This window comes from Capricornis sumatraensis, chromosome 7 (assembly GCF_032405125.1).
Source record: "Capricornis sumatraensis isolate serow.1 chromosome 7, serow.2, whole genome shotgun sequence".
Lineage (NCBI taxonomy): Eukaryota > Metazoa > Chordata > Mammalia > Artiodactyla > Bovidae > Capricornis > Capricornis sumatraensis.
In genome coordinates, this window is record NC_091075.1 from 96,966,746 (window position 1) to 97,248,003 (window position 281,258).

At 38.5% G+C, this 281,258-nt stretch overlaps 1 protein-coding gene and 1 pseudogene across 1 annotated transcript; both read right to left on the reverse strand.

Annotated features, from left to right (window-relative positions):
- Positions 1–60,706: 60,706 nt before the first annotated feature.
- On the reverse strand, positions 60,707–61,689 carry LOC138081868 (histone-lysine N-methyltransferase SETMAR-like; annotated as a pseudogene).
- Positions 61,690–74,118: 12,429 nt separating this feature from the next.
- ANTXR2 (ANTXR cell adhesion molecule 2) lies at positions 74,119–240,497 on the reverse strand. Its single transcript, XM_068975726.1, has 17 exons — positions 239,979–240,497; positions 239,251–239,322; positions 237,071–237,142; positions 218,034–218,115; positions 217,203–217,310; positions 217,006–217,074; positions 215,580–215,660; positions 197,249–197,309; positions 195,064–195,162; positions 192,821–192,890; positions 179,853–179,931; positions 167,352–167,447; positions 150,785–150,829; positions 149,783–149,875; positions 143,889–144,056; positions 143,516–143,596; positions 74,119–77,728 (listed from the first exon to the last, which is right to left on the reverse strand). The coding sequence occupies exons 1-17, from the start codon at positions 240,128–240,130 to the stop codon at positions 77,690–77,692; spliced, it is 1,467 nt and encodes a 488-aa protein (XP_068831827.1). The 5' UTR covers positions 240,131–240,497; the 3' UTR covers positions 74,119–77,689.
- Positions 240,498–281,258: the final 40,761 nt, after the last annotated feature.

A 281,258-nucleotide genomic window follows, 5' to 3' on the forward strand; every position in this document is an offset into this window, starting at 1 on the left:
TCCCATCACTTCATGGCAAACAGATGGGGAAACAATGGAAACAGTGACAGATTTTATATTTTGGGCTCCAAAATCACTGCAGATGGTGACTGCAGCCATGAAATTAAAAGATGCTTGCTCCTTAGAAGAAAAGTTATGACCAACCTAGACAGCATATATTAAAAAGCAGAGACATTACTTTGCTGACAAAGGTCTATCTAGTCAAAGCTATGGTTTTTCCAGTAGTCACGTATGAATGCGAGAGTTGGACAATAAAGAAAGCTGAGTGCTGAAAAACTGATACTTTTGAACTGTGGTGTTGGAGAAGACTCTTTAGAATCCCTTGGACTGCAAGGAGATCCAACCAGTCAATCCTAAAGAGAATCAGTGTCAAATATTCATTGGAAGGACTGATTCATTTGGAAGGCCAAACCCCAATACTTTGGCCATGCAAAGAACTGACTTGTTGGAAAAGACCCTGATGCTGGGAAAGATTGAAGGCAGGAGGAGAAGGGGACAACAGAGGATGAGATGGTTGGATGGCATCACTGACTTGATGGACATGAGTTTGAGCAAGCTCCAGGAGTTGGTGATGGACAGGGAAGCCTGGCATGCTGCAGTCCATGGGGTCTCAGAGAGTCGGATACAACTTAGTGACTGAATGGAACTGTACTGAAAACATCCGAGACTCTATGTTGGCATATTAGATTTAAAGATTACATCAAATGTTTAGTGCAAATGTAACTGTCAAGAAATTTCAATCATTGAAGTTTTTTGATTGGCCACAAGTCAAACATTATCATGCCTTGGATTAAACTTGGATTTTTTTAATTTAAAAATAATTTAACAAACCTCTCTCTCTGTATATATAGCTCCCTTACCAAGCTGATTTGGAGGGGTTTTTGTACATTTTCAAATTAGGCAATAGCGTTATTACATTAAGTTAATAATCAGAAGTTATAAGCTATCTTCAAATATAAAATTTATCATTTCAAAATTGGTCTATTCTCTGACTAACCTGAATTTAAATGAGTAATGATGTGATGATAAAATTATTATTGCCAGCACTTACTGAGCACTTTCTATGTCCCAGCTTTTTGCTAAGCACTACATATATTATTCCACTTAATTCTCAAACAACTGTGTCAGGTAGATTCTTATGATTTCTCTTTTTTTCGTAGCTGTAATTACACGGGCTCAGCAACAATTCGAAGTTTCACAATCATACCCAGCTTATAAGTCATGAAACAGCAATGAAATATATTCAAATAACCAAAATACGGGGGGAAATGGCATCATATCTCTTCAAGATATACTTTATTAATAATGGTTTTCTATTGAGAGCAATAGAATAAATGATAAAAACAGATATCCTCTTAAAATAATTTCATTTCATGTTATAGATCCACTGGCAATCTACTAAAGAGTCATTTTAGAAAGTGACATTTTTTTAAAAAATGAGTCATTGTGGGTGCAGTGGCATTGAGCAATTGAAAGAGTCTTTAAAATATGTATTTCAATTATGAAATATAGTAGGAGTTTATGTATTTGTTGTGGGACTTTATGTCCTATGGTTGAATCAAGATTATCTGTTCCTGGGCTTTTGTGAACATGTCTGTTTTCAAATGTTAAGAAATATACAAAAAGCTTTTAGCCTCTTGACAAATGTCTTTTGCCCTGCAATGCGGTCACGCCAATCAGCTTGCATTTTGTGTCTCTCTTCTCACACTGTCATTGTGTTTTATGAAAATGCCCTCGGGCTCCTTACATTTCTTTAGTGTAGGGGATTTCTGGACCCTCTGTAGAATCCTTGGGGCTTTTTACAATCATCTCTTCCCAGCTGTTCCCTCTCGACCTGGCCCGGTTCCGAGAAAATGATGCAAGGCTGTGAAATGGGACTGTGCTTGGGATCCAGCTGAGGGGAAAGCCTGCCAGAAAGGTCACAGAAACTTTCACATAAACAGAGTGTGACCTGACCAGATCTGGGCTGATGGGGTTAAAGGCTGTTCTTCCGGTCAGGGTACACAAACTGCACTCAACGCGTTCTGTTCCAGGGCTGCTTCCCTGCCATTTATGCAACACGGGGAGATGCCCTTGACCGTTTCTTCCCCCTCTCTTGTGACTATGATTCAATGTCTCACTATAAATTATTTCACCAAGTGAGGAACCTCGTTGTGCTGTATTCAGAGCACAAGTATGGAGTAAGCCAGATGAATCTACGGAAGCCTCCTCCCTTTCACATCTTCAATCACTTTTCTTTCTCTGTTGGATTTTGAGTACCCTGGACTCATCTAATGTCAGAGTGCCACGGCTAAGTCTACTCTCCCTGAATCTTACCACAACCAACATGGACTCAGGGGCATCATTTCCTTATTTTTCTGTCACCTCACAACCTGTAATCTTTAACTGGCTGGTAAATCTCAGTAGGAGTTCCTGTGTTAATTGGGCTGAAATTCTGGAAAGAACTCTGGAAATAATCTATTATGTCAAAAAAAAAAAACAAAACCAAAGTTAACAGGAATCAACTCACATTTGATGCTGGAGAGGACTCTGTGTTGACTATCAAGAGCTTCTCCTGTCCTTTGGCCACCATTGTCCTCTCTGTTTTGTGGCTGTCATTACATAATTTTGCTACCCCTGAAGAAGGTAAAAAAACATTTTTTAGAAACTTCTTAATGTGTAATTCTCTTTATGTTGTTCAATCATTTTGTCCGTTGCTTGGAATTTGTGTTTGGAGGAATTCCCAGGGCTTTGTAATCCATGTCTTAGCCCTTCCAAGCCTTTACCAGTCGGTCCAACTTGTTCAGTTCAATGCCAGCTACAAGCCTTCCTCCAACTTCCTCTGAACCAAAATAAAAACCAAAGTCAGGGTATGTAAGAGTGAAAGGTCACTGAAAAGTAAAAATAAGTTCTATTTCCTCAAAAATTAATGCCCCCCCCATTACTGTGTTAAATACTGAATTAAAAATTATGGGTGTAATTAATAACCTAACTGAAAACTCCAGTACTTTGGCCACCTTATGCGAAGAGTTGACTCATTGGAAAAGACTTTGATGCTGGGAGGGATTGGGGACAGGAGGAGAAGGGGACGTCAGAGGATAACATGGCTGGATGGCATCACTGACTCGATGGACGTGAATCTGAGTGAACTCCGGGAGTTGGTGATGGACAGGGAGGCCTGGCATGCTGCGATTCATGGGGTCACAAAGAGTCGGACACGAATGAGTGATTGAACTGAACTGAACTGAACTTAATTTGAGGGAGTATTTTGCATTAGCCTAGAAATGATCAATTATCCCACAACACAAAATTTACCTGTCTCAGTGTCGTAAGCCTAGAGGGAAAAGTATAGCACCTGAAGTCAGAAAAAAAAAAAAAAAAAATGGGGAGGGGGGCGTCCTGTTTCCAGTTCTGCCATGTTTAGCTGTGTGGGCTTGATCACATTAGTTACCTCTCTGATCTCAGTTTTCTTGTGGTTAAAATAGATAAACTTGTCTAGCAAGACTGCTGCAAAGTTTAAATTATACGATATAGTATGTATCAAGTTCCTTCCTTTGAAAAAAAAAAAGACCCTTCCTTTGTAGCATATACTTCATTTTTTTAAGAAAGAAAGCAGTAAAAAATCAAGAAGAGAAAAAATCAGCAATAAACAACCAGCTAGAAGCAAACAAATATGTTCTCTATGTGTTCTGTGATAAACAGCATGTCCCCTAGTTCTGTTCCCCTGAGTAACATACGATCCTTCAGGAAAAGTGACAGGTCTACCCATACAATATACAAAACCTGATGTGATCCAGTCTCTAGGCTTTTTTCAGCTCTTCTAAGGCTTAATCTCCCACCTTAGGAATGTGTCAGACCAAACTGTCTTGACTTCCTGAATTCCAATGCTGTATCATGTCTCATTACTTTGGCATAAGCCATTCCTCCCACCTAGAAAATATTTTTCCATCTTAATGTCCTAAAGAAACTAAGACATTTGCACATGCAAACAAGCATGCACGCACACACATACACACACACCAGCTCACTCTTTCAGTTGTACCACATATACCTCAAGGATTCTAAAAATGGGATAAACTCCCATATGGACTTTCATAAATGACCTTCAGAAAATAAAATATCTCTTGAAATGACATGTAAAATTCTGCTTATATGTGCATTGGTACATTCTTCCCCCTAAAATTAGGATTTGCAGTTTTGATCACAAGCTCAAAGGGTTTGTGATCTAAAAACTCTAAAACAATGCCAAGACAATTGTTGCAGTTCTGGGTGCAAATCACCAGTGTACTGCAACATTATGCTGGTGGCAATCAGGTCTTATTCATCTCTGTTTGCCAGCCCTCTACTACGTGCTAAGTGCTCAAAAGGCATTTGATGGATGATTAATTGTCTTTTCAGGAGAGCACTCTCAGGGTGCTGGAAATTATGGTCACAATACTATACAAGGAGGAATGACATTCATGAAACAGAAAAGTCCATCCTTGCCCAACTGCTGTGAAGTAAAGCTCTGTTGGTGCAGTTTACAATTTGCTAATTATTAGTGCTTTTCTACATACAAAATTAATTATAGCATAATAAAATCCAATAGCATTTGTTCTTAATTCTCCTCTGGTCTGCATTCTGTTGTTTATTCTCATTTGTTCTGATAAGGTCCATTGTCTCTAATGTTGCCTCATAAAGGGTAAGAAATAAATCAATGGTATTTAGCTTTTCTAACCATCTGGTCTGGCAAACATCCCAAAATTAATGTTTAAATCTGGGTGCAGTTCATGTATTTTGTCTTGTCTTAGGAGCATCTCTGGAGATGGGAAATGAAGGTAGGGATAACCCCCTAATCTCACTGAGGAATTTGATCTTTGAGTAGATATGACTCTATAAATACTATAGGTTCTTATCACGTGTTATGAGGTTCAGTTATAGAACAAAGGCCAAGACTGGTCAGTTTGAAAGCTCCCACTTAGAGCACTCCTTTGTGTTTCAGATTAGAGGTTAGCAAACTTTTCCTTGTCAAGGGCCAGATAGTAACGAGCTCAGGCTTCACGGTCCATACAGTTTCTGCTGCAATCATTCAGCCCTGCTGATGAAATGTAAAAACCAATAGACAGCATGTAAAGAAAATGGATGCGACTGTGTTCAAACAAAAGTTATTTACAAAAGCAGCTTACTTTTTAACTCAGATATCTGAGGTTAGGTCAGAAAGGACAGTGCAGCTAGAAGAGGAAGGAGGCAGGTAGGGCACAACCTTTAAAAGAATGATATGTCCATAGGACATGACGAAGACTGCTTAGAATAAGCTAGGTTCAAGATGGCAGAATATTTGACTCCCAGTGGACCTTGAGCCTCAATGTATTTTCATTGTAATATATTAGCATGTTAAATGACACACTCACCACCAGCACCATGACAATTCTGAGGCCAACTCCAAAAGTGAGTGGTGACCCAATTCCTAGAAATCCCTTCCCCTTCTCTAAAATAACAGGAATAATCCTCCCACTCATTTGCCTATGAAATTACCCAGCCCATAAAAGCCAATGATGCCGTATTTCTATCTCTCACCTTCTGAGATGGCCCACATTCTGTCTGTGGGGTGTATTTCTCTCTAAATATATTCACTTCTTACCGATCATTTGCTTAAAACTCAGCATTTATGGCATCCAGTCCATCACTTCATGGCAAAAAATTGGAGGAAAAGTGGAAAACAGTGACCAATTTTATTTTCTTGGTACTGGAGAAGACTCTTGAGAGTCCCTTGGATAGCAAGGGGATGAAACCAGTCAATCCTAGAGGAAACCAAACCTGAATATACATTGGAAGTACTGATGCTGAAGCTGAAGCTCCGATACGTTGGCCACCCAATGCAAAGAGGCAACACATTGGAAAAGACCCTGATACTGGGAAAGATTGAGGGCAAGCGGAGAAGGGGGTGACAGAGGGTGAGATGTTTGGGTGGCATCATTGAGTCACTGGACATGAGTCTGAGCAAACTTGGAGATAGTGAAGGACAGGGAGGCCTGGTGTGCTGCAGTCCATGGGGTTGCAAAGAGTTGGACACAACTTAGTGACTGAACAGCAGCAACAACCTATTACTTTTTCTTTCACTAAATACTTTCTGTGATTACACATCAAGAGCTTCAGATTCATCAGCAACACAGTTTTTTCCTGGTTGTCCTGGGATGGAGAATTTAGTTAAGAAGAGTATTCTTTAATTCAGATTTCTAGACTCGCCATCTTCTGACACTAGATTGCTTTCCCCACCTTATGTTATGTCACTTCTGCGCATCAGTTCAGTTCAGTTCAGTCGCTCAGTCGTGTCCGACTCTTTGCGACCCCATGAATTACAGCACGCCAGGCTTCCCTGTCCATCAGCAACTCCCGGAGTGCACCCAAACTCATGTCCATCGAGTCAGTGATGCCATTCAGCTATCTCATCCTCTGTCATCCCCTTCTCCTCCTGCCCCCAATCCCTCCCAGCATCACAGTCTTTTCCATTGAGTCAACTCTTCGCATGAGGTGGCCAAAGTACTGGAGTTTCAGCTTTAGCATCATTCCTTCCAAAGAAATCCCAGGGCTGATGTCCTTCAGAATGGACCGGTTGGATCTCCTTGCAGTCCAAGGGACTCTCAAGAGTCTTCTCCAACACCACAGTTCAAAAGCACCAATTCTTCAGCGCTCAGCCTTCTTCACAGTCCAACTCTCACATCCATACATGACTACTGGAAAAACCATAACCTTAACTAGATGGACCTTTATTGGCAAAGTAATGTTTCTGCTTTTCGATATGCTATCTAGGTTGGTCATAACTTTCCTTCCAAGGAGTAAACGTCTCTTAATTTCATGGCTGCAGTCACCATCTGCAGTGATTTTGGAGCCCCCCACAAAATGAAGTCTGACACTGTTTCCACTGTTTCCCCATCTATTTCCCATGAAGTGATGGAACCAGATGCCATGATCTTCGTTTTCTGAAAGTTAAGCTTTAAGCCAACTTTTTCACTCTCCTCTTTCAGTTTCAAGAGGCTTTTTAGCTCCTCTTCACTTTCTGCCACTTTCTTCACTTTCTTCACACCTGTCATCTGCATATCTGAGATTATTGATATTTCTCCCAGCAATCTTGATTCCAGCTTGTGCTTCTTCCAGCCCAGTGTTTCTCATGATATACTCTGCATATAAACTAAATAAGCAGGGTGAAAATATACAGCCTTGACGTACTCCTTTTCCTATTTGGAACCAGTCTGTTTTTCCATGTCCAATTCTAATTGTTGCTTCCTGACCTGCATATAGGTTTCTCAAGAGGCAGGTTAGGTGGTCTGGTATTCCCATCTCTTCCAGAATTTTCCACAGTTTATTGTGATCCACACAGTCAAAGGCTTTGGCATATTCAATAAAGCAGAAATAGATGTTTTTCCGGAACTCTCTTGCTTTTTCTATGATCCAGTGGATGTTGGCAATTTGATCTCTGGTTCCTCTGCCTTTTCTAAAACCAGCTTGAACATCTGGAAGTTCACAGTTCACGTATTGCTGACGCCTGGCTTGGAGAATTTTGAGCATTACTTTACTAGCGGTAGTTTGAGCATGCTTTGGCATTGCCTTCTATGCATCAGCAGCTCCTAAACACATCTTCTGTGACAGTGACACTGGTGGGGATGGGAATGATGTGCTGGCTGCTGCTTGGTGATTGCCTGTATTTGGAGAGTGAGAGGAAAGAAGACACAAAATGACTCCAAAAACCCCAAAGTTGAATAAGTAAGGGATGATACCCTTAGTATAAAAGTTAAAGATGATGAGAAAGAAAACAAAAAGCTTCAGCATAAAACCATTGCTAGGCCTTTCTTGGTGGTCCAGTGGTTAGGAATCTACCTTGCAATGCAGGGGACACCAGTCTGACTCCTGGGTCAGGAAGACCCCACATGCTGCACAGCAACTAACTCAGGCACTGCAACCAGTGATGCCCAGGCGCCTAGAGCCTGTGCTCTGCAACAAGAGAAGCCACTGCAATGAGAAGCCTGCACACCGCAACCAGACAAAGTCCGCGTGCAGCAACAAATACCTAGTGCAGCCAAAAATAAATATACAAATTGAAATTGTTTTTAATTTAAAATGCCATTGCTAGCGTGAAATTCCTCCCTTATGTATACCCCCAGTCCCCTCCTCTCTCTTATTTTATCATATTAGACTGGCAAAACCCCATCCTGGTTAAATTCAGAGCTCTGTGGCTCTGTTCCTCTGTCCAGCTGAACATGACCGGAAAAGGCACACAACTGTGAATGAACATGCCCCACTGTCAAACGGGTTCCTGATGTAGCTCAGAAACAAAGTACGTTTCCCTAATCCATTCCCTCTCCCACACTTTCAGAGGACCTTTTCAAACCTCCTGGGTTCTCATACTATACCCAGTACCTCCTCCTGATCACCAACTGTTGACCCTGCTTTCTATTGAACAGGACAATAGCAATGATGAAAAAACAACTCTCACAAGCTTGAAAGCTTGAATCATTGCACCTAACTACCTCTTGGCATCTGTGCCCATGTATCCTTTCTTGCCTGCTTCCTGTTATGCTGTCATTTTGCACAACCTGTGTTCCTGTTTAAGGTGCTCTGTACACAAAACCACATGACCTCTTGCTTGGTTGAGGCCATAGCTCCAGCAATTCTTTCCTTTCGCTTGAATCACCAATTTTTCTCTTCTACCAAATAGTTTCTAACCCATTTATACGCATGCTAGCATCTCTCCAGTAGTAACAAAAGAATCCTTCCATTTACTCCACTCTGGTCTTCTCTTTAGAAGTTGTTACCCTCTACCTCAATGTCCACACCTCCTCTGGTCCTTTGCAAGCTTCTCCTTAGCTCACCATACTTCTACACATTGGAGTGATCCATAGCTCAATCCGTAGGTCTCTTTTCCTTTCTCCCTGCACACCCTACCTCCTGGATTCATCCAGTTTTGTGGCTTTAAATGCCATCTAGATCAGGGGATCCCCAGCCTCTGAGATCTAATGTCTAATGATCTGAGGTGAAGCTGTTGCAATAATAATAGAAATAAAAGTGTACAACAAATGTAACGTGCTTGAATCATCCCCAAGCCATCCCCCTCCCCAGGTCCATGAAAAAAAGTGTCTTCCATGAAACCAGTCTCTGCTGCTGAAAATGTTGGGGATCACTGATCTAGATGATGATAACTCCCCAATTCACAGCTCATCCCAGGTACTCTCCTGAATTCCAGACACATTCATGTGTCCAGACATTATATTTCCATTTTGATGTCTAATCGCTATCTCAAGCTTATTGTGCCCCCAAATTGATCCCAAACACACTCACCAAGTCAAAGTCTTCCCAGTTTCAGTTAATAACCACTTCTTCCTCCTGAATCTCAATTAAACCTTGAAATTATTTCACTTTTCTCCTCATGCCTCACATCTTCCCTGTTAGCAAATTCTACTGGTTTCACCTTCCAAATATATCCAGAATCTCACCTCATCTTCCCGCATCTATTGCTCCCAACTTTTGGAAAGCTGCTCTGGTATCTCAACTAAATGATTTCAATAGTTTCCTAAAAAAAGTCTATGCTTGCACATTCACCCCCAGTCTCCAGTCTAGTCTCAACACCAGCCACGACATGTAGGTTCCTCTCTCAAACCTTTCCATTGAGTTCCTATCCCATCAGAGTACAAGCCATCATCTTTGGAGAGACCTAGAAGGTTCTTGATGTCCCGACATCATCACCTCCCACCTCAGCTCCTGCTTCCCTGCCTCTCTGGCTCACTGTCTTCCAGGCATGCTGGCTTCCTGAGTTCTTCGGGAAACTTCCAGCCATGCTGTGGCTTCAGAACTCTGTTTCCCTTTCCCACAAAGCCCTTTTCCCAGAGAGACTCACTCTCTCACTCCCTTCAGGTCTTTGTTGTTATATCACCTTCCCAGTGACGTCTTCACAGGCTCTTTGCAAACCATCCTGCTCCACACACTGGCACCCTTTTGTGCTCTCTTGCTCTGTTTTGCCCCATAGAATGTGGCATCAGCTGGCATCATTCCCACCTCACCCTCCTCCACGGAGACATGGATATAGAGGTACAGCTGAGACCAAGTCCTGTCCCGTGTGAGGGCTGTACACCACTGGTCACTGCAGCAAAGGATGCCGTTAAAAGTGGCCCAGGAAGGTGTGAGGCAGCAAGTGTGATGCAGGCAATACAGATGCCAACTGGCACAATCACACCATAAGTCAGCCTGGATTTTCCAACCCACCTCTTGAAAACAGTGCCTCTCATCTTCTTGAAGTGGTTGTACGGAAACAGATTTCCATTTCTTTATCTGCTTAACACTTTTGAGCTTGCATTCCCCATTTTTTCCTTTTTAAATTTTTTGTTTAATTTATGCTCACTTTTTACTGTACCTTCAGTACACAAGTGAAAAATGTACTTGACCTTTTTGATGTTTCTCTATTTCCCCGTGTGCCAGTTTGTTATGCCTCTGGAAAGGTAAAAGTGACCTTTTCCGTGAGGGAGCCAGGACATACATAATTTTGGTGGAATGTTTAGTGATGCCTTCACTGGCATGTCTTAACAAACGGATTTTTTAACTCCTATTTTAACACCTTGGTATAACTAAGTAAATGTGAAAAATGAATCCTTCAGTATGTGCATTTGCATATTTACATGTTTTCAAAAAGAAAGAGAAAATACATAGTATTTGGGAATGAGACAGGAGAATCATTTTCACAGATGTCCTGATAACTCATAAGTGGTGATACTATATAAGGTCATCTCTAATGAGTGAAAACATTGTTGATTTCACACTTCCCACATCTTGTACTCTGTTTATAAGAGTTACTTCAGATGTTTGAAGATTTTAAGAATTTTTAAATGGTAATTTAACTATCAAAACTAAATAAATACCTCTTTATAGAGTTTGGTATTGCTAAGCTTTCTTTGGACAGAAAAGGACTTTGAAATCTATTTAACACCTTTGAGACATTTCTCCTAACCCAGAGCCCTCATCATAAATTCTGTTTTGTTTTCTAATCACTGTAAATAAATCTACCTTACATCTTTTCCACATGACAGAGATCTTTAGTGTGGGTTTAATGACATAACAGATCCTAGAACAACAACAACAACAAATTTCAGAAGTGTATTCACTTAAATTACTTATGTAATTTAATTTGGTTGTGTCGGGTCTTCTTTACTGCACTCAAGCTTTCTCTGTTTACAGTGAGTGGGGATACTCTAGTTGCCGTGCTTGGGCTTCTCCTGTTGTGGAGCACGGGCTCTAGGGCTCATCAGCTTCAGTAGTTGTGGCACATGAGCTTAGTTGCCCTGCAGCATGTGGGATTCCTGGACCAGGGATTAAGCCCATATTTCCTGCATTGTCAGGTGGATTCTTAACCACTGGACCACCAGGGAAGTCCTGCCTTCACTTTTTAAGGCTATTTCATGGATGGAGTTCAGTAGAGTAAAATCATCATAATTTCAGAAAGAGTATTTTTCCACCTTTCACGATACCAAATATCACACAGAGGGATCTTGAACTCAACTCCTGCCATAGGCATACCAAATCTACAGCCACATATGAGAGAAACCCCCAGACTACCTGAGCAACTCCAACATATTGGATGAACATGAAAAAAAGAACCCACATCAAAGTATATAGAGGAGTCTGAGACATAGGCTCATCATAACCCCCCCAGCACAGCAACCCACAGTCGGGAGGTAACTTACAACCCTGAGCTTCTCCTGAGGAGCTAAGCGTTTGCATACTAAGTCTGGTAGCTCAGCTTTTAAGATCGGCACCTGAGAGGGGACACCCAAGCCATCTAACTTTGAAAGCCAATGAGGCTGTGTCTACAAGACCCATAAGTTTATCCTGAACTGAGAACCTGCTCTTAAACAGCTCATGAGGACTCACAGCAGCTATACCCCAGCGTCAAGTGCAGAAGCAGCCAGCTGAAATGCCCAGTATTCCTGAGAAAGAGGTCTATCAAGATTATCTTCAGAGCTGCAGCCCAAGGAGTGAGGCTTCCAGTTAAATACACATCTAAAAGTCCACTGTAATCCTCCACAGAGACTTTGGAAAGTGGTTGCTGTCTTCACGCTCTCCCGCTGTGTGACGATATATGTTTTGGTCTCTGCCTCTTGTTCTGGCTATTTTAGCCTTTGACTTTTCATGAGGAGGAAATGGCAACCTGCTCCAGTATTCTTGCCTGCAAAATTCCCTAGTACAGCCACTATGGAGAACAGTGTGGAGATTCCTTTAAAAATTGCAAATAGAACTACCTTATGACCCAGCAATCCCACTGCTGGGTATACACACAGAGGAAACCAGAATTGAAAGAGACACATGTACCCCAATGTTCATCGCAGCACTGTTTATAATAGCCAGGACATGGAAACAACCTAGATGTCCATCAGCAGATGAATGGATAAGAAAGCTGTGGTACATATACACAATGGAGTATTACTCAGCCGTTAAAAAGAATTCATTTGAATCAGTTCTGATGAGATGGATGAAACTGGAGCCGATTATACAGAGTGAAGTAAGCCAGAAAGAAAAACACCAATACAGTATACTAACACATATATATGGAATTTAGAAAGATGGCAATGATGACCCTGTATGCAAGACAGGAAAAAAGACACAGCTGTGTATAACGGACTTTTGGACTCAGAGGGAGAGGGAGAGGGTGGGATGATTTGGGAGAATGGCATTCTATCATGTATACTATCATGTAAGAATTGAATCGCCAGTCTATGTCTGACGCAGGATACAGCATGCTTGGGGTTGGTGCGTGGGGATGACCCACTGACATGTTATGGGGAGGGAGGTGGGTGGGAGGTTCATGTTTGGGAACACATGTAAGAATTAAAGATTTTAAAATTTAAAAAAAAAAATAAAAAGGTTATGGAAAAAATCCCATGGACAGAGGAACCTGGCAGGCTACAATCCAAAGGATCACAAAGAGTGGGATGCAACTGAGTGACTGAGCCTGCACACACAAAACTCCTAAAACCCTTGTAATTTCCCAAGTCATAAGAGCATCTCTTATTTTAATGGGGGGACTATTGGTGGGCTCCTGGATGGAGGATGGTCACCAGAAAGACCAAGAAGTTTGGAACTTTCAGCTCCATTCCCTCATTCTTCAGAGAGGGAGAGGGACTCAAAAATGAGTTAATAATCAATTATGTCTACATAATAAAGTCACTGTAAAATTTTCTAAAGTACGATTGGTGAACACATCCACATTCCAGGAAGCCAGTGCGTCCCAGCTCCACAGGGATAGAAGAGTCTTTGTTTGTGTCCTTTCAGGCCCTCACGCTGTGAACCTCTTCATCTGGCTGTTCATCTTTATCCTTTTGATCATATCCTTTGTTGTACGAAAACCTAGCATCTTGAAGTAAATGATCCCTTGAGCTTTGTGAGTTGTTGTAGCAAATGATCAGACCCAAGGAGATGGTTGTGGAAATCATCATTTTATTTTCCTATTGGATTTATAAAACATTATTTCTGATATATAACATTCAAGGATAATAAAGCTATCTTAAAATCCCAAATATGAGAAATCTGTGGCAAGAGTTTAAAAAAGTACACTAGTTAAGGTGAAATTTATATATTAATATACACATATTCTATAAATCAAATCTTTTAAACATGAACATTAACCATTTTTGTTGTTGTTAATTTTCCCCTTACAACACGACCTGACTCTGCAGCTGCCGCGTCCTTCAGGAAATATTTGACATCTGGTGTCACTGGGGCTGCCATGGGGGAACGGGTGCTGACGGAACCGCTGACAAGTGTGGTCTAACACTAACTCCAGGTAGATAATGTCAGAACTGAACTGATTCGTATGACACCCAACTGATATTGAAGAATTGGTCACTGTGGAAATAAACCCACACATCTGGGGTCAGAAGTGTTGTAAGTGTGGTGGTGATGTGAGAGTAAGGAAAAACCCAATGCATTTTCCCCCAGATGGCAAGATGTCAAGAGAAAGGAAGTCTTGGTTACATGGCTGGCAACCTGAATCTTGCTTGTGCAGTAATAACAATAATGGTAATGATTCCTTTGTTTTTAATGGGAATTGGAGTTAGGTTTGTGTCATTGTCAACTAAAAGAAACTTGATTGAGACAATGGAAGAAGTTGCTGAAGTAATTATTTATTTCATTTATGTGTAATTAAGAAAGAACTCCTCACCTCAAGGAATATGAAAGGGATCGGAGTCACTTTGTATAATGTGAGGCAAGATCTTTAGCTGTACTGTAATGTTAGACAAAAAAGAAAGTAAGGAGAGCAGGATCCCTTTCTGATTTCCAAGAAAAGACACTTAGTCAATATGTGGGTGATTCATGCTGAACACATTTCTTGATATCGGCTGGTCGTAATACTGGATAATGCTATTGGAATATCACTCCCCTGTATTTAGGAAGGGGGGGTCATTAGTGAAAGGCAAATGTTTCTATAAAGTTTGCCATCATGACAGTCACATTCCTGAGGATAGAGTGTGTCTGTCAGACAAGTATTTGAAGGGTGGTCATGGAGAAAGACAAAATTAATATTCTGCTGAGCTCTCAAAGGCAGAACTATTAACAACAGCTATTGTGTGTAAGATTCAAATTAAATAAAAAGAAGGCTCTCAGTCATTTCAGTCATGTGTGACTCTTTGCATCCCTGTGGACAGTAGCCTTACAGGCTCCTCTGCCCATCAGATTCTCCAGGCAAAAATACTGGAGTGGGTTACCTTGCCCTCTATTAGGGGATCTTCCCAACCCAGGGATTGAACCCAGGTCTCCTGTATTACAGGCAGATTCTTTACCATCTGAGCCACCAGGGAAGCCTTCCTCATCATAAGGAGTGTTCAAATAAGATTTTTCGGGGATATTTAGAGAAGATTCTTAAATTGAACAGAGGAAAATGCAGAAAATTCCTCCATTGCTTTGAATGAGTTCTACACCATCTCCAGTTCTAAACTTCCAGTATCCTACCCTCCAAAGTCCACACATAACTAAATGTTCAGTATGTATGTTATTTAATAATAACATAGAAATCTGAATAACTAGCATTTTCCTCCTGTTTTATATTTGTATAAAGCATTCTTAGGTATATGAGTAATTAGTATACTTCAAATCAATGTACTTTATTGCTTTATCTTTAAAGACACCATATTTAAAACAAGTGGCTTCTATCAAGAAAATGGATCTCATGATACAAGATACAAGTCACCTCGACCTCCTTATTTGGGGAAAATTTCACTTGCAATAGAAAGGGAAAATGGGGACATATCTTCCAGAAAATTATGTTTTCCCAAAGATCATTTTAAACTTTAATGATTTAATCAACCATCTGATTCTGATTTCAAGTCAAGAGTCATAGAATTTCATTTTATTATAAACAGAAAAATTGTAGTCATTCAAACACTGATGACAGAGAATTATACCATTAACTGTGCTGGACAGGACACAGGAGCCAAGTGAAGGAGAAAGACACAAGTCCTGTCTCTCATCAATTTAGGAATGTTTTTCCCCCCAGGGCCATCCTAAAGCCAAAACGGGGGAAGTATTTCCTACCTTGGTACACAATGACCTCTATTCCCTCTCCTACGTGATCTATATGTCTCTGAAACCTGGTTTCTAAGTGTCTAAAGAAAGACCTTATTCCGTGAAATACATTTTTTGGACATTCATGTGATCTCTGGGTTTTGAGTTACAAGTGTTCTAAGTGCAGCGACTACAGGTCATGGACAGAGAAGCGAATGAAGGAGAGTATGGAGCTGCCCCACTGCCGTTGCTCTGCTCACAGTAAGGACGGAGGCATTTAATCCCCTTGGATTTTTTATCTACCAAAACAGCTTGGGCCCATCAGCAAATTGCAGTGGCATATGGTCCAGGTTTACGAGTAATCTGGCTCATGATTAAGGCAAGGGGGATGTTATCCTTCAGCAAATACTGAAATTATTGTCAGAGAATTTGGTGGGGTTTTAAAAGTCAAACTGATAATTATTAAAGACTTCTAGGAATCACCAATTTGGATTTGGTAAAATTAAAGTTTTTCTTTGGAATACGAAGTTCCTTCAGAAAAGAAAAATCAGAGCCCTAAGTATTAAGAGGTAGTAGTTCTGTTTCTCTCTCAAATAAAGAGCTTGGAGGCTGATTGTCAGAATCTCCAGGGGGCTATACACATGGCCTAGGTTACCATGACTAGGTTTCCACTTCCCTACAATCAGTTGCCATTGTGTTTACAGCTGTCCTAAGGTTCCAGTGATGAAGGAAACAATTTCAAAGAGAAGTGTGACCTGAAGACAGGTAGATGGTAGCTAATGTAACCTCCTCCCTGTTTCTCAAATGGGCTAAGTCTCCAGGTACAGCAGGGATTCTCATCCCTGGGCGCACACTAGGTTCATCTGGTGAGATTAGAAAAATCTTTCGTAGAGATTCAGATTTAATTGGGCTTCAGCGAGGCCCAGCAATGGCTTTTTCAAAAGGTAACCTAGTGTTTCTATAACCACTGAATTAGGCAGCACTCTGGTGTGCCCAGTGGTACCCCAAAGTGTAGGCTAAAAACTGAACACACCTTTCTGGAAAATCCATCTTACTCAAAGATTTGAGGAAGAAAATTAGCTATATTTTATTCTCTTTAACAGTTATCATAAGGCATAGCACTTATAATTCTAAGACAGACATGAATATATCATAAAATGTAAAATTCACAGGAGGTTTTCAGGTAAAACAGTGCCCCCAGATCCTAAGACCAATATGTTTATTTTTTTCCCTTCATTCATCAGACATTTTTGAAGAGGTAATATACACAAGATATGATGTGTGTATTGATACACATATATTGATACACCTAAATATTGATCTAATCATCAGTTTAGGAATATATGTGTGTCTGTATGTGTTTGCATAAATTTATATTTCAATCAATAAGAAAAAAATTTTAAGACTCTATCATGATAGGTTGCATCTATGCCCAAACAAGTATAGCAGTTTCAAGTACAGTTGTGTAAGCCTGATTTAGGTCCTGATTCCCTCACAGATTATTTAGCATTTATGATGGTGAGGATACTAAGTAACAAATTGAGCAGCAGAAATGAAAACAGATAAAATGTTCATCCCATTCTGTTCAACGTTGTAGTACTCTTTAGATCTATAAAATAGCAGGAAAAAAATTGTCAGATTCTCGGTTGTCTTGGGGATTAAATTCTTACTTTATCAAGTGATTTCTTATTGGATTAAAGCTAATTCAGTTCAGTTCAGTTCAGTCGCTCAGTAGTGTCTGACTCTTTGCGACCCCATGAATCGCAGCACGCCAGGCCTCCCTGTCCATCACCATCTCCCGGAGTTCACTCAGACTCACGTCCATCGAGTCCATGATGCCATCCAGCCATCTCATCCTCTGTCGATCCCTTCTCCTCCTGCCCCCAATCCCTCCCAGGATCAGAGTCTTTTCCAGTAAGTCAACTCTTCGCATGAGGTGGCCAAAGTTCTGGAGCTTCAGCTTTAGCATCATTCCTTCCAAAGAAATCCCAGGGCTGATCTCCTTTAGAATGGACTGGTTGGATCTCCTTGCAGTCCAAGGGACTCTCAAGAGTCTTCTCCAGCACCACAGTTCAAAAGCATCAATTCCTCGGCGCTCAGCCTTCTTCACAGTCCAACTCTCACATCCATACATGACCACTGGAAAAACCATAGCCTTGACTAGACAGACCTTAGTCAGCAAAGTAATGTCTCTGCTTTTGAATATACTATCTAGATTGGTCATAACTTTTCTTCCAAGGAGTAAGCATCTTTTAATTTCATGGCTGCAGTCACCATCTGCAGTGATTTTGGAGCCCAAAAAATAAAGTCTGACATTGTTTCTACTGTTTCTCCATCTATTTCCCACGAAGTGATGGGACCAGATGCCATGATCTTCGTTTCCTGAATGTTGAGGTTTAAGCTAACTTTTTCACTCTCCTCTTTCATTTTCATCAAGAGGCTTTTTAGCTCCTTTTCATTCTGCCATAAGGGTGGTGTCATCTTCATATCTGAGGTGATTTATATTTCTCCCAGCAATCTTGATTCCAGCTTATGTTTCTTCCAGCCCAGCGTTTCTCATGATGTACTCTGCATATAAGTTAAATAAGCGGGGTGACAATATACAGCCTTGACGTACTCCTTTTCCTATTTGGAACCAGTCTGTTGTTCCATGTCCAGTTCTAACTGTTGCTCCCTGACCTGCATACAGATTTCTCAAGAGGCAGGTTAGGTGGTCTGGTATTCTCATCTTTCAGAATTTTCCACAGTTTATCGTGATCCACAGAGTCAAAGGCTTTGGCATAGTCAATAAAGCAGAAATAGATGTTTTTCTGGAACTCTCTTGCTTTTTCCATGATCCAGAGGATGTTGGCAATTTGCTCTCTGGTTCCTCTGCCTTTTCTAAAACCAGCTTGAACATCAGGGAGTTCGCGGTTCACGTATTGCTGAAGCCTGGCTTGGAGAATTTTGAGCATTACTTTACTAGCATGTGAGATGAGTGCAATTGTGCGGTAGTTTGAGCATTCTTTGGCATTGCCTTTCTTTGGGATTGGAATGAAAACTGACCTTTTCCAGTCCTGTGGCCACTGCTGAGTTTTCCAAATTTGTTGGCATATTGAGTGCAGCACTTTCACAGCATCATCTTTCAGGATTTGAAATAGCTCAACTGGAATTCCATCCCCGCCACTAGCTTTGTTTGTAGTGATGCTTTCTAAGGCCCACTTGACTTCACATTCCAGGATGTCTGGCTCTAGATTAGTGATCACATCATCATGATTATCTTGGTCGTGAAGATCTTTTTTGTACAGTTCTTCTGTGTATTCTTGCCACCTCTTCTTAATATCTTCTGCTTCTGTTAGGTCCATACCATTCTGTCCTTTATCGAACCCATATTTGCATGAAATGTTCCCTTGGTATCTCTAATTTTCTTGAAGAGACCTCTAGTCTTTCCCATTCTGTTGTTTTCCTCTATTTCTTTGCATTGATCTAATTAGTCCTACAGAAATTCATGATCATATAGTTCGATCTGTGTATAAAGGGATTCAACTTTCCCAAACCTCTCTTCTTAGCATATAACATGGGAGAAACAGGCCAAGTTTAACGTCAGTCTTTCTAGTCTTTAACCTTAAAACAATATCAGCATTTATTTCAGTTGAGTTCCAATAATTACCCTCACTGAAGACCCTCCTTAAAATTTTCTCCCTTGTGCTCTTCACCATTGATTAAGGAAAATGTATTTATTGATTCACCTTTACTACAGCTTCCTGGGGTGACAAAAATAAGAGTTTTGTTTGACACTCATCAAAGTAATTTTTGCAAAAACTCCTGCTGGGTAAACCAACCAGTGATCACTTGGTCAGCTACAGAATCACCATAGCAACAGAGTCACCTCATCATGTCAAGAGCCCTGCACTCTCTGGGCTTTTAGGAGAGCTTCGTATCCAGTGGTACACACCGACACAGAAGAGCCAACATCAGAGATTCTTGGTTTTGGCTGTTGAAAAAAAATAAAATCTCATGGTTTTGGCTCTGTTGAAAAAAAAAAAGTCTCATGTTTTAATTTAAAATATTCATGCCAAATACTTGAAAAATGCCACAACCAAAGGAAGCGTCACAGGAACATTGGACTCCATTCTTTGCATTGGAGCAAAATCTTGAGAAGCGTCCAAAGTTCACTGTGAACTGGAGGAGAAATGAGAGAACTAATGACACCAAAGTGGTTTCCTACATTGAAAGGAAACATTCCCCTCTGCTATTTGGAAAAATCAGGGTGGCGTATTGACGACTTGCATGGAAAGTTGTTGAGATGGATAATAGCTATTTTGCAGCCTGTGGATTTTTAAAGCAAGAAAGCAAAAGGATTATTACAGCATGAGAAAATTGTAGGCTGTGCCAGAATCAGTGTAAAAGAGTTGGAATTCATTTTCCTGGCTTCCCCATGAGTCATGTACATTCTAAGGGTATTAGAGTGAGTTTTGGAGAAGGAAGGAGCTACTTATCCCCAGCAAAGATGTTTCCAGAACTGATAGAGAGGAATAAGAGTCAAAGTATAGAGTCAAGAAAGCCAAGATGCAACTAAGACACAAGGTCTCAGTCAAATCCAGGAAAGAAATAAAATGTCAGTTTGGGGTAAGATAATTGTGTTTGCTGATAGAGATCACACCCCAGTTTTCCACATGCCCATGTATAATATGAATTAAATAACTTAAAATAATTTCATGCAAAGATTTCTTTTTCATAGCTCAGGATTTCAGGGAGAAGTGAATACTACAGACAGCAGTTATCACTGGAGCTCAAGAGTTTACAAAATCAAAGGAAATCTAGGAAAGGCACAGACTAATTAGAAACCACAGTCACACTCTCATTCCAATTTTCACCATCTTGCATGGTAAAAGTAGATTTGAAACAAGAGACATTCCTACACTGTTCCCTGAATTAAAAAGCATCCTTGTCATTCAGCCCAGAGAATCCATGCCTCGCCCAGGAAGTTGGTATCCCAAAAAGCGCTTGTTCAGAGTAACTGGATAGGAATTTCGTAGTCGTTACTAAAATACAAGGAAGGCATTCTCTCTTTCCATGGACTGTAGCCCATCAGGCTCCTCTGTCCATGGAAGCCTCTGTCCAGGCAAGAATACTGGAGTGGGTTGCCATTCCTTTCTCCAGGGGATCTTCCCAACCCAGGAATCAAACACAGGTCTCCTTCATTGCAGACAGATTCTTTATCATCTAAGCCACCAGGGAAGCCCTTCTAATGGTTTAATTCATCTTCAACCGGGCACACCTCTTCCAGGATTTCTTACCAATATTCTGCTTAGAAACCTAATTAAAATTTTTTTTATTTTTAATTTTTTGCTGTGCTGGGTGTTCATTGCAGTGCTGACTTCTCTAGTTGTGGCACATGGGCTTAGTTGTCCTACAGCGTGTGGGATCTTAACTCCCTGACCCATGTCCCTGAATTAGAAGGCAGATTCTTAACCACAAGACCACCAGGGAACTCCCCCTTCGAAGCCTAATTTTTAATCAGAGCTCTAGCTTCAAACTATTGTCATGCTATCTTTTCCCCAACAAATGAAGCTGTTAAAAGTAATAGTGGTTGCCATTTATTGAATACTAAGGTGCTTCTGAAAACTCTGAAGCAAAGTTACTAGTTGGGTTATTATTGGGTTATTCCAGTGCAGCAGTGCAGTGCTGAGTAGTGTCTGACTCTGCAACCCCATTGACTGTAGCTTGCCAGGCTCCTCTGTCCATGGAGTTTTCCAGGCAAGAGTACTGGAGTGGGTAGCCATTTCCTACTCCAGGGATCTTCCAGACCCAGGGATCGAACCCATGCCTCTTGTGTCTCCTGCATTAGCAGGCAGATTTTTTAACCATTGTGCCACCTGGGAAGCCCTAAAATAAGTTGTAATTTATAGACGAGGAAACTGAAATCTAAAGAAGTTAAACAACTCACCCAAGATTGCCCAGCAGGATCCCAACTTAGTTGCTTTATATTGTCCAGCTCCCAGGACTCACTCATTCCTTCCTTGCACAAACATCTGTGGCACCCTGACCATGTGCTAAGGAGCTTCTGCTCTCTTGAAGCTCACACTCCACATTCTGCACATATATGTCAAATGCTGTTAAGTTCACCATGAATGAAAAAGAGAAAAATGTAGAAGGTGAGAGAGATGAACTCCTCATCCTCTCTGCCCACCTCCCCAAATGCAGACAGACCTCTCAGTTACGCTTTTTCCTTCCATATGGTTATGTCCAAGGGGGTGTTCTTCTTTTCTCTTTTCACTTTTTTTTAAATATTGGGGTATAGGGCAAGAGGAGAAGGGGCTGACAGAGGATGAGATGGTTGGATGGCATCACCGACTCAATGGACATGAGTTTGAGCAAACTCTGAGGGTACTGAAGGACGGGAAAGACTGGGATGCTGCAGTTCATGGAGTTGCAGAGTCGAACACGACTTAGCAACTGAACAGCAACATAGAAGATTAACAATGTAGTGATAGCTTCAGATGGACAGCAAAGTGACTCAGACATGCATATATGTGCATCCATGCTCCCCCAAACTCCCTTCCCATCCAGGCTGCCACATAACTTTAAGCAGAGTTATACAGTTATACCTGTATAACAGAGTTATACCTATGCAACAGAGTTATACCTGTGCTATACAGTAGGCCCTTGTTGGCAACTCCAAACCTTTGCTTCTCTTAAGTTCTTGTAAAAATATATCTGGCTATATCATGCCCATCATCTCCATATTTTTGTCCACTGCAGTCATCTAATTTCGTGTTTGGTTTAAAGTTCCCCTCTCTGTTCTAAGTTCTATCATAGTAATTAGAGCTTTGCACATCCATGTGAAAACATCAGTTGGACAGTATTGCCTCTCTGCTGCAGACACTCACCCCGCCAACCATGCACCACCCAGAGCTAACACACCTCTGAAATCTGAAAGTTCTATGTCCACTCTTTAAGCACAGTAACCCATTTATCCTTTTAGCTTTCTTATTTGTACTATCAACATCTTTGTTTCTAGTCCATAATTAGATTTGAAATTTATTGACTGTTCCATCTTGCCTATTAATCAGCCTCTTCCTGTTCCCTTTTCCCACATGAGCGATAATCCAGCATTCGAGTCACTCCTTTGTGTCTTGATTCTTTGCTTCCTTCTGCTGCATCTGCCTCCCGTAACCTCAATCTAGCCAATGCCACAGTCCTCTCTACCTAAAATGGATGGGGATGGGGGAATGAAATATAAAACTGTGTAGATCTGCGTCACTGTAAGTTGACACTGTAAGTGTCCAGTTGGCCCTTAATACTGTCTAAAAATCCTGTAGGGTATTTTTTTAATATGATAGAGTGCATTATTTTTTTCTAATTAATTTATTGACAGTGAGCTTTTTCTCTAGTGTGGCCAGCAGGGCTACTCTTAATTGTGGCGTGCCAGCTTCTCATTGTGGTAACTGGCTTCTCTTGTAGAGCACGGACTTCAGTAGTTGCAGCTCATGGGCTTAGTTGCCCAGCAGCATGTGGAATCTTCTTGGACCAGGAATCTAACCCATGTCCCCTGCACTGGCAGATGGATTTTTAACCTCTGGACCACCAGGGAAGCCCCTGTAGTGTGTTTCTTATCAGCTTGTATCTTACAATGCAGCATAACTGTTATAAGTTTACCTGCTTTCCACAAGTCCCCTATCCCATAATTTCACTTTTCACTCTCAGATAAGGCCTCCTCTCGAATTCTACAGAGAAAACACAATCAGGTGAAAACTTGGCCAACTTCACGTGCACCCACCTACTTACTCACTTTGCTATATTTGCTTTCTGTTTATTTTTCTTTCTCCTAGTTCTCTAGAAAAGAGATTGTCCTCTTTTCTGAAGGTAATTCTGCCATCCCCTCCAGCTTCCATACAGAAGTAGTGCAGTCATTTCTTCTCAAGAGAGAATGGTAAGTCCTCTGACTTCTCTCTTTCTCCACTGACATTTCCTCTCTTGCATACAAGATTGCTCAAGCCTCTACCATGCAAAACACTCTCCTTTAACCTTCTACTCACTAACTCCCATCTAGTCTCAGTCTCTCCCATTTAAATACAAGCTAGTGCAAAAATAAAAAAATAGTCTGTACACAAGTAATTTAATTTCCTGTCATTCACCTCACTTCTTAACTCTCACCTTCTGCAGCCTCTACTCCCATCATTTCATTAAATTAAATCTTTCAAATGGAGGGTGATCATGCATCCTGGTTTGCCTGGAAAACTTAGTTTATATTTTTCTTATTGTAATTCTTAAACAATCCCCATTCTAGTTTTTTATAAAGAGACAAGACCAAAAGATTGTGTAGATAGATAGAAGATGTGCAATCATGCTCAATAGTGTCTGACTTTTTGTGACCCCATGGACTGTAGCCCACCAGGCTCCTCTGTATATGGAATTTTTGAGACAAGAATACTGGAGTGGGTAGCCATTCCTTTTTCCAGGGGATCTTCCTGACCCAAGGATTGAAACTGTATCTCTTGGACCTCCTGCATTGGTAGGCGAATTCTTTACCAACTGTGCCCTCTGGAAAGCCCCAGATATATGATAGTTAGACAGATAGATAGACAGTTGACAGAGATAAAGAAATGCATTATTACAAGGACTTAGTTCATATGATTATAGAGGCTGAGAAGGTCTGTGATCTGTAATTTGGAGACTGAAGGAAGTTGGTGGTATAGTTTCAGTCCAAATCCAGAGTCCTGAGAACCAGGAGAACTCATGATGCAAATTACAATCCAAGTCTGAAGACTTGGGAACCAAGAATGCCAACGTTGTAAGTCCCAGTCTGAGAACTGGGAGAGGCTGATGTTGCAGCTCAAGTAGTCAGGGAGTGTGTAGGCTAAGCTGCTTCAATCCTGTCGACTCTTTTTGACCCTATGAACTATAGCCCTCCAGGCTCCTCTGTTCATGGGATTCTCCACGCAAGAATGGTGGAGTGGGTTGCCATGTTCTCCTCCAGGGAATCTTCCCAATTTAGAGACTGAACCTGCATCTCTTACCTGGCATTGGCAGGGGGGTTCTTTACCACTAGCACCACCTGGGAAAGAACAAATTCTTCTTTCCTCTGCTTTTTTGTTGCATTCAGGCCTTCAGTTGATTGTATGATGCCCCCTGGTGAGAACAATCTCTTTTACTCACTCTAGTGATTCAAAGGCTAATTTCATCTAGAAATACCTTCACAAACACATCCAGAATGTTTATGCAAAACACTAGGCATCAGTCAAGTTGATACATACACTCAACCATCAGTTCAGTTCAGTTCAGTCCCTCAGTCGTGTCCGACACTTAGAGACCCCATGGATAGCAGCACGCCAGGCCTCCCTATCCATCACCAACTCCCAGGGTTCACTCAAACTCATGTCCATTGAGTCAGTGATGCCATCCAACATCTCATCCTCTGTTGTCCCCTTCTCCTTCTGCTCTCAATCTTTCCCAGCATCAGGGTCTTTTCCAATGAGTCAGTTCTTTGCATCAGGTGGCCAAATTATTGGAGTTTCAGTTTCAGCATCAGTCCTTCCAATATATATTCAGGACTGATTTCCTTTAGGATGGACTAGTTGGATCGCCTTGCAGTCCAAGGGACTCTCAAGAGTCTTCTCCAACACCACAGTTCAAAAGCATCAGTTCTTTGGTGCTCAGCTTTCTTTATAGTTCAACTCTCACATCTATACATGACTACTGGAAAAACCATAGGCTTGACTAGACAGACTTTTGTTGCCAAAGTAATGCCTTTGATTTTTAATATGCTGTCTAGATTGGTCATAACTTTTCTTCTAAGGATCACAGTCTCTTTAATTCTCAAATTTATTCTATGTTGAATAATAATTTATATCATCACTCTTTCCACTTTGTAATCCTTAAGTTGCTTGACGGTCCTGCAATAATTGCCTCTATAACCCAGGCTCTTTCTTTGAAGTCCTTTGACTCTGGGAGAAAAGTCTCATATGATTACATTTGGTCTTCACCAGTTATTGCTTTTCGATCTCTTTTATAACCTCCTTTTTCTGTATCTGCTCCTTAAATGAATCCTCTTGGATTATATATTCATAATAATAGCACCAGCTATTATTATTTTTTTATTATGATACAATAACTCCCAAATATACTTCTTTGAGCCCAGATTTCCCTCCTGACCTCTAGGCTTCATAAACAAGAACTATGGGACTTTCCACTTGGATGCCTAAAAGGAAAACTGTAAACAGAACCCTTCTTAAACTGAGCCCATCAGTTTCCCCATTGGTTTCTCTTCCCAGACCACCATCTGGGTGAGTTGTGCTCAGTTGCTAAGGAGTGTCTGACTCTTTGTGGCCCCATGGATGGTAGCCCACCAGGCTCCTTTGCACATGGAATTTTGTAGGCAAGAATACTGGAGTAGGGAATGACAGGACCAAGCCCATGGTTCATATCAGAGACCTGCACATCATCTTTGACCCACATCTTCTCCTACTCCTTTATCCTGACATATTCCTTATGTCATGATTCTCAGCCGATTCTACTTTTTAAAATATTTCTGAAATCTTTATATCTGCATATATCAACTGTGATTACCTTGGTTTAGAACCTTAATTGTTCTTACTCTACTTACTATAGTAGTCTTTTGGCTCTCTATCTCCACTTGCAATCCTTTTAACCTACATGCCACACTGTCATCAATTTGATCTTTCTAAATCTCACAATGGCACTTATCTAAGTTTACCTACCCAGTCTTTGTACCTTGTATACCAGTGTACTCAACTCAAAATGACTTATTTGACCCAAGTCTCTCATGCTGTTTTACATGCTTCTTCCTTTCCCTAGAAGGCCCTCCCAATCATTCTTCAAAATAGTCTCACTCAGCCTCAGTATCAGCTCCCTCTTAGAGCCTTCTAGGCTGTTAGGTGGGCCTCCTTAAACAGCATCCTTTCCTCCTTCATCACAGACCATCACCCTCTAGCATAATTGTACAGTTGCTATTTATCTCTACTTCTGGACTATGAACTTTGAGATGTCTTTGCATCTGTTGTGCCTCACTTGAGGCATGACTCAATTAATGTTGTTGTTGTTTAGTCACTAATTCGTATCCAACTCTGTGATCACATAGACTGCAGCACGGCCCTCCACAATCTCCTCCTCTGCCCTCCACAATCTCTAGGAGTTTGCTTAAATTGTAAATATGTAAACATCTCATCCTCTGTCGCCTCCTTCTCCTCACGCCCTCAGTCTTTCTCAGCATCAAGGTCTTTTCCAATGAGTCAGCTCTTCACATCAGGTGGCCAAAGTATTGGACCTTCAGTTTTAGCATCAGTTCTTCCAGTGACTAGTCAGGGTTAATATCCATTAGGATTGACTGGTTTGATCTCCTTGTAGCCCAAGGGACTCTCAAGAGTCTTCTCTAGCACCACAAATCAAAAGTATCAGTTCTTTAGCACTCAGCCTTCAGCTTGACTGAATTAATGAATATCCATTTTTTAACGTGTGCGTAATCACAGTCATGTCTGACTCTTTGGGAGCCTTTAGACTGTGGCCCACCAGGGGCCTCTATCCATGAGATTTTTCAGGCACGAATACTGCAATAGGTTGTCATTTTCCTCCTCCAGGGGGTTTTTCTCGACCCAGGGATCAAACTTGTGTCTCCTGTGGATTCTTTACCTGCTGAGCCATCAGAGAAGCCTCCACCAATTAGAAATAATTTATACCATAATAGGCCGAATACATATTTTAAAAAAAAACATGTTTTAAAGATATAATGTTTATCTTCTTAAAAGGATTTTATTTCAATACAGAGATCTTTATATCTTGTAGAAGCACTAAAATTACTGAGTTCTGCTCCATAGTTCAGAGTTCCATTTCATGCTTTACCATACAACACCTGTAGCTTAATTTTTTTCTTTGCAATTTATTATTTGATCATTAAGTCACACTCTGCTGTCTGTTGTGGTTATTTTAAGGTTGTGCTTGTGTGGTATTTCAAGCTTCCAGAAATGCAGACAAGTCATTATAGAGATCCTTTTCTTGTACTGCCTCCTGCTTGCTGAGACATATGTTTCTCTCTCTTCTAACACTTGTGTTTCTGAAATACTTTCAAGCTAGACACTATTGTAAAGACTCTTAGTATCAGATTATTACTCTGCTTTTGCACCCAAAGGATGAGGAATAATTTCTTTTTTTCTTGGCCCATTTGTGAAATACTATTTTAAATTTTGTTTCAAAGCAAAACAGTAAAAGAGAAATTCAACAGGGATCTATGATACAAATGGGGAAAAGAAAAGCTTCCAGATTTAGCCATGTCATCCCAATCAGAAAGCATGAAATAGTCAATTACTAAGAATGGTCTGAACAAGCATCAGAGAGACTTGGTAGAACACTGGATAAAGGACTGTCTCATGATTATTACTGTACAACAAAAAATTCATGAAAAGCATGACATATTCAAGTTAGAAAATGAGAGAAGCTATCACTTACGGGAAAGCTGACTCAGTTTACCCATAAGAAGAATTTTGGGTAGAAGGAAAGTGAAAGAAATGTTTATTAGTCTACTCAGTTTCCATTGGTAAGTGGTAGGAAATTTTTCCTAGCTCTCAATAGACTTAGAGTTTCTGAAACTCTTCTCGACAAAAATCCTACTGATGTTTGCTCCTCTTCTTCCGTAGCCTCCACTCCATCCATACACAATGCTATACTTTGGGAGTGGGGGTATCCTCTATATAAAATTAAGTCATATTTAAGACAATGAGAAATAATATTGTCTTATTTGTGTATAATTGCTTTCCAATGTCATGTTAGTTTCTGCTGTACAATGAAATGAATCAGCTATATAATATCTATACATATATCCCCTCCCTCTTGGATCTCCCTCCCATCCCACCCCAATCACATCCCTCTAGGTCATCACAGAGAACTGAGCTGAACTTCCTGTGCTTTACAGCAGGTTCCCACTGCCTATCTGTTTTATACATGGTAGTGTACATTTGTCAATCCTAATCTCCCAGTTCATTCTACTTCCCCCTTCATATCTACCCGCTGCATCCATACATCTGTTCTCTGTGTCTGCGTCTCTTTCCTGCCTTGCAAATAGGTTCATCTGTACCATTTTTCTAGATTCTACATATATGCACTAATATATGACATATATATATTTAATGTGTATCCAAAGAGCAGTAAGGCTGGAATGACCTCTGTAGTCTTCTGTCCAATCCAGTGGTCTCATTAAGTCTCTTTCCCTCTCTTTAGAATCCCTCAGAAAAAGGCATACTTGGGTGAGTCTTACTCTCAAGGGTTCCTTCTTCGTTTTGTCTTCGGTCTCTTGTATACTCATTCGTGAAGGTCCAAATGAATTTAATTAAAATTTTATCCAGAATTTAATTAAGATGAACATTTAGAATATCTAATCTTTCATATTTCCAGAAAGAGGTTTGTGTGTATTATCTCTTTAATATAAAGAGAAACCTGAAATTTGAGAAAAGACTCTAACATAAAAGGTAGAGGCTCAAAAAATAGATGAAAAGAAAACTTTATAATTAACATATAAAAGTAAGTATGGAGTTTGCAGCTATGCAATAAGAATAGCAAAATAAATATAAAACATTCAGATAATGGGAAAGTGCTTTTGGAATTTAAAAATATGAAAAATGAAATATACACAGCCAATAGGAAAGTTGTAAAATAAAGCTAAAGAATTGACCCAGAAAATAGAACCAAAAGACAAACAAATGGGGGAAATAAAAAACAGAAAAAAGAATCAGTCCATGAGATTAACATTTTATTCATAGGAGTGCTAAAAAAGGAATCAAAGAGGAAATTATTGAAGGAAGACTACAAGTATATTTCCTATTTTCTAAAACTTGGGAACATGTGTTTGTGAATTCAAAGTGAAAGTTCTCAGTGAGAATACCAGAAAAAAAATGGAATAAAGAAAAGATTTTAAAAGGTTTCAGAGAGACAAAAGCAAGTCATACAAAAAGGATCAGTAATCAGAACAATATCACATTTCTCAATAGCACCACTGAGACATAAAATAGAATATTGTAAAAAAAAATAGAATTTACAAATTAGCTTTCAAACATACCAATGATTGAAAAAATGAAATAGAAATATTTTCAGACATGCAATGCTTCAAAACATCAATATCTCAGGCAACCTTTCTTGAAAGCTACTGGAGGAGGTAGTCCCACAGAATGAGTGAGTGAGTCATGAGACAGGACATGAGAGGAGCAGTGATGTGGGATCCAAGACAGAAAAGGACAAAATGGCAGTAAATCTGGTGGTTAGTAGTCAAGATGGGAACAAGAAAAGTGAAAACGCCAGGAGAAATATAGAAGACTAGAAGAAAAAAATAATTTAACTGATAGCTTATTTGCTGTGTTTAGTCAGTTATCTCATAGTTTTTATGAATTAATAATGTATAAGTAAAGAAATTCTAAAAGGTAATTATTAATCTGGAAATAACAAAAATTATACAAGAATGGAAGATACTTTATTATATCAAGTGGCTTAGCAGTAGACATGTCTATGTATTAACAGCAATGTAAATACTGAATTTTGACTTAAATGGTAGGACAACTATATTAGAATGAGAGAAGAAAGAAACATGTATGTCTATAGTTTGAGATGCCTGAGAGGGGGAGTGGGTATAAATGTGGTTTGCAGCAAGAAATAAAACAATAATTTCTAAAATTTTTAAATTAAGAAATGAAAATGTTATTTAGCTATTTGGACAAATGTGGAGAAATTTCATCAGATACAACTGAAAGGGTTCATGTTGGGAAGTGAACACAGGAATGGGGAATGAGTGTGAAAGGTGAATAATTTTGTTTTAATTAAAATCTCTGTACATGGTTGAAATCAAATAAAATTAAGATGAATAGCTTAATGTATCAAAAGGAATATAAAACTGAAAATTCTATTAACCCTCAAAAACTTCCAGCTTCTTCATGCAATAGTGGCTTTTCCAACAATGGCATAATTTTTGCCAACTCTACTGGAGAAAAAAAGAGTTTCATTTGGCCCTTTACCCAAAACCCTACCCACCATTCTCTTACTCGTTCGTAATCACAGGTTTGAGTCCTTAAAAAACAGGTAATTGTTTACACAGTGACATGTCCCATTGCTTTGGTCACTAATTTGACCAGTACAGGTAATCCTCTTGGTGCACGTTTTCTGTTTGCAGTTCCAAATATTAACTGAGCTCATCTGAGGCTTCATCAGCTCTGAGTCACTGAATCAAACACAGGTCTTGAACACTGAGGGAAGCACAGGTTTTTAGGACTTTACTCTCAGCAGGAGAATCTTTGAAGTTTACCCCCTCCACTAATAAGGAGGGCTTCCAACTAGCAAGTTGTAAAGTTCATCAATATACTTTTTAATCCCTTCCAATATTCATCCAGTTAACATTATGCCTATAGCTTTCCAATGTGGCCATGAAGAATAAAACCTACAAGTCAAAAAACCACTACCATACAAAAATCCTATGATTATAAGATCAATTTGATAATTCTTTGAAATGATTATGCCATAGTACTCACAAGAATGTGTGACAAAAATACATGTCACAATATTGTAGCCAACAAAAGTCTATCTAGTCAAAGCTATGATTTTTCCAGTAGTCATGAATGGTTGTGAGAGTTGGACCATAAAGAAAGCTGAGTGCCAAAGAATTGATGCTTTTGAACTGCGTTGTTGGATAAGACTCCTGAGAGTCCCTTGGACTGCAGGGAGATCAAACAAGTCCATCCTAAAGGAAATCAGTCCTGAATATTCATTGGAAGGACTGATGCTGAAGCTGAAGCTCTAATACTTTGGCCATCTGATGCAAAGAACTGACTCATTTGAAAAGACCCTGATGCTGGGAAAGACTGAAGGCAGGAGGAGAGGGGGACAGCAGAAGATGAGATGGTTGGATGGCATCACCAACTCGATGGACATGAGTTTGAGCAAGTTCTGGGAGCTGGTGGTGGACAGGGAAGCCTGGCATGCTGCAGTCCATAGGGTCACAAAGAGTTGGACATGTCTGAGTGACTGAACTCACTGACTGACTTTTAATTTTATCTGAACTCAGTGAACCCTTGAGAGGATTTTGCTCCTGCAGTAATTTGCCTCTTTGTGAGCATATCTGAAAGGCAGCATGTCTTGGCTTCTACTTAGATAATTTTCTCTTAGAATATGAGACCCAACCAGAACTAAAAATGTCTTAAAAATCCCCTCGATGAAGTTTGTTTTTAAGAAGTTTCAAAGTGTATTACAACTGTATAAGCAGCCCTTAACCTTAGTGAGAACAAGATGAAAACCTTTCCTGAATGTGATCCCAAAATGTGTAGGGCCCCAAATCCATTAAGTAACCCTATTAGTCCTTGCAGAACCAAGACATAAACCATATAGCATATTCCTCTCTAATTACAAACATCAGCTATCCATTTGTGGGGGTGTAGTTTATGCTGGCCAACACAGAAGCCACAAGGAGATCAAAGTCACCTTGTTTTCTGAAATCTGTTACCATCTGGTGAATTTCCAGCAAATTTTAGGAACATTCTGTCCCTCCTCAAGGAGGCTGAACCACAGTAACCATTCATAGGGTCTCAAAAAAGAATGCAAATCTATGTCCAAGCCAGAAAAATGCCAGAACTCAAATAGCCTGCTCCTCCCAAGGCAAGCTCTTATGCCTGAGAAGAGGTTCCAAGTTCATTATCTACTTAAAAGATTCAAACAATTTAGCTTCATAAAAAAGTGAATTGTTACCTAATTAACTGTCATGTCAGAGTTGCTTTCCTTGTCAAACAAGCACTCAGTGCTTCTGATATGAATGACATTACAACCGTATTATGGCTAAGAAAACACACAGATCTGGTGAGATATGGTTCATCTCACCAATCAGAAAGTAGGTACAAAGGAGACAGCAAGAAGAAAACCAAAGAGCCAGAGTCCAATCAAATTAACCACATTTTGTGAAGGGATTTTCTTATGAATCAGTGACCAGAAGAAAACTCAAACTGAATATAACTTTCAATGACTCATGGCCAAAGAAATTGGAAGCACAACTAGCTGAGAAGTGGAAGTTTTCCCCGCAAGACCCAGAGCCCAGAGTTAGTGACATTCCATCTCTATATCAGGAAAGGTCACCTTAAGATTTCCATCATTCTGGCCACACAGGTCAGTGGCAGAGTGTTTACTGGGCCCCTCCACCAGCACCAGCTAGGTACAATCCACAAAGGTCTTGCTGGATTTCCTTGCTTCTTCTCAGAAGATAGTTTTACATTCCTCCAAATGCCTTAAATTTACCTCTTGTGGGATGTCATGACTGATTCCTTGACTTTTTTCTTTTTGCTTATAAACTATTCTGTATGTCTCCCCCATGCAATGGAAGGCAAAGCAGGGGGTTGTATCCATGCCCTCATGCAGGGAATGGAGGTCAATATATCCTGGTCTTATTGCCAGCTGCTCTGTGGCCTTAAGGTGGGAAATGGTAGGGGGTGGTCTACAGCCCTCTTTCTTCTGGCATTGGTCCCTCTTCACCACATCACCATAGTGGAGCTGAGGGGCTGGAGGTCCTAGGAGCTGAAGTAAGGATGCTTCTCTAAGGAAAAAAAAATGCTCCCCCCTACCTGCCCACTGGTTGCCCCAGGAAAGGGCTGGAAGGTATACAGATGTCTCTACCCAGTGGGCAGTAGAGGCTAGACAATGTCTCCAGCTTGGGCTGCCCACAGAAATCCTCATTGGAGGGGACAGTGTGCCCCAAACATCTTGTCCAGGTGGTACCTCCAGCAGCGATGACAGTCATGAAAACATGACAGATTACTTGACTGTTAACCACACTTGTGTATTGATTTATACTTTTTTAGTTTAAGACAAGGCAAATTTGCTCAAATAAATTATTCTCAGAAAGCACTCCAAAGATGATATCATGTCAAATCATATTTTGTTGTTTGAAGCCCCCATGTAACAACAACAGTAAGAAAGGAATATTGGGTGTCTACTGAATCCTGTTGTAATCATAAAGCTGTACTCATGAGTTAGTTATTTTTGGATCACCAGCCTAGTATCTTTCAATGTTTTTTAAGTGAATGAGTGAACAGTTAAGATTATGATGATGTTTATACTTTAGCAATGAGTAACAACATCAAGGCTCTCTGGTCTTAATCTCAACATTTTAGCCCTAGTTGGTTAGATTTATGATAAAAGTTGTTCAGTTGCTCAGTCGTGTCTGACCCTTTGAGACCCCACGGACTTCAGCTTGCCAGGCTTCCCTGTCCTTCACTATCTCCCAGAGTTTGCTCAAACACATGTCCATTGAGTCAATGATGCCATCCAAACATCTCATTCTCTGTTGCCCCCTTCTCCTGCCCTCAATCTTTCCAGCATCAGGGCCTTTCCCAATGAGTCGGCTCTTTGCATCAGGAAGCCAAAGTATTGGAGCTTCAACATCAGTCCTTCCAATGAATATTCAGGGTTGATTTCCTTTAGAATTGACTGGTTTGATCTCCTTGCTGTCCAAGAGACTTTCATGATAAAGGTGGTGGGTAACAATCTTAACACTGTTAGGCTCACGTAATTTTAAGCACATTCTCATTTTGCTCACCTCTAAAGAAGAGTGGATCTAAGGTCAAAGGAAACTTGGAGAAATGACTAATTTTCTGAAATATACGAGAGATTTCTCATCCTGATTTATAAATTCACTGGCACCTGTGACTAACAGTTTGCTATGGAGCAAAATTCAGCATAAGGCAGGTCCATCTTGAACTCTTTCCAAAGGGGTTTAATTACTGAATCGCACACACAAAAATCTTGTTATAAAATGGATTTACCCAAAAGGCAGCCAGATGGCCTAGTTCCAATGCATTAGTGAGGATAAAAAGAACGACAAACATGTTGTTCCCCCACCCCCAAGATGTTTATTGTGTCGCTGAGTGGAGTCAAAACCCAGGTAATAAGATGTTGATGCCTGGAAAAGGAGATGACATGAGCTTTACAACATCCCTACAGCAACTGAATAAACTCCCTTGACTGGGGTCTCAGCAGGATTGGGAGGAAGATAGTTCCTCTAGACCAAGATCACTGTTTCCAAAAACTGTGGGTGCTACTTGCCTCCACAAGCAACTGTATCTTAGGAACAGAAATTTTAATTGACTGAAACCCACTGTGTGAAACTTAGAATGGAAAGTGGGTTCTCCACCTCCGCAGCACCTTTATTTTGGGCTATGAAGCTTTGGAAGGACAGCAGGGAGTATAAACTGGCTAGTGGTTGTCTCCTGTATTATTCATTTATGTACCACAAGAAAAAAAAGAAAAAGAAAAACCTTCTGGTCCTGAGGAAATTGCATAAAAGGTAGAAACGTTGCTAGAATGACATGTGCCTTCTGGCTTATGAAATAAATGGACCTTTTGTATGTTTTTGTGATGAAAGGAAAAGCAGTTGTCATCTGTCATCTCTGGGAAGTTTGTCACCCATGAGAATTTCATTAGCCTTCTGTATAGTTTTATCCAATACTAAGCACAGATCTCTCTGAAGGCAGGCGCTGTGTCTTATTATCTTTCTTGTACCTGAGTCAACATAGTTCCTGGCACTTAATAGGTTCTCAATAAATGTGGGGAGAAGAAAGAAAAGATGAATACATGAAATAACTATGAATGGATGAAATGATAACTTACATGTATGTATGTGTAATCTAGAAAAAAATGGTACCGATGAATTTATTTGCAGAGCAGGAATAGAGACACAGACGTAGAGAGCGGGCATACGGACTTGGCGGGGAAGGGGAAGGTGAGACGAATCGGGAGACTGGGATTGACGTAGACACGCTACCATGTGTAAAACAGATAGCTAGTAGGAAGCTGTTATATAGCTATACCGAGGGAGCTCAACTCGGTGCTCTGCGGTGACCGAGAGGGGTGGGATTGCGGGTGGGTGGGAGGAAGTTCCAAGAGGGAGGGGATCTCTGTATAAATATAGCTGATTCACTTTGTTGTAGAGCAGAAACTAACATTGTAAAGTGATTATACTCTAACAAAAAGAGTGGAATGTATACTTAAAAACTAAAATGTTCTCATAAATCAAAAATAAATAAAAGTATATAGACACACTTTCTATTATTATAATAGAAGATAAACGCACTACAGGAAAACTTCTTAAAATTCAATAGATTCAATGTCTTGACTTTAAAAATAAGGAAAATAAGGTTTAGGGAAAATTAATGTATTAATTGACTAGAAGAGTATTGTGGTTTCGATTTTGAAAAGTACCTATTTAATATGTATGGATGCTACACAGTTTAGATTATATCCATACTGCCTGGTTCTATCTGGACCTCCAAATCACTTCTGGGTTCCTTTCATGTATATTTGCCAAAGAATGTATACAACTTTATTACTAGTTTAAGTAAAACCTAATTAATTAAATCCTACATGAAAGTGGATTCCAAAGACACAGTTAAAATCCCTTCTCTGCAATACTTGCTGAAGCTTGATCACAATGAGGCACCTTGTTTGAACTGTCAAGAACAAATGGAAGGAAGAGTTAAATTTAGAAAATCTCAGTGGTTGGAGTGGTAATGTGATGAAGTGACCAGGCAATTAAATGTCAAATGCCCAATGTAGAGAGTAACTCCTGTATATCAAGCAGACACTGACTACCTGCCAGTGTGCACAGAAGACAGAGGTGGTCCCCAAGTGTCCATTGCTTTTGCTCCACATCTCAGCTCAGCACCAGCCTTACAAGAAGGGGAAAGAGAGACTTCCCTGATGGTTCAGTGGTTAGGAATCCTCGTTCCAATACAGGGGACGTGGGTTTGATCCCTGGTCTTAGAACTAAGATTCCACATGACACAGGGCAACTAAGCCCATGCACCTCAACTAGAGAGCCCATGAGCCACAACTAAGATGTGATGCAGCCAAATAAATAAATATTTTAAAAAAGAGGAACAGGTGGCCTTTGTCCCACATGTATGGGTCTTCATCCCATACCGTCTTCCTAAATAATTTCCTCAGAAGCCCTGACAGTCACAGTTTGTGAATTAGAAACTTAGCTAAATACAAACAGGCCTGGGGAGAAATTTTCTTGTTAAAATTCTGTCTCAGGTCCAAAGACTCGTAGCCCTGGAGGCACAGCTGCTGCTGCTGCTGCTGCTAAGGCGCTACAGTCGTGTGCGACTCTGTGCGGCCCCATAGACGGCAGCCCACCAGGCTCCGCTGTCCCTGAGATTCTCCAGGCAAGAACACGGGAGTGGGTTGCCATTTCCTTCTCCAGTGCATGAAGGTGAAAAGTGAAAGTGAAGTTGTTTAGTCGTGTCCGACTCTTCAGGACCCCATGGACTGCAGCCCACCAGGCACCCCTGTCCATGGGATTTTCCAGACAAGACTACTGGAGTGGGGCACCATTGCCTTCTCCCTGGACGCAGAGACCGTTTCAAATACAGGTGTCAGCAACACTTTCTAGCCACACAAACTTGAGCAAATTAATCAACCTTTCGAACTTAATGTTTCTTGGTTTTCTTTTCTAAAACTGTGAAGATGTTAAGTCCTACATTTGAAAGTCATTGTGAAGATTAAATTAGGCATTGTATGTAAAACACAATGTTATACTGGAGGAAGGGGGAGCAAGGAGGAGATGTCAGTAGCCTGTATGTTGTTTCGCTGCCCTGTCCTATTCGACTCTTTGTGACCCCATGGACTATAGCTTGCCAGGCTCCTCTGCCTATAGGATTTTCCAGGCAAGAATACTGGAGCAGGTTGCTGGTTCCTTCTCCAGGGGATCTATCCCAACCCAGGGATTGAATTCATTTACTCCTTCTTTGCAGAGATTCTTTACCACTGATCCAGCAGTAGCCTTACACAAATGGTTAAGCATCCCATCTCTATCAGGTTGTCTGAGTTAAAATGCCATCTGAGAGGCTGTGTAATATGAAGCAAGGTACTTACCCTCTCTGTGCCTTTCCTTTCATCTGTAAATAAGGGAAAATAATAAGTACATACATCATAGGTTATTATATAGATTTAACGATATCATAGAGGTATAATGCTAGTGTTGTGGCTCAATAAATTGAGCGCTGCGCAGGAGATACAGCAGGTGTGAATATTTGAGTTGATAGTAGGTGAAGGGGAAGCCTGTCAGGGAAACAAGTAAAGGTAAAAGGGCCTTTAAAAGGAATGTAAAATGGTATTAAGAAGAAAGTGCTTATTCAAATTTTTATCTGAGTCTGTGCAAAGTTAATCTTTATCTTCCCACATCGCTATAGAAAAGCTGTAAATCTTTTAGTTCCATGTCTTGGACTTATTAATTTTAATTTGTCTCTTTTGGATTTTGATTTTAAAGCCGGTATTCAACCATTCGCCTTCTGCATGCACTTAAAATTAACAAGTAAGAGAATAAAATATTTGCATCCCCACCCATCCCAAAGGGACTAAAGCTGAAACGCCCTTCCCTTAGTAACGAGGCTGAACAGATGGGACTTGCCCCAGGCCCCAAAGGTTAGTACTCTTCAAGCTGCAACAGAATAACAACAGAAACAAGCTCCAAAGTGGCAGATTCTCCACTCTTCCAGCAGTGTTCAGACTCAGGACCTGATAAAAACAATAGATTCTAAGGAAAGTTATGACCAACCTAGATAGCATAGTGAAAAGCAGAGACATTACTTTGCCAACAAAGGTCCATCTAGTCAAGGCTATGGTTTTTCCAGTGGTCATGTATGGATGTGAGATTTGGACTGTGAAGAAAGGTGAGTGCCAAAGAATTGATGCTTTTGAACTGTGGTGTTGGAGAAGACTCTTGAGAGTCCCTTGGACTGCAAGGAAAGCCAACCAGTCCATTCTGAAGGAGATCAGTCCTGGGTGTTCTTTGGAAGGAATGATGCTAAAGCTGAAACTCCAGTACTTTGGCCACCTCATGTGAAAAGTTGACTCACTGGAAAAGACTCTGATGCTGGGAGGGATTGGGGGCAGGAGGAGAAGGGGACGACAGAGGATGAGATGGCTGGATGGCATCACCGACTCGATGGACATGAGTTTGAGTGAACTCCGGGAGGTGGTGATGGACATGACTGAGCAACTGAACTGAACTGAATGGGAGGATTCATCAGTTCAGTTCAGTTACTCAGTGTGTCCAACTCTTTGCAACCCCATGGACTATAGTACACCAGGCCTTCCTGTCCATCACCAACTCCCGGAGTTTACTCAAACTCACGTCTATTGAGTTGGTGATGCCATCAAGGCATCTCATCCTGTCATCGACTTCTCCTCCTGCCTTCAATCTTTCCCAGCATCAAGGGCTTTTCAAATGAGTCAGTTCTTCACATCAGGTGGCCAAAGTATTGGAGTTTCAGCTTCAGCATCAGTCCTTCCAATTTATGTTTGGGGCTGATTCTCTTTAGGATGGACTGGTTGGATCTCCTTCCAGTCCAAGCGACTCTCAAGAGTCTTCTCCAATACCACAATTCAAAAAGCATCAATTCTTTGGCGCTCATATTGTCCAACTCTCACACCCATACATGACTACTCTTATTACTCATCACATTTTACTAGTAAATTTATTTTAGTTTTATTTATTTTACACATAATAGAATGTGCAGAGCTTACATGAGTAGAGTTGGATGAATTTTGACAAAGGACACCTGTGTAACCATCACTCAATTAAGATATATAAGAATTATTTTCTTTACCCCTTGAAAGATCCCTTTCCAGTCAAACTGGCCTCCTATCCACACTTCTCCCTGAAACATATTTTTATGTTTTGATCAGTATAGACTAGTTTTCCTTTGCACTAGTTTTGCTGAACTTCCTATAAATAGAACCACACTATGTGCATTCTTTTGCATTGTTCAATATAAAATTTTTATGATTCATTCATGATGGTGAATGTATCATTATTTTTATTGCTGTTTTCCATCAAAAAGAATAGAGCACAAGTTGATATCCATTTATTTGTTGTTGTTGATGGACATTTGTTTCTAGTTATTGGTTGTTATAAATAAAGCTACCATAGGCATCATGAACAACTGTTTATTGGATGTGTGTTATCATATACCTTGGGTAAATACAAGGAGTGGCATTGCAGGGTTATACAGTAAGCACAAGTTTCACTCTATTTTTGTTGTTCAAGTTGTCACCAAGTTGTGTACAACTCTTTGCAATCCCATGGATTGCAGCATGCCAGGCATCCCTGTCCCTCCCCATCTCCCAGAATTTGCCCAAGTTCATGTCCATTGAATTGGTGATGCCATTCAACCATCTCAGGATATACTAAACTGTTTTTCCTAAATGGTTATCAGTTCATTTCAGTTCACTTCAGTCGCTCATTTGTGTCCGACTCTGTGACTCCATGCACTGCACCACACCAGGCTTCCTTGTCCATCACTTTAACTCCTGAAGCTTGCTCAAACTCATGTCCATTGAGTTGGTGATGCCATCCAACCATCTCATCCTCTGTTTCCCCCATCTCCTCCTGCCTTCAATCTTTCCCAGCATCAGGGGCTTTTCAAATGAGTCAGTTCTTTGCATCAGGTGGCCAAAATATTGGAGCTTCAGCTACAGTATCAGTCCTTCCAATACTTCCAAAGAATATTCAGGACTGATTTCCTTTAGGATTGACTGGTTGGATCTCCTTGAAGTCCAAGGGACTCTCAAGAGTTTTTTCTAACACCTCAGTTCAAAAGCATCAACTCTTCAGCACTCAGCTTCCTTTATAGTCCAACTCTCATATCCATACATGATTACTGGAAAAAACATAGCTTTGACTAGATGGACCTTTGTCAGCAAAGCAATATCTCTGTTTTCTAATATGCGGTCTAGGTTGGTCATAGCTTTTCTTCCAAGGACCAAGCATCTTTTAATCTCATGGCTGCAGTCACCATCTGCAATGATTTTGGAGCTGAAAAAATTAAGTCTTTCTCTGTTTCCATTGTTTCCCCATCTATTTGCCGTGAAGTGATGGGACCGGATGCCATGATCTTTGTTTTTTGAATGTTGAGTTTTAAGCCAGCTTTTTCACTCTCTTCTTTCACTTTCGTCAAGAGGCTCTTTAGTTCTTCTTCACTTTCTGCCATAAGGGTGGTGTCATTTGCATACCTGAGGTTATTGATATTTCTCCTGGAAATCTTGATCCCAGCTTGTGCTTCATCAGCCCGGCATTTCGCATGATGTACTCTGCATATAAGTTAAATAAGCAGGGTAACAATATACAACCTTGACGTACTCCTTTCCCTATATGGAACCAGTCTGTTGTTCCATGTCTGGTTCTAACTGTTGCTTCTTGACCTGAGTACAGATTTCTCAGAAGGCAGGTAAGGTGGTCTGGTATTCCCATCTCTTTAAGAATTTTCCACAGTTTGTTGTGATCCACATTGTCAAAGCCTTTTGTGTAGTCAATAAAGCAAAAGTAGATGTTTTTCTGGAACTCTCTTGCTTTTTTGAGGATCTTACAGATGTTGGCAATTTGATCTCTGATTCCTCTGCCTTTTCTAAATCCAGCTTGAACATCTGGAAGTTCATGGCTCAAGTACTCTTAAAGCCTGACTTGGAGAATTTTGAGCATTACTTTACTAACGAGTGAGATGAGTGCAATTGCGCAGTAGTTTGGACATTCCTTGGCATTGCCTTTCTTTAGGATTAGAATGAAAACTGACTTTTTCCAGTCCTGTGGCCACTGCTGAGTTTTCTGAATTTACTGACATATTGAGTGCAGCACTTTCACAGCATCATCTCTTAGGATTTGAAACAGCTCAACAGTAATTCCCTCACCTCTGCTAGCTTTGTTCATGGTGATGTTTCCTAAGGCTCACTTGACTTCAGACTCCAGGATGTCTGGCTCTAGGTGAGTGATCACACCATCGTGGTTATCTGGGTCATGAAGATCTTTTTATTTAGTTCTGCTGTGTATTCTTGCCACCTCTTCTTAATATCTTCTACTTCTGTTAGGTCCATATCGTTTCTGTCCTTTATTGAGTCCATCTTTGCATGAAATGTTCCCTATACCACTTTATAATTTCACTAGTAATGTGGAAGTTGACTTTCTCCATATTAACACCAACATTTGGTATCACCTGGATTTGGTTTTGTTTTGTTTTAGCAATGCTAGTGTGTACTGTGGTATCTCTTTCTGGTTTTAAATTACATTTCCTTGAATACTAATGATATTGAACATACTCTCATGTGCTTATTGATCATTCATATATCACATATCTTTTTTTAAATGAAGTATCTTTTTGCTCATTTGTTATGAGTTGTCTTTTTAATATTCAAGTATAAGGCATTTTGTAGATGCTGGATAGATAAGTCTTTTTCCAGACTAATGTCTGTATTGTGAATGTTTTCTCTGAATTTGCACTTACCTTTTCATTTTCTAACAGTGTGTTTTCATAAGCAAAGATTTTTATTAATTTTAATAAAGTACAATTTTCAATTATTGTATTATATTTTAATTATACTACATTGTCTTGAACTGTAATACACATTGTAGTATATTGTATTATAATTGATTAACTATGCATTATATTATACATGTTTTTCCTGACTAAAAACTCTTTGCCTACACCAAGATTATGAAGATATTGCCCAATGTTTACTTCTATAAGCCTTTTACAGCTTTAGCCTTTACACTGAGGTCTATGATCTATCTCCAATTAATTTTTGTATATGATGAGAAAGTGAAAGTGTTAATCACTCAGTCATGTCTGACTCTTTGTAGCCCACCAGGCTCCAGCCCCAAGGATTGTAGTCCACCAGGCTCTTCTGCCCATGGAATTCTCCAGGCAAGAATACTTGAGTGGATGGCCATTTCCTACTCCAAGGAATCTTTCCAACTCAGGGATTGAACCCAGGCCTCCTTCATTGCAGGTAGTTTCTTTACCTTCTGAGCCACCAGGGTATATGCTGAAAGATAGGGGTCAAAGTTGTTCCCGAGCCCTTTCTTGGAAAGATTCTCCTTACTTATGAGTTTATCTTTTACCTGTGTGCTTCCTTAATTGTGAGCTTCTCAGAGGTCAGCTATGATTGATTTATCCTTGTAATCTTAGAATTTGGCCTAGTGTTTCTCTTATATAAAAACTTAATAAATGTCCCCTGGATGAATACATTTTCTAGAAGCTGAAAGAAAGCTGAGTTAGTACCTAAGGTTTCCCCATTTTTATATGCTTTCCCTTTGATCTTAAAGAAATGTAAATTCCTTAACAGGTAATGCATGATATAGTCCACTTTTCTTTCTACTTTTATTTTATAATATTTCCCTGCTATGGACTGTACTGTGAATCTCCACGATTGACATATTGAAGCCTAATATATCAATAGCCCAAGCCCTCAACCCCTATCCCTCGTCCTAAATAGGACTTGGAGGGGGTAAATTTAAATGAAGTTATAGGGTGAGGTCCTAATCCGATAGGACTGGTGCCCTTATAAAGAAGAGGAAGAGAGGAAGATTATCTTGCCCTCATTATGCACACATGTCAAGGGAAAATGATGTGAAGATATAATGAGGAGATGGCCATGGGCAAGATGGGGAAAGCACTCTCACCAGAACTTGACTATGCTGGCTCCCTGACCTCAAACTTCCATTACAACAGAGAGTTGAAAAGTTGTTGCTGAACCACGAAAAGACGCTGGAATTCTTGGCCTCCAGAGGAGAGGAATTCAATCCAGGGCCAGAGACGAGGCTTGATCACTCAGAGCTTTTGTGTAGTAAAGTCTTATTAAAGTATAAAGGAGATAGAGAAAGCTTCTGACATAGGCATCAGTAGGGTGCAGAAAGAGTACCCTCTTGCTAGTGTTAGCAGTGGAGTTATATACTCTCCAAGGAATCAAAGAATGTCTGGAGGTTGTAAAGACCTCACCAGACCTACTCCCATAATTTACATTTTAAAATAACAGGATTAGCCAGAAGTTTAATCCAGAGACTGTCCTTAGGCAGGATACATTATTGTTATATAATCCTAAGGAATGTAGAAGGAAAAAAAAGTTTGTCCTTTCCTCCTCCCTGAAAATTCCAGACCCCTCTCTCCTTGGGGACCCCTAGACTTCTTATCAACCTGCCTAGGATATGACTCTCTCAGAGTCCTATTGGAAAGCACCTCTCAAGAACTCACAAGTTTCTGTAGGAGGCAAAATATCCTTGAAATAACCTGAAAACAGCCAACAGACACAGGAGACATGTGTTCAACCCTGGGTTGGGAAGATCCCCTGGAGAAGGAAATGGCAACCCACTCCAGTATTCTTGAGAAACCTGGTGGACAGAGGAACCTGGCCAGCTATGGTCTATGAGGTGGCAAAGAGTCAGACACGCCTTAGCAACTCAACAACAACAGCAACGATACCTTCCAAAGAGCCAAGAATCTCAATGGAGTATGGTAGGTCCTCTGGAGAGGAAAGCAAAGTGCTTTGAAAGCACATTGGGAGGGGGTATCTAGCCAAGTCTTCAGGGCAGTGAGGGCTACATTTAGAAAGTGATCTAGGGATGAATATGAAAAGATGAGTAGAGATGAGCCAGGCAAAGGGTAAGAATATCTTTTTCAAGAAAAGGCAGAAACATGCAGAGATTCAAGAACAGAAGGGCATGTTGTATTGAATAATATTTCAGTTAGTTTGTAACTCTGAGTTTAAAGCAAGAGGTTTGTAGAGATGGTGCTGAACAGGAAAGCAAAAACCAGGTCAGCGAGCCACTGGAGTCTACTTTCCACTGTTTGGACTCAGAAAATATGTAAAGATGTTTATCAAGGATGAGTCTAAATCAGAGTTTCTCTTTTCACCCCCTAGCTGTCTCTCCCTCTTGCTGAAATGTGTATTGGCAAGGAACAAGGTAAGCAGGAGGTCAGCTAGGAGGCTACTCTAGCATGTTTAGATGAGAGACAATGTTGGTCAAAGCGAGGGGTCATCGTGTGATAGAAGTGGAAGAGCGCAAAGAGACGCTTACATAATACAATGACAGGGCTGATGCTTGAATTCAGAGTTTGAAGGGAAGAGGGTTTCCCCCTTGTTGCTGGCTTAGGCAAGATGTGTCAGTTCAGTTTTGAGCATGATGGGGATAAGCTGACTCCAAACCTTCCCAAAGGTGGGTAGGAGACAGTTGGGTGCCCGAGTCTGCAGTGAGAAGAGAGCCCACACGGTAGGAAAAGATGTAGAACTCTGTAGCACATGGATGATACTGGAAAAGCTTCCAGGAAGTATGTGGCTCAAGTCTTTTAGTATGTTTTTCTTTCTGTGCTTTCTAAATGGCTTACCTTTTTGAAAATGGAACAACTCAATTTTCTCGGTATTGTGGTAATTGCCATGGCATTGCTTGAGGCAACTTTCATTTCTTTTTGTGTAACTTCTCTGTAGAAAAAGATATCTAAAATCATCTTATACATGGAAAACAAAATGGCTATCACAATCTCAATCCTTCCATTTATTGCTTAATATCTCTGGGGATAGTCCTAAAAACTGCTGTTATTTCAGTATTAAAGGACCTTGATTTTATTTTTGTGAAATAACCAGGCTTACAGTTGAAGAGTGGGCTTCCCATGTGACACTAGTGGTAAAGAACCTACCTGCTAATGCAGCAGACGTAAGAGACGTGGGTTCAATCCCTGGTGGACCACGGTCCATAGAGTTGCAAAGAGCCGGACATGACTGAAGTGACTTAGCACACATGCACAGTTGAGGAGAGACTGTCAAAGATCTGCTCTTCAAAATAACCTTTTAAAACATTATTTCATGTGATATAAATTATTTTCATGTGTGCAAGAAGATTTTCTTAATCGTGAAAAATGTTTTTGCTTCAATATACATAGGATTCTGCAGACATCCTAATTTATAAATTTGCATTCAATTAAAAATACTCTGTGAATAGAAAAAAAAAGTGAGAGTAAATGTTCTAAAATGATATTAATCCTCTAAGGTTGTGAAGGATTTTATTCTTTACCTTTTTTTGTGCTTTCATAATGTGTAAGCTTATTTTACAGCATAAAAAATACTATTGCTACAATGGTTTTACTACGACATTGCATTGTACTTGTACAAAATAATAGTAGTATTGGTATTGTTTTTAGTATTTTGAATTTGATTATCCAACATTTTTGAAATGTCTTTATTCCCAGATTCATTCTAATTTTATTATAAGCAAAATGTAGTCCAGGTACAGATGGTTTAAAAATGACTTAATAAGCAGTGAACAAATCTTTCAGCAATCTGGTTCTATATCCTTCATGAGATTGTAGTATTAAAAATGATTTTTATCATACAGATAAAGCTGAGAGAATCCATGGCTTTACAAGCTGCCAGTCAGTGGCAGAAATGAGATTAAAACTTTAGTCCTTTGCACAAAAAGCTGGGGAAAATCATTACCACTTTATGTATTTTAAAAAGTCAACTCAATTGACCTTCCTATCTCCAGGCTCAGTATAATTGGCAAATCAATATTATCAACAGTAATTAAAACTGCCAGCAGTATGAAAGAAATCAGATAAATTGTATACAATTAAACTCTTATTTAAATGTTTTTCTCAAATTATCACAAATGATGGAACAAAAGACAGGAATAACATTTTTCTGAAAGTGGGACACATGTTCACCATTGGTAAGACAAAAATGCAGAGAATGCTTCTCTGTGTTTCTTCTCAATAAAATCTGCCTTAAGAACTAAAACTAAGTGTCCCCTACATACTCTGTACTTTACGGAAGTATTTTTTTCCTTTTTACGAGAATAAAGGAAAGAGAGAAAGAAATGTGCTAAGAACTAGCCAGGAGTGTCAGGGAGAATAGTGTTTGACAAAATGTGCCTTACTTTTTAAAATTATTGAGTGCTTGAATATAAACTACATTACATATAAAGGAAATGCAATCTCCCATAAGAGTTACCTGATAACTACTACAAGATTGTAAAAGAGCGTGTAATTCATTTACTTCTACTGATTCTTTTTTTAATTTAATTTTTTATTGAAATATACTTTATCTACAACATCATGCCAATCTCTGCTGTACAGCAAAGTGACTCAGTTATACACACATATACATTATTTTTTTATATTCTTTTCCATTATGGTTTATCACAGGATATTAAATATAGCTCCCTGTACATTAGGACTTTGCTGTTCATCCATTCGATATGTAATAGTTTTCATCTACCAACTTCAAACTCCCAGGATATCCCTCTCCTTTCCCTACCCCCTCCTTGGCAACCGCAAGTCTGTTCTCTGTGTCTGTGAGTCTGTTTCTATTTTGCAGATAGGTTCATTTGTACCAGATTTTAGATTCCACATATCAGTGATATTGTATGGTATTTGTCTTTCTCATTTTGACCTACTTCATTTAGTATGAAAACGTCTAGTTGCATCCTTGCTGCTGCAAGTGGCATTATTTTTGTCCTTTTTATGGCTCAGTAGCTTTCCATTGTATATATGTACCATCTCCTGTACACGTATGTCTTCTTTATTCATTCATCTCTTGATGGACATTTAAGTTGTTTCCATATTTTGGCTATTGTGAATGGTCTTGCTATGAACATACAGATGCATGTATCTTTTTGAATCATAGTCTTGCCTGAGTATATTCCCAGGAGTGGGACTGCTGGATCATATGGTAATTCTAGTTTTGGTTTTTCTGAGGAATCTCCATACTGTTTTCCATAGTGGCTGCACCCACTTACATTCCCACTAACAGAACAAGAGACTTTCCTTTTCTCCACACTCTACTTTCAGTGATTCTTGAGTTAAAAAAAAATAGAGTGATGACTCTATGCACTAAACTAATGGAAAGAAATGGCATGATTATAACATGTGATACCTAAAACAATCTTGTTTATTTCATCTCTTTCATACTAGCTTAATTTTTGTTCTGTTTTTGTTCTCTAATACAGTATAGTGTCAAATAACATCATTTCCTGTGTATTAGTCATAGCCCTCCCTCCTTTTTTCCACTTAAAATGTTGGTGGCCAGATGTATAACCTATTGGACCTATTATTGGTATCTTTGCCCTGGAGCATTTCAGAGACAGATGTGCTGGCTGTTTTCCAGTTAAGTTTAGTATTTCCTGAAGGAGAAAATTAAATCAAAATCATTTTATCTGAGATGCATTTCCAACATTGACTGACTCTAGACATGGAAGATTTTTTCCAAAGGCAAGCGCATCTAGCTTACTTTTAATATTATCTTCAACTTTAGAAATTGTAACTTACAAATAAATGTTTTTCTTACAGGTATATAAGTCTTTGTATATATTTTGCTCACTTTGACATTGCCTGATAAAGAGTACAAGATAGGTTAGAGCTTGGAAACCTATTGGGAGAAGTGAGTATTAAAATCCCTGGGAAAAAAGGGCAACATTAAAGCTTCTGCTAAGATGTCCTCTGTGGTGCGGGCATGAGACAGAACACTCTTGAATTGCTACTTCCTCTTAAGCAGGTGATTAATGTTGTTGGTAGAAAGACATGATCACAACATATAGCTCAGCAACTCAGTCTACTATACCAGATTTATGAAGCCTGGGTCAATATAAATTGTTGTAGGAAATCTCACAACCTTGTAATTCACTAGGGAACAATGATTGAAATGAAAACATGGCCTTGATGTTGTCTTTGTTCACTATCTTCATTGGCAGATATATAATTGAATAAAAAACTATCTTGGCATTTAATGAGCAGGTAAAATATGAAGAATAGCCCTCTTTGAATCCTGTCTTTAATCTTCAGTGATGGCTCAGGCATTGGAGACAAAGGTGAGATTTAAAGGGGCAGAGTTGACTCCTTAATCCATTCAGAGGCCTCAGCCAATTTCCTTGGTTAAATAAAAGTGTTTATTTTTGTATTTTTACATTTCAAGTAAAAGAACTCTTTTAAAATAGGCACACATTGGGAAGATATTTTGTGTATGAAAATCATGCCTTTCAAAAGTGTATAATTTGACACCCCAACATGATACAGAAAATTCTCTGACTTGTGAAGTTTATTTTAAAGTCAAAGAGAAACAACCATGTACACTATTGTCTCTGGATAGTATGTATCCATCCACCAAGATGATTTTTAAAGGATCTTTTTGATCATTAGACTAAAATAACAAAATAACTTATAAGCAGAGCATCAAATTCTTATTATCACCCCATTGTCATCTAAAGGGCTTATTCTTTTTATTACATCTATTTCTTACATTATCCTCTTTTAAAAAAGCTTTCATGCTTTAGCAAAATTGTTCTCATCAGTAAAAGCCTTGTCTGAATTATACGTTTCTTTGAATGTAGTATTTACTCTTGGTTGCAGCTCTATGGAATTAACTGAGAAAGAGCAGATACTTATTTGTTTTTCTAAGAGGCACATACTGGATCCTGAATGAGATGAACAGTATTTAATTTCAGTTGCAGTTAGTGAAAGGAAAGGGAACATGAAAGTGAAAAATAAACTGGAAATTTGGTAAACAATGGTGATCACGTCAACTTAGTTTGAATTACAACTTGTCACATGATCTTTAATGTGCTGCTCTGTTTACCAAACAATTTCCTGAATTTGGTTTAAATTTTAATAAGACTATGTATGTATGACCTGAAAGTAAAATAACAATGCAAAACCAATATTTCCAATTGATTGGAAATGAAAAAGTTGGATTCCAGAAACAAATGACAAGGCAAATTTATTTCTCACATGACATGTGAACTCAGTACCAAAGTATGTAAACACATCATATTTTAAGTAGCATCCAAAGGATATCTGTTTAATTGTACTTCCATTACTGATATTTCTGGAATTCACGCATTCACTTTTTCAGAGGAAAGTATCAACAGTTCTTATTAGGATAAGAAAGTAATTCACTGAGATATAACACCTCATGACAAATTAGTTTATAAGAATAACTAAATAGTTATCTGATAGTAATAATATTAGCAGCTAACACATATAATAGTTAAAAAGTGGCTCCCTAGGTGGCTCAGTGGTAAAGAATCTGCCTGCCAATTAAGGAGATGCAAGAGACGCAGGTTTGATCTCTGGGTTGGGAAGATTCCCTGGAGGAGGAAATGGCAACCCACTCCAGTATTCTTGCTGGGGAATTCCATCAACAGAGGAGCCAGGCAGGCTACAGTCCAGGGGGTTGCAAAGAGTCGGACACAACTGAGCACACACAGGCACATACTGAAATGATAGTTGAGAAATGGGGCACAGAAGATCCGGTGCACAAGGAAGCCACCACAGGGCCAGTAATACTAGAAGATGGAGTGGTTTCCTCCCACACACACCCACAAGAAAAATGCAATGCTTCACAACTTGCCAGTGGTCAATGACATGTAGATTGAGATGTAAAAAGCATGTTTATGCATGTACAAATATATCCATGTATACATATATAGGAATATGGACATATACACATGTATGCAGGCATACAAAACACAGGTTTATATAATTGATGTGAATATAGCTGAGACTTTGATGGCAATGCAGACTAAAAGAACAAATGTTCTAAAACCTAAGACATAAGTCTATAACAAATTCCTAAGACTCAAGTTCTGAGTACATCTTCCACAAAAATGACATTTAATTAGGTTTAAATAGGTATAGCTCATTTATAACATTTTTCTCAAATTTTGCCATCCTTTTCAGTTATTTTACCATTAATTATTATTTAGTGAGTAAATGCATGCTTATTTATCAAGGGACTCAATTAATTTTTATTTATTGATTGCTCACAATATGCCAGGGACGGCTGGCCGAGCATAAAGGGACACCATTCTGCCCTTGAAGAATTCCTCAGGTACCAAGAGAAGACAAAAGCACTTGGCTTTAGCCATTACATGAGGTTATTGGTGCTTCTGTTACACCAAGAGAATGCTCATGTGTGTGAATATGCCTGTGATGTCCGTGTGTGTCCAGCCAAAGACTGGACAATGTCCAACTTGACTTTTTCACTTGGTCGCCAATTCAAATAGGTTTGGCCCTCAGAAAGTTAAGATTAAAGTCACATGCACAGTAGCTGTGAAGTGCAATAAAGTGAAAAACAATTAAAAAGGTGAAAAAAAATTACATACTATGTTGGATACTGGCCTGTTATAATTAGGAAAGGGTCTCCAATGATGTTTATTTTTAAAAAAATTTAGGATGAATATTTTCAAACATACAACAGCAACAACAAAAAGAAATTACATAACAGACACAGTATGTACAAAAATAAGAATAAACATATGTTAATGCAGAGGGTGAGAAGGTTGGATGGCATCATTGACTCTATGGACATGAGTCTGAGCAAACTCCAGGAGACAGTGAAGGAGAGGGAAGCCTGTCATGCTGCAGTCCATGGGGTTGCAAAGAGTTGGACACAACTGAGTAACTGAAAAACAACATGTTTTATTATTATATTAGCTAACACCCATAGTGCTTACTATGCCTCGATCACAAGGCTTCACTCATTCATCACACATAACCTCCTATTCCTTCACATTTTATCAGCTACCAGAGGTAACCAAGTTGATTTATATTAATATCATTCCCAGGAATGTTGTCATACTTTTACTCTCTATATTTATCCATGACATAAAATATATTACTGTTTTGTTTTTATAACTGACGTAAATTTTATCGCATGCTAGATAACTTCTGGCTGGTTGCTTTTTTCACTCGATGCTAAATTCTTGGAATTGATCTATATTGATACACTTATTTTAACTACATGAATGATCCACAGCTTATTCATCCAGTGGCCCACAAAAAAAAATCATTCAGTAGTTTCCACTCTTTCATAGGTCGTGATCCTGAACAAACATTCACATCCCAAGCTCCATCTCGCTTCTAAGAAACCAGCCTGTGTAACTCAGGCAGTAATTCCCAGGTACAAGGAACACTTTGGTAAAAGTGGGCTTCAGATTCCTAAAAACAGGTATCAGACGTCATCACTCTCATCAGGCTACCCATTCTCATCTGTCTCTGTCTCAGTGTCTCCTTCACTTTCTTGCTATGACAGCAACCACTAATTTTACCTCTCATCTTGTGTTCCCCCACCAACCACACACAAAGAGAAAGCATGTCTTTTTATGACAAGGCTTCTATCTGCCTTCTGGATCTTGTTCTGCTCTTTGGGGGGTTTGGTCTGGTGTTACAAGTCTTTCCTCTGTGCTTTTTCCCCTTAATCTATGAATAAATTTAAGTTACCTTGCTTTGGAAGGAAACAGTAACAAAAGTATAAAAACTTCTATAATTTTGATCCTACAAAGACCAATTTCTGACCTTTCCAGCCATCCTCTCTCTCTCTCTCTCTCCCCCTCCCCATCTCTCTCTCTTTCTCTCTCTCTCTCTCTCTCTCTCTCTCTCTCTCTCTATATATATATATATATATATATATATATATATACACACACACACACACATATATAGGCTACACTGTGTAGCATGTGGAATCTTAGTTCCCCAGTGAGGGAGAGAATCCCTGCCCACTGCAGTGGAACCTCAGAGTCTTAACCATTGGACCAGGGAAGTCTGCGACCTCTCTATATTGACTTCTTATCCCAGTGGAAACTGGCTTCCACCACCACTAGTTCACTGAAATTATTTTATCAAGGACCCTATTAACCACTTTATTACTAAATCCGGTGGACATTTTTCAATCCTTGCTCCCCTTGACCTTCTGTAGGATTTGGCAAAGTTAATCACTTCTTTTGAATTGTATTAATACAAGTATTTCAAATATGTGTTCAAATATAAAAGCAAATATAAAGATATGAGACATTTGTTACTTATTATTCAAATTAAACAGATATAGATGTATATATTTTGCCATGTTTTCTTGAACGCTATCTTACTGAAAATATAAATAAAATATAAAATGTAAGAGATAATTAAAAATCATCATCCTTTCCCCGAATCTTCCTCTCCAGGAGTAACATATAACCTAAAGTGATGTCTAGCCAATCCTTCCTTTTCAAAGTACTATCACTCTTTCTTCTTTCTCACACAGTTTGACTGCTAGTTTTTAGAATGATTTTGGGGCTCCACTTCCATCAGTATTTTCCTACAAAAGATTTCCTAGAAGAGGTTCTGTCTTTGGCTGTCTTCTGTTTCCACCCTCCAAACTTTCTTTGAGTTATTTTCTTCCATCCCCATGGTTTCAAAAAATATCTCTCTTGAGTTATAATTCATAAATCTGAAACTACTTAAAATTTCCATTTATATAGTTTACATGTAAGTTGTAAGTGACTTACTTTTCTAGACCTTTGGGAATTTGAATCTTCCCTATGCCTGAATACACAGGAGATTTTCTCCAAAAGGTATTTTTAAATGTGTATGGATGAGCTGAGGTTATGAAGTCTTCAGTTTGTTTAATCCTATATAATAGACACTAGTCATAGCCTGTAGATAAATTAGATTAGAATTAAAAGAAGCAAAACCGAACATTTTTTTTCTCAGACTTTCTAGTTATGTTTCACGTGTTCAACAGCTACATGTGGCTAGTGGCTACCCTATTGGACAGTGCAGATTCATAGACATTTTCCATGATCTCAGAGAGATCTGTGAAACAGTACTGCTTAAGATTAAACTGACAGGAATACGAATAGCAAAGAAGAGGAAGGAAAAGCTAGTTCTAGTAAGAAATAGGAGCATAAAGAGAGGAGGAAGTTGCATTATGTTTTCTAGATGTAATGATTAATTGATAAATTGATGGCTATAGGAAATGCCAAGCTATGCAGAGGTCAAGATGAGAGATTATTAATTGTTGCTGTTGTTGCTGATGCTGTTGAGTGTGAGATTTTACAGTGGTACATCCTAGAGGATATTTCTTAAGTCACTGCCACAGTATCAAAAACTTTGTTCCATACCTTGATTTAATATCAGGAGATATTTCTTAATAAATTTTTCTTTTTCTGCAACTATTTAAAAAATCACTCTAAGTAATGTTGGATTCTTATTTTCTTTATGCTACCTTATAATTAGAATAGATGAATTTTGTGAAAATCAATTGTTTCCATAGATTTTTTTTACACCATTTAAAAGTGGGTTTTCCCCCTATGGATTAAATTTGCCACTAAGAAAGAAACATAATGATAATGGGGAGATGTACAAAAGTTATCAATCATTTGAATTTTTCAAAACTTTCCCATAAAGACATCCAAGGAATTTTAAATTTCCTCCTAGAATGATATGACACTGACTCCCACTTTAACGACACTGCTCCTTAACTGGGCTTCCCTGGTGGCTCAGACAGTATAGAATCTGCCTGCAATGTCTCCTTAAATGCTTCAGTACATGTAAGACTACTATACTTTACACTATAAATGGTCATTCAGGGACTTGTACAAATATATATATTAAGAGTGATGGATTGTTAGGGCTCATATTTTGTTTTAATTGAGTACAGCTGTTAGCACTTGCCCAGTAATTGACTAGTTAAGTCATAGGAATATAAAGATGTTCTCCCGTACAACTAAGCCTGGCTTTAATGCTAAAACCTTGAGCAGGATATTGAATAAAGCTCTATTTTAAGAGATCTTTGATATCTCATGTTCACCCAAGAACATTAAATATACAGAATTCTGTCCAATGACTTAAAACTGACTTGCATTTTTCTCTTTTATATATTAACCTCATATCACATACTAATCAACAAATATTTCTGAAATATTTAGCCATTTAACTTTTCTTCAAGTTTGAGAATTTTAACTAGTCATAGAACAACAGATTTCTTTAACTTCAGGTAGATATCTACTGGATATCTACTCCTCTATGACCTCCTGTGTTTTCCTCACAAAACTTTATGCATTCTTTGGATTCTTTGGTAATTTTTTATGTTCTTGTAGTATTTATATTGTTTGGTGGGTTTTATTTTTGTGTTATTTTTATTTTCATCCTCAAATTTATGTCATTGTTTTTTGGGATACAGTGAGTCTTTTGATTATTTTAATGAGCATAATTTAATCAGATACAAAAGTTTCTAAACCTTGGTTTATTGATGATTTGTTACACCTGTGTAAATACCACTGAAAGCAAGGAACTGATTCTCAAATATTTTCATATATCAAAAATATGTGGGAGGGCTTATTAAAACATAGGTTGTTCGGTCCACTTTCAGAATTTCTTTTTTTTTTTTTTTTTCAGTAGGTCTGAAGGGGGCCCCAAGGTTGCATGTTCAACTCAACCTTTTTATGTACATCTGTATTGATATCTAAATTGTATGTTTGTGAATCTCTATGTGCATTTATTTCTATTTTGTGATTTTAATTATTTCTATGATGAAAATAATAGTGTACCTACATTTTATAACCTAATGTTTCACAAAAAATACATACATATATATATATATATATATATGTATTTGTTGGCAGGTACATTTTCCATTTGATCAAGTATTCTTCAATATATCATATGTACCAGAATTTATTTTACCAATATGCTATTATTGTTGGGCAGGTTCCTTGGTCTATAAAGAAAGCTGAGTGCTGAAGAACTTATGCTTTTGAATTGTGGTGTTGGAGAAGACTCTTGAGAGTCCCTTGGACTGCAAGGAGATCAAACCAGTCAATCCTAAAGGAAATCAGTCCTAAATATTCATTGGAAGGTCTGATACTGAAGCTGAAACTCCAATACTTTCGCTGCCTGATACGAAGAACTGACTCATTGGCAAAGACCCTGATGCTGGGAAAGATTGAAGGCAGGAGGAGAAGGGGAGGACAGAGGATGAGATGGTTGGATGGCATCCCCAACTTGCTGGACATGAGTTTGAGCAAGCTCCAGGAGCTGGTGATAGAGAGGGAAGCCTGGCGTGCTCCAGTACATGGAGTTGAAAAGAGTTAGACATGACTGAGTGACTGAATTGAACTGAGGCAAGTTCCAATATTTTATTATTATTGATGGTTCTGCAATGTTCAACCACATGGCTATATATTTGTTCATACTTCTTATTCTTTTTTAAGGAAACATAAAACCTATCTGAGTCTAGAGAGTATACGTGTAAGGATTTTATGCCAGGTACCAAAATTGCCTTCCTGGAGAGTTATTTATCCTCAACTGCGGTAGAGCTATATATGATACTGGAAACTTGCACATATGTATGTGTAAATATATATGTTTGTGTGTGTGTATGTGTGTGTGTGTGTGTGTGTGTGTGTGTATATAGTGCCAACTGGTGATTGACTCAAAATCTTCCAGCAGTGTCCTTTAGACTTGCAACGGGAAACTTAACAGCTACAATTTAGAATCAGGAATTTGTACGGTGGGTGTGGCCAACTGACCAGAGACAAAGAATCTGAGAATGTTCAGCCATTCAAAATTATTAGAAAAGAGATCTCTATTGAGATGAGGAAAACAGAATTTTTTCACATGTGCTTCAATAAATTGGATTTATCTGAAATTAAAGTAGAAATTTTCAAATGCCATTATGAGAATTAGTGTAATTTTAAATTTAGTTCCATTCTCATAGCATGTTGTTGTTCAGTCGCTCAGTCGTTTCTGACTCTTTGTGACCCCATGGACTGCAGCACACCAGGCTTCCCTGTCCTTCACTATCTCCCAGAGTTTGCTCAAACTCATGTCCATTGAATTAGTGATGCCATCGAAGCATCTCACCCTCTGTTGCCCCTTCTCCTCCTGCCTTCAATTGTTCCCAGCATCAGGATCTGTTTAGTTTAGGCAGTTACTTGAAATAGATTTATTTTGAGAAAATATTTTCATAGGCCTAATTCTTAAATTCATTCTGTATATTATGGAGGGAAGAAGAATAGTGCTCTCCTTACCCACAGATATCTGGGAATGAATGAATATAGTACCCTACATGTCAAAAAAATTATAGATATCATTTAAGATTTAGATCTTTGAAATAAGATTATTTTGGATTATTTAGGTGTAAATGAGTAAGTGTAAGTGAAGTCGCTCAGTCGTGTCTGACTCTTTGGGACCCCATGGACTGTAGCCTACCAGGCTTCTCTGTCCATGGGATTTTCCGGGCAATAGTACTGGAGTGGATTGCCATTTCCTTCTCCAGCGGATCTTCCCGAACCAGGGATCGAACCCGGGTCTCCCACATTGTAGACAGACACTTTACCATCTGAGTGGCCTGGTCTAATCATTCATTAAAAGTGGAAGAGAAAGGCAAAAAGTAGGTCAGGAGAGGCAAAGTGAGAAAATTCTGACCTGCCATTGCTGGCTTTGAAGATGGAAGAAGGGAGCCATGAACCGGGGAATATGGGAGGCCCATAGAAACTGGGAATGACATCAGCTGACATGCTAGGAATAAACAGAGGCCTCAGTCCTGTATCTTCAAAGAAATGGATTCTCTCCTATACTCTCCTTAGGAATGCAGTCAGACTTCTGACGCCCCCAAACAGTAAGATAATGTTAGTACGTTTGTATTGCTTTAAGACGAGAGAGTTATAATTTGTTACAATAGCATCAGAAAGTTAGGGAGATAAGCTTTATGAAAGGTGAGGATAATGTTTTTGCCTTTTTCAGTGCAGTAAATAAGAGGCCAACAAAATGCCTGGTATGTAGACAGTAGTCAGCAAATACCTATAGATTTAACTGATTAAGCCCCATACATTACTCTCATTTGTTTTGGTTTTACTCATTAAGGGAAATCATCTCACTTGATTTTAGGAGAGAAATAGAATTTACTGATTAAATTCTGACTCTAACTAGCTTAAAAACTGCAAACAAAACCTTGGGAACAAAAGTAATTTTTTATGTAATTAGCTAAATATAACTGTATGAATGGGGAGGTTGGACCCTTCCAATGTAATGCTTTATCTCATTTTATTTGATTAGGCAAATTATGAAACAGCATGAAATGCATTACTATACTAATGTAGCCTCTAAACTGTGAATCTCATTGTAACTATGGCCTTAAGGTCTTTTAAGGTTGAACCTGAATGAACAAGTGAAAGTAGTTTAAAAGAATGCTCATTCACATGCACGTACACACACACACTCATAAGTATGTTAATTATACTCTTGCAGAGGAAAGCTTAACCTTTGTGCTACAATCAGAATAACGAAAGGAAATGGCACATCAGTCAATTTGTAAAAATGCTAAAAGTAGTCAAGCCACTTGAATGTTGCAGCAATTCCAAAAATGCGTAACTGGGTGATTTGGAAGATGGATGGTGGTGATGGTAGCACAACATTATGAATGTATTTAATACCAGTGAATTGTATACTTTAAAATACTCAAGATGGTAAGCTTTATCGTATGTGTATTTTACCACAATAAAAAAAAAATTGAAAATATATGTGGAGTAGAGTACCTGCTACCAGTCCCACTGGAGGACTCTTAAACACTCTGCCCATTGCATTTGGGTATTGGAGATGCCAAGGAAAATGCAACGCAGTCCAGTGCTGGATGAAATAACTCTTTACTTACAAAGAGAAGAGAGAGAGCAAGATCAGCCTCAGTAGGGGTGTCAGTCTGCCAAGACAGTGGGTCTTTCCCTGAGGCACCCTCTTTGTGATAAGGCAATAGAGAAACCCAGGAGACTCACCTGTGAGTTTTTCATGTTCTAAGCAGTGTGCCTTCTTTCCACCTTTCAGAGGCTTCCAATGTTTCCTTTGTTGTTGTTGTTACTGTTATTTGTTAGGTCCAGGGGTTTGTGATAAGGGGGACATGGGAGAAGCGGGACCGCTCAGTCTTAAAGGAGCTAGAAGTCTGAATAATCCTTTTTTAACTTATTAACAAATATTCACTGAGAGCCTATTATTTGCCAGACACTCTGTTATTTGACGTTCTACTTATGGTGGCTCAGACAGTAAAGAATCCACCTGCAATGCAGGAGACCTGGGTTCAATCCCTGGGTTGGGAAGATCTCCTGGAGAAGGAATGGCAACCCACTCCAGTATTCTGTCCTGGAGAATTCCGTGGGCAGAGGAGCCTGGAGGGCTACAGTCCACGGGGGTCACAAAGAGTCAGACATGACTGAGGAACTAATGCTCAGTGCTTTGTTGCTAAGCAATTAAGACTGAAGAAGAAAGGAGGGAGAAAGAGAGGGAGGGAAGGAGAGTAGGGATGGAGGGAGGGAAGGAGAGTAGGAATGGAGGGAGGAAATACTACTCATCTTCCTAGTTTCTGCAAGAACTTAACAGCTTTCCCTAACGACTCAGCCTAGATTTGTTGTTGTTTAGTCGTGTCTGATTCTTTGCAACCTCATGGACTGTAGCCCACCAGGCTCCTCTGTCCTGGAGACTTCCCAGGCAAGAAAACTGGAGTGGGCTACCATTTCCAGCCTAGGTTAGCCCCTTCCCATTACAAACTCTTCCAGCAATTTATAGGACTCATGACTTGCATCATTTTGTTCAGACCTGTCTCCTCTTGCCAGTGAGATTACTGAGATCAATTTGTCCTTCCCGCTGCAGTATCCCATCACCCAGCAGAGAGGCCAGCACGAGATAGGCACCTACCTGTCTTCATTAATTATGCTAATGAGTGTGCAATTTCCCTTCTCTCTGGCTTTGTTCTTACCATTGTTTTTCATACCTGCTACAGTTGCTGTTGGGGTTCTGACTTTCTGATCAGTTTTTGGCTCCTTCCTCAGCAACAGAACGACCTCCTGACCTCAGGCATGGTTTGCACTGATCTAGCAAGGGGGTAGGGAGGGGGAAGTCTTTACATTTCTCACTGCTCAGTGCAACTAATCTCCTCTACTCCCAGGGACTCCACGATGTCATTTCTGGTATTCTTCAGGTGCTATCAGAAAATCCGGATGTTACAGGCATCTGGCTTCACCCTAAACAGGACTGTTCTTTATCTGCTTTGTGTAGGTCAGGGGGTATCGTGAAGAGAAAGACATGGATATCATAACAGAATAAACACCTGGAACAGTTTCGTTATCACAGAGTTAAAATGTAAAATATAAATCTAGTTGCTCAGTTTTCCTTTGTGAAGGGTCACTTCACCATACAATTTTTAGAAATTAAAACTAAGATTCTGAATTAATTATCCTTTCACTGTGTTGGGTTTTCTTTCCTTTCTTGTTCAACATTAACTGCCTCTGAAATTATGTTAAAGCAATGATCTCTATCGTAATGTCCTTCAGCTGGCCCTGAAAGCAATTTCCTATGAAAACCTCCTTTTTTTCCCTAGGAAACATCTCAACCTTCTTAACCTCATCATTTTTATGTCATTTTGTTTTGTTTATACTTAGAGGATATTACAATTTTATGTGGCTTCACTTATCTGTGACTTAGACTAAAGTCATGTTTTGCAACAAATAGAATGATTTAAAAGTATTTTGCTCCCTCAGGAAGGCTGTTAATGTACATGGGAAATTGTGTGGCAGCAAAATGAGATACTCTCTGTAGTACAGAGTTTATCCAGGGTTGCCCATATAAAACAGGCCTCATTTAGCATTAAATCTCATTTTATGTGATCAGGGTTTATTTTCCAATGGGCTACTCAGGATTCATGCGGTAAGACTGCTTTTTACTGAGCATCCTGAGCAGGCTGTCTCTATCTTTCTCCTCTCAAGTTGCTTATACCTCAGTTTCACACTATAATTTGCTAAGTTTTGCCCCAATTAGCACTGAATATATTGTGTGCTGCCAGTACATATTTATTAAATAAAAACAATGAACAACACATGTCAAAATACTTTGGAAAATTATAAAGTAATAAGTACATATTATTAAAGTCTCCAGGTGATTTGCCTGGTTATCTTTAAAGATGCTGAAAAATCATTGTCTGATGTCATATTGCTTCACATGAATAATCAAGGATATCTTTAGGATTGTGGGGCACTTAAGAGTTCATATTATGAGTCATTTTTAGCATCTTTCCCTAGAAAGGATTGTGTGTGTTTGTGTATGTGCATAACTACATAAATAATAAAAATTATGAGCAACATGAAAACTATTCCTAGTTAATGTAAAGAATTTCATAATTTTTCCTAAAAACTCAAGATTGATTGGTATATAATGTTGTATTTTAGGGGAAATCCAGCTGGAAAATCTGATCCCTTTTATTTCTAATATTTTAGAGTTTATCAGTTTTATTGATGTCATGTTCAAGATTACTACTCGAACAATATTTTAAGTAGATGTTAGTTTTAATAACATTAAAATTATTCTCCTTTCTTAAAAAAAATTTTTTTTATTCTGTGAAGAAAACAACAAACAGGTGAGGAGATCTTGCTGTTTAAGATCTATATATTTAGGTTGCTGCTACTGCTAAGTTGCTTCAGCCATGTCCCACCAGGCTCCTCTGTCCCTGGGATTCTCCAGGCAAGAATACTGGAGTGGGTTGCCATTGCCTTCTCCAATACATTTAGGTTGGTGCAATGTACTTCTGGTTTCAGACCATGAATTTTAAATCATTATAACTAGGCTCAAACACGTCTTTATTAATCAAAATAGGAACCATTGCAATCAACACATTTTTGCCAATGAGAAATAAGTTTGTTTATTCCTGCAGCATAAAAATCTGTGCTTCAGGGTTTGATGAACTCTTGGAAAGCATTTTCTGCATTCTGCTGGTTGTGGAAGTGTTTTTCCTGCAAAAAGTTTTTGAGATTCCTGAAGAAGTGGTAGTTGGTTGTCAAGAGGTCAGGTGAATATGGCAGACAAAACTTTGTAACCCAATTCGTTCAACTTTTGAAGTGTTGATTGTGCGATGTGTGGTTGGGCATTGTCATGGAAAAGAATTGACACCTTTCTGTTGACCAGTTCTGTCTGCAGGCATTGAAGTTTTTGGTGCATCTCATTGATTTGCTCAGCATACTTCTCAGATATAATGGTTTCACTGGGATTCAGAAAGCTGTAGTGGATCAGACAGGCAGCAGATAACCAAACAATGACCATAACCTTTTTTTGGTGCAAGTTTGGCTTCAGGAAGTGCTTTGGAGCTTCTTCTCAGTCCAGCCACTGAGCTGGTCATCACCACTTGCTGTATAAAATCCACTTTTCATTGCATGTCACAATCATGTTGAGAAATGGTTTACTGTTGCGTAGAATAAGAGAAGACACTTCAAAACATTTTTTAAAAATTTTCAGTCAGCTCATGAGGCACCCACTTATCAAGCTTTTTCCCCTTTCCAATTTGCTTCAAATGCTGAATGACCATAGAATGGTCAATGATGAGTTCTTCAGGAACTTCTCATGTAGTTGTAAGAGGATCGGCTTCAATGATTGCTCTCGATTGGACATTGTCAACTTCTGATGAACAGTCAGTATGCTCCTTGTCTTCAAGTCTCTTGTCTCCTTTGCAAAGCTTCTTGAACCACCACTGCACTGTATATTCATTAGCAGTTCCAGGTCCAAATGTGTTGTTGATGTTGCAAGTTGTCTCTGGTGCTTTATGACCAGAGACATTATGCTTTCGAGTCATTTTAACTCAAAAAAGAAAATTGTTGGAATTTGCTTTTGTCTAACATTAATTCTCTAGTCTAAAATAAATATAAAATACAAAGCAAGTAATAAGTCACTAGCAAAAAAATAAAATGAGAAATGTGCATTAAAATTATGTACAACATAACCACTTTATTTAAGAATGTATTCCAATATCAAAGGCAAATTTCAACAGTGCAAAAACCACAATTACTTTTGCACCAAGCTAATACTCGGTTCAGTTCAGTTGCTCAGTTCCACAAAAACATCTATTTCTGCTTTATTGACTATGCCAAAGCCTTTGACTGTGTGGATCACAATAAACTGTGGAAAATTCTGAAAGAGATAGGAACACCAGACCACCTGACCTGCCTCTTGAGAAACCTATATGTGGGTCAGGAAGCAACAGTTAGAACTGGACATGGAACAACAGACTGGTTCCAAATAGGAAAAGGAGTACATCAAGGCTGTATATTGTCACCCTGCTTATTTAACTTACATGCAGAGTACATCATGAGAAACGCTGGGCTGGAGGAAGCACAAGCCGGAATCAGGATTGCTGGGAGAAATATCAATAACCTCAGATATTCAGATGACACCACCCTTATGGCAGAAAGTGAAGAAGAACTAAAAAGCTTCTTGATGAAAGTAAAAGAGGAGAGTGAAAAAGTTGGCTTAAAGCTCAACATTCAGAAAACGAAGATCATGGCATCTGGTCCCATCACTCCATGGGAAATAGATGGAGAAACAGTGGAAACAGTGTCAGACTTTATTTTTGGGGGCTCCAGTATCACTGCAGATGGTGATTGCAGCCATGAAATTAAAAGATGCTTACTCCTTGGAAGAAAAGTTATGACCAACCTAGATAGCATATTGAAAAGCAGAGACATTACTTTGCCAACAAAGGTCCATCTAGTCAAGGCTATGGTTTTTCCTGTAGTCATGTATGGATGTGAGAGTTGGACTGTGAAGAAAGCTGAGTGCTAATGAATTGATGCTTTTGAAGTGTGGTGTTGCAGAAGACTCTTTTTTTTTTTTTTTTACTTTATTTTTTAAATTTTATTTATTATTTTTTTTACTTATAGAGTTTTTTTATTGGAGTATAATTGCTTTACAGTGTTGTGTTAGTGGGTTTTTTTTTTTAATTTTAAAATCTTTAATTCTTACATGTGTTCCCAAACATGAACCCCCCTCCCAAGAGTACCTTGGAAGGCAAGGATATCCAACCAGTCCATTCTAAAGGAGATCAGCCCTGGGATTTCTTTGGAGGGAATGATGCTAAAGCTGAAACTCCAGTACTTTGGCCACCTCATGCAGAGTTGAGTCATTGGAAAAGACTCTGATGCTGGGAGGGATTGGGAGCAGGGAGAGAAGGGGACAATAGAGGATGAGATGGCTGGATGGCATCACTGACTCAATGGACATGAGTCTGAGTGAACTCCAGGAGTTGGTGATGGACAGGTGAGGCCTGGCATTCTGCAATTCATGGGGTCACAAAGAGTGGGACATGACTGAGCGACTGAACTGAACTGAACTGAATACTATTACCTCGAATCTATTCATCAGTTTTGGAATGGCCACTCCTCAATATTTCTGCAAATTTTCTGAGGCTTATTTTTACATTAATTTGAGGGATCACTTTGCTTTTCTTGAGTTTGGCCAACTTCCTCAAGTGACAGAAAATGTGAGTTAGTAGACAAATGAAATTATGAGATGGAAGGGTTTACATTGCAGGAATGCATGCCATTTAAAGTGGAATAGCAAGGATTCTTAAAATAGCATTCTTAAAATCATAAAAACTTCCTCTGTCATTTTCTCAATTGATCCTCTCACCTCTTGTAAAATTGCTCAGCCTCCTCTCTCTCTTCTTTTTTCTCTATTTTATTTCCCTTCAATTTGGGGTGGGAGGGGTAAGTGGAGAATCCCCCCAAGATTTGATTTAGGCAGAGAAATTCAGTTTTGTCCAGCTTCTATAGCAAAACTGAGATCTGAGATTCACTTCACATGATGGAACTAGGCTGAAGCTATGAATGCATAACTTGCAAGAGCCCCTTCTGTTTGAATTACATTCTTAGACTAAGGCTGTCATGCTCTTTAGTTCTCTACAAAGAGGGGTGGAAAGGCAGTTTATTTTTCTAGTTACCTAGGTACCTAAGCAAATGAGTACAAGATATTTTTAATTTTCTGGTGTTTCCTTTCAGAATCTTATGATTGCCTTGGAATATATTGATTCAGTGGACATAAGTTTGAGCAACCTCCCGGAGATAGTGGGGGACATGGAAGCCTGATGTGCTGCAGTCCACAGGGTTGTGAAGAGTTAGACACGACTCAGCAACTGAATGACAATATTATTCATCAGTGTTCCTTGAAAAATATGTGAACAATCTTACACGGATTAAAGAACAGAGGCTCTTTCTGTACTCCGCATAGGTCTCCCTCCTTCCATTTTTGCCTTCTGAAGCTTACTCTCCATCAAGAAGCTAGTCTTTTTGTTTTCAAGTATAAAGCAGAACATATCACTATTATGCTCAAATCCTCCAAGAGCTGGCTTCCCATCACAGAGTATAATCTTACATCCTCACAGGTCCTTGCAAGCCCTGCATGCTCTGATTTCCCACTCCCCCATCTTCTTCTCTCACACACTCTCTCTTCAGCCCCTCTACCTTTCTTCATTCAACTTCTTGTTCTTTGTTGTTGCTTAGTCGTTAAGTCATGTCCAACTCTTTGTGACCCCATGGACAGTAGCAAATCGGACTTCCCTGCCTTTCACTATCTCCCGGAGTTTGCTCAAATTCTTGTGCATTGAGTTGGTGATGCCATCCAACCATCTCGTCCTTGTTCTTACCAAGCTCATTTCTGTCTCAGGACCTGAGAATGTGCTCTTTCTTCTGCCTGGAATCCTCACCTTTAGAGAGACTCTCAATGACCACCTCAACTATAAATCTTTTTAACTGTTTTTATGTCATTCTGTTTAGTTTTCTTCCCAGCACATGATATACATATACACATGTATATACATAAATATATATAATATCTATGTATATATATTTGATACTTCACTGAGAATATCTCTCTAGACGTCCCCTTATTTTCTGTTTTCTCATTTGAATATAAAGTAGAGAACTTTCTCTTTTCTTCTGTTTCTCTGACACCCAGCATGGGCTTTTAATAAATTATAACATAATATTATACAGGGCTCTTTTGGTTTCAGTTGCAGCAGAAGCCTCAGAACTTCAGAATAACACTAGGCATGGCATCCTAGTGTGTGTCATAGTAGCTCTTCTGGACATGATACACTGATATTGTGAAACTGGTTGCAAAAGAGTCCTTTGGTATGTGCCATGCTAAGTCGCTCAGTCGTGTCTGACTCTTTGCAACCCTATGGACTATAGCCCACCAGGCTTCTCTGTCCATGAGATTCTCCAGGCAAGAATACTGAAGTGGGTTGCCATGCCCTCCTCCAGGGGATCTCCCCGACTCAGGGATCAAACTTGCATCTCTTATGTCTCCTGCATTGCCAGGCAGGTTCTTTACCACTAGCACTACCTGGGAAATCCAGTCCTTTGGTATGCATGGGGAATTGGTACTAGAACACTCCACCCACCATGGAAACCAAACTCCTTCTTATATAATGACATAGTATTGTCATTGACCCTCCATATCTGCACTTCTGCATCTGCAGATTCAACCAGTGAGAACCTGTGGATATGGAGGGCCGATTGTACTGACATTAGCTAATCATGCCTAGACAGCATATTAAAAAGCAGAGACATTAGTTTGCCAACAAAGGTCCATCTAGTCAAAGCTATGTTTTTTCCAGTAGTCATGTACGGATGTGAGAGTTGGACTATAAAGAAAGCTGAGTGCCAAAGAATTGATGCTTTTGAATTGTGGTGTTGGAGAAGACTCTTGAGAGTCCCTTGGACAGCAAGGAGATCAAACCAGTCCATCCTAAAGGAAATCAGTCCTGAATATTCATTGGAAGGAATGATGCTGAAGCTGAAACTCCAATACTTTGGAGTATTGGATACCTCCAATACCTGATGCTGGGAAAGACTGACGGTAGGAGCAGAAGGGGACGACAGAGAATGAGATGGTTGGATGGCATCACTGGCACAATGGACATGAGTTTGAGTAAACTCTGGGAGTTGGTGATGGACAAGGAGGCCTGGCAAGCTGCAGTCCATGGGGTTGCAAAGAGATCTGAGCAACTGAACTGAACTGAATGTGAGGGTAAGGCTTAAGCATTCAGATGGGCAACAAGAGACTTGGGTAGAGGGCAGACCCCAGAGCTCTAGGCATAGGAGTGAGACACTCTGGAAAGACAGGGGGTGCAGGGGAAGGGCAAAGTACTGTAACAAAATTATTCAAAATAGTACTCATTTGAATCTTTAAAAGTAACAGAAAAAAACAGAAGTGTGTATGGCTAGTTCTAACCTTAAACACACGGTATCTGCTTAAAACTAAGGGGGAATATGTCTTAATTGAAATAGTAGAAGATAAATGTTCCCATAACTCAAAGGAGTTATGAATTATGATAAACTCAGAAATGCAATATCTAGACAGTGCACAATGATGTGATACTTGAGATGAGATATTGAATTATCTACAATACTTCCTTTCCTTTATGGTCTCCTCTGCAATCTGTGATTGCTTCAAAATGTCATTCTGATCATACAAACTGTTTTCCTGCTTTAGACTTTCAAACCTGGGTTGAATGGCTTCTTTTCATCCTGAAGATAACAGTCAAAAATAGTGAACACGGTTCTGTGTGTTCTGATTTCTTTCTTTTTGATTGGTTTTAAATTAATTTTTATTGGCATATAGTTGCTTTACAATGTTGTGTTAGTTTCTACTGTGAACGAATGAATAATCATTAAAAAGAATCAGCCATGCATATACATATATCCCCTCCCTTTTGGACTTTCTTCCCATTCAGGTCACCAGAATTGCATTAATTAGAGTTCCCTGTATAATATGGCATTTTAAACGAAGCAACTGACAAAGGATTAATCTCCAAAATATCCAAGCAGCTCATGCAGCTCAATATTAAAAAAACAAACATCCCGATCAAAAATTGGGTGGAAGACCTAAATAGACATCGCTCCAAAGAAGACACACAAATGGTCAACAAATACATGAAAAGATGCTCAACATTGCTCATCATTAGAGAAATGAAAATCTGATTTCTTTCTAAATCATCCTGCCTCATCTTTTCCCACTCTTCCTGGCTCTCTATTCGTAATTCCTAACTCTCCATCCTCAAAGATAGCCTTAGTTTTTATTACTTCTGGGGCACACTTGTCCACTGTCTATAAGATTCTTCTTTCCTCCTGCCTTTGTGTCTTTATCCTTCAAAGTTTCTGCATCTTTCAATTTTCCCCTGAAACCCTAGACCAAAGCTCACACACATTCAAAACGCCTGTCCCACTTGTTGCCTAATTACTTAAGGTGGTTTTTTTTTTTCCCTCCACCAGAATGTGGGCTTAACTTATTCCTTACTAATTGTTCCTAACTTACTTATTCCTTAACTTATTCCCTACTAATCTGCATATTGCTTATCCCTCGTTTGTTGCTCATGTTGGCATTAGAATGTCAACATATTTTTGTTCTTTGCCTCTAATGATCTTTCAATACTTTCAGTATGACAGCAAAAAGTATTACAGGAACTAAATCTAGGTTAACTTTGGGGCTTATGCCAGATCAATCAGGTAAACAGTCCGGAGGCAACAAAAACCTGCTCATATACTTCTCAGCCTCGTGTGAATTTTATCATCTGGCAGGAATCTTCCAAGAATTTATCCCCTGGCATTTTTCCTCTTATGAGAGAAATCTCAAGTAAAACATGAAGCCACAAAATGAGGACAAATGGAATTCCTCCAAACACAAAACCACTCATGTGATGACAAGATCTAAATAATTTGGGCAGGCAAAGATCTAATGTAGAAAGTTGTAGGATTGGCATATATATACCACCATGTATAAAGTAGATAGCCAGTGAGAAGCTGCTGTATAGCACAAGGAGCTCAGCTCAGGGCTCTGTGAGGAACTAGAGGGGTGTGATGCACGGGTGGGAGGGAACTTCAAGAAGGAGAGGATATATGTAGACATATAGCTGATTCACTTCATGGTGCAGCAGAAACTAACACAACATCGTGAAGTAATTACACTCCAAAAAATAAATAAATAAATAAACTCTGATAGACAGAGTGCCTGAAGAAGTATGGATGGAGGTTCGTGGCACTGTACTGTAGTCAGGGATCAAGACCATCCCCAAGAAAAAGAAACGCAAAAAAGCAAAATAGCTGTCTGAGGCGGCCTTACAAATAGCTGGGAAAAGAAGAGAAGTGAAAAGTAAAGGAGAAAAGGAAAGATATACCCATTTGAATGCTGAGTTCTAAAGAATAGCAAGGAGATACAAGAAAGCCTTCCTCAGTGATCAGTGCAAAGAAATAGAGGAAAACAATAGAATGGGAAACACTAGAGATCTCTTCCAGGAAATTAGAGATACCAAGGGAACATTTCATGCAAAGATGGCACAATAAAGGATGGAAATTATATGGATCTAACAGAAGCAGAAGATATTAAGAAGAGGTGGCAAGAATACATGGAAGAACTGTACAAAAAAGATCTTCATGACCCAGATAATCACGATGCTGTGATCATTTACCTAGAGCCAGACACCCTGGAATGTGAAGTCAAGTGGGCCTTAGGAAGCATCACTATGAACAAAGCTAGTAGAAGTGATGGAATCCCAGTTGAGCTATTTCAAATCCTAAAAGATGATGATGTGAAAGTGCTGCACTCAATATTCCAGCAAATTTGGAAAACTCAGCAGTGGCCGCAGGACTGGAAAAAGTCAGTTTTCACTCAGTCCCAAAGAAAGGCAATGCCAAAGAATGCTCAAACTACCACATAATTGCACTCATTTCACACACTTGTAAAGTAATGCTCAAAACTCTCCAAGACAGGCTTCAACAGTTTGTAAATGGTGAAATTCCAGACATTCAAGCTGGTTTTAGAAAAGGCAGAGGAACCAAAGAACAAATTGCCAACATCTGTTGGATCATCACAAAAGCAAGAGAGTTCCAGAAAAATATTGACTACTGCTTTATTGACTATGACAGAGCCTTTGACTCTGTGGATCACAACAAACTGTGGAAAATTCTTCAAGAGATGGGAATACCAGACCACCTGACCTGTCTCTTGAGAAATCTGTTTGCAGGAGGAAGCAACAGTTAGAACCGGACATGGAACAACAGACTGGGTCCAAATCAGGAAAGGAGTACATCAAGGCTGTATATTGTCATCCTGTTTATTTAACTTATATGCAGAGTACATCATGAGAAATGCTGGACTGGATAAAGCACAAGCTGGAATCAAGATTGTAGAGAGAAATATCAATAACCTCAGATATGCAGAAGACACCACCCTTATGCCAGAAACCAAAGAACTAAAGAGCCTCTTGATGAAAGTGAAAGAGGAGAGTGAAAAAGTTGGCTTAAAACTCAACATTCAGAAAACCAAGATCATGGCATCCAGTCCCATCACTTCATGGCAAATAGATGGGGAAACAGTGGAAACAGTGACAGACTTTATTTCTTTGGGCTCCAAAATCACAGCAGATGGTGACTGCAGCCATGAAATTAAAAGATGCTTGCTCCTTGGAAGAAAAGATATGACCAACCTAGATAGCATATTAAAAAGCAGATACATTACTTTGCCAACAAAGGTCCATCTAGTCAAAGCTATGGTTTTTCTAATAGTCATGTATGGATGTGAGAGATGGACTCCAAAGAAAGCTGAATGCCCAAGAATTGATGCTTTTGAACTATGGTGTTGGAGAAGACTCTTGAGAGTCCCTTGGACTGCAAGGAGATTCAACTAGTCCATCTTTCAGCAAATCAGTCCTGAATATTAATTGGAAGGAGTGATACTGAAACTGAAACTCCAATACTTTGGCCACCTGATTCTAAGAACTGACTCATTGGAAAAGACCCTGATGCTGGGAAAGGCTGAAGGTGGGAGAAGGGGGTGACAGAGGATGAGATGGTTGGATGGCATCACCGACTCGATGGACCTGAGTTTGAGTAAACTCCAGGAGTTTACTCCGGATGGACAGGGAAGCCTGGAGTGCTGTAGTCCACAGGGTTGCCAAGAGTTGGACATGACTGAGCAAATGAACTGAACTGAACTGGACTGAAAAACAAAATGTAAAAAAAAAAAAAACAAAGTTAAAGTTAACTTTTATATTTTCTTATGGTGTCAGATAGAAGGAAATTATCTACAAAAGGAAAAATATAAACTTTATGGTATGTTGAACAACAGCCTCCCAAGGTGTCCATGGGAATGGCTACCCACTCCAGTATTCTTGCCTGGAGAATCCCACAGACAGAGGAGCCTGGTGGGCTACAGTCCAAGGGGTCGTAAGAAGTAGAAAAGGACTGAGCAACTAAGCACAGAGCACAAGGTATCCATGGCCAATCCCAGAACCCGTGACTGTTACCTTAGATGGCAAAAGGAACTCTACAGATGTGACTATGTTAAGGATTTTGAGATGACAAAGTTATCTGGATATCCAGGTGAGTCCCATGTAATCACAGTAGTCCTTTTAAAAAGGAAGGAGACTAGAGGCAAGAGGTGATGACTGAAGCAGAGGCTCAAGTGATTTACTTTGAAAATGAAGAAAGGATCCACCATCCAAGGAATACAGGTAGCCACTCGAAGCTGAAAAGGGCAAGGAAACAGCCTCCAAAAGGAACTAACCCCAATCCAACCTTAATGTTTTAGTTCAATGAATCCGATTTTGGACTTATGACCTCCAGATCAGTCAGAGAATAAGTCTGTGTTCTTTTAAGCCACTGAGTTTGTGGTAATTTTTGACAGCAGCATTAGAAAACTCATATAAGGCTTGTCTTCTCAATTGAATTGATACTAAAAGTGTCTTTTTCAAAGTTAGAAGTTATAAACATATGCAGACCTTGGGTTGAGAATTATTGGACTGATTTTTAAAGAGGTTGAGGGAAGTATTTTTAAAAGCAGTCAGGGGCTTCCCTGGTACCTCGGTGGTGAAGAACCTGCCTGCTAATTCAGGAGACCCAGGTTCTGTCCCTGGTCCAGGAAGTTCCTGTATGCTGAGAAGCAAATAAGCCCATGCACCACAACTGAGCATGTGTTCTGCAGCCTGGGCACCGCAACTAATGAGCCCACGTACCCCAACTACTGAAGTCCACGTGCTCTGGAGCCCATGCTCCAGAACAGGAGAAGCCACTGTAATGAGAAGCCCTTGCACCCCAACTAGAGAGTAGCCCCCTCTCACCACAACTAGAGCAAAGCCCGTGCAGCAACAAAGACCCAGCACAGCCAAAAATAAGTAAACAAAAATCAGAGTCATCCCTTCCATTTTATTCATGATTATGAAGAAATAATTTGAGGAGTATACTATTGTTCTTCCACCAGATCAGTAGATTCGATGGTTCTGAAATCACTCATGAATTGGCCTTTATCATTTTGAATTGGAATTTTAAAAACCATGGCTACCACTACAGCATTTTAGTGCTTTCTGGGAATGACAGGAATACAGAGACACTGAGTATTTTCAATGGCAACATAATTTTCTTTTGTTTTTACTGCTGTGTCTTACTATTTTTCATATCAGAAAAAGTACATTGACTATTCCAAGTCATCACTTAATCTTGATATCCTTTATAAAGATTATTCTAAATCTTTTCAAATTTTCTGTAATATCCAGCACCCTCGGAAGAGCCCCAAGATTTTAATTGCAGAAGCCCTGGAACTTTCTCCCATTTTTTTAAACATTAAGAATTTATTGAAGATTTTTTACACTTGAACATATTGTTTAAAATATAATCTTTCTTTCCATGTGACAGCCTCACACAAACAAAGTATTTAAAGAAGATGAAGGTCTGTCATTGCTCTGTTTAATTAACAAGAGACTTTTAGAATTAGAGAATGTTAAAAAAAGAATACAGAAGAAAACTTAGTGTGATAATGATAATCGTTTCATTTCACATCAGAATTTCAACTTGTAAAAATTCTATTTACAGGTGTCATCTGCTCAAACTAGTCAATCTTCTTTCATAATGTGAGCTTTTCTTTCCCTAGTTACTTATACAAATCAGATGGTAGAGTACAAAATCATGCGGAGAGGTTTAGATTTGCTTCTAATTTAGCACATGATGTAACAACTTCCTTCTTCTATCATCCCATGACTTTGAAAGCTCCCAGATCCTTTGTTTTGCATCCAAATTAATTAAAATCGCCTTTCCTTTTAGTACATAAAGGCAATGCATATCTTTTCAATAGTCTACATTCTTGAAAATTAACTCAAGGTTTCTAACCAAACTACTTCAATGTACATTTCAGTAATTTTTCAATTTATTTTGGATTACCCAGTGACATTTATGATCTTGAAAATACAATTCACCTAAGATACAAATAACTTTACAGTAATTAGGAGACAATGTTAAGGGTCTGTACATGCTGTGCTAAGTTGCTTCAGTTGTGTCTGACGCTTTGCGACCCTATGGACCATAGCCTGCCAGGCTCCTCTGTCCATGGGGTTCTCCAGCCAAGAATACTGGAGTGGATTGTCATGCCTTTCTCCAGGAATCAAACATTCATCTCTTATATTTCCTGCAATAGGCAGGCTGGTTCTTTACCACGAGTCTTCTTTCACTATAACACAGTGGTGACTTTGTAAAAGGTTAGCAATTTTAACACAGCACATATACTCAGCTGTGTTCACATTACTCAATAAAATGTTTTCCAATGAATACTTGTTGTGGGACGCAGAAGCATAGTTATCATCAATTAAGATGTTTTTTGTTTTTTTTTCCAATTTTGACTAAGGAAAGAAGAGTTTAACTTTCTGCAGGGTATGAAGTAGCTCAATCATTTAACTGTAGCATAAATATCTCCTAACAATTTCTGTTTATATACGCCTTTGAGATACTTGTTAAGATTGTAAAGTCTAAATGAAATACATGAATACATTTTCCAATATTTTACACAACTTTTGAGAGGTTTCAGCAGATATAAAGTTTATTATCAGTTGCATCTTTGACAAACCATAGTTAAAAGAAATTTACTGAGAAATTACTCTATCATAGCTAATTACCAGATTTTGTACTATATATTTCAATGCCTTTTTTATAATGAAATGACAGTTTACAGAGCTAATATTACCACATTCTACAAATGAAGCCAGTCATTAAAATATGATATACATAAATACTAAAACATTAAATAAGATGTATATTCATTAAAATGTCAGAGTTGGAAGGAAATTTAGGTATTTCCAGTTCATCCATTTTCACTTTATGGTTGAGAAGCTAATCTGTTCCATTTCATCAAGCTACTTGTGGCTACATCTAGGTCCAGAACCTCCATCATCTGATTCTTAAGCCAAGACCATCTGTAGTACATTTGGTCTCCCCCAATGGCTCAGCAGTAAAGGATCCACCTGCTAAGAATGAGGATAGGAAATGTGGGTTCGATCTCTGGATCGGAAAGATTTCCTGGATGAGGAAATGGTAAACCTCTCCAGTATTCTTCCCTTGAAAAATCCAATGGACAGAGAAACCTGGCGGGCTAGAGTCAGACATGACTGAGCAACTGAGCATGCATGCACTCTGAGTCAATTTCCACCTCTCTCCATGTCTCTCTCTTCCTCCCCTGCTTCATGCACACACACACACTTTACCTTAATATAGTTCTTGCAAAGCAATCTGAACAAGCACATTTTAATATAAATTTGCATATTATACTCTGTACTTTCTTATCAGCATTTTCTTTTGGCAGAAGAGCCCCAAAATAAAATGCATAAAAAAAACCCAGCACAGCGCTTGCTACACACTATGAGAAAGAAGTTTTTCTATCTTTTGTCAAATTGACTGAATTAGATCCTGCTAAGAGTAGAAATATCCCCCAATTGAAGTGTTCTCTGAAATAAGCCATGGAAATTCACTTGGTAAAATATTAATCTGAGTCTAGAGTACGTGGCCGCACTCACTTAATCACCTGCAAATAGACAACATGCTCCAGTCTTACCTGCTTGTTTCTTTACTTAAACATCCAAGAGATGAATCAGAGTTATTCGATGATTCTAGGATAGGTATTTCCTTTCATATTAAAATAATGTATTTTCTCCCGTGCAATACTAACATTTTTCCAGTAGCAACAGAGAAGTGATAAACTTCCTAAAGTAATGTGATGCTGAACAAAATCTAGTAAAAAATAACCATAAGGCTTTGTGATATAGGAAGTTATAATATTTACAATATTTGTAAATGTTACTCATTTATATTTTACCCTCTTAAAATTGAAAAATAATATATGTAAGCAGTTCAATTTAAAAAAAAAACACTGCAGACACCTTCTTGGCTACAATACAGGCTGTTTTAATTTTTAAAATAATCTAATAAAATGCCTCTGAGCAGTAAACAATGGTCAGTGATATCTAGATAATAAAGTTAAGTTCACAGAGACACCCAGATCTTGCATCCAGTAAGGATTTATTAGAAAAACAAACATTGAATAATTTATGATTTTAAATGGTTAGAATATAATTCAGGAAAAATATAAGCAAGTCATTTCCTTTCTAACAATTTAAAATGTAGAACGTTTAAACCTTATATATTTTTGCCAAAATAGTAATTATCCATAGATGACAGATGCTGTTCCCCACTTAATGGAGGGTCTCAAATTTTACTCTGCATCTCATTGGGAAGGAAATTTAAAAATTTAAAATAGAATTAACTTGGGGAAAGACATCAGTGCTGTAACTCTTAGCACCAAATGTTTCTTCTTGGAGCACCAAATGCTTTAAGGAAAACATTCCAAGTATCAAAGTTTTCAGATAGATAAATATTTATGGATCAAATCCATAAAGAACAGACATTGTTATGAAATATATATAGATGCCTTCAAAACTTTCTTTCCAGGCAGAGTAGACACATAAGTTAGGAGTCATTTCCCACTTAATTGTTTTTGCAACCTTATGCAACACAAATGGATTGTGGATAAAGACTTAAACTGGCTTATTCACAGAAAGTAGATCTTGACTGACAGTATGTCCAGAAAATTAAACAGGAACTGTTTCTCAATATAAAACACTATTAAACTTAAAGAAATGGCTTTATTCTAACCTTTTATATTCTTAATTGAAAGGCATAGAGATTTTCAACTTTGTCCTTTTGTGAAAAAACAACACTCCTTAAGCAAATTATTCTCAATTTGCTAGTTAGCAAAATCAGAGAAAATCATTAACCTAGATCTAGTTTGTATCTTCAAGTGCAATAAAATTCCATCTGTCTTTGAACTTTATGAATAATACGTTTTTAGTCTGTATATAGACCACCGCCCCATCCTCTTCACTGAAAGTTCATCATAGTGATATTAGAATCGGAAATCCATTTTCCTTACAATCTACAGAAACCTACTTTGCCACTTAAGGGCAAAGGTCTACTTACATTGCTCAGGTTAAAAAAAAAAAAAAGTGTCATAGAAATGCCATATGATACTAGACGAATTCAAAGGGACTACCAAAGAAGCAGACTTAGCCTCTGCATGTAACCTTGATGCTCTTCAATACCATTTAGGGGTGTGCACTGATCAGAAGGGCTTCCCTGGTAGTTCAGTGGTAAAGAATCCACCTGCCAATGCAGGAAGCATGGGTTCAATCCCTGGGTCTGGAAGATCCCCTGGAGAAGAAAATGACAACCCACTCCAGTATTCTGGCCTGGGAAATCCCATAGACAGGGGACCCTGATGGACTACAGTCCATGGGGTCCCAAGAGTTGGACATGACTTAGTGACTAAACAACAACTGATCAGAAATGAAATGCCAAATTAAGAAAACAGCATCTGCCCCAGATGCAAATGTAGAACAATGGTCTACAAGAACTCAATGGGGATGTATGTGGTTTCCAAGTTACACTTGCACACATGGATAATTACTACCAACACTATCATTTGTGAGCATAACTGACATTTTGGAACTGGATACAATTCTGTCCCTGTAACTAGCCAAGACAATTCAATATTCAACCAAACAAAGCTTGAGTGTATGTGGGCTTAAAGAAAATGGTAGCCGAAGCACAGGTAATATTTTATTTATGAATATGGAGACACATGACTTTGGATCCAGCCAGCCAGTGACATAAATAAACTTGAGCAAAAGATTCAAGCTAGAGGATATATATGTATGTCTATATATAAACATTTGTGTGTCTGAGTAAGGCTTCTTGAAACAGTGCCACAAATCTGAACACCAACCATCAGAATCACTCCCATCCTTTGAAATTTCCATTAAGAGCACAATGGGGGTAATTACACTGGGATGCTCCAAATCGCTGTTTCCATCTTGTGCACTCACATGCCCGCCAAACATGAAATGTTCGCCTTCTCCCTTCCAACATGATGGTTGTTGAACTTATTTTTAGTGTCATTTGATAAGCCTTTGTGCTCGCAGAGAGACATCCCACTGACCCAGCCACTGGTCATTGTCTATACCAGTTCACATCAAAGCAGGCGCGCTTTGTCAGGTTTCCAGTCGAATATCCATTTCGCATCTGAAGTACAGTATCGAAAGTGACTAGATCATTTGAGCTTTTTCTTGCTGCCTCCTCCCTCCCCCACAGTCTTTCTGCTCACGCTAACATAATTTGGCATCGTCGACGTGACACGATGGTGGTTTTTCTAAAAAAAAATTATAATACAGACATTTTCGATGTTTCGAGGTGGTCGACCCTCCTGATATTTTTATTTATAATTTGATGAGAGGAGGTCTTTTTGTTTTTTCTCAACTGAATCACAACCAAGGTAGAGTGCCCCTCAAAAATCCAAGAAATACGCATACAGTAATAGGTCATTCAATGTCAAAAGGCATAAAAAAGATGAGCAAAATCTTCACAGGCTGCTGCTTGCTGTTGCCTTTAATTATATTAATTAAACTTTGAAATTTTCATGCAAGGAGAGTTGCTGGCTTGTGACGCTGAAGAGCCCTTGGAGACCTGGAGGAAGAAAAAAACCCTGAGCGGAAGCTTTGTGGTTACTGCTTCCTTTAAATTAAAAGCAAAACAAACTCCTAGGTATGCTTACAGATATTAATGCTTTATGCACTACTAAGCCCTAAACATAGCAAGAGGGTTCAATCAACCCATCACAGGGACAAGTTCTCATATCATGAGTCCATTAAACTTCACTCAAGATCTCTGGTTAGAGGCTGTCTTCCTGTGGAATAATGCACTATTAATTTTCTTCTTTTCCCAAGTGCATAATGAAAGGAAGGTGTCTTCAAAAACTAAAGGGCAAAATCTTGCTTGCTACCAATACCTTGAGGCATCCTGTCTACACTTTGTCATGCGTGTGCACTTTTCAGTGTTAGAATGACAAGATTTTCCAGTCAGAAGCTTCCCGGAAGGCACATTGTGGTGGGGGGACTTGGAAGGCTTTCGTGACCTGACATAGCTATAAGGCAATAGGCTCCATTATTTGCTGAGCCTGGTGGGAGATTTCGCACTCTGCCTTTGGCTAACAATCTTGCCATGTAAACACACAAGTGCCATGTTTCCATGTAAAACACTCCTTTCTCCATTCAGGATCCACCACGGCCACTTGTTTTTTTCCTCTCTATTTTGACATCATCTTCACACTTTTGTTTTCACTTTTTCCTCTTCTACACATTCAAGCAGACTTTCTTGTATAAACCACAGCATCTCCATTAATGTTCCTCTTTATTTTCAATGTCCTGAATCATGAGTTACCATTGAGTTTCATCAACTCCCATGTAGATGGCAGAACAAGTATTTGAAAATGTTTGGTGCAAGCAAAGCAGAAGGCAGAGAAAACATTTCCTGACTGAGAGGAATAAAGCTGCTCTTCCAAAAACTTCTGAAATGCACTTTTTTTCATTTGGTTGGAAAGCGGCGCTGTGAACGTGTGCCATCTTCGTACCTCTTGGCCTTCTTGTTTTCCTTTTACTGAGATGGAACTCGAGAGAAGTTTATGCACCGGCCCTAGGAAAGAAACAAAGACTTATTGAAATGCTGAAATAATTATTTAAAAAGCCTGAGAACACCTAGTTTTTCTACTATGATAAAACAAACAATTACCCAAGGTAAGGTCAACATTAAGATGAAACATGGTCATAATTTTTTTCCCCCCGGGTCAAAGCATGATGGTTTATTCAGATCTTTACCATAGCAAGTTCACCTACACAATGGCATGATAGAATTAGAGTGGGGAAAAAAAAAACAACAACTATGAGAAACAGAACTTTGGTATTGTTATTTAAAGAATAGTATTACTATCCTAGCAATAAAAACATCAAAGCCACAAACTCATACTTTCTATAATGAAATAAAAGTATCCCTTGATGCAAGCTGGTGCTTTTAAAGCTGATATAAAATTGGTGCTTCGAAAATGTACACATGAGGAGTGTATATAAGAGACTGAGAATAAGAAGTCAGAGAGAAAGGGAGAGATGCCATTTCTTTGTGATTCCATTTTATAATAGGCTTTCACAAGAGACTTATTAGCATTCTTGTCCACTACTCTCAACCATTTCTCACAACTGCATACTACCGTTACATGGTCTCTACACGTAGTGACTCTCTTTGCACTCCACATTTCCAAAGAGAGTCTGCCATTCCAGTTCCTTAGCACTTCAATAAAGCTTATAGAGAAACGTTGTTTCACATGTAACTATAAATAATCCAAGAATTAGTTGAAACTAAATTTCCAGTTAGTAAAAAAAGATCCCCTTCTTCCCCTCCTTGGTGTGACAGTGCCGATGTCTTGTACTGTCTAAATCATATCCAAATTCCTTAGTCCAAAGCTACCACACTGCTTTCTACTTCAGGGTTCAGATCATCATCTTATGGAGATTGTCCTATTTCTCTTAATATCTGCTCTCTAACTTCATATTTTAGACTGTCTTTTCATTTCCCTCTAAATGTGAAAATACATTTATTTCAGGTGTACAACCTTTGTACATGGTATATTGAAAAGGAAACAAGATTTTGGTCTGTTTTCCTCTCAAAAATCACTGTACAACAAGTTGGCAATTTCAGAAATCAATGAAGAAATACCGAAGCAAGGTAGTCTACATTTGCTCTTGCCTATGGTTTTTCCAGTGGTCATGTATGGATGTGAGAGTTGGACTGTGAAGAAGGCTGAGCACCAAAGAATTGATGCTTTTGAACTGTGGTTTTGGAGAAGACTCTTGGGAGTCCCTTGGACCTCAAGGAGATCCAACCAGTCCATTCTGAAGGAGATCAGCCCTGGGTGTTCTTTGGAAGAAATGATGCTAAAGGTGAAACTCCAGTACTTTGGCCACCTCATGCGAAGAGTTGACTCATTGGAAAAGGGAGGGATTGGGGGGAGGAGGAAAAGGGGACAACCGAGGATGAGATGGCTGGATGGCATCACCGACTCGATGGACATGAGTTTGAGTGAACTCTGGGAGTTGGTGATGGACAGGGAGGCCTGGCGTGCTGCGATTCATGGGGTCGCAAAGAGTCAGACGCGACTGAGCGACTGAATTGAACTGAACTGAAGAGGCAAATATTCATCAAATTACCTGCCTTCTAAATAATTTTGGAGGTAACGTTATTACTATAATTATCGATTTTATTCCTTACCTTGTGCCTAATGTCTACAGATAATATCTGTGCAAAAGGAAGTGGGAGAAAATCATGAAGACTACTTTAGAATGAGATCAAAATTCCTTGATAATGAAATGATCACAGGTCATGTACTTAGACTGTATTTTTGTATTATCTAGAACCTTCAAACAAGATTTTCAGAATGAATATTAAGGGAAAAGGTGCTTTTCTCCAGATTAGCTACATTTGGCATCAAGCGCCAAGAAAAGCATTTTTAAATGGTATTTTCATGATATATCCCTTTTGAAAAAAATTTTTCCAGGGGGGTAGGAAGGAAAATGACATAATTAATAAATACTTGGGCAAAGCAGTAAATCAGTAATTCTGAGCCATGACAGTATAAATAGTATAAATACATACAATGAGAAATAGATTTTAACTGTGCATATTAAAACAATGATGTATATTAAAAATATTATTTTCTGGCAGTTTTACAAAACCAAACAAACGGAAACATATGAGGAATGGCATTCAGAAAGCAAAGATACAAATTAATGACATCTTTTCTTGTGTATTTATTAGACCAAAAATGTAAAAGTTTTCTCTCTTCTATATCATTTTGAAAAAGAAGTTATCATGAATTTCTACTTTTATTTACATTTCATCACTAGTTAACTAGATTTAGGTATAAAGTTCTTTCTCTGAACATTTCTATTCTACAAATCAGATTAACCTTAGTGATGCTGATTCATTTATTTTAAGCAATTGGAGGGTTTAAACAGAGAAATTCACAGTACACTTGAATTTTCAAAATCATGTTATCAACTAAACTACTCCAGACTAAATTATTTTCTATTTCATTTGGTGTGGTTTAATTAAAGACCTAAAAACTAAAATGAAGAAAGCCCTATTGATTTTCACCCTGAGGTCCTTACTCCAACCTTGGGATTAAGTACTGATCATCAGTCCATTGATTTAAGTACCTCAAAATCCTGGTAAATACCATATATACCCTGGATTTTAGCATACACATTGATAAAAACAACCAAATACCTCCTCTTCTTCTAATCATGGACTCAGTGTTTTTCACTTTTATCAAGATCTGATCATGTTTTAATTTATAGGAATTCAGAAGTTGGTAACTTAGAGGAATTTTGTTCAGAAGTTACTTCCTCTGTTTAAGCCTTCCTCAGCTCACCCAGTCATGTGCTCCTTCCCCGAAATTGCATCTCTATAATGGCCAAACCACATTGCACTATAATTGCTTGCTCCAAGACCAAAAGAAAAGGTAGTGCTCAAATCTGAGTGCTCCAAAGCTTGAATATGTATCCCAGTTCTGTTATTTATTAACTGTGGGATCATGAGCAACTTATGGTTTCTTCATCAATAAAACAGGAATTAAAAACTGAATGTTTATAAAGACTATTAAATCTGTTAATATGTATCTATAAAGCACTTAGAATAGTACCTGGCATATAGTAAACTCTCATTTAAAAAACAGTTACTATCCATCTCCTGTCTATGATGTTATTGCACAATGTCTAACATAGAACAGACATGTAATAAATACTTGCTTAGAAACAACTGGACAGACGGATGGTGTATTAAAAAAAGAATACCTCTACTTAGGGATGAGAAGACCTTGAAAATGGGAAGACAGAAAAAGTAAGAATTTGAGAGAGGAAAAACAAATGGATTACAAAGGAGAAAAATACAACAGTGAAAAGGAGAGAAGATAATATGGAAAAACGTAGAGTAGTTCTAAAAAGAAAAGACAGATAAAGATTAATCAAGAAATAAAGAAACTATTGACCAAAGGAAATTTTTATTTAGTATTCCATCAGTTATCTTACTCCCAGGAGATTATTTCATGCTAGCTACTACCATTCACTTACCAGAATATTCTAAAATCAAGGCAACATACACTGGTTGCAAATGGCTGTAATTAAGAGTCTGTGGGCCTTCAGATACTACTTAATACTAAGCTTACAAAACCTGTCAATATCATGCTAATTACATTTAAGGTCAAGAATGTTTGGGATGCCATTGATATCATGGCAAAGCAAGCACTCTAGGCCAGAACACTGCAGAGCAATTTTTGTTCGCAGGAAATGGGATATGACAGGGCTTATAGGTCTGCCATGTCCTCATGCTTATAATGCCTATACAATAAAGGTTTGTTACCAAGGTAACAAGGAAAGCAATATAAAATAGCTTGAGCAAATGACTCATCACTGAATGGTTCAGAATGGAAAATATTAGTAGTAGAGAGTGATTCTTTTCCTGAGACTATTTCACTTAGTGTGCATGTGCGTGTTCAGTCTCTCAGTCGTGTGCGACTGTTTGCAACTCTATAGACTGTAGCCTGGCAGGCTCCTCTGTTCGTGGAATTTTCCAGGAAAGAATACTGGAGTGGGTTGCCATTTCCACCTCCAGGGATCTTCCTGACCCAAGGATTGAACATGCATCTCCTACAATGCAGGCAGATTCTTTACTGGTAAGCCACCAGGGAAGCCCCCCTATTTCACTGTAATTATAAACAATCAAGCTCTGAAAATTTTTTTAAAAGTTAGTTGAACTAACCTAAATATACAGAAATATACATAGATACATAATTTTAATACTTTATTCTCTAAATAGAGGTTAATACTAGTACCAGGTAAAGGACTATAGACTCTCTAAAATAAACCACTAAAATTGTAATATGCTAAAATAAATGAACACAAGGTTTCTGCTAGCGAGAGTTAAAATAGATATGGCTTCCTAAGGTGGCTCAGTGGTAAAGAATCCGCCTGCCAATGCAAGAGACGTAAGAGATGCGAGTTTAATCCCTGGGTCAGGAAGATCCTCTGGAGTAGGAAATGGCAACCCACTCCAGTATTCTTGCCTGGAAAATTTCACGGACAGAGGAGCTACAATCCATGGGGCTGCAGAGTCGGACACCACTGAGCATGCATGCAATATTATATTTATGCTATATTTTACAAAATAATAAAAGAAGCTTGAATTCAGGTGACACAGTGTTTACAGAATAATATATAATAACATGTAATATTGCATTATGCATGCATGCTAAGTTGCTTCAGCTGTGCCTGACTTTGAGACGCTATGGACCCCACCAGGCTCCTCTCCAGACAAGAGTACTGGAGTGGGTTGCCATGCCCTGTCCTTCTCCAGGGGATTGTCCTGACCCAGGGATTGAACTTGGGTCTCTTGCATTGCAGGTAGAAAAAAAAACAAAAAACATTAGTTTTCTCGATATTTCCAAATTTTTATTGAATATTTTAAAAATAATTTTCCTGACTTAAAATCATGCTCTAATCATGCATCTAAATAATGGGTGAAAACAAAGTATACTGTTGTTGTGATGATTTAGGTAACACCATATTATTTATTCAATTAGTCAATCACTACAACGAATCTGAATTTTGTACCATGCTTTGTAAATCACTAGTTCATAAGTTTCAATAGTAACAACATATAGTCAATATGAAACGGAATTAAAATAGTATCCTTAGGACTACATTTGTTCAAAAATGAACTACGAATATATTCTATTCTTTTGCCTTGGGAGTATAGAATTCTTTGGATGCAATGAAATAATTGTTAAATTTATTCATTTTGCATAGATTAGGAGCAAAACTACTTAAACATTTTAAAAAATTAAGGTTAGGTAGAACAAATAGAATTACTGACTTTAGATTATAGCCAAATACATTTAAAGTACATTAATTTAAAAAATATGATAATTCAAATAATGACTGGCCAGGTCATAATTTACCTTCTTAATATGTTAAACAATCAATGAGGCAAATAAACTATAAACAATATTGTTATTGGCATATTTACCAACTTAAGTTGTAGAATATTAGAAAGACATTTATATATTAATAATTGAAACCACGGTATTATGATCTGGGAATGACATTTTATTTACCTAATAAAAATTATGGCTTAAAATGAATAAAACTGCCTCACTTTGAACGTAAAGCTGTTTTATGCAACTTTATATTGAGCACATTACCTAATTAGTGCGCTTCTGTGGCAAGAGAACTCACGCACTGCTAGTGAAAGCATAAATTGGCAAAAATTATATAGTAAGCCACATGTGTAATAAGTCTTTAAAAGCTTGTATTCCTTGACTCAGTAATTTCATGTTGGGAATTCAGCCCAGTAAAGTATCTAGACAAAGATTTCAAAATGTTTACCATTGCGTTTTTATAATATGAAAAATATAACAGTTATTTTATATTTATGTCTATCAGAGGAAAATTAAATTATGATTCATCTATCATATATGTAGCCATTAAAATAGAAAAATTTTTAAATATTTAAAGATGTAGAGAAATAATAAGTGAAAAAATTCCAATTTGTATATATATATATTTATTATTGGGCTTCCCTTGTAGGAAATGGCAACCCACTCCAGTATTCTTGCCTGGAGAATCCCATGGACGGAGGAGCCTGGTGGGCTACAGTCCATGGGGTTGCAAAGAGTCGGACACGACTGAGCGACTTAACTAACTAAGTAACTAACTTGTAGCTCAGTTGGTAAAGAATCTGCCTGCAGTGCAGGAGACCTGGGTTTGATTCCTGGGTTGGGAAGATCCCCTGGAGAAGGAAATGGCAACCCACTCCAGTATCCTTGTCTGGAAAATCTCATGGACAAAGGAGCTTGGTGGGCTGCAGTCCATGGGGTCGCAAAGAGTCGGGCATGACTGAGTGACTAACACTTACTTACTTACTATAGTTATTATTATGCAGTGTGTATGTCTGGTGGGCTTCCCTAGTGGTTCAGATGGTAAAGAATCTGCCTGCAGTGCAGGAGACCCAGGTCAGGAAGATCCCCTGGAGAAGGGAACAGCTACCAATTCCAGTATTCTTGCCTGGAGAATTACATGAACAGAAGAGTCTGGAGGGCCCATGTAGTCCACGGGCCACAAAGAGTCAGACACAACTGAGCAACTAACAACGTATGTCTAAAGAGTAAAAGACAAGACTAACAGACCGCACCAAACATACTATGAGGAGCGGAATTGCGTGATTTCTTACATTCTATTTTATATCTTTTCTGTATATTTATACATTTGATAGTTAAAAAAAAATAGTTTTCAAAGAGTAAATTCAATCAGCAAAAATGTGACCCTTTCTAACGATCTATATTTATGTTTCTAAAAATCAGCCCAGGAACCCACTGTCTGCTCTCAGGAATCACCATCATCTACCATCTATGCCAAAGTTCTTCAGCATTCATGTTCCCATAGGTCACCTCATTTACTTGCCTCAAGGTTGTCTTTTACAGTCAATATCCTGATGAACTCATGTGAGTACAGTTCTACTCAAGAGGGTATGAGTACGGCAGAAGATGATGATTAGTATTTTCATTTTTATGGTATACGATACTAAGAGTCTCCATAAAAGGCCTGTTCAAGCATTTGTCGAGGTCACAATCAGCAATCTAACTTCTTTAAATGTTTGTATGTGTGTGCGTGTTCACACTCATGAGTGTGTACATGTGCACACGTAGCCTACCTCAAACCCTATGCATATGGGAGTTGATTACCTTTAAATGAAAATATAAGATAAAACTTTCATACAACATTAAACTTTCCAAAAACATGCATAGTATCTAGGGCATATGTAGGCACATGTGCTCTGTCAAGCAGTTGTGTCCAACTCTTTTGTGACCCCGGGTACTGTGGCTTCCCAGGCTCCTCGGTCTATGGGATTCCCCAGGCAACAACACTGGAGTGGGTTGCCATCTCCTCCTCCAGGGTCTCTTCCTGACCGAGGGATCAAATCTATGTCTCCTGTGTCTCCTGCATTGGCAGGCAGATTCTTTATCACTGAGGCACAAAGAAGCAGGGTGTGTGTGTGTGTGTGTGTGTGTGTGTTTATCTCCACTCAATCAACAACATAGAATATGTATACTTCAGGCACTCATCAATAATAATTTTGGAATCCTTCCTCCACAGATCTGTGGGCAAAACTATCTTTGAAAGTGAGGTTCTATATGAACTGCTAGCCACTGATTTCTCTAGGTCAGTCTGTTTTCTCACACTGTAGTCTATGATGTCCTGTGGGTTCTGAAAGAGCCACTACAGCTGGAATAGTGCACAAGAATGGAGGAAACAGACACATACACGCTCTCCTAATTCAAATCAAGAAGCTGTACTCTTATCTATGCTTTCAAATTGCAATTCAGATAAGATTTTGTTTTTGCTTAAACTAAAACTGTAGTTTGATAACTATTATTCAAGCTATTCATACCTATGTAAAACCACATCACCAGTAAACTATCAATATACCTGGACTTGGTGTCTTTACTTCTCTTTAGAAATATAATGCCTTCCTAAATAAATTTATGACAACATTAAAGCATTATACCTTCAACATTTGGTCATATCAAGACCCCATATGAACTTTGATCGTATATAGAGAATTTCACATTTTGGAAAACTGCTATTGAGGATGATGATATTAAGGGATCAATTTTTGGAGTTCAGAGCTAGGTTGGAAAAAGCCTGTCATTTCTGGTAAGCTCATGCGTTTCCCTTGTGTTATGTAATGCCAACTGTATAACTCAGCCTTTCTCTTTGCGCCTTGACTTCCAAAAGCTCAGACTTACATCATGTTCTAAGGCATTGCTATTCTTAGTGTATATTTTCTGGTATAGCTAAAACTTTGGCCCATGATTATTGCTCTATTTTTATCCTTAAGTTTTATTATACATTTTCCTCAATATTTCTTTACAAGTGGATTAGGTATAAGTAATTGTAAACTAATATATTTCTCTCTTAATTCACAACTTTCTCCATTATGAACACTCCACACTTCTCTAAACCTTTAAAACCCTCCAACAAATATATTACACCTCAACCTCTATCTTACACAAAAGATCAAACCTTGTCTAATTCCCTTCTTTGTTGCCTTTTCTTATTCTAGTATGACTTATTGAAGTACCATGGAGATAGCTGATGTCAATTTAATCTTAACTAAGATGAATTTGAAGCTTAAACATGCAAACATGTTGAAACTATACTATTCCATAAAATTCCAAAAGTTCTTTACAAGAATAAATCTCCTAGGTCTAAAGACTAAATGCTTCACTTCCTTTTCTTTGATTGCTAGAAAAAATAAAGCACAATATGATGCTTTATAAACATTAAACATACTTCTATGCCAATTCATCTCTTAGAGCTCAGGTCTGTGCAGAGGCTTTACTGTTACTCAATTTCCTCAGTATAAGAAGGAACAGAATGTACCACGGATATATTACAAACAGGCATATCACTTAACTCCACTTCGGTGATTTTCAGGAAACCCCAAGTATCTATTAGAGTAAGAAGTTTATTGACATTTCATCGTTGGCAATGCCTTCTCTTGGGTCACATAATAAGTAGGAGTAGAAACTTGAGACCCAAAATAAAAACGTCCAGTGTTGTTACTGTTCTTCAGCTAATGAAACCAGGGGATTAAAACTAGACAACAGTAGGGGCCAATACATTTACTCTTGGTTAAGTGCATAGACCCCAACTCTGTTGCAATATCTGAAAACTGATTTTGCCAATCCATTGTTACTGTGACCAGAGTAGCATTAACCAGAGCAAGTGCTACAATTTCCCATCTCTTGAACATTAAAATTCTGCTGGCATTAACACCTGCAAGTGCCTTTACTAGCTATCTGCACAGGATATATTTCACTGTTATAACCGTTATAGTATTATGCTCCCCTCATAAATATCCATTGACAAGCTGAAGCATACAACTGCACTTTAGTTTAGACTTTTCAAACACAGATAGCTGATTTATTTATATCTGTACTTCAAAAAAGACTTTACTAAACCTTCGTGCTTTGTGCAACAGTGAACAGTGACTCAAATTTAAAATTGTGTACAAAGCAGAGATACACAAGGAAACAGACCCAAGACAACTGAAGAGGTCTAGGAAATCACAAATGTCAGGAAAGAATGTTGACTTGAGAACACAATAGGCTCTTTGAGTCAAAATTTCCCGTAGCAACAGGAGGTACAGAGTAAGGAAGGGGCACCTAATATTCTCTCTCTCTCTCTCTGTCGAAATGTCAGAACTTCCTGAGAGGTTTATTTCATTTTTTTAGTAAAAGAGCAAGTTAGTGAAGCTTACATATCTAATACTAATAGTTATAATAAGACTACATTCAACTATCAGGTCTATATATATACACACACACTCAGTATATATGTATAAACATGTACATATATATGCTATAGACACACATACTGAGAAAAATATATATACACATAGTTAAGTGTCAATTGCTCAGTTGTGTCTGACTCTTTGTGACCCCATGGAGTGTAGCCTGTTAGGCTCCTCTGTCCAAGGGATTCATTCTCCAGGCAAGAATACTGGAGTGGGTTGCCATTTCCTTCTCCAATATATACACAAATGTATATGTATAAAATGGATACCTAATTATATATGTAAATATATTATTTATATATTGTGATATATATCATATGTATATAAGAATCTGTGTTATCCTCTTTAAAATCTGTGTTATCCTGCTTTAAAAAAAAACTGAAATATACTGAGCCAAAATATAAGTTCCATATACTTTTGTTCTAACAGAAGCCCAACCTATACCACACGTTCCATTTACAGTGGAAACAACACACCATATAGAGATTCAGTTAATGTCATGAAGGGAAGTATTGAGTTTGCCTGATGAATTCACCTTTCAGGTTTTTTCTCTTCATTCTGTTATGGCACCTGCAAACTTTTAGTGACTCTACATGTACTGGTAACATTTATTTTGCAAATATCTCTGTATCTTTATTTTTCTGAGATTCAGGCATTTAGCTGGCAGTTAATGAAACAACTAATTCGTACCTTATAACAGTAAGACACAAAGCTAAAGCAGCCTTCACTAAATGCAAGGCAGAACCCTACCAAAAGCTGGGGACATAGCAGGAAACCTGAGAGAGACCCCTACATAGTACATAACATTTTCCTTGAAAGCAAAGCAATCGAGTGAAAGCTAGGGAGGAAAACAGGAGGGGAGTGAAATAATTACTTTTTCAAAGACACACAGGGCCTTCCCTAAGAAAAAGGAAGCAGCCCTTGAAGGTTTGGGGAATGGGAAGAGGAAGGAGAAAAACAGCCCTGAGGGACTCAGGACATTCTTGATCCACAGGGCAATAACCTGTTGAAACCTGGAAGAGGAGAACTGAGAAAGATCCCTCCAAAATTCATGGGGCCTTCTGACAGCGTAGGGAATATGGCCAATCAAAGGATGTAGGGCAAGGAATCAACATGGAAATGGGTCTTTCAGTACAGAAAGTGATAATTGGTGGGGATAGAGGAGGTGTGGTCCTGGACGCTGGAGAGCAAAGAGAACTCCCCAACAACAAGGAAGCTCACAGGTGGGTGGTAAAGGAGAGAGACAGAGGTAGATATGAGATGGGAGTGGGGTGGGGTGGAAGGAGAGCTCTACTAAAGGAAAATCCTTGACCCTGCCCTCAAATGTCTGGAAGCCAATAGTACACTAAATCTAAGATGGCAACAAACTGAGACCAGCTCAACCTTAAATCAGCAACATGACAGAGGAACTGTATACATGTTTCCAGAGGTAAATATCATCTAGGTTAGTTTTTATTGTTTAATGACAGTGTCCAGCATAAAATCACAAATTATGGTATTCACAAGGAAATAGGACAATATGACCTGAAAGCAACAGAAAATACAGTTAATACAGGCAAATCTATACTTAAGAGACAAGGACTTTAAAATATGTATGATAAAATATTATTAATAAAATTTCTAATGAGAAAGATGGATAGCATGCATAAAAATATGGTGTAATTCAGCAGAAATATGCAAACTCTCCATAAGAGCAAAATGGAAAAACTAAAAATAACAAAGTAGTAGCAGATATAAAGAATGTTTTTGATTCATGTAAAAGCAGGCTAAAATAACAGAAGAAAAATGCATTGAACTTGAAGGTAAGAGAATATAAATTGTTCAAATTGAAAAAAAAAAAGAGAAAAAAATAACTAAAGAGACTCTGAGACTATTGGGACAATATCTAATGGTCTGTCACATGAGTAATCGGTGTCTCAGAAGAGAGAAGAAGGAATGGGGCAGAAAAATTTGAAACAAAAATAATGGCTAAGAATTTCCTAGATTTGATGAAAGGCATAAACCTACATATAGAAGAAACTCAGTGATCTTCAAGCAGGATAAATACATAGGAAACCTTACCAGAGAATATATAATGAAACTTATGAAAATCAAAGAATATCATAATAGTATACCCCTCTCTACCCCTCATCATTCCAGCCAAAGATAGTCTATATAGAGAAAACATTTGTAAGCACAACAACTAACCTTTTATCAGAAACAATGGAAAATATAAGACAGCAGAATTCTCTCAAATGCTAAATGGGGAGGAAAAAAGTCAACCTGAGGAAGGTAAGCAAAATAAAGACATTTTAAGACAAGCAAAACCTGACATAATTTATCTACAACAGACTACAACCACCACAAGTGTTAAATGAATTTCTTGAAACTGAAACAAAAGACACTAGATGGAAGCCTGGATGTGCAGGAAGAAACAAAGAGAAACAGGAGTAAATAGGTGCAAAAATGTGAAATATAAATATATAAAAAATAAAAATTTTATGATACTATTGATTACTTACAAAAAATATAATAACATTATTGAATTCATAACATCTGTAGAAGTACAATATATGATAATAAGAACACATAGAAATAGAAGTTAATAAATGAAAGTTAGGCCATGGTAATGTTTATATATTACTTTAAGTTTGTATACAATTATTAGATTATAGATTAAGAAAAGTTATCTCTAGAGCAACCACTGAAAAATATCACAGAGGTATACCTTAATATATTACATAAAATATTATATTAATCCAAAAGAGGTCAGAAAAGAGAAACAGAGGAATAAAGAATGGATAGGACAAATACAAATGAAATGCAGTAGATGCAAGAACTGAAAATAAATGGAAACCAATGAACTGGATACATAATCACATTTACAAAACAACTATTTCAGGTGACTTAACACAGTATTTTCTTTGTGTATCTACTAAAGAGAATAATTTAAGAATAAATAGACCAACAAAAAATGTTTTATTTCATTCACTAGTCTTAATTTTGTTAATGCTACTTTATTATTAATTTGTAGCTAATGTATATTATAGCACAGGGCAGATAAGTATTTAAATATTGGTAAGGCCAAGGTTTTTAATAGAAGAGAAAAGAGGTACAAGTATGAATTTGAAAATATTTAGTAAGAGCCTTTAATTCCAAATTAGAATTGAAAATATACTATAAATTCATTATTTTCTCAAAACTATTGATTTTCTAGTTCTACCTGCTGAAAATGCTTGGAAGCAATGAATACCCAAAACAACTAGCACCTCCATATACAAATGTGCTTTATCTAAATAATATTATTTACTAAAAACATCTAAATCATCTTGGAATTGAATGATTTATTCCACTTTTGAAACAAAAATATAAAAGATGAGTACGGGATATATTTTGACAAAACTAAAGAAAATTTATCAAAGACTAATGTAGGCCATGTCAAAAAGATATAATAATGTACATGAATTAGGGTTTTGCAATATGGTTTCTCTGATCAAACTTCTCATCACAAACAGTAGAACAATTGATATGGTACATTACCAAGTGCATAGCACCACTTATTAATAATCCATGCCATAAAAAGGTAAATCTGGATCAGAGTAAATGGTTACAGAGTGCCAGTATATATAAGCCTGTGTGTTGCAGACCAGTGCTGGAGGAGCTGTACTTTACAGAAATGTTCAGATGGCACAGAGATTCTAAGGAAGTCAGTGAAACTATGACTACCTGGGGAAGAATAAATCTGGTAGAGAAATCAACAAGTGGAAAGTGTATAACTGGCATTTCCACAGAAAAGTAATACAGACAGCGTGGCAAGAGCAGACTGAGCAATGAAGGGAGGAAGATGAGGTCAGAGAGGAAAGCAGAGACCCTATGATGCAAAGTCCTGTAGCAGTAACAGTTATAAATTCTCTTCTTTTAAAGCCAAGTTACTAATTACACAAACACCCAAAGCCTTTGACTGCGTGGATCACAACAAACTGTGGAAAAATCTTAAAAAGATGGGAATACCAGACCACCTGACTTGCCCCCTGAGAAATCTGTATGCAGGTCAGGAAGCAACAGTCAGAACTGGACATGGAACAACAACATGTCCCAATTTGGACATGGTTCCAAACTGGGAAAGGAGTATGTCAAGCCTGTATATTGCCACCCTGCTTATTTAACTGGTACGCAGAATACATCATGAGAAATGCTGGACTGGATGAAGAACAAGCTGGAATCAAGAGTGCCAGTAGAAATATCAGTAACCTCAGGTATGCAAATGACACCACACTTATGGCAGAAAGCAAAGAAAAATTAAAGAGCCTTTTGATGAAAGTGAAAGAGAAGAGTGAAAAAGTTGGCTTAAAGCTCAACATTCAGAAAACTTAAGATCATGGCATCTGGTCCCATCACTTCATGGGAAATAGATGGGGTAACAATGGAAACAGTGACAGACTTTATTTTCTTGGGCTCCAAGATCACTGCAGATGGTGACTGCAGCCATGAAATTAAAAGACACTTGTTCCTTGGAAGAAAAGTTATGACCAACCTAGACAGCTTATTAAAAAGCAGAGACATTACTTTGCCAACAAAAGTCTGTCTAGTCAAAGCTATGGTTTTTCCAGGAGTCATGTATGGATGTGAGAGTTGGACCATAAAGAAAGCTGAGTATCAAAGAATTGATGCTTTTGAACTGTGGTGTTGGAGAAGACTCTTGAGAGTCCCTTGGACAGCAAGAAGATCTAACCAGTCCATGCTAAAGGGTTCATGGTGATTCTCCAGGTAAGAATACTGGAGCAGGTTGCCAAGCCTTTATCTAGGAGATCTTCCCAACTCAGGTGTCAAACCTAGATCTGTCATATTATAGGTGGATTCTTTACCATCTGAGGCACCAAGAAAGCCCAAGAATAGTGGGTAGCCTATCCCTTCTCCAGGGGATCTTCTGGGTTATGAAGATCTTTTCTTGTATAGTTTTTCTGTGTACTCTTGCCATCTTTTCTTAATATCTTCTGCTTCTGTTAGGTCCATATCATTTTTTTTCTTTATTGTCCCCATTTTTTGCATGAAATACTCCCTTGGTATCTCTAATTTTCTTAAGGAGATCTCTAGTCTTTCCAATTCTATTGTTTTCCTCTATTTCTTTCATTGATCACTGAGGAAGGCTTTCTTACCTCGCGATGCTATTCTTTGGAATTCTGCACTCAAATGGGTATATCTTTTTCTCTTTGTCTTTAGCTTCTCTTCTTTTCTCAGCTATTTGTAAGGCCTCCTCAGACAACCATTTTGCCCTTCAGGATTTCTTTTTCTTGGGGATGGTCTTGATCACTGCCTCATGAACAATGTCACGAACCTCCATCCAGAGTTCATAGTTCCGTCCATAGGTGGTATGATTACTCACCCAGAGCCAGACATTCTGGAGGGCGAAGTCAAGTGGGCCTTAGGAAACATCACTACGAAAAAAGCTAGTGGAGGTGATGGAATTCCAGTTGAACTATTTCAAATCCTAAAAGATGATGCTGTGAAAGTGCTGCACTCAATATGCCAGCAAATTTGGAGAACTCAGCAGTGGCAAAAGGACTGGAAAAGTTTTTTCAGTTTTCATTCCAAAGAAAGGCAATGCCAAAGAATGTGCAAACTACCACACAATTGCACTCATCTAACATGCTAGCAAAGTAATGCTCAAAATTCTCCAAGCCAGGCTCCAACAGTATGTGAACTGTAAACTTCCAGATGTTCAAGCTGGATTTAGAAAAGGCAGAGGAACCAGAGATCAAATTGCCAACATCTATTGGATGGATCTTGCTCTCACTGAAAAAGCAGGAGAGTTCCAGAAAAACATCTACTTCTGCTTTATTGACTACACCAAAGCCTTTAACTGTATAGATCACAACAAACTGGAAAATTCTTAAAGAGACAGGAATACCAGACCACCTGACCTGCCTCCTGAGAAATCTGTATGCAGGTCAGGAAGCAACAATTAGAACTGGACATGGAACAACAGACTGGTTCCAAATCAGGAAAGGAGTACATCAAGGCTGTACATTGTCACCCTGCTTATTTAATTTACATGCAGAATATATCATGTGAAATGCTGGCTGAATGAAGCACAAGCTGGAATCAAGACTGTGAGGAGAAATATCAATAATCTCAGATACACAGATGACACCACCCTTATGGCAGAAAGTGAAGAACTAAAGAGCCTCTTGATGAAAGTGAAAGAAGAGAGTGAAAAAGCTGGCTTAAAACTCAACATTCAGAAAATAAAGATCATGGCATCTGGTCCCATCACTTCACGGCAAATAGACTGGGAAACAATGGAAACAGTGACAGACTTTATTTTCTTGGGCTCCAAAATCACTGCAGATGGTCAGTGCAGCTGTGAAATTAAAAGACGCTTGCTCCTTGGAAGAAAAGCTATGACCAACCTAGACATCATATTAAAAAGCAAAGATATTACTTTGCCGACAAAGGTCCCTCTAGTCAAAGCTATGGTTTTTCCAGTAGCATGTATGGATGTGAGAGTTGGACTATAAAGAAAGCTGAGCACAGAAGAATTGATGCTTTTGAACCGTGGTGTCGGAGAAGACGCTTGAGTACCTTGGACTGCAAGGAGATCCAACCAGTCCATTCTAAAGGAAATCAGTCCTGAATATTCATTAGAAGGACTGATGCTAAAGCTGAAACTCCAGCCTGATGAAACTGTGGCCACCTGATGAGAAGAACTGACTCATCTGAAAAGACCCTGATGCTGGGAAAGATTGAAGGCAGGAGGAGAAGGGGACTATAGAGGATGAGATGGTGGGATGGCATCACCAACTCAATGGACTTGAGTTTGAGCAAGCTCTGAGAGTTGATGATGGACAGGGAAGCCTGGTGTGCTGCACTCCATGGGGTCTCAAAGGGTCGGGCATGATTGAGTGACCGAACTGAACTGACTGAGGGAATCTTCTCAACCCAGGAACTGAACCAGGGTCCCCTGCATTGCAGGCAGATTCTTTACCAGTTGAGCTATACTAACTCTATCAAAAAGTAAAGATTTGAGCTTAAAAAGAATGAAAACCTGCTTAAAAGGAATAAAATATAACGTGATAAATCAATTTTGATGACTCCTTATTTAAAATGAAAGAGTGTTTAATCTACAATGCATTATTGGAGTTGTCCTCTCTTTGATAAGACATTATTAGAAAAGTATCAATTCTGTGGCAGGTCTGGTATTCAGGACATTTTTCCGAGTTAGGAACATGAAAGGAAAAGGCCAGAAACTGCCTTTTGCAATTGCAAAAATATATTTATATAGTGTTCATAAAGCTTGCTTTCTTTGAATTCAGTCTTTTGTCACACTTTTAAAATACGACAATGAAAATTCAATTCCAAAAATTTGCCCCTGGAAAATGTCTCTTTGACTGAAATGAAGAGAGGTGTAGTCGTGCATCAGTACGACACCACAATGAAAGCTGTGCCGAGCTGTCATATTCTAACCTAGCATCCCATCACCACAGATAGAAAGGCTATGTGAGATGACAATGTAATGTGTGGTTTGAATGGCATCCCTGAGAAAAATCCAACTGTAGCAGCACATTTTTAGATTTAAATGTGGAAGATGGGTCACACTAAATATATATCATTGTATTTTTTCATCAAAGTCAACATCTATCTTTGGGACACAGAGAAAACTGAATGAATAAAATATGCTTGTACTGGCAAAACCCAAACCTGGACAATTGTATCAGTATTTTTATTCAGTCTCTTCTGACAACATCAATGCACCTTGCAAAAAGAAAGCCAGATGTTCTTTCCACTCAGTGCTATTAAAAGTCTGTTTTAGAGACTTAAATTATATTCACTGTTTCTCTTTTTTTCCAAATGATGATGGCATTGAAGCCTTTGATAATGAACAAAACATATTTTTATGTGGGTTTTTTAGTACTTCTAGATTTAAATATACAGCTTAACATATGTTTAAGACAGAGCATATGGAAATAAGAAAAAGCAAATCTGAAATCCAGGCACAAATATTACTTTATAGTCATTTCAAATCATGCAGGTTTTGAGACTCAGAAACAACAAAAATATAATCTCTTTTGCTATAATCATACTAACCTACAGGACTTAAAATTTCCATGGTTAATATCTCATTGCTCAGATTCTACAGAATTCATCCTAGATTTTAAAAGGATGAAACCAAGAGAGTTCTTCCCTTTGTGTGACTTGGGGTCATTTCTTACTGAGCAATATTAAAAATAAAACCTTTACAAATCAGCCAGTGAATAAATTAATTAGCAGCAACCAGTGAGTACTTCTAGTGTAACAACTCCAATCTATTCACTTAACTGCATTATTACAGAGGTGATGCCCATGAAGAAGTCAGTAGAAAAATATACAAAGAAAAATGTACAAAGCAGAGACATCACTTTGCCTACAAAGTACTCATGTTTGGATGTGAGAGCTGGACCACAAAGAAGACTAAGCACCAAAGAATTGATGCTTCCAAATTGTGGTGCCAGAGAAGACTCTTCAGAGTCTCTTGGACAGCAAAGAGATCAAACCAGTCAATCTGAAAGGAAATAAATCCTGAATATTCATTGGAAGGACTATTGCAGAAGCCTAAGCTCCAATACTTAGGACACGTGATTCAAAGAGTGACTCACTGGAAAAGACTCTGATGCTGGGAAGATTGAAGGCAAAAGAAGGTGGTGGCAGCAGATGAGATGGTTAGATAATATCAACTGACACAATGGACATGAATTTTGAACAAACTCTGGTCGACTGTAGAGGACAGAGGAGCCTGACATGCTGCAGTCCATGAGTTTCAAAGAGCTGGACACATCTTAGGGACTGAACAACAGCAACAACATTGTATGATTTCACTTTTATGTGGTACCTAGAACAGTCAATTAATAAAGATAGAATAATAAATAATGGTTCTCAGGGACTAGAGGAGAGGAAACAGAGAGTTATTGTCTAATAGGTATAGAGTTTCAGTTTGCTTTGCCAAAAAGTTCCAGAGATGAAGTGATAATGGCTGCACAACAATCTCGATGCACTTCACGCTACTGAATTGGACACTTAAAAATGGTTAAAACTGTAAATCTTATGTGATACGTATTTTACCACAATAAAGAATTATTATTTACAGAATTGAAAAATCAACTGAGATTATTACCATAATTTACAAATTAAATTGTAGAATTTAATTCATGAGAGATGAACTCAAGATCTAAAAAAGCAAAAGTTCTCATATACCAGTAATGATTAAGTTAGGAATATTTTGGAAGATATGTTATATTTAAAGAAAAATATTTCATTTATTCTAAAAGATATAACAGACTTTTACACATTACTCAGATTCCTCATAGTTCATTGGGTGAAGAATCTGCCTGCAATGCAGGAGACCCAGGTTCAATTCCTGGGTTAGCTTCAATCCTGGAGAAGGAAATGGCAACCCACTCCAGTAGTATTCTTGCCTGGAGAATCCCATGGATAGAGGAGGCCGCAGGCTACAGACCATGGGGTTGTAAGAGTTGGACATGACTTAGCAACTAAACCACCACCATATATTACTCATGTGTGGTTATCTATCTACCTATCTATCTATATATATTAATCATAATTATTTTATGTCATGATAGTCAATTTACTTTCATATAATAAAACCAGCAACAGCATGAAAAAATTATTGCTTAATAAGTATTTTGTAAGATACACAGCCAAGAAAATATCTGATATTTCAAAAGTTAACTCAAAATTCTATTTTAGATACAATTTACTATCTTAATCTCAGTAAAATAGTAACAGAGTCAAATAAAGTCTTGACTGTATGCAGTAGTTGGGAATAAGTAATTCAGGGTGGAAAAACTATCAGTACAATTGAAAATAAAAGGCAAAAATGCTGCTGGCTTTCCCCCAGCCTCTGTTCTATTCCTTCAGTCATTCAAGTAGGCCCTAATAGGACTCCTCTTCCCTATCTATCTATCATCTGGTGGACATAGGTGACAACCACTGGGCTCATAGACTCAGCCACCAAAGACGAAAATGTAAAGATTCTAACTAATAATGGAAGAATGAACTTTCTGTGAGTTGCCCTTCATGTTGCTGCCACCACTATTTTCTCCAAATAAGACAGGACCCAGGGCCTAGGAGAAGAGCAAACACTATGACATTTCTCTCTCCTATGCTAACTTGGAGAAGGAAAGGGCAACCCACTCCAGCGTTCTTGCCTGGAGAATCCCAGGGGTGGGGGAGTCTGGTGGGCTGCCATCTATGGGGTCGCACAGAGTCGGACACGACTGAAGCGACTTAGCAGCAGCAGCAGCAGCAATACCACTGTGATTCTGAAGATCTTTCCAAACTGATACATGGTCAAACATATGCAAAATTGTCAGAGAAACCAGTTACGATCACTTTTAATAAAATAATTTGAGCCATAATCCCCTATAATCCTCAGGAATACAACCAATAGTTTTCTGACAACAACAGCAATGATAATTATGACCAACCATTATACAATTTAGTCCATATATATCAAGCGCTTTTCTAGGGTTATGTAAGGACTTGACTGTGTGGATCACAATAAACTGTGGAAAATTCTGAAACAGATGGGAATACCAGACCACCTGACCTGCCTCTTGAGAAACCTATATGCGGGTCAGGAAGCAACAGTTAGAACTGGACATGGAACAACAGACTGTTTCCAAATAGGGAAAGGAGTACATCAAGGCTGTATATTGTCACCCTGTTTATTTAACTTATATTGCAGAGTACATCATGAGAAACGCTGGACTGGAAGAAACACAAGCTGGAATCAAGATTATCGGGGCAAATATCAATAGCCTCAGATATGCAGATGATACCACCCTTATGGCAGAAAGTGAAGAGGAACTAAAAAGCCTCTTGATGAAAGTCAAAGAAGAGAGTGAAAAAACTGGCTTAAAGCTCAACATTTAGAAAACTAAGATCATGGCACCCGTTCCCATCACTTCATGGCAAATAGATGGGGAAACAGTGGAGACAGTGGCTGACTTTATTTTTCTGGGCTCCAAAATCATTGCAGATGGTGATTGCAGCCATGAAATTAAAAGACGCTTGCTCCTTGGAAGGAAAGTTATGACCAACCTAGACAGCGTATTAAAAAGCAGAGACATTACTTTGTCAACAAAGGTCCATCTAGTCAAGGCTATGGTTTTTCCAGTAGTCATTATGGATGTGAAAGTTGGACTATAAAGAAAGCTGAGCACAGAGGAATTGATGCTTTTAAACTGTGGTGTTGGAGAAGACTCTTGAGAGTCCCTTGGACTGCAAGGAGATCCAACCAGTCCATCCTAAAGGAGATTAGTCCTGGGTGTTCATTGGAGGGACTGATGTTGAAGCTGAAACTCCAATACTTTGGCCACCTGATGCGGAGAGCTGACTCATCTGAAAAGACCCTGATGCTGGGAAAGATTGAGGCCAGGAGAAAGAGGGGACGACAGAGGATAAGATGGTTGGATGGCATCACCAAAACAATGGACATGGGTTTGGGGGGACTCCAGGAGTTGGTGATGGACAGGGAGGCCTGGCATGCTGCAGTTCGTAGGGTCTCAAAGTGTCGAACATGACTGAGTGACTGAACTGAACTGAACTGGGGTTGTTAACCCATCACTTCTATGTGGTGGCTATTGATATCTTGAATTTACAGATGAGGAAACTGATGCTTGGAGAAAGCAAATCCTTTACTCAAAAAAGTTCATTACAAGTAAGCAACAGCTCCAGGATATGGACCCAGGAGCGTCAGCCTCCAACACCCATAATCATCATGGGTGTTGATTATGAATGAATAAAATTCTTTATTTTGTATATATGTATGCTGCTGCTGCTGCTAAGTCACTTCAGTCGTGTCTGACTCTGTGAGATCCCATAGATGGCAGCCCATTTCCTTCTCTAATGCATGGAATTGAAAAGTGAAAATAAGTTGCTCAGTTGTGTCCAACTCTTCAAGACCCCATGGACTGCAACCTACCAGGCTCCTCTGTCCATGGGATTTTCCAGGGGAGACTACTGGAATGGGTTGCCATTGCCTTCTCTGGTATATATATATATAGATATTTTAAAATTACATTAAAGATGATAAAGTATTACTGGATGGGAATATAGGAAAATGCCTATCAGGTGGCACTAGTGGTAAAGAACCCGCCTGCCAATGCAGGAGAGCTAAGAGATGCCAGTTCAATCCCTGGGTCAGGAAGATCCCCTGGAGGAGGGCATGGCAACCCACTCCAGTATTCTTGCCTGGAGAATCCCATGGAGAAGAGGGCATGGTGGGCTACAGACCAAAGGGTTCCAAAGAGTCTGACTGAAGGACTTAGCACACATGAAACTTACATCTAGTGAGAATTCAGAAATTATTAAATACATTATAAATTAAATCTGCAGAATGGTATGAAAAGAATTATAAAATTTATAAAGGGAACTTACATGAGAGAGACCTTACCTATTTACAGCCAAATAAAATGAACTCAGATGTTTAGCATTAGCACAACACAAACTAGTATGTAAGGATAGGTGTGACTCGACTACATTAAGTCCCCAAACTTTACATACTTTCCATTTAGGATGGAACTCTTTTCAATAAATAACATACTCACACTCTATCTTCCTAGACTCAGTTGTCTGACATGTTCTCATATCCAAGACAAAGCTTTGCAATGATGGAACTTGATAATTATACTAGGATGTAGTCCAGCAAGATCCTTAGGGCATTCTGGGGAATATGAAGTTTCTTATTACATTAAACAACTCCAGATTGCAGCCTCTGAGTCTTGTGTCCATTCCTTTTCTCATTCTCTTTCTTGCAAACCTTACCTCTCATTACTGTGATATATGTATCTTTTGCACTCCAATTTTATTATATTGCTTCTAATTTGCCACAGGTATGGAAACCAGATAATGAAGCCCACTAAAAGCAAGTATAAGATAAAAGTAGATAATAGTGTAAAGAACTGGGACTCTTCAAAATCTATTTTTACCAATTGGAGAATTATTTATCCATTTACAGCTCTAGAGTATGCTCTAGGTATGAAAGTTGCTGATCTATTTTTCAATACCATATATTTTAATATATATAATTTCACAACGATTCTACAAAATAAATTCAGTTGATTATATGTTCAGTACAGAGCCATGCTTTCCCTACATATGACGGTAATATTCTTAAGTCTCAATTTTAACACATTTACCAAAATAGAGTTCAAATCAAGAAGCCTACCAAATCTAATCAACAAAACCAAACTTACTTTATGTATATTCACTGTCATAGAAGAAGTGCACATATATTCGAATTGTACATAATTTCCCTCAACTTGAAAATTTTACAAATGTGCTTTGTTATATTTCCTTATTTAAATGCTTGGCTTTAATCTCATTTGCATATTACAGGCTGAGAGTAAATAGCTATTTCATATATATATGTATGTGTATGTGTGTGTGTGTGTGTGTATATATATATATATATATATATATACACATACTTTTTAAAGAGCAAGCAAATTAATAGTTTATTTTATAAAGGTTGCAGTCAGGGACACCAGCTGAAAATATTTTATCCTTTCCTAAATTGCATTTGTGCCAATGGTGAGTAAAATAGATGCCCTAGGATCTCTCTTTCTCTCTCTTCTTCCTCTCTCTTCCTCTTTCTCTCTCTCTCTCTCTCCACTTTCAGATAAATGCCAGTCATTTGGCCAGGGCTCACTCACAGAAGGTGCAGCATGCACAGATGGCACTAATGCATAAATGTAATCTAGCAAAAGAATGCCAATGCCAACCCAGAAAAGGTTCCAAAGAACTGCAGTGCACTTACAGGAAGTCTGTGATTGGCAAGGTTAAAGCTGCAACTGTGAGAGCTCACTATTTGTTCACAGATCAACAATAGATACTCTTGAGCAAATGAGCATATTTAATTTGTTTTATTTGCCACCAAAGTATTAACTTAGATGGTATTTAGATAAGTGATATAGCCTTACAAAAAACACTAAGAGGATCATCTAATTCCTGCAACTGAACATATTCATAAATTCATGTCCATCTGAGTATCTGTAGACTCTTTCCAGCCATTCTCTATTTGCTTACCTCATTTTGTTTTCTTTATAGCCCTTGCTACCTGAAATTATATTTTGCCTATTAATATACCAACATATGCCTCCCCTAGTTACTTTCATTCAATCATTCTTTAAAGGATTTCACAGTTCATGATTATTTTAACTTTATTTTCTGTCTGTCCCCTGAACTCAACTCCACCAGAAGAGAGTCTTGATCTGTCTTGTTTACCTGTCTCAGGGCAAAGTAATAAACTGTTGATTGAATATTAAAGAAAAAAGGGGTGAATAAAGGCACTCACATGTAACATATGCTTACATGTTAAGTAACAGTATTGTGAAGTCCATTCAAACTTACTGTAAACTGCTGATATAATGCTACTCTGAGGATAGTTTCTCTTTTTTTTTTCTCAAAGCCAAGTCACCTCACCATACTATAAATTTAAAATGCTCACAAAATATTCATTATTGTGTAAATTAACTAAGGCCATCAATATTCATACTTGGTTAAGTATTAAATATGAGCAAAACATTAATATAATAATGTTAACTGTGTTTAGTAATCCAACTGCTGCCTACTTAGAGTTCTGTTTATTTCATGAAAAATGCTACCTGATTGTCTAGCCTAGGAAAAGCAGGAAGATGAGTGAAGGAGACGAGCAACATCAGAGCAGAAAGGATTTCCTTGTATCGTGATTGAAATGGATTACAATAACTCTTAATAAAGGAATGATGTGTTTCCTTAGCAAAAGACACTGCTTCTGAGTTCTTCATTATAAACCTATTTATTTTCTCCTCAAAAATACCCAACTTGCAATAAAAGCAATCATTGCTGCATTAGTTATAATGCTACCATTCACACCATGAAGAACTATTAAGTATTCAAACTCATGAACAGTATGAAAAGGCAAAAAGGTAGGACACTGAAAGATGAACTCCCCAGGCTGGTAGGTGCCCCATATGCTACTGGAGATCAGTGGAGAAAATAACTCCAGAAAGAATGAAGAGATGGAGCCAAAGCAAAATCAACACCCAGTTGTGGATGTTGAAAGTAAAGTCCGATGCTGTAAAGAGCATACTGCATAGGAACCTAGGAGTGTTAGGTCCATGAATCAAGGCAAATTGGAAGTGGTCAAACAGGAGATGGCAAGAGTGAACAGTGACATTTTAGGAATCAGTGAACTAAAATGGACTGGAATGGGTGAATCTAACTCAGGTGACCATTATTTCTACTACTGTGGGCAAGAATCCCCTAGAAGAAATGGAGTAGCCATCATAGTCAACCAAAGAGTCTGAAATGCAGTATTTGGATGCAATCTCAAAAACTACAGAATGATCTCTGTTCGTTTCCAAGGCTAACCACTCAATATCATAGTAATCCAGGTCTATGCCCTGATCAGTAATGCTGAAGAAGCTGAACGGTTCTATGAAGACCTACAAGACCTTCCAGAACTAACACTCAAAAATGATGTTCTTTTCATTATAGGGGACTGGAACATAAAAGTAGGAAGTCAAGAAACATCTGGAGTAACAGGCAAATTTGGCCTTGGAGTACAGGATGAAGCAGGGCAAAGACTGATAAGAGTTTTGTCAAGAGAACGCACTGGTCATAGCAAACACCCTCTTTCAACAACACAAGAGAAGACTCTACACATGGACATCACCAAATGGCCAACACTGAAATCAGATTGATTATATTCTTTGCAGCCAAAGATGGAGAAACTCTATACAGTCAGCAAAAACAAGACCAGGAGCTGACTGTGGCTCACACCATGAACTCCTTATTACCAAATTCAGACTTAAATTGAAGAAAGTAGGGAAAACCACTAGCCCATTCAGGTATGACCTAAATCAAATCCCTTACTATTATACAGTGTAAGTGAGAAATAGATATAAGGGATTAGATCTGATAGACAGAGTGCTTAAAGAACTATGGACAGAGGTTCATGACATTGTACAGGAGACAGGGATCAAGACAATCCTCAAGAAAAATAAATGCAAAAAGACAAAATGGTTGCCTGAGGAGTTTTACAAATAGCTGAGAAAAGACAATAGTGAAAGTCAAAGGAGAAAAGGAAAGATATACCCATTTGAATGCAGAGTCCCAAAGAATAGCAAGAAGAGATAAGAAAGCCGCCTCAGTGATCAGTGCAAAGAAATAGAGAAAAACAATAGAATGGGAAAGACTAGAGATTTCTTCAAGAAAATTAGAGATACAAAGGGAACATTTCATGCAAAGATGTGCACAATAAAGCACAGAAACAGTATGGACCTAACAGAAGCAGAAGATATTAAGAAGAGGCGGCAAGAATACATGGAAGAACTATACAAAAAAGATCTTCATGACCCGGATAATCACGATGGAGCGAGACATCCTGGAATGTGAAGTCAAGTGGGCCTTAGGAAGCATCCCTATAAACAAAGCTGGTGGAGGTGATGGAATTCCAGTTGAGCTGTTTTAAATCCTAGAAGCTAATGCTGTGAAAGTGCTGCACTCAATATACCAGCAAATTTGGAAAACTCAGGAGTGGCCACAGGATGGGAAAACATCAGTTTTCATTCTAATTCCAAAGAAAGGCAATGCCAAAGAATGCTCAAATTACTGTACAACTTTACTCATCTCACACAAGAGTAAAGTAATGCTCAAAATTCTCAAGCCAGGCTTCAACAGTACATGAACCCTGAACTTCCAGATGTTCAAGCTGGATTTAGAAAAGGCAGAGGAACCAGACATCAAATTGCCGACATCCACTGGATCACTGAAAAAGCCAGAGAGTTCCAGAAAAAACATCTACTTCTGCTTTATTGACTATGCTAAAGCCTTTGACTGTGTGGATCACAATAAACTATGGAAACTTCTTAAAGAGATGGGAATACCAGAGCACCTGACCTGCTTCTTGAGAAATCTGTATGCAGGTCAGGAAGCAACAGTTAGAACTGGACATGGAACAACAGACTGGTTCCAAATAGGAAGAGGAATACATCAAAGCTGTATATTGTCACCTGCTTATTAAACTTATATGCAGTGACAGACTTTATTTTCTTGGGCTCCAAAATCACTGCAGATGGTGACTGCAAGCCATGAAATTAAAAGACACTTGTTCTTTTGAAGAAAAGTTATGATTAATCTAGACAGCATATTACAAAGCAGAGACATTACTTTGCCAACAAAGGTCCATCTAGTCAAAGCTATGGTTTTTCCAGTAGTCATGTATGGATGTGAGAGTTGGACTATAAAGAAAGCTGAGTATCAGAGAATTGATGCTTTTGAACTGTGGTGTTGGAGAAGACCCTTGAGAGTCCCTTGGACTGCAAGGAGATCCAACCAGTCCATCCTAAAGGAAATCAGTCCTAAATATTCATTGGAAGGACTGATGCTGAAGCTGAAACTCCAATACTTTGGCCACCTGATGTGAAGAACTGACTCACTGGAAAACACCCTGCTGCTGGGAAATATTGAAGGCAGGAGAAGGGGACGACAGAGGATGAGATGGTTGGATGGCATCACCGACTCCATGGACATGAGTCTGAGCAAGCTCCAAGAGTTGGAGATAGACAGGGAAGCCTGGCATGCTGCAGTCCATGGGTTTGCAAAGAGGTGGACATGACTAAGCGACTGAACTGAACTGATCCAAACTCAGGGGGTGCCTACATTTACCATGGGAAAGTGCTTGGTAAAATGTTATGTGAATGTTACTATAAAAACTGTGTAACAATATAAAAAACAAAAATGATATAATTTTAAAGCAGGATGGAAATTAGTATTTATGTAGTATGATTTCACCTATATTTAAAAAAGAAGTTCAGAAAATTTTTGAACTAATATTTTCTTTAATAGTTTTGGTTTGTGTGATACTTATAAGAAGATTTCTGGGCTTCTCTGGTGTCTCAGACAGTAAAGAATCTGCTTGCAATGCTGGAGACCTGGGTTCGATTCCTGGGTTGGGAAGATTCCAAGGAGAAGGGCTGGCTACTACTATTGTATTCTTGCCTGGACAATCTCCATGGACAGAGCAGCCTGGTGGGCTACAGTCCATGGGGTCGCAAAGAGTTGGACACGACCAAGCAGATTTCACTTTCACTTTTTTTTCTATAAGAAGATACTGTTTTCTTCTCTTCCTAAAACTTTTGCAGTTTTTCTTTAGTAACTGCTTGCTTTATAATACCGAAGAGTTGAAAGATAACTTACCACTTTAATTATTTATGTATTTTACCCCACCTTATTCCACACACACACACACAAATTGAAGTTAACCTTAAACTCTAATCTCACCTTCTATCATATTACTGGAAGAAACTAAGTAGCTGTTTATATTTTGAGTGTTCTCTCAGATACAAATTGTGGCATAAGAAAAATGTGTACAAAAAAACAGCAGAACAGAATTTTTGGAACAAAGAGTATCAGTAAATGACCATCAGGGCTTCTGAGGAAAATGAAAGGAGCAGGTAGGCTCTTTGTATCTTTGAAAACCAAGTCTACAATGAGAGTCACTTGACTTGGAGTAATGTATCTTTTTTGTTTGGAGTAATGTGTCTTTTCCACTATAATGTCCTCATTTATAAATTTTGGACAATAGCATGTCCTCATGGAGTAAGTGGGAGAACCGTGGGCATCCCCTGAAGTTCAATGCCTGACACAGGATGATTACTAATAAATGCCACGTGTTCCTACCACTGTTTCTGTCTAACAGAGAGGAAATGGCAAATAGTATGGTGCATAGAATTGTTTTAAAAAAAACTTCAAAGCAGATATTGGAGGGGAAAAAAAAGCCTTCATTAGTCAAGTTCCAATCCAAAGAAATACTATCTATTCAGCAGTTCTTTCATGAAGAACACAGTCATCAGAGTGAGATCCTGTGTGCTTTCCAAAGATTGACTCTGGACATTCTATTAAGAAAAGAACTATATACTGTCAGTCATAGCTAAGGACAGAGAGGTTTGTAATATGCTCCTTAGATTAAAATGCATGCTCTCTACCAATGTTGAAAGTTTAAAATTTTTATGTTCCTTTTTTTGAAAAAAAAAAAAAAAAGGGGGGGGGGCACTGCATCTGCCAGTCAAAACAAGCACCCTCTCCTCCATGCTAATCCAACTTCTCAGCACAAATGGGCTGGATTTCAGTGACCACACCTCATTCTTCCCTCAGTTTTCACCTTTACACAAGATATGACTCGGTGTTGGTGGTTTAACGGCTAAGTTGTGTCCAGTTCTTTGTAACCCTATGGAGAGTAGCCCACCAGGTTCCTCTATCCATGGAATTTCCCAGGCAAGAATACTGGACTGGGTTGTCATTTTCTTCTCCCGTGATCCTCCCAATCCAGGGATCAAACCACATCTCCTGCATTGGAGGTACATTCTTCACTGACTGAATCACCAGGGAATCCCCAGGACATAATTTACTCAACTAGAAACAGCACTGCTGAAATTATACGTCACTCATGGTAACACAACATGAACCACAAATATAAAAATAAAGTAGTGACAAGGAGGGACAATGCGGAGGCACACTATTTCAGGAGAAACACTGAACACGAAAAGAAGAGCTCAAAAGTGAGCTGGGCTGGAAAGAAGAGGATCTAAAACCAGAGGAAATGCCACAGGAACAGTACCTTGGGTGAGGGCGAGGTCAAACACGGGTATGAGGACGCAAGGTAGAAACCAAAGAGCAAGACACCACATTGATATTTAGGCTTACATGCCTATGATGTGTGGCGCAAAACGGGAAGGAAGTCTTTCCCTTGGCTGCAGAAATTGTAATATGAAGAAATTCCAAGATGTCTGCAATTCAATCAAAAGACCAGCATCTAAGGTGACTTAGAGTGAAGATGCTGTGTCCACCCTTGTGTATGCTGGCCACCTGTTTCTGGAAGGAATATTTACTATTTCACATTCACTGTATTAATAGGTAGTACGTTTCTATAGCTGTCTAGCTATTGTAGAGCCACACTGAAGAGTGACACTTGAGTTAAACTACTCGTAGGAGATGACTTAGCTTCTAGTAGAATCTATCTTCTTAAATGATAAATGCCTGTTTTGAAAAAAATAAAACTAAAAGCACCAAGAACTATGATCCCATTCTAAAGCTGTAAGAAACTGGGACTTATCAGTATTTGTCATATGTACGACCTGATTACAGGCTTCCCAAAGTGGTGCCAGTGGGAAAGAACTCACCTGCCAATGCAGGAGAGGTAAGAGATGAGGGTTCAATTTCTGGGTTGGGAAGATCCCCTGGAAGAGGGCATAGTAACCCACTCCAGTATTCTCGCTTGGAAAATTCCATGAACAGAGGAGCCTGGAGGCTAAAGTCCATGGGGTCTCAAAGAGTGCAACACAACTGAAGTGACTTAGCACACATGCACCCACAACCTAATTACAGGCCATATATTCTAAAACTAAAATATTATTCATGGTCCTAAAGGCAGGGAGTAATCATACCATTGTCAGAACCATTATGACTCTTCTCGTTAAAGGAATTTAAAGTTGTTTCAATCATTGCTCTTAAACAAGTATACAATAAATAACCTAATTATTTAGTCAGAGGCTCATTCTTTTGCTGGATTTTTACTGCTAAGTCGCTTCAATCGTGTCCGACTCTGTGCGACCCCATAGATGGCAGCCCACCAGGCTCCCCCATCCCTGGGATTCTCTAGGCAAGAACACTGGAGTGGGTTGCCATTTCCCTTCTCCAATGCATGAAAGTGAAAAGTCAAAGTGAAGTTGCTCAGTCGTGTCCGACTCTTAGCAACCCCATGGACTGCACCCTACCAGGCTCCTCTGTCCATGGGATTTTCCAGGCAAGAGTACTGGAGTAGGGTGCCATTGCTGGATTTTTAATTGATCTCTATTCAGATACATTTCAGGTACAGTTAGAACTGGACATGGAGCAACAGACTAGTTCCAAATTGGGAAAGGAGTATGTCAAGCCTGTATATTGTCACCCTGCTTATTTAACTTACATGCAGAGTACATCATGAGAAAAGCTGGGCTGGATGAAGCACAAGCTGGAATCAAGACTGCTAGGAGAAATATCAATAACCTCAGATATGCAGATGGCACCACCCTTACGGTGGAAAGCAAACAGGAACTAAAGAGCCTCTTGATGAAGGTGAAAGATGAGAGTGAAAAAGCTGGCCTAAAACCCAACTTTCCAAAAACAAAGTTCATGGCATCCAGTCCCATCACTTCATGGCAAACAGATGGGGAAATAATGCAAACAGTAGTATTGAGCTCTGTTGGGCTCCAAAATCTTGGGCTCCAAAGTCACTGCAGATGGTGAGTGCAGCCATGAAATTGAAAGATACTTGCTCCTTAGAAGAAAAGCTATGACTAACATAGATAGCATATCAAAAAGGGAAGACAGTATTTTGCTAACAAACATCCATCTAGTCAAAGCTATGGCTTTTCCAGTAGTCATGTATGGATGTGAGAGTTGGATCATAAAGAAAGCTGATCATCGGAGATGAACACTGATGCTTTGGAACTGTGGTGTTGGAGAAGACTCTTGAGAGTCTCTTGGACTGCATGGAGATCAAACAAGTTAATCCTAAAGGGAATCAATTCTGAATCAATATTGGAGGGACTAATGCTGAGACTGAAGCTCCAATACTTTGGGCACCTGATGTGAAGAGCCGACTCACTGGAAAAGACCCTAATGCTGGGAAAGATTGAAGGCAGGAGAAGGGAATGACAGAGGGCCAAAGGGTTGGATGGCATCACCAACTTGGTGAACATGAGTCTGAGCAAACTCATGAAGGACAGGAGACAGTGAAGGACAGGAAGCCTGGCATGCTGCAGTCCATGGGGTCACAAAGAGTTGGACATGACTGCGCAACTGAACGACAACATTCAGATACATTTTTAAATGACACAATGCTATTCAACTGCTATTTTCTGATCTTCTGTCATCAAAACTTGGCTATTCTCTTTCAAAACTACTACCATTCTCTTTCCTAAATTAGTACTATAATTGGTAGCATTGTAATGAACCTTCCCCACCTACAATTTTTCTACCTATGGGTTCCACATTGGCAAATTCAACCAACCTCAGACTGAAAATATTCGGGAAAAAAATCCAGAAATTTCCAAAAAGTGAAACTTGAATTTTCCATGGACTGGCAGCTATTTAGATACCATTTACATTGTATTAGGTATAATAAGGAATCTGGAGATGATTTAAGATATACAGGAAGATGTGTGTAGGCTATATGCAAATATTGCTACCATTTTACATAAAAAGACTTAAGCATCCACAGATTTTGTATTCTGGAACCAATGCTCTGGATACTGGATACTGGGGGACAAATGTACTTAAAATCCTGCTTCGATGAGTCCCACACAAGTTTTCCCCTTAATCACACATCTAAAACTTAAACGAACAGCCAAAATGTTCTCACATTTTTCTAATTCAACGAATGCTTCTTCTCCTTTTAAGAAAATTTATTTTCTCATAAAAGTTCAAGCATAACTGCTGATGGAAAGAAATAGTGAAATATTTCAACAGTATTCAAATTGGTCTCAGGGATTGGAGAATGATGCAAAAGAAATAAAAATCTCATATTAAAACTAAAAGATAGTGAAGAAAAAACTAACGTGAAATAATCAGAGAGCAAGTAATTTAAAAATTATTGCACAATATTTAAAATAATCCACTTTAAGCTCTGGTTATTTATTGCACTCTGACGTGTAATGGCTTTTGCACTTACATATATTCCTACCCACTACTATACAAGAATAAGAGCTACTTTTCTATTTTCTATTTTTCTGTCTCTTGCACAATTCTAGACACAAAATCAGCAAGTAATAAGTAACTTCACTATGCATTCATTCAATCACTTGGAAGCATTTCTCATTTAAATCTTTGTTATAAAGAAGAAAAAGTGTGTTGGTGACTTTTTTCTTTATTTTAAAAAATTAATAAATGAAGGAGCCTTAATTTTATAAAACTTAAAAACATCAGAAATTTAATTAAGCTTTTAATTCAGTGATAAAGAATAGGAATCAATCACTATAGTCTCAACAGTAGTATTAAGAAAACAAGGTGCCCATTTCAGTTCCTTAATGAGGCAATTACCAGTAATAGGAAAAGCTCAAAAGATTCAGATTTGGCTCAATTAAATTCCTTGAAAACCAATCTCATATAACCATCTCAAATAGCACAAAGCAAAGCAGAAGAAATTCTCTGGAAGATTATTTGCAATATCCATAAAAGTTTAGGCTAAGGCAGCCAGTTTCTGATTATATGTGTTCAGACATATCTTTATCGACAACCTCACTTTAGTAAATTCATAGAAAACTGTCTATCTGCAAGTGACTTTTCTGCCATTCACTTGGGCCAATTTTTTCCAATTCTAATTTGTAATTCATATTTACCCTGATAGAGATACTGCCTGGAATGTGACACAACAGATATTTGCTTCCGAACCAGAAATAAAAAAATCACAAAATCACAGACAAAGTACAACTTGAGGACTTAAGTATCTATTAAGCCAAATATTTGTACTGAACATCAACCATGCAGCCTAGCCTTGTGTTGGTGTTTCAAAAAATGCCTAACATTTTTGAGTAGTTCATTGCTTTTGAGTGAAAACAAGAAATGATATTTGACACTTAGTTACTATTTTATTCTAGTTTTCACTAGTCAATGATGCCTTATCCATTCCTTATTTTTAGGAATTTTTTGTTTCAACACCTCATGAAAAAATTTCATGAGTTTGGTAACACACATTACTGTTGTCCACTTAGACAGAGATGGTCAGATGGAAAGTTCAGTTCAGTCACTCAGTCGTGTCCGACTCTTTGCGACCCCATGAACCACAACACGCCAGGCCTCCCTGTCCATTACCAACTCTGAGAGTTCACCCAAACTCATGTCCACTGAGTCAGTGATGCCATCCAATCATCTCATCCTCTGTCGGCCCCTTCTTCTCCTGCCTCCAATCCCTCCCAGCATCAGAGTCTTTTCCAATGAGTCAGCTCTTCACATCAGTTGGCCAAAGTATTGGAGTTTCAGCTTGAATATCAGTCCTTCCAATGAACACCCAGGACTGATCTCCTTTAAGATGGACTGGTTGGATCTCCTTGCAGTCCAAGGGACTCTCAAGAGTCTTCTCCAACACCACAGTTCAAAAGCATCAATTCTTTGGCACTCAGCTTTCTTCACAGTCCAACTCTCACATCCATACATGACCACTGGAAAAACCATAGCTTTGACTAGATAGACCTTTGTTGGTAAAGTAATGTCTCTGCTTTTTAATATGTTGTCTAGGTTGGTCATAATTTTGCTTCCAAGGAGTAAGCGTCTTTTAATTTCATGGCTGCAATCACCATCTGCAGTGATTTTGAAGCTGAGAAAAATAGTCAGCCACTGTCTCCACTGTTTCCCCATCTATTTGCCATGAAGTGATGGGACCAGATGCCATGATCTTAGTTTTCTGAATGCTGAGTTTTAAGCCAACATTTTCACTCTCCTCTTTCACTTTCATCAAGAGGCTCTTTAGTTCTTCTTCACTTTCTGCCATAAGGATGGCCTTATAAATAGCTGTGAAAAGAAGGGAAGCGAAAAGCAAAGGAGAAAAGGAAAGATATATCCATTTGAATGCAGAGTTCCAAAGAATAGCAAGAAGAGTTAAGAAAGCCTTCTTCAGCGATCAATGCAAAGAAATAGAGGAAAACAATAGAATGGGAAAGACTAGAGATCTCTTCAAGAAAATTAGAGATACCAAGGGAACATTTCATGCAAAGATGGGCTTGATAAAGGACAGAAATGGTATGGACCTAACAGAAGTAGAAGATGTTAAGAAGAGGTGGCAAGAATACACAGAAGAACTGTACAAAAAAGAGCTTCATGACCCAGATAATCACGATGGTGTGATCACTCACCTAGAGCCAGACATCCTGGAATGTGAAGTCAAGTGGGCCTTAGAAAGCATCACTACGAACAAAGCTAATGGAAGTGATGGAATTCCTGTTGAGCTATTTCAAATCCTGAAAGAGGATGCTGTGAAAGTGCTGCACTCAATATGCCAGCAAATTTGGAAAACTCAGCAGTGTCCACAGGACTGGAAAAGGTCCATTTTCATTCCAATCCCAAAGAAAGGCAATGCCAAAGAATGTTCAAACTACCAGAAAGAACACTGAACAAAATGGTAAGTTCTTGCTAAGTATGAAAGCAGAGTGTCATTCACTTCTGAGCTTGAATCAAGTCAATTAAAACCTGCCAGAGGCTTTGCAAAGCCTACCACCACTAGTGCTACTTATACAAATTACAAAATATTTTACTCCAGAGGATATCTCTGTGAGCCACAGAACAGTAACAGAAAAGCAAGAAAGACAAGAGAGGTCTAGAATTCAAGCTCATTAAATGTATCCAAAATGTTTCTGCCTTTTCATGCCAAGGTCTCTATAAGCAATTCAGTCCCTACAGAAAAATGTGAATGATGCCGAAAAAGGAGGACATTAAGGATTGCTACTTTGTTATTCACGGTGGTTAATATATTGTATTATATATAGGAATAATTACTACAGTTATACTCATTAAAAGCCACTAAATCACAAGACCATTTGAAACTGCTGCAGTAGGAGAAAAACGTTCAGATTTTTACGGTATCCAATTCTGGCACCACACCAAAAAAATGATGTGCTGTACTACTTGAGATATACAAAAAAAAAATGTGAACATGAGTTCTGGTACTTACGTGTATATTTCTAATTTGTGTGACAAATAAAAGGTATTTCTTTCAGCCTTCAGAATTAAAAAGTCCTACTCTATGCCTGTCACAACCGAAAAGCAAGGCACTGGCCTAATGCTGGCACCCATATGGTTGTTACACATACATTTGTGAGTTTGGAACAGCATGTTTTGTGTTGGCCATTTTAATTTCAATAGGCTGTTAATCTTTTAAATACATTAAGCATGTCCACCCCTGCTGCTAGGGTCTCCTGCCCCTCTGATTCTCCTTCCTTCTAGCTCAGGGTTTTTGCCCTAGATCTGGAGGTTTCAGCAGAGTGACTCCTGCCAACAGGAAGGCAGAGAAGTTCATTTAAAATTACAGAGTTGTTTTGAAATTGCCTAATGACACTATAATTTTCTATTCTTAAACTTCATAAAATGAAGCCTAAGTGCTTTTCAAACAGACAATGCTGGTTTTTACAAACATGACTTGAATTATTTAACTCAAATCTAGGCTTAGTTTCAAGCAGCTTCATTGGAGACAGATTCATCCATGATAGAGCTACCTTAGTGATGAGTGTGGGGTTCCCTCGGCCCCCTTCACATTTATACTACAGAGAATTGCCCACGGAAAGGAAAGATGAGAAAGCAAACAGGTGGCGATTTCTTTGGCCAATGAGAAAACTCGGTATGTTAAGAAATAAGTACAAAAGTCCAATATGAAAATCCCTTCTTTAGGAATATACTCCCCAATTATTTTATGTAGAAGTTGTTAACCTCAATATGGAATAATCATATTCCTCAAAATTCCCATTACAGTTTAGACTTCCAGATTTGTAAGTCAACCACCATCCATCTTATATCATTTTATTGGAAAAAGTGCACTGATTTCCTATGTACTGTTACTGTTACTAATGGCTCAAACACATGTTAACATTGATTGACCACTGACTTCATGCCAGGCAATGTTCTAAGTGTTTTCCATGTAATAACTCGTACAGTCTTCACAAAATTAAGCAGGGTATTTATATGACTTAATGCCAAGGAGGCAATTTTAAGTTTTCCTTTTTATGAAGAAAGAAACTGCTTATTTTAGAACCCTGGGGCATTTATGGAAATGCAGAAACCTTTTATTCAGCATTTGAGAAGTACTTAATGTGACGGGCTTCCTTGGTGGTTCAAACAGTAAAGAATCTGTCTGCAATGCAGGAGACCTTGGTTCAGTCCCTGGGTCAGGAGGATCCCCTGGAGAAGAAATGGCAACTCACTCCAGTATTCTTGCCTGGAGAATCACAGGGACAGAGGAGACTGGTGGGCTACAGTCCATGGGATTGCAAAAAGTAGGACATGACTGAGCGACTAACATACTACTTCTGCTACTAGTTTGATGTAATACAGATAGATATTTTGGATTCGTCCAGAAAAGAATGTTATTTTCTAAGCTTATACTATACACTGAATTATAAATTTTTAAAAGGCCAAGAAAGAAGTGCTTAGGTCCTTCTGCTTATCCATTTAGCAAATTAAAATAAGATTATTTATAGCAATTACCATAAGAAAATTTACCATCTGAATTCCATAACTATATAGAAAGACTTTAATACAGATATCTTTAATGTTTGGAACATATTTTGTAGGGGAGATTTGTTTTTATTTTATTTTCCTTTCAAATTTTTATTTTATATTGGAGTATTGATGTTTTTCATCTTAATAAACCTACTATCTATTGATCTGAGATTCTCAATACAAGTTGAAATCAAACTACTCAGTTTTCACTAGATCCCTTTGAATCAGAGCCACTTCAGACTCGCTTTTGTGGAGCTCACTTGGCACTCTTCCAGGAGCCTCCGCCATCAGACTTCTCGTAGAAGAATGAGTGAAGGAGCCCCATGGAGTCAGAAAGGTCTGAATTATACCGACTGGAGCCTAATTTATTTTGATCATCACAAAGAGGCCCTATCTTAACATATTTGTCCTTACACGTAAATATATACCCAGATTTATCCACTAAATTTTTTAAAAATAAAAATTCTAAAAGCCGAAAGCAGGAAAAGTAAGCTCTTCTAGAGTAGAATATATGAAGTGGTAAAAATGGAGAGTGAGAATGAAACTGAGAAGCAGAGGCTGCCAAATCTGAAAATATAATAAGTATGTAACAGCAAATATTTATTAAGAACTTCCTGGATTTCAGTCACTGGGCTATGTGCTTGTGCTATTATGAAATAATTTTTGTTTTAAATATTTTTTAAAAAGGAAAATGAGCTTTGGAGAGCCTGAGAATGTATTTAAGGGCACAGAGTAAACCATACAACCAAAAATGGAACCCAGGTATCATACATCAGTTAAGCCATATGCCCCTGTGAACAGACTAAGATCAACATCTGTGTGTAAAATGTTTATTGGGCAGCACTGTCAGAAACAACCCTTGTTTCTGTGAAGAATATAGGATTGGACAAAGAGAATTTGTTTTGTGTTTCAGTTTCAACAGAGGCCTCAACCAATTCCATGAAATTTCTGGGGCTTCAGGTTAAAAAGCCTTTGCACACCCAGATCACTGAATGTGGGTTGTCCTATTCTATTACTATGGAAACTTCAGAGGAAATCCAGTCCTCATGAACTGCCCATCATTTAATTAAAAAAAAAAAGAGGGACTTCCCTGGTGGTCCAGTTGTTAAGAATCCGAGTGCCAATGCAGCGGACGCGGGTTCAGTCCCTTGTCTGGGAAGATTTCACGTGCCATGGAGCATCTAATAAGCTCGCGTGCCTAGAGCCTATGCTTGGCGAGGAGAGAAGCTACCACCATGACAAGCCCACACACAGCAACTAGAGAAAGCCCTGAGTGGCAACACAGAACCAACGCAGCCAGAAGAAAATAAATAAATAAAGATTGTGAGATGGTAGTGAGCAGAACCAACCTCTGTTTTTGTTTTTTAATTGAAGGTATTCCTTTTTTAGAATATTAATACTATCTGAAGATCTATACCAGACAGTTTATGTCCTGTCAGCTAAAGTCCTTATCCCTAACCCTTAGGATCTAGATATCATATAAAATAAAAAAAGGCACAATGCTTTCTCTCTTTTCTCAGTAAAGTAAGGATTTATATAGCCATGTGAGACAATATTTGAAATTGCTATGAGACTCTTCTATATGTGAGATGCCTACTTATTCTGCCAGAAGCAAATAGGAACCAACTATAATAACTGACTTGTAATCTCTACTTCTCAGCTAGATGGGGCTATTTTAAGACTAATGGTCTGATGCTGGGAGGGATTGGGGGCAGGAAGAGAAGGGGATGACAGAGGATGAGATGGCTGGATGGCATCACTGACTCGATGGACGTGGGTCTGAGTGAACTCCGGGAGTTGGTGATGAACAGGGAGGCCTGGCGTGCTGCAATTCATGGGGTCGCAAAGAGTCGGACATGACTGAGCGACTGAACTGTAATGAACTGAAGGTAAAGTGGTTCTTCCCATTAAAATTGTTCTCTCTCCAAATTTCAGGCCAAGTAGATTATTCACGTTTGTTTTATTCTATTTTTATTTAAAAATTTTCTATTGAAATATAATATTAATAATATTAATATTAAATAAATATTATTAATTATTAAATATAATATTATATACTGCATGTGTGCAAAATATAGCGATTCATAATATTTAAGATTTAGTCCCTTTAAGTTATTATAAAATATTGTACAATATGTCTTTATACCTTATTTATTTTATACATAGTAGTTTGCACCTCTTAATTTCCTACCCCGATATTACTCTTTCCATCTCCCCACTGTAACCACTAGTTTGTTCTCTATTTCTGTGAGTCAGCTAATTTTTCATTATATTCACTAGGCTATTCTTTTAGATTCCACATATAAGTGATATCATACAGTATTTGTCGTTCTCTGACTTATTTCACTTAATACCCCTCCAAGTCTCTTCATGTTGCTGCATATGCAAAATTTCATTCTTTTTTATGGCTGAGTAGTATTTCACTGGATATATACACCACATTTTTATCCATTCATCTGTCAATGAACATTTAGGTTGCTTCCACATCTTAGAAATTATAAACAGTGATTCTATGAACACTAGGGTACACGTATCTTTTCAAATTAGTTTTTTTTTTCCAGATATATACCTGGCAGTGGAATTGCTAGCTCACATAGTAGTTCTACTTTTAGATTTTTTGAGAAATTTTCATACTGTTTTCCACAATGGCTGTACCAATTTACATTCCCACCAACAGTGTACAAGAGTTTCTTTATTCTACATCCTCACCAACATTTGTTATTTGTGTTCCTTTTGATGACAGCTATTCTGACAGGTGTGAAGTGATATTTCATTGTGGTTTTGATTTGCATTTCCCTGTTGATTAGTGACATTCAGTATCTTTTCATGTGCCTGTTGGCTATCTGCATTTCCTCTTTGGAAAAATGTTTATTCAGTTTTTCAGTCCATTTTTTAATTGGGTTGTTTGGTTTTTATGATATTGAGTTTATTGTTTATATATATTGGATATTAACTCCTTATAGGTCATATAATTTGCAAATATTTTCTCTCATTCAGTAGGTTGTCTTTTCATTTTATCGATGCTCTCCTTTGCTGTGCAAAAGTTTTTAAGTATAATTAGTCCCATGTGTTTATTTTTGCTTTTATTTACTTTGCTTTAGGAGACAGATCCAAAAAATATTGCTACGGTTTATGTCAGAGTATTCTATGTTTTCCTCTAGGAATTTTAGTCTTACATTTAGGTTTTTAAACCATTTTGAGTTGAGTTTATTTTTTTGTATACTGTATTAGAGAATGCTCTGATTTCCTTTTACTTGCAGCTATCCACATTTGTCTTATTTTAAACTAGCATATGTAAACAGAGAAGAAAGTACTCATAAGCAAAATATGAAATTGGAAGAAAAAATAATAATCATGCTGCTCTGCGTTGCTACCTCCTCTCATAACCAAATCTGCTCCGGCATATTGATTCAATTAGGTAAATCTGATTACGTAGGTAGCAAGGTCCTATTTACAACAAGGATTGGTTTAGCATGACCGTCATTCATGTTTTCAGTGCCACAGAGACTAAATAGCAAGACAAACTCATAACAAAAACAATGACCTAAAAATATTTATTATTGTGCTCCAGCAGAACATTTTCTAACCTACAACTTCCAATCACCTTTTACTGTGGGCGATGTCAAAAACACTTATTGCACAAGCAGAGATCTGTGTTTCCTTTGCCACAGACAATAAATCTTTAGTGTCTGCTCCTGATACGCATCACTCCACTTGTTCTCAAGAGGCACTGGATGTCTCTCCTGCCTTCCCCCTCACCTAACAAGGTCACTTCTGAGTAATGATACAACTTACTGCAAAAATGTATAGGCATGCACAATACTTATTTAAATATCTTATCAGTAAATATTACAAAGCTCTAAATATTGTTTTCCAAACTTAATGTAATGAATATATAACCTTGGTATCACTAATATATCAAAATATAAGACCATCTAAAAACAGATATCTGTCCTGTCCTCTTTGTTCATTGTTGCTATACAGTTATACTTTATCTAGAAAGTACATATTTGAGACATTAATTTTAGCTTCAGAGAAATCTTTTCACTGAGTGGTAATCTGGGAATTAAAGAAAATAAATTCCTACTTGACTGCATTCACCTCTAGCTTACAAACCCAAAGCTTTTTTCTCAATTAGTGAGAAAAGTAGTGGCGAAAATATGTAGAGTGCAATTTATTTTTTATCTTCGTTAGCCTTTCTCAACCAAGATTGTGTAAGTGCATTAACACCTTTGGAGGCATCTATTGTATAGGATAAGCTAACTTCTCACCCAAGCCTGATGTGAGTTGTGTAGCATCCTTGGAAGAAAGAGAAAATAATTCTTATTTTCTCTGTTCTCTGATTCAGACAAAAAGCCTCAGTTGAAAAGTTCTGTTAATAAAAAGGTTCAGAGATTATACAACTTGCTGAGGGCCCATCAGTTGGTAAATTCAAAAGCTGATATTTGAACCTGGTCTTTTGACGATAAACTGGGGCATATCATATAATGAATACAAGACATGTGTTATTCCAAATTTCAGGCATGACATTTTGCGTTCTTTAAGTGTCAAAATAAGATACATAAAAATTCAGAAGCACATTTTAGATTAACTCTCCTAAGTAAAATAAGCCAAAACAGATACCTATGCGTCTAAAGCAAAACAAAGATAATACAAGTCGAAAAAAGAAAGTAACAGTCTTCAATCTCTGAGACAAAGGAATTTCTAAACATATTCAAATAAATATGTAATAATATTTTGATGATGTAAAATCATGATGGAAAACCTTTCCGTTTCAGTAAGATAGTGAATCTCCCACCTGTTCTCAAACTAAATGCGAAGACAAAAGGGAGGGAACTGTCCTTCAAGTAACTCAGATCTTTAAAGCAAAGTTTTTAATATCGGCACTATCATACCTTCTGTACATGATCTATACCCTTTAAATTTGGTCATCATCCTTTCTTTGAGTCAGCACTACCATTCCTTTCCCTGACTTCTACCCTAGCTCTCCAGTATTTTTAGTAGGACAAAGAGCCACTCTAAATCCCTTGGCCATGTTTTATGTTCAGGAAATATCCCTTCATAAATGTCTGGCTAGTATTTAAAAACTAAGGAGATGAATCCTTTCCATGTGAGTGAAAGAATGAAAATGCTTCAATTGAGGTATAAAATGTATTTAAATATCATGAGAAAAAAGGAAATACAGAGGACACAGGTATCCACAAATAAGATGAGAACACAGGAGCTAAGACAGGTTTGGCATCTTATCACATGACACTTACATTTCTGTGATGACTAAGAGCTGTCTGTTAAATAGAGGATGACAGGTAGTAATTATTCTAATGCAATACATTGTACACTAAACAAGGATGGCTGGGATAAAGTGTCAAATGCAGGTCATTAATGATGACAAGGGCTGGATTCAGCTGCAGCAGCTGTCACCGTCCCAGGTGGGTGACCATGCTGCCATAATCCCTGTCTCTACAGAGGTCCTTCCTGGGAAAGTACAAGCCAATACTGCAGGTTAAAAAAATACAAGTAATAATATATACAGTAACATGCACATAAAAATCTCAGTGTCCTTAGCACCCCCAAGAATTTACTTCTTGGTAGATTATACCTCTACAAGTCACTAACTCCAGTGTAATTTGCATGAGAGCTTTGATATCATCAAACTCTGAGTTTAAACTTTACCACTTGCCAGCTGTTTAATCTTTTTTTAACAGCCTGTGTGTGTGCATAATGGAGAATTTACTTTTTATGAAGACTATAGTGAAAAATGAATGTTACATAGTAGACACATAGACAGCATAAATTAAGTGTTAGTTATCTCCTAAGCCATTGAACAAGTTGGTCAAATCTAAATTGCTGTTAGTGAACATGTATCATTCCTACCAAGATTTGATGAAAAGACATCAATTTTACACACACCATAATTTATGAATTATGGTCTGATATTTTAAAATGAGGCACAAAACTGATGATTATATTCAAAATTCTGGGATAAGGAAAGGACTAGAACAGCTATCATATCACTGCTGTTCTCTGAATATGCATGATTACAACTAAGTCTGTAAAACTACTAGAAAACTTCCATTCTTAAAAAATTCCCACTCAATATTCATTACTTTATTCAGTATCACTTTACATTCTTTTAAGCTAAGTGATCAGCCCAAAACTCTCTGTTGGATCATCAATTTTAGAAACAGTTGCAGAAAATAATCAAAAATTCCATTATTATATCTTCATTCATACTCTTCCCCTACTCTAAGACTTCAGAAGTTACTATCTGCACTATTCCCTCCAAAACATTCAGTATCATCATTCACATCATTCTTTAACACTACTTTCAGATACATTGGTTTACAAGAACCTGCAGACTCTCATCTCTCAGTTATTTCCTTGTTGATTTACGAAACTCCCACTGCTTCAAGAGAAAAAAGGGTTACATCGCCAGTAACTACAAATATATTGGCATAGTTCTTGATAACTAATGAGAACACACTCTGTAGCACAGGGAACTCTACTTAATGCACTGTGGTGACCTGAATGGGAAGTCCAAAAGGGTATATGTATGTCTGATTCACTATGTCAGTACAGTGGAAAGGAACACAGCTTTATAAAGCAACTACACTCCAATAAAAATTAATAATAAAAAAGAACTAAGCTGCTGAAAATAGCTGGAGCAAGTTAGTAGCTTCAGAATTTTTCAAACCAAATCCCATATTTCTTCTCCCTTTTTCTCTCATTCCTCTCTCATTCCCTTTTTCTCTCTGCTGACCCACCCTCCACTGTAAATTATTCCAATGGTACCTCAGTTTCTGTATATTTCATGTTATCAAAAATGCTGAAGATTTGGAAAATACAAACCTATACTAAGGAGAGGTTGGGATGCTAATTCTAATCTTTAAAAATTAAACCAGATGCCAGTTTTGATTCACAAGAAAGAAAATACCCAATATTAAAGGAGGAGAAAACCAATCCTCAGTCTCTTAAACACAGTTTCAACTATGTAAGGAACCTCTCCAATCTTCATGCCCAGGTCTGATTTTTTTTTCCCCCAAACCAGTATTTCTAACTTTCCACTGGCATTTCCAACTCTCTCTTCAAGCTCAGTTCCATGGCATTATCCTCAGGGTCTTCCTCTTCTCTTTATTCTCTTTGTCACACATCTAGCTCCCCTAGTGACCAAGTCCTGTTAGAAGCCCATTTTCCACTCTACTTCCATTCTGTTGGAATCTCACTGTCCCTTGCCCCACTTGCTGCCCTCACTAGGTGATTCCTGCATTAGTCCAGCCTCCTGATCTTTCCCTCAATCTATCCAAGAGTATACTACCTGTCATGAACCTAATACTCTTTATTTAAAAACAACAAAAAAAAAGTAGAATTTCTTTACAATGTTGTGTTAGTTTCTGCTACACAATGAAGTGAACCATGTGTGTGTGTGTGTGTGTGTGTGTGTGTGTCTATCTCCACTTCCTCCCCACCACCCCCTGATCCCTCCCCTGTAGGTCATCACAGGGTATGGAGCTGAGCTCCTTGTGCTGTTCAGCAGCTTCCCACTAGCCATCTATTTTATCATGGTAGTGTATATATGTCAATCCTGCTTTCTCAATTCGTCCCACCTGCCCCTTCCCCTGTATCCGCACGTCTGGTCTTTATGTCTACATCTCTATTTCTTCCCTGCAAATAAGTTCATCTGTACCATTTTTCTAGATTCCATATATATATGTATTAATATACAATATTTGTTTTTCTCTTTCTGACTTACTTCACTGGGTATGACAGACTCTAGGTCCATCCACATCTCTACAAATGACCCAACTGTGTTCCTTTTTATGACTGAGTAATGTTTCATCACATTCCCCATTTTCTTTATCCATTCATCTGTCAATGGACATTTAGGTTGTGAAGCTAATCCTCTTTAAAAAAAAATAAAAGTTTCCATGAGGTCCTAATACAGAACTAGAAAGCAAAATTCAATAAAAACGTTTTTGTCTGGAGGGATAAAACTTCAAAAAGCTTGAGGGGATTTCCCTGGCAGTCCACTGATTAAGACAAAGTTGTGGGTTCAGACCCTGGTTGGGGAGCTAAGATCCCCTATGCCTTGTGGTCGAAAAACTAAAACATAAAAGAGAAGCAATATTGAAACAAATTCAGTAAAGGCTTAAAATGCGTGTGTGTGTGTGTGTGTGTGTGTGTGCATACACGCATGTGCGCTCAGCTCTGTCCAACTCCGTGGACGGTAGCCCACCAGGCTCCTCTCTCTATGGGATTTCATATGGTCCACATTAAAAAAAAAATGTAAAAATGAAAAGCTTGAGAAACAACACAATGAAATACTTGCTGGATATTGAGTGCTAAATGTTAATCTAATATACTGGAACCCTCAAAAATGGATATGACTCCATATGATGATTCCCCATTATTTCCCAACATGTAACTTGAAAGTGCCTAAAGCATAGAGTTGAGCCACTGTCCTGGAACACATGTGAACTTTTTTGTCTTCTCTACCTGCACAAATCCTTCAAGGTTAATTCAAACCTTTCTTCCTCTATAAACTGTCATCTTATCTCCTCATCTGAAGTGGTCTTCCCTGATAACTCAAATAGCAATTAAAGTCTAGACCATTCATTTGGAAATTAATTAGGCAACACATTAGCTACATCTCGTTACTGCCTTGAACTGATATTTAAATATCTCATTATTTTATTTTCTATATATGTATTCTTGATCCTTTGAATAGATCAAAAATTTACTGAAGACTATGTACCAAATATTGTGGGAGCTCAAAGACTGCTTAAAAACACAAGGTGCTCAAGAAAAAAGTTACTATTTTTATGCCTCTTACATTCTAATTCTAGCTCATTTTGTCAAACTACCATTTGATGTGAAATTATAGCTGCGTAGCTATAACGACCCTGATGCTGGGAAAGACTGAAGGTAGGAGGAGAAGGGGACGACAGAGGATGAGATGGTTAGATGGCATCACCGACTTGATGGACATGAGTTTGACCAAGCCCTGGGAGATGGTGATGGACAGGGAAGCCTGGCACGCTGCAGTCCATGGGGTTGCAAAAAATCATGCATGTCTGAGCTATGGAACTGAACTGATATATATTTTACACTTTTATTTGCTGCATTAATATATAGTATAGAGTATCTGTAATATCTTATGCATTACTAAGAATTAAAGCACCAATATTAATTCTCCAAATATAATATTTATCAAAAGCCATCACTATCATATATCTCAAGGCGATACAAAAATTGGAGTAGTAAGCTGGAGTAGAAATTAGAATCCATCCAGAATGTATAATGGCTTTATTTTTTTATATTTGTTTTTAACTGAATTTTGCTTGCTTTGCTTTGAATTATAATTGTTGAGGCTTTACTTTATCCTCTACTCCAAATAGATCATAAATTTCTAGAAGGTTGGGGACAAGAAGTAATTTTTTTAAGTCATCATTAATTTTTTTTAATGTTTCTCTTAATTAAGATAAAAGAATCTATTGACAATATTATAGTTCATTTTCCTTTCAGCCTAATTTTACTGAAAAGCATTTCAACCAAAAATGAGAAACATGTTTAAATGCATGTTTTCCAATGCATAAAAAAGAAAAATTCTAGCATTAATAATTTTTTAAATTCAAAGATATCCACCAGCAATCTTATAGACCATATAGTTTCATTAATGCCATCAACTATTCCATTGTTTTCCCTATTTCTTATTTCTAAAAAAAGATTTCAGAAACAAATCAGTAAACGTTTATAAAGCATTAGAAGAACTGTTTACTGTAAATATAATAAACTAGGCTTTAAAACATAGTTTCGGGCTTCCCTGGTGACTCAGTGGGAAAGAATCTGCCTGTTAAGGCAGGAGACAGGGGATCGATCCCTCATCCGGGAAGATCCCACGTGCCATAGAGCAACTAGGCCCAGGAGCCACAACTACTGAGCCTGTGCTCTAGAGCCCAGGAGCCGCAACTAAGGAGCCCATATGCTGCAACTACTCAAGTCCACTGTGCCCTAGAGCCTGCGCTCTACAAGAGTCACCGCCACGAGAAGCCCGTGCACCACGAGAGAGTAGCCCCGCTCTCCGCAACTAGAGAAAAGCCTGAGCAGCAAGGAAGACCCAGCAGCCAAAAATAAATAAATACAATGATTTTCTAACAAAACACAATTTATAAGGACATTGTTCTCATGCCTTCAGTTACATAAATTATCATTACTATTAATTTTAATATTAGTAGTTTATATGAGAGGGAGCACACAGAATGGTATCTGGGAAATAAGGGAAACAGTATTTCTCATAATTTGCTAAAAAGCTGTTTTTCTCAGCAAAATAACAACAACAACGGTTGTAATGATAATGTCAGCAAACCTGTCATGAAAGTCTTTCTAGGTGCCTCATCAGAGACAGTTTTATGACAAGGAAACCCTGGCCTCACCATGTGAAGTGGAAGGTATGTAAAAACCACTCATACCATTACACTGTAGCTATCAACCTACAAACATCAACCTTCAGTTCCTGCTACTTACACGCTAGGGATCTGCCTTAAAAGTAATGGTTGACAGCCTGTTTGCTTCAATTTTCACTAATGTACCTTAGAAGACACTTTAAAAACCATTTCAGTGGGCTCTTGTAGGATGATTTGGGGCATGCTATTTGCAGCTAGATCAAGGGATAAATTTGACAAGTGGAATCAGTTGCTCCATAGATCAAAATGAGAGCTCAAGCAACAGAAAACGATCGAGGAAATAAACAGTAGACTCAATAAATATTTAACTGAAGTCGAAAATGATGATGAAATATTCTGAAAACAAGATTCTAAGAGGGATTCTAAACAATAAATTATATGACTGTGCCAACAGCATCCTAAACTAAAAATATGGCCTTTCTTTAGTGAATATGAGTTTTGATATGAAGCACATTTGGAAAACATAACTTGGAATTGTGTCATAATCTCTGGATGGAACTTGTCTTTTTAGTTTGATTTTATAGATTAGAAATAACCATTGATTTGTAAAAGTTTAATATTAAGATTAACCTGTCAATATATTTTCTACCATTAATTATATCTCACTTCTTTTTGAAAAGAAAATGTTTTATAATTATTCCTTATTCTTGGCCCCTCCATAATACCTGCAAGTGTCCCCAAATAAATCCACACATAATTTTCTGACCCCAATATTTTTAAAATGTGACTAAAATACTTTACATATACATGCTAGGTATACTGTATCTAAATAGTCACTAGTGATTCCTATGTTATTTAAACAGTTGACCAGTAATTCCCATTTCTATATTGGACTTTGTAATTTAATTTCATCAGTTCAATGCATGAGTCTATAAATTGTAATCAAAACACTTAATGCCTGTCTATATAACTGGCCAATTAACTTTAAAACATAAAGTAGAATTTAAATGGCACACACTAATTTTTCCTATAATGTAAAGTTCAAACAAAGTCAACACCCCTCACTCACTGCTCCTCTGTGTGATGCTAACTCATCTGACCTTTCTGATCCTCAGTTTCCTTATTCATAAACATGGGGATAAGGAAAGTGAGTTGCTTTGAGAATTATGGTGACACACACAAGGTCACTAGCACGTGCCTGGCACATAACTGCTTCTCTATAGATTATGCTGTTTTTCCATTACTGATGATGATATTAGAAATGATGGCCATGTACACTGACTTCCATAGAACTAGCTTAATTTTTTAGTTAAGTATATTCTTCAAGTTTTGACTTTCTATACCAGCCATCACAGTTTTGGATCCTGACACTGTCCCAACATCAGTGTAGTCAATCTAAGGCATATGTTACATTGGGGTCGTTCCTGATTTATCATTTCTAGTTGCAAATATGAAATTAAAAATTACTGTTTTCAAGTCTTTCTCAGTCAGTTCAGTAGCTCAGTTGTGTCCAACTCTTTGTGACCCCATGGACCGCAGCATGCCATGCCTCCTTGTCCATCACCAACTCCCAAAGCTTGCTCAAACTTATGTCTATCGAGTTGGTGATGCCATCCAACCATCTTATCCTCTGTCATCCCCTTCTCCTCCCACTTTCAATCTTTCCCAGCATCAGGGTCTTTTCCAGTGGGTCAGTTCTTCACGTCAAGTGGACAAAGTATTGGAGCTTAGGCTTCAGCATCAGTCCTTCCAATGAATATTCAGGACTGATTTCCCTTAGGATGGACTGGTTTGATCTCCTTGCAGTCTAGGGGACTCTCAAGAGCCTTATTCAACACCACAGTTCAAAAGCACCAATTCTTCAGCACTCAGCCTTCTTTATGATCCAGCTCTCACATCCGTACATGACTACTGGTAAAATCATGTCTTGCTACATCCTAGCATTTCCTAGTAACATCCATGTTGTATTCATAATGAGATATTTCTGATATAGATTTGAAATATTAAAAGTCTAAGAAATTGGTGATTCAGTAATATTAAGAATTTTCTATTTATAAATGTCTAAAACTTTTATCTAACTAATCAAGAATAAGATAATTTTAATATTAGAATAAAACTGCAATCAAACCATTGTCCTCAGAGTTTTATGTTAAAAGTGTTCAAAGGCTAAAGATCAAAACAAATGTTATTTGTCTTCTAGTTAGCTGTAGGGGAAAAGACCACTTAATAAAAGGAGTGTATTTAGCAGATTTAAATCAAAGTGATTGATTTTCATTTAACATTTGTCCACTGTTGTTAGCCTAAGGTAGAAAATCAATTTCAGAATGACCCAACGGGAGAACAGTCCCATGTAGCTATATATATTTAATGACAAGAACACATTAGTACTTCAATGCTTATAATAGTATTAAATAAAAGAAACTTTTGTGTTTAAATTATTCTGTAGTTGCGACACAATAGAAAACTGCCACATATCAAAATGACAATGGAGATAAATCCAAGATCACATATTAATGTCTTCACTTTTTGTTTTGAAAGAAGCAGCAAAAAATAGATGTCTTATAGAAAGACAGAAAACTGGCATAAAATTTAAATATACTGCTCTTTTAAATCTGTATCCTCTTTACTTTCTTCCATGTGCAGTTATTATCAATTTATTTAAAGCATAATAGTAGTAAAATATCCATTATGGATCTGGAATCATAGCATTGTCATAGTTATTCAAGTGTATTTTAGAATATTGAGATATATATGCCACTTTTAATTCTTGTAGTAATCTGTAATATGGTTATTTGTATTAATTATTGATGATATCATGAAAAGTCTAATTACTAAAAATGTATGAATTTAACAGCTTTGTAAACAATGAACCAAACATTCTACTGCCATAAATTTTTTCATTCCTCAAAGATTATCAAAGCCTACTGTCCGAGAGCCAGTACATAAGCTCCTGGGGTTATACTAGTGAGCATGGGGAGCTGGCTTGTTCGGAATTAAGTAAAAATCAAGATTTTGAGAATTCAAAGTTACCTTTGTGATCATTTATTTCTCTTAATACAAATGAGAACACTGAGGGCCAGAGAGATGAGGAAATTTGTGGCAGTTTTCAAGACAATGTCTTCTGACTCCTAACGCAGGGATCTTTCCAATATGCCACCAAGGGCTTTAGGAATTGCTATCACTCTGCCCTCCTCTGGGAACTTCTCTCTCCATTTCCCAGTTTGTTGCTCCAGCCAAGGAAACTACCTGTAATTCCTGGAATATAAAAGTTATTTCATCCCTTGTGCCTTTGAACATCCTCTTCCTTTGGAGCCCAGAATTGAGGTAGCAGTAGAAGGTGCAGTGTAAGAAGGTGCAGAATTACATAACTTCTGAGGTCCTTTATGATGCGAAAGTTCCTTATTCCACACAGCTCATAAAATTTCTGGGCAAATTACTGCCACTTCTAGTATCAGCTTTTATTTATAGATGCATGCAAAGTTAACTTTATATATATATATATATATATATATATATGTAATAGGGTAATATGCATGCCAAAGAATGCTCAAACTACCACACAATTGCACTCATCTCACACGCTAGTAAAGTAATGCTCAAAATTCTCCAAGCCAGGCTTCAACAGTATGTGAACTGTGAACTTCCAGATGGTCAAGCTGGATTCAGAAAAGGCAGAGGAACCAGAGATCAAATTGCCAATATCCGATGGACTATCAAAAGAGCAAGAGAGTTCCAGAAAAACATCTACTTCTGCTTTATTGACTATGCCAAAGCCTTTGATGGTGTGGATCACAACAAACTGTGGAAAATTCTGAAAGACATGGGAATACCAGACCACCTGACCTGCCTCTTGAGAAACCTATATGCAGGTCAGGAAGCAACAGTTAGAACTGGACATGGAACAACAGACTGGTTCCAAATCAGGAAAGTACATCAAGGCTGTATACTGTCACCCTGCTTATTTAACTTATATGCAGAGTACATCATGAGAAACACTGGGCTGGATGAAGCATAAGCTGGAATCAAGATTGCCGGCAGAAATGTCAATAACCTCAGATATGCAGATGACACCACCCTTATGGCAGAAAGCAAAGAAGAACGAAAGAGCCTCTTGATGAAAGTGAAAAAGCAGAGTGAAAAAGTTGGCTTAAAACTCAACATTCAGAAAACTAAGATCATGGCATCTGGTCCCATCACTTCATGGCAAATAGACGGGGAAACAGTGCAAACAAGTATCAGACTTTCTCTTTTTGGGCTCCAAAATCACTGCAGATGGTGACTACAGCCATGAAATTAAAAGACACTTGCTCCTTGGAAGAAAAGTTATGACCAACCTAGATAGCATAATACAAAGCAGAGACATTACTTTACCAACAAAGGTCCATCTAGTCAAAGCAATGTTTTTTCCAGTAATCATGTAAGGTTGTGAGAGTTGGACTATAAAAAAAGCTGAGTGCCAAAGAATTGATGCTTTTGAACTATGGTGTTAGAGAAGACTCTTGAGAGTCCCGTGGACTGCAAAGAGGTCCAACCAGTCCATCCTAAAGGAAATAAGTCCTGAACATTCATTGGAAGGACTGATGCTGAAGCTGAAGCACCAATACTTTGGCCACCTGATGTGAAGAACTGACTCATTGGAAATGACCCTGATGCTGGGAAAGACTGAAGGCAGGAGGAGAAGGGGACGACAGAGGATGAGATGGTTGGATGGCATCACCGACTTGATGGACATGAGTCTGAGTGAACTCCAAGAGTTGGTGATGAACAGGGAGGTCTGGCATGCTGCAGTCCATGGGGTCGCAAAGAGTCAGACACGACTAAGCGACTTCACTTTCACTTTTCACTTTCATGCATTGGAGAAGGAAATGGCAACCCACTCCAGTGTTCTTGCCTGGAGAATCCCAGGGATGGGGGAGCCTGGTAGGCTGCTGTCTATGGGGTCGCACAGAGTCGGACATGACTGAAGCAACTTAGCAGCAGCAGTAGCAACCTTGGCAAATGCCGTAAATTTCTCTGAGTCTCATGTTCTTCATATATAAAATGGAAATGAAATGACACCTAATTCTAAGCACTAACAGCTGAACACACCTAACTGAACATACCTAAGACATTTGCTGGACTTCCCTGGTGGCTCAGAGGTTAAAGTGTCTACCTGGAACTCAGGAGACCAGGGTTCGATCCCAGGGTTGGGAAGATCCCCTGGAGAAGGAAATGGCAACCCACTCCAGTACTCTTGCCTGGAGAATCCCATGGAGGGAGGAGCCTGGTAGGCTACAGTCCATGGGGTTGCAAAGAGTCGGACCCAACTGAGCGAATGTACTTAGTCATTAAATCATGTCTGACTCTTTTGTAACCATCTGGACCATAACCCACTAGGCTCCTCTGTCCATGGGATTTCCCAGCAAGACTACTGTATTGAGTGGCCATTTCCTTCTCCAGGGGATATTCCTGACTCAGGGATCAAACCCTTGTCTCCTGAATTGGCAGATTCTTTACCACTGAACCACTGAGACACCAGGGAAGCACCTAAGACATAGTAAGTGCTCAGCAATTAGCTGAATTTGAGTCCTAAATCCTTCCCATCAAGAGAAAGTGTTTCCTCTTTCCTGAAATTATGAGTATCCTCAACAACCATGATGCCCGGTTGTCACCCCCATCAGATGCATAAACACACTCCACAGGCATGCCTGCATGCACTCTATGTATTCATGTATGTCTGATCTGCTAGTCTGAGCTTTAATTATCTATCTAAATATTACTAAGAAGCAAGAAAGACCTCTAGACCTCTGACAAATCAGGAAAAATATATGAAAGCCATGAAATATCAGATTTTTAGCTAATTAACCTAAGTTGGTATTTTTTTAAAAAATGCAATGTCTATTAGAAAAAAAAAGTGTTATTTTGTCCAAAAACCACTTAGTCATTTGACAATCCATCAGGTTTCCTATATTATAATGTTCATGTGATTCTTTCTGCAACTCATGATGAAAGACTACACATAAATATAAAAGCATTGATACTAGATTATCACACACACACACAAATTATCTCCACTCCTGTCCCAAATTTCATTTGGTCACATCACTAGCCAGCTCCAAAACTTTACTGGCTCTCCATTGCCTATAAATTAAATTAAAATCTAAACTCTTGATATCTTCAGATTTTTGCATTGTCTCTCCAATAATTAGTATGCAAAATAGGTAGACAGATAAATACTATGTTTTATCTTATTTATATTTAAAGCTAATAATAAAAGGAAGAAAACACTTCTGTAAAGAATAAACATTATATATCTCAAAACCTAATTTGGGATTTTAAATTCGTGGACAATATTCAAGTCACTGGCTATAACCAGCTACTGCAATTCAGTTCAGTCATCAGAAGAAAGATATACATGTAAAAATTAACTTAGTGCATTATATACTTTTGTTATAGACCTTTTCATTTGTCCAAATACATGGAGAATTTGAAATATAATTCTGAAATCATAATTCGGAGGCTTTAAGCCATACCTGCTTCTTGGCGATTTTCCCTGGAAGTACTGCAAGCCTTATTGCATAACCTCCTTGGCCAAAATATTCACAATTAATACAGTTAGTTGCAATTTCACACTGAAAAGTATCATGGAATAATAATGGAGATTTAATGGCAAAGTAGGGTAAACCTGACAAACATGAGTAGAACAGCCAAGTGGGGATAAAAAAAGAATTTTAAAGGAAAGGCTGCTTAGTCATTTCAAGGTTCGTTTGTTTAATTCTAATTGATTAGGGCTGCAATAGAGGAATATGGAACTATACAAATGTATAATTTGTAGTTTAATATTTAAATAAACACTAATTCTATTGCCTGCAAGTTTTTCAGAAGAATAATCTCTTTCTCATTCATTTCTTTTCCATTTGCTTCTTTTCCCACTTCTGCTCATGATCTTTCCTCTTTCTACTTCAGCCCATAATCTGACATTTCCTCTTCAGTGAAGTATTTTGTATTCTGGTAAACATGAAAGTAATATTATTCAGATTTACTGCTGTTGCTATACCTAGAAATTTTATTTGGATTTATTGTTACTTGTCTATAATTCCTAACTGCCCTACAGTAACTGTCAAAAGGTGAAGGCCTGAATATTAACCCAGGGAAATCTTTGAAAGATGTAAATGAAAATATTTATGTAAGATAAACACACATACATACACACAACACACACACACACACACACACACACACTTCTCTCCCTCTTAAACCTTTTATCTTATAAAAGAGCATCTGATGCCAAAGCATGAACAGTATATTAAGGACTTAACTTCAGTATTAATAACTCAGATTTAAAACTCTTGGCAATTAATTAAGATTAATGACAGAAGTCATCCCTTTCTCCCTAATGTAACACTTCCTTCCATCTCTTCAATTCCCCACTCCACTGACCCTTCCATGCTCATTTCAGGCTGCGAAAACCTCAGGTCCTGAAATTCTGATCCTGTTATGTGCTGCCTTTTTACCTGAGATTAACGAAGTAGACATTAGCAAATTTACAACCAACAGCTCAGACAGCTGCCCTACTTTAAGCAGTTAATGGAAAAGGAACTAATCTAGTTAAGAGCATAGGACTAGTTCATAAATCTGGATCCAGAGAATAGATAAAGCCATCATGCTTCTTCTGGAGAGTAGGGACTGAGTTCAGTTGTCAGCTTTCTGGTCACTTTGTTGAGAAGAGCCAGTGTTTCTATAAACTGGACTAATTACACTCAGAGCTAGCATAAGCTGTGTGTATGCTTGCACAGAAGATGATAATGCAAGAGACTGACATCATAATGTATGATTTCACTGGGATAAACATACATCTTATCAGAATTCCAGTCATTGAAAGTTTCCTTGGATCAAATATGAAACAAAGAGCAAATCTGTTTGAAAAAAAAAGAAGAATGCAACTGCAAGCAAGAAAATAATAAACATATCCCAATAAAGAGAATTAATAAAAATTATAAGCCTTCATCTATTCAGAATTCAACCTAAGGAGAAATAATTGTGTCATGCTCTTATAACTCAGAAAATGTTCAACATTTAATTATGAATTAAAAATTAATCATTGTCCCTAAATGATAAACCTTAGCTCCAGAGAAATAGCATGTTATGTATCAGCATCCTCAGTCATACTATTATAAGAGACAATTCATATTTGTCAAATTTAAGAATTGCTCTGATGTCATAATTTTCTCAGTAGCTTAGTTTCAGGATGGAAACATGAAGGTAAAATTATAAGTCCTGCTTACAAAAAACTTTTTAAGTTCCACAAAATCAAAATGTGTATCTCTCAAGAATCAGTAGAGTTTACTACATAAATTCATCAAGAATTCATCTTAATCAATTACAATAAAGCTAAAAGGGACATTAAATTACATAATTCTGTTCATTTAATCAGTACCTTGTATACATTATAGAGTAATATTGTGATTTTTCGGCATGAGACATCATACTCAGACTAAGTTAAGGTCTTGTCTCTGCTCAATGAATTGTGGGAACCATGAGGTCTGTTCAGCCTCAGCTTAGATGCAGCAGGGGAAGGGTAGCTAAAATAACGGAAATAAAGCTAATATATGAAAAACATACATAAGGAATATGCTAATCCAGTTAAACACAGAGAATGTGGTAATAATACAACATTATACACGTTTTCAAAGACAAGGAAGAGGAATTGAGGAAGGAGGCCAGAACTGTCTAAAATGGTATGTATCGTGACAAGAGCAAAGCAGTGAAAATCTACGTGGTCTCTGGAGAAGGCAGGAAGAGAGAAAACTTAAGATCAAGGGTTAAACTATAAGAATCAACCAATGTTAGGTGATAGGAGAAGGGAGAGAAATGAAACTGTTAGGCAAAGATAATTGGAGAGTAATCATTCTTTACTACTGACCTCTAATCTGTATACTATGTATATAGATGTGTTATTTGAATTTTTTATTGAAGTATGTCACAGATTTACTGTCAATCAAGATAGGATATAATATGATATGATATGATGTATGTGTGTGTGATTGCAAACCAAACTGTGCTTAATACTGGTCAGGATATATATAATATATATTATTTTCAATACACTAACCTGCTTTTGAAGAAGCATTATGGGAATCTAAAGTTGTTTAGAAAATCAGAACCACCTTTTCCCCCCATATTTTCTAAGTAAAAAGAGTTCTCTAGGGTGAGAAATACGAAGCATATCAGTGAACAAAATTATTTTGAAATGGGAAAGCATTTGTAAACTATTCCAATTTTATTAACTGAAAAAAAAAAGCATTAGGAGAAAAAATTTCCTTATAAGTCTTTGAAATAAAATGAGTTAATTTTAATCCAAAGTCAGATAAATAAAAATGGTAAACAAGTAAATGGCCATTGGCATTCTTAAACATAATTTTTGCAAAGTCTGAATAGTAAATCATTTTTATTTTTTACCTCAAAGTTTACAACAGTTTCAAATTCCTCATATATTAGAGGCTGTGATTTGATTCAGAGTGGAATTAGGGAAGAATATAAGATTATGTGAAGCAATTTTAAAGATGATTTACTTACATTATAAATGTATATTATAAAAATTATAGTGTTTTATTTAGAAGTAGAAAAAGAAAGTTATTTAGCCAAAAATGTCATTTATTTCTCCTTAAAAGTATACATTTATACAATGTATTAGTATAAATTCATTTTTAAAAGAAGGGGACAATGAAAGCTTTGTACTCAAGCCAATTTCCTTAACCGAGTTACAAAGGTTTCCTTAAACTGAACTTATAAATGGGGGCCTGGTAGACATAAAGGCACCATCATTAGGCTCTCTGTTAAAGTAATAAACTGTCTACAAAACAATGTACTTTTTTCCCTCACTGGACTATATCCTTTGAGCTCTAAATTGAAAGCAATATTTAACATATACAGAATAATATAAATTTCTGTAAATTATCAGAAATTGTAAGGTGACATTTAAATAAATATAATCTATTGTAATTAAAATTACATAAGGGCTACAGAAAAAGTATTTAAACACAGAAAAAGAAAGGTTAAAAATCTACCTTTGCTGACATTTCTACTCCCAATTGGATGATTTAATTAATGTTCTCCAGGTGCTTAACAACAAAACTGTATATGAGCCTAAGAAAATAATGTACTTGGCCAGAGGGGGAGCAGAAGACAGTGGAGGAGGAAGATGGTGGAGGAAGAAGACGGGGCGATCACCAGCCTCCCCACAAACACAATAATGCATTTGGCCATGGAACCAATGTTAACAAAGTTGAAATTTTTAAAGTATTCTTTTAGTGTGCCAAAGCTCACTGGTGACAAAAAAAAAAAGAAAAAAAAAACACACACAGAGAGAGAAACTTATTTTTAAACTCAGTGCATTAATTCAAGAAGAGGATATTTATATTAATTTAATAACTTTTATCTCATGGTTTTCTAAAGGTTGCTGATCAATTCTAACCAAGAAATATCTCTACCTAAACTTACAAATTAATATATAACATATATATGAGGCCACTAAATACATTTTGGATCAGAGGGGTAAAAAGCCAATTAAATATCTAAGTTCTACTTATACTCTGGTTGAAAAAATAAACCTTTTGGGGTAATTTAAATGATTAAAATTCACATATTCTGTTTTTCACTTTGGGGAACCAAATTGAGTCAACACTTTTGCCAGCTTATATGCATAATTAAGCAACAATTTTATTTAAGCTATGAAATGGTATCAAAAAAGCACTCTATTTTCTGAACTTGCTATTTTCCACTGAAACAGACATTAGTCGAAGACATATACACTGAAAAATATGTTCTGTAGGATTATATATACACATACACTTTTATTAAACATTATACACACACATATATATACACACACACATAAATCAGACAGTAGAAATTGTAACAACGGCGTGTTCACGACATGAGTTATTCTAGTAAAAATTTGTCTTTCAAACATGTGTAAACCAAAGTTAATTCTTTCTGCTAATTTAAGTGGGATACTTAAGGTATTTTAAGTGGGATACTTAAGGTATTTTAAGGATGCCCTGAAATGTAATGACAAGAGGTAATAAGAACTGGGGCTTTCCTGATGGTCCAGTGGTTAAGGCTCCATGCTGCCAGTACATGGGGTAAGAGTTCAATCCCTAGTCAGGGAATTAAGATCCTCACACATGCCATGGGGTTCAGCCAAAAGATTAAATAAATAAATCCGCCTACTAAGGCTGTTTTCTGAGGGGGAAGGGGGGAACAGGAGAGAAAGACAGTAAGAATGGAAAGATACTGGTGGTAACAAAAAGGATAGAAACATCTACTGGTACTCTTTTCAAGTGCTGTTGGCATAAAGGACCGTATAAAAATTCAGATCTTATAGAAACAAAATGTAAGCAATCACTTAAGTCACAAAGTATTTACATGGAATCTAAAAACAAAGTTTAAGAATCCAGTCATTAGCAGCATAGTTCCAAGCACTGAAGACATCTTACACATCAAATCGTCAGAGTGAAAGCTTCAGTCTGCTCAGAAACATCCACAAGTGGTTTACATCTTACAAATATGATGCGGAATTTAAAGGCATCCTGGTACGAAATCACTGCCTTCCAGATGCCTTTTCAATCTGAAGATGAAGAGGTTTGATAGCACAGAGTGCTGCTTTGTAAGCATGAGCGTTCATAGTGATCCTTGGGATGGTAAGAATCCTTGAAAAAGCCACCACTGAAGAAGCAAGGCCCTTAGTTTGGAGCGCGAGAATTCAGAAGCAGGACTGACAAAGGACTGAACCTAAATCTAGGTCTGGAGATGGAGGCCAGAGGTCCAGCCCGAATCACCTGCCCCTGAAGTTCTCAGGCTTCTCTGGTGCCTTCTAAATAAACCAGGACTACCTATGTTCTCAGACTGGGTTTTGGTGGGAGAGTTTGTCTGTCGATTTTTTTAAAAATCAGAGGACTAGCACTGAGTTCTGTTATAATTAACTTTTTTTTTTTTTAAGCAGCTACCATCAATCATTTTTAAAAATGAAAATATCTGCACAGTTAATGGAAGTCCTCTCCATGTAATAAACTTAGCTTAACTGGAAACTCGCTATGCACCTATATTGCTTATTTCACCACCAACTGATGAAAACTTTGCCAAGTGCTAGCATTTCTCCTCAGGTCATTGCACCCTGGCTGCCCTCACTCCAAAGGCCACTTTGGATCAGCTCCTTTCCTTTATCTTCGTGGCGGCCCAACTAGTTCCTCAGGTGAGGCTGCCTAAATATTATTAACCATAACAGTTCATATTACCACAGAATCCTTATTACCTTACCATACCCCGGAGCTTTACTTGTCAGACTAATAATTTTACGAATCTGTTGTGCCAATACTGTGTGCGCACAATTATAAGTTTTTGCAATATTCTCAGCGAATTATACAAATCCTTAAGATTTTTTTTCCGGCTGAATCTAGATAGTAGAGAAGGAAACTTCCTTAAAAGGGGGGAAAAAAACCGCTTCCATTAACATGTTATTCTTACTTTTGATTTTTAATACCCAACTATCGCTACGCAGCCTTTATAAATGAGAAGAAAATTAAAGTCAGTGCAATTTTCTCAATTTCGTCTTATTAAAATTTAAACACATCTGGCAAGAAAACCTAATTCTCTTTCATCTCCTTGTAATAAAAAGCCCTAAGTTTTAAAAACAAAGACATAGTGGGCACACTTCACGGGTGTTACTACCACCAGCATTCTTCTCTGGCCGTATTTCGATGTCTTTCTGCTTACTGGTGAAGGAGGGACTGCGGTCTGAAGGTTAACATAACCTCGATGACAGACAAGAAGCTCCGTGGAGACTGACTGGGTTTGTGGAACAGCTCCCTAACCAGGGCCGCGCTTTCTTCTTTGCTTTGCTGCTTCTCTAACTCTCTTTTCAAATAGAAAAAGAAAAAAAGAGAGAGAGAACGCCTGCTAATGCATCATTTATAAATTACCTTGTTATGGCAAAAACAAAACACCGCTTTGAAAACCAAACGCCTGCTGCAGACCCCAGCCCGTTTGATGGAGGCCCTTCAAAAGAGTCCCCGGCTTCACGGAGGCTGTTTATGTGGAGACTTCGATCGGTACCTGCTGTCCCCCGTCACTCCCTGGAAACTTGGCGGCAGATGTTGCCGCGTTGAGTTGTCTCTGAAGTGGCTTTCCGTCCTCGCCTCCCCACCGCCACGGAGTCAGACTGCATTAGATCTCTCTATTCGCGCCTAAGGCAAGTTCGCGAGCGCAGCTGTGTCCACCCCCTGCTCCTACCTTTGGTGTTTCAGGCCTCCAGGCAGCGAGAGGGAGACCAAAACGGTCCTGCCGCTCTCAACTACCTCCGCTGACAATCCGGCCTCTCGCTGCGGGCCGGGGGAGGCCGCTGCCGCCGCGGCGAACAGATGTCGGCGACAACCTGCGAGCTCACACCTGGACGCGCCGCCCGCACCTCGCGCCCGCGCGCTGAAACATTCATGACTCCGAGGACCGGCGGCCGCCATCAAAGCCCGGCCCCCGGGCCGCCCGCAGCCCCGCAGCCCCGCCGTCCCGCCGCCTGGCGGGGGCTGCCGGCGCCCACAGGTAGCCGGAGCGCGGGGGCCGAGCAAGAGGTGTCTGGCTTCGCTTTGATACTTGATGCCTGAACTTCAGTTACTTGATCAAGGACTTCAGTTCGGCCGCGAATGCTGCCACTGAGCCCGCTGCGGCCTCGGAGCCATGAAAGGAGAGCCATTTGGCTGGAAATTCAGCGTGACGGGCCTTGCCGGGGAAATGTGCGTTGATTCTGGGTTTGGTTCTATGGACGCTGATGTGTTTATGAAGCTAGACTCTCAAGAGGCAGAATCTGCAGTAAACAATTTATAAATCCATGACAGGATGGGTTTTCGAGGTGGAAAACCACACTGTTGACTAAGGGGAGGCGGTGTTCTTTTGGAACCATCAGCCACAATCTGAAAACAATGGTGTTTTATTGTCTCTCAAGCAGTTTTGTTGTGTCTTTCCACCCCCTCCAAAGAAAGAGCGTGACTATTACTTTCTTTAAAATTGAGAAATGAGAAAGTGTTCCCATTTGTTTCTTGACAATATGCAGCAAAACTGCATCCATGCCCAACAAAATGAAAATGTTTGCAAAAGTCCTCCTAATCTCTGCAATGTACAAATTGCTTTAAACAGACACAAACACACACACACACAAACCTCATACCATTATGCACACATTTCACAAGAAGCATAGTCAAAAGTAAACACACTCAAGCCTTTACAAGCACAGGAAAATCACAAAATTATTTGCAAAATTTATTCACCAGTTTGTTTGTTGATAAGATTAAGTTTTTCTTAAAAAGAACTGGCCTTGAACAGCTAATAACATATATTCCAATGAACTATTTGATATGCAGAGACAAATCTTTTTAGTAGGAATCAATATTGATACATATATATACCTGTATATACTATATATATAGTACACATATAGAAATCTTTCATGAGTTGTCTGAGCAGTCAGAGATCTGTTTTTTAACTTAGTTTTATCAAGGACTGATTGGTTTCAGAGGAGTCAAGTTGAAGATAGAATTTTATCCTTCCTTATGCTGGCGGAGCCTAGTCATAGGTAAATCTAGCTATCTAAATGTGTCAGAAAAAAACACAAAAACCCTCCAAGACTAATTTTCTCATTCAGTGATTATGCCCCAGCTTGCCTCGGAAATCCAAAACAAAGAATAGGCAGAAAACTAGAGGACTCTGCTATTTGGACATCTTCGTCTTCTAAATTTAAATTTTCCTCTACTCCAAGTAATCCTATGAGATAAACCATATCTATATGAACTAAGTTGATAAAAACCTTAGAGTTCAGATAGTTTAATTTTTGAGAGCTTACCTAACTAGCCACAATAAATAGAAGGTTACAGTGAGCGATGGTCTTCTTCTCCTGCATAGATAATTATGAAAGCAAAGCATCCCATCTTGCTATCATACATAAAAATTAGCTGTGCCAAATATGTTCTATATCATTTATTCTCCTCCTATCTCTGGATCCTCAGTGTCTTACTAGGTCAATTAAGTTTCTCAAATGAAAGCTATTCTAAAGCAAAAGAAAAGTACTAGAATTTTAAAAATATTATATGGTCTTTTTTAAAAAATAAAATTTGTAGGATGCTGGCATATCAGCACAGATTACGCCATGTACCATGCAGACAATTTTATTTAGAGAAATAATTAAATATTACTTTATGGATAATAATACTTGATGAATTCCAGTCATTGTCAAGTTTTTAAAATAAAGCCCACCAAACATTTACTAAGATTAAGTGTCCTATGTTTGATGCAGATTCTTTGGGGCACAAGTACCAAAGTCCCATGAGTTGGCCTTATCAATAACAGTATTTACTGTGCTCATGAGGAAAAGAACAGAGCAATTAAAAGACTTCAGAAGAAGAAGCCAGAAAAAATATTAGCATAGAGTATAAGAAAAGCTCAAGCTAGTATAAGAAATTAGCATATGGAGAATGGGAAGTTAATACTGGAATTAACTCTATCAAATAAAGAGGACCCGGTAGATGATACAAAGGTGACAGAAACTCAGATATTCTTAATAATCTTTGTGAAACATGAAAAATGGGGAAATGAGAAATAAAAAGCAGGGAGGGCAAAGATTTCCCAGGCTGTCTAAAGGGAAAAAGTTATATGCTGTGAACTATAGGTCTGACATCAAACCCTAGTCTAAAAAAGATAATAAATATTATAAAGGATCATAGCAAGAATTAGAAGTAAGAAAAAAATCATGTCACAGTTACTTGATTTCCAGGACCAAATAATTTTGCATCATTGATTCGGTCAAATGGGTGAATACTCCTCCATCCATGGGATTTTCCAGGCAAGAGTACTGGAGTGGGGTGCCATTGCCTTCTCCAGGGGATCTTCCCGACCCAGGGATTGAACCCGGGTCTCCTGCATTGCAGGCAGATGCTTTACCCTCTGAGTCACCAGCGAAGCCCAAATATCCTTGTGAATACGATGGTAAACTGAGTTAATACTATTGGTGGGCTTCTACCTTTCCATATTCATTTCAATTAACAATGTGGAGTGTCAATCTGTGTGGAAGGTGCTCATGGAGTACCCCACTGAGGTCTGAATTTGAACTAAGTAACAAAACTTTGCAGTTGACAAAATTTTGGAAGCAGCAAGGCCATCAAGAATAGGTATTATGAATAAAGATTAAATCAGACTGTGTCACACACATTGAATCATAATATATATCTGATGGAAAAGCAAATCAATTAACTGAACCAACAATTGATATTTACTAAGTTTAAAGTCCTGCATTTAAACAAAAACAAATTTAAAAATCATAAATCACATATATAGGTGAAGAGTGAAAAAAGTGGTGAACAAAAAACCGGGAAACAATAAAAGTTTACTATCTTTTGTCTATATTTTTTAAATACAAAATCTTTTGAAAGTTTTGTGTTAACTGGGTCACTAAAATACATTTGGAAGAAAAAACTGACCTGAACTAACTGGAGAATATTTATGGTCTATTATTATCCACCTGTACTAATCAATATTTCTGTAACAGAATGTCTCAACACTGAGCTCAGGAGACGATGCTTTCCAAGTATATAAACATATATACGGACTGTATCAGATTCCTAAAATCCGAAAAATTCTGAGTTTTGAAACAATTTAACCTCAAGAGTTAAGATAAAGGTTCTAGGATTATATCAGACAGAAGAATGAGCAAATTTTCAAAAAAAGAAAGGAAATTTTGGTCAAAATAATGAAAGCTTTATTCTGCAATCATGGAAAAATAAATGATGCTTTAACTTGCTGGGGCAACGTGTAAACTATTCTAGCACTGTAATCTAAGAAGAATGTTAGATTTACTTGGTATCTAACAAAGTGTTTGGTACATTTTAGACATTAGATAGATATTTGAATTAATGAAAGAATGATTATAATGCATCATTCAGAAGCACAAATATATCAATTTATCCAAACTCAAAGATTTCTTCTATTCCCAATTCATCATTCTGGCTTGAATCCCCAACCCCCAGACTATATTTTATCCACACATCACTGTTCTTGGCTACCTGAGAGATTTTGCTTATGATGCTTCATCTGTGGAAATACTCATTCCACCTAGCTCCACCTAATGAAATCTTATGCAAAAGCTGCTGCTAAGTCGCTTCAGTTGTGTCCGATTCTGTGTGACCCCATAGACGGCAGCCCGCCAGGCTCCCCGTCCCTGGGATTCTCCAGTCAAGAACACTGGAGTGGGTTGCCATTTCCTTCTCCAATGCATTAAAGTGAAAAGTGAAAGTGAAGTCGCTCAGTCGTGTCCGACTGTTCGCGACCCCATGGACTGCAGTCCACCAGGCTCCTCCATCCATGGGATTTTCCAGGCAAGAGTACTGGAGTGGGGTGCCATTGCCTTCTCTGATGCAAAAGCTAGCAGGCCTCTATTTTTTATGAAACATTCCCAGATTCCTCCAGGAAGAGTTAATGTCTCTTCCTCAATGTACTCAAGAGTACTTGGTGCTTATCTATATACGGCTTAGATCATGTTCTGGAATAAATCTTATTTTTCTGTGTATCCCAAAGTTTAGATTTCTTAAGGGCAAAGGCTATCATCTGTACCCCCCAATATTATCAGACGCTTTACTTATGCATATTTATAATCTATAAATTATTGAATTTAGTCAAAATTAGTACAAATGAGAAAAGGCCATAAAACTAAATTTTAATCATGAGAGTTAAAGGAATATAGAAGGTTACTGATAAGAGTGTTGGAACCACTCTCTTGTCTTTGCTAATACATCTTCAGTGTTACCACTATACCCAACACTTAAAATGTTGAAAATTAATGTCTAAGTTGGGGGACAGAAAACTAAGATGATGCATGAAAACAATTTTAAAACCTATAAAGTGAAAGTCTGGCATATTGAAGAAGAGAGTTGCTATATGTCGTTTGAGAAGCAGAACTCTAGATTATGCATTAATTTGAACAGAGGCACAAACTTCATTAAATACAAGAACTTTTTATTAACCACAGTGGTTTGGTAATGAAAAAGCCTGCTTCACAAACCACCTATGGTCACAGCAAAGGGTAAATGATCTGTTAGGAATATTCCAGGAATATTTTGTCAAATTGGTTTTCTAAATGGTTGAACTCAGATGTTTTTAAAATTATCTCCATCTCCTAGAAGTAAAATCTTAAGATTTAGATGTTTTGATAGTTTAAACACCACACTAGAATCATATAACATTAAATATAGCTTGGCACTGAAAATATTAATCTCATCAATTATTTCATCCTTAAAAGAATAATCTAGCTTTTTCCCAACACATCCCAGGTACAAACCTCATCTCCTTCTTGAGGTCGCATCAAGGAAACTCTGTCATACTGCCTCCGCAACAAAGCCCAGAGCGCGTCCAGCCGACCCTAAAAGGAAACATGATCTATAAATCTCTGGGAAATGTACTCAACCTCTGCTTGCTAGATAAATGAGCTAAAATGAAGAAGATAAAGTCTTTTCCTCTACTGTCATTTCTTTCATAAATTAAATGAGTAAGTAACAAAAACGGAGTTTCTTGTTGCTGAGAAATGACTCAGTTAGTCGTTAGAAGGTAAATTGGATGCCTGCTGTTTGATATACCTTGGTCCTCCTTCAGGGAGACTAAAAGGATTACACTTTAGAAGCTGCAGTTAAATCCCACAAAGTCTGAACAGTCACCTTAATTGGCGTGTACCACTTTGTCTGAGGAGGCTGGTGTGTGGGTTTAGATCGCGGTGGTCTCGGTCTGACGGGTTCCTCTGGTTCTTCAGGAAGGGTTACCACAGCATTTTTGGCTTTCTCTAGCCTTGCACCTTCTTCTGTAGATCCTTTATCACCCCAACGAACCTTTAAAACAAAGGGAAATATTGCTATCAGACAAACAGTGACCTAGGAGAATAGACTCTTGTTCAGCTGGTTCTTGGCTCATCACCTCAAAGTCAAAAGATGAGTAAGTAACCTAACTCTAAATTTCTCTTCTGAGATTTAAGATTTTTCACCACTCCTTATGTATTTCGTATCAAGATCCTAGAAACAAAGACCCTTTATAAAAATTTGGCATCGATTAAATTTGATACAATTTCTCCATTGTTTCAAATAAGGAGTTAACATATTTTACAAGGGAAATCTATAATTCTATTCTCTAGGTATGTTCTCCTTCTAGCTAAACACACACCCCTAAATACTGATGACAATGGTTGAAATAGATGGTAATGATGATGATAATTAGCATTTACTGAATAATTATCATGTGCCAAGCTGCATTTAATCCATACAAAAAATGCTATGAAGTAGATACTGTGTTTTTTGCTTCCCATGGAGGAAACAAAGATACAGAGAGGTTAAGTGATGAGCCCAAAGCCACACAGTAAGTAGCAAGACAGGGATTTGAACATGTTAGTCTGAAGTGGACAAGATGTTTCAACTAGGTTAGAATTTTACAAATATATTTTATAAAAGGAGCTAACTTTTCCTTCCAAAGTTTCCATCAAGTTTGACTAAGGACAAAAGTATGATTAAACTTTCGCCTTTGGAAGTAAAAATAATTATGTATGTTTTATCTTCAGTTTGTAAAGCAGCTCTCAGTCTTCAGTTTCTCTGCTCATATGGATATGGTTATTTGACATACACATTTTTCATTAAGGAAGACAAATCTTAAAAGACTCTGAAGAGAAGAATTCAGAGACATCAGAGATTTCTACAAATTTGGGGGAATTTGTTTCTCTGAAAACCCTGGACACTGAAAAAAAACTGCAAGGTCAAGTGATGTTTTCTTTATTTTTCAATGAAAATTGGCTAAATCTGAGCCAAATTTTTTTCAAGTGTGGGCATGTGAAGAGGATGTGGCCCCTGGAGGAAGGTTTTGTTCATCCAAGAGCAGCAGAGAAGTCTAAAAAGCAAGGATGTTACCAAAGAAGATGAAGATAAGTGAAGCCCAAAAAAGAAACAGGAAGGCCTGTCCTGGGCACACAGTGACTCACCAGTGTTAAGTAATTTCTACAAAGAAAAAATGATTAATAAGCTTTCTAAAAGCATTTTAATGACCTGAATTAGTGGACAGGAATACAGATGATTACTGTTCATAGAAAGATCTATTCATAGCTTTTTGATAAGGCTTACTTAGATGTTTTTACCTTTTTTTAACTACAATTTTAGAATAGGTTTTCAATTTCAAGTGGACCCTGTTGAGTCATTAAAATGTATCTGTAACTTTCAGTGTGATCAGTGGTACTAGAATGTTCTTTATGAGGTTGTTAAAATTGTTTTAAACACCATTAAACCTTTAGAGCTGGATAGTTGGCTTTCTTTCCAGAGAAATGACCTTCTCTTTCAAGTCAGTGTCTTCGCCTAGATTAATTAAAACTTTAAAAATCTTTAGATATATCTAAATTGAACTAAAAAATTCTAAAACCAGGACCCATCTCCTGCAGTTGTAAAGTCTCAATAAGGGAAAAAAAAAAAAAAGAAAAATAAGATACATAGTCAAATAGTATCATAACATAGAGAAGTAATTCGGAGTAGAAGTAGGTAAAATTTAGGACCATTCAGAAGCTATAGATTTTTAACTTAGATTTTAACTAGTGCAGCATTCATAGTTGATATCACAGAGGTAATGGTAATTGTATCCTTCCTCTAAATAACACTGGCACCATTCTCAGATAAAGAACACGAAGACAGTTGAACTTGAGTTCTCACACAACATGGCATTTCTAAGGACTCAACTATTAAACAACTAAATATATGATACTAGGTTAGTGGAAAATTCCATTTTACAACATCTTATGGAAAAAACTGAGTGAACTTTTTGGCCAACACAATATATAATTGTTGTTGCTGTTGTTTAGTCACTAAATTGCGTCCAATTCTTTTGCAACCCATGGATTGTAGCCTGCCAAGCTCCTCTGTCCATGGGATTTTCCAGGCAAGAATATTGGAGTGGGTTGCTATTTCCTTCTCCAGGGAATCTTCCCAAGCCAGAGATTGAATCCATGTCTCTTTCACTGGCAGGCAGATTCTTTACCTTTGAGCCACCAGGGAAGCCCCAGTTATAGTTGCTGAGGTCTAAAATAAATGCATTACATGAATCCATTATTCTTAGTTCATCATAGCTGTTTCATCGTTATCATCATCACCACAAACAATAGCACAATCAATTCTCACTCAACTTCAAATTCTAAAGCTAGGAAACACTATATAGAGTTTTCCTTAAACTCTTAAAAACAATTAAATATATATACATGCTTATGTGTATAAATTTTAATATTTTATTTTGACCACATTGAGATAGCCAAAAAGGATAAAAGAATAACAAGAATAGATTGCTAAAGGCAGCCTTAACAGAATTGATATATCTGACTTTTGACTATTTTTTTAAAAAGTGCAAGTCTGATAGCTAAATGTTTCCAATTCCATTTGGCTTTCATGATAAACAATGAAATTCCATAATTTCTGAGCATATTCAGAGGTTGTATCATAAAGGAGCAATTTCAGAACTGAGAAAAGAAACAAAAACAGTTTCCTGCTGAACTGCCAGAAACACATGTGAAGTCATCAAGTACTGTGGATCAGTTGTGCTAACAGCTGTTATTAACATCAGTTCAGCTCCAGCTTTCTGCAAATAGCCATTACCATAGTGTTTAAATATTTAATGTAAAGGAGAAGGAAGAAAGACTTTCTACTAAAATTCCTATACTGGCTTAAAACAACATTTAGTTACAAAGACTTATTTTTTAATTCAGATGTACATCATTTCTATAATTCCATTTACTTTCCCTTTAAGGTATTTTTTTTATTAAGGAAAATACTTTCCAGATTTTAATAGGCATGATTTTAAAACAAGGTATGTTTTCTATTTTTCCTCTCCAAGTTTAAATAAACTCATGCTTGAAAAAGTCTAATGGTGCTTAATTCTCAGTATATTTTTATTGTGTATTTTTACATATTGTGTTTCCCCTTTGTGATGCCCATATTTACTTGCTCATTTTTTTCATCATTCCCATCCTTATTTCCATCTCACTGATGGAGTAGTCCATAAAATGTAGCCAAAATTATCCATGGTTAGGGAACTTCCTTGGTAGTCCATTGGTTAAGACGTTGCCTTCCAATGCAGGGGGAGCAGATTTGATCCCTGGTCCGGGAAGTTAAGATCCCACATGCCTCGCAGCCAAAAAAACCAAAATGTAAAATAGAAACAAACAATATTGTTTCGAAAAACCAAAATGTAAAACAAATTGAACAAATTTAATAGAAACTTTAAAAATGGTCCACATTATAGAAAAAACTTAAAAAAAAAAAGATCTATGACTAAAATGGACTCTGATTTATTAACAGTAAGTGAGTCTTTCTCATAAATTTTCTTCAGCTAAAAAGAAAGGGCAGTGTAATTTCATATTAATTAAGTCAAAACTAAAACACAAATAAATTTCAATTCAACTAAATTTTAAATAAAAGAATCAATAACTCTTAAAACTTGAAATGTGAGTTACTCAAGGATGTTCATGGCCCCATGGCTTTCCTGACCATATTCCAGTAATATGCCTTTTAACTTGGAACCCATTCAGGAGCTCGTGCATATGCTTTTCTTTCCTGTAGAAAGAGACTTCTAATCTCTGGAATACTAGAATATTGGAATAACAAAAATCTGCCACAGCTCCTTGTGTTTTCAATAAGAATAAATATACCAGGTGGCTCAGATGGTAAAGATTTTTTTGGGCTCCAAAATCACTGCAGATGGTGACTGCAGCCATGAAATTAAAAGACGCTTACTCCTTGGAAGGAAAGTTATGACCAACCTAGATAGTATATTAAAAAGCAGAGACATTACTTTGCTGACTAAGGTCCATCTAGTCAAGGCTATGGTTTTTCCTGTGGTCATGTATGGATGTGAGAGTTGGACTATGAAGAAGGCTGAGCGCCAAAGAATTGATGCTTTTGAACTGTGGTGTTGGAGAAGACTCTTGAGAGTCCTTTGGACTGCAAGGAGATCCAACCAGTCCATTCTGAAGGAGATCAACCCTGGGATTTCTTTGGAAGGAATGATGCTGAAGCTGAAGCTCTAGTACTTTGTCCACCTCATGCGAAGAGTTGACTCACTGGAAAAGACTTTGATGCTGGGAGGGATTGGGGGGCAGGAGGAGAAGGGGACGACTGAGGATGAGATGGCTGGATGACATCACTGACTTGATGGACGCGAGTCTGAGTAAACTCCGGGAGTTGGTGATGGACAGGGAGGCCTGGCGTGCTGCGATTCATGGGGTCACAAGGAGTCGGACACAACTGAGCGACTGAACTGAACTGAACTGAACTCAGATGGTAAAGGACCACCTGCAATGCAGGAGACCTGGATTTCATCACTGGGTTGAAAAGATCCCCTGGAGAAGGGAGTGGCTACCTACTTCAGTACTCTTGCCTGGAGAATCCCATAGACAGAGTTGCCCAGTGGGTACAGTCCATAGGGTGGCAAAGAGCTGGACACGACTGAGCAACTGAGCACGTATGCAATGTATTTGAACCCCACTGTCATGTGGCATTCTATATGTCTGGATTTCAAAATGGAATTCGGCTTGATATTCTGATATAAATTAGTACATGCTCACTGACAAATAGGTCATGAACAAGCAGGGAAATACAGAACACAAATTGAAAATCACTCCATTCAAAGACAACTACTAACACATGGCGCTAATTCCTGTCTAACCGGTTTCCCCCTGCATACATCTTCTTATATACATGCTTTGCCAGGATCTGTGCTTAATAATAAAGTCATGATATAAATGAGAAAATCCCTCCAATTGCTCCCTTGGGTGAGAGGCTGGCTTATCTCTGCCACTGTTAAGAGGTCAGTGCCGACAGGGCTTGCTTATTATTAATTATTCCATCACATTGAAAAATATGTCTGTGGTGAGAAGACGACCTCATTTGATATTTAAGATATAATATTTAAGTTCTATTTTAATCCATACTTTGTGCCAGTCTAAAAATTTAATACACTCTATAAATGATATTTAATATTAATTATGATTATACATAAGTGGCAACTAAAACCTACTTTTATTTTTTAATATAAATTTATTTATTTTAATTGGAGGATAATTACTTTACAATATAAAAGCTATTTTTTAAAAGCCTTAAAGGTACTTCCTCTACATTTGTGATAGGGTCATATCCACTCTACTGAATATTTTAACATTTTTTCCTCCCCAAACAGAACTTAACTACTGAATCTTTTCAAAGACAAGCATTGTTGCAACTTTAAGTAGTTGGCTTCTTCAAAGCTGATGTTCTCTGTAGTCATTTTTTCCAAAACAGTGAGGAAAATCCCTAATTTTGTTTTGCCCTTTAGAATTCAAGTGTCTTATTAATGCAGTCCATTGGCTAATGAAGTCAGTTCTTGCACAGTTTTGAAATGGCTAGAATTATTCCGTGGAAAAAAACTGCCCCAAAAAATACTACATGTTAAGAAAAATTGGATGGTATTGGGAAATTGAGCTGTGAAAAGTAGTTTCCATGGCTTAATAGTTCTAAAAATATATATTCCAAATTAGCAGCTTCTATTTTTTTTAAGATATACCAACCTCCATTCTTTTAATTCCTCCAACACCTCGACCACCATAATAGGAAGCATCCACAGTTGGCCATTTCTTGGTAGGCAGAGGTTCTTCTTCCTCCTATGCAGATACAAGTTTTTTAAAATGTGTTTAATTAATTTCTTAAAATGCTACTTAGTCAGAACTGGCTCACATTTAGATATTTTTCTGAATAATACCACTGATATGGAAGAAATATAGTAAAAATTACACATAGCACATGTGTATACACTTCCGATTATATGTATAAATTTCAAGTGAAGTTTGACAGAATATAAGGGCACCTTTCATTCCACAATTCATGGAATCTACCTTATTTTACTAGGCTACCAGAAGTTGCTCCTTAACTATGAACTTCGTTTGTTTTTTCCAGACTTATTCATCATTTCATATGTAAAAAGATAAAACATTAAAATTAGGACCACATTTTAATAATCGTTTAAAGTCTCAACATATGTGTAAATTGGAACCCTGCAAAATTGGTACTAAAAAGGTAGTTGAGAAGCTTGGAAAATGCACAATGTCATGTTTCTTCTTGCTAACACAATATTACTAGTATATGCTATATACTAACATAATATTTAATATATACTATATTAATAGTATGGTAATATAGCATATAGCAATGGTATAAAAGTAATAATAATTTTGAAGAAAGTAATAATATCTTTAAACTGCAAGCTTGGATCTTCCAACTTTTTGTAAATAAAGTAACAGCAAATTATTCACATATTGGTATAAAAAGTAAATTAAATCTCTATGTACTATTGCTCCTGATGGCCAGTCTATGTTTATCAATGAATGAAGGTCCCATCTTCTAACATGTAAAAGAAACCACAAGGTTTAAAAAATAACAAGTGACTTTCATAAACTCAAAAGTCAATATATCAGAGTTACCTAACAACAGCGTAACTGATCATATCTGGGTATAATATCTAAACACACACACACAAGAAAAATACCCGCATCACTTATTAAGCACTCATTTACCTCTTTTGGTGCAGAAGGTGGTGGTGGAGGAGGATCCTTGATAACCTGTACAAAAAAAAAAAAAAATTAAATGTAGGAACTTCAGTGGCATCGAGAAGAGACAATAAGAATGTATAAAATAATTAGATTAGTAAAATACTGTGGTGGTGCCAAAGATGTCCCTGATCAACTTAGCCTCTCAATACTTATGCCCCTATCGCCCTTTGAAACTGGGTTTTTTTAACTAGCTTTTGACTAACTAGCAACTACTAGTAGTTTTTTTTTTTTTTTAAGGAACTAGCTAACCAACCAGCACATTCACTCATTTTATCTTAATGATATAGATACATTATAGCTTCATTTTTCAGGTGAATAACAAGAAAACTGTCAAATACCTTTCACTAGGTGTGTCTTCTAATGTTAAAATGCAAACAGTTTTCTCTAGATTACAGCTTGTTCCCTCAAATGGAGAGGGTATTTACTAGCAAAGTCTTCCTGCTGTGATTCGATGATTCTTTTCAAGTTGATGATATAAAAATCAGCTTGCATTAGATGAGATAAGGGAAATGAACGTACTCTCTTTCCCCACCTTTTTTTTTCCTAGAAACAAATCAACCTCTCAGCTAAGATTCCTTTCCTTAGTGGATGATTTCATGAAGTCTGATATGGTTAATTCTTTATGTGAGAGGAATATAGACTGAAATCTGATTTAAATGATCTTCACTGGTATTGGGGTGTCTGGACTTTCATACCATCCTGATAGAAAATGACTGACCAAGTGCCAATGGCTTCTGATAATTCAGGTACACATCCAAGTCTGTAAACTAAGAAGGAAAACTCTGAAAATATAACTACTCCACTTCATTTAAGGTCAAATGTTTCAAATCTGTTATTAGATGCTTAAAATTTTAAAAGAGTAGCTTTGAAAATGAATATCATCAAAGAATTCTTTTACTGCACCAGTATCTTCCTGTTATCATGAGTATGCCTTTATTTATTTTTTAAACTTTTTATTTTGTATTGGGCTGCGATTCATGGGGTCACAAAGAGTCGGACACGACTGAGCGACTGAACTGAACTGATAGCCAATTAACAAACAATGTTATAATAGTTTCAGGTGAACAGTAAAGGGACTCAATCATGCATATACATGTATCCATTTTCCCCAAAACTCTCCTCCCATCCAGGCTGCCATATAACATTGAGGAGAGAGAGTTCCATGTGCTATACAATAAGTCCATCTTGGTTATCCAATTTAAATATAGCAGTGTGTACATGGTCCATCCCAAACTCCCTAACTATCCCTGAATATGTTTTTTACAGACTGCTTATATTTTAAAGATATATACTAAATCACTTCCAGGTTAATGATATAATTCTGATATAATTTTCACCAAAATAATTTGAGGCGGGAAGTGAATAGAGTTACAGATGAAATAAGATTAGCCATAATTGAGAATCACTGAAGCTGTTTGAAGAAGACATGGAGGATTCATTATTTTACTCTCTCTTTGCATATATTTGAAATTTTCCATAATGAAAGGTTTTTTTAAAATATTTAGAGAACTGACTCAATCTTTTTTATGTATATTACTTTGATCATTCTAATTTTGGTTTAGATCTAAATCTCAGGAAGAAAAAAACAGGCAGTAAACACAATCACATGGATATAACTGGACAGTAATTTAATCTGATTGAATCTCAAACTAATTCATCATAGCATTTGAATGCTACAAGAAATACTGTTATTTTCACTTAACCCTTTTATTATCCAAGTTCATTTTATCAATAAACGTAAAATTCCAGTTCATTTTGGTAATATATCATTTGGAATTATATCATTTTGGTAATATTGAAGGATAGAAATATTGAAGGATAGAAATCTGTGAAATTTGAGATTTAGCCCAGAAATAAATGCCGAGAGGATAAAGATTTAAAATAATACTGTAGTAAAATAAGACAAAGGTTAGCATGCTACAGATGCATTTCCTTTATAAGAAGGAAGCACTCAGCTTATCTGCAGGGCAGGAATAGAGATGCAAATGCAGAGAATGGATATGTGGACAAGGCGAGGGGAAAGGAGAGAGTGGGGCGAACTGAGAGAGTGGCACTGACGTATGTAACTAGCATGTGTAAAACAGAGAGCTAGGCAATGGCACCCCACTTCAGTGCTCTTGCCTGGAAAATCCCATGGACGGAGGAGCCTGGTAGGGTGCTAAGAGTCGGGCACGACTGAGTGACTTCACTTTCACTTTTCACTTTCATGCATTGGAGAAGGAAATGGCAACCCACTCCAGTGTTCTTGCCTGGAGAATCCCAGGGACGGGGGAGCCTGGTGGGCTGCCGTCTATGGGGTCGCACAGAGTCGGACACGACTGAGCGACTTAGCAGCAGCAGCAATGGGAAACTGCACAGGGAGCTAAGCTCGCTGCTCTATGATGACCTAGAGGGGTGGGATGGGAGTGGAGGGTGGAAGGAAAGCTCAAGAGAAAGGGGATATATGTATACGTAGAGCTGACTCACTTCGTTGTACAGCAGAAACTAGCACAACACTGTAAAGCCACTTATACTTCAATAATAAAACAAAATTTAAAAATAAAATAACAGTAATCTAGAAAATAAATTAATACAAGTATGGCAAATCAAAAAAAAAAAAAGAAGCACGCATGTCATTATCAACGTGCATGTCCAAAATAAATGAAAACCAGATCAGTCAATATTTCACACTCAACAGAGTCAAAACCAACTTAATTACCTTCATTTATAAGCTAATTCTTCTTCCTGTCTTCCCTGTTTCTCTCAAGTAAATCATTTTCTTTGAAATTGCAGCCTTAAAATTTTCTCATAATCTATAATTTATTCTCGCCTCTGAATGACTTAACCAAATCATTTACCATGTCCAACAGACTTTTTGAAATATTCCAGTCTCTGCAGTGTGTATGTGTGCGTCTGTCTCTCTCTCCCCACATTCCTATCTTTTCCTCTCCTTTCCCCACCATGAATTCCCCAGTCTTCTCAAAGTAGTTCAGATTTCCTTAATATGCACAGATGCCTGTTTTTTCTCCCCTAGCATTGATCACAATTGATAATTTTATCCAACTCCAAAACACTGTAACTTCTATGAGAATGAATTTTATGTCTGCTTTGTTCCTAATTATATTCCCAGAACGTAGCAAAGTGTCTAGCAGAAAAGAAGGGAAGAAAGGAAGTTAGAAAGAGAGAAAAGGGAGTAAGGCAGGAAAGAGAAAAGAAAATGGAGGAAGAGAGAATGAGGAAAGAACGGAAGAAAGAAAGAAAGGAAGGAAGGAGGGCAGGAGAGAGGAGAAGAGGAAGGAAGCAGGGAGGAAAAGGAAGGAAGTGAGGGGAAAAGAAGGAGGGAAGGCAGGAGGAGAGGAAGATGACAGGAAGAAGGAAGGATTCTTTACATTCCATTGCCATTCAGTTCAGTTCAGTTCAGTCACTCAGTCGTGTCCAACTCTTTGCAACACCATGGACTGCAGCATGCCAGGCTTCCCTGTCCATCATCAACTCTTAGAGCTTGCTCAAACTCATGTCCATTGATGCCATCCAACCATCTCATCCTCTGTTGGCCCCTTCTCCTCCTACCTTCAACCTTTCCCAGCATCAGGGTCTTTTCTAATGACTCAGTTCTTCGTATCAGGTGGCCAAAGTATTGGAGCTTTAGCTTCAACATCAGTCCAGTGAATATTCAGGACTGATTTCCTTTAGGATGGACTAGTTGGATCTCCTTGCAGTCCAAGCGACTCTCAAGAGTCTTCTCCAGTACCACAGTTCAAAAGTATTAACTATTTGGTGCTCAGCTTTCTTTATAATCCAACTCTCATATCCATTCCCACTATCATTACCTAAAATCATGAACTCGAGAGTCTTTGGACCTTAAAAATATCTAGTACAATATTTTTCAACTTCCCCAATGCATCCAACCAGAACTTCATTATTCTGAAAAATCCCCACCTAGTTGTCATCCAACTATGTCTGAATTCCTGCAATAAAGAGAAATTCACTACTTCACGAAGCAATTCATTCCACTGGCAAGGAACCCATATCATTTGAAAATTTTTCCCCTAAATGAAGCCAAAGCCTCCTTCTTCGTAGTTTCCACTTTTTAGCCCTGATCCTACAGTGTGAAATGTATACACACACACAGAGACAACTATTTTTAATTCCAGAAGACAGAGTTTCCTGTTTTTGAATACTAACCATATATCATCTGAGACCTAAACCTCACAATCATTTTTCATGTAATGGTCTGAGATATTGGGTGATCTTGGTCAGTTTCTTTAGTATGTATTCATTTGTACAATATCTCAAAGTGTAGATTCTAGAACTGATAAATAGCATTTTAAGTGTGGCCAAACCATTAATTAAAGGCATGGTACTCAGGAAAAACAGATGCACCCCTGGCAGTCCTCACCTTCATTCCATGCATTTTAATTCATAACATATTGAAAACTAGGATTGATCTATAATTAACATAGCTTTATTTTGGCATTAGTGACTACAAGCTTTGTATGTGTGTGTGTGCAAAGTCACTTTAGCTGTGTCCGACTCTTTGCAACCCTATGAACGGCAGCCTGCTAGGCTCCTCTGTCCATGGGATTCTCCAAGGAAGAATACTGCAGTGGATTGCCATGCCCTCCTCCAGAGGATCTTCCTGACACAGGGATTGAACCTGTGTCTCATTATGTCTCCTGCATTGGCAGGCAGGTTCTTTACCACTAGAGCCACTTGGGAAGCCCCTACATGTTTTACTTGTAGCTAAATTATACATGCAGCTTGCTTCTTTCTCACTCACCCTTCATTCTGATCTATGCAGCCAGGTCAGTATTCTTCTAAGCTTGTTGTTTGCTGTTCAGTCTCTAAGTTGTGCCTGACTCTTTGCAATCCCATGGACTGCTCCTCTAACCTTCACCATCTCCTGAGTTTGCTTAGATTCGTGTCCATTGAGTCGGTGCTGCTATTCAATCATCTCATCCTCTGCTGCCCTCTCCTCTAGCCTTCAATCTTTCCCAGCATCAGGGTCTTTTCCAGTGAGTCGGTTCTTCACATCAGGTGGCCAAGTATTTGAGCTTCAGCTTCAGCATCATTCCTTATAATGAATATTCAGGGTTGATTTCCTTTAGAATTGACTGGTGTGATCTTCTTGCAGTTCAAGGGACTCTCGAGAAGTTTAATTGATTGCAATAGGAGCTTAATTGATCTTTTCTCTAGTCAAAATGGATCAAATGCTCCAGTGCCCACAACTGAAATCAAGGAATTACTGAATTTTGGGAAGAACCTTACACATCACGCTTCTACTCAGTTTTGCAAATTATTATAAAGTGCTCTAGCGTTCTTTCACTGGGAAGAGCCTAAGGTACCTCCATTCCTAAGTCTAAGTTTAATATACGGTACTCATTTCATTTCCTTGTGAGGATTTTAAATTTACTCTGGTTACTACATGTATATCTTGTACTGGTATATGAATTTCTGAGAACTGAAACAGTATCCCCAATCCTATATTTTACTATGTGCGTGTGCATGCTCAGTTGCTTCAGTTGTGTCTCTTTGTGACTCTATGGACTGTAGCCTGCCAGGCTCCTCTGTCCATGGGATTCTCCAGGCCGGAACACTGGACTGGGTTGTCATGCTGTCCTCCAGGGGATTTTCCCAACCCAGGGATGCAACCCACATCTCTTATGTCTCCTGCACTGGCAGGCAGGTTCTTTACACGAGTGCCGCCTATATCCCCTTGAGAAATACTGAACATCCACCTCCATAACACCTCTTTTTTTATGTCATATTTATCATGCTCATTATCCTGCATAGCATCAAGTTTTAGCATCGATATGGGCAAATCAAGTTTCAATTTAAAATCCTCATCTAACCACTGCTTGACAACCTCACAACAGGATAATGGAGGCATTTTTACCTTCTTTATCAGAGACTCTTTATCTGTTATCAGCCACAACCCGGAAAACAAAAAGTCCTTTTTCAGTGCATGAGTCCTCTTGCACGCTCATTATTCAAATGCCTTAGCATGGCCCTCAATTCAGCCCTAACACTCTATCTACAAAATCTCTGTTTGTGTACCTCTAATTCCAGATTAACGGAAGACCCCTATGCTACCCCCAATAAAATGACCATTTCCATATTAAGTCCCTTCCATCCTTCATACAGTCTACCAAGTTTCCATTCCATTATCTAGAAACTTTAAAACTTTGAACAATATAAACATTACCACCCAGTTGAACCATTCATGCTTCATCAATTTGGCTTTACATATTTATTTTGGAATTTTTCAACTACCCCTCAGAAGTGTTGATTTCTTCGGGGCAATATCATTTCTCTTTCTTTATAAGATCACAGTGCCTAATAAAGTGCTGTGAAAACAACAGATACTAAAAACATAAATGAAAGTGAGTTGAAGGAACTAGTTGAGAATGTTTGCAAAGGCTCATAGCCAACCTCTAAATTTTTTTTTAATGGAGAAAAAAGATATAAATGATAACTGATAAAGATTTCCATGAAAATAAAATATTGCTAGTTCCAAAGAAAGTGAAGTATCAAATTTCTCTTTTGACCAATAAAATCCAAGAGCTAAAGAACTCAAAGACAGATGGGAAAATATAAGCCCATGCTAAGTTTCTTCATCTGGGAAATAAATTTGATTCACTATAGGTAGTTTCCAAAATGAAAATTCTAATAGAATGATAAAGATAAAATATGTATCACAATATTTCCAACAGGTCTTTTGCTTCTATGCCTTTACGTAATTAAGTAGGCCATATGTCTACATGTATTTGTATTCACCTTATTTCAGAAAAGAACATTAGGGTTTGTTTTTCCAATAATGTGTAATTAATTGTATGTATGACTAAATGTATGACTTATTATAAATTTAAATTGATTTTGAAATCCTGGCAAGTATACTTTCTGCATTGTTAACAATGGGGAAAAAACCCTTAAAATTCTGCATAAATAATATTTTGATCTTGCAGATTAAGAGACACAACCACCACCACAACAAATAACAGCACTTTCAGAAACTGAAACAGACCCAAGGCTCATCGGTGTGCTGTTAATACTATTAACAATAACCACATTTTATTGGTGCTGGCATATGCCACACACTCTATATTTCTTTCATTTCATAACAATGCTATGTAGTTACTATGCTTATTTTAAATATAAGGAGAGGGAGGCTCTGAATTCAGTAACGTGTCCAAGGATATACAGAGAAAACATTAGAATTAGTATTTAAACCCAGAACGCTGGTCCACCTACCTCCAAACTCTGGGTTCAACTTTCTCTGGCACATGACATTCTCTGAAAATAAGGTTTGGATTGCCAAGGGAGAGGGTACAGGAGAAAAGGTTTAAGATGTGTTGAGAAGCACACTACTTGGTGGGATGGACTGATGGTTAGATAGATGAATAGGTAGATAAGATAGACAGACAAACAGATACAAATCAATACTTATGGTAACTGTATGAGACAGATGCTATCATCCTCATTTTATAGGGACATAACATATTCATTCACATGCCCAACATCATTGCCCTAGAAATGTTGGAACAGGAAATAAATGTTGTGTGTGTTTGATGTTTGTAAATGCTCCATCTCTCCATTGTACCACACAGCCTCATAAGTAACAAAGGAGAGTGAAGATAATCTGAAGTCATTCAGTCCAAAAGACAAAAATGGCAAAAGTCTGTGTCCACTGATGTCCCTACATTTCAGTAAAGTTAGCGCAGGAGAAAAGGAAACCTGATTGTTGTCCAAATACATTAAAAATAACAGTCATGAGAATCCCATTCTTGTATTAAATAGTGCAAGAACACTCATCTCAGAAAAGGATGTATTCGTATGCACCATATTTTATGAGAATTTGCAGATTTTAAAAGGCATAATATTGCCTAGTTGCCAGGATTTTTTCTACTTAGCATCCTTCAACTCGATATTGAAGATTCTGGAAAACACTTTCACCACTTTATGAACCATATGCAGAGTTTGATTCTTCTCCAATTTTTTTTTCATTTGTTATTATCATCATCAGAGAGGATTATATCTCATCTACTTAGCTGCTAGAATGAAGATTTCAGTTTGGAGGAGAGCCGATTTAAAAAAAAAAGAAAAAGTTAGCTGCTTCAGGCAACAGTCCTTTTGATCTGCTCATTAACACTTTTCAAATGTTCGAGTGATGTGGGCATTCTTTGCGCTAGAAAATGTCAGCACTGGAGCCTGCAGCCAGCTTGATGCAATCATATGTTCCGATATTCAGAAAAGAGTGAAAAGAACTGTCAACAGTGAACTGCCTTGGATTAAAAAAAAAAAAAAAGATACTGTGTAATGACTGGAGATCAAGTAGTATTTCAGAAGTGACTCTTGCCAGTGACAGAAACAAATGCCCAATATTTCAGCAATGTCATCTAAGTACCTAAGGGTCCACAGACTTCAAGAACTCATTCTTAGTGTGTACAAAAACTTGTTTAAAATACATGTGGGACTTCCTTTCACTCTTCCCTTTCTTTTCTGATAAGATCATAGAACAAGTGCAATGCCTTTCCTCTCGTGAATACAAAGTTCTCTGCCATTAGTGTTTGGGAAGTCCTTTTCCAAATCCCACAAAAGTGAGTTGCTTTCAACAATGAGGCCAAGATATGGTCGGGTTATCTGCCTCCCTTTCCTTTCCTCCTTGACAGACTCACCAATGTTCAAAGAGACTGCTTTGAATAAACAAATAATAGTGGGAAGTCCGGATAATAAATATAATTTTAAATGCCTAATGAGGACTGGGAAGAATAATGTCAGTGTGCTTTGAAGGGTTGGGGAGCATGCATGCTCAGTTGTGTCCAACTCTTTTGCAACCCCATGGACTGTAGCCTGCCAGGCTCCTCTGTCCATGGAATTCTCCAGGCAAGAATACTAGAGTGGGTTGCCATTTCCTCCTCCAGGGCATCTTCCCGACCCAGGGATAGAACCTGCATCTTTTCTATCAGCAAGCATATTCTTTAATACTGGGCCACCTGGGAAGCCCCGTGAGAGTGTATTCTCCTGGAGTTAAGTAAAGGTACTCTCATCAAGCTAAATAAACTAAGACTGGGAAGAGTGTGATAACCTGTTTTGTAATGACGCTCTGTTGTAAAACATCACCATAGAACCAATAAGTACTAACATCACACTCTATTTCAAAGAGGCAACCAAACTTAAATCATTTTAATTAATGGTACAAGGAAGGCATATTAAAATTTAAATTCCTTCTGTTTTATTGTGCATTCTTTAAAAAAAAAAATCAGGCAGCTCTCAAAGTAACCCAATAAAGGCACCAAGAGCCCTCCTCAACAATAAAAAACAAGTGCAATGTAGAAGCATTATTACTATTTAGAAAGAACAGCACAGCTGTTACTGGCTAAGAAAATGATTCTATATAGCTCTAGTCAGATATATCCTCATCATGAAAGCCCAGCTTACTTGTAAGTAAATTGGGCTTTAAAAAGATAAGTTTTTAAAATGGTTTTTTATAAAGATTTATGAGATCTTTATGCAATGTCTTAAATGTACTAAGGAAAAATGAGCTTGCAGTTTTCCCTTGTGGATGGAGAACTTTGGCCAAGGACACTAGAGCAAAGTGAACATTTATCATTTCCAGCATATTCAGATATTTATTTGCAGCTAGATAACACACTCTAATTGACAACACTCCAGAAAGTCTTTGTTTGCCACCTCATTAGCCTTACATCTGTAATTTTGCAGAATGCCCAGTTCTTCCAAATGATGCAACTAAAGGACGGTCAGTTCTGCTATCCTGGGAGTAAAACAAACCTGCCGTAAACTCAACACATCTTATGAGTTAAACAGTGATGTAAAGAGCCGTATTTTCTGATATCTCCCTCATGATTCAATACATGATTGTTTTTAACTTCTCCCCTTTTTTAATCTAAGGAAAAGGAAGGATGCTGCTGACCTCTTTGTTATAGAAAAGCAGTTGTAAAGGATGGATGTGAGGTTATTCAATGAGTAGGAAACAGAATCGTAAACAGGTTGTGAGAAATTACTTTACACAAAAATGAGAACTTCCCCCTTGATGGAATAGTTTGCAAACTCAACATACTCTATAGTTCACTAATGATAGTGCCTAAAAGTTCCAGCTTTGCATGAGGGTTCTACTATTATTACTACTATTACTACTACTATAAGATAAAGTTCTCCAAAGATGATTGATTTAGATCCCATTTGCCATGGAAAACCTAGGCATACAGAGGACACAAATCTGCAACATTTTAACCTGTCTTTAATGACATCACTTGTCTCTTTTATCCTTGAATATACTCATTAAATGAATTGAAAGATTTAATATTTTAAAATAGCCTCATATTAAAAGCATCACTGGTAGCCAGATAGTCTATTTGGGGAGTTTTTTCCTAACCTTTTTTATTCTGTGTTACTCTTTGGCAAGCTGATTATAGCGGACCAATGAACCCCTTCCTAGACTAAACAAGCTAAATTAAAATACACAGGATTAAAAGGAATCCAATTGTATTGAAATATAACTGTCAAATCTACTTTTAAAAACAAGAAACCAGATCTGTGAAACAGAAATACTAGGTACTTCTTTATTAATTCGTCAAATAATGAAATATAATAGTAGGTCTAGGAACTATCATGATTTCTTAAAGTTTAATCGACTTACAATAGTTTTCCATGTATAGCACAGTGGTTCAATATTTTTATATCATAGAAAGTTATAACAATACAACTATTTTGTCTGTTCCATACATTATATCCTCATGACTAATTTATCTTATAACTTGTATTCTGGACCTTTTAATCCCTTTCACCCATCCCTCACCCCTTCCCCTCTGGCAACCACTTGTTTGTTCTCTGTATCCCTGTCTTCTTCTGTTTGGTTATATTTGTTCCTTTGTTTTGTTTTCTAGATTGCACAAATAAGTGGAAACATATAGTATTTGTCTTTCTCTCTCATAATCTTGAAATAGTGGTACGTATCTGAATATGAATGGGACTGTACTGGTCTCTACCATCAAATAACAAGCACCCTGAGAAAGCTGACCACCTTTTGCTGTCAATGGGTTCTAATAACATATATGTCTTGGATACTTCTTAAAATAGGAAACCTGTTTCTTCAACAAATCCCTGTCACTCTGAAACAGTGAGTAAATTTTACTCAGTATATAAAGTATTACGCATATTTACTTGACAGTTGACCCAAAACAAAACAGAATGGTAACTCTAATTTTAAAGAACACACATGGGTTTTAACTGCCACAGAATCACTGCAAACATTTTAAGAATATTTCCTTATCTCCCATCTTACAACTTCCTGCACTCCATAGACAGATTTTGTAATGAGTTGATCCGAAAACATATTCCATAAGAATTCCCCAAAATCAACAGCCCTGAGCAGTGATCCCCAGCCCTGGAGAATATCAGAATCATGTAGGGAATCTGTTAGATCTTTAATGCTGCAATAACAAATTACCACACACTTAGTGGCTTAACACAACAGAAATTTATATTCCTACAGTTCTAGATGCCAGGAGTCCAAACTGAGTCTTATAACTAAAGTCTGGGGTCATCAGAGCCGGTTCCTTCTGCAGACTCCAGGGGTTTCTCACTCCTTGCCCCTCCCAGCTCCTGAGGACTGCCAGCATTCCCTGCCCAGAAGCTTCATCGCTTTGGTCTCTGCCTCCACGGTCACACTGCCTTCTCCCCATCTGTGGTCTTATCTCCTCTGTCAACCTCTTATATGGGCACAGTGATGGTATTCAGAGCCAGCTAGGTCATTCTGGATGATCTCCCTATTTCAAGATCCTGAATTTAATCGTATCTGTAAAGTTTCTTTTGCCATAGAAGACAATGATCATGGACACCTTAGCATAGGGGCTATCCTAAACCTTACTGACCCCTGGAGATGTCTCACCCAACCACCCTTTCCCCTCGGAGAGAGACACCACAGATGGAAATCTGAGAGCAACTACTCTGAAAGCCTTCCAGTTACTAGGAGCAGAAGAAAAATCTGGGCTAAGACATAGGTAACACTGTCATCTCTGAATCATTAATTAGATATCTGTGAAATTTTAATCTCTGAAAAATGAATGGTTAAATTATTTCACAAGATATTTTTTAAAAATATGAAATGATTCAATGAAGAATGTGTGACAGATATGGGTGCCTCTGTTCAGGGTTTTTTTCCATTCCAGGATTTCTATCTCGATAAGAGCTTCTAAGCATATGATTCCCAAGGAGGTGATGGCTGACATAGTCTAAATGTGCCTGAAAACAGACATTTTAAGCTGTTTAATCATATTTCAGTTGAAAGACCAAATGTTTGCCCCAGTACTTAAAAGACACTCAAACAAAAGAAATTTACACAACACCAAGCTGAAAAAAGGACTTCTCTGGTGACTCAGACAGTAAAGAATTGACCGGCAATGCAGGAAACCCAGGTTCAATCTCTAGGTTGGGAAGATCCTCTGGAGAAGGGAGTTGCAACCCACTCTAATATTCTTGCTTGGAGATTTCCATGGACAGAGGCTACAGTCCATGGGGTTGCAAAGAGTTAGACACAACTGAGTGACTTACACTAAGCTGAAATAAATGCATTTCATTTTCTATTAAAAAGAATTATTACCAGTAATAGCTGATAGTCAAAGCTCAAAATAATCCCTAATAATGGAACGTTGCTAACAATTAACTAACCATATTCTAATACCAGCACTGTGGAAATGTGTTCTCTAAACATAATCAAATAAATAAATATCCTGCAGTTGTACCATCATAGTACACCTTCAGTTATACTTAAGATCTTGTTTTTCATAACGTTCTGGTTTCCTCTGACCCTTCATTTTTACATCACCTCCTCATCTTTCTCTAATTGATTTAGCTTACTTGTTATATACCAACTCTCTATACTTTGTTAGAAATACTTTGCTCAGGCTATATCTTTTTTTTAAACACAAATGTTAAAGGTTACACTCCATTCACAGTTATTACAAAATAATGGCCATATTCCTTGTGTTGTGTAATACATCCTTGTAGCCTAACTTATACCCAATAGTTTGTACTCCCCACTCCCCCCATTCCTACGTTGCCCCTCCCCTGCCCACCGCCATATCTAAGGCTCACTGTCTATTACTGGCTTGTATTTCAATAGCTGATGGATCTCAGTTGGATAAGACTTAATCCCCACTGGGACCAGATCTCAGCACCATGTATAGCAAGTAAAGCTTCTTTCAGGGGATCAGTGATCAAATCTTTCCAGTGCATTCTCCTCACCCCTGGGGTGAGTTCAAACTTCCTCAAAGACATAGGAGGTTCATGCCTAGATCCTAAACCATCTTTCACCACTCCTTTCCCTGGCACGCTAGACCTCAGCCTAGGACATCTCAAAGCATGTCTGAATAACTTGTAATTCCACACACACTTCATAGGAAACGTCCCTCATCAACTGCCAAAGTCTTGTTCAATATTCAAAATCAGTTTGGAATCGGCAGCTCCACCCAGTTTCCCTGAAACAATCCCTCAATTCTGGCAAATCCCTCTTTCCTTTGTGTTCCTGTCATGTGTTGCTCCTGGCATACTCATGAACCTTCATTCTCACTTTCTCTACCATTCTGTGCTTCATATTAAAATATGAGTTTCCATATCATATGGGTAGTCATTTCTGAACCCCTAATTCCAAGCCCAGCACTGGCTCAGATTACTAAGGGCTGAATGCAGAATTTTGCCTCTACTTTCTCTCTGCTTTTAAATCTGTGTTTTTAGGGAACATTTGTTCTGATTCATTTATGTGCTCAGTCGGTCAGTAATGTCTGATTCTTTGTGGCCCTGTGAACTGTAGCCCAGCAGGCTCCTCTGTCCATAGGATTTTCCAGGCAAGAATACTGGAGTGGGTTGCCATTTCTTACATTTTCTTACTGACCCAGGGGTCGAACCAGCATCTCTTATATCTTCTGCATTGGCACGTGGGTTATTTACTACTAGTGCCACCTGGAAAGCCCAATTCATTTATTTTTAGATCTAAATGCAAGTTCATACTCAAGGCTAACTGCTCTGTAGTCTATATTTCTAAATGTAAAATATGGATGATTCTATTAAATAAGTTTCAGAAATTAGTAAGCATTCATGATGTTTCTGTAAATAGGAAGCTCTCCTGACATCCTAAAAACACACCTTAATGGTGTCCCTCTCCACCCTGCATAAAGAAATATAATTCCTGATTCCCAATCTGCAGAGTTTCAGGGATGGAATGGATCTATTCTCACTACCTGATGATCGAAACCCCTCTATAACATCCCATGTTTCGGTGAAGACTTCATTTGATTACATGAACTGTTGTGGTAAAGAAACTGCCTGCCAAACAGGAGACTTGGGTTTTATCCCTGGGTTAGGAAAATCCTCTGGAGAAGGAAATGGCAACTCACTCCAGTGTTCTTGCCTGGGAAATTCCACGGACAGAGGAACCTGGCAGGCTACAGTCCAGGGTGTTGCAAAAGAGTCAGACACAACTTAGCAACTGAGCAGGCATGCAGCAACCTCACAAAGCAGCCCAGTTCAGTCTTCTCACATGTCCTTTTAAAAAACCATATACTTTGACACTTTTGAGCCCTCTGGTCAATATAAAAATGCAAAGTAACAAAAGAATGAAAACCACCCCTGTGAATTTTAAATTTAAAAAGTAAGGAGTACAAATCACATTAAGGCACCTTTTTGCTTTTTAATTTGAGACTCAAGAAAGTTAGCTCGTCTAAAAATCACCATATCTAAGATAATCAAGATTACAACAGGAAACTGAGCAGAAATTGCTATGCAGGAAACTGATTAGTTCAGCAAAGAGACAGGATGCTTCTTGTCTATGCTGTTGTCTAAATTAATTCTGTGTCTCCTCTGTGGCCAACTGCTCTGAGATAAAGGACTGTAAAGTTGCCTTATGAAAGTGGACTGAAGAACAATGAATAATAAATGCAGAAGTAATACAAAGCACTGCCTGAAGTTGCAAGGAGTAGAAATCAGTCAGCAAGGGTGAGAGGGGAAAAGAGTCAGTCTAGTTATATTATGAAAAACACTACTGTGATCCACAAAACATAAAATTCAATATAAGGTGCTGATAAGAGAATATCAAAATAGGCAGTGGGCATGCTTTGAAGGAGCACTTCTTCAGAATAACCTTTTCTATGAAGCCTGAACAATCCAAGTTATATTGCTTGAAATGTGCTGATGTTTGTTACTCAGAGTTCCACCTTGTGACAGGCAGAATAATGGCCACATAAACATGTCCACCTGCCAAAGCAGGAGATGCAAGAGATGCGGGTTCAATCCCTGGGACAGGATGATCCACTGGTGAAGGAAATGGGAACCCACTCCAGTATGTCTGCCTGGAGAACCCCATAGACAGAGGTGCCTGGAAGGATACAGTCCATGGTGTCACAAAGAGTCAGACAAAACTGAGCACACACACACATACAAGGATATCCACACTCTAATTCCCTGGAACTGCGAATAAGCTGTCTTCCAGGACCAAAGAGACCTTGCAGATGTGATCAGCATGAAGGATCTTGAGATGGGAGATTATGCATGCATGCATGCATGCGTGCATCAAGGTGGGTCCAACCTAATCACGTGGTCCCTTGATATTGGAGGTCCTTTCTCAGCTGGGTTTGGAGTTAGAAAGACAAGTGATTACAGAAGAATGGTGACAGAGATGCAACATGCCTGGCTCTGAAGCTGGAGGAAGGGGCTTACTAGGCAAGAATGGAAGGAGCCCCTGTAAGCTGCAAAAAGCAAGGGAACAGATTCTCCTCCAGAGAACTAAGAGAGGAATGTATCACTGTCGATACTTTTCAGCTTAGTTTTGCCCAGCAAGATCCATGTTGGATCTGTGATTACATAACTGTTAGGTAATAAATTTGTGTTGCTTTAAGCCAGCAAATGTGTGGCAATTTGCTACAGCAGCACTAGAGAGCTTGCATATATCCATGTTCTTTCAGAGGTTTTACTCAAGCGTGAAAAATGACACAATCTCAAACCAAATGTCATAACTTCAAAGGGACTGTTTCACAGACACCATAACATTTGCAGGTGACCTATTTCTAAAATGTTTTTCCAAGAGGCAAACAAAAAAAGTCCTTAAATAGTGTATCTTTCAAAGAGATAATGAAACATTCAATAAGCAGTGAAAACAAAACAAACCCCCAACCTGACAGAGTATCAATCCCTCTCAATGAATCCAGTAGAAAATATCATTCAATTTACTTGAAATTCTTTTGCACTTGAGTGGGGGGAAACCCTTTATCCCTATCATCATTCTTACCTTCTTCTTCTCTTCTTCCCCTAAACCTGATTTTGAAGTGCTTCCTAGATGAAGTTTTATAGTAAATATTTATTAGCAGGCATGAATAGAATTTCTTACAATGATTAAAATATATAACTATTAAAATGCAATTTCCTAATTGAAACTTTGCTGTTGTTGAGCAATGTAGCACTGATTCATATTTCAGCCTTAATTTACACCTTGATGTTTAAAAAAAAAAAAAAAAAAAGAGGATTGCAAATCCTTCTTACTTACCACTTTGCAGCAAAGGGGCCAAAACCACCACATCAGTCCAATACCCAAGAGCAGCAGTAACACCAAAATAGCAATGAGGGCTGCAATCCCACTAGACTGGAGGAAGTCGAAAACAAAAGCAAGGCAATCAGCAAAGTCGACAGTCAAATCCCAAACATGTACTTTTTAAGGAAACATCAGAAAAAATGATAGGAAGCATCATAATGTTAAACCAGATTGCTAATATATTCCTTTAGATTATTTAAATTGTATAAATTATCTTACCACTTATATTATATACTGCTGCTGCTACTGCTAAGTCGCTTCAGTCGTGTCTGACTCTGTGCAACCCCATAGACGGCAGCCCACTAGGCTCCTCTGTCCCTGGGATTCTCCAGGCAAGAATCTAGAGTGGGTTGCCATTTCCTTCTCCAATGCATGAAGGAAAAGTGAAAGTGAAGTCACTCAGTCGTGTCTGACTCTTAGCGACCCCATGGACTGCAGCCTACCAGGCTCCTCCGTCCATGGGATTTTCCAGGCAAGAGTACTGGAGTGGGGTGCCATTGCCTTTTCTGATATTATATACTACTTACATTATATTCCATTTTATTATATTTATTTAATATACTAAATATAATCTATTTGTATTAAATTTCCTCATGTTATACCTCATATATATTAAGACAGGCAAGGACAAGTATAAAACCCTCCCAAAGTGTCTGAAATTATACCTTAAAGAAAAATAGGGAAAAAATCACAATTTGGAGTTGTGCGAATGGTCCTGTGCTGTGTGTGCTGAGTTGCTTCAGTTGTGTCCAACTCTTTGCGACCCACCAGGCTCCTCTGTCCATGGGATTCTCCAGGCAAGAATTACTGGAGTGGATTGCCATTCATACTCCAGGGATCAAACCACGTACTTTCCTCTCTTGCCTTGGCAGGCAGGTTCTCTGACACTAGCACCACCTGGGAAGCCCCATGAACAGTCCCTATAGTCCCTATCTTTTGTCTCTGGGAAAAGATCATTGTGGCTACAAGCATGATTACCTCTAGGCAGAATTTATGCAGAATTTCCCCAGACTTTTTGATGATGGAGCATTACTTCTTCATATACTTAAATGGTAGGACAAGATGAATACCAAAACTCACCAGACAGGTGACAAACCATCAGCAACGGTTCTTGTTGGCAAGTGGTACACATGTACCAATGAAAGGATGCAATTTTATGCATTCATATATCAGAGGGTCACCCATGGCAATTCAAGTGCTACCCACTCTCAACCACAAACCACACTGGTGTTCTTTCACTTCCTAATGACGAGCTTCTCCAGCTCTAACACCTCTGTCCAGGGCTCAGCCTCTACCTGCTTCATCTACCAACTACCTATTCCTCCTACAGGGCGTAGCTAAAGCCACTTCCTCAGGAAGCCTTCCTTATACCTTCTGGCTAGAAAACACCCCTTCTTATTGTACAAGGCATAGTTCTCTGAACCTTAAACTTTAGCACTTAGCACAATTTATTTATTTGATTTGCTTATTTATTTATGATGAACTACAATTATTTAATTTGTCTTTTCTATATTCACTATGAGTTCTAGGAAACAGGACCTATTCCCAATCTGCTTATCCAGGTATATTCCAGGCCTGGTATGTAAAACTATTTACTAAGAAAATGAACTCCAAATAAATGAGATGGTAAGAGCCACAAACACAAAGTGAAAGGTGCTCAGTCGTATCTGACTCTTTGCAACCTCATGGAACTCCATGGAATACAGTCCTTGGAATTCTCCAGGCCAGAATACTGGAACGGGTAGCCTTTCCCTTCTCCAGGGGCTCTTCCCAACCCAGGAGTCAAACCCAGGTCTCCCGCATTGCAGGCAGATTCTTTACCAGCTGAGCCACAAGGGAAGCCCAGGAATATTGGAGTGGGTAGCCTGTCCCTTCTCCAGCAGATCTTCCCAAGCCAGGAATTGAACTAGGGTCTCCTGCATTGCAGGCAAATTCTTTACCAACTGAGCTATGACACAAAGCTTAATTTTTAGCACAGAGATCAATTTTCCAAGAGAACAAGGCGTCTCTTTCAAATGCTTACTCTCTGAGATCCCCAGTAATCATGTTTTGTTTGTGTTTTTATTTTAAGAAAAGATTTCAAGGAAGGAAAAAAAACCCAAAAAAATAAATCAATACATTCTCTCTGGGTGGGAATTTGGGTCTTTAAAGGCAGGTGTTCAGAGATACACATCCTGAAATTCAAAACAAATAAGAAGTACAAGCCCAGAAATCAAGGCAAGAGTCACATTTATCCCAAGAGCTGATAAAGAGAGAGCCTGGAGCTGAAAGAACCTACTAATACTCATCTTAGAATGGCCTTAGAAGTGTTAGTCTAGATGTCTAATTTTAAGCAAGCTGTTTAATTCTTAGGGGACTCTGTTATCTAATCTATACAATAATAAAGTCAGTTGTTCCCAAAGCATGAAATTATTTGTGGCAAAGTGATAACAAGGATATCTCTCTTAGAAAAGCACTGTGCACATTAACATATTTTTAAAGCTCTGAATGGTTTTGTAGTAGGAAAAAAAAAAAGTCCAACTTACATCAGCACAAATCAATTTTTTTCTCATAACATTATCAATATCCTACAGAACTAGGATCCCCCCAGTATCCATTTGGGGAAATGTTAGGATTGATCAAAAAGCTAAAAGACTTTTGGATGCTGAAGTAACAATTTTTCTTAGTAATTTAGAACATTTTATGATGGAATTTGAATTGTAATGCATAATAACTTATGCACAAAGAGATAACCATCTTTATGTAGACATGCTTGGATGCATATTCCCTCAGTTGTGTCTGACTCTTTGCAACCCCATAGAGTGTAGTCTTCTAGGCTCCTCTGTCCATGGAAGTTTCCAGGTAAAAGAATACTGGAATGGGTTGCCATTTCCTACTCCAGGGGATATTCCCTACCTAGGGATTAAACTTAAGTCTCCTGCATTGCTAGGTGGGTTCTCTATCACTGAGCCACCGGAGAAGCCTCTTTATGTAGATAGTTATTTGCAAATAACGGAAGAAGAGAAGAGAAGGTAGTTTTCAAAAGTATTAGTTTAAGGAGGGTTAGCAAAATATTCTTTGTATAGCTTATCAGAAAAATCTTGAAACATGAGTCACAGTTTCCCTATATCATCTGTTAGTATATCACAGTGTAAAAAAAAAAAAAAAAGAGAGAGAGAGAGAGAGATTACCATACAGTGACTTGGAAACTATCTCCAAACAAATCAGTTTACAAAGACAGTGATTATTAACTGCATTTCAATTTTAATAAATCCACTAAAGATAACTTTTAAAATAATTCTTAGGGCAACAGAGACCATAAAACATGCACTGACTTCAGAAATTTTAGGAGAATATTAACAATCAAGTATATACATGAACAATGAAAGCCATCCTTTGCTTTCTAATTTTGCATCTGGATATAAGAGGGAATAACCATACACGCTATTTATATAACTGATGTTAGGTTGCAAATTAACCAAAACAGACACCACCAAAATATCACCTAGAATCTTTGACTTGTCCTGTAATCTATTTTCAGAAGACAACAAAAATAAGTACAGAAACTTCACACACACATACAATCTTCATAAAGCTCTTTTATTTACTATTAGCCCACTCTTAGAGCACTTGAAGATGCTACTACATGGCATTTACCATAACACCTTAATTTTAAGAACTGAAAAGACATACAGTCATCTAGCAACTTCTTGATGTACAGTTTGATATAATTAAAGCGTAAACTCAGAATGTATTTACTGATGTAGCCTAAACATCTAAGTCAATGTCTTGCAGATAGAAATTTGTGTGTGTATATGTGTGTGTATCAGTGAGAGACAGGAGATAAATACATTATAGAAAATGTTCAGGTAATTATCTAAGTTCTCTGTTCTCAAAACCAAAGGAACTAATTCAGAGCACACATCAGGATACCTATGAAAGCACTCAAAGGGCATCTTTCTACACGGAATTTCAAACATTCATGAACAAATCATGCAATGATTACACTAAGCTCTGAAATCTAGACAAACAAGAATATAACAGGAAAAGAATGTCAACGGAATACATAGAAAACTATGATATCCTATGGGAGAAATGTTGTCAAATGTGTTAAATTCATGATCCCACCTTTAAGCTCTTACATAAGACACCCCCAATCTGTGACTGTTCACGTAGGGAGTGAACACAACGTTCCCCCCAGACCTTTCCCACATGAGGATCAAGCCATAGCGTCCATGGAAATGGCTCACCATTTGGCTCTGCTCACAAATTCCAAAAGGGTACTATGAACATTTGTTTTCCCCTTCTCTTAGAATTCAAATCCTATGTTCAGAAATAAAGACATGAAACTAGAGGGTGTGAATATGCTACAAGTTTAGTGGTTAGTGTTTTTTTTTTCTCCTTTCTACAAATGTGTCATGAGCAGGAAATTCAGAAAATCATACTGACAGAATATAAAGTAGATGGGCTAGCCATGACAGGCAGTCAAAATTCTTGCATTTTCTTTCAAAAATGTCCCTGTGAGGAACACTCGCAAAACACTGTGCACATCCAGATGTAAATATCATTTCGTATAATAATAATGTCATCTCAACTGATTCTGAAGATTAGTATACAATAAAACTATGAAAATATACACTTTCCACAGACCTACGGGCTTACTCTTTATCATATTTAAGTTAAGCATGATGGAGAACAGGTCACGGTAAACAAAGAATTGAATGTAACTGGAACTTGCCATAAACACTTCCCTGGATGCTGGAGTCCCAGACATTAGCTCAGTTAAACTGGATGCAAATCCAGGCTTCCACAGTTCCTTTGTTTTGATTTCCCAGAGCCATTATCAGAACATGAAAGACCTCAGCAATGAAAGGGAAATAATTCTATAATTCAGATAACTTTATAAACAAATTGAGAAAAAAGGTCAAACACATAGACTTCAGTTCTATGAGGAGACACTGTGCTGCAAAGTGCAAACTTCAAAGTCAGATGAAACTAGATCCGATTACACAGAGATCTGTATCATAGGGAGGAACTAAAAGCTCACTTCTGTTTAGGTGTGATGCTCTTTAAACAGTAGAAAGTTTAAAAGCTGCCAAGGCTGTGTTGTGCAAGTCTTCATGAAGCCCACAGGTCAGCTAGAGGGACAACCCTTGAACACACAATCAGAAATGTGAGGAGGATGGAAAGATGGTACAATAAAAACAGGGCAAAGAAGGAACTAGCCTGCACCGGGGTTCTCAGAGGACCTCCTGGGGAAGAATAAGAAAGCCCAGGAAGAAGCGGGGGTCTAACGAGCGGCTTCTTGCAAGAACAAGAAAAGACAACTTTTGGCTGGAAAAGAGAATCTGAGGGGACCTGAAGCAACTGAAGAAACTAATGAAACACAAATTTCTGGAAAGCAGGAATCCTCTTTATTACACAGAGAATTGGGTTGTTGTGTTGTTTGGGTCAATACCTAACAAATGTGTTGGATGACCTTCCAAGTGGCCATCTGTTGGATCAATTCTTCCTAACTATAGTTCTGAACATGTAGCATTTTGAGATGTCTACAAAGACAAGTTAGCTGAGGAGACTCAGTACCTTGGGGCTTCCCTGGTGGCTCAGATGGTAAGAAATCCATTTGCCGTGCAGGAGACCCAGGTTTGATCGCTGGGTTGGGAAGATCCCCTGCAGAAATTATGGCAATCCACTCCAGTATTCTTGCCTGGAGAATTCCATGAAGAGAGGAGCCTGGCTGACTACAGTCCATTGGGTCACAAAGAGTTGAACACAACTAAGTGACAAACACTAACTAACTAAATTAGGTACTGGTCAAGGCTGTGAAGCCAAAACTTTTTTAAAGTTTCAGTTGGGGACAGAATCCTGAGCTTGATTTGGGGGTAAAAGGAATATATTTTCTAGTTGTCCTGGACGCATTCAGCCTTTGAACTTTATCTGCATCTAATTTCCTTTTCTTCATTCAAAGCAAGCTATAAGGAACAATGAAAAACTTTATTCTGCCAAACAGATGTGAAATTCTAGTCATTAAAGAAGTATAAAAGCAAATCAGAGTTGCTACTGTACTTGCAAAATAACTACAAGAAAAGATGAATCACTCAAAAATTTCAAAACTTTGTGACTAGCATGTTGTAATCTATCTAGAAAATAATTAATCACAGCAACCACATTAGAATAAAACAGAAACAGAAAAGGGGAACTAGATCTCCACAACTTCATTTCCATGAGTTCAGAGCTTGGGAAAGAAACAAAAGAGTCATCAGGGTGATGATTTCATTTACTGGATTCTTTTGAAATATTCTGTATCAGGCCAAATCAGCTCATCAACTTCATAAGATACCTAGCAAGCTAAAACAAATATTTTTACATTACTATATAGCTGGAAAAATTGAAAGAAAAATATATTACATGAAATTCAAAGGTTAGTGTACATAGTTGGTTGAACATAGCCATGCCCATTTGTTTATATATCTATAGCTGCCTTTGCGCTAATGGAAGAGTTGAGTAGTACAACTGTATTGCCACCAAATCTGACCTTTTACCAAAAAAAAAAAAAAAATTGCCAACCTTTATCTTACATAAATCAGATCAGGACCTGGTAATGAATGGAAGATTGTGCAACAGGGGCAGACAGACAGGTTCAATTCTCACTTCTAGCATTTACTCGACTATGAAACTGAGCAAATAATTTAACCTCCAGAGTCTCCAGGCTCCCAGTCTCCCCTTTCTTGGGGGCAGTGAAGGCTGAAATCATTTAATATTCTGCACATCAAGCTGTGTGTACCCTACTGAGAGTTAGATCCACTTATGAGAGGAAGCACCTTCTACTGTGTTTGCATATATGGGCACTAAAGATTGGAGGTGGCTCTCTGTGTTCCTAAGTTTTCTCATCTGTAAAATTAAGATCATAATAACAGCCTTCTCTTCAGTGGTGAGAAGTAAATCATAAAGTGCTGAGCACATGTGCAAGGCTTAGCACAGTGTCTGGAACACATCTCTTGCTCAGAAAATACATTCTTAATATATTATTCTAAAAGAATCAGAAGAGCAGTGGTTCCAAAGGGGAGAACAAATATTTCTCACTGCATTTTTAAAAACAGAGACACATTTAGGAGACCTTCTGAGACAAATGAAGAGAATGGACTCCCTGAGGGCTTCCCTGGCCGTCCGATAGTTAAGACTCTGTGCTTCCAAAGCAGGGGACACGGGTTTGATCCCTAGTCAGGGAACTAAAATCCCACATGCTCCCTGTTCATGGCCAAAATTAAAAAAAAAAAAAAAAGAGAGAGAGAGAGAGAAAACAGACAGCCTAAGTCTAAGCCCTCCTCAGACCCTAAGGTTAAATCTCTTAAATCTAAACCTTAGTATCCCCACTTCAAATATATAGGTACAGTCATTCATTCCTTTAACAAATAATTTTGGAGCACCTGCCTTGTGTAAGCACCAGGCACCAAAAGGGAGGCAGTGAGCAAGCCACAGACTGCAGAGAGAGGCAGAGAAGTAAACAGGAAATTACAAACCAGTGACATAAGTGCCTTAGTAGGACCGAGCCCAGATGCTCCTGGAGAACAGAGGGGATTCTTTATTTGTGGGATTTCCACAAGGATTAATCAACTGCTAAGGAAATGGTATTTTATTTGGTGTGACTTTCAAATGCCTATTAAGAGCCAAAGACATCATCCTAGAATGAATAAGATTACTAACCTAATTAACAATATCTGAATATTTCAAAACATTCCCTAATTATCATATCCAAATATGTCTGAAAGGCTAGGTATCACATAAATACAATGCCCACTATTTATTATATCATAATGTTACCCACTGTCCTCTTCTATTCTGAATAGAGATACAGTGCACACATCCACTGGTCCTTTCTCATCAGCTCCAGTCTCAGTTTCCATATCAATAAAATGGTAATATTACTGCCATCCACAAGAAGAAGAGGGCAGCAGAGGATGAGATGGTTAGATAGCATTACTGACTCAATGGACATGAATATGAGCAAACTCTGGGAGAGAATGAAGGACAGGGGAGCCTGGTGTGCTGAAGTCTGTGGGGTTGCAAAGAGTTGGACATGACTTAGTAACAACAAAACCAGACATATCTGAGCTTGAATAAAAAAGAAACATCCCATGGTTATGTAAGTAAATAGTTATGTTGTACATCTTAAATTTATACAGTGCTATATGTCAATTATATTAATAAAACTAGAAAGAAAAAACTCTCTAAACTTTGTCTCTACAGAGTTAAGCTCTCATGAACATAGAAGATTTTCTTTCCTTTACTCATTTTTAATACTGACATCTCTGTGCACTCAAGCTGAGGAGCCACAGACTTGTAGGATGAACTCCAAGCTTTTTTTTTTCCAGGTTGTTGATAATCTGATCTAAATGTTCTATTTCCAAGCTTTCCTTCCACTGTTTTTACTCCACCCATAAGACATGGAGTCCAAGACCCTCTGCTGCACAGTGCTGCAATGCTTGTACCTAAGCCTCTCCTCTGGAGAAGGCGATGGCACCCCATTCCAGTACTCTTGCCTGGAAAATCCCATGGATGGAGGAGCCTGGCGGGCTGCAGTCCATGGGGTCACTAAGAGTCAGGACACAACTGAGCAACTTCACTTTCACTTTTCACTTTCGTGCACTAGAGAAGGAAATGGCAACCCACTCCAGTGTTCTTGCCTGGAGAATCCCAGGGACGGCAGAGCCTGGTGGGCTGCTGTCTATGGGGTTGCACAGAGTCAGACACGACTGAAGTGACTTGGCAGCAGCAGCAAGCCTCTCCTCCAACAACAAAATACAAAGAAACTGTAAGGGACTAAAAATAACTGTGTGCATGCACCGTTAGGGCAAATTTTGGGCAAAAGATACAAAGAGACCAAAAAACCGAACTGCCACTTCTTTAGAGTTGGAACAGAAGCAGGGTACTGCCTATGCCCCCTGCATACAACACCACCTAAGGGGTGGGCAACCACCTAAGCCACCCCGCTGGCCCAACCCCTGGACACACCACTACCCTCATCCCATAAAAGGGACAAACTCCCTGCCCAGCAATCAGGAAAGCAGAGGAACTTGTTGTTTGTTCTCGTTCCCCCTTGCTGCAACAAGGGCCCCAATAAAACCTTGCCTGAATTTCTTGTCTAGCCTCTGATCAATTTCCATTGATGAAGGAGGCCAAGAACCCTGGTGGGTAATAATCCTTTTAAAACACTGTCATACCATGTCATCACCATGGATGGTGACTTCAGCCATGAAATTTGAAGATGATTACTTCTTGGAAGGAAAGCTATGACAAACCGAGTGTATTAAAAAGCAAAGACATCACTTTGACAACAAAGGTCCATATAATCGAAGCTATGGTCTTTCCAGTAGGCACGTACGGATGTGAGAGTTGGATCATAAAGAAGGCAGAGTGCCAAAGAATTGATGTTTTTGAACTGTGATGCTGGAGAAGACTTGAGAGTCCCTTGGACAGCAAGATCAAATCAGTCAATCCTAAAGGAAATCAATCCTGAATATTCTTTGGAAGGACTGACATTGAAGCTGAAGTTCCAATACTTTGGCCACCTGATGCAAACAGCTGACTCACTAGAGAAGAACCTGATGCTGGGAAAGATGGAAGGCAAAAGGAGAAGACGGTGACAGAGGATGAGATGGTTGGATGGTATCATTGATTCAATGGACATAAACTTGGCCAAACTCCAGGAGATGGTGAGGGATGGGGCAGCCTGCCGTGCTTCAGTCCATGGGGTCACAAAGACTCAGAAAGACTTGGCATTAAACAACAACAACAACCATGTCACCTTTCAGTGTCTCCCTGTTTCATTCAGAAGAACAACTCAAGTCCTTATAATGACTTATAAAACCCACTATGATCTCTCCCCTCCCTCTACTCTCTTCTACCCATCTCAAGCCTCCTCCTCCCCTAGCTGCCTTTACCCTGCACATTGCCTGCCTGTTCCTCTTTAAGCCAGCCAGGTACAGTCCCACCTTAGGCTCTGTTTTAGCTGCTCCCTCCGCATAAACACTCTTCCCTTACATGGTCTTCAAGGCTTAGTCCCTCACCTTCCTCAAGTCTTCGCTCAAATCTCTTCTCAATGGAAATGACTGAGATCCCTTGTTTAATATTACGACATGTCCCCACACTCTCTCTCCATCTTTGACACAACTAATGTCCCTTTTTTCTGAAATCACCTTACTGTTAAACCACCCCTAGTCACATTCAGTTCAGTCGCTCAGTCATGTCCAGCTCTTTGCGACCCCATGGACTGCAGTACACCAGGCCTCCCTGTCCATTGCCAACTCCTGGAATTTACTCAAATTCATGCCCATTGAGTTGGTGATGCCATCCAACCATCTCATCCTCTGTTGTCCCCTTCTCCTCCCACCTTCAATCTTTCCCAGCATCAGGGTCTTTTCCAATGAGTCAGTTCTTTGCATCAGGTGGCCAAAGGATTGGGGTTTCAGCTTCAGCATCAGTCCTTCCAATGAATGTTCAGGACTGATTTCCTTTAGGATGGACTGGTTGGATCTCCTTGCTGTCCAAGGGACTCTCAAGAGTCTTCTCCAGTACCACAGTTCAAAAGCATCAATTCTTCAGTGCTCATCTTTCTTTATAGTCCAACTCTCACATCTATACATGACTACTGGAAAAACCATAGCCTTGACTAGGCAGACATTGGTTGGCAAAGTAATGTCTCTGCTTTTTAATATGCTGTCTAGACTGAGTGACTTCACTTTCACTTTTCACTTTCATGCACTGGAGAAGGAAATGGCAACCCACTACAGTGTTCTTGCCTGGAGAATCCCAGGGACAGCAGAGCCTGGTGGGCTGCCGTCTACGGGGTCGCACAGGGTCGGACACAACTGAAGCGACTTAGCAGCAGCAGCAGCAGGTTAGTCATAACTTTTCTTCGAAGGAGTAAGTGTCTTTTAATTTCATGGCTGCAGTCACCATCTGCAGTGATTTTGGAGCCCAAAACAATAAAGTCTGTCACTGTTTCCACTCTTTCCCCATCTATTTGCCATGAAGTGATGGGACCAGATGCCATGATCTTGACTCCCTTGAAAACAAGCAAGACCTAGAAAGACTTCCTCTTTCTAGGAAGCATAGGAAGCATACAAGCTATAAATTCCAAATGGGTCATATAACTTCAGCATCCCTGCACAGGGCAATGGTGTATGGTTATAGGATCCAGATAAAGATCCTATAACCACACTTGAGTGGAAGAGAGGTTAAAAAAAAAAAAAAAAAAAAAACCAGCTGGAGGTGCAGAATAGGAGGGATGGAGAAAGAATGCCATTTCAGTGAGGGAACACTGAGAAACCATAAACCACAAATGTTTGTAATCTCAACCACATCCTGAGGGACCAGAAAACATACAAACTGCAACATCCACAAAATCTACAAATTGCAACATGAATTGAAGATGAAAAGGCAGAGGTTGAGTGGGAGGAGGGCCTAGCTATTTTTAAAATTAAAAAATGAAAACAAGTGTTAAAAAAGAGGTATCCAGGGAATTCAATAATGACCCAAGAGTCCATATGGATGCTGTTTTCCCTATGATGCTTTCTTACAAGAAGAAATAAACAATCTCTATACAGATAATATTGAGTTGCCTTTTTTTTTTTCCTGGAGGAAGGATGTCTCTCAAAGTAAAAGATCAAAATGTAAAACCATCTCATGAAATCATGAGATGTGGGACAATGTTTAGGTTTGGGATTTTGGTCTTTTGAAGGGCAGGAATTATTATTTTTTTTTTTGCTCTGATTTATTTTTTATACAGAAAACGCAATTATAAGACTAATAGCCATGTGATCAGTTCCTTTTAATGCTTTGTGTTTTCATGTTTAACAATCTAATATCAAGACAAATCAAAAAATTAAGGAAAATACTGTCTTATCAATGGAGTTTACATATCAAAATACTGCATTTTAGGTCCACTATTATCTATGATACAAAACTATCACCTCAATTAAATTATAACTTCAATATAGTTTCAAGCCAAGATATTATCAATCTTTCAAAATCAAATTCCTTACTCATGAGAAAATACCAACATTAAAATGGACAAAATAATAAGCTCACTCATTAAGATGCACTAATAATTTCAAAAACATGATAAATGTCTTAGATACTACAATGCAACCTTCATTAACAGAAGACATTACTTTCTTTATAATTATTGTTTTAATTAAAAAAATAGCTTCATTTGGAAATCATTCTCCTAACTTATTCTGATACGACTTTCCAATTTTATAAATATCAAAACACAACGTATACTCTCTTAAAATCCCCTTTAAAATGAAACTAAAGGAAAATGCAAAACAATCTACAAGTGCAAGTGTTTTCTTGTAATGGTCTTCAGTGTCACTGTTTGTACTTTATTGTAGTATGCAGCAACACTGAAAGACCATACATTATTTCTGGGTAGAGTTATTTTTAAAAGGTAACTTCGTGCAAACTGTGACTTACACATTCTGTGGCTGTGACTATTAGTGAACTCGAGATGACAGACTTTCCTTCATTAAAACTCACTGAAACATGAAGAGTTCTGAAAGAAAATGAAGAAACAATAATTAACAATGAATTAAAAAGTAGAGCTTTGTGGGAGATTTTTCTTTCTTTAAATAATTCAAAAGTAACCAGAAAGTCTACTTTAAAAGTCAAGTGCCTGATCAGTTATCTTAGCTTTTTTCTTTCTTAGTTCCAGTTCTTACTCAGTAGCTAGAGGCAAATTCCTTAAGTGATTCAATTGTTTCTAAAAGAGGCACTAATGTAAATAGAAACATAAAAAATTCCTATGGTTGTCCTTTTAGTTTAAAAATGCTATTTTTCAGACAAAAATTTAATTTAGAAGAATTCCTTAATGCAGAAAAATGCTGAGATTTTTCAGATTCACAAAAATCTTTTTAAAAAGGAGAAGAATCGTTCCATCCCATTTCGCTTTTCCCTGTCTGTAGATAGTACAATTATTATAAGATCTTTGTTTAAGAATACAAAAATAACCAGCCATTCAAAGATAAAATACAGAGAAAGTGATAATGAAAGACAGAGATAAGCTGAATGGAAAAAAATAATACGCTTAAATATCTGTAGGCATTTGTTGCAAATACCCAAGATTTTAACATATCCTGGAAAAGGCAGAGAAAAGAGAGAAAAATTTTTGTCCATTGCTGAGAACTACTGAAAGTAAAATACAGCTCTCATTTTGAAAATATGATTTCAAATTATAATATAATTAAAAATAATTAAAATTCCATTAATTCAAGTTTTATTATAGTAATTCATTAATTGGGATCAGTTGGTAATTTTTTTTTCCATAGCTTTAAGAAGATGGCAACCCATTCCAGTATTCTTGTCTTAGAAATCCCATGGACAAAGAAGCCTGGTGTGTTAAAGTCCATGGGGTCGCAAGAGCCAGACAGAACTTAGCTACTAAACCACCACAAGAAGACATCAAAGGGGGAATAGTGACAAGGAAATTTTAAAGGAAACAGCTCTTTTCCAAAAGAGTTTACAAAGTATACTGTCTATAATAATCAATATACCAAGAAAACAAAGCTATCCATTTATTAAAGTGAAATAGGCAACATTTTGTTAATCTAGCTTCTATACCACAACCATGCCCCAGTGTTCACAAAATATTCTAAATTCTAAGAATTAATAGCCAGAAACTTTGCCTTAATTACTTTGGATTAGTAGAATCTTACTAAATTTATTAGAGTTCTACTCTAGGCCTTGAATTGTGTGTCAAACATTATTAGTTATAGACAGAATAAAACAGAAGCAATCTCAAGCCACTGGTAAGATTTTCAATAATGATTCCAGAGATGACAAATATTATTCAGTTCCTGCCAGATGCTATCCTGGGCATTTTATGATATTATCTCATTTAATTCTTGTAACTCTTAAAGTAAGGAGATTCACAGTTTTATAGCTGAGGTACATAAGGCCCCAAAATGCTAATTACCTTGTCCAAAGTAGTAAAGACAGGATTCTTACAAATTTCGAGTTCTTTCCATTATACCACTGAGGCTTGAAGAAATGAAAGTTCTTATTGGGTTTTTCTTTTTCATTATTCTCTCAGTGTGATATGTAGCTTGGGTTTTTACAGTGCTAGAGTCTCCAGGGAAGATAAAACTAGCAAACTTCTAGCTAAACTCTTCTTCAAAATTCAGGATAACTCCTATTAAAAATACTCCCTGTAAATTATTCCCTTCAAAACATCTTGTTTTAAAAAATATGTTTAACTAAATCCAGAAACAAGCAAGAACTTAGGGTGTTTATGTCAATGTTACTGAACTTCTATGAACTCCCAACACAGAATGAGAAGTGGCTTATTTAAGAAGGTAAACTTAAAATTACTTGCTTATTCTGCAGAATTGAGTGCCTTGTTTTGTTTTGGTTTTTTGAAGACTAAGCATAGTTGAATCCAAAAATAATGTTTCCTAGATCTTAATTCCTCCACTCTAAAGCATGCACCAGAAAGCATATGACACAGAAGGCATGGTTTTGATTTTGGGGAAGATTTATTTGAGTCATAACACTGTGTGACTGTTGCAGATAATCTTATTGATTCAACTTTGAAGGGCTCAGTAGACATTGACATAAATTGTTTATAATCTGGCAGGTAGAACTCACCAGACATGAACTAGTTCTCTAATTAACAAAGTTGAGTTCAGTTCAGTCACTCAGTCATGTCCGACTCTTTGTGACCCCATGAACTGCAGCACGCCAGGCCTCCCTGTCCATCACCAGCTCCTGGAGTTCACTCAGAGTCGCATCCATCGAGTCAGTAATGCCATCCAGCCATCTCATCCTCTGTCATCCCCTTCTCCTCCTACCTCCAATCCCTCCCAGCATCAGAGTCTTTTCCAATGAGTCAACTCTTTGCATAAGGTGGCCAAAGTACTGGAGTTTCAACTTTAGCATCATTCCTTCCAAAGAAATCCCAGGGCTGATCTCCTTCAGAATGGACTGGTTGGATCTCCTTGCAGTCCAAGGGACTCTCAAGAGTCTTCTCCAACACCACACTTCAAAAGCATCAATTCTTTGGCGCTCAGCCTTCTTTACAGTCCAACTCTCACACTCATACATGACTACTGGAAAAACCATAGCCTTGACTAAACAAACCTTAGTTGGCAAAGTAATGTCTCTGCTTTTGAATATGCTGTCTAGGTTGGTTATAACTTTTCTTCCAAGGAGTAAGCGTCTTTTAATTTCATGGCTGCAATCACCATCTGCAGTGATTTTGGAGCCCAAAAAAATAAAGTCTGACACTGTTTCCATTGTTTCCCCATCTATTTCCCATGAAGTGATGGGACCGGATGCCATGATCTTTGTTTTCTGAATGTTGAGCTTTAAGCCAACTTTTTCACTCTCCTCTTTCACTTTCATCAAGAGGCTTTTTAGTTCCTCTTCACTTTCTGCCATAAGAGTGGTGTCATCTGCATATCTGAGGTTATTGATATTTCTCCCGGCAATCTTGATTCCAGCTTGTGCTTCTTCCAGTCCAGTGTTTCTCATGATGTACTCTGCATATAAGTTAAATAAGCAGGGTGACAATATACAGCCTTGACACACTCCTTTTCCTATTTGGAACCAGTCTGTTGTTCCATGTCCAGCGGCCTAGAGTGCCAGGCTGTGACAGCGCAGGAATGGCCAAGAGGAGCTACCCCTCATCCAAGGCCAGGGGCAGCACCTGAGGCCAAGGGCGGCAGCAGGAAGGAGCAACCCCACACCTGAGGCCAGGGCAGCGACTGGGAGCAACTACTTCATTTCTTCTAAGGGATTCCTGCTCGCAGTAGTAGATATAATGGTCATCTGAGTTAAATTCACCCGTTCCAGTCCATTTTAGTTCGCTGATTCCTAGAATGTCGATGTTCACTCTTGACATCTCTTGTTTGACCACTTCCAATTTGCCTTGATTCATGGACCTGACATTCCAGGTTCCTATGCAATATTGCTCTTTACAGCATCAGACCTTGCTTCTATCATCAGTCACATCCACAACTGGGTATTGTTTTTGCTTTGACTCCATCCCTTCATTCTTTCTGGAGTTATTTCTCCACTGATCTCCAGTAGCATATTGGGCACCTACTGACCTGGGGAGTTCCTCTTTCAGTATCCTATCATTTTGCTTTTTCATACTGTTCATGGGGTTTTCAAGGCAAGAATACTGAAGTGGTTTGCCATTCCGTTCTCCAGTGGGCCACATTTTGTCAGACCTCTCCACCATGACCCGCCTGTCTTGGGTGGCCCCATGGGCATGGCTTAGTTTCACTGAGTTAGACAATTTCACTTTCTGTTGATGAAACTGAAAGAGAGTGAAAAAGTTGGCTTAAAGCTCAACATTCAGAAAATGAAGATCATGGCATCTGGTCCCATCACTTCATGGCAAATAGATGGGGAAACAGTAGAAACAGTGTCAGACTTTATTTTGAGGGGCTCCAAAATCACTGCAGATGGTGATTGCAGCCATGAAATTAAAAGACGCTTACTCCTTGGAAGAAAAGTTATGATCAAACTAGATAGCATATTGAAAAGCAGAGACATTACTTTCCCAACAAAGGTCCATCTAGTCAAGGCTATGGTTTTTCCAGTGGTCATGTATGGATGTGAGAGTTGGACTGTGAAGAAAGCTGAGCACTGAAGAATTGATGCTTTTGAAGTGTGGTGTTGGAGAAGACTCTTGCGAGTCCCTTGGACTGCAAGGAGATCCAACCAGTCCATTCTGAAGGAGATCAGCCCTGGGATTTCTTTGGAAGGAATGATGCTAAAGCTGAAACTCCAGTACTTTGGCCACCTCATGCGAAGAGTTGACTCATTGGAAAAGACTCTGATGCTGGGAGGGATTGGGGGCAGGAGGAGAAGGGGACGACCGAGGATGAGACGGCTGGATGGCATCACCGACTCGATGGACGTGAGTCTGAGTGAGCTCCAAAAGTTGGTGTTGGACAGGGAGGCCTGGCGTGCTGCAATTCATGGGGTCGAAAAGAGTCGGACACGACTGAGTGACTGAACTGAACTGAACTGAAACTAGCAAGGGGGACACTCTCCATCGCCCTTTCGATGTCTATATAAGAAGCTTTCTATGTCCCTTTTTATACTTTAATAAAACTCTGCTATACAAAAGCTCTTGAGTGATCAAGCCTCGTCCCTGGCCCCAAAGGTAAATCTTCGGAGATCTTGAATCTGACGTTGTTCACCATCAGCTGTCAACCCAACACATTAACTCATCTTCTCATTTAATTCTCACAACAATCCACTGAGGGAGGCTGTACCATTACCTGCATTTTCCAAATAAGGAACATAAAGCTTAAAAAGGTAACCTGCCCCAAACTGGACTTCTCTTGACTCTGTAGTCAAATGCTTTCACTTCTATTGCACATTACCTTAATCCTTGATAAATGCTTTAGGGTCTGATATCTAATTTTTGCTCACTGGCAAAATTTTGTGTCACTCCTTCAACGTTTTACAACATTCATATTATGTCTCGTGGTTAATTACATCAGCATTGACTATATAATGAAGAAGGAAATGGCAACCCACTCCAGTATTTTTGCCTAGAGAATCTCATGGACAAAGGAGCCTGCCAGGGCTATATTACATGTGGTCGCAAAGAGTCAGACATGACTGAGCAACTAACAGTTACTATATAAAATACTTATTTGTGAATATATCTATATACTTTTATATGGGTATATATTTGCTGGTAGTTTTTTTCAGAAATATTGCAAGCATGAAAAACATACTCTAAAAGTTATTTCTGCTTTTAGATTTCGTTGTTTCTTTAGAAAAATATTTTGAGATTATTGGTATGATAATGGCACTGTTTGATCAAACCAGTCAAACCTAAAGGAAATCAGTCCTGAATATTCATTGGAAGGACTGATGCTGAAGCTGAAACTCCAATATTTCAGCCACCTGATACGAAGAACTGACTCATTGGAAAAGACCCTGATGCTGGGAAAGATTGAAGGCAGAAGAAGGGGACAACAGAGGATGAGATGGTTGGATGGTATCATCAACCCGATAGACATGAGTTTGAGCAAGCTTCAGGAGCTGGTGATGGACAGGGAAGCCTGGAGTGCTGCAATTCATGAGGTCTCAAAGATTCAGATGTAACTGAGCGACTGAACTGAATGGCACTGTTGAGTTGATACCTTTGTCCAAAGTTCTGCTCCTACATTGATGGCACACAGATTGATAAAGCCACCTCATCCTTTAACCCAAACTCAATACCTTAACCTTTCTTTGCCCCAAGACTCCAATATATGCATATCATGTTTTGTCATATTTTATGTAATTCTGCTAGAATTTATGGATTTCTCATTCTGATTGCTATATAACCTCTGTTGCTGGTTAGTAATGTTTAGAACAGTAGAACTCATACTCTCAGTTACAGAAACTTTATTATGGACAGAAATGTATTAAAGTCATTGTTTTTATGTAATTCCACACATCAGTGAGAGGTGAGTCAAGAATTCATCTTTATTTGTCCCAAGAATAAAATAAAATTGAAAAAGAGGATAGATTCTGCCCACATGTTGGGGAATCAGGAGTTCTAGGTTTGAACCCTAGTCACTATACTCTCAATATTGCATTCCTCAATCTGTAAAATGGGGATACTTGTACCTACTTCAGAGTTTGGGAGGAAAAAGCTTGATAAAATAATGTCCACAAAATGTCCAACACAGTGCTTAGAACACAACAGATACTCTATAAATTACTGTAACATCAACACTTGTCAAAAAAATTATTCAGAATATCAAGATACTCTTATACCAAGTTAAAAAGCAACATAGATAATACTGAAGAATGTATTGCAGCAATGAGATAATTGCCCAATACTTTTTTATTTAAAGAATTTCTCTTCCCCTTACTTCCATATAAAAATAGAGAAAGCGAAATTGTTTGAAAAATGCCTAGAATATAATATCATGCAAGTTTATTTAAAGAAATTTTTCAGAGCTATTTCCTTCCTGTTACAAAATGTTATCTTGACAAAACCCAACATTACAACTGTGTTGACTGTGTGCTTGGACTTAACACTTAAAACTACATTCCAAATTGGTTTCTGAATGTCTGCCAAGAAGTTCAATCAATCACTCAATCAGTCTATTGCTCTAATATTTATAAATTACCTACAATAGGCCAAGCAAAGCCATGCTTGGTAATAGAGTTGCAAAAACAAGTAAAACACAGAATTACAATGTAACTGAAAAGAAGTCAAATAAAACAATTTCAGTAGAATGTGATATTAACTAAAATAGGAACCAGCAGAAAGGCACTAGAGCACAAGGTAGGAAATACAACTAACTCAGCCTTGCATGAGGGCATCAAGAAAGGTTTCCTGCAGGAAGTCATCTCTATGATGAATCCTAAAGAATGATCAAGAATTAGTTAGGAAAGGAGATTAGAAAGGAATCTAAGAAGACGGAGCACTATTTGACAAGCTAGAAGATAAGAAAGGCACAGAATAGTCAAGGAACTAAAAAGCTATTCAGTATGGCAGCAACACAGAATATGACAGTGAAAATATATGGTTTGAGGCTGAAAAGGAGAATAGGATAAGGATCATGAAGAACCCAAGATGCTATATTTAGATATTTGGGATTAGTCTTATGAACTTCTAAGACAGGTAGAAATCTGGTCATAATTGTGTTTTACAAATATCACATGTGTTGCATTGTAGATGAATGGTTGGAAGAGTAATAATTTCTACAGTAGAAGATCAGTTAAGAAAGTCATGGTGTATTCCACTCTTGTTAGGAATGTAAATTGGTGCAGCTACTTTGAAAAACAGTACGGAGGTTTTTGAAAAAGTTAAGAATGGAACTACCGTAAAATCCAGTTATTCCACTTCTGGGTATTTATCTAAAGAATACAAAAACACTAACTCAGAAGATTTATGCACCTTGATGTTTACTGCAGCATTAGTTACAGTTCATGCAGTCACAAAAGAGTCAGATATGACTTAGTGACTAAAAACAACAATAACATATGTAATAAAAACGTACAAAATTTGACCACCATGTGGCCTAGTGCTCTTGGAATGAGTGGCTGAGTTCCCCTACAGACATTCAGCGCAAGAGGCTGTCAAGGCTGTAGCTTGGTGTCTCTGGCAGGCCAATGTCCTGGCAACTGGAAGGAAACCCACTGATGGACACATTCACATCTAGAATGTCTGCTATGGGGTCTGAGTGCTGTGGATGCTTCTGGGCATGCGCCATCCTCTGGTCCCCTACTATAAGGAGTTCATCTCAGGCCACGGCTTTGCTCAGAACCAGCTTGTTATTTGGAAGCACTCAACCATGGGCTTCCCTGGTGGCTCAGCTGATAAAGATTCCTCCTGCAATGCAGGAGACATGGGTTCAATCCCTGGGTTGGGAAGATGCCCTGGAGAAGGGAATGGCAACCCCCTACAGTATTCTTGCCTGGAGAATCCCATGGACAGAGGAGCCTGGTGGGCTACATACAGTCCATGGGTCTCAAAGAGTTGAACACAACTAAAGTGACTCAGCACACTTACTGAAAACAACCATGGCCAAGGTGGCCAGGTTCACAGGTCACACAATGCAGGTCCTCGGTCTAACCATGAGCTCAGGAGGGGCCCTGCAGCTACGGCACTGCTCTGATTGGACCCTGAACAAGGGAGGAAGTGGGAAACCAGTGCAGCAAAGCAGCCTCATCCGCCCCATCACCTGTTGAGGACCAGTTCATCACCTCAGTTTTGGAGTGCTTTTTAAAGAATTTTTCTTATTAAAAAATTATGTCAAGTCTCCCTCTTTAAAAAAAGAAAAAAAAAAAAAACCTGACAAGATGAAATTCACCTAACCATACAAATATATTAGAACTGTTCATGTAAGAAGCTAGGCTAAAGGCAGAATTTGTAAAACCAGGAAAGAGAAATAGAATCAATTTTATTCCAGGCAAAATTAATTATACTGAAAAAATAACAACACTGAGGAAAAGAAGATTCTATCACCAAGTCAGGCTCTAACCCCAAGTCTGCCACACATGCATCTCCGTGATCCTTCAGTATCAGCTGCTTGAAATTCTCCACATACACTCATGTCCCACCTCCTCTTACTCAAAACACTCTGTCAACTGTCTTTCCGCACAGCCTTTTAAGAGAACTAATACTATCAGTTTCATCTGATTGAGATATTTATTTCATATTTGCCAGAAGATTCTGGCCAATGTTTTTGAAAGCACATTTAACTATACCATATGCCTCCTTAAATCATCTCTATCAAACAAGCTGTAGGATAAGGCTCTGGTTCATTCTGTTCTGTTTTTCTTTCTTCACAATGTGTTTATGTATATTTACCCAATTTGCTCTGTTCTTCTTGCCAAATTGCAGGTTTGAGATCTCAACTAGTGCAGAGCAGCTGTGCTATTGTTGATGTCTCACCAAACAAGGGTCAGCAAATAAGCCCATTTCACGAGAATGGTGACACCTGCACATTCCACTCGAAAGGCAACTGCCCTCAAAAGGGTGGGATCTGCAGGGCTTCACAGAGTCCTTCCTACTTAAGACATTTTGGTACAAATAAACCACTGACAGAAACCACCTTCCAATCTATACATCTTTCTAGGTAAGATAATGTGTTTAACCATAGGACATTTTTTTAAATTAAATTGTGTCCAATGGAAAAAAAATAGAAAAGAACTACCTCGTTTACATTCTTTCTGTTTAATGACTAAAAATCTGTGCATTTTGGTGTAAAATTCTCTACCAAATAAAGAAATGTAATCCATAGATATCTCCTCAAAGAAAGGACTCCAAAGACCCATTCCAGCAATACTAAGCAATGATATACCCAGATAAGATTTGCCCAGATAGCTTTAACTTTTGGTTTCTCCATGACATGCTGTACATGCATGCTAAGTCACATCAGTTGCGACCCCATGGACCGTAAGCCCACCAAGCTCCTCTGTGCATGGGATTCTCTCTGACATCAATTTCCAAACGCAAACTTATGTCGTAGCTACCCTGCTGCGTTCTTAATTCCCATCTCCAAAAAAACATCTTCATGTGAAGCCTCTTTCAAACCAAAATTCATGAGCTCTGGATTTTTAAAGGGATCATCCTCAAAGAAAATGTATTTCAGGAAGTAACATAAAGATAAGAAAGGGACTGAGCGAGCACTCTAATGAGATGAGGCACATGTCCGTGGCTCCAGCTCTGAGACTGTGCATCTGGCTTTGAGGCTGTCTGTCTAGGGTTACTTCACCAGCATGCTGTTAATTATTTAAGCGAGAGAACAGGGGGAACCATCACCACATCTGGCACTCTCACACAGGAAAAACCTTCTTCATTGTTGGGCCAGATGTGTTTATTTGAAACACAGACTAACTAGCGACTTAATGGGTTTCAATCCTTAGCCAAAAGCTAATTAGACAAACATAGTAAGCATCAGTCACCTTACAAGGCTAAACTGTTTCAGCGGTGTTGATTTTAATCCAATCTCATAAGAGGTCTCATCACCTACAAAAGTATCTGAAGGAAATGCAAGGCAGAGGAAAGGTCCAAATGACTTGCAAAGTACTTAGTGGAACACATAATGATGTCGCCAAATGTCCAACACAGTAACAAAATCTTCGATTTTGCCTCAGTGGTATCATGTACTTGATACAAAAAAGAGGAGAAGCAAAATTATTTTAGACAGATCTCCTTCCAAAACACTCTCAGCTAGCTTGTAGGTGAAATATTAACACCCAAAGCCGAACAAATGATGATTTCTTGTGTCTGGTATTTTTAAAAAATCATATAAGACATAATAAATATCAGACACAAGAAACCATCATTTGTCTGGCTTTTGACATTAATATTTCACCCACAAGCAAGCTGAGAAGAGGATTTGTCTACAAATCACTAAAATATTCAGGCAGTATGTATGGCAGCCTATTCAAAAGGGGATTGTGCCCCAAGGCAAGTTCTACAGAAAACGAATTCAGTGTTGGAGAGAACAGGCATTTTGCATTTTATAAGTACTTTGGAGAAGAAAGTAAGCTGTCTTACCTTACTAGTCATTACTATGAAAAATCCAACTTAGTTTTCTGCTCTCTTAAATGGTATGACCCCCAAAACAGAATTCTGATCATCCTTCTCCTACCTAAAATACCCAGTAACCAAATGCACTATTTTAGTCCATATATAAATAATGAATCAAAACGTTTGAGAAACATGTAACAAATATTTCACAAATCTATTATGTGTCCAGCACCATGTCCAGCAAGAAACAAAACAAATTCATTCTAGCAGGAAGGAGACACAATAACAAACAAACAAATGCTTTGGAGAAAAAGTAAACCAAGAAAAGGAAATAGTGTTAGACTCAAAGCACGGATGGAGGAGCCTGGTAGGCTGTGGTCCGTGGGGTCGCTAAGAGTCGGACACCACTGAGCGACTTCACTTTCACTTTTCACTTCCATGCACTGGAGAAAGAAATGGCAACCCACTCCAGTGTTCTTGCCTGAAGAATCCCAGGGACAGGGGAGCCTGGTGGGCTGCCGTCTATGGGGTCACACAGAGTCGGACACGACTGAAGTGACTTAGCAGCAGCAGCAGCAATAGACCCAAAGGAGGGAGTAGACTCTATGATTAAATAGGGAAACTGGGAAGGGCTTACTGAGAAGACGACATATGAACAAAACTTGAAGAAGCTGAGCAAGTGAGACAAGAGGGGAAGAGCCTCTTAAGCAGAGAGAACAGCAAGTGTAGAAGATGCTGGAGTGGGAGTAAGCTCACATGGTTAACGAAGAGCAAAGAGGCCAGTGTGCCCATAACAGAAGGGGCGAAAGAGGATAAAGTCAGAGATGCAGCAAGGGCCAGATGCTGTAGAACCTTGCAGAACACTGACCGCAGTGACTACACCTTCAGTGTAATGGAGAACTCATTCTCAAGGATAAGTGAAGGGGTGATATAGATTGATCTGTTTTAATAGAATCACTTTTGCCAAAGACAGAAGCAGAAAGAGTATCTGAGGGGCTAATAACCTAAGCAAGAACTGACAGCGGCTTGGTTTAGGATGTATCAGTGGAGGTGGTGGGGAAGGACTGGATTCTGAATATATTTTGAAACCAGAGCTGAGATTTGCTGATGGCCTACATAAAAGAGATCAATAATGACTCAAAGTTTGTTTGTTTTTTTTTTTAACCTGAACAACAACAAGGATGGAGCTGCCAATGACTAAGACAGAGAAGACAGCTCTGAATGCAGATTGAGGGAACCATCAGGGGAATCAACATGGAGTCACAGATTCAATAAAATAAGACCAAACTTTAAGTCAATAGATTTACCATTGTTAATACAGGACAATATTGTTCAGAAAGACATTGAGCCCCACTGTGCCCTTGGGGTAAAGATAGCTCAATGTAAAATGGACAGGCCTTAAATCCCAAGGCAGTCTAATTTGATATAAGCACGTTACCAATAATGCTAAATTATTATATGACAAAGAAAAGAAATACTTTTTTATAGAAAGAAAAAAGATTCTGATAGTCTTGCTTTTATAAGTTATACAGCCCTTTATAACCAATTTAAAATAGAAAGCTGATAGTGGTATCAGTTGACCAGAACCAATGTCCAATAGATATCCTGCATATTTAAGCATCCACATAATTCAAGTGCTCAAGTCAACTTCAAACTTCTAAAATAATTTTCTTAGGTTCCACAAAGGAAAATACAATGCTCCCTCTCTGAACTTTATCCTATTCATTATCCTAAATATATTGCATCCACTACTGTTAAACAAGAGAACATGTGAAATATTCACGGTCATTTTCTGCACAATAAAGAGAGCAGAGGGAAAAGTCATAGATGGAAATATTAAGTTACTGATAAAATTATCTGTGTATTTTAGGTGACTCAAATAATAGCCCATCCTCTAAACTAAATAGCTTTTAGTTTATCCAGGTATCATGGTTTATTGCCACACCAAAGAACATAAAAATATAGACCTTAATAGGACTGGGACACAACTTAAAGAACAAATATTTCCTAGTTTAAGTTGTGCCTTATTGAGCCACATTCCTTTTACTCTTCAATCTTAATATTTAAATACTACAGTAATTAGTCAAAATCCCACTTTTGAAATTTGTGTGTGTGTGTAAATCCAATACACTAAAATTCAAAACACTGGCCATGGCTTTACTACTTAAAGACTCTAACGATAGATCTCCAACCTACCCAGATAAATATTTATAGAGTCTTTTAATCAATATTTAAGAAACAAGATAAAACAGACTTTACCAATTTCAAATCTACTAAGAAACGTATAAAGTACTAACCAGAGTGATTTGCCTAGCTTTTACTATTCCATGTTCAATCTGTATATCAACAATAGATAAAAGAACTGCTGTGTATTGGGTCACAATTTCCTTACAATTTGTAGCTAAAAGGTTTTTAAATATTTTAATGAAGCACTTACTCTCCAACTTCATGCAGGGTAGGAGCAGGACAAAGCATAGAATTCTGTTCCACACTTACTGGCTTTACATCTAGAAAATAAGATGCCATTAAATTAATAAAGGGCTTTATGTATCTCATGCAGTTTTATTAATGATATGAAGAGATACAGCAATCAGTGTTCAAGTGTGAGGCATTAGATACATCAGCCTGAAAAAAACAAAAAGATACTCATCTAAAGAAAGAAGGAACACAGAATGGAAAATAGAGATTATATGCCTTATTGATATACAGTACTGGTAAGTCACAAATTATGATTTTTTATATAATGTTCACATATAGTTTGTAGATACTATAAAATTATCACCTTTTCTCCCTCAACTTTGTCAATATATAAGATATTCAAGAAAAAATGATATATATTTTAAAAGCAGAATTTTAAAATGATAAAGAAGATAAATATCCAGAGGATAATAAATTTATTTCAAGAGCTTAATAAAATAATTGGGTCTAGGAGAAGAAGGGGATGACCGAGGATGAGATGGCTGGATGGCATCACTGACTCGGTGAACGCGAGTCTGAGTGAACTCCAGGAGTTGGTGATGGACAGGGAGGCCTGGCGTGCTGCGATTCATGGGGTCGCAAGGAATCGGACACGACTAAGTGACTGAACCGAAACTGATAACATATAAACAGGCTTCCTAGGTGGCTCAGTGATAAAGAATACACCTGCCAAAGCAGGAGATGAGGGTTTGATCTCTGGAGCCCCTGAAGATCCTCTGGATAAGGGAATGGCAACCCACTTTGGTACTCTTGCCTGGAAAATTCCACAGACAGAGGAGCCTGATGGGCTATAGTTCATGGGGTTGCAAAACAGTCAGATGCGACTTAGCAACTAAACAACAACAAATAATATACAAATACATTTTATAGAATATTCAAGTTGCCTTGCAATTTTAATAGATATGAGAAAAATTATCTAGACTATAAATATGCAGAAAAGCTACATGATCAGATAGATAATCTTAGAATGCAAATGATGAAAATACAATCTGACTCAATTTATTTGAGATTTATTTTAATAAATTTAAACCTATATAGCTAACCATAAAATATGTTTCTATTATAATAAACTCCAACTCATAATCAAAAGAAGATAGGTAAAGTTAATGCTTAGATACAGATGACTACTAAATAAAAATACTAAAATAATTTTTCCTCTTCAGTTGTAGAACCTACTAACAAGCGAGTTCTTTACAAATATTATTGCCTTTCCTTACCAAAATGATGATTTTAATAGAAAAGATAGGAATTAATGATGTCATTTACCATGCTGAGACCCTTAACACTTTAATTCAACAAACATATTAAGCAGTTACTTTGCATACAGAAAAAGCTGTGCTAAGCAGACAGTTTATAACAATCAGATAAACAACAAAATTGTAGATGATCCTTTCAAAAAATATCTCTACCAGAGTTCAGAATTGCAGCATCTGCCTTACAGTATAAAATTTTAGAAGACAATATAATCACCAACGAGGAGAAAAGTCTTAAAAGAGACCCCAAAAGCCCAGAATATTAAGATCTATTTATTTAAACAGGAGAAGTTTTTCTCAGAATAAAGATTAAAAATATTGCACTCATCTGCTTTTTTGAAAGTCAAGCTATGCAAAGTGAAATTTAATTCCTTAAATATGGTAATTATCAACAAATACTGTACCAGGGAGACATTAGAGACATATCTTTAAGGCAAGAAGTCTGTCCTCAGGAAACTGGCTGACAACTTATTTGCAAATTAGACAAAGACAGCAAGTGACAATAAAATGAGATAATAAGTAGTAGAGTAGTCCAAGATTGGTAGATTTTCAAGCAAGAGTGACAAGAAACAAATGTGGAGAAAGAGACAGTTAAATCAGGGGGTGGGTATAGTCCATACAGAGTACAGTCAAGAAAACTGGGCTCAACTCAGCTCTGCCCACTATTAGTTATGTAATCACAGATAAGTTATACAACTCTTTCAGCCACAAAGCCATAATTTGTATAATGAGGATACTTCAGATATGGTCCAGCATTTAATAAGTTATGAACAACTATTGCCATTATTAAATAACTATTAATTAACTATTATTACTACTTGCATTATTATTGCACTTCCTTCCTTTACTGATTAAAAAAATATAGCACTGTTGGTTTCAGCTGAGAAAAATACTTCATGCTGAAATACTGCACAGATATTAAAGCAATACTGAAATTATGGAGACATACTCATGGTGTATGTTTCATTTACAGTGTAAGTACAGAGAACACTGCCATTCCGACTCCCCAGGTTGAATCCTCTTCCATTCAAAACAACTTGAAATTCCTCTAGAAGTAAAAGGAAGAATAAAAAATGTAAATGCTACTTTACAAAAACAACAACAAAAAGCATCACTTGACAAGCTGCAAAGAATTTTTTAATACTATTCGGCCAACTAATAACAAAAGACATGGTCTTACTAGTTTTCTTAGACCTTCCAAGGAATTACGGTGGAGATGCCCTTCACTGCCAGGTAGAGATGCATTATTTTACATTTTGAACAAAGTGTTTTCCAATAATAACCAAAAAGAATTGAAGTGTAATTGACCAATAGAATTGAAGCACAACAGTCATCCCAGACAGATACTGTACAAACTGGCCCAAATTCTATCCTGAGGAAAATATCTGTAGGAAAGAAAACCCTTTGTTTTCCTCTTGTCTTAGGTACTGAGGTATGAGAATGTGAAGTTAAAGCCTCATTTTACCTGGTTCTTAGAACAGTTGTGTGTTATATTTTCTTTAACCTATGACACCACATACAGAGATTCTTCTTTAAACAGCTTCTTCACATATCTAATCCTACTTTTAATTTCTGTTGCATACAGACTTGTAACTCATCAAAAGTCAGGCATTTTGGACTAATAATAATCTGTGGCCAATTAGTAAAAGAAGTTGATTTGACTCATACTCTGTGTAAGAGGAGCAGTCACTAAGTGTTAGAGAGTGAAATAATATGCTAGAAGAAAAGTTTAAATGTTTATATCTTTGCTGTTCAGCTGCAAGAAGATATGTCAACTCTTTTAATAGTAATTAACTTTCAATCCTCTTCAGAGACCCCCTACCCAAGATAATCTAACACATATCTAATAATTAACTGTGGAAGAAAATGCTGCCATGCCACTCTCCACTCAGTGTGTTACTGAATGTAAAGAATGTTCTTATAAGTTACAATAAAGTGCAAGTGAAATGTAAAATGTGACTCAGAAAAAGAACATGCGCTTTTGAAGTCAGACAGACGAGAATCTAACAGGACATTTACTAATAGCAACTACTGAATATATTTCTGTCTCAGTTTCCCCATCTGTGAATCCAGGATTATAAAACTGCTGAATAGTGGTGTTGTAAGGATTAGGCCAAATTATAAATGCAAAGAACACCATCCATTCTAAAATGTTCAAATGCACTATTCCTCTTAAACATCTCAATAATCATTAATGAAGGGTGGGTCTAAAAGATGCCTGCAATGCAGGAGTCCCTGGTTTGATTTATATGTCAATCCCCTGGAGAAGAGATAGGCTAACCACTCCAGTGTTCTTGGGCTTCCCTAGTGGCTCAGCCGGTAAAGAATCAGCCTGAAACGCAGGAGACCTGGGTTCAGTCCCTGGGTTGGAAAGGTCCCCTAGAGGAGGGCATGGCTACCCACTCCAGTATTCTTGCCTGGAGAATTCCCATGGACAGAGGAGCTTGGCAGGCTACAGTCCATGGGGTCGCAGAGTCGGACACGACTGAGCGACTAAGAACACAGAATCGTAAAAGGTGTAGAACTTCCTCCCATGTCCAGCAGGTGGGAGGCCCCAGGCCCAACATTTAACTTTTGAAACAAAAGTTGGGTTAAAAGGAACTCCAGGTTAAAACTTGAAGAAATTATATAGGCCACAGAGAATCCCACTCTCTTTGGGTTGGATGGCTTGAAAGTGCTAAAACCTGAGTCTGTTTTTCAGCACCAGCTGATCAAGCCACCTGCTTCTTTCCTGCCTTCCACCGTGAGCTGGCAGGGACGTACTTTGGCCAGGTCATCAAAGCATGGAGCTCAAAGTCTACAGATACACGCCTATTTGTATAATCAGATAAAAGGGAAAATTTCCTATTTTATTTTACTTGTCATAAGAAAGGTCTCAAACATGAACTAAATATACAGAAGATTTTAAAAGCCTGTCACACAATATGTTCATTATTTAAAATAACACTCCAATCTTAAAAATTTGAATTTAAAATAGAAATATTTCAAGGAATTATTTAAAAATTCTTGCAGAAAAAGATGCCAAAAAATTAATTTTGCTATTCTCTTTCCAACATGAGTTTCAAACCATATATTTTAACTAGGAAAAAAAGTACAATTTCTTACAAGGTATTTTTAAAATTCTAACTACTTACGCCCCACACAGACACTTGAGGGCCGCAATTCCAGGATTTCAGTGCATGACTGAGCTAGTATCTAAAAAGGAAATAAAAAAGAAGACCAAGATATGTAACTAAACCATAATATGTAAAATGAATCATAAGATTACTAATAATCTACAGTCCTCCCTTTACAATAAATGGCAGAGAAAATTTATTAGCCACATATACAGCTACCAAGCTCTTATGAAATTTCTGTGTCACCTTTTAGTATATATTTCAAGACTATATTCAGTAGGAATGCTTATTTGATTAGAATAAATACAGATAAGCACAGATAAAAGGAGTTGTTGCTTCAAAGTCTGGGAGCCTTGGATATGAAAAGATAACTAAGATTTCTCCATAGCCATAAAATCAATGCTAACTTTCCCACCAAGCAAAAACAAGATAGCAAAATCAGACCTTCTATTTAATTATGCTAATTTAACATTTTCTATTAAAAGATTCAACATAATATCAATAAATAAACACTTCCTTATTTGACTCTGGCATTTCTATTCAATTTCTCTGCCTCAATTGCCGTGGATGCTAATCCTCCTGATATGCATCAAACATTGCACTTGCAGAACACAGGCCCCTTGTATGAGCCAAATATTATTCTCAAAAGCACAGACTCTCTACTCTAGCATTCCCAGAGCACAGGAACAGAACAGCTCTTCTTAGCATGTTCTGAGAGACAGAAACCACCATACAAGGCACAAGGCTACAAGTGAAAAACAACAATGATGAAATAAGCTGCTCCTCATGGACTCAACAATCCCGTCTTTATTTTTAGAACTGCTCTGCACTGCATTAGCAAAGGCAGACAAGTTCCAGATGATCTTTGAAAGACATTCCTTTCTTGCTGGAAGTTAAGGACAGACGATGTACAGTAGTTTCTAGCATCTCCTGCTCATAACTAAAACAGGAAGGAAGGACTGGGGCAGGATATAGACATGCTTTCCCTGCTTTCTTTAATAACAGTAGAAATATAAATTGTCAGACTCTAATAATCAGCTGGTCAAATCATGGAATTTTTGTTGCTGAATATGCCCCTCTGAAAGAGGGTACATTTGTACTTTTTTAGGATCATTTCCCAGAGAATCCACTTTTCACATAGTGGTTGAGGAGTAAACTACTGTAACTGAGAAATTCGAGTGAGATCTATTTAAACTCAGAAAGGACCAAAGAGATTCCACTGTCACCCAAAGATTGTCAGGGCCTCAACAACTCTTGGTCTGCTATTCTATCTCCAATAATCAACACTCACTCCTTTGAAGAGCAATCACCTTTGTTCATGTAAGAATTGAGGATCACTGTCAAAAGTTAATGTGCCCTCTTGGAAAGAAAGAATCTCAAATCACTAACATCTTTAAACCGTTTGACATAATTCAGATAACAAGACTCTGAAGGGAACGGAATACAAAAGTTTTGCCAAAAGAGTAAGAAGCTAAAAAGGTTCCAGTTAACAAAATAGGTGCATTATTGCTCTAGGTTTGACCAGTCTGAGATAAAAGTGAGAACTGAGCCACGAAAATGGAAGGTCAAAGGAAAGTATAAACCCCCCAAATCTATTTTAGCTGGCAACAATTCTTGAAAGAATTTATTTGAAACTAAATCCTATTGAGAAGACTGACTGATCTTAGAGCTGATAATCTTTTTACTATTCTAGTTATTTTAGGCACAACTTTATCAGCATTACAGAAAAATGTTTTGAGTGTTGAATCACTCCCTCTATTAGAACACAAACTCTGAGAGCACAGAAATGGGATCTCATACTGTGCAAGCCTTCCAGGAGTACCGCATTGTTTTGTACTCACAGTACAACCAAAAAAAAAAAAGCTTAGAGAATAAAGACCAAATGTACTGATTAATGAGAATATTAAAAATGTCTAGTAAGCAAATCAGCAATCATAAAAGGACTAAGATAAAGCAGAATAAAGTGAATTTATGTTTTTACATAAATGAGATGCCAATGTTGGAAAATAATGTCTCTGCCTACACATCTTCCTGAGGGAGGTCTTTCCCTCTGTTACTGTTTTTCTTAGTTTCTTTCCCTTCTGTATTTGTGAACCACAGGTTTATTAAAGGTTTTTAACCGACAGTTGAGCCTACAGGGCACAGATTGGGTTGGAGGTAAAAGTGTGACCTTCCAGTGGGGAGAGGTCTGGGCAGAGAAGTTGATGGTATACCCAAGACTGTCTGCAAGACCTGTGTTTATAAATCATTTAAAAAATCTATAATAAAAAAAGAGGCCCAAAGATATAGAATTCTAAATTCTGTTACTTTGTGTAAAAGGTCTATGTTTCAGCTCATTGTCCCAAATTGTGAAATGCCTAAAGATGGTTTTATATATTTAATCTCTATAATAACATTCATAGTCCTTTCTCATTATCAAAACTTTCTGTCCTATTTAAAATATATTTGTTTTGAATGTCTCCTTTGAAACATATGATAGGACTTCCCAATACAGGGGACAGGGGTTTGAACCCTGGTCTGGGAAGAGTCCGCATGCCGTGCAGCAACTGAGCCGGTGGTTACAGCTACTGAGCCTGTGCTCTAGAGTCTGCAGGCTGCAACCACTGAGACCAAGTTCTGCAACTACTGAAGCCCTAGCGCCTAGAGACCATGCTCCCCAACAGGAGAAGCCATACGATGAGAAGCCCGCACACCACAACAGATTGCCTCTGTTCACTGCGACTAGAGAAAGCACTCGTGTGGCAAAGAAGACCCAGCACAATTACAAATAAACAAAATTACTGTAAAAATGGAAGGTAAAAAGCCTGAAACACATTATCACAAGAAAGTGAAAATCCAAGTAATCCCCCTCTTCTGAGTTGTTTGGAATAAAACTACAGGGGGAACAAGAGCATTCAGCCTTACAAATTATAATTATTTATTTTCTGTTGTTTCTAACTGGTTGCATACAATTTTGATATGTTATTTGCACCATTTAGACCATCAGAATACTTTCAATAGTTCAGTGAACTCTGTAAACATGGATACATGGAATTTTTCTATTTGGCAAGGGAGTGGGGTAGGATAAGATAAGGTTATTTACGCCCTCCTCTGGGTTAGTTTTGGTGAGCCGAAAGACAGGATGTAGCCTTAGGGGTCAGCTCTGACCATACTGCCAGCTGGCCTCTTACAGATGTTTGGCAAGAGATGAAAGTAGATTCCACTGTGCTGTCCCTTGCCTGAAGTTGAACTTGAATGAAGTACCAGAATGGTATTTCATCCTGGGTATTCCAGGCATGTTCCAAATTAATTTCAATTGACTCTGCATCTAGCATCATGTACTTAGGTTGCAGGATTTCACTAGAGGCCAGATTTGCATACAGAGCAACAAGGGGGCAGACATGTACATTGGAGCTAGAACTGGCAAGACTTATGGCCATGTAAGAACCACTGCTAAGTCAGAGACACAACTCTTCCAAGAATCCCAGTGGCTACAAGGCAATTTCTTGTCTTGCTTATCTATAGTGTTAGGATCAGATCTTTAAAATTATAAATAACAACTACATAAGTTAACAGTATTAATCTAGGAAACATTTACAGCAGAAATAACCAGAAAGCATCAGACTTCATTTCTTCTTTCTTCTTTAAGATACATATGAAACCATATTTTGATTGAGATCTGTAAGTTCCTGAATATGTTTACATAATGAACACATACTATAATAACAAATATCAAATATGTAGGAAATAGTGTAAATCATATTATAGCCCCCAAAACTGCATACAATGAACATAGCTTTGGCCTTTTTCTCCTGGCATTGAAGATAAAATGAGATTAATTAGTGGAGAATTGTAGTTGGGCTGCATCCAAGATAAAATTTAGCATGAAATTAGTTAAGATGAGGTGACAAAGTCAAAATATTACCTAGCACCTACAGTGTCTTGGACGTTTATACTGCATTTGGGAGCAATATCTAGGTCTTATGATTTGAAGACCAAACATCCAGTTTACATAAACAAACAAAAGCCCACTTCCTACAACTAATATACATCAAGACAGATTTTTTAAATCTATATTTTTTCCAGTTTCTAAATGGTGATGGTAAGGATACTATATTTGGAAAATAGAATAGAGCCCATTCCACATGAAACTAGGTAAACACTTTTTTTTTAATGAATGATAATATCTCATATTTAAAACCAATCTAATATAAAAAGTATATAGCACAATGTTATAAACAGCTGCTCAGTTAATATTTATTGAATTAACTGAGTAAATGCAAAACTTTCTAGTAAAAAACAAGCATCTTGACTATAAGACAAATAAACAGGGTGTGTAACAATGGACAGTTAAACATATTTAAAATTAAAAGAGCTTTTCAAATCACATCTTTGGTCACACACAAGGAAAGAAAAACTTCTTTGTATACAAACCTTATTTGTATTCAAATTGTGGTAACCATTGGCACTAATAAGGCATTGAGCCAAATACAAAAAAGAAACAAATTTAAGATATGCACCTTCTTTTAAAAAGAGGGTTAATTTTTAGATAGGATATGTAGAAGAGAAAAATGACATTAAATCCCATTGAATGGTTTCCTCTGTGACTTCCTTTTTAAAGGTCAGTTCTAAATAAAAAGATTTTTCCCCCAAACTGGATTATTTCTTCACCCTTAAATTCAATATACTACCGAAACATCTCGAACATTTTCAACGTTATTCAAAATTCAAAATATTCATTCTAGCAATAACTTTCTAATACTGACTTTGAGTAAATAACGTCACATACAACAGAACATTATAGATAATTTACAAGTACCCTCAATGTATCCTTAACAAATAGAAACTGTTAATTTGCATGACATACAGCGTGCCAGAAAATATCAGTAAGGATAATAAAAAGGTCTGAAAAATATAATCTGTTTTTTTCTGACTCACTGAGAGTCTTTAAGCACAGCAGGAGTTCATCCCAAATATGAAGGATTCCAAGTTTAAATCTCATAAGGAAAAATCACTGAAGAACATTAATTACCAAAAAGAGTTCCCCCCAAAATAAAGCTTTCGTAATTAGCTACCCATGTACACAAAATAAACAACTAAAACAAATGGAGAGATGTTTCTCACAATCTTTTCTTGTTTGCTTTTTATCTTTTAATATTTAGATACAATTTTTATTTTCTCTCTAGCTTTAAAACATCCTACCAAATATATTTTTCTTTAAGAGGTAATGATTCAATGAAAACAATTATAACTTGTAGTCACATGTTTGGTCGTGTTTGTTTTTTTTAAATGCTTGGAGCTTCAAAATGCCAGTTGCTCAATACAGCATGACCCATTTCTAAATATGGATTCTTTCTCCCTTTGGGTAATATAAGCACAAGTGATAAATTCTAAACAAACTTCTACTCTAATAAATCTAGGGAAGAATGTAAGTTACAGTCATTGGCTTCTACTCTTCTCTGCTCCAAACATAACAGATGAGCCGTTCTGAGTATAATGTTAGTAAAATTATGCCCATATCACAAATTACGAAGCAAAATACTGAAATGACATTTAAAGTTCTTCCTCCTGTTATAATTGCAATTTTCATAACAAATCATATTAGGAGGTCTTCCTTTCTCACTAAAACATAAAAATATGCCCCAAACTGGATTGTGATACAAAACAAAAATTTATATGCCCCTCCTTCTTTTTCTTTTGTTCAGCACAAACTCAGAATAATCATTTAATGCTTTCTTAATGGATGAACTATAGACTTTATGATAAAAGTGCATTAAAATTATGGGATTTACACTGATGGTACATTTAATCATAAATCTTACCATTTTATCCCCCTTTTCAATGTCCTACTTAACCAAATTTACTTTCACAAACAAGTGAGCCTCTAAAAGTTTATCTTCTTTTTTAGCCCAAAAGTTAACGTTAAGAAATAAACATTTGACACTTAACTTTGGCTATGCAACCTAATACCACCACTGAAGTTTTCTCACAAAATATCACAGTTGTAATTATTTATCAAAAATGGATTTGATTTCCTTATACTACAATCCCCACCAAATAATGAAAAAGGAAAGAATAGTATTAAGTAAAATTATAATGCAAATACAAATAGACCATTGGACAAAAGATGTCAAGATTATAAAATTTCATTAAATTAAATGGGTATTTTAAAGTGAACTTTCTATTGGTATTTTTTAGTTAACTGGAATTAGGAAGCAATGAAGTACCTTATTAGAATATGGTAAAAATATTTTAAATATATTTTAATATAGTGGACTGTCATAGCTATTGATTTTTCTTCCCTATCCTTAGCATTTTTTCATCCTTACATATCTATAAACAGTATTGCCTTTTTACTGGGAAAATTGTTCTCTATTCTATGTGGTTCTAGTGAGGCTATCAATCATGATACCTTCTCTTTCTCCACCTTGTTCCCAACCTTCCATCATGGGGGTTAGCATGTTACTCAGGCTGGTCCAAATATGTCTGTTGACTATGTTATTTGTTATAAGAATGAGCACTTGACCCAGCTGAGTCAATCAGAATCCTTAACTGGGATAGAATATACTGATGCTGAGACAATGGGCTTGCTAATTGAGGCCCATGTAAGCTGAAACCTTGGGCAATTAACTTTCCTCTGATGATCAACAAAACAAGGAGAGAATGAGGCAAACAGATGCTGCTGCTGCCAAGTCGCTTCAGTCGTCTCCAATTCTGTGCGACTGCATAGACGGCAGCCCACCAGGCTCTCCTGTCCCTGGGATTCTCCAGGCAAGTGGAGTGGGTTGCCATTTCCTTCTCCAATGCATAAAAGTGAAAAGTGAAAGTGAAGTTACTCAGTCATGTCCTGTCCTTAGCAACCCCATGGACTGCAGCCTACCAGGCTCCTCCATCCATGGGATTTTCCAGGCAAGAGGACTGGAGTGGGTTGCCATTGCCTTCTCCAGAGGCAAACAGAATCATAGGCAAAACTTAGAAAAGGAGAAGACCTTAAGAGTGGATTGGTACCCTGGATCCAACTGCACCTGGGGTAATTTCCTCCTGTGGACCACCAGTTAGTTAGATAAGCCAATAACTTTCTTCTCCTTTCCCTCAGGCTACTATACACTTGGTTTTTGTCACTTGTAACCAAAAGTCTTAATACCGTGGAATATAAACAAAAGGATGAAATAAAGTAATGTAGAATCAAAAGTCAATTCGAAATAAAGTATTTTCTGGTTAAAAAAAAAGATGAGTTGATTTTTCTGATGCTTAAATACACCATAACTATATTATAAAAATATTTTCAAGGAGTATAGATTTTATTTATTATTAACTGATAAATGGGAATTGGGCAGTGTCTACTTACCCAACACTGTATCAGATACTAGACCAAAAAAAAAGGAAGCAGAGGGAAATACAGTCCCAACCTTTCTATCATTAATGTGAAGATGTTATGAAAAGAGACACCTCATCTACATTTAATACCAACGATTCTTGGATAAACTGAAGCCCAAGAGAATTGACATACAGTGGGCCTCACATTACAGCCTGTCCCTTTTTAAAGGGACTCCTAGAAACTGACTTCCAATTTTGAGTAAGTTGTACCAGTTCAGGTTGTTTTCCTATGAATATATCTTCAGAGTTAGCTCAGACTTTAGGTTTTTCATCCAGCCATGATTTTATAAAGATTCTCACAACTTAACAGTCAACATCTATAGCAGAACCTGCCAAAAGTATTTAAGCTAAAGTCTTATTGGGTAGATTATTAGGTATCCTCTTCTATGAAAATGATTTTCCTGTAGAGAAAATGATTTGGCAATGTCTTCTCATTCCATTCAAACATAGTTTAGACATCTTTCTTAGATACTTTTTAAAAATAATAATAAAAACAACAGATATGGCTGAGAAAAACAACTTGGCTCCAAAGGTCAAATGAAGCTTACATTCCCAGCACAATGAATGAAGTTACCTTTCGAAATGTATATTGCACTTTTCTCCCTTTATAAACAATCTATTACAGTTTCATTTAAATTTTCTACACATCTGAGTGACCATGCTCTTCCTGTTTAGGCTCTCTTATTTTCCCATTAGGTACTCAGGAACTTTAGCATTTGCTGCCATCACCTAGGATGTAGTGTTCTTAATTCTTCTGGATCGGGCATTATTTATAAAGCCAGCTCCACAACTGATTCATCTCTTCTGCTTAATACTTTCTGAGGTACTGTATCCAAAAAATTTGTGGAACCAACTGCAAAGAGTAAGACATCTCATGGCCTTGTTTTGAGAGGGAAAAAAAAAAAGGGAAGGAGGTTTTGCACAGATTATTTTGCTTTTCATTCTTCCCCCATAATTCACTAATCATGGTTTTGTTCTATTTTCAATGTTCTCTTCCCCAGTACTGCATAATGAAACACTGCATTGGAAAGCACGTGGTACTCACAGGCTAGTCTCTGACCTATCCTAGCTTGAATAAAATTTCATTTTCAAATAAAAGTCCTATAATTGCCTTTCCAAGAAACCAAAAATAAGTATGTAACATTCTAAGATTTTAAAGTTAACCTAAAGTGGAAAACATAATAAAATCCTTGTGTCTGTAGGTAGTGGGAGAAGAGAAAGATCAAGAGGCTGGAGAATGACTCAAGTGTACAGTTTCCTGGCTTGAACATTTCTCTGAATTTCCACTTCCCTCAGTGACATTCCCCACTGGGATTTCTTCCCAGGCCCAATTTCACTCTGTCCTCTAACACTCTGGCCCTTCTGTGAAAACAATTTTCACATTCAATGCTTCTAGATACTCAGCCACATTATCAGGAGTGAAAGTTGTATTTGACTCCCCTCTCTGTCCTTTTCATCCTATATCCAGTGAGCTCCCAGGTTCTATTAATTTTTTAAAGCTTCCCACATTTACTATTTTATTTCCAGTTTCACTGCCATCACAATTTTAACAGCAGCAACTAATTGCCAGGTAATATTCACTGGAGTCTTCAGAGCCTGGCTCAGAAAGAGCCAACAGTTTTACAGCCCCACCTTTTTCCTGACATAGTTCTGACCAGGACAGTGAATCTATTAGGCACTTCCGTTGACATCCTTGGGCTTCCCTTGTGGCTCAGCTGGTGAAGAATCCGCCTGCAATGTGGGAGACCTAGGTTGGATCTCTGGGTTGGGATGATACCCTGGAGAAGGGAAAGGCTACCCACTCCAGTATTCTGGCCTGGAGAATTCCATGGACTGTATAGTCCATGGGGTTGCAAAGAGTCGGACGCGACTGAGGGGATTTCACTTTCACTTTCACTTGACATCCTTGACCTAGTTTTATTGGGAAAGACCTAGAATCCCAGTGCCTGAAATAAGCCCAAAGGACCTATGCTCCACTGGTGTGTGGTTCCCCCCTAACAAAGTAAGGTTTCTACTCTGAATCACTAATTATTACCATGAGTTCCCCAGCAAGAATGGAGAATCTTAAAGTTCTACATCGCTTTTGTCATGGGAATTCTGAATCTACTTTTTCAGCTGTTCCCTGGGTCCTAGACCTGTGCTCACTCAGTCATGTCTGATTCTTTGCAACCCCATGGATTGTTTAGCCTGCTAGGCTCCTCTGTCCATGGGATTTCCCAGGCAAGAATACTGGCTGTGCTGAGTTGCTTCGTCATGTCTGACCCTCTGCAACCCTGTGGACTATAGCCTGCCAGGCTCCTCAGTCCAAGGGATTCTCCAGGTATGAATACTGGAGTGGGTTTGCCATGTCCTCCTCCAGCAGATCTTCCCAACCCAGGGATCAAATCCAAGTCTCTTGTCTCTCCTGCACTGACAGGTGAGTTCCTTACCACTGGGAAGCACCACCTGGGAAGCCAAGAATACTGGAATAGGGTGCCATTTCCTACGCCAGGGGATCTTCCCGACCCAGGGATCAAACCCACGTTTCTTGCAATTCCTGCACTGGCAGGCAGGTTCTTTGCCACTAGTGCCACCTGGGAAACCCTAGACCTGAATCCTGAGAATTTAGAACTAAGGCACAGTCAGATCTTGACTTTGGGTAGCTATACCATCTTGAAGTCCTTGTTGTTTTGACCCCTTGCTAGATTTGATCCTTGCATATCTAATACCACCACTCTTTAGATCTAAAGTCATTGATCACTTAGAATACTGACAATCTCTCTAAGTGGACTGCCCTACAGAAGGATCAATAACCCCATCCTACATGGTCCTAGCTTCTTGCCATTCCTAGCTTCCTATCACATGTTTTAAAATCCAGCCCTTCTGTGTTAGATCATATTTAATCATTATCTCATGTAATTCACAAAACAACCCAATGACATAGATATCATTATCCTCATTTGAGTAATGAGAATTTTAAAACTGAGAAAGATTACATTATAGGACACACAGAAGGTCACATGGCTAGACATCGGCAGAGCTGGAACTTGCACTCAGGTCTTCCTGTTTCTAGTCTCATTTTGTCTTCTCTATACTGGGTTTCCTGACACCATGTCTCACAAGCACTACAGTATGAGACATAATGCAGCTTATATTACCACAGGAATATCCTACCTGGATTCCCATTGCTTTCTTATAAATTTCAGGCTCTAAATGAATTTTCCATGATTCCTCAATTATTTATGCAAAAAGTGCCAATTCGTCATCCAAACATTGGACGATCTCCATAATCTGGATCCAGCCTACCTATCCATGTTTATCCCTCACATCACTCCACAATCCAGGCCAAACCCTCCTGTGCTTCAGCCACTCAGCCTAAGCTGTTTCTGAGGTTCTAATTAATTCTATTAATTAATCTATTCCATCTGTCAGAGTGCAGTTCAGATCCCACCATAAAAAGCCTCCCATGACTTTACATAACCCAACTTATCTCACTCTTCTGTCAATTTTAATCATATTGGCACTTTACCACAAATTGCATTAAAGAATTACTTTTATCATACAGGGTGACTCACTGAAATTTCCCTTTTCCAAATTCTCTTACTTTATCATTCTTGGAGGGCACCACCATAATCCAAAAACCTGAATTGTCACTCTCCAGACCCTTTAGAACAGAGAATTTGTCTTATTTAAGTTTGTGTCCCCTCTTCCAAGCTTAACACGATGCCCTAACATAGTAAGAACTCACTAAGTGAATAAATGAAAGAATACATTAGGTTGAGGAGAAGAAGGGTGAAAAAGATAAAAAATTTTTCACTAGTACCACCTTGAGATAATGAATTCTAAACCTTCATATATGCTAATTAATAGTGGAGGTTAAACCAATGGTATAAAAAATGTTATGCAAAAAAAAAAAAAGTTATCTATCATTTCCCTGGATAGAAATCCAAAAATTTTGATGATACATTTCCCTCCAAATTAAAATAGAACATTAAAATGATTTTCTGAATCAAATTTTAGAAAATTTGTTATTTATATGTTAATATGTTCATAACAGAGGCCTTTTACAGTTCCTTGGTTCTCAAGGTTATAAAAGTTATAACTACTACCGTGTTTCTTCCTTTTATAAAAACTACAATGAAAACTGTTAGAACTTTTTCCAGAGTGATTAAATTGTTGGAGTCACTCCAATAATACATGAAACTTCCTGTTGCTCTACATCCTCACCAACATTTGTGTTGTCAGTCTTTTAAACTTTATCCATTTCGGTGGAAATGTAGTGATTTTAAACTACATTTCCTTGATGACTAATGATGTTTAAAAAAATTCTTTTTATGTGCACATTACACAATTAAACATATGGCTATCCTATAGGCAGGCCAAAAACTTCACGCCTAGGTATTTGCCTGAGAAAAATGAAAATATGTGCCCACAAAAAGAATTCTACATGAATGTTATCAGCAGCTTTATTCACAATACCCCAAATAGAAACAGTTTGGGTGTCTATCTATAGGAGAACAATTTAGCAAACTGTGCTATAGTCATGCAATGGAATAAAAGGTAACAAACTCCAAGTATACGTAACAGGCAGATGAATCTCAGAAATACTCTGCTAAGTGAAAGGAGCCTTATATAGATGAGTATATACTATATGATTTCATTTATATGAAGTTCTACAACAGGCTTAATTAAACTCTGCTGGAAAAAAAAAAATCAGAAGAGCAGCTGCCTCGGGAGTGGAAAGGGCAAAGACTGACTAAGAGGAACCACAAAGGAACTTTCTAGGGTGAAAGTAATGTTCTATATCTTGATCAGGTTTTTGAACACAAGTACATGCCTTTGTCAGAACTCACTGAATGCATAAGATTTGTGTAGTTGATTCCATGCAATTGTTTCTTTACACTGTATATAAATTTCACATTAAAAATTGTAGACAAATGAAAAAAACTATAATGAAGGCTCCAAGATTAAACTCCTATACTTGCTGATGTTGATTATAAACAAACTATGTGTTAACAAAAGGTGGTATCTTATATAACAAAGGGACCAGGCCAATTAAGTCACTGGATTTTGGTGGGCAGGGGAAGGAGGACAAAGTAAACAAGAAATTCATGTTATCAGTTTTTCTCATGTAAAGATTAACTTCATAGAAATTAATATACTGACAATTAATAAGGCCAGATGGATTTAAATAAGTTCTATAGGAAAAATAAATTATGAATCCATTTAGCAAATATTCTGCCTTTAGTGCACCAAACATTTAAACAATTTAAATGTTCTGATTTCTTCCATTTGCTTAGTGTTGGTGGCTCAGTCATGTCTGACTCCTTGAGACCCCATGGACTGTAGCCCACCAGGCTCCTCTGTCCATGGGATTCTCCAGGCAAGAATACTGGAGTAGGTTGCCATTTCCTCCTCCAAGGGATCTTCCCTACCCAGGGATCAAACCCACATCCCTCATGTCTCCTGCTCAGCTTTGTGTAAAACATTCCACAGTAGAGTGTAATCCATTAGTTTGGTAAACCATAAAGAACAGACAGAAATTCTCTTCTCTCTGCTCTATACCCTGAAATAGATTCATTATATTGGTTTTAAATACCATATACAATTTTTAAAGATAAGATGGTATTCTAAATATAAAGGATAATTCAAGTTTGAGGCCAATATACAGCTTTTGTATTCTATCAGAGGTGGTGCAGTCTCTGCCCTGAAGAGAGAAAGTACTTGAATTGCTTTAAATTTCTACAAAATAGGCATAAATCCCAAGTTACCATCATGATGATAAAAATCTCAACCATTAGTGTGAGCATTTAATTGCAATGCTCTCTGTCTACGTGCCTCCTCTGCCAAGTCACCACCAAGGTTTCCCCAGAGGCTGACTTTCCTGAGGATCACTTACTCCTTTTTTTGTGATAAAATAGTTGAAGTTTAACTACAATGACATGATAACTATACCCATCAGCTCCCTCCAGATGAAACATAAGAGGCTTAGTTCATGATTGGTGGCTAAAATAACCCAAATTTTTCTAGCTTCAAGCTAAATCTTTAGACATAACTTTGTTGTTGTTCAATCACTATGTCTGACTCTTTGCAACCCAATGGACTGTAACACACCAGGCTCCTCTGTCTTCCATTGTCTTCCAGAGTTTGCTCAAATTCATATCCACAGAGTTGGTAATGCTTTCTAACCATCTCATCTTCTGCCATCCTCTTCTTTTGCCTTCAATCTTTCTCAGTATTTTTGGTGTTTTCCAATGAGTTGGCTCTTCCCATCAGGTGACCAAAGTACTGGAGCTTCAGCTTCAGCATCAGTATTTCCAATGAATATTCAGGGTTGATTTCCTTTAGAACTGAGTGGTTTGATCTTCTTACAGTCCAAGGGACTCTCAAAAGTCTTCTCTAGCACCACAATTTGAAAGCATCAATTCTTAAGTGCTCAGCTTTCTTTATGGTCCAACTCTCACATCCATACATGATTACTGGAAAAACCATAGCTTTAACTATATGCAAGTTTGTCAGCAAATTGATGTCTGCTTTTTAATATGCTGTCTAGTGAAAGTGAAGTCGCTCAGTCATGTCCGACTCTTTGCGACCCCATGGACTGTAGCCTACCAGGCTTCTCCGTCCATGGGATTTTCCAGGCAAGAATACTGGAGTGGGTTACCATTTCCTTCTCCAGGGGATCTTCCCAGCCCAGGGATCGAACCCAGGTCTCCCGCATTGGAGGCAGGCACTTTAACCTCTGAGCCACCAGGGAAGCCCCAATATGCTGTCTAGGTTTGTCAAATCTTTCCTTGCAAGGAGCAAGCATCTTTTAATTTCATGGCAGCAGTCATTGCCCATTGTGATTTTGGAATCCAAGAAAATAAAACCTGTCATTGCTTCCATTTTCTCCCCTTCTATTTGCCATGAAGTAATGGGACCAGGGGCCTTCCCAGGTGGTACCAGTGGTAAAAGAACCCAACTGTCAATGCAGAAGACGTAAGAGACACAGGTTTGATCCCTGGGTCAGGAAGATCTCCTGGAGAAGGAAATGGCAGCCCACTCCAGTATTCTTGCCTGGAAAATCCCATGGACAGAGGAGCCTGGCAGGCTACACTCCATAGGGTCACAAAGAGTTGGACATGACTAAAGCAACTTAGCATGCATGCACCAGCACACACAATGGGACCAGATGTCACAATCTTAGTATTCTGACACTCTTGGCTAACTTTCAAGCCAACTTATTCACTCTTCTCTTTCAACCTCATCAAGAGGCTTTTTAATTGCTCTTTACTTTCTGACACTAGAGTGGTATCATCTGCATATCTGAGGTTGTTAATATTTCTCTCAGTAATCTGGATTCCAGCTTGTGATTCATCCAGCCCAGCATTAAGCAAAATGTACTCTGCATATGGGTTAAATAAGCAGGGTGACAATATACAGCCTTGACATACTCCTTTCCCAATTTGGAACCAGTCCATTGTTCCATTTCCGTTCCTAACTGTTGCTTCTTGAGTCACATACAGGTTTCTCAGAAGACATGTAAGGTTGTCTGGTACTCCCATCTCTTTTAGAATTTTCCAGAGTTTGTTGCAATCCACACAGTCAAAGGCTTCAGTGTACTCAATGAAGCAGAAGTAGATGTTTTGCTGGAATTCTCTTGCTTTCTCCATGATTCAACAAATGTTGGCAATTTGATCTCTGGTTCCTCTGCCTTTTCTAAACTCAGCTTTTATATCCAGAAGTTCTCATTTCACAAACTGTCAAAGCCTAGCTTGAAGGATTTTGAGCATCACCTTGATGATATGTGAAATGAGCGCAACTGTATGGTAGTTTGAACATTCTTTGGCATTGTCCTTCTTTGGGATTGGAAGAAAAACGGATCTTTTCCATTCTTGTGGCCACTGCTGAGTCTTCCAAATTTGCTGACCTACTGAGTGCCACACTTTAACAGCATCTTCTTTTAGAAAGTGAAACATCTCAGTCGGAATTCCATCACCTCCACTAGCTTTGTTCATAGTAATGTTTCCTAAAGCCCACCTGACTTCACACTCCAGGATGTCTGGCTCTAGGTGAGTGAGACCTTCCAGGTCCTGAAGACCTTTCTTGTATAGTTCTGTATATTCTTGCCACCTCTTCTCAATCTCTTCTGCTTCTGTTAGGTCCTTACCATTTCTGTCCTTTATCATGTCCATCCTTGTATGAAATGTTCCTTTGATATCTCCAGTTTTCTTGAAGAGGTCTCTAGTCTTTCCCATTCTATTGTTTTCCTCTATTTCTTTGCATTGTTCCTTTAAGAAGGCCTTCTTATCTCTCCTTTCTATTCTCTGGAACTCGGTATTCAGTTAGGTATATCTTTCCCTTTCTCCTTTGCCTTTAACTTCTCTTCTTTCCTCAGCAATTTGTGAAGTCTCCCCAGACAACCACAATGCCTTCTTGCATTTCTTTCTTTTTTTTTTTTCTCTTGGATTTGGCTCAGTCTCCTGTACAATGTTATGAACCTCCGTCCATAGCTCTTCAGGCATTCTGTCTACCAGATGTAATCCCTTGAATCTATCTGTCACTTCTTCTATATAATCATAAGGGATTTGATTTAGGTCATATCTGAATGGCCTAAGGATTTTCCCTAATTTATTTGATTTAAGCCTGAATTTTTCAATAAGGAGCTCAGGATCTGAGCCACAGTCAAATCCAGGTTTGTTTTTGCTGACTATATAGAACTTCTCATCTTTGACTGCAAAGAACATAATTATGGCAACTGACTCCAGTATTCCTGCCTGGAGAACCCCCTTCAAAAGTTTCCTTAATACAAATTTTAAAAATGAAACTGAATAAATAAATGTAACAATAACTTTATCTCCTCCAATAATCAACTACTCAATTTCTTGAAGGAGAAATCTGTAGTAATAACCCACAAAAAGAGAGTTTCCAGATGCCAATTAATCACCAGGAGAATTTTGAATTAATCCTTTGATAGAAAATAATTCCAAAGGGGCTAAATGCACAGAGGTCTTCTCTCCTTCAGTATAATTTTAAAAATAACTGGAAATTCCCAAGTACAATAAAATTCTATTTAAAATACAATACACTTTTTTTCACAGGCTTCCCTAGTAGCTCAGCTGGTAAAGAATCCTCCTGCAATGCAGGAGACACCAGTTCGATCCTGGGTCAGGAAGTTCCCGTGGAGAAGGGAGTGGAGGTACACACTCCAATATTCTTGGGCTCCCCTGGTGACTCAGACGGGGAAGAATCTTCCTGCAATGTAGTAGCTGTGGGTTCCATCCCTGAGTTGGGAAGATCCCCTGGAGGAGGTTATGGCAACCCACTCCAGTATTCTTGCCTGGAGAATTCCCATGGGAGAGGAGCCTGGCGGGCTACAGTCCATAGGGTCACAAAGAGTCAGACACAACTGAGCGACTGACCACAGCACAGCACACTTTTTTTACAGGTCAAATTATCCTCCCTTTTGCATTGTCAATACATTTTCCTATATTTTAAAACAAATTATAGTTGTGCAATATGTACCTTGAATCCATCTCTAAAAATATTTACTAATTTTACATTGAAATTTTTTCCTGAAACTAAATACATATGTAAAACTCCTAAAATAATTATATCTCTGTTCCATTCTGCACTTAGGTTTGGCCTGTCCACTGGCTATTCTTATATGTGACAGAATTAAATTGCATGTTTTCCCTGAAAAGCCCCGTTTATCATGAGGAAAAAAAGCATACATGCTACCAAAAACAAATTAAAAAAAAAAAAAAATCTCACCGTACGTTTCTGAAAAAAAAAACATGCTCTTTAAAAAGAAATTTTAAATACCAAAACCAAATGTCAGAAAAAAACTGAGATTTTTTTTTCCCTTCAATAAATATCCAAAGATTAAAGGAAAAACTTTGGCTTAGAGAATATATATATTATTCACTTCCATTTTAGGATGTTGTTTACCAAAATATCATAAATACTTAATAGCAACTGTTCCTACTGCTTCTAGCAAAAGGCAGTAAAATGAAACATAAACCTCAGCTGTGAAAGCCCAGGAGTTTTGCTTTGCATTTCATCACTCCACTTCCCCTTCCCCTGTTTAGGATGGCCCGGATTCTCACAATCACCAGAGACAGCTCAACTGAATTCCAAACAGAAATATTATGAGCTCCAGTGAAACTATTAATCATTAAAATGGAAAGAACAACAACCGCAGTCAAATACTCTGCTGCTGGTTCGAGTTGCCTGACTGATAGCTAAGAAATACCCATATTTGGAGCAGGAAGCAATCATACATTCCAATCCAAATTTTCATTTTATACTTCTATAAAGCCTATAAAACTTTCAAGATAGCAACTCAGTGAGGAACTCCATGCTCAAAGGACGCTCTGAGACTGGTGATGACAATCTTAAACTTGAAATCACAAACCCAGGCTCACAGCACTCAATTTGTCAGAGTTAATTCCAAATCTCACTAACAAAATCCATATCTCTAGAATTTCCCTGCATGTTCAATACTCAACAAATTTCCTTCTTAAATTCTCTCTTCAAGATAACAAGATTACTCCCTATAGTTTAAAATATATCTAAGGGATGCCCCTTATATGTAGAGTCTAAAAAGAAATCACACAAATGAACTTATAAAACAGAAAGAGACTCACAGATTCAGAGAATCGGTGATTTAGAAAAACTTATGGGGACAACGTTTTGCCAAAGGAAAGAATGGGGGGAAGGGATGGTTAAGAAGGTTGGGATTGATATCTATACACTTCTATATTTCAAATGGATAACCGACGAGGACTTACTTTATGTATAACACAGGAACTCTGCTCAGTGTTATGTGGCAGTCTGGGTAGGAGCGGGGTTTGAGGGAGAATGGATACATGTATATATATGGCCGAGTCCCTTCACTGTTCACCCAAAACTATCACAACACTGTGATTCAGCTATATCCCCTAACAAAATAAAAAATTTTTTTTAAATTCTTTTAATTTAAAATATGTCTAAAATGATAAGTCTGTCCTACCCCCAAAGAAATACTCACAGAATTAATTATTCCTCTAAGAGCTTGAAATCCACCTTTGACAGGGAAAACTTGTTCCTTGGAATCAGCGATTCTTTCGAGCTTTAGAAAAAGGAGGAAAAGTTCACTGAGAGGTGGTTGAGACATACAACCTTTTATGCCCTTTCTTACTTGTTAGTTACATTCATCTGAAAAATAACACCGGAGGATTAATTCCTTGTCAGGAACTGACTGGAGTAACTGGTGTACTCTAAATGCATGACAACATGAACTGAGATAAGGCACAGCCCCTTTACAACTGGCCTCACGTCGCAATTTCAAAACAGTGCAGAGCTCTACTAGCTGTAAATGTCATGAGACACAGAAGCTTCACTCACAGTAAACCAGACATTTAAATGTAAAAACATTTTGTGAGTGGGAAAAAAATTTAATACATAAACCCTGTAAACTTCATGAAAAAAAAAACACATTTTTTAAGGAAAATCATTACATATTTTTCTAACAGACTTCCCAAATCCTAAACTCCTAAGAGTCAAGTTTTCAATCAAACTAAAACATCTAAACAAGACTTGTCATGATAACCTCATCAGCTGATTAAAGAGGAGCATACATATTATTTTATTAATGTTCAAGAAAAATAGAGTTTCGTCTTCAGTTTAATTAGGTAATGAAACCTATCAAAATCAGACATTACTAACACAGAGTTCAAGACGGGGGCCATTTTTATAGAAAATCTTTAACAATTAAGTGGGTTTCTGTGGTTGCTCAGATGATAAAGAAATCTGCTGCAATGTAGGAGACCCAGGTTTGACCCCTGGGTTGGGAAGATCCCCCTAGATAATGGAATGGCAACCCAATTCAATATTCCTGCCTGGAGAATTCCATGGATAGAGGAATCTGACAGGCTACAGTCTATGGGGTTGCAAAGAGTCAGACCCCACGAGTGACTAACACTGTGCTTCTCAGGTGGCACTAGTGGTAAAGTGCCAATGCAGAAGATATAATAAGAGACATGGGTTTGGGTCAGGAAGATCCCCTGGAGTAAGGCATGGCAACTCACTCCAGTGTTCCTGCCTGGAGAATCCCATGGACAGAGAAGCCTGGCAGGCTTTAGTCCACAGGGCTGCAAAGAATCAGACCCAACTGAAACGACTTAGCATGCACAGAAGTGTTAGTTGCTCAGTCATGTCTGACTCTTCGTGACCCCATGGGGTGTAGCTTGCCACACTCTTCTGTCCATGGGATTTTCCAGGCAAGAATTCTGGAGTGGGTAGCCATTTTCTTCTGCAGGGGATCTTTCCAACCCAGGAATCGAACCTGGGTCTCCCACATTCCTAGCAGATTCTTTACCATCTGAGCCACCAAGGAAGAATGCATGCAAGTCATTATTTAAAAATCTGATCAACTCTCCTTAAGACTATTACGTCTGCAGATCTGCTATACTTACTTGAGCTTGTTCAAAGTCAAGGACACCAACACAATAAACTCTAGCCCCAAGTGACCTGGATATCTTTGCCTATTGAGAGAAAGAGAGAGGGACAGAGAGAGGGACACAGGTGAATTATTCCAACATCAGGCTCCACATGCAGAGACATACAGCAAAATACACTGGGGTGTAAAGAACAGTTTCAGTTCAACACTCACCTCTTTCTCTGCGTATGATGGCACCAGACCGTCCAACTTACCATCTGTCAGAGCAATTATGATACTGGAGGTTTTTAAGCCTCTTGCTTTCTCAATTTGTTCATTTGCCTGAAAATGAAGAAAAATTGTCCAACTCACAAGTTAATCTTAACTTTTAACCACCATGTTCCATCAAGCTGCATTTTAAGTCTGGCAAAATCAAACTACTTTGGACTAGCTTTTAAAACAGGGTAGGGCTTCCCTGATGGCTCAGGCGGTAAAGCATTTGCCTGCAATGTGGAGACTTGGGTTCGATCCCTGGTTTGGGAAGATCCCCTGGAGAAGGAAATAGCAACCCACTCCAGTACTCTTGCCTGGAAAATCCCATGGACAGGGGAGCCTGGTAGGCTACAGACCATGGGGTCACAAAGAGTTGGACATGACTGAGAGACTTCACTTTCTTTCTTCTTTCTTTAAAACAGGGTATTTTATATTAACTATTTTAATTTGAAATATACATATATTCACATTATAGAGTAATTGCTATTGGGTGTAAATGATAAAGGATTTTAGCCTTGACTGACTATAACCACAGAGAAAATGTGGTTCTCTGAATATAGTCGCAGAGAAAATGGAAAATTTCTTAAAAGGCAAACTGTCATCCAAACTTCTTTTATCACCATGGTAAATTCTTTCCATCAGTCTTATCCTTAGAACAACTAAAAGAATTTTTTTTTAATAGTAAGGTAAGCATGTAATGACATCTTTGAGTTTTACTAGGGAGTTATAATTTATTTCATTACAGAGCAAGGAAACGTCCTTTCCCATACTTATAAGTATAAAAGAACTTACTAGCTTCAGTCCTTCATGGATGTATGTCTCTCCTACGGGACTCACACGTTTCAAATTGTCCAAGCCTTCACTGATTTTGCCTCTGAAAATAATACAGTACAAAATTAAACAAAAGAAAAATGAGGAAAGATCACAATAAGCACTTTTCCAAAAATGTGGTAGTTCTGCAAGTAAGGCAGTTTTGCCCCAGGTTTTGAGGGCAGATAACTCCTCATACTGTTATTTCAATGAGTATTTAATAATGTCTGTATTTTAAGCATAAAATCATTCACCAGAGCCTCACCCACATTTAAAATAACTTATTTTATTTTAATTTTAAGGATTCTATTTTAATATTGTAGTGAAAATTATTATCAGACAAGTTCATCTCAGGAAGTTTCTAGAAAACACAACTTTCAAAGTATAATCCTAATCTTCCTTCTTTCTAACTCAGTCACCTCCACCAACCCAGTTGATTGTCTCTTTAAATACTTGTTTTAACATCTACCTATTCTGAACCTAACTAACTTCAGTACACTCTTTTTTCTAAGACGCCCCAAATATACGCATGTTCAACTTTTACTGCAATCAACAATTCTGTATCTTAAAAATATTCTACTTTAAAATAATTTCACTGATTTAACATTTTCATTTAACTAGACTGGAATCCTACAGTGGGCTATCACCATGTCTATTATTTATAATGTATCCCCCAACTTTGCCCTACTTATTATAATGCCTTTTACAAAGTAAGTGTTCAATAAATTTTTCAATCTATCCCAGGAAAAAAATTCATAGTTCCACAGATGATGGAGTAAATTACATAATTTATAAACTTGTTTTATCTAAATATTTATGTTTTAATATCTACAGAAACAACTTGAAACTGACTCAGTCTGAATGCAGATAAAAACCAAATATTTGGTGCTTCCCAGAAATGAGTGGCAGCGTGTCCTCAAGCATTAATGTTTGCTGCCAAAAGAGAAATGAAAAAAGACAACTGAAATCCAAGTTTACACAAACAGCTTTTGCCTGGTAAAAATCGCCTTCTCCATTTAGTTCAGATTCGAATCATCATTACTTCTGAGGACTCGGCAACACTAGTAGAAGGCTCTAAGCAGAAACAACTTGCTAAATGTGGGATTCAGAGTGGGAAGGTGGGATTCAGATTGGGAAGGTGGGATTCAGAGTGGGAAGGTAGGTGTCTGCCTGCTTATTTTGCCGAAAGAAGCAGAGCACTCCTGCCTGTATCCCATACCAGCCACTGTGACATTCTAAGTTACTCTGAGCTGCTTCATTACTTTTGCAGCTACAGAGCCATAGAGGAAAAGGGTCCCTTGGCCATACCCAACAACATCAACATTCATGAGCCCTGGTCGGTCACTTTCCAGAGTAACTACACACTCTGTCAGCCTCTCCTCTATCAACAAGTATCACTGGGACTTCCCAGCTGGTCCAGTGATAAAGAGTTCACCTTCCAATGCAGGGGATGCTGGTTCAATCCCTGGTTGGGGAACTAAGATACCACATGGCATGGGGCAACTAGGCCCGTGCACCACAACTAAGACCTGAATCAACAAATAAATGAAAAGGTTTTTAAATTGAAGAAAAAAAAAAGTGTCACCAAATGGGAAATTACAAGATAGGGCCTTTGAGGGATTCCAAGTAACTAAAAATAAGCTTCAATTTTCTTTATTAGTAAATGGTGAACTGAGGGAGAAAAAAATCATGTAGTAGGTAAAAAACACAACTCATCCATTTATACTGTGACTTAAAGTTCTAAAGGAAAGCAAGGGAGAAAATGTTTAAAAATAAAAGAAGAAAAAATGTGTATGTTATGAAGATCAGCTCAAATCAATATCAGATTCACTGAGCTTGGCTTTAACGTTGTCTTGAACTACAACAAACAGCAATACCGAAACTACTTTAGAGTTTGTTGTGATTCTGTAGCCAAGGATGCAAGACACACAAAGTCCCCTATGAGCTCACAGGGCAGAAGCTTCTTTACCATCCCTGAGTAATCGCTACACACTTCCTCTTTTCTGCTAACTACAGCTATTTCTTGCCCTATCAGGAACTGCATGGTAAATGTCTTCCTCATTCAGAAAATTCTGTTACACTCATATCGTTATCATATTGCTATATCCTCTTTTCTAAGATCTTAGCTTTTCTTTTCAGATGTTACTAATTTTCTGCAATGTTACTGTATTCTGTGTGACTTCAAATACTTCTTGGAACGAGGCAGAATTTAAACAAATAAAGTGGGATATGAAACCTCTGTTTGATTGCTGTTGCTATTGTTGTTTTTTTGTTGTTGTTGGGCATCAGGGTACCAAAATCTATAATCGACTCTTTCTTCTTGACTTTATAATTATGTTGATTGAAAAGAGGAGATGAGGCAGAGAGGCGGGGGGTGGCAGAGGCAAAAACATATTGACTCATTTTTTAATCTAAAAAATGAACACTCTCAGCTCTATTAGTATCCTTCAAATTTCTCTGCTGAGTAAAGGAAAGAAGAGATATAAGAAGGGACGAGGAAAGATAAGCAGACAAGAGAAGAGAAGGGAAGAAAACATAGCAACCACAACTGCTAGGCACTGCACCACATCAGTGGCCTTTCTCCAGCCATAAGACACTTGCAACTACGGAAGGTATGCATGATGTCACAGCTAAGGTGAAGATATATTTTATAAACAGTGGCATAATAAAATAGTTGGCAGAAAATTCTGACTTGCCCAACTAGCACAATTCAGGCATAATTTTAAGTCCTTTCTACTTGTGACTGAAGATATACATTTGTAAATGTATCTCTATACTTAACCTGAACTTTTCAGTATGCATTGCCTTAACTCTCCAGATTTCAAAGCTCCTTCTAGGTTTCAGTCAATCAGTCTACACACATTGGCTGAGCACCCATACCTGTGAACACTGTGATCTTACACTGTGATATGACAACAATTTACGCCTAGTCTACGGCTACCCTCTCACCCATTTACAGGTGCAATGTCATTCTCTACCCTGGCTGGACACTGGGATCACCTAAAAGGTTAAAAAAAAAAAATCTTCTGGACACTAATGGAAAAAGTTATAATTTACTTGATGTGTGCTGGGGTCAGGGTATTTCTTGGAAATTCTCCAGAGCATTCTATAATGCGGCCAAGAATTATGAAACTCTGATCTAATCTAACTTAAAAACCTTTCCATATTGTTGGAAAGGGCTTCCCTAGTGGCTCAGTTGGTAAAGAATCTGCCTGCAATGCAGGAGACCCGGGTTCAATCCCTGGGTTGGGAAAATACCCTGGAGAAGGAAATGGCAACCCACTCTAGTAATCTTGCCTGGAGAATTCCATGGAATGTTGTTGGAATGCTCTTTTCCTTACCTATTTTGCCAGTCAGTTCTTCTACTAAAGGGGTTTTAGAGGTAACTAGGATAATCTTTTAAAACATAAAATGCAGTTTCTGGGATGGATGACTTATAGCCAGAGAGAACATGGACTATTTCCAAGCCCAATCTCATTTTTTCAACTATAAAACAAAGAGGAAAATACCTGTACTCCAGGGCCATTGTGAGGATTAAGTGGCACATAAGAAGCACTGGGCTAGGGGACTTCCCTAGCTGTCCAGGGGTTAAGACTCCACACTTCCAATGCAGGGGGTGCGGGTTCAATCCCTGGTCAGGAAACTAAGATCGCACAGGCCATGCAGCATGGCCAAGAAAATAAAAAGAGTTAGTTGTGGCTACTACGGTTGTTATTGACACTGGTCATTCCTCTGTTCATAGGATTTTGTTTACCCAGTTTACTTTCTTCTTGATTCTAAGGAGAGCTCACTCAGCAAACTGAGGGTTGAAAAAATTTGATAAAAACCTAAAAAGGAGGAGGGAAAGGAATAGAGGAAAGAAAGTTTTATACTGAAGCTTTAGTGAGAACAAATTATATGGAAAGCTAGAGAATGAGGTGGGAAGACTCAGGTTTGGAGTAAATCAGAAACGAACTAAAACTTCAGTTCCGCAACTAGTGTAAGCACGGGCAGTTGTTTAATTTCCTGCAGCTCAGTTTCCATATCCATAAAATGTAAATAAGAGTAGCTGCTCCAATGAAGTCTTCATTCACTCACTCCACAGACATTTATTAGGTGACTGCTATCACATTCATGAAAGGGTTAGTCGCTCAGCGACCCCATGGACTGAAGCCCACCAGCTTCCTCTGTCCATGGAATTCTCCAGGCAAGAACACTGCAGTGGGTAGCCATTCCCTTTTCCAGGGGATCTTCCCCACCCTAGGAGCGAACCCAGATCTCCCGCATTACAGGCAGATTCTTTACCATCTGAGGCACCGGGAAGCTCATCATCTTTTGAATATAATGTTATTATATTTGGCAGCTTTGAACATTTCAGAAAGCTGTGGGATCTGGACAGAAGAGCTATTAGAGGAGATAGACGAGAGAAAGGAAGTGGCTAGTGCCCAAAACAAACCCTCTTCACTACAGCTTCTCCTCTGCACTGCCATGTTGCTCTTCTAGAAAACCTACAAATGGTGGCAAGCTGAATTTGAGGTGACAGATGGCACACCGGACAGGAGTCCAGACTGCTCCAGCCAATTATCTACCCCACATCCTTCAGTTGTTTCACGTTAAGCAAAAGTAACACCAACACTAACTCCACAGGGTTGCTGTGAAAAATCAAAGGAGTTGATGCCTATGAAGAATTCGGTACAAAGTCAGTGTCACAGAGACATTAGTTATTATTCTTTTATCACATGATGTGTCAGGAACTGAGCAGGGTCATCTGCCAGCCAGACCTCATCCTTTCATCATGCCACCCTGCATCATACCATGAACGCAACCCACAGGTCAAATATGGTACACTGGCCACCTTAATTCCCAGCTCTAAGACTCACTAGTCTCAATAATTTTGTGACTTTGCTAAGTTGTGTCCTCTCTGAGCTTGCATTTCTCCCCTCTGAAAATGGGAACATTGACAGTACTTATAAAGCAGAGTTGTTATAAAAATTAAAGGGACTATTACTCGTATTATCAGGGCTTCCCTGACAGCTCAGTTGGTAAAGAATCCACCTGCAATGCAGGAGACCCTGGTTCAACTCCTGGTTCAGGAAGATCCACCGGAGTAGGAATAGGCTACCCACTCCAGTATTCTTGGCTTCTCTTGGGGCTCAGCTGGTAAAGAATCTGCCTGCAATGCAGGAGACCTGGGTTTGATCCCTGGGTTGGGAAGATCCCCCTGGGGAAGGGAAAGGCTACCCACTCCAGAATTCTGGCCAGGAGAATTCCATGGACTGTATAGTCGCAAAGAGTCGGACACAACTGAGCAACTTTCACTTATTACTTGTAAACAGTTAGTACACTGCATGGCATCTAAGTGTTCAATAATCAATACCAACTGTTTATATCAATTTTCTGTGCATGCGTGCTAAGTTACTTCACTCATGTCTGACTCTGCGACCCCATGGACTGTAGCCCACCAGGCTCCTCTATCCACGGGATTCTCCAGGCAAGCATACTGGAGTGGGTTGCCATGCCCTCCTCTAGGGGATCTTCTAGGGGTCGAACCTGCATCTCCTGTGGCTTCTGCATTGGATTCTTTACTGCTGAGCCACCAGGGAAGCCCAAGTGTTAGCTGCTCAGGAAGATCGCATTGCAGACAGATGCTTTACATCTGAGCCGCCAGAGAAGCCCATCAATTCACTGTACTGCTCTCTTAACCATTGAAGGCAATGTAAATAGGAATTATCACCTTTGTTTTTCACAGTTTGGGAGCCTTATTTGAGAACTTCTCTTCATTAATGCTCCTAAAACACATAGAATTTTTAAACTTTATATTAAGTCATACAAACTCCAACTCATATGCATGTGTTCAGGATTGCTCTTGAATAAGTGAATATCAAAATCCCAAAATGTACTATCACAGAACAATTTTAAACTATTTTAGGAAAATTATCATTTCTAATAAATAAAACTTCAATTCTCACATTTCTACCTTACAGAGTAATTCTTAAGACTTTGAGAGTTCGAATTGAAAAATACTATTCAAAGTCATGAAAGTAAAAGGAAATGTGCCCATCTATTCCAACCTAACTCAAGAAGGAAATAATGATAATATTAAAATAATACAAAAATAAAGTATTAATGTTGTTGATAAACAGTTTTAATTCATACAAAAGAATAAGAGGAATGAGAGTGAGAGGCTAATAATAAAAAATAAAAGTAAATAACACATCATTCAAAATTTGCTGACATGGGTTATGGGTTACAGCAGAATCTAAAGACTAGCGCCAAAATTACCAGTCTAATTTGCTATTTTGGTTACACACAAGGTTTTTTTTTTTCTCTTAGCTGGCATGTTTATTTCTAAAAGCGATTCATCTTTGGAGTTTCATTATTACTTTCAGTATAAACTATGGTACAGAATCTCTAAGTATGACCTCTATCAATTTCTCCCCACTCTATATGCATCCATTCTCCCATCAAAAGTTGGAATTTATCCCCCATCCCCTTGATTCTGGCCCAGCCCTGTTACTGCCCGGCACTAGAACAAGGTAGAAGTGATATTCTTAGACGTCCAACCCTTAAGAGAACTGGAGGCACTGCTTCCTTCATCTCATAGTACTTGCTCCTGGACCCAGTCATCATGCAGTGAGAAGCCCAGGCCACAGCCAAGGTCCCATGGAGGAAAACATATTATTCCAGTAAACAGCCCTAGCTGTGCTCCGTAACAGTAACCCCCTTCTATGATTATAGCACCAGATAATATCATGTGGGATGGAGAAAGCATCCATTTGAGCCATCCATCATAGAACAGTGAGAGATAACAAAAATCATTGCTTAAGCCACTAAATGCTGGGGTGGTTTTTCATGATCACTATGCCTGCTCCAGGAATAAGTTTAAATGAGGCACAGGACTTTTCCCTTTATGTACCCTTGGTAGCTAGCTGCCATATAAAAGCTTTGATTACCCTGAAATCACCATGGTAGGAGGAGACTTAACCTAGCCATGAGGAGAAGTCATGTGTACCAGAATGGAGACTCAGGTCAACAGTCCTAGCTGAGCTCCCAGACAACAGCCAGCACCAGCACGAACTTTCAAACCATGTGGGTGGGGTCATTTCAACTCTTCTAGCCATTCCAGCTTTCTAGCTGACAACAGGCAAAGCATAAGAACCGCCCATTCAATGCACAATATCATGAGAAATGACCAGTTGTATTTACATCGCTAATTTTGGAGTAGTTTATTATGCAGCAATAGATAATCAAAATAAAAGTTGTGACTAAAGTAAAAGCTAAATGACCTTGAAGAGATGGATAGTAAAGACTGGAAAGGCAGTGAGCAAACTGTTACTGGAGGCTCAGTTTCATGCTCATTCATATCTGTTGCATTCCATTGGTTAAAGTGAGCCACAGGCCCAGCCCACATTTTTCTAATTATATATTTAAATAAAAATACTTTTATACACATATGTAAATACATGTGTATATATAAATATATATAATTAATAAAAATATGTGTCCATTTATATACAAATATAAAAATACTTATATACACATATATTATACCTATTACATACATAATCACATTTGTCTCGGTGGTAAATCTGCCTGTCAATGCAGGAGATGCCAGAGAATAGGGTTCTACCCCTGGGTCAGGAAGATCCCCTGGAGGAGGACATGGCAACCCACTCCAGTACTCTCACTTGGAAAATTCCTTGGACAGAGGAGCCTGGCACCCTACAGTCCATGGGGTCACAAAGAGTCAGACACAACTGAGCATGTGCACTCACACACATGTATGCATATATGTTGTATGCATTCTGTGTTTCATTGGAGGTCACAAAAGAGCAATCTATCACAAAAACTAAGAGCCTCATACATCTATGCTACCAAATGCCAGTTTAGATAACCCTATAAGCATAAGTGTTAGAGGTGTGGAGGCAGAGGAACCAGACATCAAACTGCCAACCTCCGCTGGGTCATCGAAAAAGCGAGAGAGTTCCAGAAAACATCTGCTTCTGCTTTATTAACTATACCAAAGCCTTTGACTACGTGAACCACAACAAACTGTGGAAAATTCTTCAAGAGATGGGAATACCAGACCACCTGACCTGCCTCCTGAGAAATCTGTATGCAGGTCAAGAAGCAACAGTTAGAACAGGACATGGAACAACAGACTGGCTCCAAATTGGGAATGGAGTACATCAAGCTGTATATTGTCACCCTGCTTATTAAACTTCTATGCAGAGTACATCATGCAAAATGCCGGGCTGGATGAAGCACGAGCTGGAATCAAGATTGCCAGGAGAAATATCAATAACCTCGGATACACAGATGACACCACCCTTACGGCAGAAACCGAAGAAGAACTAAAGAGTCTCTTGATTAAAGTGAAAGAGGAAAGTGAAAAACCTGACTTAAAACTCAGCATTCAGAAAACTAAGATCACAGCATCTGATCCCATCACTTCATGGCAAATAGATGGGGAAACAGTGAGAGACTTTATTTTCTTGGGCTCAAAAATCACTGCAGATAGTGACTATAGCCATGAAATTAAAAGATGCTTGCTCCATGGAAGAAAAATTATGACCAACCTAGACAGCACATTAAAAAGCAAAGACATTACTTTGCTGACAAAGGTCCATCTAGTCAAAGCTATGGTTTTTCCAGTGGTCATGTATGGATGTGAGAGTTGGACTATAAACAAAGCTGAGCACAGAAGAATTGATGCTTTTGAACTGTGGTGTTGGAGAAGACTCTTGAGAGTCCCTTGGACTGCAAGGAGATCCAACCAGTCCACCCTAAAGGAAATCAGTCCTGAATATTCATTGGAAGGATGGATGCTAAAGCTGAAACTCCATACTGTGGCCACCTGATAGGAAGAACTGACTCACTGGAAAAGACCATGATGCTGGGAAAGATTGAAGGCAGGAGGAGAAGGGGATAACAAAGGATGAGATGGTTGGATGGCATCACAGACTCGATGGACGAGTTTGAGTAAGCTCTGGGAGTCGATGATGAACAGGGAAGCCTGGCGTGCTGCAGTCCATGGGCTCATGAAGAGTCAGCCTCGAGTGAGTGACTGAACTGAACTGAACTGAACTGTACTTTATCCTCAGGAGATTATCAGCCAGGGATATGAAATGAACAAAAGTGCAAACAAAATGTAGGAATACACAGAAACTTCATAAAGATTTCAGTTCAGTTCAGTTGCTCAGTTGTGTCCGACTCTTTGCAACCCCATGGACCACAGCATGCCAGGCCTCCCTGTCCATCATCAACTCCTAGAGTTTACCCAAACTCATGTCCATTGATTTGATGATGCCATCCAACCATCTCATCCTCTGTTGTCCCCTTCTCCTCCTGCCCTCAATCTTTCCCAGCATCAGGGTCTTTTCCAATGAGTCAGCTCTTCACATCAGGTGGCTGAAGTATAGTTACATAACATAATTAAATATTGCTCTTGGAAAATAAAACTTAGTAGATTAAGTAGAATATGAGACAAAACAATCTTCTCAAGATGTTGTTCATGTCCATACAAAATTACAAATGATTTATAGTCCACTTAGCACTTAGCAATTACAAATAAACCATTTAGCAAAATGTCTGATACATAGTAAGTGCTCAATAAACTTTACTACTTCTGTCTCCTTCCATTAATAAACCACAATATTATATAATCAGCCTGACAAAATTAGAAAAATTACAGGCAAGGAAATATGCTCACTCACTCAAATGTGGGACTGTCCTAGCTATCTATTTAATTATGCCATTATACACTGTTATATGGCATACAGTATGAAGAATAAACAGCAAAAAAAAAAAAATTGTTCCCTATTAGCTCAACTTAAAAGATTTTCAAGGGTTTCAAAAGAGTGAAAGATGATTTTTCAGACACAAATATTGCTAATACATTATCTTAAGAACTCATACTTTATATAAAAATTTGTCTACTCTTTATTTAACATGTCATTGTAAGGCCAATATATGTCAAGGTCTCTGTGGTACAGATTCCAGGCCAATGAATCCTAGGTCAGAGTTCTAGATTCAAAAACATCTGCTTACAAAATGCCCCATACAAGACAGGTTTGTGAAAACTTGTCTCTAATTTAGTCTACACTTATCTAAGTGAGGTACCCAGGTGACACCTAAAGTCTGTATCTGCTGTGTCTTGTATGTTTATACCCCATTTCCTCTTTCAACACCTTACTAGGCCATGATAAAATGACCTCTGCATTCTACCACCTTAGTGTGCCAGGTCTGTCTTCCAGACTTGAGTAACAACGCATTTAATTTTCTAGAAAATACCTATAAAGCAAACATGGGACTTCACTGAAAACAACTTTTGCCATATCCACGACTAAACTCTGAGTTGCTGCCATGCTCAGACCTCCCAGAATTAGCACAATGTGTGACCAGCACTGACTTTTCTCAACAGGAAAAATTACTTCCCTGTTAGAATCTAAACAAAAACAACTAGTCACTTCCTCTCACCACGTCACTGGTTTGTAAGAGAACAGAAGAAATTTAGAGGATGAATATATCTTTGAATTATGACAACTCTGACTAATTCTGGAAACCAGCTAGAGAAAGGGGAGCAAAGATTCTGAGGCAGTGGAATGGTTAGATGCTCATGCTCAAGAGCCATATGCAGGGGTGAATTCTGGCTCTGACTTAGCCGTGTCACTTTGAGCAAAGTCACTTGACTTCAAACTTCTGCTAGAAGCTGGGCACACAATGGTGATGAGGCGGTACAGTGATAAGACCCAGATCTCATCTCAGCCTCAGCCTCCTTCCCACCTAGTCATTCACTAGGCCTTCTCATGCCTTATGTGCACTTAATCATCCCAACATTACCCCAACACTTCTACACAGTAGGAATGATTAGCTCCTTATAACAGACAAGGGAATTGGGTAGCAAGAGGTAAAATAACTTGTCCAAGGTTACACAGCTCGGATACAGAGCCTATGTTTTTCTGACCCAAAGTCCAGTCCTGATGTTTACATTTAACAAGCAACCTTCAGGATCCCCGCCCCGCCCCCCGCGCCACCCCCATCCCCCGCCAGGCTTCCCTTCTGGCTCAGCTGGTAAAGAATCCACCTGCAATGTGGGAGACCGGGGTTCAATCCCTGGGTTGGAAAGATACCCTGGAGAAGGGGAAGGCTATCCACTCCAGTATTCTGGCCTGGAGAATTCCATGGATTGTATAGTCCATGGGATCGCAAAGAGTTGCACGTGACTAAACAACTTTCATTTCATTTCACTTCAGCACTCCCCAAGCTAACAGCTGAATATGTTCTACTGCTATTCAGGAAATCAACCCTGAATAGTCACTGGAAGGACTGTTGCTGAAACTGAAGCTGCAATACTTTGGCCACCTGACGCAAAGAGCCAACTCATTGGAAAAGACTATGACACTGAGAAAAATTGAAGGCAAAAGGAGAAGCGGCAGCAGAGGACGAGATGGTTAGATAGCATCACTGACTCAATGGGTTTCCCTAGTAGTTCACCTGGTAAAGAATCTGCCTGAAATGCAGGAAACCACAGTTCGATTCCTGAGTCAGGAAGCTCCCCTGGAGAAAGGATAGGCTACCCACTCCAGTATTCTTGAGCTTCCCTGATGGCTCAGACCATAAAGAATCTTCCTACAAGGCAGGAGAAGTGAAGCGAAGAAGTGAAGTCACTCAGTCACGTCCGACTCTTTGCAACCCCAGGGACTGTAGCCTACCAGGCTCCTCAAGTCCATGGGATTTTCCAGGCAAAAGTACTGGAGTGGGTTGTCGTTTCCTGCTCCAGGGGATCTTCCCAACCCAGGGATCGAACCTGGGTCTCCTGCATTGGAGGCAGAAGCAAGGCAGGAGACCTGTGTTCAATTCCTGGGTTGGGAAGATCCCCTGAAGGAGGGCATGGCAACCCACTCCAGTATTCGTGCCTGGAAAATCTCCATGGACAAAGAAGCCTGGCGGGCTACAGTTCATGGGGTCAAAAAGAGTCGGACATGACTGAGCAACCAAGCACAGCATACCACTAACTCAACTGACATGAATTTGAGCAAACTCCAAGAGATGGTGGAGGACAGAAGAGCCTGGCGTGCTGCAGTCCATGGGTTCGCAAAGAGTCAGACAGGACTGAGTGACTGAAGAACAACAACAATGCCCTAGTCCTACTGTCTATACTTTCTAACTCCTGAGTTCCATTCTGATACCAAGAGAGTGGTCTCTGGCTACATAAGTCAGTAATATTTCTTTTAAACCTAAGCATTTGTTTTTTATAAATAGTACATTATTCAAATAAAATTGAATAACCTAAATGTATAGAAACTAAAACATGAAGGAGCCCCCACCCTGAATCCCATTGCTAAGACAATATTACTGTTAGCAATTTGTGGCTCATCTTCCAGACTTTTTTCCATGCATTCATTATCATACACACATACCATAAAAGCCATTAAAATTTTTGTTTTTGTTTATCATCTTTAACAGAGTATTTTGCAACTTGCTTTTCTCAACTAGTATATCTTAGACATATTTTCATAGCAATATATATAGATTTTCCAATTCTTTGAATGACTGCATAGTATCCAATTCTATGTATATACTCTAATTTAATTACAGTATCATCAACCGATGAGCATTTAGATTTACCACCATTTTCACATTATGAACAATGCTTCAGAGTTTAATCTCGCATATACCTATTTTTGCACACTGATGCTACTATTTCAGTAGGGCATAGTCCTAAAAAGTAAAATTGCTGATAGAAGACTTCTAAACGTTTACAGATACTGACAAATTTCCCTGCCTGCAAAATGAATGAACCAATTTATAAATTACAAACTATCTTATCACAAGTAAACTTTTAACTTGAATCCAAAGGAATTAAAAGAAATCCTTCCAAATAACAGAAATATATATATTACTTACACTTTTATATAAATTTAATCAAATGACTTATTTTTAATTTCCTAGAAGTTTGTCTACAGAATATTTTTTTCCTAAGTAATTGATTATTATTCTCAGGTCAAACAATTATATGACTTTTTCAAGTTGGGGACAAGTATATCAAAAAGAGAGTTGGAAATGTTTGTAACTGATCTATAACAATAGGAATGAGAAGATTAGCAAACATGAATCATGTTTTATTATTTCTTAAGGAGAGAAAACATTTGATAGCAGTTAATAACTCAGGTTCTAGAGTAAGATCAACCCAATTGTTCATTCAACATATATTTACTGAGCATCTATGTTTCAAGTTCTCTTATAGGTGTTAAGATATAGAGGTGAAGGTAAACAAAACAAAGAAGACCCCTCTGCTCTCATGCAGTTTACATTAGGGTTATGGAGATAAAATAAATCGATTAATTATCAGAACAATTTCAAAAAGTGACAACCAAACAGAGAACTGTGAGACATTACTGGAAAGGTGGGGTAGGATTGCTTCACACCTGATGCCAAGGCAAGGCCTCTCCAGGGAGGTGACGCATGGGATGAGGCCAGGGAAGACATGGGGAAGACAAAGAGCAAAACTGCTAGTACAGAAACACACTTGGCCTGTTCAGGGAAGGGAAAGGTGGCCAGTGGGCGAGACTGTGGCATGCAGTGTTAGGACAGGATTGGGTGAGCAGTCAGGTAGGGCTTTTAGGCCACTGGGAAATGCTTTCTACTCTAAGCCATCAGATTGTCTTAAGAGCAAGAGTGGCATGATCTACTCTACATTTCAAGAGACTATTCTGGCTAATATACTCCTCATCACTGATTAACTGTGTGTCCTTGGACAAGCTACATTTCCTTTCTCAGCTTCAGTTTCCTCATTTGTAAAGTTGAGATAATAGTATCTACAACATGGAGTTGATATAAGGGTTAAGTTAAGTAATGAATAGAAAGCATTTTGCACAGCATCTAGCACATAAAAATGTTCACTAAATGTTTCCAACTAAATCGCTTTTACCTCATTAAGACTACACTGAACAGAACTAAGCATAATTCACTATCACCAATTATTCAACACAATAACTAAAAATATCCTTTTAAATGAGTCTTGATTCAAATTCTCTAACACTGAGAGGCTGGATATTTCCATCCTGAGTCAACACTCAGCACTTTCCTCTTCAGTTCAGTTCAGTTCAGTCGCTCAGTCGTGTCCAACTCTTTGCGACCCCATGAATCACAGCACGCCAGGCCTCCCTGTCCATCACCATCTCCCGGAGTTCACTCAGACTCACATCCATCGAGTCAGTGATGCCATCCAGCCATCTCATCCTCTGTCGTCCCCTTCTCCTCCTGCCCCCAATCCCTCCCAGCATCAGAGTCTTTTCCAATGAGTCAACTCTTCGCACGAGGTGGCCAAAGTACTGGAGTTTCAGCTTTAGCAGCATTCTTTCCAAAGAAATCCCAGGGCTGATCTCCTTCAGAATGGACTGGTTGGATGTCCTTTCCTCTTACTGGATCCTATGATACAGCCCTGAGTTATATGTGTTTGTGTACACTCCTCACTATCACACACAAGATCCTTGTGTTACCTCCAGAGCATATAATGCTCAAAACATGGTATACAGAGTAGGCAGAACAGGATGGTGGGTAGGTGAGTGGAGGGATTACCAGATATGGAGGATAAAAGAGAAGACTCTTGAGAGTCCCTTGGACTCCAATAAGATCAAACCAGTCAATTCTACAGGAAATCAAGCCTGAATATTCATTGGAATGACTGATTCTGAAGCTGAAGCTCCAACACTTTGGCCACACGATGCAAAGAGCCGATTCACTGGAAAAGACCCTGATGGAAAAGACTGAAGGCAAAAGGAGAAGCAGGCAGCAGAGGATGAGATGGTTAGATAGCATCTCCAACTCAAAGTACACGAATCTGAGCCGGAGACAGTGGAGGACAGAGGATGGCATGCTACAGTTCATGGGGTCGCAAAGAGTCAGACAGGACACAGCAACTTAACAACAACAACAATGAAAATAAAATAAAACAAAAATCATGAGGGCAAAAGAAGAGAATGTTTCCAATTGAAATATTCAAAATAATAATGTTTTTAGGACTTTCCTGGTGGTCCAGTGGTTAAGAATCTGCCTGCCAATTCAGGGGACAGAGGTTTGATCCGTCATCCAGGCAGATTCCACACGCCACAGGGCAACTAAGCCCATGTGTCACAGCTACGAAAGCCTGTGTGCTCTAGAGCCCATGCTCCACAATGAGAGAAGCCACTACAATGAGAAGCCCTCACACCGCAACTAGAGAGTAGCCCCCACTCGCCTCAACTAGAGAAAGCCCACATGCAGCGACGAAAACCCAAAGCAGCCAATAAATAAACATAAATTTTAAAAAAATAATGGTTTTGAATCTTGAGCATATAAAATGGATAACTGATCATTTCTTGCCGAGTTTATTATTCTGTTCATGCATTTACATAGTACCAGACTTCATGATGAAACCCTAACAGAAGACATAATCCAACTGCAAGGACTTACTGCCTTCTAACCTTGCTTCGTCTCTACTGAAGATATTTAGCAACACTTTGAAATGTGAAAGAGGTACTTCTCATATTTACCAAGCTACAGAAGAATTATGAGAAATAGAAACAAAATTGTGAAACCTGATGTATTTGACCTTCGCTTTTCCTATGCGCTCAGACCTCTACGTGTGACATCAAGAAAGTTCACACGTAGAATTCCCCTTTCTAGACTTTGAAACAAGGATCCCCAATAGCTGTGGCAACATTCGTTCAGTAATCTTGCATCTAAATATCCGAATGGTTTCTACACACTTAAAAGGCAGGAATGGAGATGCAGATATAGACAATGGACATGTAGACATGGAGAGAGTGGGCTGAATTGAGAGATTAGGCTTGACATAAACATATCACCCATGTGTCAAATTAGATAGCTGGTGGGAAGCTGCTGAATAGTATACAGAGCTCAGCTCGGTACTCTGTGGTGACCTAGAGGGGTGAGATGCTGGGGCAGGAGGTGGGTGGAAGGAGGGGAGGAGGGGGAAGGGGTTGCAAGGAAAGGGAGGTCCAAGAGGGAGGGGTTATATGCATACGTATAGCTTACTCACTTTGTCGTACAGCAGAAACACACAACATCGTAAAGCAACAATACCCCCTTTTTTTTTTTTCAAAAAGGGGGTATAATGAATGAAAAGTGACCTTATATCCAAATATAGAGGACCAGAGAAATTTGAAAAGTTACTATTTAAATAAAATTGGTAAAAGAACAGCTAGGTTCAGAAAGTAATCCTTTAATGGAAACTGTTCTGTAATAAACAAAATATTTCTGTATGCATTGTCTTATTTTTGATCCCAACAAATCTCTTAAGGAAACACAGTTAAAAGAAAAGAAAGAAAGAAGGAAAACACAGTAGATTATGCCTGCAGTTTATAGACATAAATACTGACAGAATGAGAAGATTTATCCCATCTCTAACCAATAAGTAGCAAAACCGGAACTCTAACCCAAGCCTTGTTAGTGTACATTGTGCTACCCCAAACTAATGCAATTTGGCAAACAGGGAAATTTGTTAAAACTAAATTTATTTCTATTTAAAAAGACACAGAAGAGCCAACTATGTTTTTTTTAAAGTTGCAAATAGCATTATATTAGAATTCCTCCTGGACTATTATAAATCCTTTCAAGCAGTACAATAATCCCTTTATATAAGGATAATGCATCCCCATCATTAAAATACTGCACACTCCCTAACTGCAGATAATAACAACAACAAAGCTCTCTTCTCCTGATACATATATGCCAGACTCTGTCCTACACTGTCCACACTCACTGACTTCAATTTTTACAGCAGTCTTATGAGGTAGGTATTATTATTATGACCATCATCTTCATCATTATTCAGATGGAAAAAAGTGAAGCATAAAGAGGCTGTCACTTGTCTGTGACCATTTGGCTAGGAAATTGGTTCACCAACTTTCAGCTGCAATATTATGCTACCTCTGGAAACAGAAGCCTCTTTATCCCAACCTCTGCCTTATCAGATTCAACCAATGACAATGGAAAATCTTTAGTGGGAGTCAGTTTAGTTCATTCTCTCAGTTGTGTCCAACTCTTTGTGATCCCATGAACTGCAGCATGCCAGGCTTTCCCGTCCATCACCAACTCCTGGGTTAAAATTGTGTTAGTGAGATTGTGTACAGTAATATAAATTTACTATTACTACAGTGTATAGTAATGGTAAAAATTGTGTTAGTGAGATTGACACAATTTAAACCCCTTCCATGCCTGCTGATGCAATACCAATCTTGCTGACCTGTGATTACACTTCATCAAAGTGCTGGAGAACTCACATATAAAGTACCTAACAGAGAACCTAGCACAAAGCAGGCAGTTAACAATTACTGAGAGTCTGTTGTGTGTCTGGCAATAGCCTAAATGCTTCTCTCTACATGTGCACTCCACAAATGTTAGCATGGTTCTCTTTTTGTCTTAATGGATGTGCTATGTATATGCTCAGTTGCTCAGTCGTATCCAATTCTTTGTGACCCCCACGGACTGTAGCCCGCCAGGCTCCTCTGTCCATGGGACTTCCTAGGCAAGAATACAGGAGTGGGTTGCCATTTCCTCATCCAAGGGATCTTCCCAATCCAGGATCAAAACTGCAGCTCCTGCCTTGGCAGGTGGATTCTTTACCACTGACTGACCTGGGGTGAATCAAAAGCTGTTTCTTTGGAAATTAAGCTGGGCAATGGAAAAAAATTCTTTTCATGAAGGCAAGGACTGTTATATCAATGGGAATAAACAGCTGTTGTATTTGGGTTGTTAGGGATTACTGTTGCCCTGGCCTTTGATGAGACCCAGATGCACATGAGAAAGTATGTAACAAAGTATCAGAGAGGAGACTGAGGTCATAAGCTGGACTCCCCACCTACAGAGAGATTTCCTCTCCAGGAAAAGTAAAACTTAAAGCACAAATATGTTAGAAGTTTGATGGATTTTCCAAATCAATTCTGGGAATTTTAAATAAGTTACCTTTAAAATAAGCTCTTTTAAATCTTATGTGTTCTCAACATTTTTAAAGTAAAAAAAAAGAACTTTATTTAAAGGAACTATAAACACAAAACCTCAGAAATCCACATATTACACAGAACAAGGTACAACAGCCTTCCTTGCTGAAACTACAGTTTGGAGAAATTGGGTTTCACATTAAAACTAATCTACTCATTTGTTCAAGAACTGATCAAGAACTACCTTGTGTACTTCATGTTAAATGAAGTAGAAAATCTCCCTTCCCACTATGGAAAGAACCATTCTTTAAAATATCAATGACTACTTATTTTTTTAACTTTATTCTATGATGGAGTATAGCTGATTAACCATGTTGTGATAGCTCCCGATGGACAACAAAGGGACCCAGCCATACATACACATGTATCCATTCTTCCCCAATCTCCCCTCCCATCCAGGCTACCACCTAACATCAATGACTACTTCTAACTTGCCACAATGATTAGTTCAAATGACACCCAAACGGTCATATAAAGTATTATGATATTGATTTGGGGAAAAACTATATATATATATGAAATTAAATTCAAATTCATAAATATGTATATTTATGAAATTAAAAGCAAGTGCTTTCATAAAGGTAAACATATTCGGCATCAGTGGACCTCAGAGTAAGTCTAAAGATGCAGGATGTCTGCTCCATCTAGTAAATTATCCAGATAGATCCATATCTTTCTCCTCCTTAATGTTCTTCAAATTCCTAGTTGATTAATATATTACATCTAAACAAGAAAGATGTAGAACTACTTACAGTAACCGAGAGGGCGAAAGGTGGGAGGCCGTAAACACACAACTAAGGCAGAGATCTGGGTCTCATTGTACATTCCACAGCAATATGAATGATATTGATTTTCAGATTAGCTGCGCTTTTATATTATTCATATCTCCTTTTCCCTCTATTAGTGAAGAGAACTAAATTGTCTGTGTACTTGCTTGATTCCACTGAGAGGCCTGAATCACCACTTGGAAATATCCATCATTCCTTTAAGATCAGTCTCTACTAAAAGCCTGCAGCAAAGTGATAATGCACTAACCTGTCTCCGGTTAATGGCAAAATAATGGTGGCTTGAGAAGAAAACACAATGAAAGATAATCTCATTTGAGGGCTGCAAAATAAGAAAAGAGGCAGTTAAAACATTTTTAAAAGAAATATTGATATAATACAGATGTATAGCTCGGGAGTCTCATTTAAAATCAGTCTCAATGAACGGTCCAGGCTTCTCTTAAATGGAACCCCTAAGTAGATACATGAACTCTGCTCAACATTACCATTATCACATAAGCCATTCTGGATTTAGTCAGTGCTGCTCAGCACTAAGGCACTCCTCTCTGACCCACAGGGCCACTTTAGGAAGAAATTACCTAGAAAGATAAATTCCAGGCCAGTGGAAATTTTTCCTTCTCTCTCTCTTTTTTTTTTTTTTTGTAGCAAGCTCTTCCTTTGGCCTTCTACCTCATCTCCTTCAAGGAGGCCAATCCCTTCAGAATGATTATCATAGCAAGTTTAGGGCTGGAGACAAGCCGGTTTGATTTAATTACCACAACTATGAGAGGAGTTCATACAAGTTATCCTGAGGTAGGATTACTTAAAGAATGTCAAGGACAATGTGAAAGAGAAGAACAAATCACATTTTGATTAGACATGTTCAGTTCTCTAAGTCTCAAGCATCATACTTCCCACTGGCAACAACTGCCCTAGTTAACTACACCTTTTAAGCTCTAAGCCTTGATCTCACAGAATGATTCCTGTTTCAAAGACACCCTATGCAATGTTTATTAAGATCTGAACCTGAAGCTGTAACACTCAGCTCTATAAACTGAAGAGCAGAATGATGCCCAAGGGTTATACATATTTGAAAAGTCATTCACTTCAGTAGTCACCCTTTACTCATTTCCTACAATATATTATGGGTTAGTAACTGAACAACTTGCACCAGAGAACTGTTTACTATAGAATTCCAATTTGTAAACCAGACCAAATAAGAGCCCTACTTCTTGGAAATGTACTGAAACGACCCACTGCTTTTGATCAAAATCTATGAGACACTCTGCACACTCTTGGATTAAATCAGAAAATTTATCAACAACTCTGTCTCCTGCCTTTGACACTTAACGATATAGAGCCTTGTTTATTTTTCTTTCCTAGACAAGCTTACCTTAGACCCTGTCCAGAAATGAGTGTTATACTTGGCTTCTTAAACAGAAGACTGATGACTGAACATGGACAAGCATACATTTTTATAGGGATAAGCTTACTGCTGCCAATAACTGAAAGCAAGGATTTCCTAGGCCTCTACAGATTGTTTGAAGTTACTTGCAACATGACTTTCAAAATGTTTTGATCATCCAAGCCTGTTTTAAAGAAAACATTTGGGCTAACACGACTGAAAGAAGCAATATTTAATGATACAGCTCCTTTTCATGTCCTTTCCATTATCTTGATAAACTTGCATTTCCTCGTTGCATTTTTTCTTCTTTAAAAAGAAAAAAAAAAAAAAAGAGGAGGAGGAAAAAAGCCTCAAAAGCCTAGTGTCCTAGGGTTACTTTTAAATAAGAAAGCCACTAATTTCTGGTTACCTCTAAATAAGAGAGTGAGCTGGCTATCATAGCAGTTATGCTTTTTATAGGAGACAAACCAATCTTTCCTAGTAAGGCTTATTGCATATATAGAACAGTTAAATTTTAAACCAGCCACACACCCACACATTGTGTAAACACAAGTCATTTCTTTAAACACACACACATACAAGTGCCTTTTCTGGTAGTGGGTTATTAACACATGCTCATTTGAAGTTTACCAACACTTTTTTTTCTTAATGAGGACCTCAATAATGCTAAGAATTGTGTGGAATGGAAAATATATTATGAGTATTATTAGCATAAACTTTTAAAGTGATAAATTATGAGAAAGCATAAATGAAATTCAAAACAGATGAAAACTCAGAAAGGAAAAGACATTTGGAATCATATCTGAAGATACTTCCCCAGAGCCTGAGCCAAGTTTCTGGGATCCAGATGAAATAAGCCCTCAACAACTGAAGGGCTGTCCTAATAACAGCATGTGTGTGATAAGACCTTGAGGCACTTAAAAATCAACACTTCAGTAAAGGCTTTCCCTGCAAATGGTTTCCAAAAAAGGATACCCTATCTAGCCTTTGTCTACTTGCCTCCACCTCAAAGTCCCCTGCTTAGAAAAGGAAAGTAGGAGAAATACCTTACAAATCTCTCTGTAAGTTGCTGAACAAAATTGTAAATCTCAATCCAGTTATTTGCCACACTCCCAGACCTGAAAAAGAAAACTGAACGAATCAGAAAAACAACACAGTTACAGGGGTGTAACCTGACCTCTTCTTCAAGCCAAGTTAACAGTATCAGCAACTGAAAGGTAGCTGCTACAGGAACCTAGGAAGTCTACCCATCTTCAGGGATCACCTGCCTGCTAATTGTCTGGAGTAAGATCCCAGCTCTTCAAATAAACACAGCCTTCCTTAGAAGGAAATCCAAACCACAGTGAGTACGTTAACTTTAGACTGCCAAGCTACAGTGAAAGTGCTGTGCTCAGGATAAAACCCGGCAAACTTTAGCCAGCGTGAGGCGTTGAGGACTGAGGGACCCAGAAGGAGTCTTATGTGGGTCCAAGGGTCGCAGAAGGTTACCCCAAGTGACCGCACTCCCATTTCCTAAGAAACCCCGCCACTGGCCAGCAGTGACTGCCCATCTCCCTAGAGAGCCTAGCAGCTCCGGGCTCCTCCTATTACCCCGCAGCCCGCACAGATCCGAAAACGCTCGCCTTTCGGACAGAGATAGCAACAGGGCGCCCATCACCGGAGTTACCCCTCACCCCTACCCAGGTCGCACAGACACCTCAGCCTCCCCCAACCACAGCTCACCACCCAGGGCCACTCTCCCCAGGAGACCCTGAATCCCTTTTCCCGCACTCACTTGTCCAAGACGAAGTAGAGATCAAAGGCTCCGTGGCAGGAGGGCTGCTCCTGGGCGCTCAGCAGCCCCCCGGGACCGCTGAGAGCAAGCAGCCACAGCCCGGGGATCAGCCAGCGCCCGGGACAGCGGGCCGGGGAGAGCCCCGCCACCATCCTGCGGCCGGGGGTCTGCGGCTCCCTCCTGCTCGCAGCCCCCCTCGGCTCGGCTAGGCTCCACTCGGCGGCGACGCTAGGGTGGTGGGAGTGACCAGGGACGCACCCTGAGGTGGGGGGGATAGCGAGTCCCTTAGGGCGCCGGCGCCTGGGTCAGCGGGACCCACTGACTGACAGAGGGAGGGAGACAGGGAAGGAGGGAGGTCCTAGCAGGACAAAGGGAGACTCCGCCGCCGCCGCAGCTGCCGCCGGAACTCTTGACGAATCCCCGTGGAAGAGCGATCCGGCCCTCCCCCTCCCGATTCCGGAGAGTTCCTGCAGATCACCGGGCCCCGCGGCGACTGCTCGCAGAAGTTCCTCCGCCGCCTCGGGTCGAGCCTCCAGCCTCCGCTACAGAGCTCGGGGCTTCCAGGAGGGCCGCCCGGGACGCGGCCGACTTGAAAACGGAGGACCGCTCGGTTCGGGTTCCCCGCCTCCGCCCGGCACTGCAAACTTTTCTTCCTCGTACTCGGCTCTGGCACCGCGCGGCGGCCGGGCGGTCCTCTTTAGGGGAGGAGGCCGGGCGGCTCCGGAGAAGCCACTCGCAGCCAAGGCCAGAACCGCAATCCGGCCGGGTCTCCGCGGTGGCTGTGTGCGCCCGAGGGCGGGGCCTGAGCCGAGCCACACACGCACACTTGTGGGTTCGTGCCGAGCCGAGATGACTAAGGCTTGCCAGCTTTTGGAAAGGAGAGAAGTAGTTTAGAAAAACAGATGTCCTCTAGAAACTAAACAACCCCCCTTCCTGTACCCTGCAGGCTCGGCCTGTTGCAGCAGCTGTGCAGAGCAGCCCGTGGCGGGGTTGGGAGACTGAGGTCTAACGGTCCTGAGAAAGGGCATGACCCCCTGTCTCTGCCTCACCCCCATTATCACAAGCGCACTTGCTGCTCCGGTATCTAAAGTAGACAACTTCCTCTTTTTTTTTTTTTTTTTAATAAACCTACTTCACTGTTTCATCTCATTAAGACTAGAAACTTCTCTGTGTGGGGGGGTTGGGGGAGTAAGGGTGGGAAACTTCAGGAATGAACAGTTGTACCTCAAAACATTGCATCCCACTGACATTCATCTCAAGCTCCAGATATTAAGAATTTCATCTCGGAGCCAACCGGGTCACCCTTGCCAAACTTGCACAGGAGCAAAAGTTTGCAGGCATTTTGGATTCTCTGCTTACTCATTCATTCTGCGCTCAACCTCTCCTCTCTGCCGCTACCGCAACCTGCCTCCCCCCCGGTGGAAACTGACTTTTAGAGCCTAACCATCTGACCGGTATGTTAGTCGCTCAGTTGTGTCCGACTCTTTGAGACCCCATGGACTGTACTTCCTCAGGCTCCTCTGTCCATGGGATTTCCCAGGCAAGAATACTGGAGTGGGTTGCCATTTCCTCCTCCAGGGTATCTTCCCCATCCTGGATTGAACCCTCCTCTCCTGAGTTTTCAGTATGGCAGGCGGATTGTTTACCACTGAGACACCAGGGAATCCCACTGGTATGCACACCAGTGATTGAGAGTAACATTCAGAGTCACCTCCTCTTCATTTGAATTAAGTCAAGGCTTTATGATAAAAAGTTCATATAGTACTACATTACATGTTGTCTCAGCAATTTGAATAGTTGTGGTGCATATTTAACTTTTTGTTTACACTGTCTTTGACTACAACCAGATTTGCAAGCTGTTTGAAGACAGAAATCCATCACCTTAATATCTGCTTTAGGTAAAGAATCTGCCTGCCCATGCAAGAAACTCAGTTCAGTCCCTGGGTCGGGAAGACCCCTGGAGAAGGAAATAGCAACCCACTTCAGTATTCTTGCCTGGGAAATCCCATGGACAGAGAAGCCTGGCAGGCTATAAGTCCTTGGAGGTGCAAAAGAGTGGGACACAACTTAGCACCTAAAACAACAACAATATGCCTGGCACTGTTCTAGGACCTAGAGTAAAAGCTCAGAATAAGATGACAAGCCCCAGTTTCCATGAAGCTTGCAGTCTGGTTGAGGAGGAAAAGCAGGCAGAAATATATAAGTAAATGTCCATATAGAAGGTAGCTCACAGAGATTTAAAATACGGTCATATGATAGAGAAAGACCAACTAAATGACTAACAAAGAAGGTAGCCATTCCAAGAGCTAGAGGAGGAAACATTTCCAGTGACTGCAACTTTCCAGAAGTATTAGCTTAGCACATTCAAGAAACAGAAAAACAGTGTAACTCAAGTTTTATGAGAAAGAGGAAGTAAGAGAGCCAGACAGAGGCTAGCTAGTATATGTGCTTCATAAACTGTGGTAAAGAATTCAAATATTTTATATTGTGCGACTGAAGCCCATTAAAGGAGTTCTAGGGGTGGGGAAGGGGATAAATTGTTATGATATATGTTTTTTATAAATCATTATAGCTGATATGATACAATGAATTTGGAGACAGCAAGGATGAAAGCAAGAAAACCAGTTAGCAGACTAGTGCAGTACCGGGGCACAATAAAATGGTACCTTGGACCAGCATCTCTGTAGTGTCTGAACATAAAGATAGAAACAGGTAAGAACTTCAGTAAATACAAGTGGATCCTCAGTTTGGAAATGTCTGCCACTTAGAGATGGAAATTCCACAATCATCCACTGGACCTACCACTTCTTACCTGATAGGGTACTGATGGGCCAAGTGGCTGATGGAGTGGAAGATAACACTTCTGTTAGAAAGAAATACAAATCCTCCATTGTTTTCAAGTAAGTGAGCTCCAGGGGAAAAAAAAAAAGTCCAATGAGAGGGATGGCTATATTATCAGCATCCTAATTCTGTGCTCCTTGGTCTCATCTTCTCTTAAGTTTCTGAAATTCTGATTCTTCTGCAGTCATAAGGCCTCCAGGAATATGCTGCCACCTCTCATTTCAGATTTAGACCCTATTGTGGATACAGTGGAACTCCCATGGCTCAGACTGTAAGGAATCCACCTGCAATGCAGGAGACCTGGGTTCAATCCCTGGGTCAGGAAGATCCCCTCGAGAAGGGAATAGCAACCCATGCCAGTATCCTTGCCTGGAGAATTCAATGGACAGAAGAGCCTGGTGGGCCACAGTCCATGGGGTTGTAATGGAAACATTCATCCCTTTGACTTCCCATAGCAGAATTGACACAGGTTAACTTTCAGGAAACTTATATTAACAGCTTGTTAAAGGTTTTTATTATTTACTGTTAATCAAAACTGATCTCCATTTTCAACTTTCATTTTAATCAAGATAGAATCCGAGATACCATATACCTTTAGCAATGACTATCATATTAGTACATGACTGAATAAAATAGGGGTTGGGGGGGATTGCCAAAAAGTAACCATTGCTTTCAAGTTAGAAGATGACAGAAGGTAAGGAAATATGTGTCTCATGTACTCTGTCCTCATGATGAAGTATTTTAAATTCACATACATTGGCTTCTTTTCCCCAGGTTCCTTGACCCATTTCTGTTCAATTTCTGGGACTCCACAAACTAGTTTAAGGATCCATCTTGTGCTAGGAACAAACTAAAGCAAAATACTTTGGAATTAAAACTTGTTCTTCCTCCAAATTCCTAGGCCCTCCTAGACTTCTCTCATTCAGTTCTTCTTTCCTGATAAAGAAGGAAAGATTAATCCTTGTTGATTTATTTGGATAATTAATCCAGCCCAGTTCTGAAATTTTTATCATTTCAGCAGGGATGTGGCTTCATCTAGCACAGGCCAATAATTAATCGAATCATTTTCATCTAATATAAATGAGTGGGAAGGTCATTAATTTGCTGGGGCAACCAACTGTCCCGATTTGTCCCAGACTGAAGAGTGTCCAGGGACATGCAACTTTCAGTGCTGAAACTGGGGCAGAAACTAGGATGGTCCCTAAAGAGGGCTGTTAGTCACACTATTTCCAAGAAATAATGAGGGAAGGTGACAGCGAGGGCAGACAGGAATCTCAACAAGCCATGAAGTTGGAGAGGTCACAGCAGTAAAACTTTCTCTTCCCCTACTCTGGGGAGAGAGGACTCAGGCCTTGTGTCAGCTGGACACTAGCCAGGTAGAGCTTCAAATTGACTTCTGTACCATTACAAACATTCTGGCACACTGTTTAACTTTCTTTTATTTTTTTTAATTTATTATTTTTATTTTGTTTCTTCAGGTCTTAGAGCGTGTGGGATCTAGTTCACCAATAGGGGGTTGAAACCAGGTCCTTTTTATGGGGAGCACAGGTCTTAGCCACTGGGCCACCAGGGAAGACCTTAACTTTCTATTTTAAATCAAAAATGAGATAAGAAATGCAGATTTTTAGCAGAGGGGGGACACTTCAACTGAATGACTTAGATAAATAAATCTAAAATATTTCTTTTTGATCAAATTATCTGCATTTCTGCTGAAGTAGTTTGCTTCATAATCCATACAAGCCCCTACTCTTTGAAAGTTATTCTTTGCATCAATCTGAAGTTCTAGTTAAACATTAGAATTTATTGCCTTATTTTAAAACATACTAATAAATCCAAGAACACTGTAAACTCAGTTTAAGGCACTCAGAGTAGCTTGACATTGACATGTGATTAAAAGTATCCACTAGGCCTTTGGTCACGTCCCATCTCTTATGCCCACAGAGCTTGTATGGATTTTATGTTAAATTTTATTTATTTATTTACTAATTTTTGTTTAACAAGTATTTATCAATACCTACTAGGTATCTGGTAATATTCTAAGCATATAACTTATGCTTTCAGGAGTTCATCTTTCCAATATCCTATCATTAATTTATTTCTGTCTCCTCTGATGCCAGCAAAGAATAAACAGAAGAGACAAATAAGCTATAATAATAAACACAGAAAAATAGAAATGAATGTATCCTTTATGTGTAAAAAGTCATATATAATCTATATTATTTACAAGTCAATAACTTTGTATGACATGTAAGTGACCAACAGGATGCTCCCGGAAAGTACCACAACGGAAGTGATTCATATTCACAGTGCCTGTAGAGTGATTCATTATATAACTACCATGATTCACAGGAAGACAATAAGTACCTATAGATGACAGTTTATTTAAACTTTTATCAGTATAGTCACTAAAGAGCTAGATTTCCCCAACGTCTGAACTAGTTCCTGACAGTGAACAAAATGCTTTTTGAAGGTGCCGATTACTTCTAAGTTAATATCTCTGTGTGTGACAACAGGGGATGTCAACCAATGGCAGAAAATGGTTACTAACATCTGCGTTTGGGATTGAAAGAAAGTGAAAGTCAGTCATGTCCAACTCTTTGCGACCCCATGGACTATACAGTCCATGGAATTCTCCATGCCAAAATACTGGAGTGGGTAGCCTTTCCCTTCTCCAGGGGATCTTCCCAACCCAGGGATCAAACCAAGGTCTCCCGCATTGTGGGAGGATTCTTTACCAGCTGAGCCACAAAGGAAGCCAGAGTGGGTAGCCTATCCATTCTCCAGCCAATCTTCCCAACCCAGGAATCTAACCAGGGTCTCCTACATTGTAGAGGGATTCTTTACCAACTGAGCTATTAGGGAAGCTGCTTGGGACTGGGTGTGTCTTAAATCCAGTTTCCCAGAAACAGACCTGAGACTCTGAGATCTTCCTGCAGGAAGTATATTGGGTCATGCTCTCAGAAGCAAAACCTATGAAGAGTGAAAAAGCAAAAATAGAGGAAAAATGAAACATAACACAATTGCAGAGGCAGTCTCAGCCCACCCTAGTGGTAGTCTGGAGCTGGAATGGCCTTTCACAGCTGTCCTGAATTAAATGAAGTCAGAGTTTTGTGTCCCTGTGGACACCCCTTTCAAAATAAGTGTAACCTTGGGCAAGGCAGCTTCCTCTGACTTAGGACATTTATAAGAAGGAGATGTAAGCTGCCAGCAGTCAAAATTCCTGGCTGTGGGAATGAGTACCTCAATCCTGAAGGAGAACTGCAGCTTCCAGAACATCCATAAAAAGCTAAACACCTGGCAGCTTGTTTGATGAAAGTCGTATCTCATGTGAAATGTCAGATGATCACAAACCAACGCAGGCTCTGAATGGCATCCTGGAATGATAATGTCCTATGATGACACCCTTTCTTCTCATGCACTCTAGAGCAGACCTGGTCCAAGCCAGTTTCTCAATGCTTAGTGAAATTATTCTAATAATGTTTTGTCTTCCCATACCTCCTACACACTTCAGTGTGATTTATTTTTCTGAAGTGCAAACCAATCATCCTAATCACCTAAGTAATAATTGCCAGTGGCATACCATTTCCTAGCCATTTAAGGCCCTCCACAATAGCACCACAGATTAGCTCCATATCTTCACCTCGAATAAGGTAAGCCCCCTCATGTACTCTATGCTCCAGAGAAATCATGGAAGTCACTATGGCCCAATATACACAAATATGCCTTTGGGACTTGCCCCATTTTGTATTTCCATTTCCCTGACACCATATTTCAGCTTTCAGATTCTATTTCCTCTTTAACTTCCCTCCCATTCTGTTACTGAACAATTCAGGTCAAAAGCCATTAGACGAGGCCAAGCAAACAGCGTTCTGGTGGAGAGGATCTATAGTAGTCGAAGGCAGGATATCAGAGGCCAAGCAGAGAAAGGAATTTCCCCAGTTGCAGGGAGGGGCAGCCTGGCATGGAATATTGAACCAAAAAGGGTGAGGGAGATATCCACATGGGAGGGCAGTGGCCCAGCATGAGGCGTCAAAGAATCAGCCAGGTAAGGAGGTTACCCGTGTGTGTGTGTGTGTGTGTAGGAGGCACTACCCAATGTGTGGTTTCTGAGCCTATGTGAGGAGAAGACTTCTGTTCAGGGAAGAAAGCCCACTGTGGAGCAGTTGAAACCTACGCAGAGACTCCCATGCAGGGAAGTCCCCCAGTGCGGGCTGTCAGAGCACGGACAAAGCATGAAGAGACTCAACTGGAAGACCAGCTGTCCAGAATGTTAAAGCATGAGGGAGACGAGTCGAGGGTGGGGCAGTGCAGAGCTGAGTGTAAGAGCCTGCTGCTGCTGCTGCTGCTAAGTCGCTTCAGTCATGTCCGATTCTGTGCGACCCCATAGATGGCAGCCCACCAGGCTCCTCTGTCCCTGGGATTCTCCAGGCAAGAACACTGGAGTGGGTTGCCATTTCCTTCTCCGAGCCTGAGCGGTGTGTAAAGGAATTCTGCACAATGGAGCCAGCCTGCTGTGGGACTAGACCAAAGCAGAGCAGGGAAAGTTTCAGACTGGGGAGCACCTGGCTGGATATATTGAAACCTAAGTATTAATAGCACATGGAGGCTTTTATTCAGGAGTCACCTCCATAGGGTTTCAGAGCCCAGTAGGGTTATAGAAAGAGCCACCCCAGGGCAGGGTGGCAGCCACATACAGAGTGTGTCACTGCCTGAGTAGGAGCAGCAGATGGTGACAGTGTCAGAACTCCTGCAGGATGAGGGCATCAGTCCTGGAGGCCAGTCACAGTGGTGATGAGAAAGCGGTTACGTGCAGAGGGATAGGCAAACTGAGTACACAGATAACACGCTTTTCACCATCTGAAAAGGAAGTTACAAATAAGGAAATGAGAAAGTAATTACTCTTCTCATTGGTCTGTGATGCATCTTGACACAACTTGATTCACACACCAGTTTTCAAATTATAGTCATTTTGCTATTTTTCAACATCCCAGCTCAGGGAGTAGTGGAACTCAAGAAAAATAGAAAAGCTGCCTGAAATGGTGGACCCTAATTGAACTCACTCAGCACTGATCCTACTCCCCTCCAATGTGCCTTTTGCATGCTAGAAAAAGCTAAAAGTGGACATTTCCCAAACTCCCTTACAGGTTTTCCTCATGGTTTAGAATCCACCCATATATGCTCAGGCTGGACTTTGGATCAGAACTAAGTTCTATGAGGAGACAAGCAGAGCATGCGTATCATTTGTTTATTTAATTAGCTGTGCTGCATCCTAGTTGCAATAGACAGAATCTTCAGTCTTCATTGGAGCATGAGGGATCTAGTTCCACAATCAAGGATCGAACACAGGACCTCTGCATTGGAAGCTGAGTCTTAGCCCTTGGACCACCAGGGAAGTCCCTACAGTGTCCTTTTGCTGGTGCAGGTCATGACAGAGGCTGTGTGCAGGAGGCAACATCTGGACCTCATTTAGTGGCTTCAGGGTTCACCACTTCAATCCCAGTAGAGTGAGCAGCTCCCTTGCACCCCCAGCTGGGTGTATTTGGGGAGTTGTCCCTGAATGCTCAGCCTTCACCCTCCTTCTTCAGCAATCCAAATGACTCTGTGAGCTCTTTATACTTCTTAATAAATCCCTTTCTCTTAGCCCTGATTTTGTTTTCAAGCACACAGACAAGTCCTAACATTCTATAATCTCTGTGAATCTTACATTAGTCATTTTGCTGGCATTTATAATTACAATAAAAGATTGTAAATGGAAAAAAAGAGATAAGAAATTGTGAATGTTTAAATTATCCTTTGCATTCATTTGATATTATTCCTCTCCTTGGTAAATGCAAATATTCTGCAGGAAGTTCAGTTCAGTTCAGTTACACAGTCATGTCTGATTCTTTTCGACCCCATGGACTACAGCATTCCAGACTTGCCTGTCCAACACCAGCTCCCAGAGCTTGCTCAAATTCATGTCCATTGAGTCAGGGATGCCATCCAACCATCTCATCCTCTGTTGTCCCTTCTCCTCCTGCCTTCAGTCTTTCTCAGCATCGGGGTCTTTTCCAGTGAGTTAGTTCTTCAGATCAGGTGGCCGAAGGATTGGCGTTTCAGCTTCAGCATCAGTCCTTCCAGTGAATATTCAGGACTGATTTCCTTTAGGATTGACTGCTTTGATCTCCTTGCAGTCCTAGGGGCTCTCAAGAGTCTTCTCCAACACCACAATTCGAAAGCATCAATTCTTCACACCATAACTTTGACTAGACAGATCTTTGTTGGCAAAGTAATTCTGAAGGAAAGGGGAAATTTTAAATGTTTTTTAAATGATTTTATTGATTTATTTTTGGCTATGCTAGATCTTCATTGCTGCACAGGGTTTTTTCTAGTTGCAAAGAGTGGGGGCCGCTGTCCAGTTGCAGTGGTCAGGCTTCTCATGTGGTGGCTTGTCTTGTCTAGTGCACGGGCTCTAGAGCGTTCAGGCTTCAGTAGTTGCGGTGTGTGGGCTCAGCAATTGCAGTTCTCAGGTTCTGGAGTACAGGCTCAATAACTGTGGGACATGGGCTTCGTCGCTCCAAGGCATGTGGGATCTTCCCAGACCGGGGACTGAACCTGTGCCTCCTGCATTAGCAGGCAGATTCTTTACCACTGAGCCATCAGGGAAGCCCTATTTAAAATTTAAAAAAAAGAGAGAGAGAGAAAGATTTTCAAAAGGGCTTTACATGCATCAAAAGTTTCACACACATGATTTCATATAATCCCCTAATATCCCTTTCTGAAAAATCTCCTCCTATATTGCCTCTCCCATCCTTCTCCCCACTGGTCACTCACTCTGTCAGTCTGCTTCTTTTTGGTTTTATTCACCAGTTTGTTGTATTTTTTAGATTCTACATATAAATGATATCATGCAGTGTTTGTCTTTCTCTGTCTGACTTATTCCACTTGGCATAAAATTAAATATTGTAAAGCACTGTAGAATTTAAAGAATCTTTCATTCAAAAAAAAAAAAAAAAGTAGGGCTTCCCTGGTGGCTCAGTGGTAAAGAATCCACCTGCCAATGCAGGAGACACAGGTTCAGTCACTGCTCTGGGAAAATTCCACACACTCTGGGACAACAAAGCCCATGAGCCACAACTACTGAGTCTATGCTCCAGAGAGCAGGATCTGCAACCACAGAAGCCTACGCAGCACAGGCCTGTGTTCTGCAACAAGAGAAGCCACTGCAATGAGACGCCCACACACGACAACTAGAGAGTAGCCCCCACTCAGCACAACTAGGGACAAGACCCAGCACAACCAAAACAACTAACTTAAACCTTTAAAAAGTAACCTTCACAGTAAGCAAGTCAATAAATTTGTACATACTGGAAAATATTCTTTTAAAAAGCAGAAGAAGAAGACCCAATCTACTTCTTTGAGGATATCATAAGACAAGTACAATTTTTTTTAGCTTTCTTAAGAACACAGAAGCAGAAATTTTAAATAACAAAATTCAAAGAATGGAAGTGGCTATAGATAGAAACAGACAACTCAGAAGGGAGACAAAACAAGTTACAGCTAAGAACAACACCTTCCTCAAAAGAGACAGACGAATAAACCCCCAGGTTTATCCTGCGGATGATACCAAATGAAGGTCTTCTTAGCCCATCCATTCAGTTGAGGGAATTCAAGTTTGGTTACCCATCTTCCCTTACCTTCAAAATATTGTGGGAGAAGGGCTCCCCATACCTATGTCTCCACCATTTTCAAGAAGCAAAAAAAAAAAAAAAAAAAAAATCCCTCTTTTAAGCTAAGCACTCTATTTAAAGACTTTGTAGGCAACATGAAAAAGAAAGAAACTTTTTTTTTGCTTCTTCCAAACTTGTTTATATAACATTTTAAACAGCCACATTGTTTCTGCTCCAAGATATTTAAGCTGTGGTATAAACTATTTTTTTTAAATAAAAAAGTTTGAAATGTAATTTTTCTATTTGGAGTGCTTACCATAAGTACTACAATTAAAAAGATTTTTCATATTCTGGAGTCCTTGCGTTTCTCATGGAAACTACTTGATGGGTGCATATCCAACTTTATTTTAACAGCACATATGGCACATAGATTATCCATCCCAGTTTTCTTGGGAAGTTCTTTGAAAGGAGCAGTAGGAAAGTTGTCAATCCCCAAATGGCCAGTGGGTTTCATATGTAGCAAATTTGGCTAGCAAAAATACCAGCTTAACACTGGTATTCACCAACACTGGACCACAAGTGCCTGAGGATATTTTTCAAAGTTTACTAAACCAGAGGTTTACTTTTGACCCTGATCTTTATACAGAGTTAACACTTGTTCATCAAATAAAGGAAGAGTCTTAATTTGAAGGAATTCATTTTTACAAATTTTTAAAATTTATTAATCAAGCAAATGTTTAATGCCCACTTTCTGCTAAGCACTGATTTCTGCTTTTTGGAAGACGGAGTCTAGTAAGAGATACTCTAGTGAGATATTCTAGTTACTGAACTAAGATAATTAAATACCCATAATACCAAGATTAAAATTATGTGATAGAGTGTAATAGGAATTCCAAAGACTGAGAAGTTACTCATAGCTGGAAAGATCAGGATCAATGGAGGACAGAGCATTTAATCTGCATTTTAAGAGAAGGATAGTCTTTTTCGGTTAGCCCAGATAAAGGGAAGAAATATCTGCAGAAAAAAAAGCATAACCAGCTCTTGTCTGATGATGGGGGTGGGTTGGTAAAAAGATGGCATTATCAATTAAGATGTGTAGAAGGAAGATGGTGGAGGAGTAGGTGAATGTGGAGAAAAATCTCTCTCCACGATGCATCTGGATTACACCTTTAGACACAGAAGACCTCACAGAACACTAGCTGAGTACAAGAAGGAATCCCTGACCACTGGAAAGAAATGTACAGACCCATGCAAAACTCAGTAGGACAAAGGAAGGAGAGGAAAGGAGCAGGACTGCACCTGCACCCAGGGGTCGGGGAGCTGAAGCAGGGGTCAGATCCCCACACTGGGGCAATTGTTCGGGACAGAGGAGAAGCATTTGAGGCTGCTGGAGAGTGCAGCAGCTGATCTGTGACAGTCACAATGGAATGAGAACCACACAGACGATCTTTGCCGCAGCTCTACATACCCAGGACAGGGACACAAGTCCCCTGGAACATGCAATGGCTGGGAGTTGGAGAGAAATCCCAGGGTGAGGTCTGTTGTTGATTGCGGGGAGATGGCCTGAGAGGACACAAAGGAGGATGCAGTGGGAAATGACTTTAAAGGAAAACTATGCAGTCATGGAGGCAAGGCAATACTGCTGAGTCACGCACAGTTGGTGGAGCCATCACTGTAGCCTTTGTCTCCCCACACACCAGCGCCAATATAGAAAGACCCAAAGAGGATGGCCCTTTAAGTCCCTGACACACCGAGAAATAGAGAAGGACTCCAGTCAGGGGGGTCCTTTAAATACCTAAACATACCAAGCAACAGAGAAAGACCAGCCAAGGAGGACCTTTGAATGCCAGCTGCCAGAGGCCAGAAAAAGAGTCTGATAGTACCACAGCTCATTGCTGCACACTTGGTACCACCAGGGGCGCCACGATCCAAGCAGCTGTGCCACCTCCATGCTCAGTCTTCACTGGGTCAGAGATGCCAGAGACTAGGAAAAAACCCTAATAGCACCATATCTCCTGCATCCCTTGGCTATGGGCTCCCCTGAATACCTGGCACTGTCAGGGTCCCTGCAATCCAGGCAACTGTGCCACCTCCACACCCAGACCTCACTGGGGCATACCTAAGTCCTCCAGGGCAGCCTCAGGAGCAAATTCCTGTGGATGATCCACACACAGATGTGAAGATAAAACCACAGTTGAAATCCAGACGCAGTGTGGCTAAGGAAGAGGATTGAAAACCTTCCTACCAGCTGTACAAGCTTCAGATTAAATCCACATAATCAAGTAGGCAAACTCTGTGTCTACAGAATATGTAAAAGGACATTGAGAGGTTCCACAACAGAAAACACACTAGCTCTGGCAGCTGTAGACATTGGAGGCAAGAACAAGCAGGAGTAAGACCAGATTAGAGTCTGAGCTGTCCCCACAGCAGGTCCAGAAACCAGTCGAGTATTGGAGGGCATCCTGAGGATGTGGAGGTGGACTATGACTCAGTGAGCTGAGATTTGAGAAGAACATTTATTTCATGTATTTTGATTTGCTCTGTAGTTGGTTCTAGATTTTTTTTTCTTCTTTTTATTTCCTCTGTTGCAGTGACTGTTGGTTTTATTATTACTATTAACTATATTTAAGCTTTTGAGAAGACTTTTTTTAAGAATCACACTTTTTATTTCATTAATATATGACTACCTCTACATTAGCCTTTTGTAGTTACATGGGGGTTTGTTTTTGGTTTTTTAATTTTTTCATTTTGCTTTAATTTTTTTTCTCTTTTGTTTTTCTGTTGTTCTTTTCCTGCTGTAGTTACTGTTTAAAATAGATAATCTTTTTTATACTTTTATTTAACTTTGCTCTTCTATTTTTTTCTTTTCTTCCTTTTTTCACCACGTTTGTTAGTTCGTTTTGTTTTCTCTATTTTATTCTCCAGTTGGCACCCTACTTTGGTTTTGTTTTCCAGTTTGTGCTTTCAGTTCAGTTCAGTTTCAGTTCGGTCGCTCAGTCGTGTCCGACTCTTTGCGACCCCATGAATCGCAGCACGCCAGGCCTCCCTGTCCATCACCAACTCCCGGAGTTCGCTGAGTCTGTTTTTAATTGGTTGATATCATTTTTGGTTTCCTTGGTTTGCTGGGTCACTCTCTTGTTTTCTTTTCTTTGGAGTGTTTTGATTTTGTTTGTGTGTGTGTATGTGTATATTCCATAGTTTCTGTTCTTATTTGTCTGGTTTTGTATTTACCATTTGTCTGGGATTCATCTTTGTCTCTTATTGTGTTTTTGTTTGTTTGTTTTAATCCCCTTTAATGCCATGAAAACTACTTGTGGAATCTTGGTTCCCCAGCCAGAAAGCAGGCCTGAGCCTTTGAAGTAGGAGAGCTGAGTCCAGGACCCTAAACCACCAGAGAACTCTTAACCCCAGTGAGTATTAATTAGTGAGATTTCCCATGAAGGTCTCCAACTGTATACAAGACCCAGCATCACCCAACTGCCAGCAACACAGTACAGGATGCCTCACCCAAACAACAAGCCAGACAAATACCAAGTCAAATCATCAGCAGACAGGATTCCCACAGACACTCCAAAACATACCACATCACCCAGCCTTACACATCAGAGTGGGAACAAAAACTAACTTACCTCCTCCCACCAGAATGTAGGCACATGTCACTCCCAACACAAAGCCTACACAAATCACTGGACCAACCTTATCCACCAAGGGCTTAAACCAAAAGGAGGAAAACTACCCTAAAACCAGGGAAAAGGTGACCTCAAACACAGTAACTTAGAAAAAATGAAAAGATGTAAATATTCCACAAATGAAGGAACAAGGTAGAAACTTACAAGGCCAAATAAAGGAAGAGGAAATAGGCAAACTACCTGAAAAACAATTCAGAATAATTATAATAAAGATGATCCAAAGCCTCAAAAGCAGAATGGAGAAAGTGCAAGAATCAAGTAACACATTTAATAAGGACCTAGAAGAAATAAAGAAGAAACAAACAGAGATGAACAACACAATTACTGAAATTAAAAATACTCTGCAAGGAATCAATAGCAGAATAATCGAGGCAGAGGAATGGATACGTGAGCTGGAAGACAGTATGGTGGAAATACGTGAAAAGCAGAATAAAGGAAAAAGAATGAAGAGTATTAAGGATAGTCTCAGAGACCTCGGGTGAAATATTAAACACACCAACCTTCTAATTATAGTGGTCCCAGAAGAAGAGAAAAAGAAACAATCTGAGAAAATTTTTGAAGAGACTATAGTCAAAAATATACCCAACAAAGGAAATAGTCAATCAAGTCCAAGAAGCACAGAGAGTCCCATACAAGATAAACTTAAGGAGAAACACACCAAGACACACATAATCAAACTAACAAAGATTAAACACAAAGAAAGTGTTTTGTGTTCAAGAAAGACTATTAAAAACAGCAAGGGAAAAGCAATAAGTAACATACAAGGGAAATCCCAAATGATTAACAGACGATCTTTCAGCAGAAACTCTATAGGCCAAAAGAAAATGGCAGGATATATTTAAAGTACTGAAAGGAAAAAAATCTACAATCAAGATTACTCTACCCAGCAAGGACCTCATTCAAAATCTAGGAAGAAATCAAAAGCTTTACAGACAAGCAAAAGTTAAGAGAATTTAGCACCACTAAACCAGCTTTACAACAAATTTTAAAGGGACTTCTACAGACAGGAAACACAAGAGAAGGAAAAGACCTACAAAAACAAAGCCAAAACAATTAAGAAAATGACAAAATGAACATATATATTAATAATTACTTTAAATGTAAATGTATTACATGCTCCAATCAAAAGACACAGACTGTCTGAATAGATACAAAAACAAGACACATATATATACTATCTACCGGAGACCCGCTTCAGATCCAGAAGCACATACAGAGCAAAAGTTAGAGGGTGGAAAAGATATTCCATGAAAATGGAAATCAAAAGAAACTGGAGCAGCAATTCTCATATCAATCAAAATAGACCTTAAAATAAAGGTCTATTTTATTACGAGAGATAAAGAAGGACATTACATAATGATCAAGGGGTCAATCCAGGAAGAAGATATAACAGTTGTAATATTTATGCACCCAGCATAGGAGAACCTCAACACATAAGGCTCATAAAAGGAGAAATTGACAATAACACAATAATAATAAGGGACTTTAACACCCCACTTACACCAATGGACAGATCATTGAAACAGAAAATTAATAAGGAAACATAAGCATTAAATGACACATCAGACCAGATGAACCTAATTGATATCTTCAGGACAGTCTGTCAAATGCAGAATAATACACTATCTTCTCTAGTGTACATGGAACATTCTCCAGGATAGACCACATCTTGGGTCACAAATCAAGCCTCAGTAAATTTAAGAAAATTGAAATTGTATCAAACATCTTTTCTGACCACAATGCTATGAGACTAGATATCAACCACAGGGGGGAAAAAATTGCAAAAAAACACACAAAAGAATAGAGATTAAACAATATGTTTTTAAATAAAGAACAGGTTATGGAAGAAATTAAAGGGAAATAAAAAATTTCTAGAAATATGACCAAAAAAAGACAACCTAAAACCTATGGGATGCAACGAAAGCAGTTCTAAGAGGGAAGTTTATAGCAATACAATCTTACTTCAAGAAACAAGAAAAACATCAATTTGACAACCTAAATTTATATCTAAAACTGTAAAAAGAAAAACAACTAAAAAGCTCCAGAATTAGTATAAGGAAAGAAGTCATTAAGATCAGAGCAGAATTAAATGGGGGAAAAAAATGAAGGAAACAATAGTAAAGACCAGTAAAACTAAAAGTTGGTTCTTCAAGAGGATAAACCAAAATTGACAAACCATTAGCCAGACTTATCAAGAAAAAAGGGAAAAGAATCAAGTCAACAAAATTAGAAATGAAAAAGGAGAGGTTACACCAAACAATGCAGAAATACAAAGGATCATAAGAGACTATTATGAGCAACTGTATGTCAATAAAATGGATAACCTGGAAGAAATGGATGGATTCTTAGAAAAGTTCAACCTTCTGCAACTGAACCAGGAAGAAAAAGAAATTATGAGCAAGCCAATTACAAGCACTGAAATAGGAACTATAATCAAAAATCTCCCAAGAAACAAAAGCCCAGAGCCAGATGGCTTCACAGGTGAATTCTGTCAAACATTTAGAGATGAGTTAACGCCTGTATTTCTGAAATTCTTTCAAAAACTTGCAGAGGAAGGAACACTATCAAACTCATTCTACAAGGCAACCATCACCCTGATACCAAAACCAGACAAAGACATCACACAAAAAAAGAAAATTACAGGCCAATATCACTGATGAAAATAGATGCAAAAATCCTTAATTCTAGCAAAAAGAATTCAACAACACATTAAAAAGATCATACACTATGATCAAGTCAGGTTTATCCCAGGGATGCAAGGATTCTTCAATATATGCAAATAAATCAATGTGATGCACCATATTAACAAACTGAAAGATAAAAACCACATAATATTCTCAATAGACAAAAAAAAAGGTTTTTGACAAAATTCAGTACCCATTTATAAAATCTCTTCAAATAATGGGTACAGAAGTGACCTACCTCAACATAATAAAGGCCATACATGATAAACCCACAGCAAACATTATTCTAAATGGTGAAAAACTGAAAGCATTTCCTTCAAGATCAGGAACAAGGCAAGGGTGCCCACTTTTACCACTATTATTCAACATATTTTAGAAGTCCATGCTATGGCAATCAGAGAAGAAAAAGTAATTATAGAAATCCAAATTGGAAAAGAAGTAAAACTCTCACTGTCTGCAAATGACATTATACTATACATAGAAAACTGTAATGATATTATCAGAAAATTACTAAAGCTAATCTGTGAACTTAGTAATGTCACAGGATAGAAAATCAGTACACAGAACTCGCTTGCATTCCTATATACTACTAATGAAAATCAGAAAGAGAAATTAAGGAATCAGTCCTATTTACCATTACAGCAAAAAGAATTTTAAAAACGTAGGAGTAAACATACCTAAAGAGACAAAAGAACTATATGCAGAAAACTATAAAACACTAATGAAAGAACTCAGAGACAATATAAACATATGGAGAGATATTCCAAGTTCCTGCATTGGAAGAATTGATATTGTGAAAATGACTATACTACCAAATACAATCTACAGATTCAGTGTGCTCTCTATCAAATTATCAATGGCATTTTTCACAGAGCTAGAAGAAAAAAATTCACAGTTTGTATGGAAACACAAAAGTCCCTGAATATCCAAAATGATCTTGAGAAAGAATTGAGCTGGAGGAATCAACCTTTCTGACTTCAGACCATCTATAAAGCTACAATCACCAGACAGCATGATACTGGCACAAAAACAGGAATATAGACCAATGGAACAATATAGAAAGCCCGGAGTTAAATTCACACACCTATGGGCACCTCATCTTTGACAAAGGAGGTAAGAATATACAGTGGAACAAAGACAATCTCTTCAATAAAGGATGCTGGGAAAACCAGACGGTTACAAGTAAAAGAATTAAAACACTTCCTAACACCATATACAAAGATGAACTCAAAATGGATTGAAGACCCAAATGTAAGACCAGAAACTATAAAACTCTTAGAGGAAAACATAAGCAGAACACTCTATGACATAAATCAAAGCAATATACACTATGACCCACTTCCTAGAGTAATGGAAATAAAAACAAAAATATACAAGTGGGACCTAATTAAACTTAAAAGGTTTTGTATAGCAAAGGAAACTATAAATAAGGTGAAAAGACAGCCCTCATAATGGAAGAAAATAATAGCAAATGAAACAACTGACAAAGAGTTAATTTCCAAAATGTATAAAATAAGCAGCTCATACAACTCAATACCAGAAAAACAAGCAACCCAATCAAAAAGTGGGCAAGAGACCTGAACATACATTTCTCCAAAAAAAAGACATGCAAATAGCTAATAAACATATGAAAAGATGCTCAACATCACTCATTACTAGAGAAATGCAAATCAAAACTACAATGAGGCATTTTTGACTGTCACCAGTCTATCACCTAACACTAGTCAGAATAGCCATCATCAAAAAAATCTCCAAACAATAAATGCTGGAGAGGATGTGGAGAAAAGGGAATCCTTTTGCACTGTTGGTGGGAATGGAAATTGATACAACCACTATGCAAGACAGTATGGAGACTCCTTAAAAAACTAGGAATAAAACTACCATATGACCCAACAATCTCACTACTGGACATATACCCTGAGAAAATCATAATTGAAAAAGACACATGTACCCCAATGTTCATTGCAGTGCTATTTACAATAGCCAGGACATGAAAGCAACCTGTCGACAGGATGAATGGATAAAGCAGCTGTGGTACATAAATACAATGGAACACTGCACTGTGCTGGGCTGTGCTTAGTTGCCCAGTTGTCTGATTCTTCGCAACCCCATGGACTGTAGCCCACCAGGCTCCTCTGTCTGTGGGGATTCTCCAGGCAAGAATATTGGAGTGGGTTGCCATGCCCTCTTTCAGGGGATCTTCTCAACTCAGGGATCAAACCCAGGTCTCCTGAATTGCAGGGAGATTCTTTACCAGCTGAGCTACCAGGGAAGCCCACAATGGAATACTCTTCAGCCATAAAAAGAAACGGGTGTGAGTCAGTACTAATGAGGTGGATGAACCTAGAGCCTATTAGACAGAGTCAGAAAGAAAAACAAATATCGTATATTAACACATATATATGGAAACTAGAGAGATGGTACTGATGAACCTATTTGCAGGGCAACAATATAGACACAGGCATGGGAACAGACTTATGGACATGGGGTGGAGGGAAGGAGAGTATGGGACAAATGGAGAGAATAGCATGGAAACATATAGCTATCATGTGTAAAACAGATAGCCAGTGGGAATTTGCTGTACGACTCAGGAAACTCTAACGGGGGCTCTCTGACAACCTAGAGAAGTGGGATGGGGTGGGATGGGGTGGGAGGTGGGAGGAAGGTTCTAGAGGGAAGGGACATATACCTTCATGTTGTTGCATGGCAGAAACCAATACAATATTGTAAAGCAGTTATTCTTTAATTAAAAATAAGTAAATTTTTAAAAATGTGTGGAAGAGCAAGTATGTGTTTTTTTAAGGCACGACCCTTTGATTACCTTCTTTACCTGTTTCATAGGATTTGTATTGTGTTTTAATCGTGTAAAACCTAATAATGCTTTCTCCAGAGTATTGTCATCACATGTTTAACGAGTAGTATGACTACATGATATCTTAAACTTAATGTTAAGACACCTCTAATGGAGAACATGCTTGGAGAAACAATAGTCCTCCTGAGCCCTACTCCAGCCTCCATCCAAGGGAACAGAAGCACAGAGTAGTGAATGCACAGAGTACCTAATGGACAGGGAAAAAACTTAATGTCAGTGTTCTGAGTCCTGAGAGTACGAAGGGAGAGGGTAGAAAGTAAAGCTGACTGAGCTAGGTAAGGTCCAGTATGTAGAAGGCTTTAGGTTAATACTGTCCACCATCTGTTTTTGTAAATAAAGATTTATTGGACACAGTCATGCCCAATTGTTTACCTATTATCTGTGGCTACTTTTGTGCTACAATAGTATACCTGAGTACTTAAGACAGAAAACATATGGCCTACAAGCCTAAAATATTTACTGGACTTTTATGACAAAAAAGTCCAAACTTTGTTTTAAAAAACTTTTAATGTATGAACTTTTCAGTAGACAAAGTGTAGATAATAGTAACTTTTAAACACCAGAGGAGTTCAAACAAAGCTTTGGGTTTAGAAGCATAACCAGATTGCTTTGGCAAGACAAATTAGAGAGGAAAGGAGCTAAAGAGCTGAGAACACTTAAAACTGTTTTCAAAAGAGATAAAATCTGGTATTCTTTTTTTGCTTTTATCTTGTATTTGATGAAATACTAAAGCCTAGACTGATTCAAAGCTGCAAAGTTGGCAGTAAAATCAGAAAAATGACACTTTTAAGAATGATAAAGTATGGGACTTCCTTGGTGGTCCAGCGGTTAGGACTTAACCTTCCATTTCAGAGGGTGTGGGTTCAATCCCTGGTCAAGGAGCTGAGATCCCACATGCTTCGTGGCCAATACTGTAAAATATAAAACAGAAACAATATTGTGAAAAGTTTAACAAAAGCTTTAAAAATGGTCCACATTAAAAAAAACTTAAAGAAAAAGAGTGGGAAGGTATAGAAATTTCTATGCCTTAGAGAAATACATGTAGTCAGGATGTAAGCTTTGCCTGGAAAGAAGCTGAGGAGTGAGCAGCACTGTGTAGGACCCTGGCTGAGAAGGCTCTGAGGAAACAACACATGGTAAATCGCATTGCTGGAATTCAGTCCTGGAAAGTCTCCATGGTAGGTAGTAAGCCTGCCATTTCTAAACCAAAGTTTCCAATTCCATCCATAGGGTTCACCCCAGGGAAGAAGTAAATTTGATTAGAGTAACAGATCCCAAGGTGAACTAGGTAACGACAAGAAGTATCATTAAGCTACAGAGTGTCTCATAGAAACTCCGAAGCAGACTATAATGGCACTTAGGGATGGAACTTAGGTCTGAACTTGAAGATACAGGTTCTGATTTCACATTTCCAGAAAGAAAGGTTTTGTTGCATTGATATGATTTGGTCCAGATATTCACCCTTGACTTAAACTCAAATGCAGAGGCAGGAGCATGTAACTGACACACGGCAGACAGGGCCCCACTCTGGTGGTGAGAGGACATTTTCTAGAGATGACACACCAGGACAATACCTTAAAAGGTGTCATCTGCAAGAAGAGGAGCCCTTCTTTTATAAAGAGAGTCATCAAGGGAGCAAGATTCACTTTACAAAAATTCTGCTTAATGGCAAGTTCTTTGGGAGACTTCAGGTCCACAGAGTACAGTGTCTGTATTGCTTATACTGATCATCTCTTTTCTTTCCAAAAGACTTTTCTCTCACATGAAGCTCAATTAAACAAAGAAAAGGCTGAAAATGACTTTTATAAATTAATTTTCAAACAATTACAGTCAACATTTTGATTGATAACCTGACCAACTATTAAAAAGAAATAAAATGCAGTGCATGGTTCAACCAACAAGCTTTTGTTTTTGAAACTCTGACCTTGACAAATTTGCATTTTAAAGACACTCATTAATGATTTCCCTTCTGTGGCACTACTACTGAATATAAACCAAGGGAGCCTGGGTAGGCACAAACATCAATATGTGAAGGATATCGCAAATAAATTCATTGCACCTTGAGGTGATTAGTTTAAAGCTCATTGAATTTCTAGTCTTTGAATTAATGCCTTTTTTGTTCATACATGATATAGTACAAGAAGAATCATGTGGCAGTCAAAAAAATAAGCTAACAAAGTTGATATCTTCACCATTCATCATATCCTTGACACTTCTAACAAAATAGTTTTCCACCCTGAATTGACAGTCAAAACAGAGGGACTTCACATAGAATTTTAAACGGCATTCATGTTAGATGGTATCAAAACACAATACCAAACTCATGAGATCAAACAAATAATTTCTCTTTTCCCTGCTGCAGACTTAAGAAGTGTATCATCCCTTTTAACTAGTAATTTTTCTTACATGAGTATCTGTAAGAGGTAAAGTGCATTGACATCCTTCATACATTACTTCGCACTTGGATTTAAAGTGAAAGCTGGTTCCATAGGGAAACAAGAAAAATGGCATTTCTAAGTCCCCTTGCTGTGGCTTACTAAGAAGGTTAACGGTGCAAACTCAAAGTGTGCACATGAGTATAAAATAAATTTCTAAAGAAATATGACAAAATGTTTGCAATCACCATTTTGTTAAAATTTATGGGCTATTCCATTTCCAATATATGGAGAAATGAACCTTTTGACTATGTCTGTGTTATCGACTTTCTCTTTAGTCAGACCTCCACGAGAAAACACATAGCTAATATTCTTAAGCCTCATGATTCAGGTAAAAGGTTGGACTATTTTTTGGTATTTTCTAATGTATTTCTCACTGATTCGAACTTGCTGATTCAATTGATCCCATATTTACACACAGATAGCTCTGAAACATTTGTCTGTGAACGATATATATATATTAATCACCTTCCGTATATTAACGTTAAGATTTATCTCAGGTGAGGAAAGTCTTCCTTTCCTTTTACCTGTACCTTTAATGTCTACATTCCCCAGAGTAAACATTCATTACTTCCAACCTTCCTTCTCTGAAGGGCTCTATATTTGGAGTTTTTATGTAAATGATGTCATCTGACAGTGAATTTCTGGAAAAGGTACTGTATCCTCTGGATGAAAAAATTGATGCATAGAGAGCTGAGATGGAGCTAGTACACTGAAGGGCGGAGATTTAACGGCGGATCTTTTGATGGATGTTCTGTGTACTTTTCTTTCTACGATGCCTTGGCCCTTCTTCTGCAGGGTCTCCCCATCAAAGGGCACAGCTTTTGTTAGGCAACTTTCTCTGCACAGCTCTAGATGTAACTGCTTCCTGATCTATTCCTGCCTTCTCGTTTATAAATCACCCCTCCATTAGATTATCCAATTGGAATGTTTTTAGTCTATTTCCTGCTGGGAACCTGATTGATATGGCTCACCCCTAAAGAGAACTCTCCAACTCCCAACCCCCCTCCCATTTCTACCAGGTCCATCTCAACTACTCTCTGACTTGCTTCCTTTAAAGTACCCCTTGCTGCAATTCTTGTTCAAAACAAACAAGCTCTTGAGGCTTTCTTCATAAAGACAAAATAATCTGGTAAAAAAAATTCACACTAATACATGCAGCACTAATAAATATTTAATGTATTACCTTTCCTTCTACCCTGTCTCTAAGCTGACCAACAATATTTGCATATTTGCATTAATCTCAAAGAATAAATATCTAATGGCAGAATGCCAGCCATCTGTTGCAGGTGGCTTAGGGTCAGATTTTTTTTTTTAAACCATGTAGGCTCAAAGGACCATAGTTAAGTGGAGGGACTATTGGTTAAGGCTGAGTTTCAAAGTTATTTTTGCAGCATCTAACTCATTCTCTCCCTGCATTGAATTCGGTTGGTGATAAAAGTATCTAATAGATAAAAATTGGTAAGTAATACATTAATATTAAACAGGAGCAAAAGAGTATGCTTTAGATGGAAAGTTCCAGGGGGCTTTCTATATATAGGATGACTATGTAAGACCGCCAACTCTTATCACATGGGCAGTTGGCTCAATCAAAAACAGTGTTTTTTTCAATGAGATAATATAGTCAAATAGTTTTCAATGAACATATTCTTTGTTATTCCATGTAATTATTCTTTTCCTATTGAATATGGATAAAAGAAGTCTTTCATGCATTTCAGCTAAATAAAATATAAATTAAAAATATGTAACTAAAAATTTCCTATGGAATTTTAAAAAAACAGACCCATTAGAGAGGATTGAAGGTTGGATGGTCTGTACATTATCAAATAATAGCCCAAATAAAAATATGCTTCCAGACATGTACAGATGGCTGTTTTATAATCACTGAAACTTTAAAAATGATGAAATATGGCTGGCCTTTAGGTTTCCTGGATGAAGTCTATTATAGGATGATTTACCATCTGAGGACCCAGAGGATGTATAACAAGTGTTATCACTAAAATAATGTTGGATGAAGTCTTGAGACGAGCAGAAGTAAGAAAGCAGCCTGGGGCCTTGGGAACCTTCTGTCTGGCCTGTGGCACCATTATCTGCCACAGTATCTAGTCTGTACAGAAACCTTATTTTAATTTCACTTGGGACCCATATGTTTCTGCTGACCTTTCCTTGCAAAGATGACTTTTTTCCCACATTTTGCTATTTTCTGCTTTCCAGGCATGTGGGTATTTTTAAAAATTCTTTTGGTTTTGTTGAAGTGACATTTCACTAGCTAAGACAAACAAAGCTTCTAACATAAGGGTAGTGATTAACAGAGTTTGATAGCATCTTAAATGTACACATAATATAAAGAAGAACACAGACTGTGCATTCTATATTCTGACACTAGCACCTATGCTTCTAATGCCATATTTGTTTAATCCAATAATCATCTTTAGCTTCATTCTTATCAAAATGAACTCGAGTTCATTTTCATTAACTGTTGGGTTTTCTTGTAAGGCACTCATAAGGATATTTGAAAACCATATGGATACATTACTCATTCTTAATCTATGCACAAACTGGGGCTTTCTAATTGCCATTTAATATGTGATACTCATCAAGAAGGCATGACTGGAATGTGGCTTGATATAAGAGAAGGCTTCAACTTAACCAACTGTACAGAAAGATCACTGAAGAATAAGTGTCACCAGATGGTCTGCATGAAGTCAAAGAACACAATTCTGTAGTTTCAGCATCACCCAGAGATGAAGGTGACTTGGCCAGCTGACATGGACATTCTGGTTGCTTGGCAAATATTGCCTTACCGGGTGTTGAGGGACATCAAGTGTCATCATTTGATGATATCAGGCATGAAAATCATCCCATAGCGGTGCTGTGATTGCATTTCTACCAACTAATTTGAATTTCCATGGAAATATTTTTTTCCAAGGGAGAGAATGTGCATACTGGCTGATATCAGTATGTTAATTCACTTGGCAGTTGTACTTTTCACTGAAAATTAATAAATGGTCACATTGAGGCACCTATACCAAAATTATTGTCTCTAACTTTGCTTCTATAGCTATGCTAGTGTTTAAGCAACTCCTGTAGTTTCTTCCCTTTCTCGCCTCCTAACAAAATCAACTGTAACATGTTATCCTACCTGTTCTATAGGGTAATTATGAAAATTGTAAGTGAAAGACTATAAATTAAGGTACTTTTGAATCCCTGGGTTGGGAAGATCCCCTGCAGAAGGAAATGGCAACCAACTCCAGTATTCTTGCCTGGGAAATCCCATGGACAGAGGAGTCTGGCAGGCTACAGTCCATGGGGCAGCAAAAGAGTGGGACATGACTTAGCAATTAAATAACAACAACTTTTATTAAATATAACAACTATGTGATTTTATAATTGAAATGAGTACCTTGCACATTATAGGTACTTATCATATCCTTTGTATTTATTTGTATGCCACTTAGTTCCACATCAAAAATTAAGGTAAAAAAAAATTAAGGTAAGTCAATCAAAGATTAGTTAGGAAAGTTATCTCTCTTCTTCCCTACAATTGGCCCTGTTTGTTTTAATCTGTCCCTTTTAATTTAAACATAAAGGAAAAATATAATTGTCTTTACTGTGTCTACCCCTCACTCAACTCCCCTTTTTTATATACTTCGTGTGTGTGTGTGTGTGTGTGTGTGTGTGTACTGCGAGCCAAATATTTATTCCTCTCCTTACTCTGGATTCATTTTTCTTCCCATCTTTCAAAGGCATTGTCATAATAGTATTCGTTAAGCTTCACTGAATACTATATGTGGTGAGTGTTCAGTCGCTTCAATCATGTCCGTCTCTTTTTGGCCCACTGGACTGTAGCTGCCAGGCTCCTCTGTCCATGGGATTCTCCAGGCAAGAATACTGGAGTAGGTTGCCATGCCCTCCTCCAGGGGATCTTCCCAAATCAGGGATTGAACCCATGTCTCCTGCACTGGAAGAAGATTTTTTACTGCTGAGCCACTGGGGAAGCCCATTGGATACTACACGAAGTATTTAAATATATTATCTCATTTAATATTCAAAGTAATCCTAAGATACATATATTATTTATTTATTGCTCACTGTATGCTTGCTTGGTCCTAATTTTTCATTTATCAAAGAGAGAACTGAAGTTCAGAAAATTTAAGCAACGTGGCCAAGGTCATGGAACTCATGGACAGAGAAGCTGAAATATAATATGTTTAACTCCACTGGTTTCTCCTTTTTTAATTCATTTTTTAATTGAAGTATAGCAATCTATAATGTTACACTAGTTTCAGGTGTATGGCACAGAGGTTTAATATTCTTATAGATAACGTTCCAATAAAAGTTATTAAGAAAATGCTTATAAGTCCTTGTGCTATACAATATACTATTGTTGCTTATCTATTTTATGCATAGCAGTTTGTATCTCTTAATCCTTTACCTCTTATCTGCCCCTCCCCTTACTGTTTCCTTTGGAGAAGGAAATGGCAACCCCACTCCAGTATTCTTGCCTGGAAAATCCCATGGACTGAGGAACCTGGTAGGCTACAGTCCATGGGGTCGCAAAGTCGGACACAACTGAGTGACTTCACTTTCACTTGCTACTGTTTCCTTGTTTGGTAATCACCAGTTTATTTTCCATATCTGTTCATCTGTTTTGCACATACATTCATTTGTAATATTTTTTTAGATTCCACATATAAATGATATCATACAGTATTTGTCTTTCTCTGACTTATTTCACTAAGCATAATATTCTCTAGGTCCATATAGATTGTATCTATTTTTTATCTTTTATCATTGTGAAGTAATACATTTCTCATTTTCTTAACCCACTTCTAATTTTTGCTAAGAAGAGGAAAATGGATAAATTCACTTTCAGATACTTTAGCAGCAGATTCTGGTATTGTCTGTATATTTCCAATACTCTGTAATAACAAATAACATACTTATTTTGTTATGTTCTGATTTATCACAAATGACTACATGCTATAAAAGATGAGCCTTAACTCCCTTATACCACTGCCTTGCATGTAGCCATTTCCCTCCTTGCCCCCACCTTTACAAAAGAGCTATAATATCTGTAGGTCTTTTTTCATAGGCTGTGTTTTTCCAAGGACCCCTACAATCTACTGCCTGTGGAATATATATTTAGCCTCCAGTATTCTAGATGTTAAGAACCCCATGGAAAAGTGTTCATACTGCAGGCTTTCACATTTTCCCCATCTTTATCATGGTATCAGGTCTCCATATCCACTATTTGAAATATTTTTTTGATATTGGCTATTTTAAGGTCTTTATTGAATTTGTTACAATATTGCTTCTGTTTTATGTTTTAGTGTTTTGGCTGAGAGGCATGTGAGGTCTTAGCTCCTCAACCAAGAATCAACCCTGCACTCTCATGCGTTGGAAGGCTGAGTCTTTTAACCACTGGATCAGTCGGGAAATTCCTTCACTCTCAACTGTGTCTGGAATCTCTATGAGCAAAACATGCTTGGTTCAACCAGCTAACCTGCAGTCTATTGCTTGGAGAGGGGATGGAATAGGGGGAATGGGAGCCCCTCCTCATAACACAGCACTGTAGACCTAGTCTCCTGCTTTGAGCCCCACCCTGCATGCATTGGAGAAGGAAATGGCAACCCACTCCAGTGTTCTTGTCTAGAGAATCGCAGGGATGGGGGAGCCTGGTGGGCTGCCGTCTATGGGATTGCACAGAGTCAGACATGACTAAAGCGACTTAGCAGTAGCAGCTGCATTCTCACCTTCAGAAGCACCTGGTGGTCTCAGTGCAGGAACATTTCCAGGGTTCAGCAGATTGAATTAGCTTATTGGTAGGCTTAGGTTTCAGCTTTCCTAGATCTGCTAAGTCCCTTACCATTTATCCATCTGCTTGGCAGCCTCCAAAATTATCTGTTGTTCCAAAAATGTACTGGAATGTTAAGTGAGTAATTGAGAGGTGAGGTCTTATGCATGCCAGATCAACCAATGAGAATACACTTACCCACAGTGTTCTCAGTATCCTGGCCTTTTCTAAAGCAATGTAGGGAATGAGAATGTTGGTTGAGAGAAGAAATTATAGATTATACAATTTCCACTTAAGTCTATGATTAAATAACCTTATGTAAAAATTGCTTGTAAGAACATACTCCTATCACAATGTCACATAAACTCTTAGCTGCTCTGCTTGCAAACATCCCTCTCCCTGGACCATCTATGATCCTCGTTAGTAAATCCCCAGTGCCAAGCATGTGCCTAACCACAAATTAGCACTTCAATAAATGTTTGTTGAAAGAATGAACACAAAGACCTGTGTTAGGATAGATAACACAGAGAGAATTTTAGTTCAGCACAGCAAGAAAGTTTTAAGGCTTACTGTCATTGTTATTTTCAAATGGTTATATTTTGCATCAATATCGGTTTCATGATTATAGAGAACACAGTGAAATCCTCATGAGAAACATCCTCATATTTCCTTGTTCACAGTTCAGTTCAATTCAGTTCAGTCATTCAGTCATGTCCGACTCTTTGCAACCCCATGAATTGCAGCACGCCAGGCCTCCCTGTCCATCACCAACTCCCAGAGTTCACTCAAGCTCACGTCCATCAAGTCAGTGATGCCATCCAGGCATCTCATCCTCTGTCATCCCCTTCTCCTCCTGCCCCGAATCCCTCCCAGCATCAGAGTCTTTTCCAATGAGTCAACTCTTCTCATGATGTGGCCAAAGTACTGGAGTTTCAGCTTTAGTATCACTCCTTCCAAAGAACATCCAGGACTGATCTCCTTTAGACTGGACTGTTTGGATCTCCTTGCAGTCCAAGGGACTCTCAAGAGTATAGCACAAATAAGAATCCTTCTTAAGGCATTATACCTAATGTCTACTTTGGATAGAAACTGGAAATTTAAGAGGAAAATATATAAATTGTACAAGTGTTTCACGTTTGAATCTCATCCCAAAATCAAGATGTTGAAGAAATTTAATATTATTTCTGTTGTTTTAGCTACTAAATTCCTACTGGGGTAGAAAGTAATTAAATAATCTCGGTCAATCTTTGTGACTCCTCACTCCCTTTGCACGGTACATCTACAATCAAAAGGACATCTTCAGTACCAAGGTATTTATATATGCAGAAATAGTGGAGGATGGACAGATAGAATCTCATCCTAGGTATCATGTCCCCATGGCATGCATCAACAAGCTTCAATCTGCAAAGGGGAAGGGGTGGAAGATGAGCTTAAGAGGAAGGACGGTGGAAATGGAAAATGCCAAGAAAAATCTGATTAATATCTCAAAAATATTATTCCATCTTTCCCAGTTGGAATCCCATGGGGTTGATCTACTGCAGTTTTTATTTGATCACGTCCTTACCCAAACCTCTTTCTGGTTCTTATCCTTCCACAAGCTGTCAGCATTTCCCCCATCCCCACATTCCCCAGTGGCTTACTTCGCCTGGCCCAAGCTATTTGTTTGTGTCTCACAGCTGTCCTGCTGCCAGTAGGGTGGGATGACCACGCTAAGCCAGGCTATCCGGATAATGTCATGCTGGCAGGAAGAGAGGTTTGCAGCAGTAACACATTGCGCCTTCCTCACATTCCGGACACTCCCAGGAACCATGTGGGGCCCACGTACATAAAACTGGCTCTCTGCTTCATTCATCCGGCAGCCAAGACCTATAAACTAAATCTGGTTTCCAGCAACAGCAGTGGTAATATCAGTATCAAAATTAGTTTGTTCCATTCCACAAATGTAAAATTTTGGTTTTTTATTTGCTTTGACAAGTACTCCTGCAAGCAGTATTTCTGGAGACCACCTCCAACCATGTTTTGTATCAAGAACCTGACTTTTATGAATCATAACAATAATAGCAACTGACATACAGTTCCAAGCTTAGGTTAACTGTTTTACATGAACTATCTCACTAAATCCTCATCACAATCTCATCTATATTTTACAGTTAAAGAAATAGAATCATAGAGGGTAGTTACATTACTTGCCTTAAGTCATATAAGTACCAGGTCCAGAATTAATTAAGAGTTTTATCACAATCTGAACTTTATTTTCTTTGACCAACCAAAGTGATGTAAGAATATATAAGTAATCTCAAACTACAGATACAGATAGTACCAGAAAATTAGGTATCATGAGGAAAGGAGAAATTTAGACCTATGTTAACTGTTCTAGGTTAAAATATTTATTTCTCAATTAAAATGCTCACACAGATATATAATTAACACCAAAATGTATCCTGAAGAAAGCAACAGTGAATAGGTCCATTTTTTAAACTTTGGAGACACTTATAACATCACAACAGTGAAACCACTAACCAGAGAACAGAAACTGAACCAAAATAAATGAACAAAAAAAACTGTTAATTTATTTCCACCCCTCTTCTTTTATGATTTTATTCTCCTGGTACTTGGATATAAAATGCTATGGAAATGTACATTTATTTATCCTTCTGACATAACAGTAGTAGTAGAACCACCACTAAACCAGGAATAAGACTACATTTAATGCAAACTCAACCACTAATCAGGTATGAAAATTTAGATGATTTGCTTGATCTCTCTACCTTAGAGAAACATTCTCCAGAATGAGGCTGGTCTGAATAAACTTTCAGATTATTTCCAGCTTGAACAGTCTATTAGATCAGTTATTTAGCTCCTGCTATAAAAATTCCTTTTCTGAGCTAGCAGGCCCAGATGGAGGACTTGAAGAAGACAAATACAAATGAAATTAAAAATAATTAAGAATCTCTCATTACAAATCAAGCCCAAAATTCCATTTCTAAAAGGTTGGTGTTGTTCAGTTGTAAAGTTATGTCCAACTCTTTGCAGCACCATAGACTGCAGCATGCCAGGCTTCTCAGTCCTTCACTATCTCCCAGAGTTTGCTCAAACTCATGTCCATTGAGTTGGTAATGCCATCCAACCATCTCATACTCTGTCACTCCCTTCTCCAGAAAAAAATTTAGTTGCTCCCTTCTCCTCCTTCCCTCAATCTTTCCCAGCATCAGGGTCTTTTCCAATATGTCGGATCTTTGCATCAGGTGGCCAAAGTATTGGAGCTTCAGCTTCAGCATCAGTCCTTCCAATGAATATTCAGGGCTGATTTTCTTTAGGATTGATTGGTTTGATCTCCTTGCTGTCCAAGGGACTCTCAGGAGTCTTCTTCAGCACCACAGTTCCAAAGCATCAGTTCTTTGGCACTCAGCCTTCTTTACGATCCAACTCTCACAACCATACATGACTGCTGGAAAAACCATAGCTTTGATTCTATGAACCTTTCTCAGCAAAGTGATGTCTCTGTTTTTTAATCCCCTGTCCAGGTTTTGATCTTAGTGCTACTTATTTTCTGTTTTCAACTTAAACATAATTTACTCCAAGAAGTTCTTCCTAACTCTCTCTGGAGGAAAATGAATGCACCCTCTGTGTACCTTAATCCTCTATGCATTTCTCAACAGAGACTTTTTACCATTCTTTGTAATGACTTATTAATTGATTCTTCTCCAAATAATGTCATAAGCTTGAACTGGGAATCTCTTTTTCTCACAAGCACCTACCTACAAGAGTTGTTGGCACATGACAGTTGCTCAATAAATGCCAACTAAAATTTCCTCGCGTCCAACTTCCTCACTTTACAGATAAGAAACTGGAGCTCCTGAATATGAACATTAGAGTTCCAGGAAAGACCCCCTTCCCCCCTCAACACTGTTACTCAAACTTAATATAATAAACTATATATTATCAGAATAACTATGAGTAGAGATAGAGATGATTATAACTATATCATGAAATACAAATAAGACATACATGGAATTTTTAAAAGTCTTGCCATAGATAATACAAGCAGAAAAAGATTCAATTGCTAGCTGATAGTGAGATTAGATATGGTCAAAAAAGCTGTTGACAATTCCTTAGCTGTTAAATCAGATCATAATCACAGTCGGTTAAAGACAATATAGGTGTTTAATCCAGGACTCGACAAGAAATGAGGAAAAATCCAGAGTTATCGGACTTAGGAGGAAAGAGAACACTTAAAATTTTAAGCATGTCATTGATAGAAGGATAAAAATGATTTGTAAACACACATACACTACCACACACACAGTTACCACCACCATACATATGTGAGGGGTTTTAAGGTTTCAGAAATATCCAGGTGTTTATGTACATCATACAAAAACATTTTGTCTAGTTAAACTCTATAAAGTAATAAAAAGAATCGGATGAGTTATCAATGCAAGATAACTATGAATCAAACAATGGACACATGATTTTATTCCTAAATCTGATTAAGTTGACTAAATCTGATTCGTTGGATCATTTTGAGTATTTATACTCCCAGAATCTTCTACAAGCAAAATGAAAGCACCGCATGGTCCCATTTACCGACAGGGAGCTGTGAGCAGTGCATCTAGAAAACTAAAGGGAGGGCAAGAATGGAATGAGGGGTGATGATAGTAAGACAGATACTAGGAGAAAAGAGAGTAAAAGAGCAGAAATGGGTTCTCAGCGGGACTATGGGTATCAAGCAGCTGACTTCTCACCCTTTATCTCCCTTGTGTCTTTTGGTGCTGCAAGAAGCAGTGGAACAAAAACAATGCTCTAAGAATGACAGAAGGGAAGGAGGAAAATGCCTGCTTAGTAATACTTGAAAAGATTCTCATGGTTCAATATGATCTAATATAACAGAGCAATTCATTGAAAAAAAGTTATTTATACTCTGTATTTAAAGTATACAAAATTCACTAAAAAGTTTATTAAATAAAACAAGCAACGAACACAAGCACCCCATTCACAATCTAGCATTCATATACACACAACTAACCACACAACTAATGACTAGTAATACCTCATAATTTATATATTACTGTTAAGTTGTAGCTGGGGATATGATGGAGGGAGATTTCTTGCCTCTTCCTGCTTAGAATCTTTTTTCTTTTCCTATTTGCAAATAGTTGAAAAGTAGCCTGTTTATAATGATGTTGTAAGAAAAAGTGAACACATATTTCCCTGTGTAAACTCTCTAATTTTTTTATTATAAAAATGCATTCTAAACCACCCTCCAATGTACAAATCGCATACTCACTGGAATGTGTCAGCAAGAGTCTGCATGAGAATCAAGGAGTTCATATTTAAATAGAACAAATATGCCTTACACACTGAAGGAATGTTTTTTGTAAATATTTAGAACATTATAAAATATTTTGTTGTGGTTTATATGCTAAAAATAGGACACATGCACACTGGTGGGCAAAACAATGCTTTGAAAATAAAGAAGATGTTAGATTTTCAAATGGGATTTCTTAAAGCATGAGATATGTTTCGTTTTAAAACATGCAGTAGTTTCAACAATGCAGAATAGAACGTCAAAACTGGAGGAGACAACAGAGATCTTTTAGATCGTTTTAAGGGAAAGGAAACTATGGGAATTATTAAGTAACGAGAAGTCAAAGAACTCAACCAACACTTCTGTAAGAGACCTTTTTAACCTTGAACAACCCGAGGAAATAGAGGGTGGGATGGAAACAATGGCTTCTTTAACGGCCTGCTAGTCCTCCTCACCTCATCTGACTTTCTGTTCTCCATCAATCTCAAACCCCGAGTGGATTCCCTCTCCAGCTCTCCTCTCCCTGTTATTCTCTGCTTTGTGTTTCCCACATCTGGCTGGAGTGTAGTTTTTCTTCTTGTACTCCTAGGGAAATATACCAAATGAAAGGGACTCTTCCACCTCACTGTCTTTTTATAAAATTCTCAGGCTCTAAGTTGTTTCCCCAAAATTCCCCTGAAGAAAGAGAAATCTTTAGAATAACAAGTGATCACTCCTTCACCAGGAGTAGGGACGGGAAGAAATCATCACCCAAGGGAGAAAAAAAGTGATAAAAAAAAAAAAAAACCTGCTTATCATGGTGTTTGGAGAAAATTATGTAAATATTTATGCAAAGACAGCTTTTCAGAACACAGTGAGCTACATCGGAACCGCTTGTGCCAGTGCGCACAGGCAGCCTCACAGTTGGATCAACAGCCTGAAAAGCAGATGTGCCAATTTCCTGTATTTGATTATGATGATTCCTAATTATGCCAAAGCTGTGGCAATGTCCTTCCCTCCAATGACTCTTAATTTTGTTTTGCTAAACCACACACACAACCTGCTTTGGACGTGTAATTCATTGTCGCATTAAGTCTGTGAAATACTCATTCGTGGGCTGAATAGTTCTGAGGACAATGGCTCACGAGAATGCTGTTTTCTTTTTCACTGGGCATTATCAAACATGCAGGGGGAAAAAGAAAGAAAATAGGCCTCGTGATAGAGTCGTGCTGTTAAACATTAACAAGGTCTTTCCCCCACAGTCTACAAATGAAAATAACCAGTATACAGTTGTTTCTTGAAAGGGCAGTTTTCTGGCTCTGTATTTACAGTTCCAGTCAACAGAAACAGCAACCTTTATGATTAGGTATGGATTATAAGCCATAGTAAGCAGATATGAATGTATACTTAGACATGGGGGAAAGGGGGTGGGATGAACTGGGAGACTGGGATTGACATAGATATACTGCTGCTGCTGCTAAGTCACTTCAGTCGTCGCTTCAGTCCGACTCTGCGCGATCCCATAGACAGCAGCCCACCAGGCTCCCCTGTCTCTAGGATTCTCCAGACAAGAACACTGGAGTGGGTTGCCATTTCCTTCTCCAATGTATGAAAGTGAAAAGTGAAAGTGAAGTCGCTCAGTCGTGGGAATTTGCTATAAAGCACAGGGTGCTCAGCGCTCGGTGCTCTGTGATGATCTAGAGAGTTGGGTGGGAGTGCAATGGGGGCAGGTCCAAGCAGAAGGGGATATATATATGCATATGCTTGATTCACTTCCTTGTGCAGCAGAAACTAACACAACATTGTAAAGTTATTGTATCCCAATAAAAAAAATTAACAAAGAGCTTGACCACTGAGGTGCTTAGATCAAATGGTATGATAGCTGGTATGACCAGCTCAATAGTCATAGAGCCTTTCAAGTGAGGCCTTGAACTTTTCTGGCACAACTAAAGGGATATTTACTAACCTGGACTTTAATAAGTACACTTATTTACATTTCTCACCCCACAATTGATATTCATATTTGCTTTTCAATTTAAAATGTGCTTTTCACTTATAATCCTTTATTTACACTGTATAACAATCCTATGAGGTCAGTGTTATTATCCTTATTATTACAGATATAGAAAGTACATAGATGTTAAATTACATGTTCAAAGTAAATAGGAGAGCACTTACTCTGGTGGTGGTGGTTTAGTCGCTAAGTCGTGTCTGACTTTTTCGACCTCATGGACTGTATCCTGCCAGGCTCTTCTGTCTATGGAATTCTCTGGGCAAGAATACTGGAATGGATTGCCATTTCCTTCTCCAGGGGATCTTCCCAACCCAGGGATCCAATCCGAGGCTCCTGCATTAGCAGGTGATTCTTTACTGCTGAGCCACCAGGCACTTAAATAACAAGTTGTATGTAAATCAATGATTATTTTTTAAGTATCCATTTATTAATTAGGCTTTTTCAATGATCCAGCAGATATTGGCAATTTGATCTCTGGTTCCTTTGCCTTTTCTAAAACCAGCTTGAACATCTGGAAGTTCATGGTTCACGTATTGCTGAAGCCTGGCTTGGAGAATTTTGAGCATTATTTTACTAGCGTATGAGATGAGTGCAACTGTGCGGTAGTTTGAGTATTCTTTGGCATTGCCTTTCTTTGGGATTGGAATGAAAACTAACCTTTTCCAGTCCTGTGACCACTGCTGAGTTTTCCAAATTTGATGGCATATTGAGTGCAGCACTTTCACAGCATCCTCTTTCAGGATTTGAAATAGCTCAACTGGAATTCCATCATCTCCACTAGCTTTGTTCATAGTGATGCTTTCTAAGGCCCACTTGACTTCACATTCCGGGATATCTGGCTCTAGGTGAGTGATCACGCTATCGTGATTATCTGGGTCATGAAAATCTTTTTCGTACAATTCTTCTGTGTATTCTTGCCACGTCTTCTTGATACCTTCTGCTTCTGTTAGATCCACATAACTTCCATCCTTTATTGTGCCCATCTTTGCATGAAATGTTCCCTTGGTATCTCTAATTTTCTTGAAGAGATCTCTAGTCTTTCCCATTCTATTGTTTTCCTCTATTTCTTTACATTGATCACTGAGGGAGGCTTTCTTCTCTCCTTGCTATTCTTTGGAACTCTGCTTTCAAATGGGTATATCTTTCCTTTTCTTCTTTGCTTTTCACTTCCCTTCTTTTCACAGATATTTGTAAGGCCTCCTCAGGCAGCCATTTTGCTTTTTTGCATTTCTTTTTCTTGGGATAGTCTTGCTCCCTGTCTCCTGTACAATGTCACAAACCTCCATCCATAGTTCATCAGGCACTCTGTCTATCAGATCTAGTCCCTTAAATCTATTTCTCACTTCCGCTGTAGAGTCATAAGGGATTTGATTTAGGTCATACTTGAATGGTCTAGTGGTTTTCTCCACTTTCTTCAATTTCAGTCTGAATTTGGCAATAAGGAGTTCATGATCCAAGCCACAGTCAGCTCCCGGTCTTTTTTCGCTGACTGTATAGAGATTCTCCATATTTGGCTGCAAAGAATATAATCAGTCCGATTTCAGTGTTGACCATCTGGTGATGTCCATGTATAGAGTTTTCTCTTGTGTTGTTGGAAGAGGGTGTTTGCTATGACCAGTGTGTTCTCTTGGCAGAACTCTATTAGCCTTTGCCATGCTTCATTCTGTACTCCAAGGCCAAATTTGCCTGTTACTCCAGGTGTTTATTGATTTCCTACTTTTGCATTCCAGTCCCCTATAATGAAAAGGACATCTTTTGGGGGTGTTAGTTCTAGAAGGTCTTGTAGGTCTTCATAGAACCGTTCAGCTCCAGCTTCTGTAGCATTACTGGTCGGGGCATAGACTTGGATTACTGTGATATTGAATGGTTTGCCTTGGAAATGAACAGAGACCATTCTGTCATTTTTGAGATTGCATCAAAGTACTGCATTTTGGACTCTTGTTGACTATGATGGCTACTCCATTTCTTCTAAGGGATTCCTACCCACAGTAGTAGATATACTGGTCATCTGAATTAAATTTACCCATTCCAGTCCATCTCAGTTTGCTGATTCCTAGAATGTCAATGTTCACTCTTATCATCTCCTGTTTGACCACTTCCAATTTGCCTTGATTCAGGGACCTAACATTCCAGGTTCCTATGCAATATTGCTCTTTACAACATCGAACCTTGCTTCTATCACCAGTCCCATCCACAACTGGGTGTTGTTTTTGTTTGGGCTCCATCTATTCATTCTTTCTGGAGTTATTTCTCCACTGATCTCCAATAGTATACTGGGCACCTACTGACCTGGGGAGTTCATCTTTCAGTGTCCGATCTTTTTGCCTTTTCATACTGTTCATGGGGTTCTCAAGGCAAGAATACTGAAGTGATTTGCCATTCCCTTCTCTAGTGGACCACATTCTGTCATCTATTTCTGCTTTTATTGACTATGCCAAAGACTTTGACAGTGTGAATCACAATAAACTGTGGAAAATTCTGAAAGAGATGGGAATACCAGACCACCTGACCTGCCTCTTGTGAAATCTGTATGCAGGTCAGGAAGCAACAGTTAGAACAGGACATGAAACAACAGACTGGTTCCAAATTGGGAAAGGAATACATCAAGGCTGTATATTGTCATCCTGATTATTTAACTTATATGCAGAGTACATCATGGGAAACACTGGGCTGGAGGAAGCACAAGCTGGAATCAAGACTGCCAGGAAAAATAACAATAACCTCAGATATGCAGATGATACCACCCTTATGGCAGAAAGTGAAGAAGAACTAAAGAGCCTCTTGATGAAAGTGAAAGAAGAGAGTAAAAAAGTTGGCTTAAAGTTCAACATTCAGAAAACGAAGATCATGGCAACCGGTCCCATCACTTTATGGCAAATAGATGGGGAAACAGTGGTAACGGTGGCTGACTTTATTTTTCTGGGCTCCAAAATCACTGCAGATGGTGATTGCAGCCATGAAATTAAAAGACGCTTACTCCTTGGAAGGAAAGTTACGACCAACCTAGATAGCATATTAAAAAGCAGAAACATTACTTTGCCAACAAAGATCTGTCTAGTCAAGGCTATGGTTTTTCCAGTGGTCATGTACGGATGTGAGAGTTGGACTATAAAGAAAGCTGAGAGCAGAATTGATGCTTTTGAACTGTGGTGTTGGAGAAGACTCTTGAGAGTCCCTTGGACTGCAAGGAAATCCAACCAGTCCATTCTAAAGGAGATCAGTCCTGGGTGTTCTTTGGAAGGACTGATGATGAAGCTGAAACGCCAATACTTTGGCCGCCTGATGCGAAGAGCTGACTCATTTGAAAAGACCCTGACACTGGGAAAGATTGAGGGCAGGAGGAGAAGGGGAAGACAGAGGATGAGATGGTTGGATGGCATCACAAGTTCAATGGACATGGGTTTGGGTGGATTCCAGGAGTTGGTGATGGACAGGGAGGCCTGGCATGCTGTGGTTCATGGGGTCGCAAAAAGTCAGACACAACTGAGCAACTGAATTGAACTGAACTGAATTAATTAGGCTTGATCCTTATGAAAGGTAATGACAGAGGCAAAGCTTGAGTTTGGCCCCTCCCTATCTCAAACATCTAACAAATTGAGACTGTGTCTCTCTCAGTCGAAGAATCTAGTGGCTTCCTAGTTTTCTGTGTATGAAGAACAGACTTAGGCTCCTCTATCCCAAGTTCTGGATTTTTCTTTCCAGTCTTCTCTCATGTCCTACCTAATCTACCTCTTTACAAACCTAATCCAGATTCATTCACTATGGAGAAACTTTGAGACTTGACTAATTTGCACTACAAAGGAGTCTTCCAAAGAAGGATTCTTAGTCTAATTTTTTCATTCTGCATTTCCAGCAGAATATTAAGGGGTGCCTGGAACACTCTAGGCATCAGTAAATATTTGCTAAATGCATATGGTTGTATTCCATCCTTAAATTCATAAAGGAACCATCTAACTGTCTCAATTTTGTTGCTGTTCACTCACTAAGTCATGTCTGACTCTCTGTAATCCCATGGGCCTGCAGCATACCAGGCTTCCCTGTCCTTCACTGTCTCTCAGAGTTTGCTCAAACTCATGTCCTTTGAGTCGATGATGCCATCCAACTATCTCATCCTCTGCTATCCCCTTCTTCTCCTGTCCTCAATCTTTCCCAGCATCAGGGTCTTTTCCAGTGAGTCGGCTTATCACATCAGGTGGCCAAAGCATTGGAGTTTCAGCTTTAGCATCAGTCCTTCCTGAATACTCATGGTTGATTTCCTTTAGTATATACTTCCTGAATTTAGATTCCCCCAAAGCAGAACATCAGATAAGGTCTTAATTCTAAGCCATTTGTATGGAAGATGACCCCTGGAAATAGGCATGAGGGGGAAGGAGAAAAAAATAAAGGGAGGAGAAAAGCCAATATAACATTTAAGAATCAGGTTTGCCCTCTAGGTAGTAGGAGCTCAACTTCCCTAGAACACTCTCAAGGGTCCGCCTGAGAAACAGGATACTGGAGCGTTTATGTGTGGGCTCTGTTCATAGAGGGCCACCCTGGGAGTGTCAATATTCCTACACTTCCAAAAAGCACAAGTAGGTTCACACAGCTTTGGAGAAAGCCTTGAAGAAGAAACTAGTAAGATACAGGCTGGTAGATTCTAGCAAGATGAGGTGAGCCTGAGTTTACAGGAAACTAAACATGATAGCAACAGCTAAAATTAGACGTGAAAAGAGAGGATGTGAAACAAAGAACCAAAACACATGCTCCACCAACACAAAAGAAAGAGAAGTTCATGGTATTTATTCTTCTAATTTCTAAAACTAGAAGAATTTCTGAAATTTTGGAAATTTGGGAAAAGATCATGTTCTGATAGCTTGAAAATGGTCTCAAGTGCAGCAAGTTCTCTTTCAGTTATGCAACAAAGTTGAAAGACACCTGAACATCAGTTCAAATACAGAGATGCCACAAGTGAATGATAAGATTCTTAAACCATATGCTCAGATAGAAAAGAGAAACCCAGAGTATACCATTAAATTAACTTCCACCTGGAGACTGAAATAAGAATTTAGGAATAATCAAGATTTTAAATCTAAAATTATAATTTGTAGGAATGCAATCTGGTATCGCTTTTTATAAAGGATTGAGAATGTGTGACATTTTGATAAAAAAGGAAGAGGCAAGTGTTTCTCAAGTTGAATCTCTAGACTTAATCTTCTCAAAGTCTGATGACATGATCTGGGGGGAATTCACAGGTTGAAGGATATATGTATATTATTTATAGTATATACACACATATACATATATAATATACATGCTATATATACATATATATATAGTAAATATATTCTGGATCATCTTGATGACCACTTTCTTACAGAAATGCCCAAAGCATAAACTTATCTTTCATATTTAAAATTTTAAATTTAAAAATTCAAATCCTATTTGAATGACAAGTACAAAGTTAACAAGTTAAAAAATCAAAAATATTAATATTTTTGACAAGTGAAAATCATGTTATGTTACAGGATGCTCTAAAAAGTGTTTGTAAGTTTGACTAAAAACAAAGTGATAGAAAATTGAGACATCTCAAATATAATGTAGTGCAAGCACGCTCAACTCCATAAAACCCTGCTCCATAGAAATCTGTACCAAAGAGTCTGTCTTAGAAAAACAATGTCATCTGCTATATTAAGTTAATGTTACTGACTTTCTAACTTTTTTCCTATCTGATTGGAAAATTTGCTTTTCTTAATATAAGAACAACAAGCATAGAGAATTTATTTCCAACATTTCTGTTTTAACTAGTTAAGAATTACTACAATAAAGTAATTTAATTCACCTCTCAGGATCTTCACGTGCATGCCCAGTTGCTAAGTTGTGTCTGACTTTTTGTGACCCCATGGACTGCAGCCAGCCAGGCTTCCCTGTCCATGGGATTTTCTGGGACAGAATGTGGAGTGGGTTGCCATTTCCTCTTCCAGGAGGTCTTCACGACCCAGGGATCAAACTTGTGTCTCCTGCATCTTCTGCACT

What these genes read in the sequence shown, in the direction of transcription:
- ANTXR2 (XM_068975726.1), bottom strand. Translation starts at nt 240,130, where the DNA reads ATGGTGGCGGGGCTCTCCCCGGCCCGCTGTCCCGGGCGCTGGCTGATC. An exon ending in TCCATGAAGGACTGAAGCTA is followed by an intron (nt 217,311 to 218,033) that starts GTAAGTTCTTTT and finishes CTTCATTTTCAG; the next exon opens with GCAAATGAACAAATTGAGAA. An exon ending in AAATGAAACATACACCATGA is followed by an intron (nt 192,891 to 195,063) that starts GTATGTCTCCAT and finishes CTTATTTTCTAG; the next exon opens with ATGTAAAGCCAGTAAGTGTG.